At 37.5% G+C, this 288,358-nt stretch overlaps 1 protein-coding gene across 1 annotated transcript; it reads left to right on the top strand.

The window, feature by feature from the left end:
• Nucleotides 1-49,688: 49,688 nt before the first annotated feature.
• FBN2 (fibrillin 2) lies at nucleotides 49,689-280,802 on the top strand (the record flags this gene model as incomplete). Its single annotated transcript, XM_082652282.1, has 65 exons — nucleotides 49,689-49,942; nucleotides 50,760-50,842; nucleotides 56,371-56,469; nucleotides 59,414-59,509; nucleotides 67,685-67,780; nucleotides 112,868-113,065; nucleotides 129,595-129,720; nucleotides 162,254-162,379; nucleotides 173,028-173,180; nucleotides 174,669-174,902; nucleotides 175,825-175,962; nucleotides 179,785-179,904; nucleotides 181,539-181,664; nucleotides 182,500-182,622; nucleotides 184,277-184,399; nucleotides 189,667-189,819; nucleotides 192,225-192,278; nucleotides 193,860-193,985; nucleotides 195,902-196,027; nucleotides 200,740-200,859; nucleotides 206,728-206,865; nucleotides 207,458-207,508; nucleotides 208,329-208,454; nucleotides 211,069-211,296; nucleotides 212,123-212,248; nucleotides 216,644-216,772; nucleotides 217,548-217,673; nucleotides 219,948-220,073; nucleotides 220,515-220,637; nucleotides 220,794-220,919; nucleotides 221,244-221,369; nucleotides 222,462-222,584; nucleotides 224,882-225,004; nucleotides 226,584-226,709; nucleotides 232,428-232,550; nucleotides 233,414-233,536; nucleotides 235,902-236,063; nucleotides 236,791-236,859; nucleotides 237,312-237,437; nucleotides 238,642-238,767; nucleotides 239,377-239,529; nucleotides 243,989-244,057; nucleotides 244,944-245,069; nucleotides 245,251-245,376; nucleotides 247,199-247,324; nucleotides 249,130-249,246; nucleotides 250,762-250,890; nucleotides 251,303-251,422; nucleotides 254,233-254,358; nucleotides 255,026-255,178; nucleotides 255,980-256,045; nucleotides 256,360-256,485; nucleotides 257,062-257,181; nucleotides 258,083-258,205; nucleotides 258,639-258,770; nucleotides 263,706-263,831; nucleotides 265,149-265,355; nucleotides 266,306-266,431; nucleotides 268,036-268,158; nucleotides 269,513-269,629; nucleotides 270,245-270,373; nucleotides 272,089-272,208; nucleotides 276,730-276,961; nucleotides 278,404-278,575; nucleotides 280,428-280,802. 65 exons carry the CDS (start codon nucleotides 49,689-49,691, stop codon nucleotides 280,800-280,802), a joined length of 8,739 nt encoding a protein of 2,912 aa, XP_082508408.1.
• Nucleotides 280,803-288,358: the final 7,556 nt, after the last annotated feature.

Genomic DNA, 288,358 nt, shown 5'->3' with positions numbered 1-288,358 from the left:
ACATTTTGAAATTTCACTTTGTCATTTGACATTAAAGAAATAAGAATCTACCACCTTTGAAAAGAATGGAGCTTTCCTGATCCTTCTACCACACCCAGGGGTTATAAACAGTAAACTTTATATACAAACATTCAGCCTAATTTTTCTCAGGAAAATCCCTTGTTTTCTTTTGGTTTTCTGGAAACCTGAAATTCACATTGTCAGCCCCTGGTTGACCACACATTTCATCTTTTCATTCTAATGCTTTTTTTGTTGTTTAAAATTGAGGCCTGAAATCATACACTATTTCAGAAGAGAAATGCACATTTCTACTGAAAATGCAAAGACCTCCAAACTTGTCTTCTCTGAGAATTCTTCTGCACTTCAAGTAGAAATGAAAGTTTTAGTGGATGTTATATGTTTTCTCTGAAGCCTAAGTAGGAAAATTACTGTGCAATCGACAAATGTGAAACATTTGTGAATATGTCACCAAATTCCATTTTACAAGATAGCTACTTTCACCGGCAACCCCAATAACATATATTAGAATCAAGTATATCATCAATATATCTAATTTGGGAAAATACTTTTAGAATTGTCAATTCTTCAGTATGCTTTAGCTTAAAAGATATGGAAGAGAAAGGATACAAATGGTGTTGGGTTAATTCATTCTTAAAATAGATGTGGTGGAAGTTATAGATGCGATAAGACTGTTGAAATTCTGGATTCATTTCATTTATTAAAAAGATGAGATATGAAGGGTTTGAAGTTCCCTTTTAGGATTGTTATAAAAACACTATAGCAACAGAAATTGTACTACTATGCATATTTTTAAAATAATTTTCTCTCTTCTGTATTTTGTGAACTATGAGGAAATAAGTGAAAACTTTGTTTGTCTGGAAGACTGTGTATCTGTATGACCCTTCCAAGTCTGACATTTTAATTCTGTAAAATTTTTAGCAACTAAGATATGTTCTTAGGAAAAGTATAGGGTATTAATTTTTCCATTTTAATACAAAATATTGATGAAAGTTATGAAATTATGAATGAAAGCATTTGAACCACAATATTGTGAAGGCTTTTTATGGTCAAATCTCATAGCTGGAACTTTGCATTAAAAAAAAAGAAAAAGGGCATCCCTGGTGGTGCAGTGGTTGAGAGTCCGCCTGCTGATGAAGGGGACACGGGTTCGTGCCCCAGTCCGGGAAGATCCCTCATGCCGCGGAGCAGCTAGGCCCGTGAACCATGGCTGCTGAGCCTGCGCGTCCGGAGCCTGTGCTCTGCAACGGGAGAGGCCGCAGGAGAGGCCCGCGTACCGCACAAAAAAAAAAAAAAAAAAAAGGTGTTTAAAGGTTCCATTTGTCTTTCAAAGTCCAGTAGTTGCATAACTTTCCATGAGTGTTAATATGAGTTAAGAGCAGATCCTGAAAAGAAGTTTCCTAAAGTATTTTTATTATTTATATTTCGTTTGAGACTAGAGGGAAAGTAATATTCCCTGTGAGCCAATGAGCAATGGTTAAAGTGTTTAATGGGATATGGGAAATCCATTAGTCATTAATATGGGGGAGCCCTAAATTCTAATTTTTGCCTTATCTCTTTGTTATGATCCTATTATTCAAACCTGGGAAGAGGGGTTTGATTGAAAGAAGCCTTTATGAAATTGTCAAGCAGTAGTAAGCTGGATGTGAGGATATGCTATAATTTCCCTCGTGCCCTGCATTATAATTCATTATTAAAATACCAGATTGGTATCAAATGTGAGAGTGCAGTTGCATTTGATGTTTATGCATTTTGATACCATTAGTGCATTAAAAGACACTGTGGTTTGCCCCATCTGAGGGAAGTTAACAATTCGCACAGAAGTTTCATATTACACATCTTCAGCTGATCACTCTTAGGGGACTCAGTAAGTGCTGGAGTTTTTATAGAAGATCTGAGCTGCCTGGAGTTGAACATAAAGAGACTTTTCAAAGACTACTACCATATTTGGTCCTTTTTAAAAGAAAAGACAATGATAATCACTCAGATTTCATTGTTCTGTCCAGCCTAACTGGAAAAGAATAATAGTTGATTCTCTATTTCAGGTATTGTCTCGACAAAGGAGTGAGGGTTGTTAATCTTGTGTGAAGTAATATTGTATGACAGTTTCACATTCCCACACAGAGTGACAAAACTGTCATGCCAATGATAAGATACAGAGTCTTCACAGTGTTTGTTCTACAACATTGTAAAACTGGTGTTTTAACCATAGAAAAATTTCAATACCAGAAAAACAAGTCCTTTTACCTTTCCTTTGAGTATGTGATAAGTTATGCCATTTCTTTCACTCCTGTGTAGCACTAAAGAAAACCACACAGGATCTATGATTTTTCATGTTGTATTGGTACATGCTACTCACTCTGAGATCTAAGGAAGGCTTCTACTACATTTTACTTTCAGTACTGCAGCCCCTGGGCATCAGCCACAATCTCACCATTTTCCCTGATTACTCAGAACTGGGATATCAATGAAAAAGAATATTTATTCAAAGTCCACTATTGTAAATCCATCGTAATATCTGGAGCAAACATCATTTTATTGACTACATAAGTCCAGACTGATGTAATGAGCTGTGAAACCCATGGCAGGCAACATGGCACAGCAGAAGGAGCAAAACCTCACGGTACTTTGGCTTCAATTCTATTCAAGATCATTCTTTCTTTTTTTTTTTTTTTTAAGATTTTTTTATGTGGACCATTTTTAAAGTCTTTATTGAGTTTGTTACAATATTGCTTCCGTTTTATGTTTTGTTTTTTTAGCCATGAGGCATGTGGGATCTTAGGTCCCTGACCAGGGATGGAACCCACACCTCCTGCATTGGAAGGTGAAGTCCTAACCACTGGACCGCCAAGGAAGTCCCCAAGATCATTATTTCTTAGCTGTGTGAAAAAGGAGGTTTATTGCCGATTAGTAGTCATTTTACCCATCCATTGTATTTCCAATTTCCCAAAGCTAAGGGTAAAGTTTCAACCATTTATCACTATCCTCAAGCTCATCATTCTTCCCCCACTTTTTGACTCTCAACACATTACAAAGCCCTTAATAACTGAAAAAAATAAAATAGATGCACTAGGAATGACCTTAAAACATTTTTAGTGAGCCTCCAATTGTGTCTGTATCTTTTCCGTATGCATCTCATAGTAGGGTATATGTGTACATGGAGGTAAGTGGCAGAGTACTGGGTTCAGAGCTCCCTGGAATATTAGTTTTTACAGAAATGTTTAGAGAAAAAAAGATCTAAATTATTGAACTTGTAAAAGTTGCACAAACACATGCAAGTAATATCAGCAAAGTGTGGCTTTTCCATGGTGGCCAATCTTATGTTTCTTTCTGGGAACGTGAAGAGTAGAAAGTTTTCATTAGTAGCATTTAATTAAATAATCTGGTTTATAATATTTAATAAAATTTATTGTAATTGATACAATTTTTTACATTTAAAACCATGTAACTTAATTTTTCTATACTATATATCCTCTGAGATAAACACATCATCCCAACTAGTCCTCAACCATCATAATTGGGTTTTTGATAAAAATAGGAATGGGAAGATCTCTGGGCTGCCAAGTTCAGATAGTGGCTGAAGTATAGTATACATCTTTATCATCAGGGGTAAAGTCAAAATAGTTAATGAGCAATACAGCACAGGCACCAAGAATCAAAATGGATACTGGCCACTACAAAGTTCCGGTGTGTACTAGTCAAATGTCATCCCTGGTTTTCATATCAAAAACAGAGTCAACATGATCATGCTAGTTCCAAGAATGCCAGACCCACAGAGACCTCTAGCTGAAGTGTGTTAATCGTGGAACTATAGAAGTAATAGGTAGTAAGATTTTACTAGTTCTGTATAATCAAAAATATTCTAGAGACCAACTTAAGCTAACCACACTACAGAGTCATGGCCTCTGAGCCCATTTTCCAAAATTAGAGGCCCTTGAATAAGGTCAAAATCACACATGTTAAGGAAGGATTTACTGTAACACCATACATAGGTTCTCTAGTCCTTCCTCCCAGTCTTCCCCAAAGAAATTTAAGATACTCGGCACTGTGAAAAAGCAAGGAAGGGAATCACCAAAACCTTTTAGGTAGTATTGGATACTGAGCTAATCTTAGTTCCAGAAACCCATTAAATCATCATGGTCTGACAGAGTAAGGCTAATAGGATAAGTGCCAAAATGGAGTACTTGCCCAAGGCCAGTGGAACAAACCCATCCAACGATTATTTTCTTAGCTTATTGGTGTATATTTGAATGGACATCTTTGGCCACTGGCAGAATCCCTACACTAGCTCACTGACCCACAGGGTAAAGGTTTATAGTAGGAAGGGCCAAATGCAGGACATCAGTGTTCCTCAGTCCAGGGTCTAATATACTAATTTCCATAATACATGCAAACTTCAGGCATTTAACCCAATAGCAGTGGATTTCTTGCTCATTTGACAGTCAAGTATGGGTATTCCTGGATGGTGGCATTCATTCACATAGTGACTCAGAGATTCAGCACTTTTGCCTCTTAAATCTCTGCCATTCCCTAGAACATTGTTATCCTCTGCATCTATGTGACAGCAGGGAAGATGTAAGACTGCAAAAGAAGCACAAGATTTCTTAAATACCTTCCCCTGAAAATGGTATTGATAGCTTACATTTCATTAGCTAGATCACAGTCACATGATCACACCTAACTAACTACAAAGGAAGCTGCTAGACATAACCTGGAAATAATCCAGGAAGAATAAAAGAATAATTATTTCGGTGAATAGCAAGTAGTCTGCCACGTGGGAGAATTTCAGAGATTTCATGTCAAACATTTCAAAGATGAACTTCTTCCTAAACCCATATCAATAGATTTATTGGCAATTCCTTTTGATTGGATGACCAAGGATGAAATCTGGTTTAGTTTTCAGATGGTTCTCCAAGCTTTTCTCCAACAGCTAATATAATCTTCTATTGAATTATGGTCCTACTTACTTGTGGCCCTGGAAGACAGTGGAGAAAGACAATCCTTCCAATGGGCAGTCTTTTGAATTGCACCTCTTCTTATAACATAAGAAGAGTTTCTTATAACATAACAAAAGAAGAGTTTCTACACTGATGCATAGACACTGGCCAACAGTTTGCCTGAATGGCGCTCTCAGAATAGACCAGGGCTAATAATATTTATGTCCCATGTGACTGTTCACCAGAAGGTCACCACTGTTTAAAAGGTGTTTAGAAAAACAACAACCACCACAACAACGCATACAAAGGGTTGCGAAGGGAAGACATAAGTAGCTGGTAAAGCCTTATGACTAGCTGCAGAAACAAGGATGATCGATAATCCAGAGATTCCAGACTTGAACCTGAATGCACTAAATGGTTATCATTTGGTTAGTCTGCTCTACAGCGCTGAGAGCATTTTCTGTTGGAGATAGATCCATTATGTCAGCTGAAGGGATTTTTAAATATTTACACGCGGAGGAAAATATGTCCGTGTGTGCGTGTGTGTGTCTGTGTACACGTACTGGTAGGGTATTGACAAAATCTGGTGGGCATCTGTTGTTTTTCCTATATCAAGCACTTTCCTCATTTTTATAGTTAAAAAACCTACTCTGGGAAACTGTCTCCCATTCAAAGTAGTCACTGAAGTACAGGAATAAACCAGTCCATGGCTATTAGATATCTCTCCTTGGAATTTGAATCTGATGCAGAGACAAGAATTAAGCAGACAAGAACAGTCGGACAAATAAAAAGATGGTCCTGGATTGCTGGCTACTGGGATGCCCAGCAGCGCTCACCGTTACCGTCTCAGACTGGTTGTTTAGAACATTCTTTGATGAAATAACTGAAACAATTTTCTTCCAATAAATTATCTGTTTTTGCTTCAGTGTTTAGAATTGAATTATTTTCTTGCAATCAGATATAACAGGCATAAACTTGTCAACCTACAGAAGTAAACTGCAATTTTTTTATTAGTTGTGCTCTCACAAACAAGGTCTTATGTGAAATCCAAATGCACCTATTCCTCCTGTAATGGCCTTAACTTATTCCTAAAAATAATGCCACTAAGTGAAAAGTTGTTAAATATAAAAACATGCAATGTGTCCATACCAATCTAATATATCCAACATTTTTCTCAGATAATATATCAATTGAATAATAAAAACATGTTTATAAAAATAATCAATTTACCGTGTCCCCAGTCGGCGCCGGCTTCCTGCGATGTGCGTTGAAATGAAATTGGGTCCTGGTGCCAGTCCAGTCAGCCTTGAGAATCCTGTGCCGGCTGTTCCTGCTTCTGGAGAGGACGAAGCCACGGAGTCTGCTGAGATACACCAGAAATACATCTACACGTGGAACAACTCCTACAGAACACCTACTGAACGCTGGCAGAAGACCTCAGACCTCCCAAAAGGCAAGAAACCCCCCCCCCCCCACCTACCTGGGTAGGGCAAAAGAAAAAAGAATAAACAGAGACAAAAGAATAGGGGCAGGACCTGCACCTCTGGGAGGGAGCTGTGAAGGAGGAAAGGTTTTCACATACTAGGAAGCCCCTTCGTGGGCAGAGACTGCGGGTGGCTGAGGGGGAAAGCTTCGGAGACAGGGAGGAGAGCATAGCTACAGGGGTGCAGAGGGCAAAGCGGAGGGATTCTCGCACAGAGTATCAGGGCCGACCGGCACTCACCAGCCTGAGAGGCTTGTCTGCTCACCCGCCGGGGCGGGCGGGGCTGTGAGCTAAGGCTCGGCCTTCGGTTGGAGCTCCGGGAGAGGACTGGGGTTGGCGGCGTGAACACAGCCTGAAGGGGTTAGTGTGCCACGGGTGGCCGGGAGGGAGTCCGGGGAAAAGTCTGGAGCTGCCGAAGAGGCAAGAGACTTTTTCTTCCCTCTTTGTTTCCTGGTGCGCGAGAAGAGGGAATTAAGAGCGCTGCTTAAAGGAGCTCCAGAGACGGGCGCGAGCCGCGGCTAAAAGCGCGGACCCCAGAGACAGGCATGAGACGCTAAGGCTGCTGCTGCCGCCACCAAGAAGCTTGTGTGCGAGCACAGGTCACTATCCACACCCCCTTTCCGGGGAGCTTGTCCAGCCCGCCACTGCCAGGGTCCCAGGATCCAGGAACTACTTCCCCAGGAGAACGCACGCACGGAGCCCTCACGCTGGTACGACGTCACGCCGGCCTCTACCGCCGCAGGCCCGCCCCACACTCCGTGCCCCTCCCACCCCCGGCCTGAGTGAGCCAGAGGCCCCGAATCAGCGGCTCCTTTAACCCCGTCCTGTCTGAGCGAAAAACAGATGCCCTCCGGTGACCTACACACAGAGGCGGGGCCAAATCCAAAGCTGAGCCCCTGGGAGCTGTGAGAACAAAGAAGAGAAAGGGAAATCTCTCCCAGCAGCCTCAGAAGCAGCGGATTAAAGCTCCACAATCAACTTGATGTCTGTGGAATACATGAATAGACAAGGAATCATCCCAAATTGAGGAGGTGGACTTTGAGAGCAAGATTTATGCTGTATAGCTTTGCTTCCACAATATGTCCTAGGGGGTCTATCCGTCCGTTTTTTTTTTGTTTTTTTTTTTTTTTTTTTGGTTTTTTTTCCCCTTTTTTCTTAATAATTATTTTTTTATTTTAATAATTTTATTATATTTTACCTTATTTTACTTTATCTTCTTTCTTTCTTTCTTTTTTCCTTCCTTCCCTCCTTCCTGCCTTCCTCCCTCCCTCCTTTCTTTCTTCCTTTCTTCCTTTCTTTCTTCCTTCCTTCCTTTCTTTCTTTCTACTTCTACTAATTCTTTCTTTCTACTTTTTCTCCCTTTTTTTCTGAGCCGTGTGGATGAAAGGCTCTTGGTGCTGCAGCCAGGAGTCAGTGCTGTGCCTCTGAGGTGGGAGAGCCAACTTCAGGACACTGGTCCACAAGAGACCTCCCAGCTCCACATAATATCAAACGGCAGAAATCTCCCAGAGATCTCCATCTCAACACCAGCACCCAGCTTCACTCAATGACCAGCAAGCTACAGTGCTGGACACCCTATGCCAAACAACTAACAAGACAGGAACACTACCCCACCCATTAGCAGGGATGCTGCCTAAAATCATAAGTCCACAGACACCCCAAAACACACAACCAGACGGGGACCTGCCCACCAGAAAGACAAGATCCAGCCTCATCCACCAGAACACAGGCACTACTCCCCTCCACCAGGAAGCCTACACAACCCACTGAACCAACCTTAGCCACTGGGGACAGACACCAAAAACAATGGGAACTACGAACCTGCAGCCTGCAAAAAGGAGACCCGAAACACAGTAAGATAAGCAAAATGAGAAGACAGAAAAACACACAGCAGATGAAGGAGCAAGATAAAAACCCACCAGACCTAACAAATGAAGAGGAAATAGGCAGTCTACCTGAAAAAGAATTCAGAATACTGATAGTAAAGATGATCCAAAATCTTGGAAATAGAATGGACAAAATGCAAGAAACATTTAACAAGGACCTAGAAGAACTAAAGATAAAACAAACAATGATGAACAACACAATAAATGAAATTAAAAATACTCTAGATGGGACCAATAGCAGAATAACTGAGGCAGAAGAACGGATAAGTGACCTGGAAGATAAAAGAGTTGAAATAACTACTGCAGAGCAGAATAAAGAAAAAAGAATGAAAAGAACTGAGGACAGTCTCAGAGACCTCTGGGACAACATTAATCGCACCAACATTCGAATTATAGGGGTTGCAGAAGAAGAAGAGAAAAAGAAAGGGACTGAGAAGATATTTGAAGAGATTATAGTTGAAAACTTCCCTAATATGGGAAAGGAAGTAGTTAATCAAGTCCAAGAAGCACAGAGAGTCCCATACAGGATAAATCCAAGGAGAAATATGCCAAGACACATATTAATCAAACTGTCAAAAATTAAATACAAAGAAAACATATTAAAAGCATCAAGGGAAAAACAACAAATAATACAAAACGGAATCCTCATAAGGTTAACAGCTGATCTTTCAGCAGAAACTCTGCAAGCCAGAAGGGAGTGGCAGGACATATTTAAAGTGATGAAGGAGAAAAACCTGAAACCAAGATTATTCTACCCAGCAAGGATCTCATTCAGATTTGATGGAGAAATTGAAACCTTTACAGACAAGCAAAAGCTGAGAGAGTTCAGCACCTCCAAACCAGCTTTAACACAACTGCTAAAGGAACTTCTCTAGGCAAGAGACACAAGAGAAGGAAAAGACCTACAATAATGAACCCACACAATTTTGAAAATGGGAATAGGAACATACATACCGATAATTACCTTAAATGTAAATGGATTTAACGTTCCCACCAAAAGACACAGATTGGCTGAATGGATACAGAATCAAGACCCATATATTTGCTGTCTACAAGAGACCCACTTCAGACCTAGAGACACATACAGACTGAAAGTAAGGAGATGGAAAAAGATATTTCATGCAAATGGAAACCAAAAGAAAGCTGGAGTAGCAATTCTCATATCAGACAAAATAGACTTTAAAATCAAGACTATTAGAAGACACAAATAAGGACACTACATAATGATCAAGGGATCGATCCAAGAAGAAGATATAACAATTGTAAATATTTATGCACTCAATATAGGAGCACCTCAATACATAAGGCAAATACTAACAGCCATAAAAGGGGAAATCGACAGTAACACATTCCTAGTAGGGGACTCTAACACCCCACTTTCACCAATGGACAGATCATCCAAAATGAAAATAAATAAGGAAACACAAGCTTTAAATGATACATTAAACAAGATGCATTTAATTGATATTTATAGGACATTCCATCCAAAAACAACAGAATACACATTTTTCTCAAGTGCTCATGGAACATTCTCCAGGATAGATCATATCTTGGGTCACAAGTCAAGCCTTGGTAAATTTAAGAAAATTGAAATCGTATCAAGTATCTTTTCTGACCAGAACGATATGACACTAGATATCAATCACAGGGAAAGATCTGTAAAAAATACAAACACATGGAGGCTAAACAATACACTACTTAATAACGAAGTGATCACTGAAGAAATCAAAGAGGAAATTTAAAAACACCTAGAAAGAAATGACAATGGAGACAAGAGGACCAAAAATCTATGGGATGCAGCAAAAGCAGTTCTAAGAGGGAAGTTTATAGCAATACAAGCCCACCTTAAGAAGCAGGAAACATCTCGAATAAACAACCTAACCTTGCACCTAAAGCAATTAGAGAAAGAAGAACAAAAAAACCCCGAAGTTAGAAGAAGGAAAGAAATCATAAAAAATCAGATCAGAAATAAATGAAAAAGAAATGAAGGAAATGATACCAAAGATCAATAAAACTAAAAGCTGGTTCTGTGAGAAGATAAACAAAATTGATAAACCATTAGCCAGACTCATCAAGAAAAAAAGGGAGAAGACTCAAATCAATAGAATTAGAAATGAAAAAGGAGAAGTAACAACTGACACTGCAGAAATACAAAGTATCATGAGCGATTACTACAAGCAACTCTATGCCAATAAAATGGACAACCTGGAAGAAATGGACAAATTCTTAGAAAGGCACAACATGCCACGACTGAATCAGAAAGAAATAGAAAATATGAACAGACCAATCACAAGCACTGAAATTGAAACTGTGATTAAAAATCTTCCAACATACAAAAGCCCAGGACCAGATGGCTTCACAGACGAATTCTATCAGACATTTAGAGAAGAGCTAACACCTATCCTTCTCAAACTCTTCCAAAATATAGCAGAGGGAGGAACACTCCCAAACTCATTGTACGAGGCCACCATCACCTTGATACCAAAACCAGACAAGGATGTCACAAAGAAAGAAAACTACAGGCCAATATCACTGATGAACATAGATGCAAAAATCCTCAACAAAATACTAGCAAAAAGAATCGAACAGCACATTAAAAGAATCATACACCATGATCAAGTGGGGTTTATTCCAGGAATGGAAGGATTCTTCAATTTACACAAAACAATCAATGTGATAAGCCATATTAAAAGATTGAAGGAGAAAAACCATATGAGCATCTCAATAGATGCAGAGAAAGCTTTTGACAAAATTCAACACCCATTTATGATAAAAACCCTGCAGAAAGTAGGCATACAGGGAACTTTCCTCAACATAATAAAGGCCATATATGACAAACCCACAGCCAATATCGTCCTCAATGGTGAAAAACTGAAAGCATTTCCACTAAGATCAGGAACAAGACAAGGTTGCCCACTCTCACCACTCTTATTCAACATAATTTTGGAAGTTTTAGCCACAGCAATCAGAGAGGAAAAGGAAATAAAAGGAATCCAAATCGGAAAAGAAGAAGTAAAGCTGTCACTGTTTGCAGATGACATGATACTATACACAGAGAATCCTAAAGATGCTACCAGAAAACTACTAGAACTAATCAATGAATTTGGTAAAGTAGCAGGATACACAATTAATGCACAGAAATCTCTTGCATTCCTATACACTAATGATGAAAAATCTGAAAGTGAAATCAAGAAAACACTCCCATTTACCATTGTAACAAAAAGAATAAAATATCTAGGAGTCAACCTAACTAAGGAGACAAAAGACCTGTATGTAGAAAATTATAAGACACTGATGAAAGAAATTAAAGATGATACATATAGATGGAGAGATATACCATGTTCTTGGATTGGAAGAATCAACATTTTGAAAATGACTCTACTACCCAAAGCAATCTACAGATTCAATGCAATCCCTATCAAACTACCACTGGCATTTTTCACAGAACTAGAATAAAAAATTTCAGTTTGTATGGAAACACAAAAGACCCCGAATAACCAAAGCAATCTTGAGAATGAAAAACGGAGCTGGAGGAATCAGGCTCCCTGACTTCAGACTATACTACAAAGCTACAGTAATCAAGACAGTATGGTATGGCACAAAAACAGAAAGATAGATCAATGGAACAGGATAGAAAGCCCAGAGATAAACCCATGCACATATGGTCACCTTATCTTTGATAAAGGAGGCAGGATGTACAGTGGAGAAAGGACAGCCTCTTCAATAAGTGGTGCTGGGAAAACTGGACATGTACATGCAAAAGTATGAGATTAGATCACTCCCTAACACCATACACAAAAATAAGCTCAAAATGGATTAAAGACCTAAATCTAAGGCCAGAAACTGTCAAACTCTTAGAGGAAAACATAGGCAGAACACTCTATGACATAAATCACAGCAAGATCCTTTTTGACCCACCTCCTAGAGAAATGGAAATAAAAACAAAAATAAACAAATGGGACCTAATGAAACTTCAAAGCTTTTGCACAGCAAAGGAAACCATAAACAAGACCAAAAGACAACCCTCAGAATGGGAGAAAATATTTGCAAATGAAGCAACCGACAAAGGATTAATCTCCAAAATTTACAAGCAGCTCATGCAGCTCAATAACAAAAAAGCAAACAACCCAATCCAAAAATGGGCAGAAGACCTAAATAGACATTTCTCCAAAGAAGATATACAGACTGCCAACAAACACATGAAAGAATGCTCAACATCATTAATCATTAGAGAAATGCAAATCAAACTACAATGAGATATCATCTCACACCAGTCAGAATGGCCATCATCAAAAAATCTAGAAACAATAAATGCTGGAGAGGGTGTGGACAAAAGGGAACACTCTTGCACTGCTGGTGGGAAAGTAAATTGATACAGCCACTGTGGAGAAAAGTATGGAGGTTCCTTAAAAAACTACCAATAGAACTACCATATGACCCAGCAATCCCACTACTGGGCATACACCCTGAGAAAACCATAATTCAAAAAGAGTCATGTACCAAAATGTTCATTGCAGCTCTATTTACAATAGCCCGGAGATGGAAACAACCTAAGTGTCCATCATCAGATGAATGGATAAAGAGGATGTGGCACATATATACAATAGAATATTACTCAGCCATAAAAAGAAACGAAATTGAGCTATTTGTAATGAGGTGGATAGACCTAGAGTCTGTCATACAGAGTGAAGTAAGTCAGAAAGAGAAAGACAAATACCGTATGCTAACACATATATATGGAATTTAAGAAAAAAAATGTCATGAAGAACCTACGGGTAAGTCAGGAATAAAGACACAGACCTACTGGAAAGCGGACTTGAGGATATGGGGAGGGGGAAGGGTGAGCTGTGACAGGGCGAGAGAGAGGCATGGACATATATACACTAACAAGCGTAAGGTAGATAGCTAGTGGGAAGCAGCCACATGGCACAGGGATATTGGCTTGGTGCTTTGTGACCACCTGGAGGGGTGGGATAGGGAGGGTGGGAGGGAGGGAGACGCAAGAGGGAAGAGATATGGGAACATATGTATATGTATAACTGATTCACTGTGTTATAAAACAGAAACTAACACACCATTGTAAAGCAATTATAGTCCAATAAAGATGTAAAAAAATAATAATAATCAATTTAACAGTGAATAAATACTGCTTGTACATATAAAGTAATGTAATGAGTTTTATTATATTCTCCAAGGAGGAAGATTGATGATGGCTGACGAAGAGGGGTGAAATATCATCCTTCAAAAGGTAGTCACTTGTTTGAATATTGGGCAAGCATTTAATGTTAGCATCATATGAACTTGACAATTCTCTTTCCCGTGAGACTTTAACCCTAAAATAACTATCTGATATGAAAGGCTTTGACATAAATGGAAAAGACTGGAATCTTTGGGTAGAAAAATATGTGCTTCCAAACATGAGGAAATTGTATACATGCACAAGAATGAAGAGTAGCAGAAGAGGACACGTCTGAATTCCTCTTACTTGGCCTCCATAGGCAAAGCACAACATTAAGGTTTATCCAAATGTAGCATGCATTTCAAATTCATTCCAAGTAATATTCTTTAACTAGAAACTGTTGTATAATATAAATGTGTAAGTGTGCCATTGTTTGAAATAATAATGCTGAAATATAACTTTGCATAGTATGTTTATTTAGTGGATTTTAGGAGAAAAAGTCATTATACTAGAAAAAAAGGAGTCATTATCTAAAAAGTGGTATAAGTTTTCAAGAGCTGTTAAGGGAAAAAGTGATTTGTGGAGTTAAACTGCATACAGAACCAATAAAAGCTGTATTGGGAAGGTGGTAGTGAGTTATGACCCTTTCTCTCTCTCCTCTCAGTTGCCACCTCCAGACAACCACTTCCAAAGTTTTGACCAACTTACCTTCTCAGTCATATAATCTGTAAATTCTTTCCCAATTCCCATCATCCACCATCTGAACTACCCTATTTGCTGATTCATGAATATGCTATGAATGTTCAGGCCTTCAAGCAATTGTTTATGTTCCTCCCTTTCAGTAAACACCTTCACTTTCTCCTCAAAGTTTAAAAAAATCCTACTTCTTTTTGAATTCCCAGCATATATGTCACTGTCCCTAAGCCCCACCTAAAGCAAAAAGAAATGCTTTATTATGTATATTCTCATAGCATATGATTATACTTCCATTCCAGTATTTATCAAATTTCATTATAATTAGTTGTTTATGTGGCTAATTCCTTTCTAAGTTCTTCAGAGCAAGGAATTCTGCCTAATTTGTTTTTGTTTGCCCTGTATCTAGCACAGTGTCTTATTCATCAGAAGATGATCAATAAAGACATGTTGAATCCTTGGTAAGTAGAACAAAGGGAGAGAGTTTTAAGAAATATTTGGTGGTTATACCCATTCAAAAAATAGGCAGAAGAACTAAATAGATATTTCTTCAAAGAAGATATACAGATGTCCAAAAAGCACATGAAAAGATGCTTAACATTACTAATTATTAGAGAAATGCAAATCAAAACTACCATGAGGTACAGACTCACACCAGTCAGAATGCCATCATGAAAAAGTCTACAAATAACAAATTTTGGAGAGGATGTGGAGAAAAGGAAACTCTCCCATACTGTTAGTGGGAATGTAAATTGGTGTAGCCGCTATGGAAAACAGTATGGAGGTTCTTCAAAAAACTCAAAATAGAATTGCCATAGGATCCAACAGTACCACTCCTGGGCATGTATCCAGAGAAAACTCTAACTTGAAAAGATACATGCACCCCAATGTTCATAGCGGCACCATTTACAAGAGTCTAGACATGGAACAACCTAAATGTCCATCTAGGACATGTCTAGATGAATGGATAAAAAAGATGTGGTACAGATATAAAATGGAATACTACTCAGCCATAAAAAAGAATGAAATAATGCCATTTGCAGCAACATGGATGGACCTAGAGATTATCATACTAAGTGAAGTAAGTCAGAAAGAGAAAGACAAATACTATATGATATCACTTATATGTGGAATCTAAAATATGCCACAAATGAACTTATCTGTGAAACAGAAACAGACTCCCAGACATAGAGAACAGACTTATGGTTGGCAAGGGGTGTGTGTGGGAGGAATGGACTGGGAGTTTGGGGTTAGCACATGCAAACTAGTACATATAGAATCCATAAACAACATGGTCCTACTGTATAGCAAAGGGAACTATATTCAATATCCTAAACCATAATGGAAAAGAATATAAAAAAGAATGTGTATATATATGTATAACTAAATCACTTTGCTGTACAGCAGAAATTAACACAACATTATAAATTAACTCTACTTCAATAAAATAAATTTTTTCTAAGAAAAGAAATATTGGTGGTTGTAGTGAAAGATGAATAGAATTGAAGGTCCAAGTAGTGCTAAAGTTCATGGTTTGAGGATGCTCTCTACTCAAAGTTGTAACAGTTAAGATTACCTATAAAAGAGAAAAATTTGAAAGATAGCCATGTTCAAAAAAGTATAATAGAACCAAAATAAAACAAAACAAAACTTGAAGTGGTAAGTGTAGCTGAAGGCATAGACCTCCTGGGCTTTGAGTGATCAACAAGTACAGACGACCAGTTCAGATCATTCAGAGTAGTTCCCCTTCGCACGAGGAGAGGACCGGGGCCTAAAACATGCATTTAGTGATGGTGTAAATATAAATTGGTACAGTAACTCTAAAAATAGTAAAATGCTCATACCTTGTAACCCAGCAGTTTCATTTCTGTGTTTGTAACCTAGAAAACCTTGCATACATGCAGAGACTTTTCCAAGGCAGTTAAATGTACATGTTCGGGATCAAGACTTTTGGGCTCAAATTCCGCCTCTGTTGCCTTTAGCTATGTACCATGGACAATTACTTAACCTTTCTGTACCCGGATTTTCTCATCTCAGAAATAGAAATAATAAAAATACCCACCTCTTGGGGATTGTTGTGAGGATAAAAATGTGTTAAACACTTGTGTAACTCTTAGAATAATGCCTAGCACATAGTAAGGACACAAATCTTAGCCGTAATCTTAAGTATGGCAGTTTTGGTTCTGTTTAAAGAAAAGACAACAGGTCCCAAATGCAGTCACTCATGCTAAGCCCCACATCACCAAACCACGACTTAGTTATAGTTTCAGCTCTCTGAGAAACAGAATCTTAAACCAGTCCATCAGGAACACCTGATCAGCCCTAGGTAGGTAATCTGCCTGATAGGCCCCTGCCATCCCCTAAGGAAAGTAACTATGCAATTAACCAGCCTGCTTTTTTTTGCCTCATATAACTTCCAAGTTCCTGCTCCCTTCTGCCTATAAAAGTCTTTCAGTTTGTACATCTCTTCAGAGTGCCTTTTATATCTGTTAGTTTGGTTGCTGCTAGACTCAAACTGATTTTTGCTCAAATAAACTCTTAAAAAGTTTTGGGTACCTCAGTTTCTCTTTTAACTGTTTGGGTGTCAGAAGAGGGAACTGAAGGAGATCCCAAAGGGCCCTCAGGAGCACCGAGCAAACAGAGGTACCTGTTGAGCCCCTTGAACTCGCTGCTTTCTTGCAGACTCCGGAGGTCGTGTGGAAGTCCTTCTCGGATTCTAGCTTTGCAGCTTTGTGTTATTTTATGAGCTTTCAGACTTTGAGTATTTCTTTTTCCATACTAGGTCCAGAAACCAGCTTGAGTCCGACTGGGTCTGACTTAGAAACCAGACTGGGTCTGGGGACGGACCGGGTCTTGCTTGGAAATCAGACCAGGTGTGGGAACAGATTGGGCCCGACTTAAGCTGAACTGGGTCCAGCTGTTAGGCCTCAGGTGAATAAACTTTTGTTTTTAAGCTGAATAAGCAGGTTAACCTTACCAAAGATAATCTTGAATTATAGGCCACAGTGGAGAACTTTTTCTGTAAGGTACCACATAAATGGATAAGGTTATCTAAGTTAAAAGTTCTCCACTGTGGCCACTATAATTCGACACTCACCATAAAGTGTGGAGGGAAAATTATTTTTCCTCCTCTTCAGTTTCTGGTGACCAGGATGAGGCCCACTGCGACACTCTGCTCACTCTAGAGCCGGCAGATGGGATCCTGGGAAAACTGGTGGAGGCTGGAAAAAGGTGAGAATTCTTATCAAAGACAGCTCTCCCAGTTCTCTGTCTGTGGTGCCTGGTCAAAAGAGGAAGGTAAAATTTCACATTGTCCCTTCCTTTCAAATTTGCAGGCAAAAAAAAAAAAAAAAAAAAAAAATTTGTAAGAATTAGATCTTTGAATTGTGATTTGTGAATTTGGTATTGGGTACCCATTTATTGTCAATCTCTGTGTTGTCTAATCTCCAAATATTTGGGGGTCTTCCAGCTAATTTTTTCTTACTGAATTTAATATAATTCTATTGCAATCTGAAAAAATATCTCGGAATAATTTCTATTCTTTTAAATTTGTTAAGGTATGTTTTCTGACCCAGAATATGGTCTATCTTGATGAGTGTTCTATGCAAGATTGAGAAAAGTGTGTATTTTGTTGTTGGGTGATGTGTTCTATAAATGTCAATCAGATCCAGGCAATAAATGATGCTTTTTAGTTCAACTGCATCCTTCCTGATTCTTTAGCTGCTGGAAAGAAAAAGTGCGTGGAAATCTCCAACTATAATGTGGATTTGTCTGGATCTCCTTGCAGTTCTGTCAGTTTTGCCTGTTTTGATTCTCTGGGGCCCTTGTCACATGACAGTAAGATGAGGAAAATTGAAGTGTTCTGTAATCTTATGATAATATCTCATTCCTTGAGTGGGTGTAGGTCCTTGGGTTGTAATCTTCAAAAATTTTTCGTAGCCTTTTTTTTTTTCCCATGAGATTAGACAGGAGAACTAGAGAGAGCTGGTTTGGCTAACTGCCCTTCCCCAGGTCAGATAAGATCTGATAAAGTCCTTTCCTGTGGATAGTAGGCCTTTGCTACAGAGGACACTGTGGGCATATTTCCAAATGGCTACTTTTCTCCTCCTCCTGCCAGAAACATGAGAGGATTTTTCTTAGATCCTCACCTTGAGAACAGGGTAGGGTCCCTGGAGGTAATAAACACAAAAGTATTGGGTCCCCCCCAAGACTGGGTCCTCCTGAGTTTCTCTCTCTCAAGCTAGTTCATACTTGGCCTCCACCAATTCATCAAAATGTTCCATGAAAGTTTGAGAAAAATGTGAATTGTGCTGTTGTTGGGCAATGTATCTATAAAGGTCAGTTAGATTAAGATGCATTACCACTTAAGTGTTCTTACCAGTTTATGGCTCCAGTGGCGTCTGTTCCAGATAGTAAGCTGATTGTGACTGTGAATTTCTGTATTCACCTTGACTCTCCAGATTTCCCAGTGGCAGTGTGTCCTGTGACCCCAATTTTCCAATGGATCCAAGTCATTGGTTTTCACTTTGTTCAGCATTTTTCTTCTTTGAGAATAGGAGTACCAGCTTCCAAGCTCTTTATATGTCAGAGCTGAAATGCATTGCCTCTATGTATTTTTTAAAGCCGAGTCAATTACTTTGAGGTGAACTCACCTGTGACTCAGTCAGATTATTGAGGATTGTCTTCTATTTTCTCTGGGTACAATGGACTTGTGCAAATGATGGGGTAGACCTGAGGCCTTGAGTCCCTCAGTCAGAAGGACCTGGTGGAGCTGTTGGTTTTTTAAGCTGGGTGGTTAAGAAAAATTGGTGAAGATGAAAATATGGGATGATGTTTTAGGGATGAGAGCCCTCACAGGTGGGTCCAAGGAGATACTTCACATAAGGTCTGATGAGATCTGAAGAAAATTCGTACATTAGTGAACACATGATTGTTATCGCCCAGAGGCTATCATCTCCCAAGAAATATACTTTGTTGCCCTTGAGGAGATGAACAAGTGATCAAAACTACCCAGTTGCAGCTGCCTCTTCGTGTTCTAAGGACTTCCCTAAAGGAAACCTACACTTTGTGAAACAGATTAATGGGCTTCCTAGTCTCCTGAGTAGCTCTCCTTAGTGTCCTGTCCTATCCTGCTTCTCCTTGACCCTCATAATGAGAAAATGGGAAGTAAGGGACCCCCGGGCACACTAAGAAGATTTCCCTGTGAACTTTCTGGTTTGGAAAATGAACCACCTGGAAAGACACATAAGAAGGAGCTAGACTAGGTTGGGAACCTATCCTGCATCTTTCCCACACTTTCAATCAGCACCCAAAGTGTGCTGTTTATGCCTCTCCACCCCTCACAGTTCCTCCCCCAAATTCTGAGTTTATAGATATCAGAGATGGTGGCTTTTTAAAACTCACACCTGCTCATAGAAGGAGAGACTAAATAAGGGGAGATGTCAGAAAGAAACACTCTCCCAGGACTCATGTGAGGCATCTGCAAAACAAGAACCAGATGCGTGAGTGTCAGTTATTCTCACGACAAAATAGCAAATAATACCATACTGGATCTCCTGAACCTCAACAATTGTTGATTATACTGACAGGAGGAAAGAGAAAGGAAGAAAAGCACTGCAAAGTTTTACACCATCACTCAAAAATTAGAATACCCAGGTACATATTACAGTATGTTTTATGCAATAAAAAAAAAGTACAGAATAACACATTTTCTTGAGTCTAAGATGTAACAACCAATTTAGAAATGACTTTTATGGGAAAAAACCAAACCCTAGAGCCCCTACCCTATTAACCACACATATCTATTGTGGAATGCCTCCTGGCATTAAACATTAAAATGTTTAAATGTGAGCATCTTATGTTTGTGGAAACACAGTGTTTTATGGACTCTACTAAGTTACATCATTCTGAAATAAAACATAACAATGAGGGTCTCAACTTCCTTTGATGTAAATGGGTCAGCTTAATGAAATTGAAAAATATTTATACAAACGAAATTTTGACTTATCCATTACCCTAACATTAATAATTCATTAAAAAGTTCTCTGAAAGTAAGTTACAACATTGCACATGAAAAGAGTATAGATGCTTCTAGAGGTGAACTTACGAACACTAACAGGTATTAAGGCAGTAAGTATAGGAGATACCAAAAAAACACAATTAATAACACCATCTGGTAAATCAGTCTCAGGAATAATGCACTCTGGACATACTTGAAAAATTAGTCCTTAGACAAAGACATACAAAATCTTCATGGTTCATGGGGAAAAGGGTAAGGACGTTTATAAATTGAACATGTTCGCCTAGGTTGATTTATTGTTTCATAAAGCATTTGACACATATACAACAGGAGAATGAATTCTTAAGTATTTAGATTAGTTTTTCACACACAATCAAATAAATTGGCAAAAATATAGAGACATCTGTACTGATGATGAAAAAGCAATGGCAGGAAGGAACACAGGAGCAGTGGAAAAGCTGTTGCCATAGTATGTGCAGACTCACTGTGTTTCATCGACAAGCACTGGGTTGTTAAGAAAATGTAACATCATTGGAAATAGTTGTAAATAATAAAGATAGACTGTCAACACACTCAGATACAGTATCTATGTAACAGAATTTTCAGAGTGTAGTATCATGATGACATAGGCAGCAAAATCAGACTCAGTGACAGAGTCTTTACGAAGTGTCCTCCTTTGCTGTCCACCCCAGTATACAGTGAAATGGCTCCCTCCTTTAAAGCACATCGTGGGTTTGCAAGGGTGCTGTTTTTCTGCAGTAGGGTGGTAGGTGGCTAGGTTCTTAGTGCAGCTAGGAAGGAAAGCCACACAGCCTTCCTAGCAATGAGACACCTTTCCTCGGACTTTAGTCCATGTAGTTTCAGCAGGGCTACCCCTCCCCTGTCTGTTTCTGGCTGGCATTGTGGCATCTGAGCACCACAGGCCTTCATGCCTGCTCAACTCTCCTGTCTCCACATGGTGAACAGGAAAGTCAAGAAGGAAAAATCAAAAGAAAGGAAGTAGTTTGCTTCTGGAAAGGGGCATGTTATCAATACTTCCCCTGGCTTCTCCTGTCAGAAGCAGGCACTAGTGGGAATCAAGAACCTCTCAATTGATTTATTCATTCATGCATTTGTTTATTTCAGGCCAAAAAATTGGGTACCTATTCTGTGCAATGCACTATTTCAGGTACTGAGAGGCATCTATGAAAGCACCCTAATCACAAGCCCAAGAACCTCTACAGCTCATGAACCCCAACTTAATGGTCTGACTTAATTTTACCAGTAATAGGAAAAGAGTTCCAGAATTTCTTATTATTTTCTTTAAGTCAAAATTGAGAACAATTCACTGTTATTTCTTAAGAAAAACACTGCTGGCTAAATATCTCTCAAATATGAGTAACCAAATTCAACTGAATTTTGTTAGCTAAACCTCATGTGGGACCTGACTTAAACTCATAAAACCCTTCATCAAACACACACACCTAATTCCATGAAGCACTGGTAGGTAAGGTTGATTTTTACTGACATTTTCATGGGGAGATAGGGTAGTGGTTTAAATCCCACACCATATAGCAAGGCTTTCTAAACATCCTCTTCAAAGATCGGTTCTGAATGCCTTCCATTTCCCCTTCAGATTCTATCTCCACCTTTCTCCACCCTGTTCTGTGCCTTAGAAGGTGGACCTCTGTTGACTACATCATTGGGCTTCCTTGCTCTGCGGCCAATGGGGAGTTTCAGCAAGAAGTAAGAACAGAGTAAGAGACTGAGATCCCTCAGTCTGGGTGTTGTCTTTATCCCACATCCTAAGATGGAAGGTTTTACCCCTTGATAGGCAGCCATTTTATCATGGGGCTCACAGACTCCAGGTTCTGATAATTGGTACTTCCCTTCGGATCTGGGAATGATAATAATGTCTTTTTTTTTTTTAATTAATGCAGGGATTCTGCACTGGCCCTTATGGTTTTCCTACATACTGCATACATCTCAATCAATAGTCCCTTAATTAAACTCGCTTCAAAGTACCCTAATTTGAATGTGCCATCTGTTTTCTGTCAGTACCACCGGCCAATCCAATATCCCCATTTCCCCCAAAGCTCTACTGTCTACGGTACATGTCGCGTGTCTGTATCTTTCTCAGCCTCTCTCATTCCTCCCTGATATATCTTCCTCCAGACAGTGCTGCACATGCTGATCCCATTCTGCACACACACACAAAATGCTCATCTAGAAGTTTTATCAAAATGAAACCTGGTTATTAGCTTAAAGAACAACCATTTTCTTTACCTCAAAACCTGTTCTGGGAAGATCCACTGTATTTTACTACAGTTTCCTGCTGGTTAGAAAGACTGTCATATTTCCTTGTGGCACCTAGAGTCACCCACTCATGGTCCATTCACCCACCAATCCCCTCGGTTCTTTTAGGGGGTAGAGTGTAGGACTATTTCTGAATCTCTCTTTACTCTGCTGGGTTCACCAAAGCATTTAGAAATATAAAACTGGGGCAAGTTCTACACCTGCAACGCAGATACATTCAATAGCATCCACATTCAAGGATGAGGAGGAAAGCAGAGTTTTGAGTCAGGTTCCCTTCTCCATTTCTCCTACATGAAGCCTCCCCTATGTTTCCAACTCACATCTATAAGCAGCATCAAGGGAACCCCTTCCAATTCCTGTAAATGTAGAAGCTTTGCGCACTCTGCCATAAAATGTATTACACCCTCTCTCTAACTTTTTGAAATGTGAGAACCTTTCAAACTCCCAAAGTCCAGAGAAGACTTCAGTTTGATTGTGAACATGTCCTATTCACATGAGGCTCTTCTAGATAGATCAGTTTATGCTTCAAGGGCTCAACAATAGCAAATCAGGGGTGTGATCTCTGGCAGGGGCCATGGACTGGCTGTGAGGAACCAGCCAGGCCAAGTTTTGGGCCAGCATCTCACTCTGCATGAGGTTCAGATGCTGAGTCATACACCCAGGGACTCTGGCTTCCCTGAGTCAGCCAAGCAGCTACTGAAAAATTGTGTTGGCTGGCAAGGTCTATCTGGAGTTTATCAGCAGTGTTTAGACACCAGTGACCCCCGCACTAACCTGCTCTAGCTGATGAGTTTTGAAACTGTGTTGCCCACCATGTTTTTACAAGGCTTGTTGTCAGTGTCTCTCAAATTTAAACGTAAGTGCCAAGCAACTTTGTTTCCTGTTGACAAGCTCTCACAGACTGAGCAACAGAATCAAGTCTCTCTCCCAGGCCTTGCTGAATTATCTTTAGACATTATGGTACAAGCACAGTCCCTCATGCGGGTCCTACAACAGGACCCTGTAAAGTTCCATTCAGTTCTCCTCTTACAAGACTTGCTATCTACATGTCCCTGAAATGTTTTAACCTTGACTCAGAGTCATCTGCCCTCCCTGGCTCTACACTCCTTGAAAACTCTTCTAGTAACTAATCGCAAGAGGCTTCTATTCTTCTATTCATGGTTCCATAGCTAGCCTGATGGTTTTCCCCATAGCAGAGTATTTTAACAGAGGATGCCTGGTCTCAGTTGCCTCTAGATATTGGTTGATTAATGAATGATTATTAGGAAATCGCCATATCTTTTCACCAGAGGACTATTGGAATGTAAGTCTTCAAGATTAAATTCAGAGATTCAGGTGCTATTCCTGCCACTTACTAGCCAAGTGATTTCTAATCAGTCTTTCTGAGCCTCAGTTTACTCTTCGGAAAATTAGAGCACTGGACTAAATCACGGAAGATAAACAGTTTTCCTCCCGTGTGCCAATTTCTGTTTGAATAGTCATGGCTAACCATAGTGCTGTATTGAAAAAGATTCAATAGTCAAGTTCAGGCTCTGTGGGAAAGAAGGTTATGAGAGGTGAAGGGTCAGGACTCATACTATGTATTTGCCTCTCCCGGACTAGCTGATTTCGAACTCCCCTATTCAAAGCAAAATCATGACAGACATTAAAGATTTCTTCAGTGCCTGACCAGGAGCCGCTGGTCCATCTGTAGATGGGCCTATTAGCTAATAAGCCATTTTGGATGCATTGGCCTGGAGAATATAGAAATGCCAGTCAAGGATTCCAGGTAGTGCAGTGAGTGCCGTCTTAGTCACTGTGTAATTCCTTCTGGGAGGTCTATATCCCTGTTAATATCGTGAAGTATAATCATACCAATTCTCCAAAGGTAAACATGTCCACATGACAACTATATTATTTGTCATGTTAGAAATGGATGTGAATTTTCTCAATAAACTGTTTCCCTCAATCACTCTTTAAAAATACAAATTACACTTTTATATGCTGAAATATGGGGGCTGATATCTGCAAAAGCATTCTGTATAGGTTTTAAATAAAATTAATTTCCAAAATATACAAACAGCTTATACAGCTCAATATCAAAAAAACAAACAACCAAATAAAACATGGGCAGAAGACCTAAATAGATATTTCTCCAAAGAAGATATACAGGTGACCAGCAGGCACATGAAAAGATGCTCAACATTGCTAATTATTAGAGAAATGCAAATCAAACCCACAATGAGGTATCATCGCACACCAGTCAGAATGGCTATCATCAAAAGGTCTATAAATAATAAATTCTGGAGAGGATGTGGAGAAAAGGAAACCCTCCTACACTATTGGTGGGAATGTAAATTGATGCTGCCACTATGGAGAACAGTATGGAGGTTTCTTAAAAAGACTAAAAATAGAGCTACCATATGATCCTGCAATCCCACTCCTGGGCATATATCCAGAGAAAACTCTAACTCGAAAAGATACATGCCCCCCCAATGTTCATAGCAGCACTATTCACAATAGCCAAGACATGGAAGCAACCTAAATGTCCATGGACAGATGAATGGATAAAGAAGATATACATGTAGAGGAATATTACTCAGCCATAAAAAAATGAAATAATGCCATTTGCAGCAACATGAATGGACCTAGAGATTCTCATACTAAGTGAAGTCAAAGACAAATATCATATTATGTCACTTATATATAGAATCTAAAAACAATAATACAAATGAACTTATTTAGAAAACAGAAATAAACTCACAGACATAGAAAACCAACTTATGGTTGCCAAAGGGGAAAGGGGGTGAAGGAGGGGTAAATTAGGAGTTTGGGATTAATAGATACACACTACAGTATATAAAATAAGTAAACAACAAGGACCTACTGTATAGCACAGGGAACTATTTTCAATATCTTGTAATAACCATTAATGGAAAAGAATCTGAAAAAGAATATATATATATGTATAACTGAATCACTAAAAAAAATACAAATTCCACTTTTATACTTTGAAATATGGGGACTGATATCCACAAAAGAATTGTTAAGTAGGTCTTAAACACACTTGTTCTTTTATATTTACAGTAAAATGTTAAGCCCAAAGTGACTACTTCTTAATTTAGGTCTTTTTTATTTTTTCTGTTAGTAAAGCATATGTACAATATGCGAAATATTTTACCCTAGGCTGTAAAGGGGAAGGGTGTAACTAACATTTCCTTTTCAGTCTGAAAATTTACAGGAATGCGCTAGCACATCTGTATGGAATTAGCAGAGCTGATTCTATAGATTCATGTGACCCACCAGTTCTAGTTTCTGTGCTTCTGAGATCAGCCTTTTTTTTTTTCCCCTTTTAATAAAAATATGACTTGTCTACATTATGGGTAACATAATTAAACTAGGATAATACAAAGTTGCTTAAATATAAACTCCAAACCATCAAGTTGCATCATATGTTTGCATTCACTTGTAAAATATGGTCTCCTGAGGTATCTTTCATTGGGCCAAACACCAAAACAAGCAAATGGAAAAACTGAAAAATAAAAAGACAGCATTATGGGATTTCAAGGTTGACAAATTAAGCGTTCCTATGTAATAAAATGATTTCATCTTGGAATCTTCTTTTGCTATTTAATTTATGGACTCTATGTGATCCAAGATTACATTTCACAAAAGTGTAAATACATTTAAGACAGAGTACACGTGCTTCATTAATCATGCTATCAGACGTTCAGTCCTAAACCGTAGGCATTTTTTATGTGGCTCCACTGGGAAATCACTCATGGTGTTAATATTTTTGACTCCTAAGGGCTTGTTTACTTCAATTTTTTACTTTTTTTTAAAATTAGAGTTCCAGTTTATTAGAGAAGCTTATTTGTCTATATAAGCCATTGAAAAGACATACAACTTAGAAACAGTGACAGAATATAGTGCATAATATCAGAAGCCTGGAGAAAGATGCTCGATTGTTTTTTAATACCAAGCCATAGGTCCAAAATGACAGGAGAGCTCTCTTTCATCGATTAAAAAAATACGATTATATAAGCACACATATAAGGAGCAAACTACAAGCCAGTACAAACTAATTACAGTTCTGTGGAAGAGTTTTATGTCTAAGTCTTTAGAGTAGTCAAAAATATTTTCTAGAGGAATTAGTAAAGGTAGTGTAGAGTGGATACATTTTAAAATGCAGTTTGTTAGAGATGAAAGAAAAGTTATATTCTATGTAAAGTGACACATGCAGAAGTTTGGAGACAATAACATAAGTGTAAAGATCCATGTTAGTAATCAATGATGATGATAATAACTATGATTGGACAATAACATGTAGGACTAGACAGAAATCTCACTTATTTCACAGAAGTAGAAAATCCAGGCCAAGGGTATTATCAAATATGAGATAGGGTAGTTGATATCTTGGAATACACTCTAAGAAGTTTGGATTTTATTTTAGAAGCTGTAAAGAGGGGGGTTATTGTGTCTGAGTTGGGTGTGAAGAAGATGACTTGTGCAGTCTGGTTCTATATAAAAATGTGTCTATATAAAGAGGGATTTACTATGGCATGATGGTTGCTAAGAAGGCTAAGTAGTATCTAGTTTGGGGGGAAAGTGAGTTTGAAACAAGGTCATAAAAATGGAGTGTTAAGAAACTGGAAACTCTGCAAAGCAAAATTCAGGCTGGAGAGAGAAAAAGTAGAGAAACACTAAGATGGTAACCCTAGGAAAACCCATAATGGTCTGTTGTTATGTTAATTCCAAGGTCATCTTAAAAAATCATTACATGAAAGAAGGTAAAAATATTTCAATACCACTTTTGAATGAAAAAAATAAATCTAGTGTAACACCAAAGGTAGCCAAGTCTATGTTGTTCTTCTGAAACACTAAGAGAATTAAACTTTAAAAAGTCTTCAGTAAAACTTTAAAAATATCATCTTAGTGATAAAGTCACTAAAAAGATATTAATATAAATATAAGGAAAATTATAGGAAAAAATTTTACTTGCTTTATATATTGAGAAAGGGATTTAAAGTGGACTTTTGAGAAGTATCTTAAGAATGAACATCCTTTAACACAGTAGCTTAAATTACTCTTCATATGATCAGGGAGCCATTCTGTATTTGAACATGAAAATCTTATTTATAAAGGGTTTCCTCATCCAAGAATCTTAAATGTGCTATTTCAATTGGCTTCAAAAATTCACTCCATGAATTGCCTAATATAGTTTAAAGATGGGAAATCTGAAACTGCCAGACTCTACTTTCATAAGAAACTTTCACTATTCCAGAGGGATGAAGAGGAGGACAGAAGTAAAAGAAAATGGGAGTGTGTAAAAGAAATTCAGACAAATCCATAATTAATTCAAAAAATTTAAAAATTAAACATATAAGTCTATTAGCAACTTAATAACACTTGCATCTATTTTCATTTTTCCTAGGGAAATACTCTTAATTGAATTAAGAAATTCCTTTGGTTGATGGGGAGGAAAAAGCAAAAACTTGCTTATTCACTGTTCTTTTTAAAGTGAATAATAGAGGGCTTCCCTGGTGGCGTAGTGGTTGAGAGTCCGCCTGCCGGTGCAGGGTACACGGGTTCGAGCCCTGTGCTGGGGGGGATTCCACATGCCGCGGAGCGGCTGGGCCCGTGGGCCACAAGTACTGAGCCTGTGCGTCTGGAGCCTGTGCTCCGCAACGGGAGGCCGCGACGGTGAGAGGCCCGCGCACCGCGATGAAGAGTGGCCCCCGCTTGCCACAACTAGAGAAAGCCCTCGCACAGAAACGAAGGCCCAACGCAGCAAAAATAAATGGATGAATAAATAAATTTAAAGTGGATAATAGAGTTTTTATTGACTATATTTACATGGTTTCAGAAAATATTAAATCAATTTCCTGCATATTGTGCCAATATAATAGCCAAAAACGATTTTGGAAAAGGCATACAAAAGTAAAAATAATATAAAAGTGAGTGCAGTAATTTAAAATTTTTGTTTAGATAAATGGTTTGGTTTCTTAAATAAATTAGATGACTTAGAAAGTGGAAAATGAGCATTTTCAAGATGAATATTTCAGTAATATAAGTTGAAGCCATAGTATATGCCAATATTAACGTATCCCTAAGAATCTTATCCTTGTTTCTACACCAGGAAGAGTCTCAAACAGAGATTTCATGTGTTCCCTTTTAAAGTTTTAAAAATAAAAATTCAATGGGTAAATATTTAGAGAGTAATAATGACTAGATTTAATGAAAGGATTTAAATTCTGGTTGGAAGGTTATTCCATATTCGGAAGTCTCTTTGTATAATATTTATCAAACTGATAAAATTTAAAATATTATGTCTTTTGATTCACTGATTGCAGCTTATTTTAAAAGTATTCAATAAAAAATAGAAATCTTTCTTTACATAATAAAGAGTATCAGCCAATTTTAATATTTTATTTAATGGTGAAAAAAATAGAAGTAATCTTATTAAACTTAATTTTGCATTAGTATCACTAAATAAATAGCAAAACTTTGATAGCTGATATATATCATTCTCGTGATTAATACCATTTTAATAATGTATGAAAGAAAAAATTTTTAATTTATTTTTTAGAAATAAAAGCACAGTATTACTTTTTTGGCAATATCAACAGAAACTAAATGTAAATTTTATTCTACAATGCCAGGATTTTTTATAAATAATTAGGATTTATAAAGTTACTTATATGTAATTTAGAATGACTTCATTTAATATACACAAATTGATAATATACATATCAAAAAGAAAATATTTTTAGAAGTTGTTTTCACAATAACACCAAAATAAAAACTACAGTAGTGCCCCTTATCCACAGGGGATACATTCTAAGACACCCTGTAGATGCCTGAAACCTCAGATAGCGTCAATCCTATACATACTATTGTTTTTTCCTATACATACATACCGATGATAAAGTTTAGGCACAGTAAGATACTAACAACAACAATAAAATAGAACAATTATAACAATACACTACTAAAAGTTATGTGCTCTCTCTCAAAATATCTTACTGTACTGTAACTCACCCTTCTTCTTGCGATGATGTGAGATGATAAAATGCCTACGTGATGAGATGAAGTGAAGTGAATGACGTAAGCATTGTGACTTAGCGTTAGCTTGCACTCACCTTCTGTTGTCAAGGAAGGAAGATCATCTGCTTCCAGCGATTTCTTTTTCCTTCTTCAGAATTGCACGGATAGGAAACTTCTTACCAGAGATCTTAGCAACCTCAGCATTCGAAGCTTTTTCTTTTCTTATTAAGTTGAGAACTTTCACCTTTTCACTTCAAGGAAGCACTTTACGATTTTCCCTTGGCATAGTGGAATTGCCGGCATCACTACGTTCTGACACTTTGGGGCCGTTATTAAGTGAAATAAGGGTTACTTGAACACAAACACGGAAATACTCAGTAGATCTGATGACCGCGTGGGCAGTAAGTGACCAACGGGTGGGATACGCTGGCGGAAGCGATAGTTCTCATCCGGGGCGGAGCAGAGCAGGATGGAGTGAGGTTTCATCACGCCGCTCAGAACAGCACGAAATATAAAACTTATAAATTGTTTCTGGAATTTTCCATTTACTATTTTGGACTGAGGTTGCCTGCAGGTAAGTGAAACTGAATCCAAGAATAAGGGGGACTACGGTACCTGGCAAAAATCTTGCAAGGAAGTACATGTGAAAGATATTATAAACCTTTTATGAGCAATAAAGAATAACGAGTAAAGACATATCCTCATTCTTGAATGAGAAGAATAAATTTTATAAAGATGCCCCTTCTTCTAAAATTATTTACTGGATTAATACAATTTCTATAGAAGTCAATGCAGTTCTCAAGTTCATCTAGAATGATAGAGCGAATGCAAAAGGATGTTTACACTGTGGAGTCACCCAGCATTCATTTCCTCCTTATCGTATTCTTGTGTTCACTTCTTCCACAAATGGCCTATGTCCTCAAGGGAAGCTCACCTCGCTCAGGCCAGCGATGGCCCAAGATTGGCTTAAACCAATCAGCTACTCCCATTTGCTCACCAGGCACGGTGTATCAAGAAAGGTCCTATGACCTAGTTTAGAAGGATGCATATTTTACTGGAAGCTTCAGAGAAAAAAAACTGCTTCTCTTAATTAGAAGTTCCTTGAGACACTCTCACTTCACTCCCTGTTAGGCAGAGGCCATCCCCTAGAACACTGCCTGACACCAAGTTGACTTTCAAAAAGTTAACTTGCTAATTAGAACACTGCAGCCCTCCTAGTGAAGCTGCACGGGGGGAGAAAAAGTGACACACAGAGGAGGGCAAAACCAAGAAAAATAATAAAGGAGTGAAAAATCTTTGTAAGCAATGCCTTTAAGCCCTCCACAGTGGATGTCTGTCATTTGTGACTGCCCAATATATTTTGAACTCCTTCTCTAGATTTTAATAGTTTCCTACATTGTGAGTCTTGCCTTGCCAATGGAGAAACCACCATCTGTCTCAATTTCCTTTGCCTCAGTCATTGAGAACCATGACTTCACCTCTGTAACCAAACATACCCAAAGGAGGACTGAAGAGGAAAAGAACTGCATGAGGAAATGGGCAGAGTGTGGAGGCATCTCTCAGTGGCTGGCAGCAGAATTAGTGTGTTCAGTGCCCAAGGTCGTCAGGGCAGGAGAACAGCAGAAGAAGCATGGTTCTGAAGGGGACAGTGGTGGTGGCAGTAGCAGAAAAACCAAACACAAACAAACACAGCTCTAGAGAATGATTCTGGGCATACTTCCTGGAGCCTCAGCCTCTTCCTCCAGTTCTTCCAATGATTTTGTATGCTTTCTCATATCCTTTAATAAGCATCTTATTGATAAAACAAGCACAGTGAATTCTGTTGTCTATAGCTAAGAGCCATTACCACCACACAGCCTTACTTCTGTGTACTTTTATTTTTTAATCTGCTTTGGGTTGGAATTTCTACTAGTCACAACTTAATTCATTCCAAGGTAGCAATGACAACTTGGAAAAATGAAGATTAAGGAAAACTAGAATTAGTTCTGGGATATTAAACATATTCTTAGTATATGAAGATATCACCTAGGGAGGGAATGTATTCAGAGAAAGTCAACTGCCAGGTCTGTTTAGAGGCCTGGTGCCGGGACTGAAATTAGTAACTGGTAAGGTGGGAGGACATGGAGAATGCAGTGTTATAGGATAAAAGTAAGGAGCAGTTTTCAAGAAAGAGGGAGTGATCAATTATTTCAAAGGTTGGGATTGAGTAAAGTAAAATTATTAAACGAGTAGGAGTAAAATGAACACAGAATCATACCCACTGGATTTGGTAACTTAGTATTCATTTGGCAACACTGAAAAGGAGTAGTTTCTATAGTGGTACCAAAAAAAACCCCTTAATTGGCCCAGGTTTAGGAACTAATAGGGTGCCCCTGATTTAGCTGTAGCTTCAGCAAAGCTCAAGTCCCATCCCCTCCTCCTGACTCACCACAGTTCCCTCTGCCAAGGAACAAGCGGATTAGGAAGCAGCACTGGAGCTGTGACCACTAAGGAAAGACGCTTGTGGAACCCAATTAAAATTACCCTAACCAACAGCAATGTCAAATCCCCGGAGAAAATCTGTGCTGACTTGTTTAGATATGCAAAGGAAAATGACCTCAAAATTAAGAGATCAGATGGGATGCCTACCAACACTCAGGATCACTACAAGAAAAATTCCTTGTGGTGAAACGTTCTAAGAGTTGGAATTCTTTTCCAGATCACAGTTCTCAAGTGACTCACTGACTTGAACAGTCCTTCAGAGACCTCCATCTGTACTGAGTCAAGAGTAGAGATTGAGGTCACCGTTGCAGATGCTTAAATCAACTATTTTAATAAATTGGTTATCAGTTCCTAAATAAATACATAGAGATGAAGAAGCAGGGACAGCAGTGAAGAATAGAAAAGAAATATAATATCTAGAATGAGGCGCAGCCACAAAGCAGACTTTTTTTTAAGATGAGGGATAATTTAAGAATGGTGGAATGCTGGTGCTGAACAGAGGGACAAGCTAGAAGAGTGAAGTTTTTCGTGAGCCTGGAGAAGAGTTCCAAAGCGTTAAATGGAGGAGTTGGCCTCTGAGTGAAAAATGGACACTTTTTCCAGTAGAGATAGAAGTGAGGTGAAGAAGTTCAGATGCAGTTAGCTGAGGAGATTTGGTAGTGAAAAAATGAAGGGGTTCTCATCTTATTTGCTTTACCACCTCAATGAAGCATAAGTGAGATCATCAGCTGATGGAAAAATGTGGAGAGGTGCAGAAGGTTTAAGAGAGTGCAGAAAGCATTAAATATTTGTATTGAAAGTAGGAAAATGAACTGACATAGATACAAAACATTTTCATCATTGCAGATAGTTCTCTTGTATTACACTATTTCAGAGAAGTATTCCATTCTTTGGAAGCCGATACAAGATGTAGAGTTTAATCAAGATTAAGTTTTTGCTAGGTTAGAGGCAAAGGAGTTGAGGGTATTTGCATGGAAGATCCATGGAATGTAGACTGGCTAAGGAAAGAAGTGAAATAAAAGAGAGTACAGAGAAAAGTATAAAGGGGGGATAACGGATCAGTAATTTCAATGATGTTGAACTATTGCATTGGGGCATTAGAGTAAGCGAGCTGGCATAGCAAGTGAAGAGAAATAATAGCAAGTTTAAAACAATTATTTCAACGATGGTAATAGTTACTGGTAATATTGTTTAATGTGTGACCATGGGACTGAGTACCTGAGGTTGGATGTAATGTTCATTGAAAATAAGTAAGTCCAGAACCTGGGAGACTAGAGTATTGAATATGTTATTGACATGGATGTTGTTCCATGAGCATTATGACAGTAGTAGAACAGGACAAGAAGAGATTAATCTAGGAGTTCAAGACTTCAATAAATGACAAGGAATGATGAAGAATTGGAAGAGGACAATGAGGAGAAGCAGGGGAAGATAAGGTCCAATGGTAAGAGCATCAAAGGAACTGGGGACTCTGAAAATAGAAGGAGAGATGTTTTGATAGCAGCGGCAAGGAACAAGGAGGGCATTTACTTGCACACTGCCCCTTTTTTTCCATGAGGTTTGAAAAGAAATTATCTTCCTCTAAAGAAGGTTGCAAGGGAATTGGTGTCAGTGAGAGCCCCCATTATTTAGCTTCTGATAAAGCTAAAGGAATTAAAACAGTGTAGTATTGTTATAAAAGTAGACGGGGTAATGAGACAGAATACATAAAAGGAAGTAGGCCCTAATACATATAAAAATATGTTATAAAACACCACAAATCATTAAGAAGGGGTGTTGTATTTAATAATTAGTGCTGGGCATTCAGCTCACCAAATATCAGAAAATATAAGAAAATCAAAACAATAATCAAGTTTCTTTTTTTTTTCTTCAAATTTCTATTTAGGGAAGTGCTTTCTAAGTTTTGAAGACTGTGGCAGAAAAACATTTTAATTGACAGATTTTAAAACTTTTGTAAATAAAAAAGAAAACACAATTATAAAGTAAAAGATAACAGTCAAACAGGGAAAATGTTTTCAACAAATACTGAACAAGGAAAGGGATTATCATTAATGCATAGACACTTTCTTTACAGGAAGATCAAAAATAAGAATTTGCTCTCATCCCTCCCTTGACCTGACTGAAAAAAAATGCAAAAAGGAACAAACTCACAACAGTGAAAAGAACAGGAAGAGAAGCTTACCCATGGAGGAGAGCTTTTGATAAATTTAAATAGAGAATCTCCAGAAGGTACAGTGTTTGACTACTAGGTATTTCAGAAAAGGGGAACAGAAAAGATGGAGGAAGTAAATAATCAAATAACTGAAGAATACCATCATTCTCGAGGTCAAAGGGGTTCATGATATACTCAGCATAATAAATGAAAAAAAGACCCCTCCTATAAAGTTTCTGAACCTCAAATAAGAATAAAGATTACCACATTTTCTAGAAAGAAAGGAACAACAAAAATCCAATTCACTTGCAAAGGCAGGAGAATTGGACTGGCATTAATCCTTTTCAGCACCCTGACTGACAGAAAACAATGGAGCAGTAAAAATGAGGGGAAGAGGTAGGGGCCAACAAACAAATGAAACATCTTGCCAAGAAATAATACCAACAAATTATAGGTCAGAATAAATATGTTTTCAGGACTTCAGGACAACTTGTTATTTAAATTTGTGTGTGGTTGTTTTCTTTTGGCTGAATATTATTCAACCTACATCATTTGGGGGGAGTATTCCCTATTGTGTGCAATATTGGTGGGGCGCAGTTCTATCCCTTCAACTGCAAAAGACAAATAGGTATGTCTTCCCCCAGAGGCCATGTGGGCCAGTGCTTAAACTCAGCCACTGGACACTCATTTCCAGAACTCTGAATCAGAAGTGAATGATGTAAAGGTGAAGGGGATGATATAAATCCTTAAGGGTAGCTGCAATAATACCTAGTGGTGACCGAAGGCCTATTCCTGCTAAAATATAGTGGTTATACTTCCTTCTTGAGTCTGCTTGTATCTTGAGCCCCTCTGAATAATTCTTATCACATTTGTGAGCTATCCAAGTTCCTTCTAAAAGATTCCTTCCTGCTTAGGATAGTCAGCTTCTTCAGCTTGCGAGTAAGAATTTTAGCTTATTTTCTATTTTACCATTTTCCAGGTAACAGATCATCAGGAATCAGTAGGGAAATCTGGCCCAGTGGGAGCTGAAGGCAAATAGCTAATCATCGTACTGCTCATTTGTTATCTACTACCACTTGAGGTCAAGGCTTTGGTGAAACTCATTACCAGGGCAAATGAACAGTATAAAGAGCATGAGGAATTCAAAGATTACTAAATGGTGTGCCTACTTCTGAAGGCCTCAAATGTATTAAAGGAAGGAATATGTACATCAAATCCCTAAGTTCTCAGTCAAAACCAAAAGTGAAACCTAAGAAGTGTCTATAATTTTGCTAAAATAATCTTATTTCTTAAAGCCAAAGAACTATCAAACCCAAAGACCAAACTTGGGATCTGACCATGAAGATTGTTGATACACAATGTCAATTAAATTCATCACCTAGTTATGCCTTGATAAAGATACATGTTCTACAGACATTGAATTCAGTCTTCAGTTTTGAGGGGATAGATACGGTTCTAACTGCTTGCTGTGCTGGTAAACAAAGATATGGACTCTCAACAGTGGTCCTCATTAAATAAAATTGAAATGCCAGAAATTCCTTGGTATAACAGGAGAGAATTCAGACTTCAAGATACAGGAGAGCTAACGTGTATTTATCAAGTGTGTCCTGCCCACCCCACACTATGTCCCCTGAAAGATCCCAGAAAGTACTCCCTTTACCAAAGGCTTGTGTCCTGTTAGGTGAGAAGAATACCACCACCACCTAAGGAATGAAGAAATGGTAAATATTTGAGTCAGTACTCAAAAATCATCTTTACTGCTATATGCTAAGTGTCTCAGAGTCAGAATTTCACCAGAGAAACAGAATCAGTAGGATAGAGATATATTGTAAGGAACTGGCTTATGTGATTGTAGGGGCTGGCTAGTTATGTCTGAAACTCTCAGCGAAAGCTGTTAGGAAGGGTAAACTGGAAACTCTTGGGCAGAAGCTGAAGATGCAACCCACAAATGGAATTTCTTCCTCCTCAGGGAAACTTCAATTCTGCTCCTCAGGCCTTTAAATTGACTGGATCAGGCCAATCCAGATTATCAAGGATAATCTTTACTTAAACTGACTATAGGTGTTAATTAAGTCTACAAAATATCAATATAATACCTTCACAGCAACATATGGATTAGTGTTTGCTTGAATAACTGAGTACTATAACCTAGCCAAATTGACACATAAATCTGGAATATTATATTACTATGAGAAAGTAATGAAGAACCAAATAAATAGATGTTCCATGCCCATGGAGTGTTAGACTCAGTAAAAACTCAATATTGATGAAATTCCATTCTCCAAACTTGATCTACAAATTCAGTGTAATCTCAGTCAAAATCCAAGCAGACATTTCTGTAGAACTTGACAAACTGATTTAGCTTGGGTTAGGTAATGATTTCTTAGCTAGTTGTCACTCTCCATGAAATAAAAAAGAAAAGATAGACATATTTCATCAAAATATAAGTATTCTGCTCATTGAAAGACACCATTAATAAAACATATCTGAGCCTCAGTCTGGGAGAAAGTATTTGCAATACCTATATCTGATAAAGCACTTGTATATAGAATATATAAACAATTCCTACAACTCAATAATAAAAAGTAAAACAACGAATAAAAGATCAGCAAAAAACTTGAACAGGCATTTCATGGAGGAAGAAATAAAAATGGTTAATAAGCACATGAAAAAGTGCTTAACATCAATCATTAGTCACCTGGGAAATGCAAATTAAGATCACAGTGGTATATACCGCAAAATCATTAAAACGGAAAAGGTGAAACAACCAGTAACACCAAATGCTGTTGAGCATATGGAGTAGTCAAAACTTTCATATATTGCTGGAGGCAGTGTAGAATGGTATAACCAGTTTAGAAATTATTCTAGTAGTTTCTCATAAAGTTAAAAGTACACCTACTCTAAGACCCAGAAACTCCACGTTAGTCCTTTACTCAAGAGAAATGAAAACATGTAGACATAGGAAGATGTGTACAATAATGTCTGTAGCAGGTTTCTTTGTAGTCACTCCAAACTGGAAACAACCTAAGTGCCCATCGTCAGCAGAATGGATAAACAAATCGGAATATAAACAGACAATGGAGTACTCTTCACTAATAAAAAGGAACAAACCACTGAAACATGTTACAACACAGAAAATCTTCAAAAATTTTATGCTGAGTTGAAAAAAGCCAGATATAAATGAGTACCTACTGTATGATTCAATATACATGAAGTTCTACAGGAGGCAGACTAACCTATGGTGAAACAAAACCCATACACCAATTGCCTCTGGGATGGAGGAGTGAGGTGGGGATTAACTGCAAAATTACAAAAGGAATCTTTCTTGGGTGATAAAAATGTTCTATATTTTAATAGAGGGGGTCACAGGGTATGTGCAATTGTCACAACTCATCAGACTTTACACTTAAAATGTGTGCATTTCACAGTGTGTAAGAAAAAGAAAAAAGTGCCTCTGTGGAGTCAGGTTTGTGTAAAGCCGCAGTGAAGCTGAGTTCAGTTGTTTCTTATCACAATATTTTTGCATGATTTGATTTGTTACCATTTGTTTATATTACTTTGATTAAAATGTATTTAAAGTACTCATACAGATTTTCCAGTTAAGATGGTACAATGAAAATGCCTAAAACTCTCCTTTTCCCTAAACCTAGTGATATAATAACAAATTAGGAGCAAACCAGCTAAAATACCTCAATATCAATTAAAAGAAAGGACTGAGCTTCATGCCATACAATCCAAAATGAGGGGGAGGAGGGAGAGAAAGAGAGAAAGAAAAGAAAGAGGTTTACTTGAATCCTTGTGGTTCATTGTAGTAAAACAAATTACTGTAACTAGCATGAAACACCCAACACACTCACTAACACACACAGTAGGCAAGAAATGTTAATGAAAAGCTGCTTTTTAAAAAATTGTACTAAGACCCTCATACACAGAGAAAGGCGAACCGACACACAAAACTTGTACCTGCACAAGCTAAAATATGGGAAGATTTAAGTGTCCTCGTGGGGGTAAGAAACTAAGAAGAAATGCATCAACTGCCTTTAGCTGTGAGTCTTGAAATGTTGCCTTTTAGCTGGGTACATTACTGCCTTGAATAAAATGAGTGGTCTGGAAATAAGAAAATAGGGAAGGATGGGTACTGAGTAGGCTGCTACTAATCTATGCCACAGACGACAGTCTTATCTAGACAAAAGCAAAATTGAAGAAATAGAAAAAATTTCCCTAGAAAGGTTTTGTGTTGAGGAAGAACATAATGAAAATATGAAACTTGATAGAAGCAGAGAACCTTAGAGATGACAAACAAAAGCTGAAGGAAAATGAAAACTGCAGACCTAAGAAATAAATACAGAAGCAAAACCAAACTCAACAGAAAAAAAAAAAGACTAAATTTAGCAAATTAGACTTGGCCTATAACGAAATTACTAACAAAGAAAAAAGGTTTGAGATAACCACGATGAACACAGAGGAAAAGAAGGAGATTAAAGTAAGTGGACAGCAAGGCAGAGGACCTGAATAGACATTTTTTTTCCAATTTTTTTCCATTTACATTTTTTTCCATTTACAGATGGCCAACAGATACATGGAAAGATGCTCAATATCACTAATCATCAGGGAAATGCAAATCAAAACCACAGTGAGATGCCACCTCACACCTATCAGAATGGCTAACACCAAAAAGACATCAAACAACAAGTGTTGGCAAGGATATGGAAAAAAGGGAACCGTTGTACTGTTGGTGGGATTGTAAACTAGTGCAGCCACTATGGAAAACGTACAGAAGTTCCTCAAAAAATTAAAAATTGAACTGTCATATGATCCAGCAATTTCACTTCTGGGTATTGGCCCAAAGAAAACAAAAATACTAATTCAAAAAGATATATGCACCCCAATGTTCATTGCAGCATTTTTTTAGAATAGCCAAGATATGGAAGCAACCTAAGTGTACATCAATGGAAGAATGGATAAAGAAGATGTGGTATACATACATACAAACATACATACATACATAATGGAATATTACTCAGCCATTAAAAATGAATTCTTGCCATTTGTGACAACATGGATGGACCTAAAGGGTATTATGCTAAGTGAAATAAGTGAGACACAGAAAGACATCTTTCCATATGATTTCACTTATAGTGGAATCTAAAAAGCAAAACAAACAAAACAAAAACAGACTCATAGATACATAGAACAAATGGGTGGTTGCCAGGGGGCTCGGGGGTGGGAGGGTGGGCAGTAAAGGTGAAGGGGATTAAGAGCTACAAACCTCCAGTTATAAAATAAATAAGCCAAGGGGATGTAATATACAGCATAAGGAATATGGTCAATAACATTGTAATAACTTTGTATAGGGATAGATGGTTACTATATTATCATAACAAACATTTCATGATGTATGTAAATGTCAAATAACTATGTAGGACAACTGAAACTAACATAATATTGTCCACCAACTATGTTCAATAATAATAAAAACGTAAATGGACAATAGACCAAAACAAAAATAATATTTGTCATTGAAGTCGGGAAACCAACATGCAGAATGGAAAAGATAATCAAAGACAGAGAAAAATAAAATTTTCTAGAAAATAGGAAGAATTGAATCTGTAGAAAAATATTATATCACATTGCAAGAAAAAAATAATAAATGATGATATATTCTGAAACATGTATTAGGTAAGTTCACAAAACTTCAAAAGTAATGCAAGCATTTTCCAGGGAGAAAAATCAGGCTGAATGTGAGGTGGAAGTGGGAGGGGAGGATCAGGCTGGCCACATACTGATCTAAAACCAGATTAAATGCCATTAAAAAATGCATCAATAACCTACAAAGAGCTAATGAAAGGGTTATGTGATGCCAAAATGGTATGCTTTATGCCAAGCTGAGTAATTATCCAAATATACAGTCAATAGGTAGACATTCTCAGACAGTAGGCAGATAGCTTTAAAACCAAGCAAACAAATCATGAAATATATATTTGTGAATCTTGAAAAAAAATGACATCAAAATATTCTACCCAAGTAAGAAACGATAGGAGAAATCATAGCAAATATGTGATTAATTTAAATATATAACAATGACTAGGGAGTCCCCTGGCAGTCCAGTGGTTAGGACTCAGTGCTTTCACTGCCATGGCCCAGGTGCAGTCCCTGATTGGGGAACTAAGATCCCATAAGTCTCGTTATGCAGGCAAAAGAAAAAAAAAAAAAAAGACTATTATAGGATGCATGATTGGGGAGAGAAAGGTTAAATTGGCATAAGTTGTAAAAATAATAAAACTGGGGGAAAGAAAATGTATCCATTTCGCATATCTCTTGGTCATAAATCAATAAACATAGCAAAGTGAACAAATTGACAAGTAGTAGTATAAGTATATTATTTATATGTTATAAAGGGAATCACCAGAACTAAAATAACAGTACAATTGACAAAAGCAGAAAGTGAGAAAGAGAAAAGAGTTAAGAGAAAGTGCAGTGTGCTAATTATCTAAAATTTCACAGGGAACATCAACAAATGCTGCCTAAAGTTGCTATACCAAGAGGTAGTGGTTAGATAAAATATATAAACTTACAAATGTTTCACTGGCAATATCTAAAAAGAGGATATAATCCTTCCAAATTATGACAAGGAAAGTACACACTGCATACATTTAGCCCAAGTAACAGAAAGAAAATCCATGCACAAGAAGGCAAAAGACAAGGGAAGCATTTGAAACAAAACTAAAACATAAAATTAGATGAAAAAATTAAAACAAAATATATTTGTTTTGATATCAAATGTAAAAAGGATATATTCACACAAAGATGATCAGATTTGATTTTTAAAAATACCAAACAATCTGTTGAATACACAAGAAGCATCCAGAGCTAAAAGATTCAGATTATATGGGAAAACAAGACACGATAGGCAAATATGTAGTAACAAAAAATATCTTCATTGAAAATATCAGTATCACCAAGACTAAATCCAAAACAAATGTTAGATAAGGTAGAGGTCCATTTTATAGGTATGAGGTATACAGTTTACAATGAGAATAGAGCTGCCACAAATGTGTACATTTATAATAAGAGATGAAAACAAAAACTGCAGGAAAACAAGAAGTGGATAGAAACACAGTATTAGCAGCAGATTTTAACTTGCTCCTGTAGGCTTATGACAGACCAACTACACATCAAAATAAACATACAGAGAATTTTAATAATATAATTATACTCCAGCTAACAGATATGCCTCAAACTCTACAACGTGAAAGATATATACCTTCTTTTCATGGAAAATTTAACATTTCTTTCCATGGAAAATTTACAAAACCAGTGCTATATAAAGAACACAGATCATTTCCAAATATATACACAAATACATGAAGAAGAGACCATGATCCATGAACACACTACAATAAAACTAGAAATTAATAATCATAAATAGAAAAATATCTAGCCACAGAAAAGTATGTGCCTTTCTCTTAAATACTTCAAATTCAGAATGAAAAATGAAGAAAATTTATAAAATACAGATTATGAATACATCCTATATCAAAAAATTTAGGGATTATCTGAAGTTGAGCACTCATAGTTTTACACATTTAAGCAATTAAAAAGGAATCTAAACAAATAAGAATTGGACTAATATATCTGAATAAAAACTACAAAATTAAATCATGCAGTTTTTCAAGGAAAACATAAGAAATAAGATAATAATGATTAAAGCAGAAATTTCTTATATAAGAAACAGAAAATCAGGAAAACTGATAAAACCTAGAGTGTAGATAAAGTTTTGGTTATTAGGGGAAGGGAGAAAACACAGAGAAAAGGGCAGTTGAAAAAGGCTCTCAGGAACAAGTATGTAGCATTTAAAAAAATCTTTTCATTATGAAAACCTTCAAATATATACAAAATTAGAGACAGAAATATAATAAACACCCATGTATCCAATAACCACACCATCTTGATTACCGTAGCTTTTATAGTAAGTCTTGAAGTTGGGTAGTGTCAATCCTCTGACTATTCTTCAATATTGTGTACGATATTATGAGTATTTTGCTTCTTCATATAATCTTTAGAATCAGTTTGTCAATATCTACAAAATAACTTGCTGATATTTTAATTGGCATTGTGTTGGACCTGTAAATCAAGTTGAGAAGAACTGACATCTTAACAGTATTGAGTCTTTTCATCCATGAACAAGGAATATCTCTCCACTTATTTAAATCTTCTTTTCTTTCTTCAGAGTTGTGTAGTTACCCTCATATAGATCTTGTACATATTTTGTTAGATGTATATCTAATATTTTTGCCAATAATTTATTGATATACAGGAAAGCAACCAACTTGTCTATATTGATCTTGTATCCTGCAAACTTACTATAACTATGTATAAGTTCCAGGAGTTTTTTGTTGATTCTTCAGAATTTTCTAGATAGACAATTATGTCATCTGCAAATAAGGACTGTTTTATTTCTTCCTTCCCAATTTGTATAACTTTTATTTCCTTCTCTTCTCTTATTCCAGTACAATATTGAACAGGAGTGGTGAGAGGGGACATCCTCTCTCTGCTGGAGACAACTCCTTTTTGTTTCCTTCATCTGACATCTTGATTTCCCTTTCTTTCCTGAAAAATATTGTCACTGGGGATAGAACTCTGCATTGACAGTTCTTTTCTTTCAGCACTCGAGAAATGTATGCCACTTCCTTCTGGCCTCCATGGTTTCTGATGAGAAACTTGCTGTCATTTGAATTGTTTTCCCCTACCAGTAAGGTGTCATTTCTCTCGCTGCTTTCTTTGTCTTTGATTTTCATGAGTCTGACTATGAGAAATCTTGATGTGGATTCCTTTGCGTTTATACTGTTTGAGATTTATTCAGCTTCTTGAATCTGTATGTTTATGTCTTTTGCTAAATTTGGCAAATATTCAACCATTATTTCTTCAAGTAGTTTCTTAGCAGCTCTACACTCCTCTTCCAGATTCTGATGACGAAATGTTAAATATTTTTGTTATAGTCTCACAGATCCCTGAAACTCTGGTTGTTTGTTTTTTCAATCTAGTTTCTCTTTTTGTTTGGGTAATTTCTATTATTCCACCGTCAAGTTCATTGATTCTTTCCTCTGTCCTCTCCATTTTGCTGTTAACCCATTTATTAAGCTTTTAAATTTTAATTATTGAATTTTTCACTTATAAAATTTCCATTTAGTTCATTATATCTTCTATTTCTTTGTTGAGGCTTTCTTTTTTCTTTTTTTTTCTTTTGTTTCAAGCATGTTCACAAATGCTCTTTGAAACATTTTTATCACGTCTGCTTTAAAGCCATAGTCGGAAAATTCTAACACGTGCATCATCTCAGCACTGGTGAGTATTACTTTTCTTTTCTCATTTACATTGAGATTTTCCTGGTTCTTGGTATGAGGAGTAATTTTCAATTGAATCCTGGACATTTTGGGTGTTATGATACTTTGGATCTTATTTAAGTCATCTGTTTCAGCAGCCTTTTCTGATACTGCATGGGGTTGGGGATGAAGAGAAGGGTGCTGCCTCATTACTATTAGATGGCAGGAGAAGTCCATGTTCTGCCTCTGTTGACGCAATTGAGATGTGAGGAGCACTTTGTAATTGCTGGGCTGGGGTGGGAGTACTAGCTCCCCACTAAATTTCTGCTATACCACCCTGGCTGGGAGGGAGAGACATGCTTTATTATTGTTCCCCATGTGGCTCTCCTTGGCTTCCCATGGGGATGGGCAATGATAAGGGTCCTGACTCTCTACTAGGACTCCTCTGATACCATCCCAGCAGACAGGGGCACTTCATTACTGTTAGGTGGGAGTGGAAGTCCAGGTTCTCCATTGGCACTGTGGGGGCAGCAGGGGGATGGAGTGGCCCATTATTTGGCCTTCTCTGACACTACTCTGGGGAAGGACACCTTGTTACAGCCTGGCAAGGATGAAAGTTTAAAGTCTTCACTTGGACTTTGCTGGTTGGGGGTGACCACATTTTTTTTTTTCTGTGATGTTTGGCTGGTTATAGAGCAGTTATCATCTACAAGTTTTCTGGCTGGCTAGTATGCCCCTTTCCTGTCCTTTGGCTAGAGAATTCAGGGTTTTTTTGGAGGCTTTTTTTTTGGTCTGTGCCAGTTGGCATTTCCAGGTTGTCACCTACTCCAGCACCCAGTCCACAATGTATGAAGCAAAAAAACAAAAACAAAAAAACCCAAGGAATTCACTTCCATGTTGTGACTCAGGTCCCTGGCAAGTCTGCCATCTTCTCTCCACTGATCAGAGTCTTCTTACTCTTTTTTTCCATACATAATGTCCAGGATGTTCAGCTAAGTATACTTAGCAAGAGGAATAGAGGAAAGTACATCTACTCCATCTTTTTAGAACCCTGCCTGTGTTTTTCCTGTGGTATTTTATGTCAAATCCCAGGCATCATATCATTTCACCCATAAAGAATTTAGTCAGTATTAGAAAATGTTATTAAAAAATATAGCCATGATACCATTTTCACACTCCCTAAAATTGAAAATAAATCTTTACTAGCTAATAATCAGCTTTCACCCCCACCCCCACATACTGCCTCAAAATTTTGTTTGACACCTGTGTTCAAATAACAATCTCCGATAAGGTACAAACATTGCATGGGATTGTTGGATCAAAAGAGCTCCCCTCCCTTTTCTATACTCACGTCATTTATTTGAAAAACTTTGGTCCTGTGGTATCTCCCACATTCTAGATCTGGTTGACTGTATTCCTGAGGTATCATTTAATGTGTTTTACTACTCTCCATAGTTCCTAGAAACTGAAAATTTATATTATTAAATATAAAGTTATGATTACATTTAGGTTCATTTTTTTTGACAAACATATTTCACAGGCAGTTCTGTGTGCCTCTAGTTGTACGACTTAAGAAGACACATAATGTCTGATTATCCTATTTTTTAGAAGTTAGCAATAATCACTAGGTTCTGGGGGTAACAGCTTGAATCATTCATTAAAAAGGTCCCCACTGACTGTTCACCTAATGCAAGGGTTCTCAAATAAATTGCTATTTTGGACCAGATAATACTTTGTTATGGGGGACTGTCCTATGCATTGTAGGATACTTAGTAGGATCCTTGGTACCCTCAACACTCTTGCCCCATACACACCATCTTATTGTGACAATAAAAAATGTCTCCAGATGTTGCCAAATGTCCTCCAGAGAGAAGATGGCCCCCAATCAAGAATCCTTGACTTTACAGTTTTAGCAGCCATTAATAACTCTTGCCTGGGTCCATTATTTCATTAGAGTTTGCAAAGTTGAGATTTTTAAAAATTCTATCATTCCTGTGTTTACAACTGTAATTTTTTAAAGAAATACTTTCTCTGAGTCTATCCAGCAAAGGCAAAATAAATGTTTGATTATTTTATTTATCAATGTTTCTAGAATAAGCTGTGCCCTAACAATCTCCAAATTGACTAATTAATTTTTGTTTAAAGTATCATTTGTAATTCTTGAATATTTACACATTTCATATATTTCAGTCCTTTGCAGTCATTTTTCTTTGTGATGTTCGGGTTTTCCCATCTTTCGTCAGTGGAATCTTTTTCAAGTTAGGTCCTGTTTCCTTTTGACATGACCCTAAATTGTTTGATAATTTCCTTGCTTTCAAATATGACAAAATAGATAATCCAGACTCATTTTACATAGTTCCTGCCCCAGACCTGAAGTCAGCCACCTACCCAAAGGAGCCCTCATTCCTTTTATTGGGAAATGGTATTTAGGATCCACAATCTGAGCACAGTGGGTTTTCATTGCTATTGGGCTGTCACTACTTTCAGGTCTTTTCAATGCGTAGGACCAGGAAATACATATTTTTTAATGAAAAATGTAAGTTCTGATTACATCTTGGCATTTTAATTCAATTTAACTTGCAGTGTTTTTACTTTCATTTTATATTTAATCTCTTTTCTCTTATGCTGAAATCATGATTTCTAATATCTATCTCCCTCTTTCTCTCTCCCCCTTCCCAATCTCTCTCTCTCACATTACCACCATGGAATGCAATTTCAGACTTCTTGTTCATTTCATCCTTAGGTTACATCCTACTAAAGGATGTAGGTTACATCCTACATCCTGTTTAAATGTCACTTTAAATAATAATTCTCTCCATTTATGACACTAATGTGATAAACAGGTTCATTTGTTTTAGTTTCTTTTCAGTTTTTAGGCATAGCTCTTTTAAATTTAATTTTGTTTTTAACTATATAAGATAAACACATGGCTCCAAAGTTAGAACTATAAAACAAGGCATGTTTGGAAAGGTAGAGGTTCCATCATTATCTATTCCTTCACCTCCTCTTCCTTCTCTAAGATAACTATTTTTATTAGATATGGTTTATACTTCTGTTTTTTAAAAGTGTACGCACACAGACACACACACACATGCATGTGCATGTTTGCCCCCCCAAAGGTAGCATACCGTATACAATATCCTGCACCTTACATTAAAATTTTTATTGTTGTAAAAATACACAACATGAAGCTTATCATTTTAGCCATATTTAAGTATACAATTCAGTGGCATTAAGTACATTCAAAATATTGTGCAATCATTATCACATTATTAATTTTCAGAACATTTTCATCATCTTAAATGGAAACTCTATACCCATTAAACAATGATTCCTCATTCCCTTCTCCCACCTCAGCCCTTGGTAACCTTTATTCTTCTTTTTGTCTCAATAGATTTACCTAGTCTATCTGCAGTTTGGTTTTTTTTGTTTGTTTGTTTTTCTTTTTCATTGAATTGTATATTCTAGAGATCACTCATAGGAGTATAGAGAGATCCTCATTGATTTATTACAGCTGTATAGTATTCTACCGAATGGATTAAACCATATTCAACCAGTTTCTTGTGGATGGGAACTTTGTATTTCTAATCTTTTGCCATTATAAACAGTGCTGCAATGAACAGAATACGGCATTCATCATTTCATTTTTTGCCTGTTTTATCTTTTAAATACATTTCTAAATGTGGAATTGGTGAGTCTAAGGATAAATGCCTATGTAATTTTAGAGCATTTGGATTTGATACGATAGACAGAAATGAACCACAAAACTATTTAAGTATTAAATAAAAACCCATTTAATGGGGCTAAATGTTTAAAAAGTATGATTAAAACACTGCTTTAACCCAGGGGATACTTTATTTAGCTCTTTTAATTAAAATGATTTTGTTTGAAGGACAGGGCATGACAAATACCTCTCTTGCTGTTTTTAGTTTCTTTGGATTTGAACAGATTGGTGTCCCACATGAAATTATGTTGCTCCTACTTTTCCTTATGAGAATACTGTTAAGAAGGAATACTACCTTAAAAGTCTTTGCCTAACTACATTGGGGAAAAAGGGAGGGAGCTATGCCAATTCTCAGAGAATTTTGGCTGCCAAATAGCACATCTGGGCAAATTGGGCCAGGAAAAAATCTTTAGGTATATAAATCTTTAAAGTAAGTTTCTCTAGGCCTGAATAATCCAGACATTGGTGTCTCGTACTATATCCTAAACCATGATTGGATGTCCAGTCCCAGATTTCAGGGGTGTTAGATTTTTAATTATGAAATGCTGAGAGACAATTAGGGCTTCACAGAAATCTCATGAAGTCAGGGCCACAAAGGAAGACCCCAAAGTCGGGTGAGCACAGAGGCTACTCTCGGATCCAGAGGGCATGTGGCCAGCCAGTGGATGCACCAATTGCTAACGTTTAACCATTAATCAGAAGTCTAAGACAGGAACCAGGGATATGCCCCAAGATCCATTTACCCACCATGCGCGTCCCCCCCCAAACACACTTCTGGGGATCTAACTCTTCTCTGGCTGCGAACTCATGCAGAGTCCTGGCAGGGCTCACCCCGAAGCACACCCCCTGTACGGACTCCCCAGGACCGCGGCGCCTGCAAGCTGCCAAGGCTCCCCGCGGCTACGTGAGCTCGGTCTTGGAGGTGGAGGGCGCATTTCAATCCGGAAACGCCCAGCCCCTCTGCGGGTTCCGCAGACTGACGCCGATCCCGATGGGGAGGTGGGGGTAGGAGGGCGATGGGGAGGGCCCGGCCTCCTCGGATGGAGGTTGCAGCCAACTCCCGCGGGAGTCTCTAGTCCTGCTTGACTGAGAATCCCGCATCCCCGGGACTGGGTCTGGGTCTGGGTCCCTGCAGGAGGACCCGTTCTCATCCTCAACCTTGTGGCCTCTGCCGGGTGGGGAAGTTCAGCTGTGGGTCTAGCCAAGCCAGGCACGTTTAGAGACCCTCGTCCCTGGTCCGTGGCCCAGCGAGGGCGGAGGGGGAGGGGAAGGGGCTGCAGTCGCCTTTCCCAAATCTGCTCCCTAACTGCCCCCTCCCCCGTCGTCTGCTTGCTTTGTACAGGCAGTCAAAACAGAGCTAGCGGCCAATTGAGGGGGACGGGAAGCAAAGTCGACTAGCGCCTCGCCCCCTCCTCCAGGCCCCCCCGTCCTCCCTCCCCTTTCCCACTTCTCTCCTCGCCCTAACCTCGCCCCCATCCCCCGCTCATTTCCTCTCGTACCCAAGCTCGCCAATCCCTCTTTCCAAGCCCCTTTTCCAAACCCTGGCCTTCCTCTCCGGATCGCCCCCCTTCTCCCCAATCTGAGTCCTTTCCCCTCCCTTCACCCTACCCCTTTCCTTCCTCTTCCCCTCCCCCAGCCCCTGGCTCCCCTCGTTCCTCCCCACCCCATCGCCCCCTTACTCTGTCTCCGCCCACTCTGAGCCGGCCCCTCGGTCAGGGCTGCGCCCCACGTGTGGACGGCTGCGCTCCAGCCCCCACTGACAGCCGCCGCCCGCCGGCCCGCCCAGCGCCCCGCCGGGCCTCAAAACCCCCGCGCCGCGCCCTCGCCCGCCGCATCTTCCCCGGCGTCCAGCCTCCCGCCCTCCCTCTCACCGGCGTCTCGCCCCGGTCCCGCGCACCTCCGCCCTGCTCTTCGGCCGCCGCCGGCGCGTCGCTGCCCAGTGGAACTCCGGGCGAGCCGGGAGAAGACCCTCCTTTTCTTTGGAGGGCGACTTTTGTTTGCTTTCCGGCTTATTTCTGGTGACTTTTGCAGCTTTCCAAGATCTGTACCCGGAGCGCACGGGAATCCGCCGAGTCGCTGCGTGCAGGCCCTTTTTTTCTTTTGAGGTCCGCTTTCTTTGTAACTTTACGCCGCGGCTGCTCGGGTTACTTTTGTAATTTCCCGCCCCCGCCTGCTGGCGGTCCTGGAGTCGCTCGGGGCAGCGGCCCGGGGGATGCAACGTGGACCGCGCGGGGCTGCCGGCCGCTCCGCCGCCGCGCCTCGCCGCCCGCTGCTCTAGAGCTCGCGCCTCGCCGGCAGTCAGCGGGCCAGCGCTCGGTCCTGGGCTCCCACTAGAGCAGGGAGCCCGAGCTCAAGGGAGTCTCCGGAGCCGACGAAGGGCTTGTTAGACCTGACTTTTTTCGGGCCGCGTAGATTTTGTCTTCGAGCGCTCCGTCTCCGCGGACCACGGTCCGCGCGCTCTCAGCGCGCGCGATGGGGAGACGACGGCGGCTGTGTCTCCAGCCCTACTTCGTGTGGCTGGGCTGCGTGGCGCTCTGGGCGCAGGGCACAGCCGGCCAGCCCCAGCCCCCGCCGCCCAAGCCGCCCCGGCCCCAGTCGCCGCCGCAACAGGTCAGGCCCGCAGCGGCGGGCTCTGAAGGCGGGTTCGCAGTGCCCGAGTACCGGGAGGAGGGCGTCGCGGCGGCCAGCCGCGTCCGCAGGCGAGGACAGCAGGACGTGCTCCGAGGGTAGGTGGGCAGGCGGCACGGGGGGAAACCTCGGCTTGGCAGCTTTCCATCCCACCCCCTCCCAAAACTCAGTTCTGGCGGCTAGAGCCGAGGCCCCTTCCACCAGTAGACCCCGAAGACTCCCAGAAGCGCCTCCCCCTTTTCCTCAGCAGTTCGGCCGGCAAAAAAAAAAACCACAAAAAAAACCTCCCTCGGGGGGTTGGGCAGCGGGTGGGTCGGAGGCCCCTGGGTGCGGATCGCGGAGCGCCTGCAGAGCCCGCCGTGCGGGAACAAGTTCCTGGCGGAAGGCGCGCTTGAGGCCGCCCCGCGCCGGGGCTGGTCAAGCCTGCCTGCTCCCCACCGTCGGGGGCGCAACTCCCGAGCCTTTTGTTTGAGGACGTGTGCGGGGTTTACAGCTCATTCTAATCATCAAGCCGAGCGCTCCACCTTCCGACTCGCCATCCTTGACATGTCGGGGCCAAAGTAACAGTTGATCAAGGAGGGATGGATTTGGGGACGAGGGCAAGGATTTTTGAAACGGAGTGTTCCCTTTGTTCTCTGCATCCGGAGGCTAGAATAGTAGCAAATTATATGTTTCCCTGTTTCTTTTCGCTCCTTAAAAAGGTAGCAACGGAGGGCGGATGAAAGGCAATGTTTAGACATTTCTGACCCTCCTCATTCCAGTGTCTAGCTCGTTCACTTCCACGTCTGAGCCCCAAGCCCCAAGAATTTGACGTGTAGTTTTGGTCTGTTGGTTGTCCCATAAATGTTACGAAAACTGCTAATGTATTACCGCACCCCTCTCTTAAGTGTGCGTTACTTCACTTGTCTATCGCAGGCCCAACGTATGCGGATCCAGGTTCCACTCCTACTGCTGCCCGGGATGGAAGACGCTCCCTGGAGGAAACCAATGCATTGTCCGTGAGTGCTAGGCTGGGATCGCAGTTTGGGAGCAGCACGCTCGGCCCCATCTCAGGGCCGACCTCTTGCATTCAGTCGTTTGGACACACATTTGCGTTTAGAATCCGGTGGCCACATAGCAGTAATAATTAGGACGCGCGACCCCATTTGAATGGTGGGGAAGAAGCAGCCAGTTTGCTTCGGTTTAGACTTCACTTGTAGACTCTGTTGAAGGGCAATAATAATAAAGGTTTCAAAGATACTTGGAAGTTTTATCTTTCTATGTCTATTAATACAAACTGAAGGGGGAGTACAGCAATTCCCCAGATAACCCACACCACTTTTTCCTGAAGGAGAGCAGATAAGACCACAATGTGATTATGTAAATTATCTGCCTTTTGACTCTGCAGGAGGTTTAGGCCTTCTGAAGATCAAGCTTGCTTAGGCCTCCGTACAAAACCGCTTTATTATCTCTGGTTTCATCTCAACAGTCATCTAACATAGATATGAAAGGAGCACTCTCAGAGATTTAGAGTTGATCCAGGTTAACGAAAATTTTAAAAGAGAACTCTTCCAAATGGCTTGACTTTTTTTTTTTTAATTTTTGGAAGACATTTAGGAAATTTAGGATTTCCAGATCCCAGATCTCATAGTGTACAGTAGATTTCCAAAGTGTGAGTCTTAGAACTTCAAAAGTTTTGCATATCTGACCTTAAAAGTTTTGATTATTTTATTCAGTTTCCAAAGTGTATACCCAGCTCTCCAGGTTTTAATTGGAGAAGTCATTAGTTATCATTATCAGCCTCACAGTCGTGGACTATGGGATGTCTTACTTCACATGCCTGTGAATTTGTGAGTTGAAGTGTGACTGGCCTTTTCTTGTGTATTTATATAGCACAGCCACATTTGCCTTGTTGGGAGGACAGCCAGGTGTCATAGCACATTTATTTAGAGACAGTCTTGACTTTAGATTGACCTCAATATTCTCCAGGGAAAAGATAATTATGCCACATGAAGAGAGAAAAAGGGCAAGCCACACTAGCCAAGGGATAATAAGGATGTAGTGGCATCTCTGACTCTATATTTATTGGTTTTGTGGGTTTGAGATAGACACTTGATGTTATTTCTGTGCAGTTTTTAGAAAGGCATGGTATCTCAAGTGTTGTGAATACTAGCTTCTTCTTATTTCTACCCTAAAAAATCCCACAGTATCCAGTAATGAGGCAAAAACAGGAAGCAACAGCTGTGTTCTTTAGGGTGATTCATAAATATTTTAAATAAACCTTTTGATTATAAGCCTTTACTTTTATTAAAAAGAATGGAAGGGTATTGGATATTTTCCCCTCCAGCACATAAGTCATATACATGAGGCGTGTGTAGAGGGTGCATTTACTTTTTCAGACCAGTAGGGTGTTACTGTGCCTGCTTTAAACTTCCATGGTTCCTAGAATTCTGAAACAGCTAAGTCACTCACCACACACCTGCCATACTAGCCGGGAGTGACTTAGGCACTGCGGAAAGTCTGACTCACTAAATGTAATGAATGTGACTGCCATTATTGAGTTGGAGAGTAGCCGAGGAGAAGGGATTGGTTTATGGTACGTGTTGAAAATCTGTAAAGTCAGATTTTATTGGATCAGTGTGGAATGGGAATTCCAGAGAACAGAGCCTTCCAGAATATTCGCAGTAGGAAAAAAAAATGTATACGTATATATATGGCCCTCTGAGTGTCAGCTTTAATATATTTTTGCTCTTTGAGTAACAGTGTGCTCTTTACATGTTTAGAAAATCAGCTTTGGAAATCTCAAAGTAACAGTGAATATTGTAGCCCTCATTTCTGATACTCCAAGCATTTGGGTGCTTATGAAATACACTGGACTGTACATGTATCATAAATCTGTACAAAGCATAAACTTTGAAATGATCTTTATATCTCCAAGAAACATTTACAGTACTTGTGTCAAGAGATATCTACAAAAATATTTATTAGCACATTTAAAAGGTAATTCAAATACCCAAGACTATAAAATAGTGCACAAAAGAGAGGGAGACTGTAATGCGTTTATATTCTCTTGCATGGGTCTCATCTAAACTTTACCTTAATATTTTGTATTAAGTTCACTAGTTCAATTAGTCTGACATTTAAAACTGTAGTATATGGAGGTAATAACTAAATTGAAACCATCATAAAGTCAAAATTAAGAATTTTCATTCCATGAAATTCTGCCATTTGCAGCAATGTGGATGGACCTAGAGAAAATTATGCTTAGTGAAAATAAGTCAGACAGAGAAAGAAGAAAATGTATGATATCACTTATATGTGGAGTCTAAAAAATAATATAAATGAATGTATGTGCAAAACAGAAACAGACTCATAGATACAGAAAACTAGTGGTTACAAAGGGGAGAAGTGGGGAAGGGACAAATTAGGGGTCCGGGATTAACAGATACAAACTACTATGTGTAAAATAGATAAGCAACAAGGATATATTGTATAGCACAGGGAATTTTAACCATTATATTGTAATAACATAATGGAGTATAAACTGCAAAAACACTGAATCACTGTGCTATACACCTGAAACTAATATTGTAAATCAACTAGACTTCAATAAAAAAAGAATTTTCATTCCATGACTTTCTTATGATAACAAATTATTTATTATATTTATTGAATTTCCATCATTTAGCAAAAGAAAAGCTCTGAGGAAACTTACAAAAAGAGAATAAGTGAAATACAAATAGAAAAGGAGGACCAAAGATTAATTTCCTTATACATTTATACATCAACATTTTTTCTTTACAGAAAGATATTAAAATGATCAACTCCTAGAATTTTAATCTGGTTGGCCTTGACCAGGCTTCATGAGAAGATATTAAAATAAAAATATACTTCTCAAACTACTGGAAACTTAATGCATTTTGATTTGAGTCTGCGTCTTGTTGTTATTGTTCTTAATTGTGGCCTGCAAAAATCACTGAAGTACTTCCAAACTTCCAAATATTTGTTTCCAAAAGGATGAAATTGACTTTCTCACTCTCCATTTGTTTTTTTGAAATCTTGTTAGAACATGAAGCAATGGAAAAGTTTGCTTATTAATTTTTTTGTTGTGAAATTATACTATGAAGAGCATTTTGATCAGTGAATAACAGTGGGAAGGGGTTGGCCCAGAATCATAGCATTTGAGACCCGAAGAGACATCAGAACATTCCAGTATAATCCTTTTGTTTTATTTTACCAATGAGAAAACTAAACCCAGAGAAGCTGTGGGTTTTTTTCCGAGCTTGCAGTGGGTCAATGGCAGAGCGGGAACTCAACCTCAGACCTCTTGCATACCATTCATTTACTCTCCACTGTGCCATGCATCTTCTCCCAGCATCACTGAAATCCCAACACCCAGGTCCTCTCTCCTTTCCTCTCTGGTATTTCTGGGCCTCATCGTTTTTGTAATTGTGGGAGGGACAGATATTTAGATGAGATGTACTGTAGTTTGAGATGAGTGTGAAGAGAAAGAGCCTAAGCATTCTTGCTTCTCATGGGTTCACAGATATACAGGGTACACCTGTGGCCATGACAGGGCTCTGTCTGAGGATGAGTAGTCTCCAGCCCATCAGACCTTCTTTGGGTTTAGGACCTGGGAAGGGGCACTTTGTATATAACGTAAGCCTAGACTAAATGTCTACCTACTGAGGGTAAGGGGGCTTTGAGATAAAACAATGTTTTAGTAAACATTTTTCATTGGAAAGTTATTGGTGATCAGAAAATCTAGCACATTTTAAGAATTAATAGTCAACTCCATGGCAGAAGCCATGTTCTTGCCTAAAATTGTTTTTTATCTTCACACTATAATTTATGACATTTTCGTTTATAGGGAGTGGTAATAGAGATGCTGGCCATATTATGTGGGTGTCAAAAGGCAATCCGGAGAAGAAAAACATTTATTGAGTTAGTTCATTTCTATAGAACACACCCTTTACATTACATATTGAGGGGCTCAGATCTCTTTGAAAGTTGTGAGACCCCCTCCCTAGTGAAAGATACATACACACATTTACATACATATTTACAGCTAGTTTCAGGGCATTCCCAGACTCTCCTCTTCCTGTCTTCACGCATCCACTCATGGAGCATTAAAGCACTTGCCTGTGTGCACAGAGAGAATTCACTTGTGGGTATAGAGATAAATCTCTCAGCTCCTAAATGAACTGACTCTAAATATGGGAGAGACTTCCCATTTGAAGGCACTGGACTACCGATTTTGAGGATCTGTGGTATGTGCTGTGTCAGTGAGCCTAACATTCTTTGCTCTGATGACCCTCATACCTTGGAGGTCATAGCTGCAGGAGGCTTTGACTTTCCCTCCATCAAAATGTCGCAGCAGCTTTTCTGAGCAGCGGGAATAGGCTAGGTTGTGGAGGTAAAATGGGAGAGGAAAGGCTGGAGGAAGGAGAGAGAGAATTATTAAGGGGAACAAAGATTGATGATGGGGCAGGTCAGATACCAGCCGGGAAGGAATGTGCATGGAACCCCTGGGGCTTGGCCAAGTCGTTAGAGCGTGGAGCCTCCAGCTCAGCCAATTTCACATTCTCTGTCTCCTGTGAAGGTCCTTTACAGAGTTGGCTGTGTTTTCTGAAGGTATGCAGGACCTCTAGGTTTCCTCAACCCTCCCAGCTTCCTAGGACCAAGACTGTCTTCTCACCGTGAATTCTGATTATAAACTCTTTCCCTTGAATGGAAAAGATGACCTGTGTTGATAAGAGTTGAATGATTAGGATTATGGAACTTGAAGTAGCTTCATTTGTGTGAACATTATCATAAGGATACTTAAGAGACTTATTCACTTGTCTACAATGGGTAATTTTGTTGTATATCTGAAATTAGGCATTATATATCACATATTTAAAAACATTTTTTTAACATCTTTATTAGAGTATAATAGCTTTACAATGTTGTGTTAGTTTCTGCTGTATAACAAAGTGAATCAGCTATACGTACACATATATCCCCATATCTCCTCCCTCTTGCATCTCCGTCCCACCCTCCCTATCCCACCTCTCTAGGTGGTCACAAAGCACCGAGCTGATCTCCCTGTGCTATGTGGCTGCTTCCCACTAGCTACCTATTTTACATTTGGTAGCGTATGTATGTCCATGCCACTCTCTCACTTCGTCCCAGCTTACCCTTCCCCCTCCTCGTGTCCTCATGTTCATTCTCTATGTCTGCATCTTTATTCCTGTCCTGCCTCTAGGTTCGTTAGAACATTTTTTTTTTTAGATTCCATATATATATATATGTTAGCATATGGTATTTGTTTGTCTCTTTCTGACTACATCATTCTGTATGACAGACTCTAGGTCCATCCACCTCATTACAAATAACTCAATTTCGTTTCTTTTTATGGCTGAGTAATATTCCATTGTGTATAATATATCACATATTTTATATCTTAGTTTTTCAGGTTTGTTGTTTTTAACTATAGTTTTCTTATTTTGTAAACTATGGTTTATTACCTAATTGTTCGTTCGTTTCCCTGTTGTGCTTTCTACAGCAATTTGTAGAAATAGTTGTGGAGATGGATTTTGTTCCCGTCCTAACATGTGTACTTGTTCCAGCGGCCAAATATCACCAACCTGTGGATCAAAATCAAGTACGTTTTTAATATGTGACCTTATTCACTGCATTATCTGTAAGCTTTTGAGTAAATACTAAATGTCCTTTTCAATGAGGATATAGACCCATGATAATTTTCCTAACTAGGTCAGTACTAATCTTTGGAGTAAAAATCTTTGGTGGCTTAGTTGTTGCCACCAACAACTAAGGGGTAATGGGGGAGTGATTTTCATTAAGAAAAATGATGTCATACTGGTCCAGATGCTATGTGTCTATTCAGTAAAAGAGCCTGGATTTAGTGGAGAAGTAATTCTTTGCGAGTAATAGCTATAACTTAACTGGGTTTTTACCATGTTGCAGGTACTGTTTTAAGTGTTTAACTATATCATTTTATTTAATTCTCACATGAATATTATGAGATACTATTATTACCCCATTGACAGAGAAGGAGGATGAGGCACATAAGTTTAACTCGCCCAAAGTAACATGGATTTGAAGCCAGGGATTCTGATGCCTAAGCCTGTAGTCTCAAACCCTCAGCTCTGTTTATTGCCTTTGCTTAACTCCTGTGGCTCATATCCTGTTTTGTGGGTTAACTAAAGGGGAAGGATAAGAGGATTGAGATGACAACAACTATTTATCATGTACTGACCAGTTGTTTTACATATATTAGCTATTTTGCTGTTCACATACTGACTCCCAACAGCTCTGTAAGATCACAATAACACTGGGCTAAGATTGTGTTTTTCATGACCTAAGTAGAAATTGATGGGTCTTTAGGTCCAAGATTAATCTTTTAGGCCAGTGTTTAAGGTAATATTTTATAGCAAGGTGGAAGCAGATATTATTTATTTAATTGCTCAATAATTAAATAAATCTTTGTCTGCCTCAAACTAGTGTGAAGTTGTTATATTTTTAACACTTCTCTCTACAAATTTTCCCTAAGAAAAGGTAATAGATAATTTATCTGATTGAGGAATATAAGATTCAAGATTCATATAACAAATGTCATTGTCTGATGATGAAGCTTCTGATTAATGCTCTAGTTTCGTTTTCTGTGAAAATAATCTGTCATTTTCCCGACCTTTGAAAACCTGTTATTTAGAATTCATCGAGACTTTCTTGACCACCCTGATTAGCAAACTTCTTCCACTACTTTCCTGAACCTCCCTTGTCTGACTGCCTGGACGATACCATTCCCCGTATCTTCATTATCCTGTTCTCTTAGTTTTCTCAACGACACCCTCAGCAAAAAACCCAAACCTGGAGAAATTTTTTACAGTTCAGTTTCTTAATTCCTCTACCTGGGCAGCTGAACAATCACTGGCTGACCCTCAGTTTATGGTATGTAATTTAATAGAGGATCCCTGAATTCATTTGGCCTTGAGTAATACTGGCTGCCTTTCCATCAGGAACTCTTCTCTCCTTTCCAGTCCTCAAGATGCTCCAGCTCCACAAAGCATTTAGCACCATTAATCAGTATCTTCTTGAAATGCTCTCTTTTCCCTTCACTTGTAAAATATTAATGGCTCACAATACTCCTTTTCTTGATTATTATTTCTTGGTCTCCTTTCTGTATCTTCTTTATTAGCCTTACAGTCACAGCTAGGTATTCCCAAGAGTTCTGTCCTCCCTGGGTGAACTTGTTTACATATGTCTTCAGTTACTACCAATGTGTTGCTAACTCATAATGATTATCTCTAGAGTAGATCCCTCCACTGAGCTTCATGTTCACATGTTCCAATTCCTTTTGGACGTCTCCACTTGAATGGATAGTAGGCATCTGAAACTGTGGCATGAAACTCTCGATTCATTGTTGACCACAGTCTACTTCTTCCACAGTTTCCTTGGCCCCAGCAAATGGCAATGAGCTCAGTGCCCTGATGTCATAATGGACTTGGCATCCACTGTCACGGAGCTTACATCCCTGTAGGGAGACAGACAAAACACAAGTAAACAAACACCACAGAGTCATTATAGATAGTGGTAAGTTCTCGGAAGGAAACTTTGCTGTGAAGGAGAACAGCCTGGAGCCAAGGGGGAACCTAGTTACAGGAGCCAGACAAGACCACTCTGATGAGACGTGATATTGGAGCTGAGTTCTGAAGGACGAGAATGAGCCAGGCATGAGAAGAGCCAGGGAGGGACCCTCACAGGGAGAGGAAGTAGCAAATCAAAAGACCTTTCCTCCACTTGAGAAACTGTGAAAGGTTCATGTGATTACAAAGAGGAAGATTGGGAAGAGAAGGTCTTAGAGAAGCAGGCACATCCAGGGAGATCATACACGGCCTCCTTGGTCATGGAAGGGTTGCATTATATCCCAAATGCAACAGGGAATCATTGAAAGGGTTTCAATAAGAAAATGAAGCAATGCCATTTATATTATTAAAATATTACTGTAGCTGCTCTGCAGAGAAAGAATTTGAAGAGGGTAAGAGTAGAAGCTAGGGAACCTATCAGGAGGTTACTGCAACAGTCCAGGGGAGAGACGAGGGTAGCTGAACCACACAGTATCAATGGCGACAGAAAGGAGAAGATGGATTTGAGATGTATTTTCCAGTGGAACCTGCAGACCTTGTTAAAACACTTGATGTGAGAGAAAGAGAAGCAGTTGCTTAAGCACTGGGTGATGGCAGTGCCAGGCCTCAGCCACCGCATTCTGAATAAATACATGAGTGCTTCCTGCATCCTAGAACTTACACTTCTAGTCACCTTATATTTCCTTCTTTTAACATTGAAAGTGTAGTAGATTTTAAATATATACTAAATAACATATGTTGTTATTAACATATGCTAATATGTTAATAACATATGCTCATGTGCATACTTACTACAAATAAATAAAGGTATGCTTGGGTCATAACATTTACTTCATTAGAATACATTTGTCATTAATTGGGTATTTAGTATAGTTTTATAACTCTCACAGATACTATAATTCTGGTGATTGATAATTTTATGTTTTTTGTTGTTCTTTGCAGTTCAGCAGTGCAGTGTTAGGTGCATGAATGGTGGGACCTGTGCAGATGACCATTGCCAGTGCCAGAAAGGATATATTGGAACTTATTGTGGACAACGTAAGCAACATTGGGATAGACTCGATTTATTAGAAATAATTTGATTGAGTGGGCGTTTGATACTGAGTCGTAACTTAAGGTCTTGTAAAGGATCTTAAGATCCTTTAAAAATATGTTGATGTAGAAAAGACATACCTTATAGCTGAATACCTAATGTTTTCCAGTTCTTTAAAAATTTTTGTTTTAGAGTATTGATGTTATTGAATATTACTAGTGCTTTATCAAATTTGACATATATCACAGGTAAATATTTACTTGATTTTCTTTTATCTAGTTCCATAAAGCATGGATACCTGTCTGAAAAAAATGGTAACGTTCGCTGTGATCTCTCTCTGTTTTTAGGATATCCCAAATTTAACCCTAGCAGAGCCAATCTTATAAATTGTCCTTTGCTCAAATATATTTTATTATTTAACACCACAGTACAGGGCTGTGAGGTGATTTTTTAAAAATCATGTCATTGTGAAAGAGGGAGCTTTAATCCAGCAAAGCTCTTCACTCACTGGAGAATATCCTATTATAATCAAAAACAACCTTTTAGCAAGAATGTAAGGATGATAGCTCTTGTATTTTGACTTATCACTGGGCAATACTTTAGGTTAGTGCTTCCCAAATTGTGGGACTCTTACAGGAATCCCCATATTTTTAAGTATGGATGAGTAGAAGGACATGATATTAACGAAAGTTGAATCATAAATAGTAAGAAAGTCCCTTTTCACTCCGTTTGCACTTCATCAGGTGCAGCGTCTAGGTTTGCTGCTAATCATCAAGACCTCCCTAAGAATTGTTCATTAACCATTTTAACATAGCAAGACCACGTCTTAGATGTGCAAGAATATCTAGCTTGTTTTAAACTAACCTTATCCTGGTTTTGTTGCAGTTTAAAAAACTTCTGAAATTATTGTAAAATATATATAATATAAAAGTTACCATTTTAACTACTAAGTGTATATTCAGTGGCATTAAGTACATTCACATTATCGTGCAACTGTTGCCAGCATCCATCCACAGAACATCTTTTGTGTTGCAAGACTGAAACTCTGTACCCATTAAATGCTATCTCCCCATTTCCCCTCACCCCACCTCCTGGCAAGCACCATTCTACTTTCTGTCTCCGTGAATTTGACAGCTCTAGGTACCACATATAAGTGGAATCATATAGTATTTGTCCGTTTGTGGCTGGCTTCTTTCACTTAGCATAATGTGTTTGTGGTTCATTTATGTTGTAGCTTATGTCAGAATTTTCTTCCTTTTTAAGGCTGAATAATATTCCATTTTGTGTATATGTCATATTTTGCTTTTATCTATTTGTCCATTGATGGACACTTGAGATACTTCCACCTTTGGTTACAAATAACACTGTGGTGAACCTGGGTGGATAAACATCCATTCAAGTCCCTGCTTCAGGTCTTTTGGATATATACCCACAACTGGAATCCAGGGATCATATGGTAATTCTGTTTTACATTTTTTGAAGACCTACCCTTCATACTGTTTTCAATAGTGGCTACACCATTTTATATTTTACTACAGGTGGGAACCAGCAGTGCACAAGGGTTCCAATTTCTCCACATCCTCACTAACAATTGTTATTTCTGTTTTCTTGATGGTAGCAATCTTAATGGATACAAAGTATCTCCTTGTGGCTGTTGATGTTATTTTTGAGGTTGCCTTCAGGTTTGGGTAATTTTAGCTTTCTGTTTATAAATGCTATGAAGTTTTCTTTTAAAATAATTTAAAATAAACAGGTGAATTGATTTAAAGAAAAATATTCTCTTAAGGTCAGGAATCGACAAACATTTTCTGTAAAGGCCAGATAGTAAATATTTTACACTTTGTGATCCGTGTCACTATTCAACTCTGCCATTGTAGTGCAAAAGCTACCATATGCAAATAAAAAAGTTTGGCTGTGTTTCAGCAAAACTTTCTGAACACTGAAATTTGAATTTCATATAATTTCCACGTCACAAAAATATTATTCTTCTTTTGATTTTTCAACCACATAAAATTGTAAAAACCCTTCTTAACTCATGGACAGCACAAAAACTGGCAGTGAGCCAGATCTGTTCTGTGGCCCATAGTTTGCAGACCCCTTGTGTAGGTGGTTCTCAGGTATGGAAAAAGCTGTTAAGCTAGCCTGAGATTGAGCCTGGGAAATGGAATCTTAAGGAATTTGAGAGAACACCGTGCACTGAGGCCAGTTTTTTGCAAGAATAGAAGATGCCAATGTAATAACTTTTTTTAGGCTAGGGTTGACCAGGTGAGAGCAGGAAACAGCTGGACAACAGTGGATCAGATTATAACAAAATTTCTTTTTTCATAAATGATTTTTTTTCTGTATTTTTTCATACATTCAAGCATTTTCCAAATTTTATACAATGGACTCCAGATTATAACTATTTAAAAAAGTCTATTATGAACACCATATTTATTTATTTATTTATTTTTATTGGAGTACAGTTGCTTTATAATGTTGTGTTAGCCTCCACTGCACACCAGAATGAATCAGCCATACACAGACAGATATCCTCTCCCTTTTGGACTTCCCTCCCATTTAGGTTACCACAGTGCATTAGGTAGAGTTCCCTGTGCTATACAGCATGTTCCCATAATTTGTCTATTTTATTTATAACAAAGCAGATTTATACCTTTTTTTACACCTACAAAAACATTAGGAGATCTGATTGTATCCCTATTTTATAGAATTCAATAGCCAGAGAAGAGACACTGTTATGCTTCTTGAAACTCAGCCTTTTACTCCTCAGGGAGAAAAATCGTAATTCCTTTAGAATTGCAGGGGAAGAGCCTTGCCTCAACTGGTCTTTCAGAGTATTTCGTCAAACCTATCCTAAAACTAGCCACTTTTGCCTGAATTCAGCTGCTGTACCTGTCTGGGGTATGTGTGTTTATATATGTATTTTCCTGAAAGTTCTACAGAAAGAGCTCTTGTAGGTATGTCTCTTCCCTGCTTTTCACACAGAAATGGGAAATGAGGTGACGGAAAGTAGTTTCCCATCCTGTAGGAGGTGCTTTTATGTTCTTCTGCCCCTGTGGCAAGCCATATTGATGTCACCACACTTTTCAGTCAGGGGAAAGCGAAAAAGCACTGGGCCAGAAGCCCATCATACATCTGAAAATTTGTCCTCTAGATATCTCATGGGACGGAACTATCCTTGCCTAACATTTACTCACGGGTAATAGAACATTTGGTTCAAGAAAGTTATATAACTTAAAAAATTCATTAGTCCCAGCACATAAGAAGGTGATGGTATGATAACTAGTACATGTCAGCTCAAGAAATGGTTTAAGAAGATGCTTTCTAAGTTGTCTTATATAGAGAGAGTATTACTGGGAGTAAAGAGGCGGGTGTAACAGTATCAACTTGTAAACCCAGAAAAATCCTGGAAATGTTTTTTAAAATGAGGATTATAAAAACATTAAAATTGCTTAGCTGCTTTCCCAGAAATGTAGAAAATGTTCTTTAGAAAGCACTCTTTCATTTCCTTCAGCAATGTTTATTGAATAACTACTGTATGCCCCACATTGTGCAAGGTGCTGGGAGTACATCAGTGACCAGCAAGATGATGCCCAACTTCTTAGAGCTTATCTTGTGGTAGGGAAGACAGGTAACAAGTAGGTGAAAAGTGAAATGCCTAATACAAATTTAGGGAATGAGAAGTTCTAGAACAATAAATGAGAGTAAGGGGGAGAGAGTCTGGGTCAGAATAAGCAGTTCTCTGCTATTTTTTAACTGGGGAATCTCTGAGAAGGTGACTTTGAACACAGACCTGAGTCTGTGCTTTTAAGTCTATGGGAAAAGTGTTCTAGACAGTGGGAAAAGCAAATACAAAGGACCTGTGGTGGGAACAGATTACATACATTTTGGAAACAAGAGGAAGACTTATGTGGCTGAAGTGAGGGAAAGAAATAATGGCAGGGGATGAGTTCAGAGACAAAGGTGTAGGGCCTCATAACCAAGGAAAGAAATTTGGACTATCCCCTAAATATTATGGGAACCCATTGGTGCAGTTTGAGCAGTGGAGTGATACAATCCGATTAACATTAAAAAAAAAAAATCACTCTGGCTGCTGTGTTGAAACTGGATTGTAGAAATGGCAAGAGAGAAAATGAAAGGGCCAGTTAGGAGGCTAGTGCAGTGGTGCTGGTAAATGATGCTCTAGTAACTGAGGATGTGATAAGTGTTTGGATTAAGATTGCATTGGAGGTAGAATCTATGGAAGGAAGTGTGTACTGATGGAATGGGTGTGGTGAATGAGACTAAAAGAAAAAGCAAAGATCCATAATGACAGCTAGAAGGTTTGGGTTGAGCTCTGGGCTGAATGGTGATGCCATTTCCTGATATTCCAAAGACTGGGTGGGGAGTGGGTTGGACTGGGGTCAGGTGGGGCTAAGAGCATGGGATATCAAGAGTTCTCTTTTGGATTTGATAGTTAAAGAAGTTTGTTAGACTTCCAAGTGAAAAAATCTATGAACTCAGCTCTTAGGAGAGAGGTCAGAGATAGAGATATGACTTCGGGAGCATATAGATTGAATTTTTATATGGTTAATCTTTTAATTGTAGGCCTAGACAAAGATCACTAGGAAGTTGGTGCAGGTAGAGAAGAGAAGAGGGCTGAAGCCAGAGCCTTGATTGCTGCCCAACATTTTGAGGTGGAGAAGAGAAAGGAGAAGCCAGCAAAGAGTGAGGAAGAGTAGACAGTGAGACAGGAGGAAAACTGGGAGAGCATGGTAACCTGCAAGACAAAGGAAAAAGGTAGCGCCTGTAGCAGAGATTTATATTATCTCATGTAGAAAAATAGGCTTTTGTTTCTTTCCTCTTTGTAACATTTTAACCTGGTTTAGCATCTGTTTTTATCCCATACGTTTGTGTAGAAGTAACTACCATAATTTCAGATTTGACTTATGTCCAAGTGTTTGTACCTATATTGAGTGGTACAGGAGTCTGTCTAGTAATAACAGACACTTGTCATATTACCTAGCACAGAGTAGGTGCTCAGTAAATATCTACTGAATAAAAATATTCAGGCTTTGGCAGTCATGATCAGGGTTCTATATCACAGGCTGACCAGCTTGAAACAGGCTTTGCTTCTCCCTTCTCCCCAGATCATGGCAGGCAGTTAAGAAACCAGCTCATATTTCTTTCCATAGTCGTCTTCTTCCTTGCCTTTTGCTTTGTCCCACACTAGGTGTAAGCAATTATATTTTTCTTCCTGAGTGGTCAGCATTCTTTCCATGGTGGAAATTTAGGCTTATACAAGTTTCTTTCCAACTGCAGTTGAAAGGTAAATTTGTTGCCATTATGTCTTGTTACTTTATAAAATAACTTTTATCCTAATTTATTCAAAAGAAGGAAATTACCTCTTTTTTTTCCTTTTGGTCAACTTTTATATCTGCATTGCCTGCTTCTCTTCTTTGGCTATTGCTCTTCAGGGTAAACTTTGGTTGCTGTAGAACAAGTCTTGTTTTTCATACAGATCCTTTGCAGTACAAAAAAGAAGGGGACTTAAGATTGTAGAACACTTTAATGGGTAGCCACAAAGTTTAATGGGTGAACTTTGCTTTTTACACCATTTTATTTAATCCTCAAACTCCTCTGGGGTAGGGACTATTTACTTTATAGGCAGGGAAGCTGAGAATCGGAAGGATGACGTGATTGGGATGTGCTGAGCACAGCAGAACTCCTCATCTGTTCCCTGCTTTGTACCGCCTCCCAAAAAGGTGGGAAGAATCCTGCGAGATCTTGACATATTTTGGGAGCTTTTGAGAATCTGCAGTACATCAAATACTACAGTAAATGAGGGGGATACAAAGGCAAACTCCCTATGGTCCCTCTCCTGGAAGAGCTCTCTCTCAGGTGAGAGTAGGAATAGAAGCAAATGGCTGTATTGGCCAGTCTCATCCTTCTTGTTCAGAGGAACCCTTGGTACTTCCTTAAATTATTGAAGTCACCTACGATCTTTTGTTTAAATGGGTTATACCTGCTGATATTTACTGTATTAAAAATTAAAATTGAGAAATTTAAAAAATTATTTCATTTGAAGTAACAAGAAGCCATGTTGCACGTTAATATAATTTTTTATGAATAATAACTACGTTTTCCACACCAAAAAGAAGTTTAGTGAGAAGAGAGGCATTGTTAGTCTAACCTGTGTAGGTTAGCCTGGATTTTTTGTGTACTGGGCGAGCTCTCTCCAGGAGGTGCTCCAGGCTTATCCAGCCCTCTTCTCCTCACTGGCATTTGGAAGCTCTGTCTTGGAAAACCCTGAGAGAAGCCCTCCCTCCGCCTCCCCAGGGATAGATCCTGAGTGTCAGTCATGGACGCGTTTTCCCGTTCACATCATAAGGGTTAGCATATGCATAATGAGAGAACATGTCTGGGACAGTGACTTTCATTTACATTTCTTACACCTTGATAATATTTAAAGAAAATTCCTTTCATATTAATTAATTACATTAGGTGAGTGTTACCCATTTGCAGTATACCTTTAGCAATCAAAATACTCAAATCCTTACGGTTGTTTCTGTGAAATTATACCCTACCGAGAGTTCTCTTGACAGATTTTTGTTCCTTCCACATTCCTGTCCACCTCCATCTTTCTCATGCTTCTCACGACCTTTATTTCGCGTCTTTTATCCTGTGTATTTATCGATCTAACTTACTGCCCAACTGTTTTTCCAAGGCAGTGATGAATTGGACTTTCTAGTAAAACTCAGCTTGGGACAAGTGAAGAAGTGGAAAGGTGTGGTTCTTAGGGGGACGTTCCTGTGTAGACATACATAGAATTCTGCTTTGGAGCGAAGCCTGATGCAGACAAAGAATTTTAAGACCATTGGCACACTGATGCTTTAAGATGAAGGTGTCTTGTTTCAAAGTTTGCTTTGGTATTGCTACTATGAGCAGAAGAGAAACCATTCTGTGTGCTCTGGATGATGGTAGGTAATCCAGCTGCATGTTCCTGGTAAGGAAATAGCAACCCTCTTGCATCTTTAGATATTGCTTTATTTATTGAGCTTCCCATTCCCGATATGGCCGTCACTTGAAGCACACGTAAATGTGCTCTGCCTCGTCACTGCTCTTTCGTGTCTTAAGTCCTGTTTTGGAGGCACAGGTCATAGAATGTAATCCTCTTCTACTTCTGTGAGGACAGAGTGTTAATCTGTTCAACAGGTGGGTAGGTTATGACACAGCTTGTAGTATTGGTATTTTCTCTTGCAGGAGATGAGATTCTTGAATTCAGCTGTCCTCATTATGTTTCACAGGAATAGTTATTTTTCAAGTAATCTGAAGGGTGATTTTTTAAGGACACTTCCTTGGCTTGGGTCCTGGCTGCTGAGTTGCTCCCCTTGGGAGGTGCAGTGGGGAGAGAGGGTGGGGAGAGAGTTCAGATTCCTTTCTGACTCACTGGCTCCCTCTGGGCCACCTGACTTCCGAATTCTGGTCTCCCTGTCGCAAGTCCAGAGCAGGGAAAGTGTGTGCTGCAGGTGTTTGTCATCATTACTTACACATTTTGAACTGTGGGTTAATTTCATAAGAAAGGACCTTTTGTGTTGACACAGTGAGGTTTTCCCCTTTCTTTCTTTCTATAAGTTGACACGTTAGTTACTTCTCTTGGTATTTTATTGCTGAATTGATAGTATTTTCCCCCATTTTTCATGTTAGCTTTGCCTTTTACTTATTTATTCTGCCTTCAGTTTTGGCTTCCTTTTCTTTGTTTTTTTCTTTTTTACTGCCATATCCTCTTTATTTTTTCATGTTGCATTTTCCTCTGCTTCTTTTTCTCCCTCTCTCTGCTGTCTAAAGTCTACAATCCTTTTCCTTCATATTTTAGTCAACTTTTACCTATGAAAATAGATTATAGTGTTAATAGAACTGAAATAGAGGATCGAATCATTATATTCTGACTGTATGGGCATTAGAGCCAGCCAATCCTTGTGATTCTGATTTTAAAAAAAACTTTTACCAAATGCTTGCTTAACAATGTGATTTACATGAATTGTGTAGGTTTTGGTCTCAATATACACTGAAGTATATTTACTTAAATGCGTGATGTGACTTGTTTTAGAAGTAAGATCCATTATTGCTATATTTCTACACTACTACATTGTACTTGGACATTTACTGTACAGTGAGCTTCTTGTTGTGTTTGTGTACAGCCGTCTGTGAAAATGGATGTCAGAATGGTGGACGTTGTATTGGACCCAACCGCTGTGCTTGTGTTTATGGATTCACTGGTCCACAGTGTGAAAGAGGTAAGAAGAGAAAAGAGAACCTCCCTTTGGAGAAGTTTATCTTGTTGTAAATGTGTAATTTTTTATCACTTGATGAAAAAATCTAACGAAATAATATTTTCATTCTTCTTTGATTATGTCTATAACTTGCATGGTCAGATTTTGAGATATAGCTAATAGCGGCTGAAGTGTCTCAGTTTTTTCCACCAGAGTGAACTCAGTTCAGGAGGCCAACTCTGGGACTCCGGCTGTAGAGTAATTCTGAGTGAGTGACTGATGGCAGAACCTAATAATTTGGAGTTAATTCAAATTAGGAGTCACTGTTGGCAGTGCGGCCTCTGTTAAAAAAAAATGTAGCATGTTCTTGGCTGCAAAACCAACAAAATTCTGAAATAAATTGCCCTAACTAACAAGAAAATGTATTACATTGCATACAAAAATTCCAGAGTCACTGGGCTTCAGGTAGGACATGATCAAGGCTTTCATTCTGTTGTTCTACTTCTCTTGGCCTTGCCTTCCTTTGTCAGTTTTGCCCTACCCTCCAGTTCTTTATGGTTGTAAAATGACTGCCAGCAGTAACTAAGGGAACATGCTTTCTTGTTCACATGTAGAGAGCGAAAACCTCTTCTTTAACCATGGGCCAATACTAGCCTTCAGAAATACTCCACACACTGATTGGATTAAGCTTGAGTTTTTGAACCAGTCCCTGGTAAGAGGAATGGTATTAATACGTTCCATGTAGACTTACCAGGACCTGCCTTTGGAGCAGGAGATGATGAAAGCCTCTCAAAGTCATCTATCTGAAAAGGAGAGTTTGGTATCAACCCAGTAGAAGTTGTGTTGGGCAGGAGGAAGGGGGTAGGGGAATGGGTACTGGGTAGGCATCCAGCATTGTCCACCTTATCCATGTAAATGGTCGGTCAAGCCAATATGAAAACAATTTACCATAATTTAAATAGCAGTTAAACTCGTGACCTGTAGACTACTGAAAATCCCCAGTGTTGATGCAACAAGTGAACTATTAATAATGTTCTGATAGCAAAAGGGCATATCAAAGAAGGTAAATTTTATAAAACGGGATAACTGTTTAGCACTGAACCATAAAAGTAAAATAAGCTTAAACTAAAATCAATATTACATAATCATTCATAATTACATACATACTCAATTGATTTTCCCAGGGCTTTCATAGCATCTAAAGTTGTATAGTGCTTTCTTTGTTGTGAAACTTTGAGTATATGAAGCTATGTCATTGAAATGTTACAGATAAGTAGTGGTGATGGTTTATATATGTGTAGAGGCTTTGAATTGCAAAGAAACCTTGTGTTTTTAAAATTATATCCATTACACTGACAAAAACTTAATCCTGGTATTCAGGTTGAAGTTTGAGAAGAAGCTGAGAAATTAGAATTATATGGTGAAGTTTGAAAAGTAAGATGTATGCAGCCTTTTAACATACACTTGTATGTATATGTACATTAAGATATTTACATTATTCCTAAGGTAATAGAGATTTCTTGGGACCGAAGTGCATTCCACAAATGACAGAGTTTATAGTTACACTTAGGACAAATTTAAATGTCTTCACCAGATGCTTTTATTTTCGGAAGAAAAATTAATTGTGAAATGTTAGCATAAAATGATAAGTTGTTGAGAATGGAATAAAACAAATTTCCGAGATGATAAGTTTATTTAAACACCATAGAATGGAAAATAGTTAAATTTATAATTTCTAACATAGTTATAATTGGTGGAGATGATGTTCATTTTTCTGGAGGTCATGTAAACTTTGTAGCACTTTTATCTTGAGCAGATTTCAAATTCAATTCCTAATTGGCAAAGGAATTGTGTAGTTTCGAGAAAGAGGCTTCCAGGCATTATTACATCGTTATTCTGCAACAGTTATTCATTCATTGGGTTTGTTAGTCCTTACTAAATTTATGGAAATTCAATGAAGACTTAACATATATTTTACACGTACAGTAGCATGTTTTCAGAAGAATTACAAAATTTATTAGTTAATGCATTGGCCTGAAGGATTTTTTTTTTAAAACATGGGTTTGTTTCTTAAAAATCTTTTTAAGTACTAACCTTCAGATGAAAGTTCGAAAACTTTGTTTCTTCCAAAGAAGAAATTAGCAGTTTCCACTCTTAGATTGCAACTCTGAACTTTAAAGCTTTTGAAAGATATTTTCAATTGAATTTTTATGTGTAATAGCTAACCCACTGAAAGTGGAGTTCACAATTTTTCTCAAGAAACATTGTCTGCTTAGCTACAAAAGGAATAATTTATTTATGTTGACATTAGTGAATAGGCCCACGTGCCCAGTTTACATTTACGGTTCATATTGTCTTTTTCAATGATTGAATTTTCAAGATATATGTTCTTTGTTCTCCTAGAAAAAACTCTTTTGTAAAATTAGGGATACTTTTCATTGTTAATGTAGAACACATATAATTTCTGTTTAAATTGGTCTCTTGGGATCAGTAGTGTGATAAACATGGCAGCTTTTTCTGCTATCTGGGCTTCTGGCAGACTGGTTTCCGGACTGGAGACAGAGACTGAATGGTAACCAATGGCTGGCATGATTGTGGTATTTAACTTGAGTCTTGGTGCTGGGTAAGCTGAGCCTTTTTGGAGTTCTTTCCTCATTCTTGCTGATATGTACAATGACCTTTTATACTTAGCATTGAAGAAAGAGTTCTTGTGGTCCCATGCTGATTGTAAAATGCAGACAGCTTAGCTATGTCCAAGGCACATGACAATATTCATTTTTTTTGCTTCTCTCTCCATAAAGATGACATTTGAAATAAGATAAATATTGCACTTAATATAAACCTGAAAATACATAGACATGCATTCATCATTATATATCTAGACTTGGTGTTTTTTCTCTAACACTTAAAATATACCTTATTATTTATCAGTAGAAACTTGGAGGGGGCAGGCAGGCAAGAAATGAAATTACCTGAGGGATTTCTGGACTAAGTACAGTGATTACTTATTATAAACTCCAGTGTCCTGGAGACTTCCCTGGTGGTCCAGTGGTTAAGAATCCGCTTTCCAATGCAGGGGATGCAGGTTCGATCCCTGCTTCAGGGAACTAAGATCCCACATGCCGCGGAGCAAGTAAGCACATACGCTGTAGAGCCCTTGCACCACAACGAAAGAAACCACGTGTCGCAACTAAGACCCGATGCTGCCAAATAAATAAATAAATATTTTAAAAAACAAAACAAAACATGGCCTGCCCCAGGTCCCTGTTTCAACTTCTATACCTTAAATGGTTGTTGAAATCATATTTTGTAATGGAATTTTCCTTGATGCTTATATAGAGACCATCTGTTAGAAATATATCCTAGGGCTTCCCTGGTGGCACAGTGGTTGAGAGTCTGCCTGCCGATGCAGGGGACATGGGTTCGTGCCCCGGTCCAAGAAGATCCCACATGCCGCGGAGTGGCTAGGCCCGTGAGCCATGGCCGCTGAGCCTGTGCGTCCGGAGCCTGTGCTCCGCAATGGGAAAGGCCACAACAGTGAGAGGCCTGCGTACCGCAAAAAAAAAAAAAAAAAAAAAAAAGAAATATATCCTAGACCTTTTTATATTATGCATAAATTACTACTACAAATTGTTAAACAACTGTTTTTTTAATAGTTTTTAGTAGTAAACATGTAAACATGACTTACTTTTAAAAAGTGTAAATTTGGTAAAATTTCAAATACCCTTATGCTTAGTGATATTTCCTTTAAAATGTATATCTTTCAGTAAATGGTACCTTAAAAAGGAGAATAGGAAATTTACTTTTTAACCTACTGATGTTTTAAAGAAAAGTTCCTTTTGTTAATCTGAATCTGCCTCAGAAAAAAAAGTGAGATCAAGTTGCAAATGTTAAAGTTTATAAAATCTAAAGTATCACGCCTTTATGTGAAATGTAAAATGGGCGGATTTCCTTTCAGGATAACTTTCATAAAATCATCCAGTTAACGCATGAACTCAGTGTTATAACTCAGCTTCTGCTCGAATACTTCCAGTCACAGGGTGTGCGTAGCTCCCTCCATCGTGAGACGGAATTCCGTTGTCAGAGTCCTGGCTGTTTAAACTCTGCGTTATTATGCTCCTGCCTAAGCGGGCATTTAACAGATGTGTAGTGCCTCTCTTACTGTCTAATTCAGGGGGAACGTGATGATGGTGACTTCTCTAAAGGCATCCGTTATAACTTACTGCTCAGGATTGTGTGATGGCACCTTAAAGTCTTGAATTATTCTGTACATTTTTGTTCATCCACTCACATTTCAGTTGGTAAAGTAACTGTGACTGTTATTAAACCTACTCAGACCTTATCCAGATTCTCCAAGAACGAGAGTGGAGATTGGCAAATTAGGGTTTTCCAGAATTCTGGGGATTATGTAGACCAGACCAAACTTTGTGCAGAAATAAGTTATACATTTATTAATCAACATTAATTCCATGCTCTTGGAATTTATTATAAAGTATGCAGGGTGGGTTTGTTCAGCCTATGGACATTCAAGTAGCATAGTAAATTAATAATGTGACCAGGAATACAGGGGAGTGTGGTGAGAGAACAGACTGGAATTCTGCAGAATTCTGTATGCAGTGGATTTGATACTTGCAAGAAACGAATAGGCAGTACTTTTAGAAAAAATTCCTCCCATTGTAATCTTCTTATCTAAAGGTAACGTGTGTTTGTTATAAGGTAATTTAGAAAATAAGACAAGGAAAAACAAGAAATGCAATTATTTATGATTTTTCTCCAGTCAGAATTAATTACTTTTAAGATTTGGGTTATACTTTGAGTCCTTTGTTCTACCACACATATGTTGCTTACAAAGAATGGGCTGTTTCCATTCTTACTGGAATCAACTGTAAGAATATTTCATGTTCTGTAACATGAAATGTACTTATATGCTGCTGCTTCTTTTAGGTTATGACCAACATTGTACTAGATTATGGATTATAATAGTTACACTGCATGTTGTAATAATGAGGGCTAGGTATCTACATTCTAAACAACTGTATGATATTTGTAAAGTTATTTTCTCTGTCTCACAGATGAGGAAGTTTTGCCCACTTCAAACTTATGGTAGCATTGGGGGTATTAGAATGGGAGGAGGATCTCCAACAATCTGATTTCAGACCTTAAATTCAATTATGGTGATATAGCTGTCTGCTGTAATTACATTTTTTATTAATTAACATTTAACATTTAAGGTCATTTTCAGGTTCTCTTGTGGTTTTATTGGTTTGTTTCTTAGCAAAGCTCTGATAAAAATCTATGTAGATAAATCTATATCTTTGATTTTATTCTTAGAATATATCCTAGAAATGTAATTACTGAGTCATTGAATATGTGAAAATTTAAAGTTTTTCATATGTTCTGTTCATTTCCCTCCAAAAAGGCTTTTTATGATTTATTTCTTTGGTATTATGTTTAGAAAGTCTTCCCCATTTCCAAATATAAATATCTATAGTTTTTTCCTAGGAATTTCCTAAAATTCCTATTGGAATTTTATTCTTTTACCTTTTTAACCACAAGTTAGAACATACAGGATGGTAACTAAAATAAATTTATTTATAAATATTTATTTATTTATTTATCACATATCTATTGAGTACTTATTTAGTATTAGGCCAAGTATGTGGAGTTCAATTTACAAACAATATATACTCCCTGTTAATGAGAAGCAAATTATCTGTTTAAAGACTAGAGCTAGTCATCTGCTTAAACACTAAAATAAAATACAACATAGTAAATACTATAATAGGAGTAGTAACAAATTTATGTGAGAGCTCAGAAATGGTTCCTGATTAAGGGAGAATTACAGAAGTTTTCCTGCAATTAATCTGAATGAAAAGAACTAACTCATTATAATGGGAAAAACAGTATTGGACTAATTCCTGTGTTGATATTACATGATATAGCATGATGGAATCTTGTACTGAATAACATTATTTAAACTCCACAATTAATTACCAGTTACCACAGTTACTGAGCTGATGTTGCTTTATAGAAATAAGAGGTCTCCCTTTTTCTTGCACTCAGAAGATTTAGGGAGAATGAAATTACAAGGAACAGAGAGAAAACATTACCAGCCGCAGATGTCAAACTCACACGCTCCTGCACACTCACACACACACACACAGTTCTGCACTCCTGAAGTCGTTAAGAACGTTTTATAACCTTGCACTCTCTAAGCTAAACTTAGCCTTAAATGGGCATCAGAGAAATACCAGAAGATCTGTGGGAACTGAACTTTTTGGCAGTAGCTCAGATGACATCCTTATCTTGAATGCCATTAAGAACACAAGGGAAGGAAAATGAGAGAGAAAAAAAGCAGGCAGTGGAAAGTGGAAGGGAAAGAAAAGAAGAACGGAATGAAGAATGATAGCAAAGGAAGATGGAAAGCTAAAACTCAGAGTGGAGATGCTGGGCTGTATAAAGGACGGCTCTAAGTTTTGGAGAAAATCGGTTCATTGATTAATCTGATCTGGGAGAGACCAAGCTTCCGTTTCTCACTCTTCGATTTAAGCCTGTGCTCTTTTGATCTATGCAGTAAGATTGAATGTGTTGGCAGCCTGTTAGACCCTGATGCTTTATTTCTAAAACTCCTTTGAGTTAAGCCAGTGAGTATTTTCATTTATTCCAGCTCTAAGTTTCCTTATTTATGTATATCTTTGTTTGCTTTTGGTTTGTCTACCTAGAGGCAGAGGAACCTGCAATACAAAATAAAAATATTCAAATATTTTATATTTGTGTAGCTCCATAAATACTTTCCTGTTTTCCTATTTCAGCATCAAGTCCAAAGACATTAGAGTTTTAGCTGGTATGGAAACTAGGTGAAGCTACCACACACACACGAATTAAGTATAATGAAAGGTTATTACATAGGATTTAGCCAAAAGCAATAAATAACACAATGTGCATGGGTGGGGAGAGGGGTTTATGTTATATCATTGTATATTTCAAAAAAAAAATTCCCCAATACTAAAAATTCTTAAATAACACTTGTCTCCACGGGTTTCAGATAAAGGATTCTGGACCTGCAATTACCTTATAGAGTTGTTGGGAAGATTAAAAGCAATACTGTGTTAATAAGCTCCTAACACATAATAGGCAGAGCACCTGGCACATGGTAGGCATCTACTGAGTGATATTTGCTGTGTTTTAGGAACACAGGGTATAGCCAGAATCAAACCTTAATATTAAGACCTGTGTGACCTTGGAAATGTGATTGCCGTCTCTGATCTGTGTTTCTGAATATATAATAGGTGTCTACTGTGTCAACCTTGAATTATTTTTGAGACTTAATGATACAATAATTGGCACCCAATAAATGATCATTATTGATGCTAATCTCTTTTAACTGAACTCCCCAGTTATCAAAAAATAACAGCGGAATATTCAAAAATGGAATTTCAGATACGAAATAAAGGGATTTTGTCAACCGTTTAAATCATACACATAAAGTTTAATGCTGCTTTTATTGAGAATGTAAGGACTCAGAATAAATAGCATGTTTTAAGAGTGGCTCGCATTCTTGGTATGAGAATTAAAGATAAAGTGCCTAGACAGTGTCTGGCACAGAGTAAGTGCTCAATAAATAATAAGCTATAATTACGAAAAATAAAGCCAAGATATGATATGCTCTCCTACACAAAATTGTGTTTATGGATGAGGAAGATTGTTCCAGCATCACTCGGAATGTCTTAGGTCAGAGTGCATCCGTTGTGAACAATGTAATTTTTGTGTGGATTTTTTGTGATAATACAGGTCAAATGAAAAATACTATATATCATCATCACTGCCTTGCCTGTTATGCAGTTGAATTTTTAGACCCTGCTCTTCTTTTTTTTGACATGTTTCTACTGTAAGTACCAGTGTTGCTATTAGTAGTTACTATTTAACTGGTCTCTTTAGTCTCCCCCTTCTCTATGCACAAAGTCTTGTTCCAAGCATTTCACAGTGTAACTAATATATAGTAGTTTATTTCACTCAAGGTACTTGTAATCAATGGGCTAGTATATTGCTAAATCTAATACGAGTAGGTCAGAGGGGTCTTCAGACTGTCCAGAGAACAGTTTCTCTGTGAAGCTTTTCTTGACCACCACCTGCCTCCCTGCCTTACCTTACCTTTGGTGCAAAAATTAGGCATGCTCTGTTTTTTTACTATACCTGCCATATATCCCATTCCTTTAGAGTAGCTCTCTTCATCATTGCATTGTGACTGCTTACTTTTTTTGCTGTGAGCCTTTTAAGAGCAGATATTTTTATCTTAAGTTGCCTTGTGTTCCCTCTGCTCCACACAGTGCAGTATATAAAAGGCAGGCCGTGTATGTGGCTACATAAACATAGCTTCTCCAAGTAGAAAAAAATAGAATGAAAAAAGTACAGACGTAGTTGAGGTCCTTGAGTGTTCATGGATGCTTATTCATCAGTGTGGCTCTAAGATACAGTGAAAGAGAAGAGTAGAAAATGAGGCTGGAAAAATAAACTTGGACTTTAATACCCAAAGTCTGGAATGCCAAAGTCAAGAGGCTGCCCTCTATGCAGTAGGCTCTGGGGAGAGGGATTATGAAGGACTTCTAATCTTGAAAGGAGTTCCCTATAAAGGTCAATCTGGAGTGGTAAACAAAAAGAAATGGAGGTTGGAGAGGCTGAAGGCAAAGACCTCATTCAGGAGAATTCATTGCATGTCAGGTAGATAATAGCAATGAATCTATTACGTTTGTATGTATAGTGTTTTCAGTCAGATTATGATTTATCTCTGCGTAAATTAAAGTAGTATTAATTTGAAGTGGAAAATTATGTAATGCTGGGGATTATGATAAGTTTTTTAGAGAAATAAATACTTATAGCAACCCAAAGATATCATTTTTTAACGTCAAATTACAAATGAGAAAACTGAGGCACAAGGAGGTAAAACAATTTGCTGAAATTCACTCAGCTAATAAATGGAGAAAGTAGGATTGGAACACAGTGGCATAACCTCAAAACTCACACACTTAACTACAACTTTATTTCGAGTGAAACACAAAATTGCAAAAGTAATGTATTTCTACACTTTAGAAATATATTGTATCAATTGTTAAGTATGAGAGTGATAAATAGGTACCCACTTCCAATAGAATGAAAGAGATGGCTTGCTATTTTTATGTTCTTTTGTTATCTGGCTTAGGGAAATCTTTTTGGTATATAAATTTCTGATTATACCTCTGCATGCTTATACCTAGAGTTTCTTTATGTGTAAGATCTGGTAAAATATTTATTCAAAACTCATAATACTTAAAACAAATTTGAGACTTCTATTTCCAGCCAAGATGGCCTAACAGGAACCAGATTAACCCTCCTGCCTGAGAAGAACTGAAAAACAGAATAAATATATGAAACAATGGGTTTCAAGATATTGGACCTCAAGTAACAACAGAAAGTGATCCCTGAAAGGACTCTGCTAGATTTTCCCAGGTTGCTGCTTGAGAGTTTTTTCAGGCTGTGCTGTGGGCAGAGAGAACCCAGGCATAGCCTGACAGATTCTTTAAGCTGTATGCAAAGTGTCTTCTTAGTTCACAATGGAATTAAATCAGAAAGCAGTAACAGAAAGATCTCTGGAAAATACCCAAACATTCAGAAACTGTGTAACTCATTTCTGGTATCCATGGATCAAAGAAGAAATCAAAAGGGAAATTAGAAAGCATTTTGAACTGAATGAATGAAAACAGTATATCAGAATTTGTGAGATGCCATTGAAGGAATACTTGGAGAGAATTTTATAGCTCTAAAGGTCTATATTAGAAGAAGAGAGGTCTCAAATCAGGGACCTCAGCTTCTTCATTAAAAAATTAAAAGAACAAATTAAGCCAAAATAAGCAGAAGAAAAGAAGTAAGTTCAGAGTAAAAATAAAAGAAGTAGGAAACAGAAAAAGTGAGAAAATCATTGAAACCAAAAGCTGGTTCACTGAAAAGATTAATAAAATTGATAAGCCACTATCCACACTGACAGGGAAAAAGCGAAGACACAGATTATCAATATCAAGAATGAGAGAGGTAACATCGCTCCAGATTTTACTGATAAGTGAATAATGAGGCAATACCATGAACAGCTTTAAGCTAATAAAAATGAAGTGGGTAATTTCTTGAAAGATGTAAATCACCAAAGTTCACTCAAGAAGAAATAACGTAGATATCCCTATATCAATTAAAGAAATTGAACCTGTAGTTAAAAACCTTCTTATAAAGAAAAATCCTGACTCAGATAGCTTCATTGGTAAATTCTGCTGAACATTTAAGAAGGAAATAATGCCAACCCTATAAAAATTTTTCTAGAAAAGAAATAGGAGTTAAAACTTCCCAACTCATTCTGTGAGGCCAGATTACTTTGAAACCAAAACGGGTGAAAGGCATTTCAAGAAAAGAAAAGAGCTTGCAAATATTTTTCATGATACAAAATTTTTGAATTTCAGCAAACTGCACCAACAATATATTGAAAGAGTGTATATAATAACCAATTGTTTTATCCCAGAATAAAGAATCAGTGTAAGTCACCGTATTAACAAATTTTTAGAAATCACATGATTATCTAAATAGAGGCAGACAAACATTTGACAAGATCCAGAATCCATTCCTGAAACTGTCAACAAACTAGAGAGTAAGAGATCTCCCTCAATGTGATAAAGGGGCAGTTCCAAAAAAGCTGTAGCTAACGTTATACTTAATGATGCATAATTATTTTCTATTTCCTTGATTATTCTTTTTTTCCTATAATGGAGTATTCTTGTTTTCTTAATATGCTCTGTGCCTTAAAAAAAATTACAGTATGTTAGAAAGTTCCTGTCCCATTTCTTTTTGTCTTATGCTTGCTTAAAATGGGCAGCTCTGTCCAGAATTTCTATTTCCACTAACTTGGTAAAAGTGAATTTTCCTTTTCTCCCTTCCAAAATTGCCTAAGAGTTATCTTCCTGTCCTTGCTCCTGTTCGAGAGCCAGGGATTCAAGTACTTGGTGTTCTGAGCCCAGAAGAGGAGAGGAAGATCTCAGCTGGGGTTTGGGCAGCTTTGATGAAAGGATCTGTGCTCTGCACTTTCTGAGGATATTCTTTGTATGACTTATGCTAGGATCACTCTGTACGGTCATGGGAATTTTCTCTTTTCAAAGGGGATATCCCTGAAATTTGAGTGATTCCTCCCATTTCAGCTATAGTCCCTGGTGTACCTTTGATTTCAGAGAATCGTGCTCGGTGCTGATTTCACCCATTTGCCCCATCATTCTCCAGTAGTAGCTCCTCCTCACTATTGTCATCATAAGGGACTTCAGTCCAGCGTCCTGCTCCCTGAGAGTCTTTTTTCCATATTGTCCATGGGTCTCCTCTTCTCCTGTTGAGTACTCGGGATGATTGACCCTGTGTGGCGGGGATCATCCTGTCTTCACTGTCTGGTTTCCTCCCATCTGGTAGAAATCACAACGGCTGGTTCCTCTCTGTTTTTCTGCTTTCTGATGAGCTATTATGTTGGTTGGTAGGGACTTTTACTCCTCCAAACTTTCCCTAATTTCTCCATAAGCTGAACCCACACTAGCTCTCCAGGGAGAATTAGTAAGACTTCATAGGATATTGATGAATCATTCTCATTCCCTGTATTATTTGGAGGAGCAGTCTCCTATTTCATTCCTTGGCTGCCATTTTCAAATATTACAGCAGGAGTTTGTGCCTATTTCTTACTTTAGGTGCTGAGAGTGAAATTTTTTGTTAGATTTTACCTTTTTTGTTGCTGTTTATATTAGCAGTGGGAAAGGGAGATTCTATGATATGGTTTCAATCTCCTGTGTTTGCCAGGAAGTTGATATCACATTTACAAGTTTTTGATCTGAAATCCATCTAAAGTCACACGGAAAGCCAGGTTATAGGGGTTTCTGATAGAAGATGAGATGATTTGTGATATTGCAGTTGACATTTACAAGTAAGATTGTGGTGGCTTATTAAGTACACATTATTATACCAAGAAACACTGGTTCTATGGGTGCCTCATCTTCTGTGGATTAAAGACTGTGTTTCCCATGACCATACTTAATGTCATGGTTTAATGCATGCAAAATTGTTCCATATGGACAAAGCTGAATGTGAATGTCTTAATCTGACTTAGAAATAGCATACAAGGCACATTCCAAATTTTGAACATGACTGTTTTCATCTTAAGAAAAAAGAATTAAGTTCTGATTGTCACAGAGAGATTTTAATTAGAATTTGACAGATTAACGGTGCTCTCTTTTTTTTGTTTTTTTGCGGTACGCAGGCCTCTCACTGTTGTGGCCTCTCCCGTTGCGGAGCACAGACTCCGGACGCATGCGCAGGCTCAGCGTCCATGGCTCACGGGTCTAGCCGCTCCGCGGCATGTGGGATCTTCCCGGACCGGGGCACGAACCCCTGTCCCCTGCATCGGCAGGCGGACTCTCAACCACTGCGCCACCAGGGAACCCCTTAACTGTGCTCTTAAGCAAGTCAATTCATGAGTAATTTCTTGTTTGAAATGTGAGGACACTGGGCTAGATCACTGTTTAACTATCTTTGTTGGTAATAAGAATCACCTGGAGTTTTTTTGTTCCAAAATATTGATTCCTACGCCTATACCTTGGAGACTCAAATTTAGTGCTCCAAATTCAATGAATTTCAACCATCGTGGCATATTAACATTTCCAGGGAGGATTTAAAATCCTGACACCCAGGCTTCATCCAGATCAATTACATTAAGAATCTTGAACAATGGGACCCGCACTCAAGCATCAGCATTTATTTCTTAAAGCTCCCAAAGTAATTCCACTGTAAGGCGAAGTTTGTAGAACACTGCTAGCATGAGGTAGTTACAGAATAACCCAGAATATTCTTATGACAAGTCTGAGAAATCATTTATAAAAATATAGTCAAGATTTTATCAACAACTCAGTTTTTGCCTTTAGAGCCCCAAATGAAGCCACTCTGAATAAAACTTACTATCGGGTTATTTTGAACAGATTTATAATGTTTTAACAATATTGGAATAGGCTTTCCCTCTCTCTGATGTGGCAAAATTGGATTTGAAAAGAGTCAACTTTAAAGTTTTCTCCATTTCACAAATTTTTAAATCTCAGTGACCTCAGTAAGATGTTAACACACCCTGCAGGGGGCAAGATTGAGTCAACAATGTTTAAAATGGCTTCAATTATAATGTTTATAATCTTGGCTTGGTTACTGTGTGGTAAACTAAAAAATAAACCCAATATACCTTAAAAATCATAAGTAGAAAATGGAAACCATTATCTAGGTCTTTTTTAAGGAAAATCTCACTTGTTTGAAGCAACCTTATGACATCATTATCTTGCTTAAACTCTGTAGCTTATTCAATGATAACATGATAGTTTTGTAGATCATAGTGAGATTATAGTAGTGTAGATTATACTGAGATGTACAAAGAGACACATCACATACTTTTTTTATTATACGTTATAATATTTCCTCTTTTAAAAATAATTACTGGCATTTATAAGTATTTATTTCTCACTACACAACTGTGTACTTCCTGTTGCTTATGACTGTGCAAAACTAAGAAAGTATAGTTTACTGTCCCTGTATTTGAGTGGGAGACAAGGAACTTGATCTCTTACTTGTAATTGTAAAGAATGATTTGTGAAGGAGGTGGTATCTGAAATGCTGTTTGATAAACAGACAGTTTGGAGGGCTTGACTAGGGCCGGGGAATACCAGGCAACATTTTTCAGGCACAGGGCACTTCAGGAAAAAACCTAGAGCCGGAACCAGACAAGATGAAAGAGCAGCTGAGCAGATAATGGCCAAGGAGCTGAGGGGGTGAGGAAAGGACTTTAGGGAATCCCAGTTAAATCTACAACTCTGCGGCAAGATGTTTGAAGGGTTTTTGCTTATCTGTTAGGTATGATCACGAGTGTAGGATTTTGCAAACATCCTGGCCAAATCCTCCAGTAATTTCAGGGTCCTTGTGGGGCCGTGCAGGAGCCATTTTGGTTATCCTCAGATTGCTGTGGATTTGTGAGGTGACCTCTTCCTGGAGTCCCAAAAGAAGGCCGATGTATTGTGCCCTCTGCATTCCCCTCACTGTACCTAACACACTGTCCCCGCCCTGGACTTCTCATGCTGTGCTTCTCCAGCCTGCCTCTGACAGTACTCCTCAGCACAGAGGGGTCAGCCTTTCCTTTTGCTTTTCCTTCCTAACAGGACTTTCTTAGGTCTTATCCTCTTCCTTAGGTGCTAGCTGCATGGCCAGTTTGGTGCTGATGAATGCTGGAAAGGTAGAGATTGGTCTAGGAGTAAGGAGCTCTGCATTATGGGTTAGTCCACAAGGTATACTCCAATATATAAAGAACTTGGTACATTGCTTGGTAAAAATGCCTAAAAATACTTTCTGTTATTTAATTACTAGAATTATGAAACATGTACATCCAATCATTCAATTAAAAGCTTTTAGGGGATTGTGTTACTTATTGTAAATATCACATTACAAAGGATCTTGAAATATAGCTCTAACCCTGTTTGCTAGCCCAAAGACATAATAATGAACTAGAAAACATATCTCTTTCTCTGAACACTGTACTGAAAGAAATTTGCAGTAATAAATGCAGAATTCTAGATTACTGTGCTTTGAATTATGCTGTCTGGGGACTGCAGTGACCTTGTTCTGTACAGAGTGGCTCTGGATGTCACAGACTATCTTATTGCCTGTTAGGATGACACTAAAGCAAAAGCTTGAACACAGTAGTTACTTAACTAGTAAGCATAGTAGTTCCTGACTCAGGGCATTTATGAAAGTTTGGAGTGAACTATCTGACCCTCTGCTTTATTCCTCATTCATTTTGGATTAGATTTATGGTGATTACCAAACCAAATCTAGGAAATTCCACTCACAGTTCCAAGGAAATCTGGCCCACAAATCTCTGAGAATCTGGAATTTCTTGAGTGTCTTCATCCATAACACATGCACACATGTCATATGTTAAGTTTTTGTGCATGGTGTTTGGTGTTCTAGGTGTTGACGTCAGGCTGCCCTAGAAATCCTTCCCATCAGGCTGATTATTAGCGTAAGATAAAGCAAGGAATCTCCTTCCCTACCTTACTCCCATTTGTTGAAGACATTTAGGAAAGGGTATCCCAAAATGTATTAAAATAATTGCTTAATTTGTTCTTGTTTCTCCTTTATTTTATGGAATATCTTTTTATTTACTTATATCTTCTTTAATTCTAACAATGCTTTGTAGTTTTGAAGTATGATTTTTATACTTCTTGTGTCAAATTTTGTTAAATTTATTCCTAAGTATTTTATTTTTTGAGGCTATTGTAAATGGATTTGTTTTCTTAATTTCACTTTTTAATTTTTCATTACTAGTGTGTAGAAATACAGTTGATTTTTGTGTAATGATCTTGTATTCTGCAACCTTGAGGAACGTATTAATTTTTTAGTGGATAATTTAGAATTTTATATATACATGAGATCTTGTCATCTACAAATGGAGATAGTTTTATGTCTTTCTTTCTAATATGCATTCCTTTTATTTCCTTTTCTTGCCTAATTGCACTGACTAGAACCTCCACTACAGTGCTGAATAGAATTGGCAAGAGAAGACACCCTTGTCCTATTCCTGATGTTAAGGAAAAAGAAAGCAACCAGTCTTTCACCCTTAAGTATGATGTAGCTGCGGGTTTTTTGTAGATGGCCTGCAACAGGTTACCTGTTGTCATAAAAGGTTGAGGAAGTTCCCTTGCATTCCTGCCTTTTGAAGTGTCTTATGAGAGTCAAGGAAACAAAGACACACTTATTCAAGAAGACCTATTAAATCTAGGTAAAAACAACAAGGGTCTGTGTCACTTGAGCCATGACTTGCTTGCTCCTTCCCTACCCCTCAGTGCAGTGTAATGGAAGCTCCAATCCAAGCAGGTATGGCCCATGAAATGGGGCTCCCTCTTCCTCTCATTTCTCAGTCAAGAACTATTATATCTATACAGAAGGGGCAGCTGCCAGTATTTACAATGTATATAGTAATGTGTATACACTGTATAGAGTATATAGTAAATAAGGTAGGAGGATAAGAAAGGGGGGACTATCTCTCAACTCTGAATTCTAGCCATTAAGTTTTATGGTGGGAAATCCAGGCAGAGAGAGCATGAAGTACAGAGACACAAGATGAAAAGGAAGGGCATGTTTGGGAAGAGAAAATTGGTCCACCACGGCTAGAGTGGAGTGTAATTTGGGGATGGGAGGTTGAGGAATTTATCAGTTATGAAGGAAAAAGGTAATAATGATAAAAATAACAGCTAACTTTTCAGGAACTGGGTAAACACTTGACATGCATCATGTCATTGAAACCTCACAACTCCTCTAAAGAGTAGTATCCTCACTTACAGCCTAAGGTTCAGAAACAGTAATGGTGTGCAGTCATACAAAAAGGGCCTTCTATGTCAAGTTAAGAAACGTGGACTTTATCATATACTAACAGGAAGCCAGCAAAAATATTTTGTTTGGTTTGTACTTTAGGAAATTTTAACTTAGACGTGGAAGAAAATAAACTCTGAAGGCAAATGACACTGAAAGAAAGATGGCTGCTGAAATGGTCTAGGAGAAAGGGGGCCTGAACTAAGTAATCAGAGTTGTACTGAAGGGGAGGCTATGCATTCCAGTGACATTTCCTAAGCAGAATGGACAAGACTTAGTGACAGATCTGGGGCTGGAATGAGAAGTGTCAAGAATTACTGTAAGGGTTTTAGCTTGGATGACTGTGTGAATGCTGATGACCTTATCTGATGTGATGATCACAGAGAGAAAACCAGAGTTCTAGGAAATGACAGCAGGTTCAGGGTAAGGCATGTCATACCTAAGACACCCATGGGACAGTCAGACAGCTTTGTCCAGTAAACATTAGCAAAAATGGTCTGATTTCAGAAGAATAGGTGAAAAGTAAAGCCTAAGGATGGAGTAACATTGCTGAAAGGAAGGAACTAGCCCAAGAAAAGAATCAGAGAGGGAATAACAATATTTAATGGATAAAGTTGCTTTCTTTAAAAAGTGGCCAGAAAGGAAGAAAGTTGATGAATTAGAAAATAAAATATTAAAAAGACAAATTTCTCTACATAGAATGCACAAGAAGAGAATGGCAGCATGAAGAGCTCTGTTAATCTGGTCCCCAACATTATTTTTTTATTTTTATTTTTTATTTTTGCAGTACGCGGGCCTCTCACTGTTGTGGTGTCTCCCGTTGCGGAGCACAGGTTCCGGACGCGCAGGCTCAGTGGCCATGGCCCACGGGCCCAGCCGCTCTGCGGCATGTGGGATCTTCCCAGACCAGGGCACGAACCCGCGTCCCCTGCATCGGCAGGCGGACTCTCTACCACTGTGCCACCAGGGAAGCCCCCCAACATTATTTTTTAACAACCGTAACTGTTAAAAAATATTTTCAAAAACAGCCATTTTAAGTCTCTGAGTATTTCTGAGTTTGACAAAATGAGATGGGGGGAAAACGTTGACTGTCATTTAGGCATAAATCTCAATACCTTTAACTGGTATTAGGAGAGGAGAAACTTCATTCAAATTCAAATTCTTCAGAGAATTCGTAGGTCATAGATCAAAATTCAAAGTGATCATGGTGTTTATTAGAAGGGATTGTGACAAGGAGGGAATGGCTCAAAAGAATATTTCTAAAAACTTGGCATCAATGCCCTCAATAGAATTGAATTAGTATCATTTAATTAGAATCAGGTTGAGGAAAAAAAATGCTCATCATTCAGAGATTGGTTTTTTAACTTTTAAAACTGGCGGCAAAATTTCTTTATTCATCTAGGTGGGCTTTTTCTTGATTTGTTATTGTTGCTGCATTTTCCCCACTGTGTTTGTTTAACATTAGAAAATTACCCTCTTCGGATATTGGAACCATTTTGGAAGAAATAATTTTGGCTCTGTTAAAGAGTAAGAAGATTATCTATGACATAAATGCCAGTATTCTGCCAAAATCATTAGGCTTGTGGCTTGTACTTGGCTCTGGTAGCATTGTGACATGGTAGCTCTAGCAGTCTTCCCTTGCTCCAGTTCCTGTGTGGACAGAATAGGATTATTCCCTAAGCTCTGTTACCAGATCTTGCAAGGAAGCATGCCAGCAGTGCTTTTACCAATAACCTGCTTTTGTTCTCAGTAAATTGTAGAATCTCAAAGTCTCACTGCTTGGAGCATGGTTTTCAGTGTCCTGAGAACATTTGATTGCATTGCAGAAAAATCAAGTGTCTTCTTAAGAAAATTCCAAGTATATTTTAGAAAGTGACCTTTTTAAAGGTTATTCAAACTTGTAAAAGTCAGTTTTAAAACTAGGACACCCATTTATGATAAAAACCCTCCAGAAAGTAGGCATACAGGGAACTTTCCTCAACATAATAAAGGCCATATATGACAAACCCACAGCCAACATTGTTCTCAGTGGTGAAAAACTGAAACCATTTCCACTAAGATCAGGAACGAGACAAGGTTGCCCACTCTCACCACTCTTATTCAACATAGTTTTGGAAGTTTTAGCCACAGCAATCAGAGAAGAAAAGGAAATAAAAGGAATCCAAATTGGAAAAGAAGAAGTAAAGCTGTCACTGTTTGCAGATGACATGATACTATACATAGAGAATCCTAAAGATGCTACCAGGAAACTACTAGAGCTAATCAATGAATTTGGTAAAGTAGCAGGATGCAAAATTAATGCACAGAAATCTCTGGCATTCCTATACACTAATGATGAAAAATCTGAAAGAGAAATTAAGGAAACACTCCCATTTACCATTGCAACAAAAAGAATAAAATACTTAGGAATCAACCTACCTAAGGAGACAAAAGACCTGTATGCAGAAAACTGCAGGACACTGATGAAAGAAATTAAAGATGATACAAACAGATGGAGAGATATACCATGTTCTTGGATTGGAAGAATCAACATTGTGAAAATGACTGTACTACCCAAAGCAATGTACAGATTCAATGCAATCCCTATCAAACTACCACTGACATTTTTCACAGAACTAGAACAAAATATTTCACAGTTTGTATGGAAACACAAAAGACCCCGAACAGCCAAAGCAATCCTGAAAAGGAAAAACGGAGCTGGAGGAATCAGGCACCCTGACTTCAGACTATTCTACAAAGCTACAGTGATCAAGACGTATGGTACTGGCACAAAAACAGAAAGATAGATCAATGGAACAGGATAGAAAACCCAGAGATAAACCCACACACATATGGTCACCTTATCTTTGATATAGGAGGCAGGATGTACAGTGGAGAAAGGACAGCCTCTTCAATAAGTGGTGCTGGGAAAACTGGACATGTACATGCAAAAGTATGAGATTAGATCACTCCCTAACACCATACACAAAAATAAGCTCAAAATGGATTAAAGACCTAAATCTAAGGCCAGAAACTGTCAAACTCTTAGAGGAAAACATAGGCAGAACACTCTATGACATAAATCACAGCAAGATCCTTTATGACCCACCTCCTAGAGAAATGGAAATAAAAACAAAAATAAACAAATGGGACCTAATGAAACTTAAAAGCTTTTGCACAGCAAAGGAAACCATAAACAAGATGAAAGGACAACCCTCAGAATGGGAGAAAATATTTGCAAATGAAGCAACTGACAAAGGATTAATCTCCAAAATATACAAGCAGCTCATGCAGCTCAATATCAGAAAAATAAACAACCCAATCCAAAAATGGGCAAAAGACCTAGATAGTCATTTCTGCAAAGATATACAGATTGCTAACAAACACACGAAAGGATGGTGAACATCACTAATCATTAGAGAAATGCAAGTTAAAACTACAATGACGTATCACCTCAAACTGGTCAGAATGGCTATCATCAAAAAATCTACAAACAATAAATGCTGGAGAGGGTGTGGAGACAAGGGAACCCTCTTGCACTGTTAGTGGGAATGTAAATTGATACAGCCACTATGGAGAACAGTATGGAAGTTCCTTAAAAAACTAAAAATAGAACTACCATTCGACCCAGAAATCCCACTACTGAGCATATACCCTGAGAAAACCATAATTCAAAAAGAGTCACGTACCACAATGTTCATTGCAGCTCTATTTACAATAGCCAGGACATAGAAGCAACCTAAGTGTCCATGGACAGATGAATGGATAAAGGAGATGTGGCACATAGATACAATGGAATATTACTCAGCCATAAAAAGAAATGAAATTGAGTTATTTGTAGTGGGGTGGATGGACCTAGAAACTGTCATATAGAGTGAAGTAAGTCAGAAGGAGAAAAACAAATACCGTATGGTAACACATATATATGGAATCTAAAAAAAAAAAACAGGTCTGAAGAACCTAGGGGCAGGACAGGAATAAAGACGCAAACGTAGAGAATGGACTTGAGGACACAGGGAGGGGTAAGTGTAAGCTGGGACAAAGTGAGACAGTGGCATGGACATATATACACTTCCAAATGTAAAACAGATAGCTAGTGGGAAGCAGCCGCGTAGCACAGGGAGATCAGCTCTGTGCTTTTGAGCACCTAGAGGGGTGGGATAGGGAGGGTGGGAGGGAGATGCAAGAGGGAGGAGATATGGGGATATATGTATATGTATAGCTGATTCACTTTGTTATACAGCAGAAACTAACACACCATTGTAAAGCAATTATACTCCAATAAAGATGTTAAAAAAAAACTAGTACAGACTCTGTGTATCCTTTCAAAAAAAAAGGCCTTTCCTTTTTTTTGAAGACAATTTTCTCCTTCTTTTCTTAACTCAAAATTTATAACGGGAGTTTATCTCTATCTCATGTTACCATTTTCTTTGGATGTAGGGTGTTATCCTCATCAGTTAAACATTTGAAGAAATTACATATGGTGAAGGTTTTTCTCAGTATTGGATCAAATCTATTTCCAAATCAATATGGAAATAGATCAGGAAAAACTCAGGAGCACTCTGTACTTGGAAGGAAAAAGTGCATTCCAAGATTTCTGCATTAGTGGTTAAGGAATTGATGAGTAACCTGTTTGTTTTTCATAAAAGCCAGTAATCAGTGAAGTAGAAAACTTGCTATTTATTTTTTATATACTTGTTACTGTTAATGTAAACTTGCATATCTGGATTTAGATGAGTGAACTTAAAAATGATGCGTGTCCCCTGGCTACATAAACCCATGTGATTTTTTTTAACATCTTTATTGGAGTATAATTGCTTTACAAGGGTGTGTTAGTTTCTGCTTTATAACAAAGTGAATTAGCTATATGCATACATATATCCTCATATCTCCTACCTCTTGCGTCTCCCTCCCACCCTCCCTATCCCACCCCCCTAGGTGGACACAAAACACCGAGCTGATCTTGTGCTCTGTGGCTGTTTCCCACTAGCTGTCTATTTTACATTTGGTAGTGTATATTTAAGCTGGGATGAAGTGAGAGAGTGGCAAGGACATGTATACACAACCCATGTGATTGCACTGCATTATTCTCTGTACTTCATGTCTCCATGTGGGCACTAGCATTGATATCTCCACTTCACAGTATATACAATATCTGCAAGTATGAAGGAGTAAACTCTGGTTTTCCAGTTTCTGTTTAAGAGAATAAGTTGTGGAATTTTAAGGAAAAGGTTGGAGATTTTTATTATTCTCTTATTTTGTTTCTTTTTGCATTTGCTGAGGTTTCCATGATTAATCCCAACCTTGTTGGTTTTGTCTTCAGTAGAAATGCCAGTGAAAGTTCTCCTGACCAATACTTATTTCTTTTTCACAAGCCTTTCTCACCATCAATACAGCTAACATATGTTGAAATAAAATTGATATGAAATTGGTCAGCTTTCCTTTTTAATACTTGATCTGAGTATGGCTCTAATCTCAAATTGTCAACATTATAAAATTACTTTTTTATATGATTTATTTTTTCTGTTTGTAGAAATAATGCATGTTTATCATACAATGCTTGGGCAATGCTGACGATTAACGGAAAATTATTGGAGTCATGTTTAAATAATGTTATGATAAATAACTATTTTTTAATGAGCACCTACTATGTAGAAAGACTCTTCCCATGAATTTTTTCAATAAATTAGTGTCAGGAAGCTAGTAAATGTTGGCACTGAGATTGAACCCAGGTCTTTCTGACTCTAATGTGTATTCTCTCTGCTATACTGCTAGTCTGTATACTATATCGTTCTCCCGGTCATGCATTATAACTAATAACACACACACATTTATTGTTTTTTATGCTGCTGTATTGCTTTGGACATAGTACCTACCCTCATAGAAACTTTGTTTCCTCAAGTGTCTATTGAGTATAGGAGTAAGTTTGCTACTATTTTTATTATTAAGAACCATAATTATTTTCCTTTTAGAAATGAATTCATCTGTTATTTATCAATCATGATTACAAGGCATAGATACAAACACATTTACTAGAAAGCCAGAGTTTTTAACTTCATTATGGTATTAGAGAGATGCATCGCCTGAGTGCATTAAACATTTCTTATGTAGTATAAAAAGAAAAAAAATGTTTTAAATGGAAGAATATGAAAACAAGAGTATAAAAGCATTTAAAATCCAAATCAGGGGAAAATATAGCTAAATGTATGAGAACAAATATTCCAAATAAAATTTTATCAAGTGTTTCATGGGCTATCTTGGTCAAATACTTATTAATGAGTACAAATCCAGCTAAACTGCCACAGGTGTAATTGCCATTATTGACTCTGATCTAGCATGATTGTATAGAAATGTTCATTTTTACCATATTTAGTCTCAACTTGCTTCCTATCAGTGGCATCTTGCCTTGTCTGAAGCTAGACCTTGAAATGTTACTGAGTTGAGACCTCCAGGCATGTTAAAATCTCCCAGAAAATTTATGATAGATTGCAGCTTACCGACAATCCATGCTTGACAGTCACTGGCAAAAGTATGGCAGCTGACAAAGACTGTTAGTACAGCAACCATTTTTACCTTACATCCTGGCAGTTGAATGAGAAGATTTAGGGCTTCAGTGGATACCAGCCTAAAATTCATTTTTGTAATAGATTCTTGAGTCTGAGTTTATTGAAGCATGAACTCCTAAGGTTTTATCCTGGCAACAAAAGATATGTGGAAAATGAAATGGTCATAAATATGACTGAAACGTTTATTAAATTTCTAGCAGGAGAGTAAGGGCTCCAGCAGAGTATATGTGTTCTTTACAACTTCAATAAAATGTCATCCTTGTAACTTTTATGACTTTTTAATATGTTGGTTAAGTTTAAGTCTACACTCTGTTTACATGAACTGCATCTGAGTTTAACTGGAATTATTATTATTATTATTATTGATAAATCAAGAAGTTTTCTCTAATTGATGTTGTCTAAACTGGAGCAGTGGTGTCCCAAAGGTAAAATAGCTTGTAAGTAATAGGATATGCAAATTCAGAACTTTCATATGTGTTGTGAGAAGTTCTTGTGCATTTTAACCTTTGTTGTCATTGGAATTTCTTGCCCAAGCATGTTAACTGTGTATCAAAATTTGTAAAGTACATAACATTATTTTAAATAAAATAAAGTGAAACATTTATTCATTTAGGAAGTATTTACTAAGAAGATATTATCTACTAGTCACTGTGCTAGGTACTAGGGAAACCACTATAACCAAGACATTTAAAATCCCTTTTGTATGGTGCTTACAGTCTGTTTGGAAAAAAAAATACACTTAAAAATATATTGTGATAAATGCTCTGAAGGAAACAAAATGTTTCCTGAGATAATGGATTAAAGCAATTTCAATGATCGTGTAAGAAATTCCACTCTTTAGAGATGCCATTTAATTTGAGACCTTGGATTAGTCAGGATGGCCTAGGTTATGTTACTGTAACAACCTTAAAGTCTCTGTGGTTTATTTACTTAGTAAACAAAGGTTAATTTCTTTTCACCCTATGTAACCAAGTGTCCAGTATGAGGTATCAGGGGAACTTTGTTCATCATAGTTACTCAGGAATTCAGAGTGAAGGAGACTCTGTCTCAACATGTCTCCATGGTCACCAGAGCAAAGAACGAAGATATGATGACTTGAAGACTGGCCCTTAAAGGCTTTTGTCTGAAAGTGATATCTGTTATATGATTGGCCAGAAAAGGTCACATGACATGGCAACACCTAATTTTTTAAAATACAGATATATACAGTTTTCTATGTGCCTGAAAAGAGAGAAAAATTGGATTTTGATGAGCGGTACTAGTGACTTGCACAGGCCTTAAGGATGAAAAGGAACTAGCCATTTTAAGAACTGAAGGAATAAAGTTCTTGGAAAAGGAGATTGCATGGGAAAAAGCCCTGAAATAAGAAAGAGGTGAGTGTTTTAAGATAAAAGAACAATGGAAGTGGAGTATTGTGAACAATAAATTTTTTAAAATAAATTTATTTATTTTTGGCTGTGTTGGGTCTTTGTTTCTGTGCAAGGGCTTTCTCTAGTTGTGGCGAGTGGGGGCCACTCTTCATCGCGGTGTGCGGGCCTCTCACTGTCATGGCCTCCCTTGTTGCAGAGCACAGGCTCCAGACGCGCAGGCTCAGTAGTTGTGGCTCACGGGCCCAGTTGCTCCGTGGCATGTGGGATCCTCCCAGACCAGGGCTCGAACCCATGTCCCCTGCATAGGCAGGCATTTTCTCAACCACTGCACCACAACAATAATTTTTTATATGATTAAATATTGTTTAGGAGAGTCATTGTTTTGAATAATTATCTGTCTTCCATTAAAAATACTAATGTGGTAATAGTGACCAATTATTTTTCCACTTAGGAAATATTTTTCCTAATTGTTTATCATTTACTTTAACTTTTTCATTCATTGTCAGCAGGGTTATCTTGAGATTGTGAAAGTTTTTCCTATTGTACTCCATTTATGGTAGGTGTACAGTTGTGTGGAATAAAAAATCATGATATGCTAATTTTTCTTAAGAAGACTTGCATTTGATGTTATGTCTTCTGGGTTTATAAGAACAACTGTGTTTTTCTCTTCTATGGCTTGCCTTGTCTCTGATAGCCCTCAGAAGAGAAGTCTAAGTATTAAAATTGTAGGGTAAAAGAATATAGGGCAGATAACATAACATTCTAACCCTAAAGTTATTTTTATATATGGGCATTAGTGAGATATGTCTGATCTCTTGCAGTTAAATAAACTCTGAGAAATGCCTCTAAATAAATTCTGTACTTAAATGATAAGTTTGATTTAGTCCTGGCAATTGGACATAATTCTGTCTAATCACTCAGGAATGCTCTGTTCTTAATTAAGTGATCTTTTTAAGTGTAATACTATGGAAAAATTTTAAAGTCTGGAATATAACAAAAGACATTTCAAGAAATCTTCCATGTGCATACCACCAAATGAAAAGAAAACTAACTTTAAAAACATTGCTTCAAATCACTTCTTGCTCTTTCTCCCTCTCTTTTATAAAAAAAATACATCTTTACAGGTAAACTGAAATCCCCTTTGTTCTTTTTTTTCCTCTCTCCTGCTTTTCCAGAGGTAATCACTGGCATAATTTATAGTGTATTTACTCCATTCACTTTATACATTTACTACATTTAGTGTTTCCACAAATTATATATATATCATTGTTTTACATTTTTAATGAACATAAATGCTATCAGACTCCATGTATCCTTTAACTTATTTTCATTGAACATTGTTGTTGAGATCTTCCCATGTTAATACATACAGAACTAGTTTATTCATTTAAACTATTCTGCAGTATTCCATTTGTATAACTGTAAAGCAGTTTACTTATTCATTCTTTCACTGATAAACATTCAGATTCTTTCTCATTTTTCCTAATTAAAAAGTGCTACGATGAACTTCTTTTAAAGTGTTTCCTTGTGCATGTATGTAAGAGTTTCTCTTGACTAAACAAGATTGGATGTATGCATCTTCAGCTTGTCACGCATTGTTAGACTTCTCTCCACAACAGTTCACTTGACCATGAACATGGTGCTTTCTTAGCCAGAGTTGTCTTATCCAGTATTATCCAATACTTTGTGTTGTCAAGTTAAGAAGCTGGGCTGCGTGGACTACCACTCACTAGCTTATTGACCCAAACTCTCTGTACCTCACTTTGCTCTTCTGGAAAATGAGGGTAATAATAGCCATACCTTGTAAAGTTTTCATGAGGACTAAACAACACAAAATATGCAAGATGCTTGGAACAGTGCTTGCCACATTTTTTGCCCTGTCTGCTGTGTGTCCAATTATACCTCATTTTAATTTTGTTTCTCTCAGGATGTTTGCATATCTTTTCATTATTTATCAACCATTTGTATTCTCTTCTGTGAGTTGTTTATTAATATTTTTCTCTATCTTTCTAGAGGTGTTCATCTTTACTTTTTGATTTGCATGCCTTCATATATTCTGGATATTAATTCTTTGTTTATGGCATATAGATATATATATGTATATGTACATGTACATATGTCATACCTACATAAACCATAAACAGAATTAATGTCTATATATGTGTGCGTGTATATTTATATTTATTTATTTATTTTTATATTTATATGGCTCAGCTATCTGCTCTTAGACTGTTGTTTGCTTTTGAATTTTTGGTTATGGTGATTTTTCTAATATAGAAGATTTTAGTTTTAACTAATTCTCTTTTACTAATTTCTTTTATGATTTCTGCTTAAAAGTATCTAATATGTAGGTATACTAAAATATCTAATATTCTGTATCTGCTTAATGCTTAAGTTATAGTAACTTAAAGGACCTAGAATACATACGTAAAGAGAGAGAATATGAACAAGCATGAATGTGCTCAAGTATAGATAATACAACGGCATGAAAAAAGCTGTAATTCTATGAAAATACAAAAATAAAAATTGAACGAAGTTTTACATTAAACAATTAGTTTTTCTCGCACCCCTCCGCCTTGCCCATTCCATATGCAGTTCAGTTTCTGGGAGTACATTAGACAGCCCAATCACTTACAGGCTTCCATCACATATATGGTGGAAATGTTACTCATAGCAGTCAAGACATACACAGCAGAAGGATTGAAATGCTGTTAAGTAGCCTCTACTGGCCACCAGATTCATCTACTCTATAAAAAGAATTATATTATTGAAGAAAATTACTATACACTTAAAAATTTTTCCAGCTATTATCAGTTAAAATAAAAGGTTTTAAGAACCATCGATTCATACAAAATATTAATATCTTCTGAGGTCTTTTCCCCCAGGCAACTTATTTTTCAATGCTTGGGAAACTTTTACGGGTTCAAAGTCATTATACTTTATGTATCCCACAGACTTACCTGTCTTGGCTTGTTCATTAAAATTGTAACATAGAATTAGTAAAAATTCAGAACTTGGAAACAGGTAGACTTTAAGTCTGCTGCCCCAAAGGTAACAGATTGCTTAGGGACTGTGAGTCTCTTCCAAGATAAGTTAAAGAGTTAGCCGGTCCCAGGTAGTTTTTCCAAAAGGCTGGATCTCGTTTTCAGCTGGTATTCCTTCTCTCTGTAGCTTGTTGGATGTCACCTTTCATAAAGTGCTTTTTATTCTTGTCAACCCTAAATCAGTGCAGCCTGTCTAATTTCTTGTTCATGTCTTTTAAAAACCTCTTAGCTGTTTCCACACCTTGGCAAGTTATTATAAATTAGACAAGAGCAGATTTTCACATTATAATGATTTTGAAGGATCTTTACTAAAACAAGCATGTGTACCTTTGAAGGGTTAAGCATCATTTAAATATCTTAATTATTAATATTTGCAGGTGACATGGGAATGATTAAAAATTTGGAGCTCCAGGGCATATTATTAATATAGCAATGTTCTAAAATTCTAATCAGAACAGGGATGTCCCTGCAAAGAATGATAGCTGCCCTTGAACTTTACATCCTACCTTCAAGAGTACAGATAGAAAAAATTATGTGGAGTCTTAAGTTTTAGTTAACATATTTAACTTTCTTTAATATTTTCCACAATGAATAGCATGCTACCTGAAACAGTTAGAGGTCTTAACTGCAAAACACAAAAACCAAATTTGGCTCATTTAATTAAAAATAATAACAAATTGTATGTAATTGAAAGGGTAGATATAGAATCTGTGGGCAGTCTAGAGAAGGAAACTTGGAGACTAGGTAAGAGGCAAGGGAAGCTGACAGCAGAAAAATCAGCTGAGGTCTTAGCTGGTTAGTACCTAGTTAGTCCTTTGATACCTCCCCTGTCCTCCTGCTGTTGAGACAGATATCTGAATATGTACCTTTGCATCAGTTCTCCCACCAAAACTCACACAATAGAGCTTTCTCCTAAACGGGAAATAGGTTTGGAGGCAGAACGAGCCAAATATGTTCACATTTTCCCTACATAGCTCATCATATCTTTTGACCGTGATTTTCATGAACTCTATAAATCCATCACAACTATTCAAATTTATGAGGAATTAAAATAGAGCCTTTTTGTTAAACAGTTTAGTTGCCCTCAAAATGTATGATTAATTAAGGAAACCCTATGGGGTTTATTACTTCCTGTCTATATATTATGACAAACATTCTGTAATGACCCAAGAATTAGAACAACTTGCTTACTGAGTAGAAATCTGATAAGCACAATGCTTATATTATATACCAAAAAAGATAATATGAAATGTGTGAGTACTCGAGAAAGATGTTTTTTTCTAGTAGGAAATTTCAAGTTTGATTTCCTTTACTAATTAGCGACAGAAGATATAAATAGATAATATAAAATAAGAATCATAATCTTCTAATTTTTGAAGTCAATCAGAGACGCATATTTAACCTAGCAAACATCTGGTTGGAAATTTTAAAATTTACTTAAGTGTCAGGATGTGTTTCTGTATCTGGAATGTTAGCGAAGTTTGGAAACATGTGGACATTTAGCTGGAGTTTTCTTTGATCTTCATCATTAGGCAGTCAGAGCCTCTCCCATAAGCTCAGATGCTGACAATCTCATTGTATTCTGTGCCATGATTCCTCTCTACTGAGGGCCTGCTCTCAGTGGCACAAGGCATAGTCTCCTGGCAAGGAGATAGAGGCTGCAGGTAGAAATGGATAATCTGAAAACCAGATAATGTCATGGCTAATCACAAATTGATGATGGTGCTTTTGTTGCCAGGCTGGAGCAGTACTGCTGGAATAATGGCTAGGAGTCAGGAATCAAAAGGGGTGCTTTCTTTTACAGACCACATTAATGGATAAACGTTGTGCTGTTATATTTGTCCATTGTACTTTCTGGCGAGGTAAAAAGGGAGATTATTTTTCACTGAGTAAAATTATGTGGGTCTGGTATTTCTCTTTGCAAAATAATTTATTTCTGGCTGCACAGTATTAATTTTCAGGCTGTGAAACCTGGCTTCGATTCCAAACAGATCTTTGGGAAAGAGGGAACTTTAATAGAGAAAATAACTCCGTGAGGAAGTATATTATTTCTTGGAAGGATCCTGCTATCCATACAAGTGGTTTCTTCCAGCTTTCACATCCAGGAAAATTGTATCCATGTATAATTATGAGGAACAAAGGTGGATGGAGGCTTTTCTGCTTCCCTCATCCTTCACCTTGCAATGTCACTGTATTGGCCGTAATGAAATAAAGCATAGAAAAGTGTGCTGTAAACTAGAGAGTGCTCTAAAATTGTTTATTAATAGCCACAATAGCCACAGTTATGAGAACAGCCACCAGCAGCTGCGCATTTATTAAAAGCCAGGCACTGTGTTAAGTACTGGAAGTTTTTATCTCACGACAGGCTGACATCCACATCGTAAGCTCTAAGTAAAGTTCTCTTGTTATACTCATTTTTACAAATAAGGAAACTGAGTTAAAGTAACTTACTCAAGGCTATAGGTGAGTAGTTTGTGAAGCATAGGTGAATGGTTGTGAATCCAGAGCTGTCTGACTGCAATCCTGTGCTCTTAATTAGTGTGTTAAGTGCTTCTATATGCATATAATGCTAGAGCCCCAAAATATGACAGTTCACCTTTGAAGGTTTCAAGGTAGAAGATAAACTGCTTGAAAACCTCAATACTGTGTGGAGTAAGTGTACACACTTTATCTCATTATCATCCGTTGCTTTAAAAAGAAATGTGAGAAAGCTAATTGTGTGACTCTTTATCACATCTTTTTTTTTTTTTCCTGGTTCAGCCACTTACTGTCTTTGTGACCTTGGGCCAGTTACCTAACTTCACTGTACCTCGGTTTGCAAATCCCTAAAATGGGCATAATAATAGTACCTAAGTCATAGTGTTATTTTGATGGTCAGAACAGTAAAAAGTATATGATGTATTTATAGTAGTTATACAGTACTTTATACCTCTGTTCATATCACTATTTATATGTGTATTTCCTCACATTGCCGACAACATCCTACACAGGAATGTGGGACTGTGTGCTTTCCACTGATTATGGGAAATCAGATTTTAGGCTCTAGAAGAATACATGTGATCTTTGATGTATAGAACAATAATGCAAGGAAACACAGAACCTCTGAACTATGATCACTTATAAATATTTCAGTATTATTAGCAGTTTAGGCAATAGTTTGGCAACTGCTAAGAAAGTTTGAATGCTACAATCATGTCATAAGTTTCTATAGTTCTCCATGATATTTATGGTAGTAGTGATGTCATCTGGAGGAAAGCCAATTACACAAAAGATACCGTTTTATTAAATCTATTCCAGGCAGTCATGTTTGAGAATACGACAAGGGACTCATCTTTTGATAAGGTTAGATAAGTGTTTGCCAAAGTGCATTTATTTCATCCCACTCTAGTTTATTTTTGGCAGTGTTGAGTCTTCGTTGCTACGTGTGGGCTTTCTCTAGTTACAGTGAGCTAGGGGCTACTCTTTGTTGCGGTGCGCGGGCTTCTCATTGCGGTGACTTCTCTTGTTGCCGAGCAGGGGCTCTAGGCACACGGGCTTCAGTAGTTGTGGCATGCGGGCTCAGTAGTTGTGGCTCGTGGGCTCTAGAGCGCAGGCTCAGTAGTTGTGGCACATGGGCTTTGTTGCTCCGTGGCATGTGGGATCTTCCCAGACCAGGGCTCGAACCCGTGTCCCCTGCATTGGCAGGCAGACTCTTAACCACTGCACCACCCAGGAAGCCCCCCACTCTAGTCTCGAGGAATGCTATTGAATGAAAATATTTTATGAGCAAATAAATTTTGAACACTGCCTGTTATACCCTCCTCTTGGCAGTTAATAATGCACATAAGTACACTGAGGGCTCCTGAAAATCATGTAGTTTCACACTCACCTGCACATACACACATTTTTCCTTTTTTTAAATCAAATATATTTGATCACAGAATTTTTTTTTTTTTTTTTTTTTTCGGTACGCGGGCCTCTCACTGTTGTGGCCTCTCCCATTGCGGAGCACAGGCTCCGGATGCGCAGGCTCAGTGGCCCTGGCTCACGGGCCGAGCCGCTCCGTGGCATGTGGGATCTTCCCGGACCGGGGCACGAACCTGTGTCCCCTGCATCGGCAGGTGGACTCTCAACCACTGCGCCACCAGGGAAGCCCCAGAATTCTTTTTTGACAAAATCCTCCAAATGTTCTGTGGAACTGGTGTTCCATTGACCACATCTTGGGAATTACTGAGTTAGACCATATTTCTGGATCTCAACTCAGTGGGTGTATTTTGTCATGAAAAGCCCTTGACACCCCAGATTCCATCGGCTGTAAGCCTCTAATTTGAGGTTGAATACTGCAGGAGAATGAATCAGGAGGCTCAAGCTGTCACATCAAATCCTTTTGACTTGGGGCTAGTTGCCAAAACTTTCTGGACTTTATTTCCTCATCTCTTCATCACAGGATCAGATAATCTGTAAGGGTGTTCTATCTTTAAAAGTTGTTATTGAAAATAATTAAAATTTAAATAATGCTATACAGTTCTCAAAATACTTTTCTATGCCTCCTCTAGAATGGCCTGGAAACCTTTTGGGAAGCTGGCAGCAAAGCCCAGCACCTACCTAATAGTGCAGGTTATTTTGGAAGTTTACAGAGCAGTGTTTCGCCTTCTATAGATACTGTGTGTGGCTTCTTGGGCATTTGGCCAGCAATGTCTACAGTTCCAGCACTGCAGCCTGTCTTAGCATTGAAGGGATACTTCTTCGTAGTCCACCTTCTTAGAGAACAGAAGAGAAGCTGCTGGTATGACTTGAAGTTGGTTGGGTCATCATGCCATAGAGTGCCTGCTGAAAGAGAATTTCCATAGCTGAGAAGTACTTGCTCACTGAGAGTAGTGGAAAGGCTAAATCCAGTTGGACATGCAGCCATCTGAGACATGGTGGTTCTCTTTGGAGGCATATCAAAGTGTCCAGGGAAGTATTTGGTAAGCTGGACTTCACTTATGAGCTAAATTAAAGGATTACAGTCTTAAAACCAGGGAAAAAAATAAATGTCTCCAGTAAAGAGCATTTAATGCAGAGTGAGAACCACTGAACAAACACAGGACACTGCCCCCCAGCGATGATGCCACTGAGAGGTAGCAGATTGTGGTGCTTGAGGACATGGGTTTGGGGGTCAGATACATTTGACATTTAAATTCTGGCTTTGTCATGCACTGTCTTGTGACTCTGGGCAATTTTATTTAATTTTTATTTTATTTTCTTTAACCTATCTGAGCCTACTGTCATCATCTGTATAGAAAAGCTATTTATGCCAACCAAATAAAGTTATTGTACAGATAACTTTAAATGATGGGCATAATGTACTGCACAAACTTCATGGTAGGCACTGAAAAAGGATAGGAATGATTTATAGCTTCAAACATAACCTTAAAGAACTCTTGCCTCAACGCCAAAGGCTGTCTCATTCTCTGTTTCCTCATGGTGTTGGGAGACAGCTACTCCTGTGTGCATCAGTAGAACTTTCTGGGTTGATGGAAATGTTCTTTGTGCTGCCAGTATGGTAGCCACTAACCGCATGTGGCTCTTAAGTGCTTGACATGTGGCTAGTGTGACTGAGGAACTGAATGTTTGTTTTATTTAATTTAAATATAAAGTTTAAATTTAGAGAGCCACATGTGGCTAGTGGCTACTGTTTTGGACAGCACAGTTACAGATTATAACAAACCACATTGGTATGAAATTTATAACTGCTGAAGCTTCTTTCTCTAAAGTACTTTTTCATGTCACAGATTCTACAGTTTAAAAAGTTGGTTGTGACCCCTTTAAGAAAAAAAAACACAAGGTATTCTTTTCTGGTGAATGTCATCAGCCACATTACTTAAAATCCTCCTATGCAAGGAGCTGATTCAGACTTTCACACTGTGGAAGAGAAAATATTCAGTGTAACCCCCCGAGGTTGTATTGAATTTCACTGAAATGATGGTGTGCTTATGACCAAGTATTTGATCACTTTAATCAATGTCCCATAATAATTAAAAAAAGCACGTTCTTTGTTTATATGGTACAAAATTGTAAATCCATCTATGGAGGCAAGCTTTTTGATTGTATCCCTATTTATTTTTTGTCTATTCTGTCAGATTTGAAAAGATTCCTCTTATAACTTTATGCTTGTTTTACTGAAACTTTGCTATTGATATTTCATTACAGTTTTAGTGTATAAATCTTATATCCTCTTAATGAATTGTAATTTTCAACCTTAAGTAAATATGCTTTTTTGGACTCAGGTATTGCTTTTTGTGCCTGAATTCCATTCTATTTGATATTGATTATTACTACTTCAGCTTTATATCATTTTTCTTTGTCCTGTTTTCTACTCTTTATATCATTTCATTTTGATGGTTTTCTTATAGACAGAATAGAGCTAAATTTTGTTATTTTAATAAGATCTACAAATGATTTTTTGTTTGATTAAAAACTAAGCATGTTTGTGTTTATTGAGATTTCAGTATATTTATTTGGTTTATTCCCATTATTTTACTTTATGTATAAAAGTCATTATATTTTGTAGTTTTCCTTTTTTCCCCATTGCTATCATTTTTGGCTTAATCACTTACATTTCACTCCTCTGCTTCCACTGCCCTTCTTCCTTAATTAAGAAATTCTGTATTCTTTAAACTAGTGATTACCGTTGTATGGAAACATCTGTTCCTCTCTTACAACAGTTCTGTGGTATAGAAATTAAAAAATACCTATTCCTGGGGCTTCCCTGGTGGTGCAGTGGTTGAGAGTCCACCTGCCGATGCAGGAGACACGGGTTCGTGCCCCGGTCCAGGAAGATCCCACATGCCGCGGAGCGGCTGGGCCCGTGAGCCATGGCCGCTGAGCCTGCGCGTCCGGAGCCTGTGCTCCGCAATGGGAGAGGCCACAACAGTGAGAGGCCCGCGTACCGCAAAAAAACCACAAAAAACAAACAAACAAACAAAACCCTATTCATCTCATTCCTAGACATTTTACTTGTTCACATCTCCCAGTCCCAAGTTGAGATCTTAGGAATAATTTATTTCCAAGTCCTCATTATGGCAAGTACCTCTCCTATTCCCCAATTCCAGACATTATTATTTTAGGCTACTGTCTTACCATATAGCTCTTTTGTTTCAAGAATCCTTTCTCAAAAATTATAAATTAATAACCTGTAAATGTTGTTTCACTGTATTTTAACTCTCTATACTACAAATGGGAAGACTAATGCTAGGCTAGTCCATCTTCTTTGTAGATAGCCTGTTCTTTCTTTCTAGAGATGGAAAGATTTTTTTTTTCCTTTTAGTCTTAAGGTTCAGATATTCAGAGATTTCATGAGGCTTTTTTTAATATATCTTTTTTCCCCATTATTCTTGTCTAGGACTCTATGAGCAATTTATTTTTATTTTTTAAATTTTTATTGGAGTATAGTTGCTTTACAGTGTTGTGTTAGTTTCTGCTGTACGACAAAGTGAATCAGCTATACGTATACATATATTCCCTCTTATTTGGATTTCCTTCCCATGTAGGTCACCACAGATCATTGAATAGAGTTCCCTGTGCTATACAGTAGGTTCTCATTAGTTATCTATTTTATATATAGTAGTGTGTATATGTCAATCCAATTCCAAATTCATCCCGCCCCCACTTCCCCCTGGTATCCATATGTCCATTCTCTATGTCTGTGTCTCTATTTCTGCTTTGCAAATAAGTTCATTTGTATCCTTTTTCTAGATTCCACATATAAGCGATATTATACGATATTTGTTTTTCTCTTTCTGACTTACTTCACCCTGTGACCAAAAGATGTAAAGCTACTTTTCACTTAAGCTTAGGAATTCTTTTTTTCCTATTATTTCTTTATTTTCTACTTTTTTTTTTTTAATTCTTATTTTGGAATTCATATTATTTACATTCTTGTCTTCAATCTCTGTCTTCCAAGTCTCATCTTTTACTTATGATATTAATTTCTTAGAAATTTTGCTCTGTGCTGTAAGCTATTTCTTCTGTCTGATCTTCTAGACAACTAATTTAGCTTGAGACAGTGACCGTTTGTTTTTCTGTTCTTTGGTTGAGTCTGAATATTGAAAGGGTTTACTTTCTTGAACCAAAAAAAGACTTTAGTCTTTTAATCTGTGTTTGTCTATTCATGAAGCAAATTCCCTTAACACCTATACCAGTCAAGCTACCTGGGTTTCTCCAGCGGTTACAAACTTGCAGGCTGTGTAAGATATAGTCCTTTTTATTTTACTGAGCTGCAATTGTAGTACTGTAACCTTCCTGCTGAGAGGTCACAGGGGCATCTTTTGCTCTTGAGCCTCTCCTGGTCCTGATGTACGAGGAACAGGTATAGCTCCAACCAGAGAGCCAGGAATGATTCACTTTACCAGTGTAGACCACCACCCATGCTGGACCACCCCTGCCAGCAGGGTCTGGGGACTCTCTGCTGTTCTTCATGTGGCTAGTCCCAGAGGAAGGGCCTCCCCCTTTGCAAGTCAAATGGATCTAATGATAGATGCTACCTGTGTCCTTTTAGAAGGCCTTATGACCTATGGTCTTTTTTGCTCTTCAGCATTTCCCTAAAACTCCCAAATAGTTAAAACCCCATTAAATGGATCACATGGCATTTGCTCTCTTCTCAGGAGAAATACCAGCCCTGCCCTGGCTGGTTAAATGTTATACTGGAAGTTCTATGTCAGGGCAGAATCATAGAGAAGGGCTTTGGTTTTCCATTCATATAGTGCGACATGTTTCCTGGGAAAGCTGTGATTTATGACGTTTGGTTGACTCAGTGCATGTATATAGCTGCCTACGTGGCTCAGGAAGAGTTGATTTAGGCAGAAATTTCAGAAAGAAAACAGTACAGAGCTTCCCTGGTGGCGCAGTGGTTGAGAGTCCGCCTGCCGATGCAGGGGACGTGGGTTCGTGCCCCAGTCTGGGAAGATCCCACATGCCGCGGAGCAGCTAAGCCCGTGAGCCACGGCCGCTGAGCCTGCGCGTCCGGAGCCTGTGCTCCGCAACGGGAGAGGCCACAATAGTGGGAGGCCCGCGTACCACAAAAAAAAAAAAAGAAAACAGTACATTGCATCCATATTATTACATAAAGACTCTGTCATCAAACTGTGCCTAATATTTTATTCACTGCTGCTTTAATCCAGTCTTGTGACCTCATTGTATTTGGTGCAAGGGATGTATAAGATCTGTTCAAACACTGGTTTCCACTGACTTTATTGATAATGGATAAATGTTTGTGAGCCCATATTACTTTTCCCTGAAATTATTGAGGCTTACTTAATTATACTATAGGTTTTTCTTAGCTACCATAAAATTTGGTACTTTGTTGATTTGACTTGCATATTATCCATCTTCTGTGTTAATCATTTATGTCTGTGGTTCCCTTATTAACTCATGACAACATACTTTTGTCTTTTTAACTTTCTTTTTCAGAAGTGACAATATATTTCTGCTTAAATAATCTTACTTGTTTATAATCTTAAGCAATTTTTGTCATCCTTAAAGTAAGTTAATTGGCTTTGCTCTTGGGAGAGTGCACTTTAAGTTCATAGGCCATGAGTTTTAGGACCACATCTCTGATGGCCCTCATCCTTATGAAACGTGACATCAAAGATAGCAATTTTGTTTGCATCACTGGCCAGTACCTAATTATCTTTCCTGCCTCTTCATTCTTCGAGTGCTCTTTGATGTCAGCAGTAGCCTTGTGCTTTGAAGGACTGTATGTAGAGGGTGGTGAAAGGGGTCCTTATTTGCTGAGTCCACATTCCACTGAAATATTAAATAACGGTATTATGTTAGAAACAAAATGCAATGCAACTGTGGTAATTAAAATAGTTACTCATCTATTTGCAGAAGCAAAGTCTTTAATGTTTCTCTCAGTGTAAGAGAGAGAATTTGTCCCTAACATAATCTGGCTAGATGGAGACTCATCTTTGGGAGAAATCAGAAACAAAGCAAGACCAGGCTTGCTCATTGGGAATTAGGAGATTGTACATTGGATGGGAGGAGGCATTTGTGGAGCGGAGACAATATTCATTTAAATGCTAAAGGACTTTGATCTGTTAGGAGAAGGCAAAGCTACCAAAAGCTGAGACTGTGGATGTTCACTCTCGGGGTCTCATTAATGCATCGTGCATGGTGCAGTGCTTTGGTATGAAGTGGATGGCCAAGTCCAATGTCAGCTTCACTTTTTTTAAAAAATTAATTTTAATTGGAGTATCGTTGCTTTACAATGTTGTGTTAGTTTCTACTGTATAACAAAATGAATCAGCTACACGTATACATATATCCCTTCTTTTTTGGATTTCCTTCCCATTTAGGTCACCACAGTGTATTAAGTAGAGTTCCCTGTGCTATACAGTAGGTTCTCATTAGTTGTCTATTTTATACATAGTATCAGTAATGTATATGTGTCAATCCCAATCTCCCAATTCCTCCCATTCCCCTCTCCTTTCCCCCTTGGTATCCATACATTTCTTTTTACCAGCTCTTTGATTCTCCACATATAACTTAATGTCTGATTTTTAGTTTTTTCATGTGTAAACATGACAAAAATTGTTAGCGCATCAAAATAAAGTGAGATAGTTTATAGAAAGGGTCATTATAAAGTGCCTGCCACAGAGTTAATTTTCCTCTCTTGATTGTCAATAAGTAGGGACAATGAGTCAGGGAAAACAATGAGATACCATTTTTCACTCATTAAATTAATAAAAATTAAACCGTTTGCTTCTACTCAGTGTTGGAAGGAGTGTGAGGAAATAATAGTGTAAATTGGTACCACCTATTCAGAGAGCAATTCCGTAATATTTTTCAAACTGGCTACTTGACCCAGCAATACCAGACCTCGGAACTGACCTTACAGAAAATCTGCCAAGCTGTGTAGTGAAGAAGACCCATGCAGCACTGTGTGCACTTGTGCTCAGTTGTAAACAGCATAAATATCCATCCCAAAGCAGGTGAGCAGTGTGGAAGGGGGATGTTTCAGTGCCCTCAGTGGTGACTCTGTATATGAAAAAGACTCAAAGTTTATTTGTTTTGGTGTTAAAAATTCGGGTTTGCTTTTTTAAGTATACTTTCAAAACCCTGGTCATTCTGGGAGCTTTTTTTTTTTTTTTTTTTTTGCGGTACGCGGGCCTCTCACTGATGTGGCCTCTCCCGTTGCGGAGCACAGGCTCCGGATGCGCAGGCTCAGCAGCCATGGCTCACGGGCCCAGCCGCTCCGCGACATGTGGGATCTTCCCGGAGCAGGGCACGAACCCGTGTCCCCTGCATCGGCAGGCGGACTCTCAACCACTGCGCCACCAGGGAAGCCCCGGGAGCTTTTTAAAAATATTTTTTAATTGTGTAAAATACATGTAATGCGAAACTTACCATCTTAACCATTTTTAAGTGTACAGTTCAGTGACATTAAATACACGCACATTGTTGTGCTACCATCACCACCATCCATCCACAGAACTTTTTTGTCTTACAAAACTGAAACTGAACCCATTAAACACTTAACTCCCCATCTACCCTCCAGCCTCTGACAAGCACCATTCTACTTTCTGTCTCTATGAATGTGACTACTGTAGACATTTCATAAAAGTGGAATCATTCAGTATTTTTCCTTTTGTCGCTGGTTTGCTTTACTCAGAATAATGTCCTTAAGGTTCACCCGTGTTGTAGCATGTGTCAGAATTTCCTTCCTTTTTAAGACTGAATAGTATTCCATTGTATGTATTTCGTTTATTCATTAATCAGTCAATGGACACATGGGTTGTGTCCACCTCTTGACTATTGTGAATAATGGTGCTGTGTACGTGGTTGTCCATATATCTCTTCAGATCCCTGCTTTCAGTTCTTTAGTGTATATTCCTTGAGCTTTCAAATTTGGCGTATAAATATCACTCATCTACTAATAAGTCTAGCAGATTTTAGTAGTCACTTTAAGAGGTCTTTAAATAGTATTTGGTCCCATTTTCATATGTAGCTAATGAAACACCTCCCTACCTTTTAAACTGCTTTAATATATTAAGTACACCTAATATCTCCCTTAAGTACTTCAGTTGTGCAACTTAAAAACCTTTGTAAGCACTCAAGTTACTCTCATAAACCTAATTAAAATCTAAATGTCTAAGTACTCAAACTTACAAATTTATAAAAATCTGAACTTCACTTAAATGATCCCGTTGTGTGTATAAGCATAGTCACATTTTAACATAAAAATCACAACTCTAAATAAATTACATAATTATTTATTTTAAACTGTGGTTACAAGACAATCTAATGGAATGGGCAAGATGCTATTAAACATTACAGGTACATAATTTTTGCACAAGTTCCTAAAAGCAAAAATATTAAATTAATGGCTTTGATTCTCTTAAACATTTCTGTACTTAATTCTAAAATTTCCTGAGGGTGACAGATGTTTTTCCATCCTGGAAGATAATCGCTATCTTATTTCACTTTACTTAACTCTGAATATTTAGACCCGGCATGAATTCTGGACCAGCAGACATTTAGGCAAATTTTATTGAGACTAAGGAAACTATAATTAGAGTGGTTGCCTTCTCTGCATGCTCCAGTTATATCTGTGATCAGATATTTCGGCTGGCAGACTGACTAGATAGATTCTCAATTAGAACCATAATGGAATGCACTAAACCTTATTTGTAATTGCTATGTCAAAAACTCCATTACTCAAAGGAGGCTGTCATATGGCCAGGATCATTAGACTTAGATTATACACATTCCATAGTTCTTCATTATACTCACTCATGTCTGCAGCTCCCACACAAGACGATCACTTGATTGCATGTTGTATTTCTTTGGTTCCTGAGAATGGAAAGAATGGAAATGCCTTCTTGCTTAAGTCCAAAGACTGTGCAGCTTGATGAGAAATCTCACATATTTTCATACACCTTCTGGGATCAGGCAATTATTTGTGTACTAAAGTGGGGATGAATGGAATTTTGGATATCTTTATGGCATTATTTGACTGCACAACTCCAGGGGATGTCATTTACATTACAGTAGTTGTGGGTAGCTTTCCTAAATTATGGAGTGTACATCTGTGCAGTTGTGAACCTTAACTGCATTCTGCGGACAGTTAAATAAATACTACTACAGCCACATGGACAGCTGATGTATTGCTATCACTGTGACTAATTTCCCGCCTCATGTGGGGCTTCTTGGGGACACCTAGTCTATTGATCTTACTGCTTTCTCCCACTTCTTAATCTGTAAGTCCATTCCTTTTTTCACTTCCCAGCTCATCCAGCTTAGATTCCATAGTCTATAATTTCAAAATATATCTAACAACACCTTACACCCCCTTGCCATTCTGAATTGTTTTCTTCTCTGACAGACAAAACCCTAATCCTAGATGAACCCTTATCTCTGAGTGAGCTTCTCAGCTGCCTAGAGCTGTTGGAAAAAGTCACAAAACAGACAGATGGGTCCCATTATAAGTTCATCTTATTCTTCCACCATAGAGAGGTGCTGTTGTCACCTGGGAATCTGCTGGATTCTCAGGTCAGCTCCCTCTCTTGGTATCTGCAGTGTCCATCTCAGTTAGCCTCTGAGATCTGACACCCCAGCTAACCTCTGCCAAAGACCTACTGTCTCACCTCCTGTTTTACAAAGAAAAGAGAAGGTATCTGAGAGGACATTGCTCATTATCCTCTACTATATAAACATGCCTACATCTCTGTGCAGCCTGCCATTCCTCCCTTGGGTTACAAGAACAGTGCTTTTCTTCTCCTATCTAAGGATAACTCCACACAAATTCTGGTTTCACTCTCAGCCTGACTCCTTAGGGGTCTTATACTAGAAATTATTATTCTCTATGGTAATCAGAAACCCTCCCTTTCGACTAGGTCATTCCCATTGACTTTAGTAATCCTCGTCTCTTCCACAAAACAAAACAAAAAGAATAAATAAGCAAAAAAATAAATGAATAAATAAAAAATTTCTCCCTCAATCCCAAATCCCCAGCAGACCTGTTTTTGTCTTTACCTTCTGGAAACCTCTGCAAAGGTTGTCTGGTTGTCCATATGACAATAATGCTCATCTTTGGTTAGCTATCACTGTTTAGCATCTCTAGTTATATTAAGAGGACTTGTGAAATATAGCAAAATTCCCAACTATATTCAATTGTATTTATTTAAAGTAAAATGGTAACATAGGCTATAATAATAAAGATAGAAACTAGAAAATATTAGCACGGATGTGGAGGAATTGGAACTCTCACTCATTACTGGTAGGAATATAAAACCATGAAGTCATTTTGGAAAACAGTTTGACAGTTTCTTTAAAAGTTAAACATGTGCTCACTGTACGGCCCAGCAAAAGGCCACTGGTTGGTTATCAGATGTGGTATATCCATATAGTGGAATATTATTCAGCAGTAAAAAGGATTGAAGTACTGACCCATGCCATAGCATGGATGATCCTCAAGAACGTTATGCTAACCAAAAGAAGCCAGACAAGAAAGATCACATATCATATGATTCCATTTCTATGAAATTGTCCAGAAAAGGCAGATTTATAGTGACAGAAAGATTAGTGGTTGATGGGGGCTGGGAATGAGCACAAGGAATCTTTTTGGGGTGATGCAAATGTCCTAAAGTTGGATTGTGGGGATGGTTGCACAGTTCAATAAAATTTATGAAAAATCATTGAATTGTACATTTAAAACAGATGAATATAGATGTATAAGTTATACCTTAATGAATTTAAGTTTTTGATGAGTTTGCTAATTGTACCAATTGCTTAATGTGAATAAAAGTGAAATTATATAAAGCCAATTAATATGGTGTATTGCAGTTAGATATTTGAAAATCAAAATAGCAATATTTGTGTTTCACAGGATAATTTTTAACAAAATTTTCTTGGTCATATAGTAATGAGGAAAATATCTGTTTCCAACCCACTGGTTCCAGCATACCAAGTGTTAAGCAGTTCACTCCTTTTATCCTTTGTTAACACACTGCAAGTATGTCCTTACCTATGAATGGTTAGCATGGTATACAATAATATTTTACTTGAAGTGAAAACTTGATGAGTGTATGGCCAATCATAACATTTAATTAAGGTCTCTTAGTACTCTTTGACCATAATTAAAATGCTAGTAATGTCTGGGACAGAATGGTTTTAAATCTGATCAGGAAATTTAAATCTCTTTTCAGTGTCTAATATTTGTTCACATTTTACATGTGAGTAATTCTGGAATAAATAGGTTACATTGTAAGTTTAAATTTTAAGGTAATCACTTGCCAACCAGAAAGCAAAGTGTAACCATGTAAGAAAATAGATTCTGAAGCACAGTCTTAACGAAGGGAAATACAGGCAGAAGAAATAAGGAATGGTAAACTCTGTTCCCGGGAAGGGGAGTCTGGGGTTGGCTTAATTAGGGCCTTTAACATGCAAGGTCGTTTGCAGGGACAAACAGCTATCATTGTCATGATAGTCCTCTTCTCCAAGAAGATCAGACTAAGAGGACACAATTTTAAGAAGGTGCTGTAGTTAGAAGGAAGGCATTTCCTGACAAACTGGTTTACTTAAGAATGAGATTATGAGAGAGGCTATGCAGGCTTCTCTCTGGGAATCCTAAAAGGGTACAGAATGTGAACGTAGGTATATATGCATGAATCTATGAAAAAAAAAACAGAAAAAGAGACTTGGTGAAAAGTAGGCTTTTCCCTGCTTGTTCAGAACGTGATACAATTTATCGTAAGTCTAATATTTATTTAAAATGGCAAAATAACGTGTTGCCTGAAGGACAATAGAGTGGGTTTAAAAAATTTATGACCTGGCAATTTGTGGTATGGGAAGCATGCTTCTTTACAAGGTTGACATATCTACATGTATAATACAAAGATTGTCTTCTTCAAAAACGTGATTTGCAGCCAGCACATCTGTTCTTGTGTAATGGATTAAAATGAGCTATTTTTGTTGAAGTTCAGTTGCAGAGTAACAGAATGTTAAGCCAGCTTGCTAAAAAAGTTACCTATTTTAGATTTTTTCCCTTTATATTGAACTTTTAAAATGTTCTTGTATCTGACAAAGCCTCATTCTTCATTAAGAAACAGAAATTTTATGTGGCTCTAAGGTGTATTTTTGTCATACTGTAGCATTTAGATGAAATCTAAGTTGTTCTTGTTTAACATTTTGAATGTTAAATTATATCCAAGTTTGATATTTCCCAGGAACAGTTTTTCATAAAAATCTTACCAACATTATTGACTGTTCTTCCATGGAATGTAACATTGTTTTGTTCTTACAAAAATCTGAAATAAACTTGTTCTGGCTTTCCCCTTCAAATGGAATTATGTCATTTGCATTAAGGCTTATCAGGAAATCCTGACTATCCTCTTACATTCCCAAGAGTTAATAAACTGTATGCATACAAATCTCTGTAAATGGGGGAAAAGCTTTTTCACATATTTCTGTTGTAACTTTATAACAAATGTTAATCATTTAATTCGTCAGTCTTTGGGAAACTGACCTTTCTCTGATTTTCTGTGTCTTTCAAAACACAAGCAACAAATTAAAAATCCATTAATAATTCAGTTCTGCTTAAAATAATATACATATACTGATCATCTTAAAGAGTCATTTAAGTAAATTATAGCAGGAAGAGAGATATAATAGAAATGCACAGCTTTCAAGTTGCTTGTAGTCTGGATCAGTCCTTCTTAAACTTTAAGGTGTGTATGGATCTCCTAAATATCTTGTTAAATGCATATTCTAAGTCAGTGTGTCTGGTATGAGGCCTCAGTCTGCATTTCTAACCAGCTCCTGAGTGATGCATTTGTTGCTGGTCCATGAACCACTTTGTGACCCAAGGGTCATAATAGCTGTCCTTAATATTCATAGAAGAGTCTGCGTGTAGATCATAAGTGACACACATTTGCTAACGTTTTTATCATCATCATAACCGAGCTGGACAATTGTACAATCATCTTCTAGAGAATAGAGATCATATAATATTAACTTGGAAAGAATCCGTGACCATGGGCCTTATTAGTACTGTGTTCCAAGCTGAGCTACACGTAGAACTAAACAGACTGACAAGGAAACAGAAATCAATTGTTAGAACTAAATGATTGTAGACATTCTGGACTGCCCAAATATAGACGTGATATGGAAGGGTATATCTTCTTTGGTTCTGTTTTGATTTTCTGAACTCTTGACCACCTAGTGAAAGAAGAAATTTTTCTCGGTAAAGAGGAGCCACTAAAGCAGGTACCATCAGGGCACAGGTGGCGCACACCAGTGAGTGAAGAGGGCTGAGTGGCTGTGGCGGTGCTGTCATAGAGGGGACACACTTCACTCCACTACTGCCATGCAACATGTCAGGCCTAGCATGGCTAGAACTTCCAACTTTTTAAGAAAAGCCAGAAATATAAATTTCATGTGAAATTTCCCCATTTAAAAATGTTGGCTACTCATTTAAATTCTTTTAAAACATTAGGCGGCCAAGAAAACACATCTGTGTCCCAGACACAACCCTTGAGCCATCTATTTACAGTGTCTAGGGTAGAATACATTGAATTCTTGTAATGCACTTCTCAATATTGAAAAATTAAGAATTTTCAAAATCAAACACATTGGCCTCTTGTTGTGCGATGTTTTCATCAGAAGAGTCTCTGTTTTATGTATTTGGAGGTCCTGGTGTAAGATTGGTGTGTGATCATAAAACCTGTCTTCCTGTCTTCTTTCACATTCCAGATTACAGGACAGGCCCATGTTTCACTCAGGTCAACAACCAGATGTGCCAAGGGCAGCTGACAGGCATTGTCTGCACAAAGACTCTGTGCTGTGCCACCATTGGACGGGCCTGGGGCCACCCCTGTGAGATGTGTCCCGCCCAGCCTCAGCCCTGCCGGCGGGGCTTCATCCCCAACATCCGCACTGGAGCTTGCCAAGGTGAGTTAGCCTTCAGCCTGTGTGCACAGAGTCACCCATGTGTCTGGGCTCCTTTCAGTGCGCTGGGAGAATCTGGCACTGTGGATGGGAACCTTTAACCCAATACTGTTTCCAAGAGGAGCCTCATCAGCAAGCCTGACTAGAGATGGCTTACCTTCTAGCCACCTAATAAATATTTTTCAATTGACCAAAAAGGAGAAGAGATATATGAAAAGTATGAAAAACTGGGGAAAATTTTTAAAATACAATTAAAAATATTCAATACAGTCAGAGGATAAGCCATTCCATGTCTTCATCCAGATGGTGCTACACACTCCCTGCTACAGCCCCTCAAACTTTGCATATGTAAATACCCAGGCGACACAGTTTTTCTGTCTTTCCAATCTCATTCAACATATAAGAACCTGAACCCAGGTGACAGGGAGAAGTGAGCCGTCCGGTATTGTTATTAATAGTATCTTCAGAGACAAAGTATTAACTCCATCCATGACTGTAGTTATTTCTGAGCTTATAACCAGTTGGTTACAATCTTGTCTCCAGGCAATCTTCCTAACCACATATCAGGGTTAGATTGGGGCCCTGAGGATGCTACAACCATAAACTTTAAACCAAATAGCCGGAAATTGTTAAATACTTAACTGGATAATTACTTTTCAGCCACCATGATTCTTAGCCTTTTTTGGCAACTTCTCTGACGTCATATGGATTAAACACGTTTTTAGAGCTTGGAACAGAGTGCCATAATGAGCTTTCAAATGGTGGTAGGATCACAGGAAACTGGAAAGTACTTTTGTATTATTCACGGAAATGATGTTACTCATACTTGTCATGAGAGTTAGGTTTATTTGTTCTAATTAAATCATGTACAAAGTTAGATGGGAAATCTTTCAAACTGATGTTAGTAACCAGTGTCAGAGGTAGAGAGGTTACCTATCCAGCCCATGTAAATGGTATATTGCAGAAAACCAGGCCAGTGCCCTAAAACCCAAACGAAAATTGTAGTGTGGGGAGCCTGTATATAACCTCAATCCATTGAATAATAAAATCTGAGTGCTCTGTGTAATTTGGTAAGTGTATCTCCGATAGTGGCCTCCAAAGATTTGTGTTAGTTTTGTAGTTTTATAAAAGGTAGTTTAGGGCTTCCCTGGTGGCGCAGTGGTTGAGAGTCCACCTGCCGATGCAGGGGACACGGGTTCGTGCCCCAGTCCGGGAAGATCCCACATGCTGCGGAGCGGCTGGGCCCGTGAGCCATGGCCGCTGAGCCTGCACGTCCCAAGCCTGTGCTCCGCAACGGGAGAGGCCACAGCAGTGAGAGGCCCGCGTACCGCAAAAAAAAAAAAAAGGTAGTTTAAAAAATGATCTGTATCTAAACTCTTTTCAAATCAAAACTACCGGGATACCCAAGAGATGACCATATAACCCAGCAGATTCACAACTTTATGTTTACTTGCATGTAAAAGCCTTGTCAGCTGTGGACTTAGAATGGTTTTGTGAGTATTTTGTCTCTTGGATTAATACCAACCACAACAAATATGAAGTTTGGGTTAAATGTCATTTTTAATCTGTTGTTTACTATGGATAACAACATTCTAAATCATTGATATGATTATCGGTATGATTCTATAGAGTTCCTGATAAAGCAAGTTTTTTCTATAAAAGATACACTATACTATATAGTATATAGTATTTACCATACTACATAGAATTCCTAGGTTAGGTATAGATTACTGTATAATTTATGTAATTTAATGGATTACTATTACAGATAAAACGCTGTATAGATCTACTAGATTAATACTGACTAGATTTACCAGAGTAATAATTTTTGTTTATTCTCTAGCACTTATCACCTTCTAACGCACTTGCTTATGGTCTTTATTGCTTTTACTGTCCCCCAGATAGAATGTAAGCTCCATTTGGGCAGAAATCTGTTTTATTCATTAATGTCTCTGAGGCATTCTAACATGCAGTAGATACTCAGTAAATATCTTTTGAATTAATAAATGGAATTGATATTAAAATACTTCCAAAAACCACTGTTTTGTAGAAATAGTCCAGGTTGAGAAAAGCCCTCAACTTCAACCAAAACATCGCAAATTATTGACTCTCCTCATCTTCTATATTTGTACTTAGGCTTCTTTACCTTGATATTTTGTCAGAGAGGCCTAGTTTTTCTGAACACAATTACAAAAAGTGTGTGATCTGATCTCAAACTTCCTGAATGTCCTTCAGGATTGAGTAATGTCTGAAGGCTTATTTGTTTGAATTTGTTTATGTAGTAGAGATAAGTTTTGGGCTCCATTTGCCCAAGAGTATAATGGATTAATACAGCCACAGGAGCAAAATGAAATTTGCCACATTGTTAAAAGGTCTGGAAAAGTTGAAAAAGTTCTGCTTTATTTCAAAATCATGGCATCATCAGAAAGTTCTCAATTAAACACTAATCCTCAGTTCAGGCTATTTTAAGACTCCATCTTACTGTGATTTCATTTTTTCCTTTAAATTCCTAGACTGTTTCCCAAATACTCTGCCAAATTAATTTGGAAGATAATAGGGCGTAAAAATGTAAGATAATAAAACATGATACACACATGTCAGACTTCTTTTTTATAATAGTGATCTTTTTTATAGTGTAACTGAAAATTTTTGTGTAGTTAAAAATAAATTTCAGCTGTGTAGATGATAGCCAGTTTAATATTGGTTTTAAAACATGGTTTATATTAGCCAAGGGAGGACATTTCTGAAGTTCTAAATATAAAATTATCCTGTAGCTGATGCAATTAGTGAATTACTTTATCTATGGCTTAGGAGGGGATGAAATAAGGTCTTGTAGTAAACCAAATAAATGTGAAAAATGAGGGCCAAGAGAAAATTAAGATGACACTTTAAAAAAACTAAGCCGTGGGACTTCTCTGGTGGCGCAGTGGTTGAGAGTCTGACTGCCGGTGCAGGGGACGCGGGTTCGTGCTCCAGTCCAGGAAGATCCCACATGCCACGGAGCAGCTAGGCCCGTGAGCCATGGCCACCGAGCCTGCACCTCCAGAGCCGGTGCTCCACAACGGGAGAGGCCACAACAGTGAGAGGCCCGCGTACTGCAAAAAAAAAAACCCAACAAGAACTAAGCTGTGAGGAAACTAGTAAACTTTTTACTTTTCACTGTTGCTGTCATGACTTTCTGTACTCAAATAAGCAGTGTCAGAAGAGTATACCTTCCTAGGGTACTATGAGGTCAATCATAATGATTCTTGACTTCTTTAATATATAGAGCATTTCAGTTCTAGCCCTTATGCCTAAGTCTAATCTACATTTAGTCTTGTACATTCTTCATTTTATTAAACATTGAAGGACTAAAGTTGGCTCACATAAGCCTTAAAATTTAAGCTAGCATAAAAATGAGTGAATTAAAGGTAATAAAAGTGGCATTAAGCTCTTTTCCAAGAATATCTACAAACTTTAAATATATATGTCATAAACTGTCACGTGCATATGTTGTATTATTTTTTTACAAATAGGTTCTTCTTTTTAAATCTTTACTATGTTACACATTCACTCTAATTAGAAGGGTATTTTATTTAAGAATAATACTTTGGGTCTTTTAGATTTTCAAATATATTTTAAAATTTTCAAAATATATTAAAATTTGTATAATTATTAATTTATGTTGCTTGATTTTTAGAAATTAGGCTTTTAAACTACTCCAGATGTTTCAAAACTGGAAGTACGGCAGAAGAAATTTGCTTATTTAAATCCATCTTTTGCTTTATTATAGACAATAGTAATAGACTGATGCTGGGCCTCTGCTCCATTCCAAGCAGTGTGAGAGGCATGGAAATTGTGACATACGTGACAGAGTCAGGACCTAGCTAGGACACAAGACAGGGACTTAAATAAAGAAAGAGCAGTATAGACCCTGAGTCAGTCCCTGCAAAACAAGTATTCGTGCCTGTCCTTGTCAAATGGGATTAGTATTCAGAAATATTTAATCCTTCAATCAGACTGCACATGAATCATGTAGAGAAGTTGAGTCTTATCTGAAACCAGGCAGGCATGGCTAGTTCCTCAGGTGTATCCTGAGAGGAAGATACTGTCAGTAGAATGTTATTTGCAGGCCTTCTGTGTAGCACAAAATGAAAAGGAGATTTGGTTCATCTGATTAGTATAAATTATTAAACACAAATTTATCTTGGCTGTCTGCATTGACCAAGTTAACCAGATCGTTGCAAAGTTTAACTGTAGTTCACACTATGTGAACACAAGCCGTTCCTAAACAATCCAAAAAATTTACCTAAAACATAGTCGATTATAGGAACTCGTATTGAAAATAGCAGGATATTGCCCTTCTTCTAACTCAACAAAAACTAACAAGAAAAGGAATAACAGAGAACAAGCCCTTCTAAAATAAAACTCTGCAACCCCCAGTTCAGAGCAGTGATGGACACATGGCGGTTGTTGGGAAGTCATGGGGACAGGGAGAATCTTCTATGTGTTTGCCATGAGCATTAGCATCCTGAAAGGCTGTTGAGTGGATGTGGACGGTCTCTTGAAGAGGAGGAGTATATCCCATAAGAGAGGGATTCTACTGCAGGCCCTCGGGGTAACTGAAGGCATATGGAAAGAGAGTCTTTGGTGGCAAGCCATTTCTAATATTCTCTAGCCAGCCTTCCAACCCAGAGATGCTCCTTTAGGTAAAGGAGGGGGAAGGAAAAGAGGATATGGGAGCCACTGGTGAGCAGCTTGCAGAGTCTGTATCTGAAAGGGCAGAAGGTGGGAGCTACACCACTACCTGAAAGTTTAAAATTAATACCCAGGAGGAAAAGAAAGTGGAGAGAGTTTGGTAAGAAGCTGCATGAGTCTCTACAGAAGTTCTCAAATCAACCTGTTTCTTCTTGGTTTTCTCCACTTTTGCTTCAGCAGGAAATGCCCCATTTAAAGGTGAGTACTAAAGAGAAAAGGCTTACATATAAAAGCTGAAAAAAGAGAGAAATAACATAAGGAAAAGACAGAGGAACATGCTTTATGGAAGAATTACCTAAATAAACACAAAGTTCATATACTTCTTTATCTCAAGGAAGTGAAAAATAATATGGTTCTTCTCTTAACAGGTGCTCAAAGAAGCACTGTTAAGAGTTCAGAAAAGACAATCAGAGATAGTGCATTGGTAGCACTCAAGAAACTGAAGAAGGATTTGAAACTTTACCTAATGAAAGGCAAATGTTACACATATACATACAAACATACATAAGACTGAAAAAATTCAATGACAAAGGTTAACCTTGAGGAAATCACAAATCAAAATGTCTGAGGACAATAAATAATGATTGTAAAGAAGCAGAAAGGTAGTGAAGTCAGCAGAAAGGTTGTAAAGAAAACTGAAGAAAGGAACTGAAAAAAAGCATAAAGATAATATAGAAACATTTTCTAAAAGAGATAAAAGCTTCAGTTTGCAGATTGGAAGGCACAAAAGTTCAATAAGAGAGAGAAGATAAGGAAAATTTTGTGGGCATAATAAGACAGAATAAGCAAATATCTTTGTTAAAGGGAATATCTTAACTGGTCTCAAACTTCTGTAGAGCAACTCATAGACCAGAAAACAGTGTGGCAGTGTCTACAGACTTCTGTCCTTGATTTACACATATGTAAATAAAAGTCCTTTAGTTGCTCTGTAAAGAATCAACTCTAGGGGGGCCAGAGTGGAAGCAAAAAATAACAGAAGTTTCCTGCAGCAGTACAGGTGATATATCATGGAGGTTGAGACCAGAATAGAGGCAGAGGGCCAAGATTTGAGATATATCTAGGAAGTAAGCACTTGTTACTGATGGAATGAAGTGAGACAAGTGAGAGGATGCCGAGTTTATCACTTAGGTTTCTGACTTTGACATCGGGATAAACAATGATGACATTTGTTGAGATAAGGAAGATTGAGACAGAACCATGGTCCGTTTGTTTTTAGTTCGGAGTCCTACAGGTAGTAAGTTACCAATATTTGCTTGTTGGGATGATCATTTATTCAACATTGGAATTTTGTGAATACATGAATAGGTATTCTGGCCGAATCAAACCACATTGAACGGTTGCCAAGATACCCTGTATGTCTTAGGCTCCAGTCAGAGACAGACCTATTCTTCAATTGTTGTACTTAAAGATTGGCATTTGTTTTTGTAGAAGTAGAAGTACTATGTATGAATATATGTGGAGTGTAGAATAAGAACTTATATTTTAAAAATGTATCTAATTTGGGGACAGGCCAAGTTAAAAAATCATGCACTATTAATACAGTAATAGGAATTGGTCCTTAGTTCCCACAGATATAAATTAAATGAACCATTTTTATATGCCTGTAACACTGGCACATATATTTTCACATTTTAATGTCAACTAAAAATAATATACCATCTAATACTAATTTATATAATAAAATCAGTTTAATCTCTTAGGGCAAGTTTATTTGAAGAAGTTGGAGAAGAAATGAGTTCATAAACTAGAATTACTATTGCTTTGTTACATTATTTATAACCTTAGCAGACATAGACTGAAGGGATTATATAAGGTTTAAGTTTCAAAAGATTCAATATTATTCTGTAAAATCCTTGCATGTGATTTGAAGTTATCCAGCATTTAAAGAAATAGTAAGTTTGTGCCTGAGTTGAAGGGAGGAACAGAAACCCATCTGTATAACTTGGACAGTGGAAAACTAATCAGACGTTAGTAGTTCCTTATGCTGGCACTTGGAAGATGCAGAAACTCTTGCATAATTTGGAGGTCTGAGGCTTGCTTCTTTTGATTTTATAGGGAGCACTCGTGTGCTTCTAGGTTCATGTTGATTATTTCTATAAGATTTCTTTAAAATTTTCTTTTTTATTTTAGTGATTAACTTGATCTACCCAAAAGAAATTAATTCTGTATAGCTGCTCACTCTAGGATATTTCAAAAAGTTTTATTTCTTTTTTTCTAGGAAAGTACTTTTTAGGCAATTACAAAATAAACCCTGTAAAGTCAGATTGCTTTTTCCTTTGAAAAATTACTGAATCTACTAAATATGTAGTCAAAGCTTTTATGAATAGTATTAAGGGATTTATAGGTTTGGCCTCATTTTTTAGCTTATACCGAGATATTCTTTCTCTGATTTATCTGCCAGGAAAAGAGGTTTCTAGGGATGTTTTATACCACACTGTAATGAGGGTGGAAATTTAGTACATTTTTAAAATAATACAGTTCGAAATGTAAATTAAACTGTTCAGGATATAAACCTCCTGTCATGTATTTCATTCCAGTTGCTTTTTGTTTGGATCAGCTATCCTTTAATAAGACAATGATATCTACTTTAATTTCAGGATAAAAATACTTTGGACTATTGTAATTAGTTTTATAGACAGATAGTTAAAGTGCGGAAGAAATAATAAGGATGCTAAGCTCTTTTGTAGACTTAAATTCCCTAATTTACACACTAAGATACACCAAACGTGTGGGCTTACCAAAAAAATAATAGGATAAATATATACTGACATAGAAATATATCCACAAAATATTTTAATGGAAAAAAAACAAGATGCAGAACAATACATACAGTGTGATCTTATTCTTGTGAAATAAATGGACCACCACTCTGAATGTGTGTGTGAATAAGTCTAAAAGAACAGACTACTCACTTATATCAATGGCTATCTCTTCAATTTTCTATTTTCTGCATCTTTAATGTTTATTATAATGAGTATATGTTATTTTGTAATTAAAGATGTAATACTAATAAATCTGTTATGTTGGCCTGTCAATTTGACTAGGTAATGTAAGTTTGCATAAGCTTATATATTATATTTCCTTTTATATACAGTGTTCATCATAACAATATACTGAGTTACCTTTTACACAAAGAGAAATAAGGCAAGTTTACATAGATATAAAATGAAAGATTCAGAAACTCTAAATAAAAGAATTTTTCCCAATCTCCTATAATATATTAGCTCTAGTTTTTTTGTACAGGCCCTTTATAAGGTTGAGTACATTCCCTTGTATTTCTGGTTTACCAAGATTTTTAAAACAATGAATGAATGTTGAACTTTGTCATTGCTTTTTTCACATCTATGATATTCTCATATGTTTTCCTTAATCTGTTAATATGATGAATTGATTTATGCTTGAATGTTGATACAACCTAGTTCCTGGGATAAACTCCACTTAGTTATGATGTATTAACTTTTTTATATATTGCTAAAGTTGACTTGCTAATAATTTTTGTGTGCCTATTCCAAAAAGATATTCTTCTCGTTTTCCTTCTTTTTTTTTTTTTTTTAACATCTTTATTGGGGTGTAATTGCTTTACAATGGTGTGTTAGTTTCTGCTTTATAACAAAGTGAATCAGTTATACATATACATATGTTCCCATATCTCTTCCCTCTTGCATCTCCCTCCCTCCCACCCTCCCTATCCCACCCCTCCAGGTGGTCAAAAAGCACCAAGCCAATATCCCTGTGCCATGTGGCTGCTTCCCACTAGCTATCTACCTTACGTTTGTTAGTGTATATATGTCCATGCCTCTCTCTCACCCTGTCACAGCTCACCCTTTCCCCTCCCCATATCCTCAAGTCCGCTTTCCAGTAGGTCTGTGTCTTTATTCCTGTCTTACCCCTAGGTTCTTCATGACATTTTTTTTTCTTAAATTCCATATATATGTGTTAGAATACGGTATTTGTCTTTCTCTTTCTGACTTACTTCACTCTGTATGACAGACTCTAGGTCCATCCACCTCATTACAAATAGCTCAACTTCGTTTCTTTTTATGGCTGAGTAATATTCCATTGTATATATGTGCCACATCTTCTTTATCCATTCATCCGATGATGGGCACTTAGGTTGTTTCCATCTCTGGGCTATTGTAAATAGAGCTGCAATGAACATTTTGGTACATTACTCTTTTTGAATTTTGGTTTTCTCAGGATATATGCCCAGTAGTGGGATTGCTGGGTCATATGGTAGTTCTATTTGTAGTTTTTTAAGAAACCTGCATACTGTTCTCCATAGTGGCTGAACCAATTCACATTCCCACCAGCAGTGCAAGAGTGTTCCCTTTTCTCCACACCCTCTCCAGCATTTATTGTTTCTAGATTTTTTGATGATGGCCATTCTGACTGGTGTGAGATGATATCTCATTGTAGTTTTGATTTACATTTCTCTTATGATTGATGTTGAGCATTCTTTCATGTGTTTGTTGGCAGTCTGTATATCTTCTTTGGAGAAATGTCTATTTAAGTCTTCTGCCCATTTTTGGATTGGGTTGTTTGTTTTTTTTGTTATTGAGCTGCACGAGCTGCTTGTAAATTTTGGAGTTTAATCCTTTGTCAGTTGCTTCATTTGCAAATATTTTCTCCCATTCTGAGGGTTGTCTTTTGGTCTTGTTTATGGTTTCCTTTGCTGTGCAAAAGCTTTGAAGTTTCATTAGGTCCCATTTGTTTATTTTTATTTCCATTTCTCTAGGAGGTGGGTCAAAAAGGATCTTGCTGTGATTTCTGTCATAGAGTGTTCTGCCTATGTTTTCTTCTAAGAGTTTGACAGTTTCTGGCCTTAGATTTAGGTCTTTAATCCATTTTGAGCTTATTTTTGTGTATGGTGTTAGGGAGTGATCTAATCTCATACTTTTACATGTACCTGTCCAGTTTTCCCAGCACCACTTATTGAAGAGGCTGTCCTTTCTCCACTGTACATTCCTGCCTCCTTTATCAAAGATAAGGTGACCATATGTGCGTGGGTTTATCTCTGGGCTTTCTATCCTGTTCCATTGATCTATCTTTCTGTTTTTGTGCCAGTACCATACTGTCTTGATTACTGTAGCTTTGTAGTATAGTCTGAAGTCAGGGAGTCTGATTCCTCGAGCTCTGTTTTTCGTTCTCAAGATTGCTTTGGCTATTTGGGGTCCTTTGTGTTTCCATACAAATTGTGAAATTTTTTGTTCTAGTTCTGTGAAAAATGCCAGTGGTAGTTTGATAGGGATTGCATTGAATCTATAGATTGCTTTGGGTAGTAGAGTCATTTTCACAATGTTGATTCTTCCAATCCAAGAACATGGTATATCTCTCCATCTATTTGTATCATCTTTAATTTCTTTCATCAGTGTCTTATAATTTTCTGCATACAGGTCTTTTGTCTCCTTAGGTAGGTTGATTCCTAGATATTTTATTCTTTTTGTTGCAGTGGTAAATGGGAGTGTTTTCTTGATTTCACTTTCAGATTTTTCATCATTAGTGTATAGGAATGCAAGAGATTTCTGTGCATTAATTTTGTATCCTGCTGCTTTACCAAATTCATTGATTAGCTCTAGTAGTTTTCTGGTAGCATCTTTAGGATTCTCTATGTATCGTATCATGTCATCTGCAAACTGTGACAGCTTTACTTCTTCTTTTCCGATTTGGATTCATTTCCTTTTCTTCTCTGATTGCTGTGGCTAAAACTTCCAAAACTATGTTGAGTAAGAGTGGTGAGAGTGGGCAACCTTGTCTTGTTCCTGATCTTAGTGGAAATGCTTTCAGTTTTTCACCATTGAGGATGATGTTGGCTGTGGGCTTGTCATATATGGCCTTTATTATGTTGAGGAAAGTTCCCTCTATGCCTACTTTCTGCAGGGTTTTTATCATAAATCGGTGTTGAATTTTGTCAAAAGCTTTCTCTGCATCTATTGAGATGATCATATGGTTTTTCTCCTTCAATTTGTTAATATGGTTTATCACATTGATAGACTTGCGTATATTGAAGAATCCTTGTATTCCTGGAATAAACCCCACTTGATCATGGTGTATGATCCTTTTAATGTGCTGTTTGATTCTGTTTGCTAGTATTTTATTGAGGATTTTTGCATCTATGTTCATCAGTGATATTGGCCTGTAGTTTTCTTTCTTTGTGACATCCTTGTCTGGTTTTGGTATCAAGGTGATGGTGGCCTCGTACAATGAGTTTGGGAGTGTTCCTCCCTCTGCTATATTTTGGAAGAGTTTGAGAAGGAGAGGTCTTATCTCTTCTCTAAATGTTTGATAGAATTCGCCTGTGAAGCCATCTGGTCCTGGGCTTTTGTTTGTTGGAAGATTTTTAATCACAGTTTCAATTTCAGTGCTTGTGATTGGTCTGTTCATATTTTCTATTTCTTCCTGATTCAGTCTTGGCAGGTTGTGCATTTCTAAGGATTTGTCCATTTCTTCCAGGTTGTCCATTTTATTGGCATAGAGTTGCTTGTAGTAATCTCTCATGATCTTTTGTATTTCTGCAGTGTCAGTTGTTACTTCTTCTTTTTCATTTCTAATTCTATTGATTTGAGTCTTCTCCCTTTTTTTATGATGAATCTGGCTAAAGGTTTATCCATTTTGTTTATCTTCTTAAAGAACCAGCTTTTAGTTTTATTGATCTTTGCTATTGTTTCCTTCATTTCTTTTTCATTTATTTCTGATCTGATCTTTATGATTTCTTTCCTTCTGCTAACTTTGGGGTTTTTTTGTTCTTCTTTCTCTAATTGCTTTAGGTGCAAGGTTAGGTTGTTTATTCGAGATGTTTCCTGCTTCTTAAGGTGGGCTTGTATTGCTATAAACTTCCCTCTTAGAACTGCTTTTCCTGCATCCCATAGGTTTTGGGTCGTCGTGTCTCCGTTGTCATTTGTTTCTAGGTATTTTTTAATTTCCTCTTTGATTTCTTCAGTGATCACTTCGTTATTAAGTAGTGTATTGTTTAGCCTCCATGTGTTTGTATTTTTTACAGATCTTTTCCTGTAATTGATATCTAGTCTCATGGCGTTGTGGTCAGAAAAGATACTTGATACAATTTCAATTTTCTTAAATTTACCAAGGCTTGATTTGTGACCCAAGATATGATCTATCCTGGAGAATGTTCCATGAACACTTGAGAAAAATGTGTATTCTGTTGTTTTTGGATGGAGTGTCCTATAAATATCAATTAAGTCCATCTTGTTTAATGTATCATTTAAAGCTTGTGTTTCCTTATTTATTTTCATTTTGGATGATCTGTCCATTGGTGAAAGTGGGGTGTTAAAGTCCCCTAGTATGAATGTGTTACTGTCGATTTCCCCTTTTATGGCTGTTAGTATTTGCCTTATGTATTGAGGTGCTCCTATGTTGGGTGCATAAATATTTACAATTGTTATATCTTCTTCTTGGATCGATCCCTTGATCATTATGTAGTGTCCTTATTTGTGTCTTCTAATAGTCTTGATTTTAAAGTCTATTTTGTCTGATATGAGAATTGCTACTCCAGCTTTCTTTTGGTTTCCATTTTCATGGAATATCTTTTTCCATCCCCTTACTTTCAGTCTGTATGTGTCTCTAGGTCTGAAGTGGGTCTCTTGTAGACAGCATATATATGGGTCTTGTTTTTGTATCCATTCAGCCAATCTGTGTCTTTTGGTGGGAGCATTTAGTCCATTTACATTTAAGGTAAGTATCAGTATGTATGTTCCTATTCCCATTTTCTTAATTGTTTTGGGTTCGTTATTATAGGTTTTTTCCTTCTCTTGTGTTTCTTGCCTAGAGAAGTTCCTTTAGCATTTGTTGTAAAGCTGGTTTGGTGGTTCTGAACTCTCTCAGCTTTTGCTTGTCTGTAAAGGTTTTAATTTCTCTATCAAATCTGAATGAGATCCTTGCTGTGTAGAGTAATCTTGGTTGCAGGTTTTTCTCCTTCATCACTTTCAGTATGTCCTGCCACTCCCTTCTGGCTTGCAGAGTTTCTGCTGAGAGATCAGCTGTTAACCTTATGGGGATTCCCTTGTGTGTTATTTTTTGTTTTTCCTTTGCTGCTTTTAATATGCTTTCTTTGTATTTAATTTTTGACAGTTTGATTAATATGTGTCTTGGCGTATTACTCCTTGGATTTATCCTGTATGGGACTCTCTGTGCTTCCTGGACTTGATTAACTATTTCCTTTCCCATATTAGGGAAATTTTCAACTATAATCTCTTCAAATATCTTCTCAGTCCCTTTCTTTTTCTCTTCTTCTTCTGGAACCCCTATAATTTGAATGTTGGTGTGATTAGTGTTGTCCCAGAGGTCTCTGAGACTGTCCTCAGTTCTTTTCATTCTTTATTCTTTATTCTGCTCTGCAGTAGTTATTTCCACTCTTTTATCTTCCAGGTCACTTATCCGTTCTTCTACCTCAGTTATTCTGCTATTGATCCCATGTAGAATCTTTTTCATTTCATTTAGTGTGTTGTTCATCATTGTTTGTTTCATCTTTAGTTCTTCTAGGTCCTTGTTAAATATTTCTTGCATTTTTTCCATGCTATTTCCAAGATTTTGGATCATCTTTACTATCATTATTCTGAATTCTTTTTCAGGTAGACTGCCTATTTCCTCTTCATTTGTTAGGTCTGGTGCATTTTTATCTTGCTACTTCATCTGCTGTGTGTTTTTCTGTCTTCTCATTTTGCTTATCTTACTGTGTTTGGGGGTCTCTTTTTTGCAGGCTGCAGGTTCGTAGTTCCCCTTGTTTTTGATGTCTGTCTCCAGTGGGTAAGGTTGGTTCAGTGGGTTGTGTAGGCTTCCTGGTGGAGGGGACTAGTGCCTGTGTTCTGGTGGATGAGGCTGAGTCTTGTCTCTCTAGTGGGCAGGTCCACGTCTGGTGGTGTGTTTTGGGGTGTCTGTGGACTTATTTTGATTTTAGGCAGCCTCTCTGCTAATGGGTGGGGTTGTGTTCCTGTTTTGCTAGTTGTTTGGCATAAGATGTCCAGCACTGTAGCTTGCTGGTCGTTGAGTGAAGCTGGGTGCTGGTGTTGAGATGGAGATCTCTGGGAGATTTTCACCGTTTGATATTATGTGGAGCTGGGAGGTTTCTTGTGGACCAGTGTCCTGAAGTTGGCTCTCCCACTTCAGAGGCACAGCACTGACTCCTGGCTGCAGCATCAAGAGCCTTTCATCCACACGGCTCAGAATAAAAGGGAGAAAAAGTAGAGAGAAAGAATTAATAGAAGTAGGAAGAAAGAAAGAAAGAAAGGAGGGAAGGAAGGAAGGAAGAAAGAAAGAAAGAAGGAAAGAAAGGAGGGAGGGAGGAAGGAAGGAAGGAGGGAAGGAAAAAAGAAAGAAAGATACAGTAAAATAAAATAAAGTATAATGAAGTTATTAAATTAAAAAATAATTATTTGAAAAAAAAAGGGACAGATAGAACCTTAGGACAAATGGTGGAAGCAAAGCTATATAGACAAAATCTCACACAGAAGCTTACACATACACACTCACAAAAAGAGGTAAAGGGGAAAAAATCATAAATCTTGCTCTCAAAGTCCACCTCCTTAATTTGGGATGATTGTTTGTCTAAAGGAGGGAAGGAAGGAAGGAAGGAAAGAAAGAAAGAAAGGAAAGAAAGAAAGAAAGAAAGAAAAAGAAAGAAAGAGAAAGAAAGGTACAGTATAATAAAGTTATTAAAATTATTAAGAAAAAGTAAAAAAAAAAACGGACGGATAGAACCCTAGGACAAATGGTGGAAGCAAAGATATACAGACAAAATCTCACACAGAAGCATACACATACACACTCACAAAAAGAGGAAAAGGGGAAAAAATCATAGATCTTGCTCTTGAAGTCCACCTCCCCTTGTCTATTCATGTATTCCACAGATGTAGGGTACATCAAGTTGATTGTGGAGCTTTAATCCGCTGCTTCTGAGGCTGCTGGGAGAGATTTCCCTTTCTCTTCTTTGTTCTCACAGCTCACAGGGGCTCAGCTTTGGGTTTGGCCCCGCCTGTGCGTGTAGGTCGCTGGAGGGCGTCTGTTTTTTGCTCAGACAGGACGGGGTTAAAGGAGCCGCTGATTCGGGGGCTCTGGCGCACTCAGGCCGGGGGGGAGAGAGGGGCACGGCGTGTGGGGCAGGCCTGCGGCGGCAGAGGCCAGCGTGACGTTGCACCCGCCTGAGGCCCGTCGTGCGTTCTCCGCAGGAAGTTGTCCCTGGATCCTGGGAACCTGGCAGTGGCGGGCTGCACAGGCTCCCCGGAAGAGGGGTGTGGCTAGTGACCGGTGCTCGCACACAGGCCCCTTGGTGGCGGCAGCAGCAGCCTTAGCCCCGTCTCTGGGGCCCGCGCTTTTAGCCGCGGTTCGCGCCTGTCTGTGGAGTCCGCGCGTTTAGCTGCGGCTCACACCCGTCTCTGGGGTTCGCGCTTTTAGCCGCGGCTCGCGCCCGTCTTTGGGGTTCGCGCTTTTAGCCGCAGCTCGCGCCGGTCTCTGGGGTTCGCGCTTTTAGCCGCAGCTCGCGCCCGTCTCTGGGGTCCGCGTTTTTAGCCGCGGCTCGCGCCCGTCTCTGGAGTTCCTTTAAGCAGCGCTCTTAAACCCCTCTCCTCACGCACCAGGAAACAAAGAGGGAAGAAAAAGTCTCTTGCCTCTTGGGCAGCTCCAGACCTTTTCCCGGACTCCCTCCCGGCTAGCCGTGGTGCACTAATCCCTTCAGGCTGTGGTCACGCCGCCAACCCCAGTCCTCTCCCGGAGCTCCGACCAAAGCCCGAGCCTCAGCTCGCAGCCCCGCCCGCCCCGGCGGGTGAGCAGACAAGCCTCTCAGGCTGGTGAGTGCCGGTCGGCCCTGATTCTCTGTGCGGGGATCTCCCCACTTTGCCCTCCGTTCCCCTGTTGCTGTGCTCTCCTCCGCAGCTCCAAAGCTTCCCCCTCTGCCTCCCGCAGTCTCCGCCCGCGAAGGGGCTTCCTAGCGTGTGGAAACCGTTCCTCCTTCACAGATCCCTCCCACTGGTGCAGGTGCCGTCCCTATTCTTTTGTCTCTGTTTTTTCTTTTGCCTTACCCAGGTACGTGGGGGGTTTCTTGCCTTTTGGGAGGTCTGAGGTCTTCTGCCAGCGTTCAGTAGGTGTTCTGTAGGAGTTGCTCCACGAGTAGATGTATTTCTGGTGTATCTGTGGGGAGGAAGGTGATCTCCGCGTCTTACTCTTCCGCCATCTTCCCCTCCGCCCCTCGTTTTCCTTCTTATGATGTCTTTGTCTGGCTTTGGTTTCAGGGTGATGCCAGCTCAATAAAATGGGTTGGGCAGTGTCTTCTCTTTCTGTATGAATTTGTGTACAACTGGTATTGTTTCTTTCTTAAATGTTTGAAAGAATTTAACAGCAAAGCCACTAGACCTGAAGTTTTCTTTGGGCAAAGATTTTAAACTATGAATTAAATTACTTTAATAGATGTACGTCTAGTCATATTATCTGTTTGTTCACCTGAGGTGGTGAGAAGTTGGAGGATGCTGAGTGCCCATCACCGGGAGAGTAAGCACACTAAGTGTTCTGCAGCAAATCAAAGCAAGGGATTGGTTGCCCACATAACAATATGGATGGTTTGTAGAAACAAAATTCTAAAAGAAAAAATCAAGAAACAAAATGAGATCTTTAACATATACCATTTATGTAAGTTAAAATGCATGCATACAAAGGGATCCTGACTCCTCACACCTCATTCTCTTGCGAACAAGCGAATATCTTCTGTGCATTCAAGAAATATGTATGTACAAATAGACATAGATATTGTGAAAATCAATGATATCTATATTGAAAATACTTTCTTCTTACAGACGTTGACGAATGCCAGGCTATTCCTGGGATATGCCAGGGAGGAAACTGCATCAATACAGTGGGCTCTTTTGAATGCAAATGTCCTGCTGGTCACAAGCAGAGTGAAACTACTCAGAAATGTGAAGGTAAGGGTCTCTATTTTGAGGGACATGTCTAATTGTTGACTCTGAATCCAAGAAAAACATGACTTCATTTTGAGTTTTGGAGGATTTAATCACAATTGTAATTATTTATTTTAATATGAAAGTGAAGGAATAACCTTAGAGTAGTTTTGTATTAGTTTGTGTAATTAATGGGGTTGATTTGGAAAAAGAGCCAATGATCATTTTACATTTGTTATCTCAGTTTGTTTTAGTAAGAGTCAGAGTAATCCAGCCATTTATATTTTTTCCTTAATGAAATAGTTTTCTATTTCACTTATGAAATTATATCAAACATTAAAATTGGGTACAGACTAGTTCTGAGGAACAAGGAGAGTGTTTGATTATACGTGAGAAGGCACAGCCGCCGATTGATGAGAGTGGTTGTGACATTTCCATTAATCATCCAACAATGTATTACTTCTTAGTTGAAATGGAATGAGCCTTTTCTACAGCACGTTTCATAAAAACAACATATAGAACCAAGACACAGTTTGGCGAAAGTCAGTGCCACTCTATTCGCACTTGTCTATGTTCTTTAGGAAAGGGGGCTATTGATGTAATGTAGGCGCCACCTGGAGCCCTGAATCCAGTCGTCTCTTTCCTTATTTCCTGCCCAGGCAGCCAAATCCATTTAACCAAAGCCGAGAAAAAATTATGTGATTTAATGTTTGGGATTGGTGGGGAATAGTATGATTGGAAGAAGTGGTGATTAGAATTTGAAAGCTAAGGATTTTATGAAGCCTTTACTTTGTGTCTAAGTCATATTTATTTGAATAGGTCTTAAAAGTGAGTATTATCAATTTTCTTTGGGTTATAGTGTCTCTTTATGTAAAAGATCAAGTGGTGTTTCCTTACATAAAATTATTTAGTGTAATTGGTGGCATAATATATCTGGAAAGACTATAAACTGTTGCTACACTCAGTTACAGGTTTTGAATTATAGTCAGCTTACATATAGTTTATGTAGTATCAATGCAAAAGTGTTGCCATAAGTTTAAAGCTACTGTTTGTTCTAAATAAAAATACGATGATAGCAATTACTTTTGACCAACTGTCAAAGGTAAGATTTTAATTTTTTATGTGGATTACAATGAATGTGAAATATAGAAGTACTAAAAGATTTAGTTTCAAATGATGCCCTCCCTATTTCTATTATAGCACATTTTATATTTCTGTTCATATGGCAATGAAATTCTCCAAAGAAATCTTTTTCAGTCTGTAAGTTACTAGATCTGTTCGGAAATAAGAAAGGTAACTCTAGAGCTTTGAATATGTCATTAGGGGAGTGGTGGTAGCATTAACAAGAAACTGCAAAGTCACGTTAATAACTTTGAAAAATTGTGTTATTGATTTTTTTGTATGTGTATTTGTTTATTGACCATCTCACTTCAACACTTGAGTAAGATCGTTGAGGACAAAAACTCTGTCTTGGTTCATGTTATATCAAAGAGCCTGGAACAGTTCCTGATATATCGTAAGCTATATTGATTCATTGGGAACAGGCTAGATAATAAGTTAAGTTCTTTTACTTGGGTTGAATATCCAAAAGAAAAGAAAATATGGGGCCAGAGTTGAAATTGTTTTTGGAAAGAGGCCAGTAATCTTCATGATGGGAATTTTTCCTTCATCTGACTTTTTTTTTCACTTTCTTAATAATCTTATTTTACTTTGGTTGCAATTCAAAAACCAAGAGCATGAACCTTAAGTGCAGTTTAGCATTTTTAGATTTTTGTGTCATTGTCCCTCTTTGGTCACCTGCAGGAAATGCTTTTGAGGTCAGGGACCTTCACTCTCTATTTAAGAGGAAGAACTATCTTCTGCTTGTTCATTGGGATATCTTCTTAACTAAAATCTTATCCTAAAAGGCTTGTTCTACTGGAAGTTTGAACATATATAGTTTATACTAAAATGAAAAAAAAATGGTGAAGGAGCATTCATCTCCTAATTTAATGTTTGAAACCTGTGACTCTGTATCTATCATTGAGGCCTGTTTTGTTTCACATCATTAGTCGGGTGGATTCTTTTTTCTCATGTTCAGTTATAGGCTACTGTCCGAGCAGTTAATCTGAGTCCAAAGCAGAAAGGAATATATGTTTCTCTCTCTCTGTTTGTCTGTAAAAGAATCAGTTATTTTCCCCCATCACTAAGTTAGTATCCGAGATTCAATAATACCTCTCATGTCTACAGAAGTCATATCTTATTTCTCCTGGGCCAGATTGCCTACAAAACCTTTTCCTAATTCTGTCATACAGTGGGCAAAATTATTCTTTGGTGGAATAAACTATTTATTCACATCCAGAAAGAAAGTTGTTTCAGTTATTTACGCTTTTCAAAGATTCATTCATCTAAATGTCTGTTTAATTTAAATGAAGAAGAAAAGCAGAACATATCAATATAATGTGAAATGGTGTATCAGAAGACTGTTCACATTTTTCTTTTTTATAATAAAATATGTTATTTTGAATTTCAGTCCACTTGGATAAAGCACAAGTAGGTACCAGATGTCCTTACATGATCCCTCCTCCCAGACTATACCTTCTCTGACATTCCTTGAGCTAGTTATTCTTTCCTGGCTTAAATGGAAGGCAGGAAAATAGCATCACTGTATTGGAAAGTTTCCCTTCCGTGGCCCTTTACATGTCAAATAGTTGTTTGCAATTTATTCTGAAGGGTCTTCAGCTTTGCTCCATTACCACAGTATTTAGTTGTTTGGGATTTGTGACAACAAATGTATTTATTTATGCTCATGAAACTCATGAAAGTTGTTGGCACAGTATCGTTAGCTGCTGTTCCAACTCTGATAAACCGTGGAAAATAAACGTCTGTGCTAAACTGAAAGGTACTTACTTTTACTCATATTACCAAAAGTGTATTAACTTTAAAATAAATAATAAATAAATTCATTGACTATTTCTCCCAAAGAAAACTACATATTAAAAATTGAGATTCAAGTAAGGGGACTGTAAACATTGGAAAACGTTTTAGGTCATTAATTTAAAAAACACAGAACTAGCTTTTAAATCTTCTTAAGAAATTTGCAACACTGTAGTTAAAACATAAATCCCCTCTCCCTTAAATAAGAAAGCCCACGCTGTTAAACTCAAATCTACTTTCTGCTCTCATAACAAATAAGGTATTCCTCTATCACAACACTTTTTATTGTGCATTATTAGTAATTTTTTGTCTGAGTCTACCTGCAGGTAATTTGTGCCAAAATAACATATTAATAAAAGCTAATATTTATGGAGCACTTAATTTATTCTCGACTATACTTAAACCACTTTACATGGGTTTTCTTATTAAATCATAATACAGTGCTGTGAGGTTGGTTACTATTATTAACCCACTTTACAGAAGAAGAGACTGAGGCATAGAGAGTCTGAGTGACTTTTGCAAGGTTTAATGGCTAGGAAACCATGGAGCCAGGGGTCCAACCTGCTAGATTCATTCCAGAGCTTTCACTCTCAGCAAGCTCTATTGAGCAAGCAAAGGTGGGTGACCGGGCAGCACACACTCCAACTCATGGACTGTATTTACAGGGGGAAACTCATGGAGACAGCAGAAGCAACAGGGGTACCTGTTTGCTCATTGCATTCTGTGGTCATGCCCTGCAATCCAGCAAGGTCAGAGTTAGACCCATTTCGGTGATCCTTGTACTGGCTGTGGAGATTTTGCTATATTTTCTATTTATTAAAATGAAAGTTTATTATGTACCACTGTGCTAAAATAATCCATTCTTTATGACTTTAGAATTGAAATTGCAGGGGAAGGAGAACAACAGTAGGGAAAATTGGAACCGAACTAATTCTGTCTTTATTCACAGAAGGGAGTCAATAGCAGAGGTCTAGAGAAATTAATAGTAAAAGAGGAAGAGGTCAGGGTGTTAATACAATGAAGCTGATTATAATTTGCTTTTGGCAAAAATATAAGTATTATTTTAAAGGGTGTATGTAGTAGTTGTACTGTGAAGAAACATGTTCTTAAATCATCTTTAAACAAAAAGCTGCAAAAATCCTGGTCATCAACTGCAAATGAGCTTCATGGCCCAGTGAAATCACAGCTGATGCAGGAGTCAAAACACAGGCTGCTCCTTTGCAAATAGGTAGGTTAGGACTTTTAAAGTAGGAAACAGGTCAATCTAGCTCTACTTTATGGTGATTGCATTTGTCTATTTCAGGATTTCTTTTCTCTCTACACACACATATACACACATCTACCTACATATCTATGCTCCCTCTCTCTCTCAGTTGCACAGAATTTTATTCATCACCGTATTTGTTTCATGGCATAATCTCATTATTATTCCACACAAACCCTGCTTTCTTTTTTTCTTTGATTCCCTATCTAAAAGTGTGGAGCAATTTCAGAGGCTTCCACTTGGCCTTCCTCACTATAATAGCTCTTGCCCTACAGGCCAAGTGCTGTCTGTGCCAGTTGTGCCAACTAATAGGTGTGTTCCGACTAATTAGACATTTGAGGTCTTGGGAAGTGAATACTGGCTGGGTCCGTGCACCCAGTGGACCCACTGTGACCTGAACCTGGTCCAGAGCTTCATTCATTGCCTGGCTCTTCTGTATCCTCATACTAATGTGGGACCATGATGCCACCTCCAGGTGTCAGTGTCATTTCAGACCCTGTGTCCAAGGGTCCTCTCAATGTTTGGGTGTCATAGCCTGCTTTTTTAAGTTGCTTTAAATAATGTAATAAGTACCCATGAAACTACCAAAAATAAAAGCCAGGGCCAGGATAATAACCCATATTGATCATGGTGCTCCCTCAACCACACTTTGTATCTGGATTCTACATTTTTCTGGCTTTTTTTAGATGGTTGTATTACACCTATAGATATTTCACTTATTATTGTTAATTATTATTTCAGTTTTTAAAATTTTACAAAAAAATTTTGATCTGTGTGGAGCTTTTATTATAATGAAATGGTTCATCTATATAGTTGCATGTTGTTCTAGTTCATTCTTTAGAATAGGATATAATATTCCATTATGTGGCTTTATCTTAGTGTGTTTATCCACTTTCTCACTGATGGGCATCGTTTTCTGGTTCTTCCTATTGTGAATAGTGGTCAGTATACTTGCAGACACACATACGCTGATTTTCCGGAGGGATATCTACCTCTCTTTTTGATCCCTTCATTTCCCAAAGGGTGACTCATTCACATTTCCACTAGGATTGATGTCTGTGTAGGCAGCTTAGGTCACAAGGCTTAGCATGCTGAGCCTTGTTTCCACCTACTGTTGTTTGATGCCTGATTGGGGAACAAAGAGCCTGACACTCTGCAGTTAGGGTGCCTCCCCCCTCATCCCAGGCCTGTGTGCTGCCTTTCAGAGAAGCATCTGCTGAGCGATCAGTGAGCCCACTCTGGCTCACAGGGCTAGACTCCCATCTTCTAAATTACTCCTTAGGTCTTTTCCTCGAGGCTTTGAGCTCATGATACAGATTAAGAAATCATACAGGAGAAGCAAAGATACTGCAAACATTTCCATGTCTTGTTAGTTTTTGTTTTGCACATGTTACAATTTATTTATATTTTCCCAAAGCATTAAGCATGACCTACTCTTTTTTTTTAATTGAGGTATATACTTCACTTAGAATATTAAATTAGTTTCAGGTATACATCATAGTGATTCAATATTTTTATAGGTTATACTCCACTTAAAGTTATTGCAAAATAATGGCTATATTTCCCTGTGCTCTACAATATATCCTTGTTGCTTATCTATTTTATACATAGTAGTTTGTGTACCATACACCTATCTTGCCCCTCCCACCTTCCCTCTCTCCACTGATATTCACTGGTTTGTTTTCTATATCTGTGAGTCTGCTTCTGTTTTGCACATACATTCGTTTTATTTTTTAGATTCCACATATAAGTGATAACATACAATATTTGTCTTTCTCTGACTAATTTCAGAAAGCATAATTCTCTCTAGTTCCATCCATGTTGTTGCGAATGGTAAATTTTCATTTTTTATGGCTGAGTAATATTCCATTATATCTTCTTTATCCATCGTATGTTGATGGACACTTGGGTTGTTTCCGTATCTTGGCTTTTGAAGCATCACCTCATCTGAAGCATAGCATTTTCCTGGCAACAGCCTTCAATATTCAGTCTCATTTTTGAGGTATATTAATAGAAGGGATGGAGCCTATAATAGCCCAAACGCCTCCTTGAGAACAGGATTAAATTCTGGGCAAGTCCAGCACACTGGCAAAGATTGCTAAAGCTCATTTTCCTAAGTTAACCTGATCTTAGTCCCCAGCCTCCTTCTTCCCAGTTCCCCATACCCTCTCCCCTGGAAACAAAGTTATTAATTTTATAACACAGGGACAATAATGGAAACTTTATTTAAATGGAACTACTAGCTCTGAGAATCAAAGCCTGGCTCAACTTGCCATTGCTTCCTGTGTGTGCTAAGCAAAAATGACATCCAGCAAGTTCCCTGTGTTTTCATTTCTCTCTCTCTCTTTCTCCCCGCCCCCCCATAGAAGGTAGACAGTGACTTGTAATCAAATGAATTGATAGTAAAAGTTCTTTGCACTAAGGAATCTGCTTTTCATGATGCATTTATCTTGGGAGGCAGAGCCTTGAGTGGCTTAGAAATTTTTTGCATATATATTAAGAGTTAAAATCTAAAATGGAAATCTGAAGCATTTATGCTTTCATAACCGTTTGGGAAGGGCATATGGGCCAGGTCAGCAGTGGGGTTTTCAATTTTGACTTTAGAAGCCCCCCATGTGTCTCATGAATGGAAATGTCACATCCAAGAAAGTGAGGCCAGCAGGCAAGAATGATAGGAAGTCCAGAGGAGCAGCCAAACAGCAGCCTGGGGCTGACATTTGAGGCAAAATCAGCACATATCACTTTCTAGGGTATTTATCAGAAGTTGCCAGTCTAAACTCTTTCAGCTTCTTCTCACAAATGACTTCTGCTATTAAAATGCATGCATTAAGTAACTTGGGCACTACTTTGGCAATCTTAGGCAACTCACAGCAATATTTCATACTGAGTTACTGAAGTGACATCTCTCCCTTAATTTAAACCTAAATGAAATGGTTTTCATGGAAAGTTGCACACATACTTTTCCACGAAAGCCTGAAGGAGAAAGAGTTCTTTATTTACGGCATTATGGGTAGCATCATCATTACAGACATGAAGTCTGTGAAAAATACATATTCCAAAAGAAAATTATGTAACAAAAAGATACTCTTTAGCTTGTGATCTAGGTTTTGAATCAATTAGAAAAAAAATTAGAAATATTCAGGTCACATTTTAACTTTTTTTTAAATGTGATTTTTTAAAAATCTTTATTGGAGTATAATTGCTTTACAATTTTACTTTCTTTTACAAGAAATTTATTTTTTAAAGTTTTCATTCCAAGAACAAGAGGAAAATTGTAGAGAGAAATGACAATTTAAGTTTCAAGTACAATTCAGGAAATAAATGTGGAGAGAGAGGAGAGCATAGGAGCAAATAGTACAAGATTTGGGGCCCAAATGTCAGGGTCTGTGCTTCAGCAGCATGTGGGGACTGTGTGATCTCAAGCAAATTAATGCCTTTATCTTTACAGTAGAGATAATAATGGTCTTTTCTATATAAGGTTTTTATGAGTATTATATAAGATAAAGAAAGCATTTGGCCTTTTTTAGGTCTTTGTTAAAGATGGCAGGGATATATAGCATAGACAATTTAATTATAAAAGATTCAATAAACCATGTGATTTGAGATCTTAAAAAAATAATTGTAAAAGAGTTCTAATATAACATTTCAGTTATTACTTGTAGTACAGTTTCCTATAAATAAACTCTTTTAATCTTAAACAAAACAAAACAAAATTGACCTACTGGAGCATATATTTGCCTACTCTGACCAAAGTATTAACAAACAATGAAATGGACTCAAACCCATCATCATGATGAAGGAACATGGAACTGGGGATTTAAGATTATCCATTAATTCCTGACGTCTCACCCTGTTTTTACTCCTCTAGCCCCAGTTTCACCCAAATTACAGAAATGGATATTTGAGGCCCAGGGGACTTTTATTTATTTAGCATAACACAATGGTCAGGAAATTGTATTTTAGTGGATTCAGGGAAATTTTCCCAAATGGTGGAACCAGTGTTTCCCCAGTGCCATTGTATATTTAAATCCCTTTTTAAATAAATATGAAAAAAAGCATGGTAAAGTAATTTACATGATTCTTGCAGTTCACTTTCTGCTGAAGATCACTGGAAAAATTGAGAGCCTGCAAAAAACCGTTCTCAGAGATGCAAAAGTAGGTGTGTGTTAGTGATAGAAAAATCTGTTCTACCCTGGAATGAAAGGATCAGGTGAACATTTTGAACTTTGACACTAGAAAAAAAAAGATATAAACTCAAATATGCTCCCTCATTTATTCATTTTACTAAGTCATTGCTGTTTTATAGTAGAAATGTAAAGGCAATAATGCAGGCCAAAATAAACGAAATAAAATGCTGGTTTTACAATATTCTCGATATGTAAATTTAGCTTCTACTGGAAGAGAGAGAGAGAGAGAGAGAAAAGCTATCTCACAAATTACCATGGCTCAGTGCCTGAAGGAAATTAGTCTACTCTAAAGAAATGTCCTGTGTAGTCAGGTAAAAATGTAACAAAATTTGAAATATAATACCTTGATCCATGACTGCATTTTTTACAAGTGTCAGTTACTGACCTTGTGTATACTACATTCACCACCTAGGCATGGAAAAATGTATGAAGGACTGGTGAAAATTTTTAGGAGCTACTAATTAATTTTAGAGCTTCCATTTTAGTCAAGATATAAATAAACAAAGCTGTGATAATGCTTACGCTGTGTTTCTTTCATAGTCCCAAATTAGGAATCTCTCTTTCTATTAAATATAATCCTTTCATATTTCAGTGTAAAGTGTTTCTCATCTATATTCTGCCTTTGCTAGATTTAAGTGCAATTAATTAAGGATAATATAAATGATTTTGAAAATTTTAACTATAGTCTCCTGCTGTATTGGTCAAAAGGTCAAGTAAATTGTTTCTCCAAGTACCTGTTGTTTTACTTACTTCCAGAAGACAACTATTTTAAGCAGCTCTTATTTCAAGGACACAGAATTTAAAATAAACAAATGAATAAATTTAGTTATAGTATGTGCAAGTTTCTTTCAGTGTCATCATATGGATATTATATGAGTTACTGTGTTTTCTGTGTAAGCTTTGGTTTTCCTGATGGACGGTGGTTTCATATTTCACATGTTAACATGTCTTTTTCAGTTTAACTATGAAAGCTGTCTGAGTATATTTTTGTCTCAGTCCAGCAGCAGTGCACATAGGACAAATGCAGGGCAAAGTTGCGGGTTTGTACAGTCTAGCGTGGCTGAATTCTGGTGATTGGCAGAAGACAATTTGGGCAATGTTTACTAACAGCTGTACACCATCATACTAAATTTAGTACGGCTTGATTTAACTAGCTGTAGCTGATGCTAATCTGAAGCATAAACATATTTTTAAGCTTTAGGTTTCAACTTCCAAATTCTTGGAAATGCTACCAGGAGTATGTGACTATAAATCAAAATTTCCCTTCTCTAATTTGTGATAGAATATCATATAAGAGTTCATATCACATAGAAGTAAACAGCTTTTCATTTTGTTCTTATATGTATTAGGGATTATGGTGAGGACTTTCTTATCCAGCAAAATCAGTACTATTTGCTAGTTAATAAAAAATGAAAAGAGAAGATAATAAAAGTGATACATCCTTTAACATTTCAGTTTAACTTAAAACTTTGTGTTGACCTTCGTTTTCCAATCTTCTGTTACAGGGAGTGGGCCTTCTTTTTGAGAGTGGTTTCCCAAATGACCTCAGGAACTTTCATTGTCTCATAAACCTCCCCCAAATGCTTATGATTTCCAGTTTCATTTCTTTAAATTAAAGCAAACTCAAGGCACTCTTGAGTGCAGAGTCCTTCTAGATCACGGGTCGACAAACTTTTTCTGTAAAGGGCCAGATAATAAATATTTTTGGAGATGGAAGTCACCTTTTATTGCTGATATGCAACTCTACCACCCTAATGCAAAAGCAGCCATAGACATTAAATACATAAATGAATGAGTGTGGCTGTGTTTTAATAAAACTTTTCATTACAAAGACAGGCAATAGGCTGCAGTTTGCCAACCCCTGTTCTTGATTATCATGGTTATCACTATTCTTGCCCTATTTCAAATTGTCTTCCCTTTACCTAATTTTATAGCTATTTTCTTAGTGACTGGTTAGGTGATTTTAGGTGGGTCATGGACAAACAAATTTTATTTTAATAGTTATAATCCATTAAAATGTCTTAAGGAAAAAAACATAACTAATACATCAAAACTATGTGTTTATGAATGCTATTCCTGAAAGTATTATTCATTATAACAAAGTTCAAATTAAAATTTTTTGTAGAGACTTTATTTTTTAGAGCAGTTTTAGGCTCATAGCAAAATTGAGAAGAAAGTATAGAGATTTCTCCTATAGTCCTTGACTCAGCACTGGAGAGCCTTCCCCGTTATCAACATCCCCCACCAGAGTGGTACCTCTGTTACATTGATGAACGTATATGGATGCATCATAATCACCGAAAGCCTGTAGTTTACCTTAGGGTTCACTCTTGGTATTGCACATTGGATTTGGACAAATGAAAACTGACATGTATCCATCATTACAGTATCATAAAGACTATTTTCAGTGCCCTAAAAATCCTCTTATTTAAATTTTTTAAATGAGTATGCATACAGAAATATATTAAGTAAAAAGTAATATAAGTGATTCAAGGATATAGCAGTTGGTATGGAGATGTGATTTTTAATGACTAGAATTTTAGAAATGACATTGTAAGATTTATTATTATCATCATTATAGTTATTGTTATTATTATCACAAAGCTGTTTTACTTCTGAAAATGTGTTCTCCAAACTGAAACTCAGGGTCACCATTATGTTTGCCAGAGAGTTCCAAAAGGAAAGGAATGGGCTGCTAATAATATCATAAAAAATTTAGCTCTGTTATCTTTCTTTCTAGGTCTATCTTTCTTATCTCCAATTGTTGTCTCCTCTTCTTCCCATCCTTTCTTATAGTATTGCTCTTTTTCTATTCTTCTCTGCTGTCACCTAGACTGTAATTAGAAACCTGGTTATTCCTGAAATTACAAGAAAATTTCTGTTGACATCATTAACATCATTCCAGTTCATTCTACTCTTAAGCATCTACCTGTATGTGGTCTATGAATCAATGCAGCACTCAAAAAGAAGGGATGTGTATGCTACTGCAGTTAGTATTTTATTTTTAAAATAAAAATTTTCAAACAAAAATATGAGCAAACTTTTTCTAAAACTACTGCTATATGCTTATACATAAATAGGTTCTGTTTTAACATGAAGGCATATAAAAAAATGCTTTCAGTAATGTTGGGAAAAACTATCAAAGGTTCCTTTCTTGTTTTGCTGGGTTCTAAGCACAACAGATTGGAAGCCATTGAAGATATTTTGTAATAGAAAACATTTGAAGTTTGCTAAAAATTTCTCATCTAATACTTTAGTAAATCCATATTGTGAATGTTTAGTTGTTGGCTTAGAAAATTAATTCTTCATAATAAACTCATAGAATACAGCTAATCACCAATTAGGTTATCATAACTTTTCCTACCACATGGAATATTTTTCCCTTAATTTACCATATGATAAAAAAATATTTTTTATAGTTAACTAACAAAAACAGGAAGTATAGCATTCTGACATTTGTTTGAAACTTGATTTTACATTAAAAATATTCCCTATAGCTTCAAGATAGAAGATTGTTCATGTTGATGTTTCTTTTTCCAAAAAGTGTGATGTTGCATTTTATATAAATCCTGTGTACTAGTGTGGACACTCTATTTGTAGTGACTAGTTAATCGAGTATTAATATTTCTATCTAGAATCAAGAAAGTATGTGGATCTCATGGTAAAATATATTCTAGGACATGCTCCTCTTTAAACACTTAATTAAAATTTGATTGTGTTTTTCTTTTAGGAATATTGTTATATTATATGTAACTACTGTCTTTATCATTTGCATAACTTGTGAACAATGGAGTGAGATGAGGGAGAAAAGAAAGGGGAAGATTGTTCTGCCTTCATTGGTTCATCCCTCACCTCTGGGCTGTGTAAAAAGAGAGAATCCTTAAAGAAGTTGAAGGGTAGTGAGGATCTTTTTTGGAAAGTGTTGCCCATGAACTAGAGTGTAGGAGGGGGAACAAAAGAAGTGGAGCCCAACCCAGATCTGAAGACTCTCTGCTCTGCATTTCCAGAGTTTGAAAGGCAAAAGATACATGAGTTTCCCACCTCCCAAGTGAGGACCCCACAGAAAGGAGATGGGTTGGGTGTTTTTGAAAAGAGCTCTTGCCACATGGATTCCTGTAGGGTGGGTGATCCTAGCCTGGGGATGAACTGTCAGAAAACTGGGGCTGTTGAGAGACTTACAAGTGGTCAGATAGAGGAGGTATCCCTGGGCTCAGCGGTGAGAAGTGAGAGACCTCAGCATTGAGGTTTCCCAAAATATCAGTAAAAGTATTAGGCTTTGTAGCCACCATGCCCAGAGGGCACTGATGCCAGAATCATTCATTCAGAAAAATATTTATTGAGTTCCTAGCACACTACTAGACCCTGGGGAAAGAGTAGTGAACAAGCGGATAAAAATCCTTTCTCTCATGCAGGTTACATTGTAAAAACAAGGGACAAACAGTAAACAAGTAAAAATCTACACCATGTCTGTCAGATGTGAAAAAGCCATCAGAAAATCAAAGCTGGGTGAGAATGAGGGTGTGAAGGAGGTGAGGGGAAAACCATGGCTGTGAGGGGAGGTGGATGCCTGACAGGGACCAGCAAGTGCAGTGGCTCTGAAGCAGGGGCATGCCTGAGGGATGGAGAGAATGTTAAAGAGGCCAGTGTGACTGGAGCACAGGGGTAAGGAGGACCGTGACTAGGAAGTGACAGGTTTAGAGATGCAGTCTGGTGCCAGATTTTGTGGGGCTTTGCAGGCCCAGGTAAGTACTTTGGACTTTAATTTGAGTTCTCAAAATGAGAGTCAATGGAGAGTTCTGAGCAGAGGAGTGAAATATTCTGACCTGCATTTAAAAAGATTTGCTCTGGCTGCTGGGTGGTTAAAAAGATGATAAGGGAACATGTGGATGCAGGGAGAGCAATTAAAAAGCTATGGCAGTAGTGTGAGTTTTGATGATAGCTTAGACCAGGAGTTTATTGGTAAACGTGATAAGAAATGGTTGAATTTCATGTATTTTGAAGGTTGAACCAACAGAATTTGTTGAGGGTCACTTGTGAGCTGGGGAAACAAAAGAATTGAGTAGTTCCAAGGTTTTCCGAAGGGAGGTCACACAGTTCCCATTAACTGAGATGGAGAACATCTGTGGGGGGTACATAGTTGGGTGGGGGGGTAGATACCATGACCTCAGCTTTAGATGGTTAATTTGAGACACCTATTAGACATTCAGGTAGCCATTTGTAGTTGCGTATATGGGTTAAGGTCCAGAGCAAGGTCGAGGCTCACAATATAAGTTTGGGAGTCTTCAGCTTGTAGCTGATGTTTAAAGCCACGAGAATAGATAGATCATAAAGGGAGCATTTTGATAGAGAAGAATCCAAGGGCTGAGCCCTAGAACATTTCAACACTTAGAGGTCCAGGAGATGAGAAAGAACCAGCAAAGGAGACTGAGAAGGAAAAATCTGTGAGATAACATCTCCACCAACCAAGTAAAATCTTTGTTACCAGTACCTGTCCTCTCTCCTCCCCACTACAGCATTGAAAGAACTCTTAATAGCTGCTGTCTTGGGAGGGAGGAATAGGAAAATAGAAGGAAAAAAGACAACCACATCTCCACTGCTGAAGGCTTCTAAGCTTCTGCAGGCTCAAACTGGGAAGGAGGAAAAGCTTTAACTGGATGAGAAATTAGAACTATGTGGTTTGTTGCATTTGAGCAGACATTTTGTTCATCTAAAAAGGGTAGGAAAACCTAAGGGAGCTGCCTGAAATTTCCTAGGGTCAAGAAAGAACTGGTCAAAAGAAAATGTGCAAAATGGCAGTGGGAGAAATAAAAAGTTACTTTCTGCTTGCACCCTTATGGTTTCAAATACTCATTACCACATATTTTCTCAGTTTATTTGAAAACATTTCAACTTCATGACTTACAGTTGTAAGTCTGCAGGCAAACATTTAACTTTTGCATAAATCATCAGACAGATCCTGTGAGTAATTTAAAGAAAAGTGAATTTCAAACATGAAGGTCTTTCAGAATCTCAGTGAAGACCCCTGAGGTGCTTCAGTGTCCTTGAGAATTGTCCAGATTACTTCCTGTGGATAAGCAACAATTCTGTCTTGTACTGTAAAGCAGTCATTCAATATGTTGTGCAAATGTGTCTGTGCTCTGTCAGCCCAGAGTGTGACCCCAGTGAGGTCCAATCAGTCTTGGTGAGTTTTCCCAGTCAGCCATTTTGAATTTGCCACTTTGCACACAGAATGCTAGTGGATGAGTTGTTGGATTTATGCAACTCCATCACCTCCTTGAGCAAATCAAATTGTGTGCTTTACAGGCTGAGTGAGCCTTAGGAGTGACCCCTGCATACTTACACCTACACAATCCAATCTGTGCACAAACACAGATATGTCTGTGCAGTTCAGTGTATGTACAGTTACATATTGAATTTAAACTGGATATATATGAATGAAATCTATCAGGGGAATAAGGAAATCAGCCAAACCCAGGAAAATACAACTGTAACAATTCAAAGATTAACTTTTTTTAATAAGAATTGCATATAGTATGTGTCTTAGTAACTGGGCATACCATTTTTGTTGAATTTATTTCCTTTTATGGCGATAAGTATGAAAAGCACAGAGGCTAATGAATATTTATATAATAATTCTATAATGGAAGGTAGGACACATTTTCACTTAATGCCATTTATTTAGAAAATACAAAATAAATGCCTTGATGCATCATCAAATTATTGATGAAAGATCAAGATTTCTTAAATTAAGATTCCTACTACATTATGCCAAAATACATTTAAAAATCCCAAGGGTTTTATGATTATGTCTTAATGTACTGATGTTTAAAAGAAAAAATGGGAACAGAAAATTAAATGCTTGCATCTTTGCCAAGTCCAAATGGTTATAGTGAATTTAACTTTGGAATTTCCTGACTTTTATGTTGTTAAAATTGTAGGTTTTACTCAACATTAAAAGAGCCTTTCAATTTAATTTTTCTATATTAAAATTTTTAAGATAATTATGGAGGGCAGAGAAAATTGGAAGAAAGAAAGATTTTAGAAGACATGGTTTAAACAGTTCATCACTCAATTGTTAGAAATATTCTTTTACAGAAGCTAAATGTCATCCTTTTAAGCCTTTAGTATTTTGCAGCCTGTAAATAATTTGGTCTTATTTGTCTTGGACTAACAAAAGGTAACAAAATATTGCCACCCTGAGTAAATAAAAAAAAAAAAAAAGAAAAAATAGGAAGAAAAGGAAAAACCACACCTGGTAAATAGCTACACTTCCCAAGAGATATCATTTGGGGATGCAGACCAAAAATTTAAACTCATATTGTTTGACTATGTTATCAGAAATTTTCATGTATTTTGAAATACAAATAGCTCTCCAATTGTTGTTGCAGTCTTAAAAACACTCTGATAGAATTGCCTCTTGCTGCCATTACTTCATGCCTGAGTTACTCCAAATTAGTATTTAGAAAGATGCACTCTTGGTTTCAGGCCAAAAAGGAACCATGCATTACATTGCTACAGTCATAGAAGAAAATGCTATTATTTTGCCTAAGCGGACAAAAAACCTTTTAATTTAAAAGGTTCCTTTACTGCCTATTAATGTTATCACACAGAGTATTTTAAATATACTTCCCTACAACTAGAAGAAAAGGGACAAAGAAGGTATATATAGTCATACTATAGTAAAACCCTGAAATAACACAAAAATATTGATATTACGTAGTAGATAACAAGCTTTAGTCCTCCATACATTGGATGTACAGTGGATCGTAGTGTTTTCCATGATCCTAAAAAAATATCCTTTCCTTTCCGTCTTTCCCTTGAGCCACTGCCCTTTCTTTTTCTTCCTTTCACATCACACTTAGGGATTATCTACAGTCATTCTTTGTTTCTTCTGACTTACTCTAGAACCCATTGTAACCTAGAGAATATCCCTACCAGTCAAGTGAAACTAATTTCAGCCAGCTCACTAGGTGGACTTTCTCCATTTCTTATGTTACCTGACATTCCTGCCCGCCGCCCCCGCCAAAAAAAAAAACCAACAACAACATCTATACGCAGTTGGCTCCCAGAAACAGAACCTAGATCTCTCCCGAGCTTCCCACCTTTGTATGCAGCTGCGTACCAGACATGTATGCTTTGGATGCCCCCCAGTTATCTCAAACTCTCTGTGTGTACCTTTACCAGCATTTCTCAAGTCCCTTGTCTCAGTGATTGGCCCAACTACCCACTTTCTAGCCCAAGGCATAAATCTGGATAGCACTCTTAATACCTCTCTTTCCTGATACAACCATTTTATCACCAAGAATTTAGATGGATTCCACATCTTAAATATATTTTGAATCCATCCGCTTCACTCTGCCTTTATCACCATGGTCTCTTTTCTGGATTACTGAGACAGCTTTCTTTGAGGTCTCCCTATCTCCTACTTGTTCTTCTCAATCTTTTTTCCACATTGCAGCCACGATGGTTTTTCTAGAACACAGATTTGGTCATATCCCTCCTTAGTCTCCCGTTCTCGAGACAGAGTTTCTGCATGTCATCCTCTGCTTACATCTCTAGGCTTGTTTCTTTCTATGCAGTCTGTGATTCAGACACATTAACTTTTACTTGTTCTTCAAGTCGTGCACTTTGTTGCCTTGTCTTTGTGCCCTCTTCTCTCTGCTTGGATAACAATACTCTGTTTCATTTTTGTAGCCTGTTTTAGATCTATTTGCCTGTTATGTTTCAGTTTAACTGTCACTTTCCTGTGTAAGTCTCTCCTGACCTGTTTTGCCTCTGCATTCCCTTGTCACCCTGCACTACTCCTGCTTTAGTATTTATCACACCGTATTGTCATCAGGGATAATTCTGATCTCCTGCCCATCACAGCCAGCTTCTGGGGAAGGAGTCCAGCAAACCCCTGGTTTCAGCTGTAGTTACAGCTTAGCAATTCTATTTCTGGTCCAAGGAAATTTTCATCTTGTATTTTGAAACCAGCTGGCTCTTTTTGTTTTGTCTTTTTTGTATATTATTTGTCATTGTTCCGTGTTTGGAGCAGAAGTGAAGTACCAACAAATCCTGACTAGAAATTAAAGTCTGCATGATTAATAAGCTGTCCAGGTGATTCTTATGCACATTAAAGTTTTGTAACATCTGTGCTCTATTTTATTCTATAGACTGAAGCTATTTGACATGAACTTATTCAACCTCAGCTTCCCTTTATTACTACATCCTCATTTTCCATTTTCTCTGCCTTTGATGAAGTGTCTTCCCATCTTTCCAGAGTAGAATGTTCTAGCTCCATGCTTAATTCCATCACCTTTCTAGACTCCTTTTAACTCTTGCTATTAATAAATTCATTTTCTAGCTTGCATCTCTTCTCTTTCCTGACTCTTACCCTTTTTTTTTTTTTTTTTTTTTTTGCGGTACGCGGGCCTCTCACCGTTGTGGCCTCTCCCGCTGCGGGGCACAGGCTCTGGACGCGCAGGCTCAGCGGCCATGGCTCACGGGCCCAGCCGCTCCGCGGCATGTGGGATCCTCCAGGACCGGGGCACAAACCCGTGTCCCCTGAATTGGCAGGCAGACTCTCAACCACCGCGCCATCAGGGAAACCCCTGACTCTTACTCTTTACCTACAATCAAGGCCATCCTAAACCACATTAACACAAAAGCTCTCTCCTCCATCTCTTTGGTCACATCTCACTATACCATTTTTTTCTGACTTTCTTCACTACAGTCGCCTAAAAGCTTAGTTTGTACCAGCAATCTTAAGTTCCTTAGCACCTGTTTCTTATCCTTTCGTAAAATTACCTTTATTCTCTTGAATCCCTCATAGCATTCGCTATTCTTGATTACCCTGTTTCTTCTTAAATATAATTCCTTGGTGTATTAGTTTCCTATCGCTGCTGTAACATATTGCTATAAACTTAGTGGCTTAAAACAACACGGATTTATTATCTTACATTCTGGAGATGAGAAGTTTAAAATGGATCTCACTGGGCTGAAATCAAGGTGGTGACAGGACTGCATTTCTTCTGGCGTACCTAGAGGGGAATCCATTGTCTTGACTTTTCCAGCTTCTGGAAGCTGACCTCATACCTTGGCTAGTGGCCTCCATTCTCTTCAAATCTAGCAGTGTGACATCTTCAAACCTCTCACTGAGTCTGACATTTCTGCCACCCTCTTCCGTTCAAATGGACCTTTGATTATGTTGCAGCCAGGACGAGATAATCCACAGTCCTCTCCCCATTGCAGGACCAGTCAATTAATAATCTTAATTCCCCTTTGTCATGTAAACTAACATATTCACAGGTCTCCAGGATTGGCGCTCTGATGTCATTGGTGGGCTATTATTCTACCTACCACACTTGACTTGATTAAAATTTAAATAGGCTTTCAATAATTCTGGTGACCTTTTTACTTTTTCTTTATTCTCGCTTGATTTTCTTCCTTCAAGTGAATATACCTCCTTTGTAACTATCTTTAACACCCTCTCTTATGTTCTCTTCTCTTTCCTTTATATTCTCATCTCACTGATTATATTCACATTGATGGTTTCAACTGTCTTTATCCATAGATAGATGCCAATAACTTTCTAAAGATTTAGCCTGAATTTTCAGCTGCTTTCTACATATTATTAGCTTGAAATGTTAATGCTGAAACCATCAACTTTGCCAAAAATATAGTTTCTTTACTTCACTAACTTTATTAATATTAGCTCAGTAATGAAGCCTTATTGTTCCTTTCCCATACGCTCGCTTTGATTTCAGGTGCTATATTCATTTCATTTATTCTTTCTTTTTTTTAAAACATTTTTATTGGAGTATAATTGCTTTACAATGGTATGTTAGTTTCTGCTTTATAACAAAGTGAACCAGCTATACATATACATACATACCCATATCTCCTGCCTCTTACGTCTCCCTCCCACCTTCCCTATCCCACCCACATAGGTGGTCACAAAGCACGGAGCTGATCTCCCTGTGCTATGCGGCTGCTTCCCACTAGCTATCTATTTTACATATGGTAGTATATATAAGTACATGCCACTCTCTCACTTCGTACCAGCTTACACTTCCCCCTCCTGTGTCCTCAAGTCCGTCTGTACGTTTGTGTCTTTATTCCTGTCCTGCCCCTAGGTTCTTCAAAACCATTTTTTTCTTTTTTAGATTCCATATATATGTGTTAGCATATGGTATTTGTTTTTCTCTTTCTGACTTACTTCATTCCGTATGACAGACTCTAGGTCCATCCACCTCACTACAAATAACTCAATTTCGTTTCTTTTTTTGGCTGAGTAATATTCCATTGTATATATGTACCACATCTTCTTTATCCATTCATCTGTCCATGGACACATAGGTTGCTTCCATGTCCTGGCTATTGTATATAGAGCTGCAATGAACATTGTGGTACATGACTCTTTTTGAATTATGGTTTTCTTAGGGTATATGCCCAGTAGTGGAATTGCGGGGTCGTATGGCAGTTCTATTTTTAGTTTTTTACGGAAGCTCTGTACTGTTCTCCATAGCGGCTGTATCAATTTACATTCCCACCAACAGTGCAAGAGGGTTCCCTTTTCTCCACACCCTTTCCAGCATTTATTGTTTCTAGATTTTTTGATGATGGCCATTCTGACTGGTGTGAGGTGATACCTCATTGTAGTTTTGATTTGCATTTCTCTAATGATTAATGATGTTGAGCATCCTTTCATGTGTTTGTTGGCAATCTGTATATCTTCTTTGGAGAAATGTCTATTTAGGTCTTCTGCCCATTTTTGGATTGGGTTGTTTGTTTTTTTGATATTGAGCTGCATGAGCTGCTTGTATATTTTGGAGGTTAATCCTTTGTCAGTTGCTTTGTTTGCAGATATTTTCTTCCAGTCTGAGGATTGTCTTTTGGTCTTGTTTATGGTTTCCTTTGCTGTGCAAAAGCTTTTAAGTTTCATTAGGCCCCATTTGTTTATTTTTGTTTTTATTTCCATTTCTATAGGACGTGGCTCAAAAATGATCTTACTGTGATTTATGTCTGCCTATGTTTTCCTCTAAGAGTTTTATTGTGTCTGGTCTTACATTTAGGTCTTTAATTCATTTTGAGTTTATTTTTGTGTATGGCGTTAGGGAGTGTTCTAATTTCATTCTTTCACATGTAGCCATCCAGTTTTCCAAGCACCACTTACTGAAGAGGCTGTCTTTCCTCCATTGTATATTCTTGCCTTCTTTATCAAAAATAAAGTGACCATATGTGCATGGGTTTATCTCTGGGGTTTCTATCCTGTTCCATTGATCTATATTTCTGTTTTTGTGACAGTACCATACTGTTTTGATTACTGTACCTTTGTAGTATAGTCTAAAGTCAGAGAGCCTGATTCCTCCAGCTCATTTTTCTTTCTCAAGATTGCTTTGTCTCTTTGGGGTCTTTTGTGTTTCCATACAAATTGTGAAATTTTTTGTTCTAGTTCTGTGAAAAATATCATTGGTAGTTTGATAGAGATTGCACTGAATCTGTAGATTGCTTTGGGTAGTATAGTCATTTTCAAAATCTTGATTCTTCCAATCCAAGAACATGGTATATCTCTCCATCTGTATCATCTTTAATTTCTTTCATCAGTGTCTTATAGTTTTGTGCATACAGGTCTTTTGTCTCCTTAGGTTGATTCCTAGGTATTTTATTCTTTTTGTTGCAATGGTAAATGGGAGTGTTTCTTTAATATCTCTTTCGAATTTTTCATCATTAGTGTATAGGAATTCAAGAGATTTCTGTTCATTAATTTTGTATCTTGCTACTTTACCAAATTCGTTGATTAGCTCTAGTAGTTTTCTGGTAGCATCTTTAGGATTGTCTATGTATAGTATCATGGCATCTGCAAACAGACGGCTTTAACTCTTCTTTTCTGATTTGGATGCCTTTTTCTTCTCTGATTGCTGTGGCTAAAACTTCCAAAACTCTGTTGAATAATAGTGGTGAGAGTGGACAGCCTTATCTTGGTCCTGATCTTAATGGAAATGGTTTCAGTTTTTCACCTTTGAGAACAATGTTGGCTGTGGGTTTGTCATATATGGTCTTTATTATGTTGAGGTAAGTTCCCTCTATGCCTACTTTCTAGAGGTTTTTTATCATAAATGGGTGTTGAATTTTGTTGAAAGCTTTTTCTCCATCTATTGGGGATATCATATGGTTTTTCTCCTTCAATTTGTTAACATGGTGTATCACATTGATTGTTTTGCATATATTGAAGAATCCTTGCATTCCTGGGATTAACCCCCTTGATCATGGTGTATGATCATTTTAATGTGCTGTTGGATTCTGTTTGCTAGTATTTTGTTGAGGATTTTTGCATCTGTGTTCATCAATGATATTGGCCTGTACTTTTCTTTCTTTGTGACATCTTTGTCTGGTTTTGGTATCAGGGTGATGGTGGCTTTGTAGAATGAGTTTGGGAGTGTTCCTCCCTCCCCTAAGTTTTTGAAGAGTTTGAGAAGGATAGATGTTAGCTCTTCTCTAAACGTTTGATAGAATTCGCCTGTGAGCCATCTTGTCCAGGGCTTTTGGAAGATTTTTAATAGCAGTCTCAATTTCAGTGCTTGTGATTGGTCTGTTTATATTTTCTATTTCTTCCTGTTTCAGTCTCAGAAGGTTGTGCTTTTCTAAGAATTTGTCCATTTCTTCCAGGTTGTCCATTTTATTGGCATAGAGTTGCTTGTAGTAATCTCTCATGATCCTTTGTATTTCTGCAGTGTCAGTTGTTACTTCTCCTTTTTCATTTCTAATTCTATTGATTTGAGTCTTCTCCCTGTTTTTCTTGATGAGTCTGGCTAATGGTTTATCAATTTTGATTATCCTCTCAAAGACCCAGCTCTTAGTTTGTTGATCATTGCTATTATTTCCTTCATTTCTTTTTCATTGATTTCTGATCTGATCATTATGATTTCTTTCCTTCTGCTAACTTTGGGGTTTTTTTGTTCTTCTTTCTCCAATTGCTTTAGGTTTAAGGTTAGGTTGTTTATTTGAGAATTTTCTTGTTTCTTGAGGTAGGATTGTATTGCTAAAATTCCCTCTTAGAACTGCTTTTGCAGCATCCCATAGGTTTTGCATCGTCGTGTTTTCATTGTCATTTGTTTCTAGGTAGTTTTTTGATTTCCTCTTTGATTTCTACAGTGGTCTCTTGGTCGTGTATTGTTTAGCCTCCATGTGTTTGTATTTTTAACAGTTTTTTTTCCTGTAATTGATATCTAGTCTTATAGCGTTGTGGTCAGAAAAGATACTTGATATGATTTCAGTTTTCTTAAATTTACCAAGGCTTGATTTGTGACCCAAGATATGGTCTATCCTGCAGAATGTTTCATGAGAACATGAGAAGAAAGTGTATTCTGTTGTTTTGGGATGGAATGTCCTATAAATATCAATTAAGTCCATTTTGTTTAATGTGTTGTTTAAAACTTGTGTTGGCTTATTTATTTTCATTTTGGATGATCAGTCCGCTGGTGAAAGTGGGGTGTTAAAGTCCCCTACTAGGATTGTGTTTCTGTTAATTTCCCCTTTTATGGGTATTGGCATTTGCCTTATGTACTCAGGTGCTCCTATGTTGGGTGCATATATATTTACAATTATTATATATTCTTCTTGATCCCTTGATTATTATGTAGTGCATTATGTATGTATCCCTTGATCATTATGTAGTGTCCTCCTTTGTCTCTTGTAATAGTCTCTATTTTAAAGTCTATTTTGTCTGATATGAGAATTGCTACTCCAGGTTTTTTTGTTTTCATTTGCATGGAATACCTTTTTCCATCCCCTCACTTTCAGTCTGTATGTGTCCCTAGGTCTGAAGTGGGTCTCTTGTAGACAGCATATATATGGGTCTTGTTTTTGTATCCATTCAGCCAGTCTGTGTCTTTTGGTTGGAGCATTTAATCCATTTACATTTAAGGTAATTATCGATATGTATGTTCCTATTACCATTTTCTTAATTGTTTTGGGTTTGTTTTTGTAGGTCTTTTCCTTCTCTTGTGTTTCCTGCCTAGAAAAATTCCTTTAGCATTTGTTGTAAAGCTGGTTTGGTGGTGCTGAATTCTGTTAGCTTTTTCTTGTCTGTAAAGGTTTTAATTTCTCCACTGAGTCTGAATGAGATCCTTGCAGGGTAGAGTAATCTTGTTTATAGGTTTTTCCCTTTCATCACTTTAAGTATGTCCTGTCACTCCCTTCTGGCTTGCAGAGTTTCTGCTGAACATCAGCTGTTAACCTTATGGGTATTCCTTTGTATGTTATTTGTTGTTTTTCCCTTGCTGCTTTTAATATTTTTTTCTTTGTATTTAATTTTTGATAGCTTGATTAATATGTGTCTTGGCATGTTTCTCCTTGGTTTTATCCTGTATGGGACTCTCAGGACTCCAGGAAGCCCTGGACTTGATTGACTATTTCCTTTCCCATATTAGGGAAGTTTTCAACTATAATCTCTTCAAATATTTTCTCAGTCCCTTTCTTTTTCTCTTCTTCTTCTGAAACCCCTATAATTTGAATGTTGGTGCGTTTAATGTTGTCCCAGAGGTCTGTGAGACTGTCCTCAGTTCTTTTCATTCTTTTTTCTTTATTCTGCTCTCCAGTAGTTATTTCCACTCTTTTATCTTCCAGGTCACTTATCCGTTCTTCTGCCTCAGTTATTCTGCTATTGATCCCATCTAGAGTATTTTTAATTTCATTTATTGTGTTGTTCATCGTTGCTTGTTTCATCTTTAGTTCTTCTAGGTCCTTGTTAAATGTTTCTTGTATTTTCTCCATTCTATTTCCAAGATTTTGGATCACCTTTACTATCATTATTCTGAATTCTTTTTCAGGTAGACTGCCTATTTCCTCTTCATTTGTTAGGTCTGGTGGCTTTTTACCTTGCTCCTTCATCTGCTGTGTGTTTTTCTGTCTTGTTTGGGGTCTCCTTTTTGCAGGCTGCAGGTTTGGAGTTCCCGTTGTTTTTGCTGTCTGCCCTTGGTGGCTATGGTTGGTTCAGTGGGTTGTGTAGGATTCCTGGTGGAGGGGACTAGTGCCTGTGTTCTGGTGGATGAGGCTGGATCTTGTCTTTCGGGTGGGTAGGGCCGTGTACGGTGGTGTGTTTTGGGGTGTCTGTGACTTTATTATGATTTTAGGCAGCCTCTCTGCTAATGGGTGGGGTTGTGTTCCTGTCTTACTAGTTGTTTGGCATAGGGTGTCCAGTACTGAAGCTTGCTGGTCGTTGAGTGGAGCTGGGTCTTTGTGTTGAGATGGAGATCTCTGGGAGAGCTTTTGCCGTTTGCTATTATGTGGAGCCGGGAGGTCTCTGCTGGACCAAAGTCCTGAACTCGGCTCTAACCTCAGAGGCACAGGCCTGACACCCGGCCGGGGCACCAAGACCTTGTCATTCACATGGCTTTTGGGAAGTCTGAGGTCTTCTGCCAGCATTCAATAGGTGTTCTGTAGAAGTTGTTCCACATGTATATGTATTTCTGATATATTTGTGGGGAAGAAGGTGATCTCCATGTCTTACTCCTCTGCCATCTTGAAGGTCTCCCTTTCATTTATTCTTTCTTCTCCTAGTCCCACCCTCATTAACTGGAGCTTAGACCATATCTGCCTCTGACCCCATTTTTACCCTAGCACTGTTCTTCTTTATCAACACTGGCACAAAGCATTGCCAAAAGTAATAATCCGTTTTTTTTTTTTTCTTTTTGGCTGTGCTGGGTCTTTGTTGTGGCATGTGGGCTCTTCATTGTGGCACACAGCCTTCTCTAGTTGCGGCATACGGGCTGTCTAGTTGTGGTGCACAGGCTCAGTAGCTGCAGTATGCAGGCTTAGTTGCCCCACAGCATGTAGGATCTTAGTTCCCCAATCAGGAATCGAACCCGCATCTCCTGCATTGGAAGGCAGATTCTTAACCACTGGACCACCAAGGAAGTCCCCCAAAAGTAATATTCTTATTCCCTTTCTCCTGCTTAGTGATTCAGTTGCTCCTCGTTGCTACAGAGCAAGAAAAGATTCTTGAGAATGTCATTCTAACCTTCTAGTTGTATCTTCTACTCCTTATAAATACCCGCAGCTCATGGGAAAGTCTTCATTCCTCATCCATAGTTTTTGGCTTATAGTTTTTCCCATCTTCTCTGCCTGTTTAAATTCTGCCCCATTCTTTAGGGTCTTTTATCAACTACTATGTCCTCCAAGAACTTTTCCTGTTTCTCATAATTAAATTGAAGTAGCATATTGTTAATCTTATATGGTGGAATCAATCATATCATGCCTTGTTTTAAATTTACCTACTTAATAAATTATAAATTCATGATGGTTAGAGATTATGTATGGCTGATACATGTTATATGACAAAGGACTTTAATCAGCAATTACTTAATGAGTTCATGAATGAATGGTAGATGCTGAATTTAAATCTATTTATTTGATTTAAAGAGAGAAAATTGAGAGTTTTATGAAGAATTAATAGCATTTTCATTAACATTCCTTATGAACGTAGATGCAAATATCTTCAAGAAAACATGAGCACACTAAATCCAGCCACATATAAAAATGATTATACATCATTATCAATTAGGATTTATCCCAGGAACGCAAGTTGGTTCAGCATCTGAAAATCAAGTACTGTAATATATCATATAAGTAGAATAAAGGACAAAAGCCATATGATCATCTCAATATATGCAGGAAAAGTATTTGAAAAAAATCTGACACCCTTTCATGATAAAAATGATCAATAAATTAGGAATAGAAGGGTACATTCTCAACCTGATAAAGGACATATATAAAAAACTGTAGCTAACATCATACTAACTGGCAAAAGAATCAGTGCTTCCCTGAAGATCAGGAATAAAATAGATGTTCACTCTCACAACTTCTATTCAACATTGTGGTGGAGGTTCTAGCCAGGGCAGTTAGGAAAGAAAAGGAAATAAAAAGTATCCAGGTTGGAAAGGAAGAAAAACTATTTGCAGATGACACACATTCAGTGGATAAGGGATCAACTAAAATGAGTAAGGTATCCACTAAAGTGGAGAAGATATCCTCTAAAAAGCTATATTTAGGGCTTCCCTGGTGGCGCAGTGGTTGCGAGTCTGCCTGCCAATGCAGGGGACACGGGTTCGTGCCCCGGTCCGGGAAGATCCCACATGCCGCGGAGTGGCTGGGCCCGTGGGCCATGGCCGCTGGGCCTGCGCGTCCGGAGCCTGTGCTCCACAACGGGAGGGGCCGCAGCAGTGAGAGGCCCGCGTACTGCAAAAAAAAAAAAAAAAAGCTATATTTAGACCCAGTAAACAGTTCAGCAAGGTTGCTGCTATAGAATATCAACATATAAAAATGAATTGTATTTCCATACATTAGCAGTGAACATTCTGAAAATGAAACTAAGAAAAGTATTCCACATCCAATAGGACCAAAAGAATAAATGCTTATGAACAAATTTAACAAAGGAAGTGAAAGACTTGTACACTTAAAACTATAAAACCTTGTTGAAAGGAGTTAAAGAAGATCTAAATGAAAGATATCCCATGTTTGCAGATTGGAAGACTAAATATTAAGATGACAGTATTCCTCAAATTGACCTATAGATGCAACACAGTCCCCGTCAAAATCCCAACTGGCTTTTTTGCAGAAATTGACAATCTGATCCTAAGGTTCATATGGAAATTTATATGCAAATCATGTATCAGATATGGGACATATATAAAGAACTCTTACAACTCAATTTTAAAAAGAAAAATAACTTAATTAAAAACTGGCAAAGTAATTGAATAGATATTTCTCCAAAGAAGACATATAAAAGCAATCAATAAGCACGTTAAAGTGTGCTCAACGTTATTAGTCATTAGGGAAATGCAAACCAAGAGTATAATGTGATACCACTTCACATCTTTAAAATAGAAAAGGTAATAATGAGTGTTGGCAGGATGTGGAGAAATTGGAATCCTCATACATTGCAAGTGAGCACGTTAAATATTACAGCTGCTTTGGAAAACAATTTGGCAGTTCCTTAATAAGTTAAATATAGAGTTATCATATGACTCAGCCATTTTACTTCTAGGTGTGCATACCATGTGAGATGAAATCATATGTCCAGAGAAAAGTAGTACTCAAATGTTCATAGCAGCTTTACTCGTAATAGCCAAAAATTGAAAAGAATTCAAATATCTATCAACTGATGAATGGATAACTAAAATATGGTATATCCATACAATAGAATATTATTCAGCAATTAAAGGAATGAAGTTTTGACATTTGCAGCAACATGGTTGAACTTTGAAAACATCATGCTAAGTGAAAGAAGCCAGTCATGAAAGACCTTATATTTTATGGTTCCTTTATATGAAATGTCCAGAATAGGCAAATATATAGATACAGGTTAGCTGTTATAAGTCATAAATCTATTAGTTATGGATTAGCTATTGCCTAGGGCTTAGAGGGAGGTAGGGAGAGTGACTGCTAATGGGGTGGAATTACTTTGGCAGGAATGAAATTGCTCTAAAATTAAATTGTAGTGACAGTTGTACAACCCTGTAAATACCAAAAATTGTTGAATTTTGTACTTTAGGTGGATGGCTGTATTACCATGCAATTATTATATTTTTATAAAGCTCTTTATAAAGATACAGTGAAATTCTGAGTGCAATTGATATACATTATCCTTTCAATATCTGAAAAGGGTAAAGCAAACATTACTTTTCCATTACAACTTATTTTATCATTTTGAAAATGCCTGTTGTCTCTATAAAAGCTTGAAATAGCAACTTATTATATTTAAAATTTAGCTGTAAGTTTTCCTAGTTTCAAATAGTATATTAATAAAAATTCAGTGTACATAGAAGAGAAATAATATTTACTTTTTTTCTATACCAAAAGAAAAGTTATATGCAATATGCCAAATACATGTGGTTCCTTGGCATGGGATGGAAAGAAAATATTCTATGAGCACTTTTTTTAAACAAAATTTCTTATTTTATTTGTTCTAAGTTCTCTGTAACATAATTGTTACATGGACTGCTTTTATGTATGACATGTAAATATTGGAATTGACAGAATCTCCAGGGCAATGTTCTTAGAATTCAGTGATATCTGAGATCACACTTAGCACTACTTACCAAATTATTCATTATATTCTGCTTAGAGTAAGAGTTACAGTGAATGTTGTAAATGTTGGTTGACAAATATGAGGTTATGTGGTTTGGCAGTCAGAAATCTGTCAGATGGTTTTGCTTAGATCTACTTTCCTTTAAAAAAAAACAAAACAAAAAAAACCTGTATTCCACTTCTTCAAATTACCAAACACTTTCCAGTCCTTCTCTTTCTTTACCCTCCCATGGCACACTTAAAGCTCCATCTTTTTTGACAGAGTTCTTCCTTACTATCCTGTCATCATACTCTTGCTTTTACCTTCCCTGATTCTTCCTCCCAGTCTCCTGTACTGGCTTCTCTTCCTTTGACTTTCCCTTGGATGGTGGTGATTCTCAGAGTTCCCTCCTTAAATTCAATTCTTTTCATTTATGTGTCTTCTTTGGAAATCTCATTTATCGCTACAACTTCAAAAGCAATCTGCAGAGTCGATGATAAACCACAAATATACATCTTTACCCCTTACTTTTTTTTACCGAGTTTCAAATTTTTAGCTGAAGAGTTGGAATTTCTGCCTATTTCTCTTCAAAATGTCTTGTTCAAAATGTCCCAAACTCAACCAAACCTCAAAATGTGTTCTTCCCTCTGTATCCCATTTCCTGTTAATAGCACTGCCATTAGCTCCCTTCTCAATCAAGCCAGAAGTCTGAGATATTTATCTAGTGGCAAAGTCCTGTTGAATTCTCCCTCTAGAATCTCTTGAATATGAGTTCTCTCCCTCATCATAAAGCTTACTTCAGGCTCTCATCATTTATCACTGGACTATTTATTGTCTATCTACATTAAACACAAGGATTATCTTTCTGAAATATTGATTTGCTTATGAAATGTTCTTGTTTAATTTAAACCTCTTCATAGACACCTTAAATCATTTCAGAAAAAAAGCCAAATTTCTTGGGAAAGCTCTCATGTGGGTTCAGGATTCAGCATATGGCTGACTGGCTAAGCTTATCTTCATCAGTTTCCCAACCGTACTGGTACACTTTCCATTGTTCAACTATGCTGTATTTTCAGTTGTATTCACCCATACTGTTTTTGGCTTTTATTTTGGTTTTCATTGTTTTTTATTAGTCTAAAGCTAACTGTATTCCACTTGCAGCAGTAATTAGTTCAGGACTCCAGGCCTAAGTCAATGAGCACATTTTCCTGGCTAGAGGAATCATTCAAAAGAGTTAGCATGTGACTCAGTTCAGGATATTAGGAGAAAAGGGAAGATTTGCTGGGTGCTCCTGGGAAAAAGTTCTCCTCCTCTTAGAAGAGAACCGCTGGAAGAGACACCCTCTCTTCTCCACTAGATATCCCAGTCAAAGATCTAGCCTAAGACTGCTATAACCATTTTGCTTCCATCAGGGAAGTCAGCCTTAAGGATGACATCAAAGCACAGAGGAGAGATAGGTGAGTAGATCTCAGAGAAGCCGAGCAAGAGACATTGCCTTAAAACAACCCTAAAATCCTTGCCACTTCTGGACTGCCAGATATGCAAGCTATTAAATTTCTGGTTTATGTCAGTTTGGATCAGTTTTTCTATTACAGACCAAAGCCTCCAAACTAATAAATAAACGTTTTTTAAAAAGTTCAAGGGGAGATGGACAGAAGCATATTAGGTATGCAGAACGTGAATGAAATGAATTCCCATTAAGACTGCCTTTTCCTGTGAATAGACTTGTCCCTATTAGGCTTACTTGTTTGTACCTACATAGGCAATGTATGTTTTGTATTTGTGAAGATACTACTTCCAAATCTGATTGTGACGTATGGTCTTGAAAAACTATTATTACAGAAGAGCTAAATGCACGTATCCTTCTTAACATAAATGTCAACGCTAAATTTAAATTGATGAATAAATATTGGGCACATCGAAAGGCAGGGTTTTTTGATCAGTAAAAAAACAAAGCACCAAATTTTTTAATTATTAAAATTTGAGGGGGAGCCTAGCCCAAAAATAAATGAAAAATATTCCTATTGTTCATATAGAATTCTTAAATACTTTACTGGGAACCTTTTACATATAATTATTTGGAAGCTAACTTTTCAAGGTTCTAACTTAATTCTAAGGAGAATTGTGAAACATGGAGTTTTTGTAAAATAAAATATTTAACACAAAACCCACAAATTTAATATCATTCCATGTGTTCTTCTATGTTCCAGGGTTATTTTTCTCCACTTAAAAAAGAAAAATGTCAAACATCTTTCAGTTTCTACTCTTCTTGTTGTCAGGAGGCTATTTGGAAGTAGAGCACAAAGAAGTTTTTTATTATGAAAGGAAATGGCTGAAAATAAGAGTAAATACTTAAATTAAGGACTAAATGAAGATTCCTAATTTTTAAGAATTTGGATCAATCCTGGGCTCCATAAGTGCCTTGACTGTTGTCATAACTTTGGATATAAGAGGATCAGAAGGAAAGTTTTGGTCCTTCACTTTTGTAGTGCTTGCTGCTTTACTGTGTGCTATTCTCTTTTTCTTTTTGTCTTCCTTATCTAGAAGTGATTATCAGTTTATTTGGTGATTAGAGTATAGCTGTTCTAGTTTCCTTTCTCTTCTGAATCCACATTCGGTTTTATTAAGATGCCCTGCACTAAGATAGCAACACAGGATGCAGCAGACCCTAATTTTGCACATATGGTTTCATTTTGTTGGATTAAATCTGATGGTAACTCTTTCACCACATTATATGTTTGCTTCTCATGTAACCAATTCATGTTAGAATTCTGAGCTCTCTAGGGGAATTGATTATGATTTGTACCACTGTGCCTTCAGTGGCTAACTGTTAAGCCTCTAATGAAGATATTATTTCAGAAAAGTCTGAATCTGGTAACTTTTTTATTAAGAACTTTCCAAGAAGACACAGGCATATAGTTATTTCATGATACAGCTTGTAGGCAAGAATGACTTGTCAGTAAACGGCGGGAAAAAAGGATGAATAGAGCAATAGAGGAATTTAAGAAAGGCATTGTCAACCATTCTTTAATTGTGGGGTTTAAAATTTATTTCCTTCTATTTACAATTAGCATATAATTTTTCCTTTGCTTTTTATTGATACACTTAAACATGTATGTGTGTGTATATATATATATGCATCTAAAACAAAACTAAAAGCTCAGGTTTACTTTTCAGTAATCATCTATGCTTATGGCTTTTATAATTGTTCCCTGTATTCACTGATCTTTGCTAGCTCTGTTCCTTAAAAAGGACAGCTAACTCCCAGGCATCTGTGGCTGGATTCTCCTCACAATGGCTCATTTCCTTTTAAATGTATTAACAAGTAGCTTCCAGTGTACCTAATTGTAGCTTTGTTGACTTTCCACCTCTCTCTGCTTATTGAACTAAAAGAAAAGTACATTAAAGCTTATATAAATGGCCAGGTTTTCTGGTTTGGGGACAGTTTAAAAGAAAGCAGACCTTTCATTAATGTGAACGGGAGTAGACTAGTCCTAACATTGAGTAAACTGAATGGATAAGTGCAGGGAGGCACAATAGGAAAACTGGACACTTCCCAAAGCCACCCAAGTTTGCCCTTTGCCATTTTACTGTATTATTTTAGGTTTGAACTTAATTTCCAGAATGTCAAATATACCGATATTCACATGTAAGTACAAAAACGTATCCTGAAGCCAAATAGAAAAAGAAAAGTGCTTGCCACCCTCCATTGGTTCAAATAATTAATGTGAAAATTAGCTATACATTTTTAAATGTAGTTATTTCATATTTTAAAATATCATCCATGCACGTGTTTTTTTTAAAGTCTCTAGTAGGATAATTCCCTAATTGATGTAGAATGGAAACTAAAACATTTACATCTTTACTTATTTCCAATTTAAATTGCATTTGGGGGAAAAAAAAGGATATAGAGTTTTGCTTTAGTTGGCCTTGTTTTACTGCCATGGGAGTTTACTTTCATCTCAGTTCCCATAGATATGTGTGAGAAATTCTTTAGGGCCTGAAACAAGAGTATCTTCAGGGTTATATGATCTGACCTAATCAACCATGAGTGCTCTCATACTCTTTTTAAAAAATCCCTTTTAAAAGCTATTTAATGAAGGCCTTTCTCAGTCATCTTCTCCTTCTTCCCCTGATTAGACGTTGATGAGTGCAGCATCATTCCTGGGATATGTGAAACTGGCGAATGTTCCAACACCGTGGGAAGCTATTTTTGCGTTTGTCCACGTGGATATGTAACCTCAACAGATGGCTCTCGGTGCATCGGTAAGCCTTGTAGTTTTGAAGGCACAATACACTGCTTCTTTCTAATGACAGAACAGCCCAAACAGGTACGGAGATGGCAACGATTATAAAATGACTGGGAAAATGCTGGAAGAGTTGTTTAAAATAAACGGTACCACTATTGAGGGACTGATCGACCAGGTGCTCTTTGCAAAAACTTCAGTTTCAGAAGCCATCTGGGTTTGCTTTATGTTGTCAAAGCCATTTCTGAAATGAAGAAAGATTTCCTCAAGACACTGCTCTTGCCAAGTGTTAACAGACACAAAGGCATGAGAAAGATTTTTAAAAATCTACTTTGGGAGACAAAATGTAGTAATTAAGTGTTCTTTCATTGCTATGAATCATGAATGTAGTGTCTTATTTACTTAGCATGTGTTTATTCTAGTGAAAATAGTTATTACAGAAAAGAAATCGATACCTTTAATTTTGTTTTAAGCATATTTTAATTAAAGGCGTATATATTTTCATGTTCTCTTTTGTTTAGAAAGATAAAAGAGTCATGTGTAGGTAATCTATTTTTGAACAAGCCTTAGACTTTAAGAGCACTAAAGATTCATATAGTACAGGAATTAGGGAAATTAAAGCAGCACCCAAAGACGAGAGTTGCTTAGTTTGCTGGAGGATGACCGTCTGGGCAATGACCATCTCCCATCCCCACTGGGAGGGTGTGTGAGCAACTAACTTCCAGGGACTTTGTAAATCCAAAGGATGTCCAAGTGAACTGGGTTGAAGAGAGGAAATAACAGAGGGTTCAGGATGTAAGCTAGAAGTCCTAGGCCACCAGTAAAAAGTCTTGAATTCACTGGATAAAATGTGTTGATATGCCAAACACTATGCTATGGCCGTGCAACAGCAAACATGAGAAATGGAGATCCTGCCTTCAGAATACTATGGTGTCATCGTAAATAGTAATAGAAAAGTAGCAATAGCAGTCAAAGAAGAAGCTATGGTAGTGGTAGTAAAATTGACAGCTGCCATTTATGAAATACATACCACGTGTAAGGCACTGGACATCTGTATCACCTCATTATCACATAGTGGTGGGGCCTTGGGTAAGCTACTGACCTGTCTATACTTCAGTTTCTTCTAGTAAATGTTCAATAAAATATTTCTTATTACTTCTGTTATTATCATTAGGGGAAGGAGGAGGTATAGGAGAATGAAGATGTACTCCTTAAAATAGCCGTGTGTGATAGGCATAATTATTCTGATTTATAGATGAAGGATTTGAGGTTTAGAGAGGTAAAGTGACTTACATGATGTTACAGGGCTGACAAATGGAGCCACGATTTGAATCCAGATCTCTCTGCACCTGTGCTACCTGTGGTTCTACACTGTCTCCTTATCTGCTTTAAGGTGACAGAGACCCTGTGCCTAGATATCAAGGTGTCCAGCATGAGTGGTTTCTCTACCACCACTCTGACAGTCTGCTTTGAAAAGTACAATGTCCATTTGGAGCCTCCCTTTCCCGTTGGAGTATTATGAGATTTGAATGACAATTATTTGTTCTTCACGAATGAATCCGAGTTCTATCTTACACTAGGTAAAACATTATAGAGGCGTTAAGTCTATAAAACTGAGCAAATTAGCTGTTTTTAGGGTCAGTGTTACCAGTTGGCTCACTGCATAGTAAGTCTGATTCATTTAACATAGTTTAACAGAATTGAAAATTAGTAGAACTACCTATACTTGGCTTAATTTTCTTAAACTGTATAGGAAAAGAATGTGCATATACATACACGCATATATGCAGTCATCAGCTTGAAATAGGCATGAACTCAACTCTGTTGGAAAAATGTCAGTTTGGGAGTCATCGTTGAACATCACTGGCTGGATGCCATAGACCCTGACTCAAGGAAACTTATATTCTAGAAATGGCTAAAAGAAATGTGGCTGGAGACATAAGTGAGGTTATCACCATGAAGTTCTGAAAATGCCAAATAAGATGTATGTATTTTATTTGGTAGACAATGTGGAGTAATTGAAGGCCTTTGGGAATGAATTGTACAACTAGACCAACTAGTAAGAAGGCAGAATTTGCCGTAACAAATGTTAGTGTTTTATATCAGATTTCTAAGTTGTTTCTTTCTCTCTCATTTCTTAAGTTTCTAAGTCTTTCTTTAGTCAACACATGCTCATTTTTTTGCATTGAAAAGGAAGCATATTTTTCATCATATTCAGATGATCAAGATCCCCAGTGATTTTTTGAGGTTGTTTTCTTCAATGTCAGATATTTGGTTTACCATTAAATCATGGTAAACTCTATCTCTTGCTTTTTTATATAAAGTTATCAGCCTTTACTGGACTTTCAAAGCCCTTTAGAGCCTGACCCAGCCTGTATTCAGGACTCGTCTCTAACCACTTATACCTCACACTCACGTTTCTCTTATTGCAGTACATGAGCACACTGCCCACAGTACTTCCTCTGCCTGAAGCATCTTGATTTCCCCCTTCTATGCTTGTTAAAACCCACCTCATCCTTTAAGTACCCACTTAGGTATCACATTTCTTTATAGCCATCCCTGCTTAACCCACATTTTCTTGTCAGGCAAAATCAATCCGCGCTTCCTGTAATATTTTTTATTTCCTTCATTTCTGGGTTTATCACAGTGTCACAGGTATTTGTGCTTTACTCATTGGCCAGACTCTGAGCTCCGTTAGGTCCTGCCTTATGCAGCTTTCTGTCCCCTGTGCCTTATGTAGTCCCTTCCTTAGAAGTTTGGGCTCAGTAAATCTTTTCTGAATGAATAGGCAAACCAGCAAATGAATGAATGAGATGACATTGAATGTAAGAATTTAATGTTGGTTAATAACTGCTTTGCATCATTTGGCATCCTGCTGGACATGATATGATGGCACTGAGTTACAGTCCCCAATGCTCAGAAGGTGAGAAAGCCTGCTTGAGCTCCAGAGACCTGAGGCACAGTGAGTTCTTTGCTAACCATGAGTTCCCATTCATTTCAGTATCAATATCCTGACACAGGAATAGAGGAAAGCCCCTAAGGAGGGGAGAATGACGTTCCAAAATTGTAAAACCAATGTTAAAATTAAGTAATAAGCAGCTTAAAAATTTTTTGAATAACTATGTTTCATTTGGAATAAGTATGTGTTTTCCACATATGAAAAAAATAAATCTAGCATTTTAATATGTAAGAGATCTTTGGTTTTGATTTTTTAAAATCTGAGTCTGTATTTTCTTAGATGGAATTTATTTATGATTGAATTATATATGTCATAAATATTTCCATGCTGTTTATTTTGTAACCACATGTATGCTAACAATAATGAGTTGGATGAACTGAAAGCTTTTTCTTAAGTAAGAAACTGCATGTTATCTGCACCTTTATTTTAAGAGTGGCACATGGTGAATGCTGCCCTAATCCCTTATTCTAGTTAATCAAAACATCTTGAATCTATACAACATTATAAAGCATCAATAAACTGCCTTTTTCTTTCATGTGTAGGAAATAGCTTTATATGGCAGGAGAGTTTAGTGGGGCATTTTAATTATAAATGAGGATAGTTTTCCCATTTCATTTTATGCTAAATATAAAAATCAAATTCTTAATTTGATTTTATCTCCTGTTTTCCATCAAGTTTTAAAAAATATACTGGAAACAGCTCTCCTTTTTAACAAAGAGTACTAACATATGTCATTTCGAAAAAGAGTCCACCCATACCTAATATTTTTTTTCTTAGAAGCATTTTTAATAGCACAACTTAATGACCCTTATATCATTTAGTAATTCAATGTCATTATAATATTCATGGCATTATTAATACCTAATTTCCACGTTGCAGTAGAGGCAAGAAGAGTGACTGGCAGTCAGCGAGTCAGTAATGTTTGACAAGCAGCCGTGAGCAAATTCTGTATGCAGGTTAATGTGCCAGCTACTGTCGTGCACACAGAACTAGCAGGGACCCTATTTGGGGGACTGGAAAGTGACAGTCAGCAGCAAGTGAAGTTCAGAAAATGAAAGTAAGCATTTAGAAGTCCTTAAGGTAATATGATGTTGCCACAATATCCTTGTGCATTTCCTTGAGCTTTACAAAAGTTTCAGTGCACAGTATTGCCATGGAGTATTCTTGAGAAAACAAAACCTGAAAACATAATGTGAAAAGTAGTAACGTAAGAGACAGTTTGAGGCAGTGGGTCGTTAATTGCTAAATAATTTCTTAGCCAATAAGTGCTGTAAGTCCAAAAGAAAGTCCTGATTATTATAGTTAAAATTCTCAAGGAAGTGAGCACTGATAGAGACTTTGAAAGATGGATGACAGCTAAACAAAGGAATAAGACCGCACTGAGCGAAGAGAAAGGTGTCAGCAGCCGTACAGATGCTGAAAATGAGGGGGCTTGGAGACGGTGAGGAGAGCTTGTCTGGGAAAGAGAGCTGAGTGAGAAAGTAGTTGGAGACAAAACAGGAAAGATGGGTTAAGATGAAGACTCTATTGTTGAGGCTCGTTAACTGCCATGCTAAGAAGTTGCAGGTTGATCCTGAGGATGGTGGAGCCCATCAAGAATTTTGAGCAGTACAGAGAAAAAAGACGAGGGAAGACTGTTTAAGCGAAATGAGGAAGATCTTCTGACAGTGATGGTCAGGATATGCTGTCCTTGTGCAGCACTCTTTGTGATGATGGGTGTTGATTACATGTGTGTGCGTGCATTTGCAACAAATGCTTGAAGGATAAACCAAAACTCCTAAAAATGTTTAACTAATGGAGGAAGGGAGACAGGGATGAAACAGTATAGTGTTCGAGTTTTAACCCCAAAATCATATAAAAGGCGACTGGTGGAACAGGGGTAGTAATTTTAATTAAGAAAGAATGTCCTAGAAAGAGAAGGTTAGACAATGAGGAAGACAAACTTCACTATTTTAAAGGAAGAAGTAAACCTAGGAGCCACAGTCGTTCTCTTTCTTTCATTGTTCCTAGTTCTAGTTAGTCTTGTATGATAGAAACACAAAAGCAACATGAAAGTGTTTTAGGAATAGCAAGAATCTGCAGAATTAATCAAGTGGAACTCAGGTTGGCGCCAGACTCTCAGCGAGACAAGTGCAGGTCTCCAGTATGAGGGTCTGATGTCTGAGGCAATGGTTTCTATGTACTGAACACCTACTGTCGCTAGTCTTCTGACCTGAGCTAACCTCATCAGGGTTTTCTGGCTGACCCCTTCATTTTTAATAAGCAAAGCTCATTCAACAGGAGATGTATTTTTTTCAAGGTAAGCCCCACCTCTATCTTTTACCAAGTTTTCATCACATTGTATAATTAACTGTTAGTTCACGTAAATCAAGTTTAGACTAAATGTCAAGCCATGAAACAAACTCTGATAAGAGTACCATTATTTTGTTTCAAGATAGATTTATATTTTAATCAGAAGAGACGGATTGCTTCCTCTTCCTCAGTGTGGGTTTAAATAAGACTTGATGTAAATCTTCTTCTGGGAGTGTAGCGAGGGTGATAGGAGATTATTAGAGGACTAGACATGTTTTGTTACTTATGACATATCAATTCTACAGTTAAATATATACCAAGCATTAGAAGGATTTGTCCTAATGGTGTAATAAATATGCTTCTTCTGCCTTTTTCCCTAATAATTCCCTATTTCAAGGGATGATGTGCCTAGACAACTCTTAGTTAGTTCTATAGGGTGCCCCTTTTTATTCTTCCATATGGCACACTTCCAACACAGTACTTTCTAAGCACCATGCAATTCAGATATGCAAAGGAAAGAACCTAACTCTCAGCCACTGTCTTCCTTTTGAAATGTATTTTTGGAGAGACCTTAATTGTGAGACATCACACTACATGTGTCTGTATCTCATCCTGATCTGTTTTTGATGCAAAGGATTGGAAGTAGATTGTTTACCTCCTCGATGTTATTAGAAGAGACTAATTATAGAATTTATGGAAAAAAGTTATGATTTACTTTCGAATCTTCTCTTTCTGCCCCTCCACCTTCTCAACAATGACATGGTTTCCTCCAACACATCTTATAAGACTGAGTAGAGGTTTCCAAACTGTGTAGGACAGAAGTTAATTATGTTTATTGAATTTGAAGACCCCCTCTTTAATATCAAACATGTTTTCAGATCCACACATGATGATAACCCAATATCTTTGAGAAAATACATAATGAAAAAAAAACTACTGGATGTTCAGTAATAATTTTAAATGAATTTGTTAGTCACAATGGAATCTCCATCAGTAGGAACCATAATAGTGCCTGTATATTATGAGGCATTTTCATTTGCATTGCAGTGTTCAATGTAAGTATAAATTTGTGGAGCCCTCAAAATAACATTGCAGACTCCCAAAATCTGAGACTGGTACAGATTCCTGATGAGCCCCTACTCATTTTTTTTACATATTACCTTATTTTCAGTATGGTATTGTATTTGACACATGAGTTGTTTAGAAGTGTAAGGAGTTTACCTGGTTTGCAAATCTTCCATGTTGGCTTGAAAAAGTTTTGTGTTTTCTCCAGTTGTTGGATAGATATGAGATCAAACTTGTTAACTGTACTGTTCAAATTTTCTCTTGAGCTGCTAGATTTTATCTACTGTGTCTATCAGTTACTGAAAGAGTTGTATAAATGTACCACCTTGGTAGTAGATTTCTCAGTTTCTCCATGTGGCCCTTTAAGCTTTTGTTTTATGTATTTTGATGCTATGTTATAAGGTGATGAATGTTTAAAAGTATTATATTTTCCTGGTGAATTGAACCATTTTTTGATGTATATTGATTCTCTAAAGTTTTTTTTCTTTTCTTCTTGGTCTGTTTCTAAATATTTTCTCTTGGTTCATTTTATTTCATATTATTTGGCATCACATTTTGTGAGTTGGAGAGGAAGGTTTAAATATATGCCATTTGGATATGTTTCCTCTCAATCTTTTGTTTCCTTATGTCTTAAATGTGCTTCTTTAAACAGCCTAAATCTAAATTTTGGGGGGCATAGTCTTAAAATCTTTGTCTTTTAAATTGAGATTTAAATTTATTTGTGTTTATTACAGTAACTGATATATTTGTTTTTATTTCTATTATCTTCTTTTTTGCTTCCCATTTATCTTGCTTTTTTGTTACTTTCTCTTTCTTGCTTTCTTTTGGATTTATTCAGGCTTCCTGCCTTCCATTCTTCCACACCCCATTCTTTTTCCTCTATTGTTTAGAAATACGTAGTTTATTTCTGTGGTTTTAGTGCTTATCCTAGCTGTTTGAAGATGCATATGTAACTTAAAGCCTAGAATTAATCTGTATTTTTACCCACATCTAAATAATAAAAGAATATTAGAATGGTTACACTTTGATCTCCCTCTTCCAATTTAAAAATTCTAGTCAATTGTCACTCCCTTGTTTGCAACAAATTAATCATTATTATTATTGTTTGATATTTTAGTACTTGTCCATGTATCTAAAAGTATTTTCCCTGTTTATTCCTTCATACATTTCAAACCTTCCATTGGAATTATTTTCCTTTTTACCTAAAACACCTATTCTAAAATTTCCTTTAGCAAGAACCTTTTGGTAGAAAATTGTCTCTGTGTTTTCCTGAAAATGAACTTAATTTCCCTTTGGTTTCTTGGGGTACAGAATTTTAGGTTGACAGTTATTTTATCACAGAAGACAGAAGATACTATTCCATTGTGTTCTAGCATCCACTGGTGCTATTAAGAAGTCAGTGATTGACTTAAATATCATTCCTTAGCCGATAATCTCTTTTCTTCCTAGCTGTTTTTAAGATCTTCACCTTTTCTTTGTTGTTCTGCAGTTTCACAGTGATATGGATAGCTGTGGATTTCTTTTTATTTTTCCTTCTTTGGATTTATTGGACTTCCTAGATCTGAGGTTGTCTTGCAACATCGTTAGAAAGTTGTAAACTAGTATCTGTTGACTGTTGCCTTCCCACAACTGTCTGCTTATGACTCTTTCTAGTACTCTTATTAGATGCAAATTACCTTTTCACCCTCACCTGCATACTTCTTAACCTCTTCTCAACATTTTCCATCTCTTTGACTCTCTGAACAACACTAAAATAATATATTCAGCTATATCTTCCTGCTCAGTAATTCTCTTTTCATCTATGTGCAATACACTGCTTAATATAGTCACTAAGCATTTTATTTCAGTTATGATCATTTCATTTATAGAAGTTTCATTGAAGTCTTTTACATCTTTTCTTTCATTGTTTATGGGCTTGTTTTTACTGTTCCCATTTTTAGATTTTTAATTGCCTTAAACAGATTAAAGATTATTTCATTATTAATTAATATTTAATGAATCATCATTAATTAAAAACAATGATTTTCAGAATTGGTTTGACCATTCCAGTATCTGAAACCTGCTGTTTATTCAGCTAGTTTTTGTTCATTGAGCCTTGTTTCTCTGTGCATTATTTATTTACTTACTTATTTAGTTACTTTGCTGTTAGCTACTCCTTTTTTCCTAGAACTTTATCTATGGGAATTCTTTGAGACCTATGTCAGTATTAAGTCCTCAATTGTACTGATTTTTGCGAGTTACTTGGAATATTCCTACCTGGAGACCTCTTTATGTTATATTCTTCCTTTGAAGTTTTTCAGAACACAAACTTAATGTTTTGACATCAGAGCTGTCTGTGTGAGAAAGAGCTTTTGGTTTCAGATTTTTAGGAAGAATCTTTTTTTCCCTCCACCCAGCACTGAGGTATAAACAGGCAAGTCTCTTAGCTGCCTTCCTCTACATTAGCCACATAACAAGGATATAGCTGTTTGGGATTCCTACTTTATGAGGGAGTTTCCTATTACATTTTGCATTAACGAGGTGAATCTGGGCTTTTATATCTTAGGCTCTAACCCCTTGTGAAATTATCAGAGTTGAAAATCAAAATCTCCAGAGTTTTGCAGAAACCCTAAAGCGAAAGCTAGGTGTGAACTTACCTCCTAAGATTCCTGTCTTCACTTCATTTTGAGACTCTGTTTTTTTCGTTCTTTGATGTCAGCAAGATGATGTATATTTTTAAATAATTTCTCATATTTTATCCAGGGTGTTTCAATTGGGAGAGACACTCAGGGTAGCTAATACACCATTCTGCTGGAAACAGAACATATATTGTTTTATTTAATTCTCTCATCAGCCCTGTTCCATAAAGAAGAAAAGATATGTTACAGAATCAACAGTAATAATATTTTGATGTAAACCTAGGTATTCTGACTCAAAGCCATTACTCTTCTTTTTTTTTTTTTTCCCAAGTCTTATGGTACAGCCTCCTCCTTACAGAGCCTTGAAGAGATCAATACAGTCAATCTACCATGTAGCCCTGAATGTGTTTTGTAACAGTGATTACTGTAAAGAGCTTAGGACTTTCTTATCTTAATTTACATCCTATTCTTGAGGAGTGTAGCAATCAAGTAAATCTAGGAATATGATACTTTGGGTTCCTGGAATGAATATCCTAAAAACTATTTTCCTGGATCATTCTTGGGAGTAGAAACCTCTCTGTGAAATTATTCCCAGTGACAGCCTATCCAAGCCCAGCTTGTAACGTTTATGAAATGTCTGCAGTGCCTTTAAGTATGCACGCATACATCACATTTAGTACTTTGCTCTTGGGCATACTGGGTTTCTTTTGGGAAATGGAAGGCATTCTGATTCTTACATGGAGTACCTTCAAACCAATTCTTTAACAATAGCGTAGAAGCAACCTGAGGTATACTTTGGACCATTCAAGGAAATAATATATTTATTTTAAACTCAATATCTAGTGTAAAAAATTTAGGCCTTCCCTATTAATAGCATTATTTGTAATTAATGGTGTCATCTTCATCAGTGACATGCAGCTCCTGTTTGTTGTGGTACATCTTTCTTCTTGTCACAGACAAAACTTCTTGGAAGCATCTGGATAAAAGTTAAACAATATATAGTGAAACTAGACTTACATTTTTTTGACTCTCTGAATAAAATCCGAAGGTCCTTCCCTCATGGTCTGTCAGGCTGTGCATGCTCTTGCCTTCTGTATGCCTCTGAGCTCAGGGTCTTCCACCCCCCTTATGCCTGCTCTTCTCCAGTCACATGGGTTCCTCATTTTTCACATATGTCAAGCACATCTCCTTCTTTCTCTTTGAACTGCCCTTCTTTCAGGTAACCGTGTGGCTCATGCTCTCATCTTATTAAAGTCTCTTCTCAGATGTGTCAAAGGAGCTGTTCTGCTCAACCTTTCTAAAATAGCACCTGCGTCAGGTGGATATTACTGGGTAACAAATAACCACAAAACTCTCAGTAGTGAACAGCAGTACATGTCTGCAGGTTGGCTGGGTGACTAATTGACCAGTCTAGGCTGAGACTGGGTTGTCGCTTTCCTTCAAGCTCTGGGTCTGTCTGGATGTGGCTTCTCACTGCAGTGTTGGCTCATATCTGCTTCACGTCTTTCATTTTTGTATGCCTGGGATATGGCATGGCATAGATGCTCAGTGAATATTTGCTTGGTAAATAAGTAAAGGAATGAATAAATGTGATAGAAATTAAATGAATGAGTAGATATAATAGAAATCAAGTAAAATAATTCCCTTCGCTTAGCATCTCCTAACATGTGAAATAATTGATGTGAACTCCAGGTAATTCTGTCATGTCTTCTATTTAATTTTCATATGTTCAGATCAGAGAACAGGCACATGTTTCTCCGGCCTGGTGAATGGTCGCTGTGCACAAGAGCTTCCGGGCAGAATGACAAAAATGCAATGCTGCTGTGAGCCCGGCCGCTGCTGGGGTGTTGGAACCATTCCTGAAGCCTGTCCCATCAGAGGCTCTGGTGAGCTGCTGGCTGCTAGTTCCTCAGGACAGACAGTGTTAAGAAAATTAGTAACAATAATGTACTTTAGTGTTTCCCTTAAAGACAAGTCATGTTTGCATTCCTATTAGTGTCTTCAATATGACTTGGGTGTTTTTTGTGAGGGTTAGGGTGGCATTGGTTATTGGGATCAGTTTTTATTATATCCATTTTGTTAATATTAGAAAAACTCCTAAAAACTGATCATTACTTGACTTTAAGCAAGAATTTTTAATAATTATCTGGAATGTCAGTATTTCAGTTCAGTTTTAAAACCTCCTAATCTTCTATTTGAAGCTTGAATAACAAATTTTGGCCTTCATTTATACTTTATTTCAGGAATGCCCTTAGCTTATAGTGTCCCAATCCTTAAAGATATGTCCTCTCTTTTCTAATGACCTTAAAAATTAAGAATACAAGGGTAGGAGGATACCTCTCATTCACTTTGCTGTATTAACTGCTGTATACCTGAAGCTATACTGGGAAATTAAGATGAATGAGAAGTAGTTCCTCTTGTTAATATAATATGCATAGTTAAGTACAATTAGTGTTTATCACATAAAGGTATGTTGATAATATGTTATTATATTATCTTCATGTTATATTATAAATACTATGAAAAATAATAACACTTTTTGAAATATGCTTATAAAGATATGTATCTATATGTACTATTATGGAGAAAAAAATTAAGGCGCATTCTTCCTAAATCTCTAAGCCATGAAATTCCAAAATTGAATAGTAAAAATTTTTAAAAAGCAGAGTTAATGCATAGTATATAATTTTGGAAACTCATCATTCCACTAGTATGTGATAGTAATGTCAATACTCAGACAATTGCTTGAGCTAAATAGTTTTCACTTCTTCTTATATAGTGCCCTGATTCTGAGAACAGTTAAGGAAATAAGGCAATCACTATATTCTTGCTTCTTTTCCCTCAGCTTTGATACTTGGACAGATAATGAGCAGATTTAAAAGTTTACTAAATACTGTCTTCTGTTAAAAATCCACATTAGAAAAAAATTATTCTGAAGCCATATTAATCCCTTAAAGAGAAGAGAAGAGGTAGGAAAAATGTGTAGGTACAATACTGATGGAGATTTAAGTAAAACCAAACATACAGAATGAATTACGTAAAGGTTTAATTTTCATCCATTCAAGTAAATTTCTTGCATTTACAGTTATATCTGGAATTTTATGAGTTGCACTTAGGGACATAAAATCAAAATGTGTAGATAATTGTTTGGTTATGCAACTCAGTTAAAATATGGTATACATATTTTAATTTTTTCTGAAACATCTGTATCTTTTTCTGCCACTACTAGCATTGAAAATGTTTATTAAGATAATAACTTACTTATTCATATCATCAAGTGAGGATAACCTAAAATGATTATTACAGTACACAAATTGCCTTTATTATGCAGAAATCCATTCATTTGTGGTTAACTGAACTTTCTTCTCTTTTAGAGGAATATCGCAGACTTTGCATGGATGGACTTCCAATAGGAGGGATTCCAGGGAGTGCTGGTTCCAGACCTGGAAGCACTGGGGGGAGTGGCTTTGCTCCAAGTGGCAATGGCAATGGCTATGGCCCAGGAGGGACAGGCTTCATTCCCATTCCTGGAGGCAATGGCTTTTCTCCTGGCGTTGGGGGAGCCGGTGTAGGGGCCGGGGGACAGGGGCCCATCATCACTGGACTAAGTGAGTGTTCACTTTGTGCATAGACTCTTTGGTTTTCCACCTTAAATAATTTTATAATATCTAACTTTTTTGCCAAAGTATGTTTGTGTCTGTGTGTGTGTGCAGAAACTTATTTCAAGGTCTAAAACATAATATAGTAAAACGGAATCTTAGGAAAGTATTATTTTTATGCTCCATAAACTTTCTAAATTGGAGAAAAGAATGAGTGACCCAGGTTCTCTTTGAAAATAGAGATGAGAGCGTGGTAATATTCCAAGTCCAGATGACACCATTAAAGATCACGTTTTTCGGTTCCAGTGTATTTCATTTGGCTGCTTGCAGCTGCCCTGATCATACAACCTTTGAATTGTTTTCCAGAACCATTTCTCAACTGAGATAGACTGAATAAATCTTGCTCTGTGCCTATACAAATATTATAATGAAATATCTTTCTTTTCTTCGCCCTTTTTTGTTGAATAACTTAAGAAATTGAGAACTGCCAGAATTGGCATTGGTGTGCTTGACATTTCAGTTCATTCTTTTTAAAATAACTGCTCTTGCTAATAATATTTAATGATGTCCTACAGTGTTATGTTTATTCTTTTTGGCATATTGCCTATTTACTATATCTGAATATTCAACTACAAAAAAAAAGAAATGGAAAGCATTCAAATGTACAGTAGAACATTCCTGAAATTTTAAAAAGACACCGTTATGGGCAAAGTTTCCAGATGTATATTAACAAGTGCAAGTTACAACCATGTGTCTCAAGAATAGTTTTTAGATTCTCAACGTTAAAGTTTTAATAAAATATAGGATAATGTGGGCTTTTGATATGTACACCTAAATAATATACTATTAAATATCCTCTTAAAAATCGACTTTAAGAAAAGCAATCCATGTTGGAATGATGAAATATCATTTGTGTTCTAATTTTCCCTAGCTATTCTGAACCAGACAATAGATATATGTAAGCACCATACTAATCTCTGTTTAAATGGACGCTGCATACCTACTGTTTCTAGCTACCGATGTGAATGCAACATGGGTTACAAGCAGGATGCAAATGGGGATTGCATAGGTAAGCTCATGCTTCTTTAATTCTTGGTTTTCTAATAGCTTTTAGACTACAGGAACAAGTTGAGCTGAATATGATTTTTAAAAAGTCTTTTGAAGTAAAGCTAATTTCCAAACGGGCTCTCCTGTGTGCATGCTCTTCCATGTGCTCCCTTAACCTACTGCTGAGCTGGACCACTTCAAGACTCCCCTTCCCTTTCTGGTCCTAAATGTTGTGATTTCTGTCTCTGCTTCCCCCTTTCCTTCCTTGTTAGCCGAACAACACTGGATATACGGTGGCATCATTAACATGCAAGAGAAGGTGGAGATTGGGAGGAAGCGGTTGATGAGTCTCTTTTCGAGCATGTTGAGTTTTAGGTGTCTCTGGTACTTAATTATAGAGGTCTCAAGCTAAGAGGAGTGTTCAGGACTAGAGTTAGAGATTTAGTAGTCAGTAACATAGAGGTGTTTATTAGAACCATGAGGGTGAATATTGTCAGCCAGGCTGAACAACAGGAAGAGTAAAAAGATAACAGGAGTAGTGCAGCTGGAAACCTGTGTACCAGCAACATTAGTAATGTTGGAGAGCTGGCAAAATAATCTGAAAATACATGGCACTGAAGCCTTGAAACGGTATGCTTTCAAGAGAAAAGGAGTGTCAAGTGTTAAGTGCAGCAAAAAAATCAAATACAGTGAGGACAAAACCACTATTGTATTTGGCAATGAAGAGAGTTTTGATGATCTTTTAAGGGTAGTTTTAGGACCATGGGGATTGAACCATTTTGAGGTTATTCTTTTATTTAATCATCTTATTAGCAAATAATCATGTATGTGTTTTGTAATTAGCATAACCCTAAATACTAGATTTGGGTTCAGGTCTTCTGTTATAAAATATAGATGAGAGGCCAGGAACAGAGACAGGTAGTATCACAATTTTCCCAAGTAAAATTGAAAACATCTAAGTGCACTATGACTATGAAAAAAATGTAAGCCAAATATGGTGCTTTGGAAAAATCAATCATTCTAAACTGTGTACAGAGACACAAGATCAGAATGATTAAATAAAGCTTAGCCCAGGGTCCCTATATACAGGTGCACAGGTTTTGCACCGCCCAACTGTAGAGGGTACCATTCACATAATCTAAGTAAATAGCACACCCCAGGGTTGTGCAGGGTATAACCATATGCATCAGTCCTGCCTTAGCACATACTACTTGGTGCTTGTTTAAGTGATAGACCACGTGGTTATTTTTGGAACACCAGGACATACTGATATATTTATTCTACTTATATGACTTAAGAATGATTTTACTCCCAGAAAATATGATTATAAGTATACAACATACAAAACATTCCCTCTTGCACATACATAAGCAGTTACAATCTATCAAACTGAAATTTGATTGACTATTTTTGTTTTGCTATTAATATTTGCTCTTCATGTATCACTGCATGATTCATCAACCAACAAATAAAAATAGGCCATAAGCTTAATATTTTCTGTAAAAATTAGCCAAAGACCTCCATTTAGTTCATGTTAGCACCCAGGTGAGTTTTTAACTCAAATCATTCTATTTTGGAATAGTAAGAAATAATTTGTTTCTGTTGAGCAAAGGTAATCTTACAGCCCTTGAAAATTAAAAGTGTTTTCTAAGTTGGAATATAAAGTACTTTTCAAGGGTAGACATTTCTTACCACAGTAGTATCTGAGAATTTAACCATTTTGATAATCAGTGTTTCTCAATTACTTCATTTATTTTAGGAGTTTAAAATCCTTATGAATTTTGCTTAAAAATATTCAGTCCTCAGTGAAAACAGAGGAAGGAATCAAAGTGTACAGACTGTAATATTTAAATTCTGTTCATCTATACAAGGCAAAACAAAGGTGATCATTTGGAGGTAATAGGCATTGAGACTCAGAGTAAAGGAAAAGCATGAAATATACATTTCAGAATGTGGCAGTGGTCTTTTGTGATTAGCCTAAAACTTAAAATCTTAAAATAATCCTGGGAAACAAAACAAACAAAAAAACAAATGGGATTTTAAAATCATATGGAATTGTGAAGTCACTAATAGTTTTTGGTGACTGTTTGTACTTCCGAAGAAGAAATAAATAAGTGAACTACTATATCTTCTCCGTGTGCTGTAACCTTGGTGAGGTCCCTAAGGGGCTAAGGAAACAGAAATGAATCAGGGCTGTAAATGGCAAAATAACTGGCAGAACTGTCATAGCAATGCGGGACCTTGGGAACAGGTTCTCAAGGGGAGGAAAAGGACCCTGCTTCCCAGAAGGTTTACCTAAAAAGAGGGGGTTGGGTGCATGGTCTCTCATGTTCTTCACTAGAACAGAGCTTTACAATGATGCTTCTAGAATGATACATCTATGACACCTTTCTAATCGTTGCATTTCGATGTTGGGTACACAGAGAATTTAAGGGATCTTCAGCATTGCCTAGTGAAGGTAATGTTGCCAGTTGGACAGACCATTAGTTATGCTTGATATGCTTGTTAATGCTCTAAGCTCTGTCTTTTCTCATATTGCTTCATTCCTTTGGCTCAGTGAATTGATTTTATCAACCAAAAGCGTAAATGTGAGTCTTAATGGGCTGAAGGCATCTTTGGATGAATTGAAAAAGTATTTAATCCTGTTTTCCTTTGTCGTTTTTATTTGCTATGAGATTCTTTTTTTCCTCCTTTACCAGAGAGGGTTTAATTGCATTCAGTCTGAGTGTATATATCAGTGAAGCTGGTGAGTTTGGTAGAGTACAGTTCCTCTTTTAAGAACATCTGTGAAAGGAGTAATCTGTCTATTAAAATGGTAAACCTGTGAATTGACTTTATTGTTGTATTCTCCAATTTAGCTGAAATTGTATATGTTAATGGCTTCTCATGTATATGAAATGGCAAGTCACTATGCCTAACCAGTCAGCCAGGTTTTTAATTCTCCAGCATTCAAAATAATATTTAGTGGGCATTGCTGAAAGAAGATGAATTAAACTTTTTCTAACACTGGCAAACTTGATTTCTCTGGGATTTGACTAATCTTCACTGTCTAGTCAGTTGTTTGGTTGTGCAGTCCTTGAATTCTGTGATGGGTTTGCATTTAATCAAGGCTTAGAGAACCTGAAGGAAAGCAGTGATGTTTCTCACACTTGGGACCAGAACTAGTATTTGCATAAAACTTGGTTTCATACAAAAAAAAAATCCCTGTGCCAATTTTAAGATCCTAAAGAAACCAGAAGCTACTGAATGTAATAGACTTTGTTTTACTTAATTTCCATTTTTTTACCCCATCCTTTGTTTTTTACTTCAAAATATTATCCAAGCCTTGATGCATAGTTACATATATATAGTTGAGTTCACAAAAAAGTTAACAAAAATTCCATAATTTGTCTCTTTTTTAAAACTAGTAGAAGTGTCAACATGTAATATAAATATATATCTTTAAAAATCTTTAATTATCTTCTAACTCTGTACTAAGCTTTAAAGAGGCTATTAACTTGCCCAGATTACTTAGATAATAAGCATTTTCTAGCGTATTGGAACTCGTGGCTGTGTCTTTCCCAAGTCCATGGTTTTAATCATTGTGCATTACTCAAATTGAAAAGTTGTTATTTCTTGATTAAAGCAAATTCCCTTGTACTCTCCAATAGGTGTTATTTTTGTAAATCTCCAGACTGGCCTCTGTAGTTGAAGAAAGGAATTTTTATTCATTTATAAATACTCTGATATTTAGACTATTACCACTGACTGGCCTTCTCTCAAATTTGGGAGGCCTAAATGTACTTTAAACAAACATTTCTAGAAATGGAGTGAAGTCTATAATGGTTTCTTTTGCTACTCACAGATGTTGATGAATGCACATCGAATCCCTGCACTAATGGAGATTGTGTTAACACACCTGGATCCTATTATTGTAAATGTCATGCTGGATTCCAGAGGACTCCCACCAAGCAAGCATGCATTGGTAAGGCAGTTTGCTTTCACATATGATGATGTTCCATGAAATATAGTGACCCAGGCTGTTGGGGTTAAAAGTGAATATTAAAATAAGACATGGAATGAAATAAATGCTGTTACATTATTACAGATTTACTTTATGCTACCCTCAAAGTGCTCTCTTCAAACATAAACACTTTTTGCATGTGTAACACAGGCAATGTGGTATCTGGCTTCACAAAAAAAATTCGGTTTCTCTTCCTTCCCTAGATCACAGCTTCCTTTCTCCAAGTAACATCAGTAGCATTACTGCTCTCTGATTAACGGAGCTTACGATTTATTGTCGTTTTCAACTTCTGTTTCTTTGAACCTCACACATAGTCGGACACCAAATCTAACCTGCTCTTTATTCACAGTTTCCTTGCTATGCCCACCATCCTCGTCCAAACCTCTCCCTCACTACTGATTCATCCCAGAATTCTTTTAGCAGATGACTCTGCTTGTCTTCTTTTTCATTTCCTATTCATCCCCTGGCAGTTACTTGAATCACTTTATTCCAGCAATTTTTTTTTTTTAAACTGCAGGTCTTGGTGCCTTGTTCTTATTAATTAATTTATTTATTTTTGCTGTGTTGGGTCTTCGTTTCTGTGCGAGGGCTTTCTCTAGTTGTGGCAAACGGGGGCCACTCTTCATCGCGGTGCACGGGCCTCTCACTATCGTGGCCTCTCTTGTTGCGGAGCACAGGCTCCAGACGCGCAGGCTCAGTAGTTGTGGCTCACGGGCCCAGTTGCTCCACAGCACGTGGGATCCTCCCAGACCAGGGCTCGAACCCGTGTCCCCTGCATTAGCAGGCAGACTCTCAACCACTGCGCCGTGAGGGAAGCCCTATTCCAGCAATTTTTGTCATGTAGCTCTTAATCCAGATATTCTGCAGTTACTTCACTCTTACTCCTTGCTGACTTTTGTAAAAATTAATTTTTATTGGAGTATAGTTGATTTACAATGCTATGTTTCTGCTGTACAGCAAAGTGAATTAGTTATATATATACATATATCCACTCTTTTTTTAGATTCTTTTCCCATATAGGTCATTACACATTATTGAGTAGAATTCCCTGTGCTATACAGTAGGTTCTTACTACTTACCTATTTTATATATAGTAGTGTATATATGTCAATCCCAATCTCCCAATTTATCCCTCCCCCTGCTTTTCCCCTTGGTAACCATCAGTTTGTTTTCTACACCTGTGACTCTGTTTCTGTTTTGTAAATAAGTTCATTTGTGCCATATATTTTTTTGGAACCCACATATAAGCGATATCACTTGCTCTGACTTTTAGGTCTTCAACCACTATGTCAGAAGCAACTGCACCGGTAATTCCAGCTGCACTGTCCACCCTCTCCTACATTCACTGCACATCCATTTCATTTTTCTCTTTCTTTCCCTCTTCAGCTATTATAAGTGAGGGCTATAAAATTGCATAAACCTACGTATCCAAGAAAAAAGCTGGTGAGAAATGAAAATTTTGCTGAAGAAGCAACATGATCTTGAATATTACATGTAAAAATAAACTAGATATTTAAAATTACATTTATTGTTTTATTGTCTTTATCTATAATTATTTTAAAAGACTAATATTTGGCTATTGTTAATTTTCCCAGACATTGATGAATGCATCCAGAATGGGGTTCTTTGTAAGAATGGTCGATGTGTGAACACAGATGGAAGTTTCCAGTGCATTTGCAATGCTGGCTTTGAATTAACTACAGATGGAAAAAACTGTGTTGGTATGGAAATTGCCTGCTCCCTTGCAAAATATTTTTTAAAGGATATACATTTTTATTTATATATTCTATTTTCATGAAAGCTCACACAACACATATGTGAGAGTTGTTCAGATGACTTAGGTAAAATATAAATACATTTAACATAAGACTATTAAAGTGAAGGGACAGGTTTTTGGGAAATGTCATAACAAATGAATAATTTACTACTTCTGGAAATTTTCTGTGTGGCATATGTTTAATTGTAAGTAGCAGTTGTTCTTTGTAATTATTAGCACCTACTGTATTTTGAATGTCGGGGTTATAACACTGACAAAATAGAAAAGGCCCACCTCCAATCTGGGGAAGCATAAAAATGTTTGACATATGTGATAATCAAACCTCTAAATTTTGGTCCTGGTGATGTCTAACAGTGTAGTAAATATCAGTACTCCACAGAAATATTCTATTTGCACAGCAACATGTATTTCACCAACTAATGAAAGTCCAGATCATTTCACTTGCAGTGAGGTTGTCATTGCTTTATTCTCTCGTACAATATAAACATCCCCTGAAATCATATTAACTTTTTTGGTAATCAAAATAAAACACTACTCATGTGGTTTTAATAGAAACTAAGCACAAAGGTTCCTTAATTCTTTTTCTTTATGTCCCTTACACTAAAGGTCCTTCATGTTTTCTACACTATTTGCCCTCAGTCAGTTGGCATTCATAAGAAAAAAAATCCATGACCACATGGCTCATTTATGCAGTAGAATATGACTAGTGATTGTTTGTAGAAAGAGGGGGAACTGGTTTCCTCAAGGCCAGTGGTGTAAGTCACATTCTCCTTGTGCAGATCATGATGAATGTACAACTACCAACATGTGTTTGAATGGGATGTGTATTAATGAAGATGGCAGCTTCAAGTGCATCTGCAAACCAGGATTTGTCTTGGCTCCAAATGGGCGTTACTGCACTGGTATGTATGGCTTTGAGATAGGAAAGTAACCATGATTGAAACCATCTTTTTTATTTGAATCAATCATGCAAGAATTACTTCAGTTTCTTTATGTGGATTTTGTATTATTCACATCTCTTGCTAATTCAGTACGGCAGGTGTCTGAAGTTTCCTAGAAAAACATACATTGTGGTTTATGGAACACTAATATCTTTACAAAAATAATAATGGCATAGGAAGAATTAAGGGAATGACAGATTGGTTCTAGCAAGTCTGGAAAAGACGATATAGAAATAATTTCTGTCTACTCTTTGCCTCAATAAAAAAGAGGAAGAAAAAAATCTTGTGTTCGCAGAACTAGATTTTCCACTGTCATTCATTACTGGTTTTGCATTAAATCTTTTCCATAAGCTAATCCACGGATCATTTGTTACTATATCATTACCTAAAAATCTTACATCGATTTCATGTAGAAGTAATTTGAATATTCCTAGCAATTGTTTTGTTTATAAAACGCTTTTGAAGGCCAAGCTCTAGCGATAACTTTAGGAAGCAAAATATATGACTCTTGCAAATAAATAAGACTGTATTATGTTTATACTCACAATTGGAATTTAGTAAGATGGAACAAATTTTGCAGTTTTTACTTAAAAACAAGTTATTTACAGTTTTCTTCTTTTAGACAAAATTAACTCCATGGATGCTTTCTGTCTTCAATTATACAAACTTATCTGAATACCAAATAATACTCATAACCAATCCCTGTAATTTCAGTGAAATTCTGGAGACAGTAGAGAGTGAAAAATCAAGACTCATTCTTGTATTTCTGAATAAAAGTAGTTTCTTGACTATTCAGGAAAGGGGAGTTCAGTATTAAATAGAAATATTGTAGCTTTGCTGATTGATCTCATGCATGGGATGTCATCTCAAGGTGAGCTGACTTGGATTAATCACAGGGTATGAGATTAGCATTCTGTTTCAGTGTGTAGCATGACATTACAGCATGTAACATTTTAGCAGTTCTTAAGAAACTTAAGTACTCATATAAAGATCACCTAAATCTCACCAGTTCCTGCTTTATTGAACTTTCTATTAATTTTTTAATTACCAATGCTGTAATCCATAAATTTTGCAATGCTCATGATTTGGCAGCCCCGTGTTTGGAAGGCTGTTTCCCTTTTGGGGGGAAACCATTTAATGGTGGGTTACAGTTCATAAATTCAAGCAATTGAATTGAAAATTACAAGGGAGACCCCAAATTATTATGTTATTATGAACTAATTGAATTAAAACAGCATCTTAGTTAGAATTTTATGTGTGTGTAACTAAAAGTTAAATACAAACACTGACCTCAGTTTGAAGAATTTGTTTCACTTAACTAATTTGAGTTAAATATCTTTAATATTAAGCTGAATTGCCAAATAAATAATGAAAAATGAATTTGTGAGACTCTTCTAAGTGGTAAAATGAGGCAACTTTCACTCAGTCTTTCTGAAAAATACGTTTGAAAGAATTGCATTTGTGTATAAGATTTGTTGTCACATCTGTGTGTTCTTCCACAAATTATAAAATCGAAAACAAAGTGTTGATAATGTAGAGTGGTGGCAACAGGTGAACTCTGTAGGAAAGTTAAATTTACCCAGTAATGGCCCGGCTTGTGTTTCCTTCTGGGCAGATATTGATGAGTGCCAGACCCCAGGAATCTGCATGAATGGGCATTGCATCAACAATGAAGGGTCGTTCCGCTGTGACTGTCCCCCAGGCCTGGCTGTGGGTGTGGATGGACGCGTGTGTGTTGGTAAGTGAAACATTCTGTAATGGCCCCACTGACCAAATGATCTTTGAAAAAGGGATAAAGATATATCCATACAATGGAATCATATTCAGCCATAAAAACGAATGAAGTAGTGACACATACGAAAGCATGGATGAACTTGAAAACATTACGCTAAGTGAAAGAAGCCACACATAAAAGACCACATAGTATACGAGTCCAAATGAAATGTTCATGAAGGTCAAATCTGTGGCGACAGAGCAGATTAGTGGTTGCTTAGAGCAGGAGAGGGTGAGGGTGGTGGGAGAAGGGGGTGATCACCAAAGGCATTTCTGAAGTGGTGAGATGTTCTGAAATCAGCTAGGATGATGATCAACTCTGTGAATATGCTAAAAACTATTGAATTGTACACTTTAAATATGTGAATTCTTTGTATGTGAATTATATATTAATAAAGTGGTTTAAAAGAAATGGACAAGGAGCCCGGCTAGCTCCCTTCAGAAGCCTCTGATGAGATGCAAGTCATAAATGCTGGAGAAGGTAAAAAAAAAATTGTCCTTTACCAGCATTCTTCATAGTGTTAGATAACCACATCTCTAAATACAATGGATTTATATTTTATAATTAATAACAAATAAGACTTGAAATGGGTACTGTAGTTGTATCTAAATAAATTCTTGTTTTTATCCCAAGAAAATCTATTTATTTATTTTTCCATTTGAGTTTTAAAAATTTTTTTAAATTTTATTTTTATACAATTTTAAAGATTACTTTCCATTTACAGTTATTACAAAATATTGGCTATATTCCCCATGTTGTACAATATATCCTTGAGCCTATCTTATACCCAATAGTTTGTAGCTCCCACTCCTCTACCCCTATATTGCCCGCTCCCCCGCCCCGCCCCCGGTAACCACTAGTTTGTTCTCTATATCTGTGAGTCTGCTTTTTTCCCCGAACAAAATTTTAAATGTAAATAATTTATACAATAGAACTTCGACGTACATCAAAAGCTAGAAATGTTTCTAAATAGTTATTCTTCATCACTGTGTATGTAACTAATGATAGAAACCTGGGAAGAGTATGAGAGAGAATGTATATTTTATTTGAAACCATTCAGAATTCCTCTTGGATACTTTTGAGTTACCAGGCATCAGCTTTAAAGAGGCAGGCAAGATGAAAATGTCATTGGCATTTCGAAACCCACCCAACGTGTCCTAACGATAGCAAGAGCAGAGTGAGTCTGTTGTAAAAATACATTGAATGCCGTATTCTCTCCAAAGCACTTTCATGAAACTTCTAGGGTGAATTAGCCATTGTGCACCATCTGTTTTCAGGTCACATAGTAAAAGGCAGACATACTCACTGGTTTAAAAGTATATTTGAGAGAAATGAAAGTCTTTCTCAGACATAGTTGGTTTTACTTTATTCTTACCTATGGGAATCAAAACATTTGGATTCTGAAGGTTAAAAAAAAAAGAGGCAACAGCAGATGGAAATAATCTGACCACTTAAAGTTTCACCCACTCTATCCAATCTAGGATTTATTTCAGCTTACAAGATTGTCAGCACTTCGTTCAGGGCTATTTCAAATACAGTAACTAGAAGAATGTAGCTCCTTGCTGCTTAGAGAGCTAAAATATTTTCAGTTGCTTTTTTCCTTTATCTAAATGCTTTTGCTGAAACCTATGGTGAGTACAAAACCAGTTTTAGAGGGAGAAATAATTTTTCTTTTAAGCAACCGACATATGAGTAGTTGTTAGGAATTCAGTGTTCAAACACAAATATTCCTTCTCTTGTCCACATACAGAAAAGGCATTAGAAATTTTTGGGAAACGCTCTCCAGTTTTTCACAATTGTGGTTACTTAAACTTTTTAAAATAAAAACACTATTTGTTCTGTGTGTAAAATTATATATTACTGTTCCCTTAACATGCTAGATATTTTTTCTTCATGTCTTCTGCCTTTTGAAATGCTTTCAGTTGCATTGATTGTTGAGGTTAGAAATGAATCATTGCTATGAATTATTATTAGAGTTAGCACTTTAATTCTAGATTTTGTTTGTTCATTTTTGTTTCCCTAGAGAGTGCGATGGGGGTTTTTATTTTCAGAAAATTAAATTACTATTGTAACTAGTATGTTGAACAAGCATGACTCACAGGCAGGATATGAACAAAAGGCAACTATATTTTGTTTTTTTCAATCCTTTAAAAATATATTTTTAATTATTCAATGGGAGCAGTTTATCCAATAAGTAAGGAAGAAAACTCAGGCAGCCCCTTACTTTACTATTTTTAGATAGCAAAAATTTATATGACTACTTTAGGTAATGAAAATAATCTGAATTTAGCAATTAGAATGTCCAGCATCATATAATAGTTAATATTCGAACTTGATTTGAAGTTACGACTTCCCTCCCAAGCTCAGACCTTCGTGAGGAAGACATTTCTGACTCCACAGGCTCAAGTGCAGGAGGAAAGGTGAGAAGGCAGAAGCAGTGACAGTGTCCTAGGGTGGCTTCAAGACTTCTGGGCTTCACACAAGTTTAAAGCCAATTTCTTCCTCGTGGGTGATTTCATGATTATGTCAGGGGCGTTGGCCTGCCCTTCCCGAGATGCAGACACTGCATTTTTCTCCTGGTGGCCACTCCTGGCTCAACGTCTTGTCTTTCTGCAGTCCACTTCAGACAGAGATCTAATGGTGTCTCATCACCCTCCACGTAGTCGTTTTAGGAACCTCACTTAGTGTGGCCCATGTCTCATCCATAGGACGTGCCACCCTTTGCCCTCTGAACCGAGTGAACAGAGGTTCTACAGTGGGAATAGCAGCCACTCTCCTCTGTGTGCTACGTGTCCCTGACAGAGTTGGGTGCAAAGCTCTTCAAGTTGCTCCCTGCGAAGCTCTGCTCTCTTGACCAGGGGTGAGGATGGAAGCATGCCCAACTTGTAATCCGGCTCTTCCAAAAAAATCCTCCTCAAAAACTCTTCTCTTAATTGCTATTCTCTAAATTGTATCCTCGGTATTGGGAGGGGTTTAAGGACCTGGCAACCAATTTTCCATCTCTACTTCCTTCAGGATGGAGTCTCAAAATTCACCTTGTTATATGATATTTAGCACCATGGGATTTCAGCTTAAAGTTCCTTTTTAGCATCCTGTTACGTTAGTATTTCAATATCTTCATGAACGCTGTTTGACAGTTCTGTCAGGTAAAAGGTTAATTTTTTTCTTTACCCTAGTTCTGCTATTTACTAGCTGTGAGGCCTTAGGCAAGACACATTACCTCTCTGTGCCTCCTTTGCTCACTAGTTGTTTTTGAAGATTAAATATGTTAACATTAGACATATTTGTGTAAACTTGAATGATGTCTGGCACATAAAACATGCCCAATAAGTTAACTACTACAATTATTACTGTTTTGTTAAATCGGAATAGTGATGTTACATCAAAAATAGTCTTAGAGTTGCTGCTTTAAGCTATAAAGAAAAGTTGATACTAAAGAATGTAAAATACAGCTAGCATCTTGTGTCCATACCAATTTTACCTTTGGTAAAGATAAAGTATGATAATTCCATGAAAAAATCCTTTAGCAATTCCAAGTTTTAAGAAAGAAAAGACATGGAGAAATTTGATAACATATGGAACAGGTATAGCTTAGGATGAAGTCGAGTCACCCACCAAAATATTCATGTGATCATGTTCTGATCGTGCTGCTGGTATCGGTACCTCTAATCCTGTCCACTGGGAACAGTGGCTTGGTTACATTGAAGAGAATAATGTGAACTAAGGTTCCAGTGTGGGGTCTTTGAAAAGGAAAAAGTCAACTGTCTTCATTAAAAATAGAAGTGAGTACCATAGGCTTTTTATCAACTTGCTTCTAAAAATTGTTCCTGGCTTATGTTCTTAACATGAAAACAGAAATAACTTTGACCATTCTATGATGCCTTTTGAGATAAGTGGTACCATCCTAAGAACTCACAAAAATCTTATTGAAAATCATGAACTATGTGGTATTTGTGCATATTTGTCATTGTGTTGAGTCCTATTCTTATGTGTAACTCAGAGCTGACTGCCAAACCAGGCCATAGCAGAAGCAGAAAGGGACAGCACGTCCCCTTCCCAGGGTTGGAGTAGTAAAATCTTATGACCTTCTTCTGTCTGAGCATACACAGATCTCATTGTTTAATGCGGCCACACATCTCATTGTTTTAACGGGAAACATCACCACATTGTAAGACATAGGTGACTCACTTTGCATAACAAGCAGATAAAGTTATTTCCAACAAGTTATGAATAATTATAGATATTTATAATAATGGTTATCTCTTTGATGGAATTGCCATATCAATAGACTGCTTAAAAGCTCTACTGCTTCTCTGGCCTGTATGATCTGAGTTTTTTTATAGTTCACCATTTACCATCTCATAAAGTTGTATTATATTTTATGAGAATTTAGAATGAGAGAACTAAGCAGGATACGCTACTTTGGGGTGTAACAGGACATAGTAGAAAGAGGAAAAGTTTTGGAGGTCACACAAGCCTGAGTCTGAATTCCAGGTCAGACAGTGGATAGTCTACAGCTTTGAGGTACTTATATAACCGCTCTGAACCTCAAACTCCTCATTTATAAAAAGTGGGTAATGATCACTATCCTATGGAGTTGTTGGCCTGAATGTTCAACAAGATAATGTCTGTAAAGCAACAAGCACAATGCCACAGATACATAATGATAGTTATTGAATATTATTTGTGTAACTGGATTTATTGAGAGTCTGCAATGATTAAAACACAGTCACAACAGTAAATTGGGGGTTGAAGAGAAAGGTCACCTAACTCAGAAATTTAAGTAAGAAAGTTCATGACCAAGCAGTATCATCTCAAGGTAGTTTAACTGCACTGCACTTCATTGTTCATAAGAACTTCTAAAATAGAAATGATATTAAATGTAGTCAGTGATTAGAGCTCTAAATCTTGTTTGTAACTGTGGAAATATACCTGGCTCAATGACAGGCCCGTGAGGAAAAGTGGGATAATTGATGCTTGTGTAGCACATAAAACTTCTTGGAGAAAAAAAAAAAAGAATTGTTGATAATGCATTTATTCTTTCCCTCTCTCAACAAACATTTGTTGATTTCTTAACACTGAGATGCTAAAGATGCAAAGAAAAAGAAAAGTGGCAGATGCCTTCTAGAAGCTTCCCATATAGTGACCACTTAAGTTACAAGAAGCCTTCAGTTTTGAAATCTCTTTGTCTCTATCACTGTCTCAAATCATTGTTCTTCTGTCTCCTTTAGATACTCACATGCGCAGTACATGCTATGGTGGAATCAAGAAGGGAGTGTGTGTCCGTCCTTTTCCTGGTGCAGTGACCAAGTCTGAATGCTGCTGTGCCAATCCAGACTATGGTTTTGGAGAGCCCTGCCAGCCATGCCCTGCTAAAAATTCAGGTAGTCACCTTCGCCAGTTTCACACCTGATAAAGAATCTAGAAATGTCACATTAGATATTTGGCCAGAGTACCTCGGCTCTCAAGTGTTTTGTCTTTATTTTTAATGGAAGAAAAGAAATCCAAATCTGTGTTGACATGTGAAGCATATAATAAAGAGATCTATCTTGTTTTTACTTATGATCTCTAGGCAGAGAGAACACACGGTGAATTTTATGATTATTTATTTATTTTATGATCCAATTATGACTGTTACAATGGATTCTTTACGTGAATATGTTAGCCTCAAAATCTTCCATCCCTTCTGTCATTCTGAAGATAAATAGCATAAAATTTACGTATCACTTTCAAGGTTATAATAAGTTCATGAGAACCTGGTTTTATTTATTTTTAATCTTTACACAGAATGGTCTTAGGCTGCAGTCTATCAGAAGTTCCAGTCTATCAGGAATATCAGTAGTTCCAGAAAGTCATAAATTTATTTCTGAATGTTGTCATGAATTATAGGCACATTAAACAGTTTAATTCTTTGACTATTCTATGACTTGTTTATTCATATTTTTATGAAAACTGTATTGAATAGATGTAAGTACAGTAGGGAATCAGAAATAAACACAATCTCTTTTCCTTTAAAGTTGGGAATAGTTGAAAATATAGGTAGGCAAACATATAAATTACAGTTTGGTATGATTGCTGCCTTAAAAGGGACATAAAGAACTGGGAGAGCACAAAGGAAGGAGCAGTTAGTTGCCTGGGGAGGCTGGGAAAGACTGCACAGAGGGGTGGAGGCTTACTTTGGTCTTGAAAAAAGGAATAAGAACTTCCCAGGTAGAAGATGGAAGAAATGAATTCCAGCAAAGGAAGTGGCTTGTAATTCTGTTAAAAATCCTAAATGGACTGTTCAAACCTTAGCAAAATGGTGAGAGTCCCTCGGGAAGAATTACTGAGTATGACATTTTTTAAAAAGAGGAGTTAATGAAGGAAGTCTTCCCCTAAAATGTTAAGTGAATTATGCATATTATGAAAGAAGTGCAAAAATTGATAACAAGACTAGGTAAAAAGATTAGTGGCTAATAAAATGAGTTCTGAATATAAGTGGAAATATAGGACACAATAAAGATAGCATTGAGATCAGTGAGAACAAATTAAACTAAGTAATTAATATTGTTGATAAATATTGGGAAAAATATGGAGTTAGCTCCCTACATTAAATGTTACAAAATAATTTTTTTGTAGAAGATACAAACTTTTTGTTATCCTGTAATGATAAAGGACACTCAAAACAGACCCCAAAGACTAAAATACACATATAAAGTAGAAAAATATTTTATTTAATTTATAAAGAATTTACATTAATCAATAAGGAAAGTTGAAATCCTCTATAGAAAAAAGTACAGTGTACATAGAACTTCACAAAGCAGAAAGGCAAATGGTAGAGTGCCATATAAAAATTAAAAGAAATCTATCTAAAATTAAAAGAAAAGTTTAAAAAGGTGTCATTTTTGTTTATTAGATTGGTAAAATACAAATGATTGATTTTCCCCAGTGTTGGGGAGGATATACAGAAATGGGTACTCTCTTACATTGGTGTTAGAAGGGTAACCTGGGATATTTAGGGAGAGGGGGACTATCAAAAACCTTAAAAGAGACATAAACTTTGAGCAGTTTTACTTCCAAGAGATTAACCTAGTGATAGAATTGAACTTTGTATTTTTTTATTATAATTGCAGAAAGTTGAACAAACCTAATTTCATCAATAAGAGATTGATTGAATGAGTGTGGTAGATCCACATAACTGAGAAAAGATGTTAAATCGTCTTTATTATAAATAGGCTATTACATGAAATGTCTATTGTAGAGTACAGAGGGTCCAAGCCTGCTCCCCACTTACAAACTCTATGACCTGAGCATGTTACTTCCCATCTCTATCCAAGCTCTCTTGGGATTAAAAGAGGAAAAATAACAGTATCTAGTTTGTGGTATTGGGAGGATTAAATAAATTATTAGATGCAAAATGCTAGAACAACACCAGGCACATCACGTGGTAAATGCTATTTATTACGTGTTTTCTATTATTTTATTATTGAGAGGAGAAGAAAAGCTAAAAAGCAATCTCTGTTGTACAATTTAGATATTTTTAAAGTTTACATAAGTAGAAAATATTTGTAATGTTTATCAATATATTAATGAAATTCAGGGTGATAATCACAGTTATTTTTATTTACATTTTTATGCTTACCTGTGATTTTGGAATTCTTAAAATAATTTTGTGCTAGAAAATGGTCCTTTTCATTTTAAGTTGTTGCAGGTAATTCTTAATGATAGTTTTGGAGTTATGTAAGTGACTTGTGTATGGAACAGATATAATTTAGAGTTTTTGATTTCTCTATTTGTTTTTATCTTACAGCTGAATTCCACGGTCTTTGTAGTAGTGGAGTAGGTATCACTGTGGATGGAAGAGGTAGCTCTATTCAATTCTCAATCTTATAATAATTATATAGTTTTATAGTTTTATTATTATAATATTATAGATAAGATGTATTTAATATTATAAAAATATATCAGTATAAAGTAATAAAATAAACTATCTCCTAGAACAATGGTTATAAGCTAGATGGTATCAATAAGTATGTAGATGTACATTTTTCATAGTAGATAAATATTTATCTGTTAAACATGCATTGTTTAAAATGTCACTAACAAACTACAACCATGATTTTATGGATACCGTCACTTAAGAAGAAGCTAGAGCTTGTAAAAAAAAAAAAAAAGAAAAACAAGTCAATTTAAAGAAAAATGTTAAATAATGGTGCTGACATGGTTTAAACAAAAACAATCTGTAAGAGATATTTGATATGGATCTTTAAGAGATATTTGAGATATACTGCCCTAAAAATAAATTGACTACTTATGACTAAGAATACTAAAATGTTTCTGTCCAACCGAAGAAGTACAAGGTTTCATTAAAGTTTTCTTTTTTAAAATTTAGCACTATGATTAACAAAATTACAATATAGAACTTGAACATTAAGTACATATGTGTTTATAAAGTTATTTTATATGTTAATAGTGTCCTTTGTTTTTTTAAAATAAAATTGTAGGGTGCTATTAATCTTTAGTTTACATATATATTCTAATACTTTCATGTTTGAGGAGACTTTAGACAAATTATAGATTGACAGTAAATATCACATTTTTTTGCAAAGAACGTCAGAAACCAGAGTAAAGGAGCAAACTTTTACAATGATGTTTCTCCCAAAAATTAAATTAAAAGACTAACATTTCTGGAGTATTTAAGGCTTCCCAAATTCTAGAACACAGTAGTTAGGATTAAAATTTGAGCATAGTTACCAAAATTTTATTTTATGCTGACTCGTTTTTTTATTCCCTTTCAATATGGCCTCCCCAACAGAGCCATTGCAACTAGATGGTTGCTCATACAAGCACATCATTCCTCAAGTCCCACGGCCCACGGGTGACAGAGCGTAGTCATGTTCATGGCTTGTTGTAAAACACTGTGTTCTCAAGCATCTACATTTGAACTGTCCTCTCCATTAATTTCAACTTATCAACAATGAGTAACATTTAATAAGTATCATATTACTTAGTTGACTATAAAAAATGATAATAAAATAGAAATATTCCAGGCCTTCAGGACCATAAAATTATACAGACACCCTAATAAATCTTTGCCTTTTAATTAGATGGTTATAATACCTATCAAGTTGAGTTTTCCTTTGGGTTTTGAGCCAACAGTCTATAAATTTCTTTATTAATTTTATCATAAATGCCAGCACATTACATGGCTTAATGCTTTGAATTTCTGCCGGTTCCCTTCATTTTTCTTTTGACTTACCAGGAAGTGTCCCATATCTCTCTATTTTATTCTCACTCCTTATTTTCATTTCGTTTCCCTTTCTGAATTGCAAATTGGGGGTTTGCAGGGTTAGACACTACGTATTTTGAGTGCTCTTTACTAGACATACATGTATCAACAGACAGTAAGTGGCTGTGAGCATTAAACTCTGAACATTTAATGCAGATATCAATGAGTGTGCTCTGGATCCTGATATATGTGCCAATGGAATTTGTGAAAATTTACGTGGTAGTTACCGTTGTAATTGCAACAGTGGCTATGAGCCAGATGCCTCTGGAAGAAACTGTATTGGTAAGTTATTTGTTTTATTATACAAGAGCCTTTTGTATAGTTTAATCCCATGGATTATAGGAGAAATCAAACTACAAATAAATGAGTAAAACTAGAGATCTTACAGTTTTTCTTGTTTCCTTTTTAGTGCAGAGATAGAAAAATATGGGAATCAAACAAATGCTGTTACATAGTAACAAACTTTTTAGTGGCACAATTTAGTATTTAAATTATTTTTTTCCCAAGTGAATGGACAGAGTCAGTTATCAGCCTGTTATATCTGCATATATCTTAATCCTATAATTTTTCACTAGGAAGTGGGATTCAAAAATTAATGAGGCAGTGTGGATAATAATAAGTTAAGAAAATTAAATATTACAGGTTGACTTATAAAGAATCAGTTGCTGCAAAATATCCAAACATGATAACTGAGATGGGTGTTTCCTTTTGTAATTTATAAGGGAATGTTTGAAAAAACTCAAGTATGTAGTTCGTATGTTCAAGAATTTGTGAAGAATCTAGATTTTCCCGTGGAGCACTTGAGTTCACTTTTACAAAACGAATGTTATTCCATCCATTATTATATATAATAATTTTTACATCTAACCACTGATGACTCTTACATCCAAGTCTTGATGATTATGATTAGAAAGAAATACATTTTTCTATGTTTATGGCTCTGGGTTTTATTACTGATTTATGTTATTATATATCCATTTCACCTTGGGTTGAAGACATACATACAGATGGATATATAAAGCTATATTAAATATCATGTACTTATAACAGATTTTGATATCTGTTGGGAAGGGCACCAGCCAGAGATTGTTGAACATTTATAAAAATACGCAAACCAGCTAGTTTTTATTCCCCAGAAGCAAAGTTGCTTCCAGCATAGTGTCCAAGTACAGTTGAGCACATGAGTACCCTACTGAAAACAGGGAGATTCAGTGAGCATTCACACATTGAACATGGTTCATGGCACTACTCAACTATTTAAAGTAGGTACGTGCATAATTTTGATAAAATTAAAACTAGATTTTAAAAATAAAAATGAAGCCGAATTCCAGTTTTAGTTTGCTGGGGCTGCCCTAACAAAGTACACAAAACGGGGTTGCTGAAAACAACGGAAATTGATTGTTACAGTTTGGGAAGTCAGAAGTCCAAAATCAAGGTGTCAACAGGATCACACTCTTTCTAATGGCTCTAGGGGAGAGTCTTTCCTTTCTTCTTCTAGTCTCTGGTGTTTGCTGGCAATCTTTAGCATTCCTAGGCTTTTAGATGTGTCACTCTAGCCACACATCCATCTTTCCCCTGTGTGTCTTCACATCAGCTTCCCTCTGTATGTGTTTGTCCCTATGTCAAAATTTGCCCTTTTTCATATGGACTCCAGTTGTTGGTGTCCATACCTATATTGGAATACAACCTACCTGAAGGATCTTATTTTAACTTGATTACTCTGTAACAATCCTATTTCTAAATAAGGTCACATTCTGAGGTACTGTGGGTTAGGGATTCAAAATATTTTTTGAGAGACCCATTTCAACCCATAGCATGGACTAATGGATAAATAAATAGTGATTCAGCCACTTGATAAAATGTACAATCATGAGGGAGATTATGGTGATGCTTAAAGTATAATACCGCTGTGGGGCAGTAAGTAAATGAAGAACAAAGTAGTAATGTGCCTTTTCCAAATCATTACACACCTCCCAGGAACTTCAAAAGCATCTTAAAAGTAGCCACAAGAATAAGAATGTTCCATATGAGTAAAACCAAATATATTTTGCTTAGGATCAGGAATGTGTTTTGGATACGAAGAGACTGAGTCAAGGTATGGGGTGAGGAAAAAAACAAACAACAGAAATAAAACATTTTGATCACTGTGCTGTTTGTTTTACTGTGTGTGTCTCCTGTCTTCTAACGGTTGCTTCCAGACATTGATGAGTGCCTGGTAAACAGACTGCTCTGTGACAATGGCCTATGCCGAAACACACCTGGGAGCTACAGCTGCACCTGCCCACCTGGCTATGTGTTCAGGACTGAGACAGAGACGTGTGAAGGTAAGAGCCATCTTCCTTCGTTGTGAACAGTAAGCACCTCGATATGCGTGAACCACAAGTACGTTATGAAGCAGTAGAGCAGAAAGAATGTTGTTTGAATATGTTTAAAATTGTATAATCTCTTTCAGCTAATCTGCCAGTTTTAGAAATAGCATGCACCTAACCCAGTTTATAAAACCATCAGTTTTGTCCCATTCAGATGAAATATCACCAAACATTTTGAATTTAATGGGAAAAAAAAGTGAAAGGAGCCAATTTGTTTTACTTGCTAATAAAATGTCAGATTTTTGTTTGTTTTTCCCTTTTTAAAACCACTGTGACACATTAGCCTGGGGGAACCTGCACTGTAATGGCAAAGTCAGCTCTTAGGCATTTTATTTATGAAATGATTGATAGACCTCAGAGGTTGGCCCAGAAAATATTTGGGGCTTGAGTAAAAATGGTCACCTTAATTAAATTTATAGTCCAAGAAAATTGTCCTTTGCATTTGAAAATTTTGAAGTTATAATTTGGGCTTAAAGATCGTGAATCACTGTTTAAAAACGTCTTCCTTTGCTTTTAAGCTCATTTTTCTTCAGTGGGAGTTACATGAATGAGTTAAATGCTTAGGAAAGGCCTCATTTTCAGTAGATACCAGCTAAGCAATGAGTGCCTTCAATTATGTTTTTGTTTCTTGATCAAAGTACTGTGTATTTCAGAATACTCTGTGGTATGACTACTAGTCATTGTTCCTTTTAAGTCTCACTGTGTGGGCCTACAGAAGTGTCCCATGACATTCTCAAATCCAATAACTACTTCCGAATAGTAACCTTTTCAAAAAAAAAATTTCATCTTTAGTTATTTGGAGTAGCCCTTTTTTATCTGTTAAAGTATTTGTTTCCTAGTGACTTCATAGCCAAGAAAACTGCAATAGTAATATTATGCAAAAAGATGTTAACATTCTCTTCATCTTATTGTTTAACTTCAAAGCATTCTTATGAACAGAAACAAGTTAGGACTCAAACAAGATGCCAGAACACAAAGGACTTAGCTGAAGTCAATGAAATGCAATCACAAAGTGCAATTCTCAGTTTGGATTGAATTTGAGGGACCACTGAAAAGCAGTAATTAACCTGAAGAAAGAAAAAAAGGGAAGAAAAAAGAAAACCTCGGCATAAAATGCAGTTTTTCTGAACTTAGTTCTGTTAATTGTTGAGTTCCCCTCCTATCCACCACCTGTGGCAGGAGCTGCTCAAAGAAAAGCGCACTTTCCATTCCCAGCTAAAGTACTTGAAGATTCATCTTGTCCATAGATGAGCAGAGACGACAGGGGGCACGCTTAAGAATTTTGAATATTTTCACATAATATGTGTTTAGCCTAAGCTTCTTAAATGTATTCAACCAGAGTCTTTATTTTCTAGCACCCACTCCCCTCAACACCTCTTATCCTTCAAAATTGCCATGAGAAACTTTGTAAAAGAAAAAAAATTCTAGCCATATTTCCTCCATGAGTTTTTTGGAGGGTGGGAGAAGGGATTTCAAGAATTGTGTTTCTTTCCATTTTGTTTTTATTCCCGACTTTCTACACTTCCTTCTCACTGCCCTTTATCAGTTTTATCTATTGTCTCTTGGAAGATAAGCTTCTGTTAAATGTCAGGAAGCTCTGAAAGCAAGAATAGCTAAGAGTATCATCTTGATTTAACTGGGAAGCTGATGATTATTAGGACTGGTTTCCCTGTCCATAGCAACAGAACCCTTTGGTGCTCTTGTGAGGGAGACACATAACGGGGAACTAAATGGTTGGTGTCTGATTCAGTTTGGTCACTTTGGTTTGCGTACCAAATCATCGATATTTATAGCATATTTCTTCCATTTTAACGAGTAAGATGAAGTTGAAGGGTACTGAGAGGTGAAATACCAAAGGTTAAATAAAAGGGATTCGCCTACTTACGTGAAAAAGTGAAGAGTAGGAGCTAATGGTGTTTAATAGTATGACATTGGATGATTACATAAATATTAAGGCATATTAATACCAAATCAGGCAACAGTGATGGTTAGAAAACATGGTCTTTACTTATTTTGTCCAAAGGATAATTGTTCCTGATAAACCTGAGCCTTTTCTTTAATACGAAATATGTTTTATTATCTGTCGTTTATAAGAAAGAAGTTTATATTATGTAAATAAAAGAGAAATGATAGAGAAATATTTTAGTTCTAGCCTTACGACATTTGTGGAAATAAAATTGATTTATGGTGAGAAATCCAACCAAATAACTGTTATTTCTACACTTTCTTCCCACTATTAAGTCATTTGCATTTTATTAAGTGTTTTGCAAAAAAGAAATAGACCTGCAGACCACGGATATCTTTTTCCCTTGGGTGTCCTCCTTATTTCCAGCCTTGCATTCACACAATAAATTTGTCTGCCTGAAGCAGTTCTCTGCATGCTATTCTTTCTAAACTAATTTCCAAAGACTAGGCAGGGAATTATCAGCCAATTCATTGCTGATTCTAGCTTTCTCTATATATATTTGCTAGATTCACTAATTTTGCTTGTCATTCATGTTTTCAACAGGCTATTTTAAATACGTAATAAATAGCAGTGATCAAGTTTCTTTGATATTTCAAACTGAAGTTACAAAAATTTATTTTACTTTTTTGTTTGAGCTCTGAGAGTCTGTGAAAGTTAAAATTTTTATAGCAAGCACTGTGGTTTAGATTGTGTTTCCAGTGACATAACTAGTTAAATGTAAACCAGATGTGCTTTGAAGTTTATTTCCAGGAATGTACAGTGAACTGTTTCAGTTCCTGGTTCCACGACATTTATAACATAAAAACATTGTATTTAAAGAAAAATTAAACAGTTTATATTTGTAGCTGTCATGGCATGTGTTTATAGTTTTTGAGTTCATAATTGCTTAATATAAAATAGGGATTTTGAAAGTATATGATACTGACATTTTTCTTTTGGGGGAGCTTCTTACAAATAAAATTAGTAGGTAATATATCATCTGTCTTCAGATTAGGTATCTGCTGCTTTTTTGGCTGATTTCTTTTTTACATTGTGTTTTTATTGAAAGAATTTTAGTACTCTGGAATAGATGTTTTCATTCCAAATCTGTGCTATATTTATAAAACCTGCTCTTGTATTTTTCTTTTAAGAGGCCTTCTTGCTACAAATGACCTGAAAGAAAGATGCATTTATATTTCTTCACACAATTTCTACTTGAATTCATTTTATACCTGGGTACTTCTTTAGTAGTTTTGAAATAGCAAAGAAGGAACATAACTGTTTTCCGCATGGATTTTTAAATTTGCATTTCAAGTCCATAGACTTGAAAATCAGTGAGCCCTGCCTTTTCAGAACCAGTTTAGTTTGTATTTGACTTGAGATGTTCAAGAGTAAACATTACAATCTTCTAGTTATTTATTTGCATGTTTTCCTTGGTATATATAGTATTCATGTTTAATTCAAAGAGGTGTTTAGAAAAAAATAAGTATTATGGTGAACTCGGAAACTGTAGTGTTCAAAAAAAAAATCTTGAGCTATGTTGACCTGTTTCGGATAGTTAACCAAATACAGAAAGAAATCCATGTCTCTCTTCCTTAAATTGAGTGGTTTAATTTATATTGAAGGTCAGTCTTTGATATTGTTTCTAAACACTTTAGCTAAATCTTGTATTTATTTTTAATTAACTCATGTTAAGCTATTTAACTTTATTGGCTTGACATTTTGCTTAGTCACCACTTGAGAACATAAGCATACTCTAATTCTGACCGTCATACTTCTGACCGTCAACAGGAGTTGTTTAGATTATGGTATATGATTTGATTTAGGACTCAGATCAAATTAATGATGGTAAAGGTCTATTTAAAACAATTAAAAGATTTTTTTCTCTTTTTAATTTTAGCACAATCAGTTGTGCTTTAAAAATGTCTCACACCAGGGGGCTTCCCTGGTGGCGCAGTGGTTGAGAGTTTGCCTGCCGATGCAGGGGACACGGGTTCGTGCCCCAGTCCGGGAAGATCCCACATGCCGCGGAGCGGCTGGGCCCGTGAGCCATGGCTGCTGAGCGTGCGCGTCCGGAGCCTGTGCTCCGCAACGGGAGAGGCCACAACAGTGAGAGGCCTGCAAAAATGTCTCACACCAAACATGGAAATGTGAACGGGAAGGTGGATAAGGGCTAGAGGAGAATGCTGTACCCAGTATTAAAGTTTCATCCCTTATTCCCTGATTTGTATCCAGAAATTTGGAATTAAAGCCAGCATTGTGATATGTTGTCTCTACTACAGGCTTTTTAAATTCTTCCAAAACCTCTCGGAGCCACAAATGACAGAAACAGTCACTTCTGTGCACAGCACACATTGCACCCAGGAATATGTTGCTTTCCGTTGAATCAGAATTCAGATTTCCCACAGGAAAATTACATCTCATTATAGGAGAAAATGAATCCAATTTATGTAAAGTTGTAGTGAAACAGTGAAGCTTTAGATGCTAAACCCTTTCAAAATAGGCTGATTCCTATAGTCCTACTGAGTCCCCGGCCGTGCACATGTGTATTCACACGTAAAATGCACTTCTCCTTTCCCCATTCACTTTATGCCTCATAGAACCATATTAAAATTACAAGAGCCAAGCTTACCAGACATTCTGGCATAGTGTGGCTTGTTGGAGTAATATTTTCCAGAAACACATGGCAGCTCTAACAGAATCTTTTCCTTCTGGATTGTAGATATAAATGAATGTGAAAGCAACCCATGTGTCAATGGGGCCTGCAGGAACAACCTTGGATCTTTCAATTGTGAATGTTCTCCTGGCAGCAAACTCAGCTCTACAGGATTGATCTGTATTGGTAAGATTCATACATGGTGCTGATGTTTCAGTTTCACTACAAAGATAAGCAGAGACCTCAGGACTTCTGTGGATAAAAACAGAACACGATCACAGGAAGCTAATAATTAGGAGTTACTTCAGTTGTTTTCTCTTGTTATCAAGATGGGAGTACAACATGATAGCATAAACTGGACAGGCTCTTATATTTTGTTAGATTCTGGGAAGCGTTCCTTTTTTATAAGTATATATATTATGCTATACATTATAAGCATTTCCATACCACACACATATTTATATTCATTCCCCAGGAATGCCTTAGGCATCAATACAATCAAATCCTTACTGCATACATTTTATAAACAACCTTCAATGGTAAACAGAAATGTGATCGCATTTGGACTCAGTTAACAAGAATTTGAAGAGTTTAAACTTTAAACAAATAGAAAGAATTTATTGTTTTTTTTCATTTCTCCCATCAATCATAAATTTATGAGCTCCAAGGAAGAGAAGATAACTGTTTTCTTGCTTTGGGAAATCTCTAAGAGAGAAAGATTCCAAAACTTCCAAGACATCTTTCAATGTATCTCAAAACATATAAGGTCAGTTTTTGACGACAGGAGATATATAAAATGAAATAGTCTGATCTATCACTATAAGCAACCGTTTAGCATATGTAAGGGAAAAACCGATCCCAGTCATTCTTTCCTGCTTCTAGTGTCTATGGCTACACTGGCTAAGTATACATACTTCATATTATTACCTAGTATCCACCTTTAAAGGGAACTAAATATATATTTCCAAGTAGTTAGGGAGATGTTTCAGTTTTACATAGTGCCAAATAAATTGGCTGTTTTTGTTTGTTATTTATTCAATATCAATTTTCAATTTAGTATTTTCCAAAGACAATAGTATTTTCAGTATTATGTCTGATGCTAGCAATATTTAGCTGGATGCTTAGAGTACCTGTTTGTCACAGGAGGAGAACTGACCAAGTCCAAAGTTTCAATGAAAACCTTCCCTTTGGAAATGCCAACTCTTCATCTCCCAGTGAGGTACAGCTAGTGAAATTTGAGCCTTGCTCAGCTCTCCATACTAGGAAATAGACTGCCATCTGCCTAGGGCATTACTTTTTTTTCTCACAGAATTCCTGGTTTGGGGGGAGGACGTGTGGGTTGGATCTGGTAAGGCAGAAATATTTTTGCTAAGCCACAGTTTCCAACTGAGATAGACTCGTTTTATTATGCGAAGGAAATGAACTCAGCATTAGTCAATTAATGTCTCAGAAAACTAACTCTGTATGCCACTTGGGCATCAAAGATATCTTAGTTTTTGCTTTGTCATAAACATGTCTATGATTTTGGCCTTTACCATTATAGTTATTAATGAAAAGGAACAAAGACTTTCTATTTCCAAGTCATTATGTTGGACACCTAAACACCGCCATATTTTTCTCAGCCAACGTGTTACGTGTTTTCATTCATTGTGATCATATTTGAATATCCCAGCCTAAAGCTGCTCAGAAAGAAATTTACTTAATATTTTAAAATTTTAGACATCATTTTTTCTTCTTTTTTTATTAAAAACAGAATTCTAGTTTTAAAAAGGGAGTTAATAGTAAAATATACTTAGGAAATATTATGAATGTACTTTTTAATAGGACTGTCAAATGGCTTTAATCAGTAATTAGCCTGCAAGCTGTTCTTGGTAGGGGCCAAATCTCTAAATTTAGAACTGGATAAAAATTCCCTGATATAATTAAAACTTTAAAATTGTCAGAATGTACATGAATTAGTTAGATACAAAGAATATTTAGGGATTTAGAAGATATTATGCAAACTTCCTAAGTATAAACCAATCTTGAACTGTTCTAGAAACTACTTGAAGAGACTGCTGTATGCTGGTTGAAATGATTAAATATAATAGAACAATAAATTTGGTTAATCTTTCCTGCATTACACTGCTCACATCTGATAGCTCTGCATAATCTAGTCCAATCTCCCTCATCTTTGGCTTGGATCTGCATTCTGGGCATGGACATGACAGGCGCAATGCTCCTCATCTTAGCCTATTAGCAGCGTTTAGCACCGTTCATCACTCATCCCTTCTCAAGAATTTTTTCATTTATGGCCTCCTCTTCTTTTCCTTTTACTTTTCTGGCCTGTTTTCTCAGTTTCCTTTGTTAAATCTTTCATATTCTCCTGTTTTCCAATTTGAAATGTCTCACAGGTCAGTCCTTGGACCTCTTTGCTTCTCTGTCTTACACTCATGCTTAGATGGCCTCTACATTGACTCACATTTCTCTCTCCATCCTTAATCTGTCTGCTAATTTCAGACTTGTATTTCTAATTATCTGCACAGTGTCTCCATTTGGGTGTCTAGTTGACATTTCAGACTTAGCAAATTTCTATCTTTCAGCTTAAATCTGTGTCTCCTAGAATCATTTCTGTCTTGTCAAATGGTAACTCCATTCTTGTAATTGCCAGCCTCTAAAATCCTGGAGTCATCCTTGATGCCTTTCTCTCAAACTGCACATTTAATCCATCAGTAAATCCTATTGATTGTACTTAAAGTTTATCCATATTTCAACCACTTCTCACCACCAAGATCAACAACCCCCAGTCCAAGCCACCATTATTTCTCTTCTTGATTTTTACTGTAGCCTCTAGCTTATCTGCTTTCCCTGCTTTATTTTTTTCAGAGATCTTAACCAACCTCTGACTATATAACTACGTCTATATTGTGACTCTGTGTGTGTGTGTGTATGTGTGTGTGTGTGTGTGTGTGTGTAGGTATATAGGTACACACACAAAAGAAAAAACAGTCAGGAGATAGAGATGGATTGTATATGTGTATGTATGGATGGATTTGGGGACTTTTCAGTGTTGATACAATACCAGCCTACAGAAGCAGAGTAAAGCCTCTGAAATCATACAACGCAGGTTTGAATCTTGATGCTGACCCTCTCTCCTAGCTGGGTGACCTTACTTGGGTAAATTAGTTGACCCCTGTGCCTCAGTTTTCTCATCTGAAAGTTGTTCACACCTTATAGGGTTGTTTTAATGGGTAAATAAACTAATACATAGAAAGCTTTTAACAGTGCTTGTTGCTACCTCAATAAATATTAGCAAATATTATTACAATATATCTTACTTAAAATGACTACAGCCAAGGTGATAAATCAGTAATTAACCCAGTCCTTAAAAGACCATTTCAATACACAGTAGCCTTACACAAGCATCTCAGTTTCCTCTGTGCTATGGAATGTACAGGTTTAAGCCTCTAAAAAACCTGTAATTTGAGACCTGATACAAATGCATTTGAGCAAATCTTTTTCATTTGCATACAGTTTTTATCCAAACTGAATCTCAAAACAGAAAAAAGCAAACGGACCGCCTATTTCTTCCCCACAGCCTTGCCCCATAACTTTTTGTATTCCGTCAAGGACAGAATTGTTTGTTTTGTTTTATCCTCTGACCGAGAGGGCTTGGGTTGTAGATAATGTCCTCTTACCCACTACCTTGTTCCATAGGGAATCAGATTACAACGTCTCCCTTCATGGGCCTGCCAGTTTCACTGCAATTCCCTTTCTGTGTTTCTGGTTGTTTTTTCGTTTTTTTTTTGCGGTACGCGGGCCTCTCACTGTTGTGGCCTCTCCCGTTGCGGAGCACAGGCTCTGGACACGCAGGCTCAGCGGCCATGGCTCACGGGCCCAGCCGCTCCGTGGCATGTGGGATCTTCCCGGACCGAGACATGAACCCACCGTGTCCCCTGCATTGGCAGGCGGACTCTCAACCACTGCACCACCAGGGAAGCCCTGTATTTTTTTTTATTGTTGATTTTAGCAGTATAACTTTATTTGACCTTATTATTAGATGAGTTTTAAAGTAAATACTGTAGTTTACATTTAGGTCTGTGATGCATTTTGAGTTAATTTTTGTGAAGGGTGTAATGTCTATGTTTATATTAATTTATTATGACCTTAAGTTTGCTAATGACTTGGATACAACACCAAGAGCATGAGTCATGAAAGAAGTAATTAATAAATCAGGCTTCATTAAAATTAAAAACTTCTGCTCTGCAAAAGATATGGTCAAGAGAATAAGAAGCCAAGCCACAAACTGGAAGAAAATATTTGCAAAAGACATATCCGATAAAAAGACTGTTATCTGAAATATAAAGAGCTCTTAAAACTCAACAATAAGAAAACTAACAACCTAATTAGAAAATAAGCTAAAGATCTTAACAGATACTTCACCAAAGAAGATATACAGATGGCAAATAAGCATATGAAAAAATGCCCACATAATATTTCATTAGCGAAATGCAAGTTAAAACAATGAGACACCACTGCACACCTACTAGAATGGTGAAAATCCAAAACACTGAGAACACCAAATGCTGACAAGGATGTAGAACAACAATAACTTATTCATTGTTGGTGGGAATGCAAAATGGTACAGCCACATTGGAGACAGTTTGGATGTTTCTTATAAAACTAAACATACTCTTACCATACACCCCAGCAATTGCACTCATTCGTATTTATTCAAATGACCTGAAATTTATGTCCACCCAAAAACCTGTACACGATATTCATAGCAGTATAGAGTCATTGACTGTAAAAAATGTACCACTCTGATGTGGGATATTGATAGTGGGGAAGGCTGTGTGTGTGAGGGGGCAGGGAGTATATGGGAACTCTGTACTTTATGCTCAGTTTTGCTGTGAACCTAAGACTGCTCTAAAAATTAAAGTCTATTTTAAAAAATGAAAAAAAAAATACTGTAGGAATAGCCTTTTTCTTTATTGTTTTCCAAGACTGTGACCACACTACGCTATTAAGCTTTATTAAATTGTTTTACATATCATCTGCAGAGGGATCACCTCAGGAGCTTGTCAAATGCAGACTCCTGGGCCACACACCTGGAAACTTGTGAGTCTGCATTTTAACAAGAAGCTTGGTAATGTTATGCACAGTAAACTGAGAGCCACAGTACTGCAAGGAAAACTTCACATATGATTTATTTTACCCAGTTAATATTTGCCATGTCAACTTTGGATTCCTTTTCTCTGCTTCAAAATTGGCTTTTTAATGGGCATTTAAGGAAGAACTTAAATCTGATGTAGAAACATAGTATAAAAAGTTAGGAGTAGTTGCCTCTGGATGGTTAGATTACAGGTGATTTTTATATTTTCTCTGCTATTTCTTCAAGTAGTTTATCATAAACGTGTTACGTTTTGAACTAGAGATAAGGCTATACATATGTATTATAGAAAGATGCCTGAAAGAAAATACATCAAATATTAGCCTTGGTGTGTCTTAATGGTGGTTTTATGAGTGATGTTTATTTTTTTTATCTTTAAGATTTCTTTTATTCAAATTATTCATCAAATAATTATCTTCGGTTGGAGAGACACTGGCTTCTCTCCAACAGAACGGAAATTGTGTGTGGTTTATTTGGTGGGGAATTAGGAGAGAAGGAGATTATTTGGAGAATGTTATTTGATAAAATCTTAAATATCAAAGTATCTGCCATAAAGAATAAGTCTTATGAATATTTTTCATACAAGTAATGATCTTATAACAGTAATGCCCTGTATTTGCAAATCCCAGTACGAAATCGTGGGCAGTAGCAGCTGCTCCTGGAATACCCATAGATATAATTGTATTAATTATCATATCGTGTGAAATATATACAGTACCATATTTAATTTTCATGTATGTAATATGCTATATTTAAATGCATGTACGTGTAAATGTCTATAAAAAAGTTTTTTAAATAAGGTTTTGTTTTTTAATACTATTAAATAATGCCTTTGGTGTATAGAACTGAGTTCTGTTTTCTTCAGAGATGAGAGCTCCCCACTATTTCCTATTCCTTTTCAGACAGCCTGAAAGGGACGTGTTGGCTCAACATCCAGGACAACCGCTGTGAGGTGAACATTAACGGAGCCACTCTGAAATCCGAATGCTGCGCCACCCTCGGGGCTGCCTGGGGGAGCCCCTGTGAGCGATGTGAACTAGGTAGGAGCCTGGCCAGCGGGCTTCTGGGCTTCGCATCGGAAAGCTTCTTCCTCAATAGGCATCTCTTTCTCTGTATATTTCCACCATGAGGCAGACCATAAGATCATTACCCTCCCCAACATGTTGTCTTTTCTGGTAAAATGTATTCACTTCTTGAAATATGTATTTGGTTTATCCTTTTACTATAAGCAGACCTTCTGAATAGTTTGGATAAGGAAGGGAATCAACTAGAATTTAGCTACTGGGTGACTATCAGTATCCTCCAATATTCTTATTTGCATGTGTCCCGGTAGAGCATGATGTCTCTTTTCTCTAAATCTTTTGTTTACTTGTGATTTGGTTGACAGTGTGAAAGCAAAAGGAAATTGTAGGAAAAATTATGAGAATCTCAATATGGGTCAACACCAATGGAGTTACCACAGCATGTCATGTGCTCCACTGAATTGAACAGAGGGCAGCTGGAGTCCTTTGCCTCTAAAGCCCAGATTGTGGTTTTTATTTAGTTCAATTTAGATTCCATTATACTGTTTCTTGAGCTTAAGACAGTTGTGTTTTTTGTAATGAATTAAAAATGTGTCCTTTGTTCTCACAGATACAGCTTGCCCAAGAGGGTTTGCCAGGATTAAAGGTGTTACTTGTGAAGGTGGGTGCATTCTTGAATGACATTGTTAAGTCTTTAGAGCAGTATTTAAAATTAACATTCACTGGGGCTTCCCTGGTGGCACAGAGGTTGAGAATCTTCCTGCTAATGCAGGGGACACGGGTTCGAGCCCTGGTCTGGGAAGATCGTACATGCCGCGGAGTGACTAGGCCCGTGAGCCACAACTGCTGAGCCTGCGCGTCTGGAGCCTGTGCTCCGCAACAAGAGAGGCCGCGATAGTGAGAGGCCCGCACACCGCGATGAAGAGTGGCCCCCGCTTGCCACAACTAGAGAAAGCCCTCGCACAGAAACAAAGACCCAACACAGCCAAAAAAATAAATAAATAAACAAATGTGGGGTTTAAAAAAAAAAAAGAATTTAAAATTAATAAAAAAAAATTAACATTCACTCTCACACTTTGGAGATATTTATCACTTTCAAAAACCTTGGAATTTCAATAAAAATACTAGATGTAGTCAACAAATGTTTTAGAATAATATTCTTAGGAAACAGCTTAGAATTTCCCATTTCTCCTCTTTATGCTGTTGGATGAATTTTTGTGAGGACATCACTAGCCTTTAAGGCACAGAACAGCTGGCAAAGGTGTATGTCTGGGATGTGTTTTATGGACGGGCAAGACTGTGGTAGTTTTCACAGCTGGTACCCAGGAAACCCGGTGGCTTCGTTGTGGAATATTTCTGCTTAACTCAAGTAATAATCCACATTGTATTGCAGAATGAATATGCTATACAGGAAGTAAGACTACACCTGCTTTTTCTACTTGTAACATCTTTTTCTCTCTGCTTGCTTCATTTCCCTGCAGACGTTAATGAGTGTGAGGTGTTTCCTGGCGTTTGCCCAAATGGACGCTGTGTTAACAGCAAAGGATCTTTTCATTGTGAGTGCCCTGAAGGCCTTACGTTGGATGGAACTGGCCGTGTGTGTTTGGGTAAGTCCATGCTGTCTTGTGTTTTATGCATGAAACCAAGCATGAATTTTCTTATTTTTTTGGAGAGTGGCCTGACCAAAACTATTTGGTCTATAGCTGGAAAACTTGCTTTAAGTGAGATATTTGGGGGAAACTCACCAGAGGATATTTTTCAAGTGAATGAATTTAAATGAAATGGTTTCTGTATAATACAGAAAGTTAGTATACTCTCAAATTTATCTCAAAAATTCATCTTCCCCGACTGAAACTCTGTACCTATTAAACACTAACACCCCATTTATCCCTCTCCCAGCCCCTGGCATCCATGCTTCTACTTTCTGTCTCTATGAATTTGACTACTCTAAGTGCCTCATAGGAAAGGAATCATACGATATTTGTCCTCCTGTGACTGGCTTGTTTCATTTAGTGTGGTGTCTTAAAGGTTCATCCATGTTGTAGCATGTATCAGTATTTCTCTCCTTCCTCAGGCTGAGTGGTGTTCCATTGTATATATGTACCACATTTTATTTGTCTACTCATCTGTCGATGGATGCTTGGGTTTCAGCTGTTGTGAATAATGCTTCTATGAGCGTGGGCCGTACAAATATATTTTTGAGTCCCAACTTTCACACACACACACAAATTATAAGTTCTTTAATCAGATATTTTAGACTGTTTAGTCTTTCACACTGAGTCAGTGGAAGAAGAGAACTATGTATATTTTGAACATAGAAAAAAATGGGAGACTCGCGTTTGAAGTTTAACATTTACCAGCCCATTGCAGCTATGCTCCTTGACAAGACAGGGGGGAAAGTCATGGCAAAGTTTGGATGTGGCTTCTGTGTGAAAACATTGACTGATCCTACCTCTTCCTTTACCAACTTCAGAATTTAAATTTTCTTAATGCTTTATTTTCTAAAGATTTTAAATAAGGAAGCTCTTTCTGTCAGCATTGTATTATAGAAATGCCTAGCTGACTTTATTTTTTATCAGCATTATTCTTGACTAAACTTAAGTTTCATGATTGAAAGAGAAACTTCTATTGATTCTGTGTTGTCTCCGAACAATTTTTTATTTACTTAAAGGATTTTTTCCCAATATCTTATGAAACAGTAAGTTTTTAGTTTGTAAAATAACTTTACATAGGCTTGTATTTGAAATTTAAGCTTGTAGACAAAGTGTGAGCAATGGTAGTATTATATTCCAAGATCTTCAAGGTATTTAAATAGGTATTCTAAAATTATATATTAACTAAGTATTCAAAAAATTATATATTAAAAATTATTCCAAAACTCTATAATAAATATTTTTAAACTATTCTATTCAAAGATCTTTAAAGTATTTTAAAAACAGGGATTTTTAAAATTAGTAGTAGGAAAAAAGTTTGCAACAGCATACAGTTTAGTTATTATAATTAACACAAATTTTATTTTAAACTAAGTTTTGACAGCATATTTAAATTTGGATACAAAGTATGACTGTAAAATCATTTGGAAAAAAAATCATATGGAATTGTTTAGAAATTATAATATCCAAAGTCCAATTATAAAGAAAACTTCTTTTTGGAGTTTTATTCTTAAATTATCTCCAAAGTTTAGAAAAATGTAAAGTATCTTTTGAAGATGACAAAGTATCAGTATGGTCCAATAACTAATGAAATCAAATTGCCTTCAGTAACTAAATGATGCTATATATGAATTTATATCATTGATTTTAAATTATCACTCAGCAAAATAAATTCTCAGTAATATCACTCAAAATCATGCCTTTGTAATATTCTAAGAGGATATATCGGATTCTTCATCCTTGTACTTCTGTTAAATGCTTCTTTTTTTAACATCTTTATCGTTAAATGCTTTTTGTCACTACTTAGATTTTGCTACAATAACTTACCGTGGCTGTGAATGTGAGAAGGTTTCAAGAGATTGGCATATGAAAATGGAAAATATTCTGAGAACAAAAGAGATAAACTGCTCTGATAGAAGTTGATCTAAATCAAACTCAGATGCTTGCAGGGGCCAAGAAGTTAACATAAATGAGTGAGGTGGTAATAAGGAGTAGTGAAGACTGCAACAAACTGTAAAGCACATGTACTATCCAAAGGTTTCCAAAATTAATATTAAAATCAAAACATTCACAGGCCATATGTTGACAGTGTTTTGATTCCTGATGTAAATATTGATATGAAACTCAGTAGTAAAGGCACAGGATTACTCTACCAGGCTCTTATAACTTTTAACATATGTGATTCAAATGCTTTTTTCCCCCCACTAATCACAGAATTGCTCATATTTCAGTGGCCCTAAAATATGCTAAAGTTATTTGTTCTTTCTGATGTCAGTGATACAAAAAAAGGATCATAGCTGATGATAAGAAGGAATCTTATCCCAAGGGAACCTTTTCTTCCTGAAGGTGTCAGGTGAGAATTAGGTGACACTGAAGGAGAACCCACCTGTTCTCTCTTTAAATGACTGTCATTATGGTATCCATTTCAGGAGGTCAGGGACTCTGTCTCCTGCTCATTAGTGTGTCTCCAGGGCCTGGCCTCATCCCAGGGCCTAAGCAGGTATTTGGTATGTGAATGTTCAGTGCATCTTACAGCTTAATCTCAAACTGTGGTTCCCTCTCCCTGTAGATATCCGCATGGAGCAGTGTTACTTGAAGTGGGATGAGGATGAATGCGTCCGTCCTGTTCCTGGGAAGTTCCGCATGGATGCCTGCTGCTGTGCAGTCGGGGCGGCTTGGGGCACTGAGTGTGAGGAGTGCCCCAAACCTGGCACCACGGAGTACGAGACCCTGTGCCCCCGGGGGCCTGGCTTTGCTAACAGAGGGGACGTTCTTACTGGGAGGCCATTTTACAAAGGTAACCGTCAGCAGCGCATTTGGTCTCTCTGCACTAAAGCTCACCTTCCGCATTCTCTGAAGATTGATTTTGCCTTAAACATTTGATTTCCCACTTTATTTTCTTTGTTAAACAAAACATGCAACCAGCCTTATGGCCCAGGAGTATAAATCACCTGTACAAGTTGGTGTTGAAGTGAAGATACTAAAAAAGACAGCTAATCTCACTTTTCTTACAGCCTTCTACTGTACTGCTGCTTTCCTCAGCACAGCCTGATGAGATGCAGCCCTGATGTTGCAAAAAGTTCTCTATCTCCCCTAAACTTTACAAAACAAATAGAAATAAAAGGATCAGAACTGTTCAGTAAAAATACAGAATCTTTTTCACAGTTGGCACTTCCTGTGTGGCATCAATGTAATCATTGAAAAATTTGATATCCCCCATTTTTACTTGAGTACATTCTTTTCCATCATGTTAGATTTTTAACTTAAAATGATGGACCTACCCTTTTATTTTTTAACATCTTTATTGGAGTATAATTGCTTGACAATGGTGTGTTAGTTTCTGCTGTATAACAAAGTGAATCAGCTATACGTATACATATATCCCCATATCCCCTCCCTCTTGAGCCTCCCTCCCACCCTCCCTATCCCAGCCCTCTAGGTGGTCACAAAGCACCGAGCTGGTCTCCCTGTGCTATGCAGCTGCTTCCCACTAGCTATCTGTTTTACATTTGGTAGTGTATATATGTCCATGCCATGCTCTCACTTCATCCCAGCTTAAGGATAAGCTGGACCTACTCTTTTATATCAACTGGCTCTACATTCCAGCTCTGTTCTGCCTGTAGATATCAATGAATGCAAAACATTCCCTGGGATGTGCACGTATGGAAAGTGCAGGAATACAATTGGAAGTTTCAAGTGCCGTTGCAATAGTGGCTTTGCTTTAGACTTGGAGGAAAGAAACTGCACAGGTGAGACTATTCTTCTGTTGTACTGGGTAAACCTTGGCTCTCTTTCTTTTGCTATTGGGAAGTACTGCCTTTAAAAGCCCATCTTCTCACTAGGAACATGTACATTGTTCTTTTTATTTCCTTTTCCTGATGCCTAAACCACTTCTCCAGCAAACTTGTGAGAGAGCTGCAAAAGAGCATGAAAATAATATCTGTGCTACCTACAAGAACAGTATAACAATAGGATTTTCAGAATATATGAGTACTAAAGAATATAGCCATTAAATCAACACTTGTATAAACTTGACATTCTGTTACAAATTTTAAGGTTTGTAATAGAGAAGTTGTAACTTATTTTCCTCATCTGTGGGCAGTTTTCTTAATATTATGCTTCAGTCACAATCCATATCCATACCCTTATCCTTCTCTCTAAGAAAATACACAAAATTCCAAGTTTTTCTATTAGGTAATATAACAAATTATTCCAAACACTTGAAGTATGTCTCCAAGGTCTTGTTTTCAGAACTCTCGTTTTACATATTCTCTTTGGAATTTTCCCTTTTCTCCTGCCCCCACTACGCGTTCCTGATCTCCATTGAAGTGTCTCTCTTGACTTCTTCCTAGCTTCGTACTCCATAGGATCCTAGTGATTCACTCCTGGCCCTCCCCAGCCTAGACTATCCCCTGAGCATTTCACAACTATCCATCTGGTCGTGTGGAGTTCTGCCGTCTTGTCTTTCTGCCGTGCCTTCCATGCCGATCCCCGACTCCTAACCCCCTCACCACTGTTTTCTCCATTCGGGGCTGCTGAACTTGGTGGGGAGAGCCTGAGAAAAGGTGACCGAGGTCCCTGCATTTGCCCCCAACCAGGCCTTTGCTGCTGCTGAGCGATACTTGTATTCACCTCTTTACGTCCCTTAATAAATTTCTCTTAGCGGCACTTCTAAACCTCTTCTGGCTTACACACCCTCTCGTATCGCTATTCATTCCTTTTCTTCTTTATTGAAGTCAAACCTGATTGCCAGGACCCTTCTCACACACCCTCTTCTCTGGTATAAAATGTCCTTTTCCAGCCCTACTCTCTCCTCCATTTCCAGAGAAGGAAATGTGATGTTCTTCTGCAATTTTCCAGCGAAACTCTCTGCTTTCACTCTCCTTCCCTCTTTCTTCTCCAGGCCCTTCTTAGCGGAGTTCACTCCTCTCTCTCTGGCATCTCCCCCTCTTTACTGGTTTCTTTCCCTAGACCTGTAAACAAGTGCAGAGCGTCTCCTCAGCCCTCCTTTTCCCTCAAGCTACCATGCTCTTTTCCTACTTTCACCTCTCATTCCTCTCTTTTAAGTAACCATTTGCTTTGTAGCCCCTGAATGCTGACCTCCCTCCTTCAGGCACATATATATATACTCTTAAAAAACACCTTTGCCAAGTTCAAAAAAATCTTTCTCTCAGTGCATATTCTCCTTGACCTCTGGCCAACCCCCTCCTTGATTTTCTTCTCTCTTAGCTTCCATGGTATTTCCCGTCTGAGTTGTCCTATCATGACTATGATGTTCCATCTCTAATCTTCCCAGATTCTTCTTGTCTTTGGCATTTTCCATCCCTTGGGCATTTTCCAAAATGCTCTGCTTTCTCAACATTCTGCCTCTCAGAATTGCATCTACCATCACGCCTTTTTGGATAGCCTCTGTTGAGCTGACTCCTAGGTGCCATCTATAGCTCTCTAGTCCTCCTGAGTTCCACTCCTGCATTTCTAACTCCCATCTGGACAGTTACTCTTTGTTTTCGTCTCCCTTTGTCCCACCCCCCTTCCTCTGCCTAGGGACTTCCTTGGATATATTAATAGTATCATTTCACTCAGGATTGAAGCCTCAGACTTAATTTTGACACCTCCCTCTCCCAATAGAAAAGTGAAAAAGTTATGTATATTCTTCCATCAAAATGGTTATTTCAAGTACTTGTACTATTTCTTCTACACTATTGCTGCTGTAGGTTCAGCTCCTCAGGAAACAGATTGAGCAGAGATTAGCAGGCACGAAGGTTATTAAGGATTGGTCTTGGGAGGGGGGGAAAGGAAGCAGAAGTGGGCTGTGATGCAATCCCAATGTGGTCCTCAGCCCACCTGCCCCGGGAGCTCTGCATCTGGGAAGCACATCACAGTTGTCTTGATTAGGGCGGAGGGGCTAGGTGTTTATGTACCTGCATGATGAATCTTTGCATACATCTGCCCCAAGAAGGGGTGTGACTGTGAGGAAGGTCCGCTTAGCTGAGGTGCTTCCTGAAGACAGTTCTCACCTCAGGACTTTCTGCCAGCCGCAGTCCCGACAGCTGAGGGCAAGGACGCGTGAGTCCTTCCTTCTTGAAGGGGGACCTGGGCAGCACATCGCAGTCTCTACTACACTGCAGATTCCTCCAGCGTCTCCCACCCCAGTAAGTTTCCAATTAGATCCTTCATTTTCACAACCACCAGGTTTTTCATCCTAAAGCAGGGCTTGGATTGTATAACTTCCCTCAAAACAACTTCTATTGACTTAGATGATCCTAGACGTAGATAAAGAAGGTTTTCCAGTTCTGACTGCCCTGTTTTTGGTGTGAAATTAGCCAAGTCACTTAATGGCTCTGAAACTCAACTCGTTTATACTGTATAAGAGAAGTTTGTTGAGAGCACTGCGGTGTTGTGGGATGCAATGTGAAAGGACAGTGGGACACGGTTGACTGCCCTTCTTCACAGCATGTAAGGCCCATCTTCTGCTCCCCACGCTGGCGCCCTCAGTAACCGTACCTATCTTACCTGTACTTGCACCCATTATCAGCCTCTCTATGACTTGATGTTCTTTGAAATGCATTAGTTTTCTTCATCTGTGCATTTTATCTCTTGCCCTTCTATTTATTCTACATCTTTAAAGTTAGAATTTCTATGCCATCTTCCAGGATCAGTTCAAAAGCCACTTCCTCCAAAATGCTAATTCTTAACAGCGAATAGCTTTCATATATACTGCCCTCTTTATGAGACAAGAACTGTTCTCAGCACTTCAGAAACATTGGTTCACTTACTCCTATGAGGCAGGTGCTACTACATGCCCCATTTTACAGATAAAGAAACTAAGGCACAGAGAAATTAAGTGACTTTCCCAAGCCCCTACACCCAGAAGATGACAGAAGTGGGATTTGTGCCCAGTCATCTGGTTCCAGAGTTCATAATCTACACTATGCAGCTCCCACCACATCACATCAGCCAAAATCTGTCCCTCCTCTGCCATTGAACTTATTCTGTGTTCTTCATATGGCTCTCATCACCAGTTCCTAGATACTGATAGATAAAAATTAAGAGAATTAGTGTGCATATTATTACCTGCTTAATTGAATCAATCAATTTTGTTAAGACTTTTGTTTAAAAGAAAGTACCTGCATTTTTTCAGTATGTCCTGCAATTGGGAAAAATCAATAGAAAGAAAACAAAAGCTGGGAGAAAGCAGGGGCTGAGACTACCCTCCCTACCCCCCGCAAGAGAATGTGTGCAAATTAGCCATTTATAAATCCTGTGATAGAAAAACTTAAAAATTTAAATTCACGAGAATAAACAGATGCTGGCAAAAACATTTTTCCCACTCTGACAAAAATATTTAAGCAAGTCATGTTTTCTTAATCTTATTTTACAGACATACTGCTCTATTGAAAATCTTGATTTCAGGAATGGGAGATTTCTCAGAGAATCCTATTTTTGAGAGTCTAAGTGCTGCTATTAAAGATTCTTATTTACTGTAGTATGTAAAAATTGACAAATGCAAAAGCCCATCATTATCGTTTGTTTTTAATTTTAAAATTAAATCAGTAGGCTCTTCCGTCTGAATATGACGCAGAAACACAGTTGGGGCATATTCCACGGCCCTGCCATATAGGCGCGTTCTCCGGCTCAGGGTTCAGTGGTCGCATCTGCCTCTGAGGCTGTCTCTGTGGCCGGCTAGCCACCCCTGCTCAGAGGCAGCAGCCCTCTCACGCCCGCACCAGGGGCGGACATGGGCTAATGCAGCAGAACCAGCGTGGGCTTTGCGTTTTGCATGGGACTCCATCCATATGGCCACTGCTTCCTCGTTTGCCACCTGCCTTGGTCGGCTCATATCCCAGTTGCTTGGTTCATCCTTCTGTTATCATTTCTAAGCCACAAAGAGAAATCCACAATTCCAGAATTCTTAAGGACAAAAAGGGCCCCCCTGCCCATTGGCTGTGACAGTTTTGGCAGTTGGGGAAAGGAATATGCCTGCAGCCCTGTCCCCCTCGAGGTGACCTCCTGAAAATGCATCCTTCTACGGCTCGCCCCTGCTTCCTCCAGCACTTTTGCTCGGAAGGCCAAACCTCTCTGTTTGTTAACACCTTCTCATCTCACTCTGGTTTTCTGAATTTCTTTTAAACCCTGTGAACTAGACATTGACGAGTGCAGGATTTCTCCTGACCTCTGTGGGAGTGGGATCTGTGTCAACACGCCGGGCAGCTTTGAGTGTGAGTGCTTCGAAGGCTACGAGAGCGGGTTCATGATGATGAAGAACTGCATGGGTAAGCTGCTCGGGTCTGCAAACCGGTGTAGCACAGACTCCTTAGTGCGACCTTGGCCTGTCTCAGAGCTGTGAACAGCATGCTTGGCAAGAAGCTGTGGTGAGAGAGAGAACAGATCTAAGTGTCAGACAGGAAATCCGCTCCTCGATAGCTCTTGGGGAGCCCCAGGCCCTCGGTGCCTTAATGGCAGTGAGATATTGAGACTGGGTTCTGCTTATTTATAGAATCTGAAGTCACCACAGACTAACTGCTGAGGAGGGAGTCACTGAAAATGTATGGTAGTGGGTGGTGACCCCCAAATTTATATTGTCATGCGAATCCCATGTCCTTTTCCTTACTTGGGTGTTATTACAAACACTCTTGGCATTGCCCACCTTTTAGCCCATCGTTTGATTTTTAGCAACTTATAGGACTCAGCTCATGGGATACAGAAAGTGATCAATCTAAGAGTTTTCTTTCACTTTGATTAGAGATAGAGACATATGGTGTCTGGAGCTTAGAGTGATATAAAGCGAATATTGTTTATTTTTACCTCTCATGAGCCTGCTCATTTCATACAAGTAAAAGCCTTGATAGCTCACTATCTTTTCAGAGTAGAACTTTAACCTTTTATCTGCTGATCATAAAGTGAGGAGAGCGTTATCCCATCTCTTATTAACCCATGTCTCATGTTTGAGTCACAATGACCTCAGATAATGAATCTTTCTCCCATGCTGTGTGCGTGAACGTTTTTTCCTCAGAGTTCTTTAATGGCTCTCACGTTTTTACCTTTCAGACATTGACGAATGTGAACGTAACCCTCTCCTTTGTAGGGGTGGCACCTGTGTGAACACTGAGGGCAGCTTTCAGTGTGACTGCCCACTGGGACATGAGCTGTCACCGTCACGTGAGGACTGTGTGGGTGAGTTTGTCTCCTCAGCACATAAAACCCTCCCAGTTCAACTGGTAAATATCATAAAGCTCAGAGGTCATTCTCATGAACTGGTTGGTTTGGGCCTGTGAAATCTAACAGATTAAAATTTGGGAATTCAGAGTCTGTACATTTGGATTCAGGCTGTGTCTTTAGAAGATGCTTACCCCAGTTCCCCTCGTTTTCGTTACAAGCGCACTGGAAAGGACCCTGTGGGAGGGACCCTGTGTCAGGCCTTGTAGTTCCCTCCTCCGGGTCGGCTGGGATGGGACAGCTGCTCCCCTTGGAAGGGCTGCTCCCTGATAGTTTGCCTGTGTGCACACCTGTGCACAAGGATCCACTCGGTGCCCCATGTCAGTCATCACAGGGTCTGCTCACCTGTGTGTGAGCTCACGCTCCAACCCCCTCCTCACAGAAGCACTGAGGCCTCTTTACCGGCCCTGAGCTCGGGGATGGGGGGCGGAGGATGTAGGTGCGACCACGGCTGGTCTTGAAGAAGCGTTCCATAGGCTTTAAAGTTTTGATTTAGCCAGGAAATGTTTTCCTCACAGTAAGTCTTTCTTGAAAGTGTAAGCAAATAAAACAGTTTAAAATAGACAGATCCCACACCCCCAAATAAAAACATAGCTTGAGCACACCTCCCGACTACTCATGTATTTATTTATAACCCATATTTATATCGCTATGCTAATGATTAGGTGAATCTTAAATCATAGATCATTTTATTTATTTTTTAAATTTTTTTATTCAATGAAAGATTCTTTAAATTCTGTCGTGCTTTACAATTCTCAGAAGTTTTGCATTCATGTTTTTGTATAATCCCATAATAACCCTTTTTTTTTTTTTTAACCCCTACGCCTATCTTTCCCCTCCACCGTTTCCTCTCCCCACTGGTAACCACTAGTTTGTTCTTTGTATCTGTGAGTCTGCTTCTTTTTTCGAACAGACATTTTAAAAGGTGAAGGTTTTAAATATTTTTAATTCCACTTTAATAGTTTGGAAAGCTTTTTCACACAGATAATTACAGAATATTTATTCATCGTTGTGATACCAGTGATCCAGAGATCTGTTTCTAAGTTCAATTTATTTTGCTAATTAATTTTCATGGTTTTTTTTTTTTTTTTTTTGTGGTATGTGGGCCTTTCACTGCTGTGGCCTCTCCTGTTGCGGAGCACAGGCTCCGGACGCGCAGGCTCAGCGGCCATGGCTCACGGGCCCAGCCGCTCCATGGCATGTGGGATCTTCCCGGACCGGGGCACGAACCCGTGTCCCCTGCATCGACAGGAGGACTCTCAACCACTGCGCCACCAGGGAAGCCCTTCATGGGTTTTATAGCTGAAAAAAAAAGTTCCCCTCAATGATATAATGTACATTATAAAATATGTATTTTTGCATGTTCAATAAAATAAATATTTCATGATTATAAACATAAATCTGCCACATTGTCTTCTTAGTAATTTTGAGAATTTGGGGTGAATTTCTTGTTATATCTGATTTTTACCTTAGATTGTGTTTGACGGGTAACTTGTGTGAGGAAGTGTCACTCTACCATTTTCTTGCTCTTCTCATTTTGCATTATTAGTACTAGTTTCTTCCACAGATCTTTGCAGGCGTTTTCTTTAAGGCATCTGCCCATCTTATAAGGGTTAGTTTACTTAAAAACAGGCAATATAATCTGTAATCCACCTATCCAGGCCCTGTAAACACAATGCCATGAAAAGTTAAAAACTGAGGGCCCTATTTTCAGCCCCTCTGTTTTTGGAACCAGCTGTCTTCCCTCAGGAACTGTTATTTAGACAACACGTAACCATCCAATTAAGACCAGCTGAGGGTGCCAGTGTAAATTCATAGATTAAGTATTAACAAGCTTTATTTCTGGCATGTGCTAGGTGGATGTGGTCTAATGTGGTACTCACTAGCCACACGTGGCTATTTAAATTTTATCAAAATTAAATAACGTTAAAAATTCAGTTCCTTAGTCACAGTATCCATGTTTCAAGCACTCAGTAACAGCTACATATTGGACAGCACAGATATGTAACAGTTCCATCAATGTAAAAAGTTCCACTGGAGAGCACTGTTGCAGGTAGAACTAAGAGAAATATAGATTCTGGCGTTTTCTTTGAATTGCTGCAAGAGACCATCTTACTTCCCCCTGAAGTAAATAAAGCCCTTTGGAGACCATTGCTCTGATGCTGCATGTTCTTGATACTTTAAGTGGTGTTGTGATTTCATAAAACATTAACTCTGTGTATCTTTTTATAGATATTAATGAATGCTCCCTGAGTGACAATCTCTGTAGAAATGGAAAATGTGTAAACATGATTGGAACTTATCAGTGCTCCTGCAATGCTGGGTACCAGGCCACGCCAGACCGGCAGGGCTGTACAGGTAAGGGTAGACCAGGCAGGTCTGGAAGTTGTATTTCTCAAGTCAGTGGAGGAATGCTTCTGGCACGGAATATATAGTGACGCCGATGGGAGTCCTTTGTCCTAAAAACAAATCTAAGAATGGGGGCAGATGCCATGGTTTGGTGGTTTTGCAGAGGAACCTTTGGTTTTATAATAAGAAACATCCTATATTTCTCTATATATTTCATCCTATATGGTATATCTGAGTTCTTTAATCTTAGGTTACAGGAGCTGAATGTCAAATGAAATGCTGTCTAAAAGGAAGTGAGAGGAACTAAGAAAGGCTAATGTTACAATGATCAATCAACATGAAAAATCCAAAGTCACTGGAGCATTGTCTGTTTAAGAAGAAGTAGAAAAACTCTTTTTTTTTTTTAAGGCAGTATCTCTGACAAGTAACGTGGTGGCAATGTTTTTACAGATATTGACGAATGTATGATAATGAACGGAGGCTGTGACACCCAGTGCACTAATGCCGAAGGAAGCTATGAATGTAGCTGCAGTGAAGGTTATGCCCTGATGCCAGATGGGAGGTCGTGTGCAGGTACAGGAAGGAAAATACACAGACTTTGTACATCTGGTTAATCTTATCTTACAAATCTGGCTCCACATATTTTGTGTGGAACTGGATGGAAAAAAATGCATGAGCTTAATAAAAGTCATCCTTGTTTTTCATTTGATTTTGATTTTGTATCATCAGATATTGATGAATGTGAAAATAATCCTGATATCTGTGATGGTGGGCAGTGTACCAACATTCCTGGAGAGTATCGCTGTCTGTGTTATGATGGCTTCATGGCTTCAATGGACATGAAAACATGCATTGGTGGGTACCATAAGAACAGGATAAATATTTATGTACAGTGTGCACACACACACACACGCGCGCACCTAAGAAGAAAAGGCTTTTTTGGTTATTTTTAAAATTCAAACCATTGTATTAGAAGATGTGAAAGCCAAAAAGGAAGAATTATTTGAAAAAAAAATCCTTAAAGACAATATATTTATCTGTAATACTGTGTCCTGCAAATACATTATATTTTAAACGTTATTTGTGTATCTCATTAGTATGCTATTCAGTTTAAAAGATAGCTTTTGAATTACTAGAATAAACAAGTATTAACCAAGGTGTTGAAAATCAATTTCCTAGACGTGAATGAATGTGACTTAAATTCAAACATCTGCATGTTTGGGGAATGTGAGAACACCAAGGGATCCTTCATTTGCCACTGTCAGCTGGGATATTCAGTAAAGAAGGGGACCACGGGATGCACAGGTAGGTCTCAAGCTTGTATCCCCTGTGTTTCAGTTTCTTATATTTCAGAGGTTAACCTTCAGCATCATTTGTTCCCTGGAATTTCTTGTACTTTCACCCACACCAGGTTGTGACAGTTATGTGATGAGTAACTGGCCCAGAGCATGTGTGATGCGTTTGTCTCTTCTCTGTGGTAGATGAGCACGGTCTCCGCTACCAAGCCGCAGACCTGGCTGCGTGCTTGGTCACGGAGTGGGAGAATGGGTGTGGAATCTCGCCCCCATGGTTCTGATGTGCTCCTGATAGCTCTTGGGGCAGCGTTCACTTTCTCCTGCCCAAACAGGAGATATACGTAAGGAAGAAGCACCAAAAGACCTGGAGGAATCCCAGGTGTTTGCTGAGTTTTACAGTTCTTTTAAACTAACAAAAATTAATCTAAAACTTATATTTAGACTCTTTTCCTTCCTTTCTTTCCCCATCTTTTTCTCTGCTCTTCCCTCCTCTCTTTCCATTTGCTGTTGCCTTCTCTTCTCCCTGCCCAAATTTCCTCTCTTCGCTTTTTTTCTTTGTTCACCCCATTCATTTTATCTCTTATTCCTGTTCTCTACTAAATAGTTTTAGCCTTTTGAAGGGCGGATGGGGGTTGAACTCCCAGGGTCAATGCTTTGGGCCAAATGTCCATCATTGCTCAAGGCTTTAGTGTGGTATTTTGCTCAGGCCAGGTGGTGGGTGACTTAGACTGCAGCCTAGGCCTTAAGCTGACACCTCCAGGAAAGAGCAAGTAATGAAAGAAGAACTCTGCATGTTCATATGTATGTGTACCACATACACAGACACTATATACATAATACTGATAAAAGCATCTGGTCATTTTCCAGAAAACATTTCCAGTGATTATTTTTATATATTCTGGCTGGCAGTTTCTTTCAGGGAAGGCCTTGTTTGATTTGGATCATGAACTTCCAAATCCTGTTGGAGTCTAAACATATTAAAAATAAAAGTGACGTTAATGTTTTCTCTGTGTTTACTTTAAAATTTTGCCTATACAGAAATCTCTTGGAAGTAGAATTAACTAGGTTGTATCTTATCTTCATATTAACTACGGTTTCTCAGATGTGGATGAGTGTGAAATTGGTGCCCACAACTGTGACATGCATGCCTCATGTCTAAACGTCCCAGGAAGCTTCAAATGTAGCTGCAGAGAAGGCTGGGTTGGAAATGGCATCAAATGTATTGGTGAGTATTTTGCAAATGTAAATAACCTTCGCTAAGACACAGAATCCCTAGAGGCTCTTCTTTGCACAGTTGTTAACCTACATACTTAAATAGGAACATGCCTCTTAGTTTCATTTATTCTCTTGAAAATTAAAGGCTGTCTTTCGTTGCAAGATAATTCTTGCCTAAGAGTTTCCTTTAACTTTGGTATAAATGATCAAATTACAACAGTATGCCTTGGCATCTGCTTTTTAATGTGGTGTTGTTCAGTAAAAATTATTTGATGTGCAGCCAGAAATCCAAACAGCTGTAGGATGAAACATGACTAATATATTTTTCCAGTTTTTTCATAGAGTAACAGTGAGATTTAAAACCCAGTGAAATAAATGAAGGGAATGAAACGATTTTTTTCAGATAACCTAGGTCTATAGTAAGTGGTCAATACCAGCTTCTTAATAGAAAATAGAATTCTTCTTCCAGAGAAATCTAAATGTCTTGGATTCCAAGAAGCCAGATTAGAAGGAGAATGTGAAGGCAGTTGCCATTCTCCAAGTTTTATAGTTCTTGACCAAAGTCTAATAAGTCCTTTATAGCTGTGAGGCAAGGAACTGGATTTTACCCTTGATGTCATTCACAGTGCTGCTTGGTACGTTCAGTGTTTTATGTGCCTCAACAATAAGGCATGTTGCAACTCGTAAAAATTATCCAGGTCTATCTAAAATACAAATTAAAGCAAGCAAAACCGACCTCCCCATGATTACTCATTAAAACCTGATAAGCCTGCAGCAAGAATTAAAGGATAATTTTAAGATCTCTTATTAATAATATTAGTTAATTTGAATGTACTTTCTTACCTACTCAATTGTTTTATACTTGTCAAATGTTTATGAGCTGACTCCAGAATTTGAGTTAACATAGTTTTTAAATAACTTTGCTAAGGAAGGTTCTCTCACGGTGTCACTAAGTCCACTAGCTACCCACTTGAGTCCAGCCATTTCTCTATCATTAATCTCACAACTTTTCAGCTATATCCCCATTCCCAGTTTTCTAGTCCCATTTGTTTACTGTTTTTCCCTCCTCTAGCCTCTCTTTTTTTGTGCTTCTTGTCCATCTATCACTCTGGCCAGCTATCGAAAAATAGCCTGCCACTAATACAAAAGATTTAACCATGTCCAGGCACCTCTACTCCAAAATGGCATCCAAATCCCTCCACTCCTTTCCATCTCCATCCCCCTGCTCTCATCACAACCGTTCTCTCTCTCAATCTGCCCCCCACCCCAGCCCTTTCTCTCCGTTAGCTGCTAAAAGAACCTCCTCATATGTTGGCTTACTCCCTCTCTGGTCCTCCCGCAATCCATTCTCCACATTGCAGCCAGGTAGATTTTTTAAACCATGGATCTGATTTCTTCACAATTGTCATCTTAATCCATTGAATTTAGGATAAACTTCAGCTTCCTTCACATGGTTTACAAGACCCTATGGCATCTTCCCACTATCTCTCCAGCTTCACTTTCCTTCATCCCTGGTCTCCTACATTGTTCTTTGTCACTCTAACCTCCTTTAATTTTTGTCACATCAAAGCTCTTTTCCTTCTCAGTGTTTTCATACGTGCTGTTCCCTCTGCAAGGAAGACCCATCCCTACTTCTGTTCGCAGGTCAACTCTTGCTCATCCTTCAGATGCGAAGTTAACTGAAAATGACTTCCTCAGTGGAGCTTTCCTAATTCCTGCAATCCAAATTAGACACCCTTCTTATTTCCTTATACCTTGTAACTTTTCTTCATGGTACATGTATGACAGTATTAAATTTAATTGAATTCTCTGTGTTTAACATCTGTCTTTTCCACTAGACTAGGGGTTCCATGAGGTCAAGAATCATATCTTGATTTCCTCATCTATAAAATGAACTTGAAAATTCTATGGTAATTTTCCTGCTCTGAAATTCAGTATTATCTTGAAAATTGACCCCTTTTTTAGTGATAAGGTAGCCAATGATAAAATTCACCCTCGGTAGAAATCGGAAAGAAATCTAGGCCTGGTTTTCTTTTAAACATTATAATTCTAGTTGATTAGACAGCTCACAAAACGCTTGAACTAATTATTTTGGCCCATGTTTGTAGCATGAACACTTTGGATCATAGGTCTGAGGTCTTAGAAAATTATATAGAACTGCAACTTGACCAGTAAACTAAAATACATTCCATTTGGCCAGTTTGGGGCCAGTTTACATTTAAATTAAGACAAATGAAAATCTTCCTGGGTGTTTAAATATTCCATTTTCATTTATGAACTTTATTGCTATGTTCTCTTGACATGCAGATCTGGACGAATGTTCTAATGGAACCCACCAGTGCAGCATAAATGCTCAGTGTGTCAATACCCCAGGCTCCTACCGCTGTGCCTGCTCCGAAGGGTTCACTGGAGATGGATTTACCTGCTCAGGTGGGTGAGGTCCTGATTTTCATGCAACACTCTGTATGTTTTCATCATCAGAAGAAGACTGTAGTTAAAGGAGGCTGAAATCACTACCTCTGTTTTTACACTTGACTTAAGGTGAATATGTATCTTTTGCTTACATTAAACACAAAAACCTGGAAATTTTTTAAAATAATGGCATTTATTACTATCATGTACTCTTAGTGACTGTCATTTCCTTTTATTCATTAATTAACATAATGGTCAAAAATACAGGCTCTGAGTCAGGCCATCTGGATCCAGATCTTGCCTGTGCTGCTTACTGGCCATATAGCCTTAAGTGAATGACTTAACCTGTGTGTCCTTAGTTTCTCCATTTTGAAATGGACATGGTGGTAATAATAATAATAAATACTATTTCCCTTTTTCTTTTATATCATTGAATGAATGACATGTTGGGAAAACTATACAGCTTCTTAAAATAAAATCTATGACCTACCCAATCACTGCTATTTATTGTGTTTATCAAAATCTCAGTTTATCACATGGTATTGAAAGGATTAAATGGAATAATACAAGTAAAGAGCTTAGAAACATGCATCATAAGAGCTTAATGAATGTGAGTAAATTCACTCTGCATTCCTTGAGGATAAAACATCCACTTATTATATTCACGTAAAAGACTAGATCATCTTGCTGGACATAAAGAATGATACTTTTCAGCTTGAGAGATAGGTGTTTCTCAGTTGAATTTCAGTGCACACTTTAAACCCCAAATTAAAAGATAGTTTTTTCTAATTAGTGACATCAAAAACACAGACTTACAGTTTTCTAATGCCTCTTTAAGAAAACATGTTTATTCAGTTGTAAAGCTTCCTTACTTTTAAACCTCGGGTACTGCATCTTTCTTAGCATGTCTCTGCACCGTGGTGTGAGGGCAGGGGCATGGCTTTGGTATCAGACACAGCTGGACCTAGACCCTGGCTCAGCCGCAGACTAGATCACTGTGACTCCCAGGCATCAGTCGCCTCCTCTTAGCCTCAGGTTCTTCCTCTTGTAAACCTCACAGGGTTGGTGAACTAAGTGAAAACATGAACGTCAGGCAGCTAGCACACTCCTTGGCAAATGTTAGGCCCTAAATATAAGAATATTTTAATGAGATTGTAATGGCATGAAAGAAACTTTCCTCACTCCCTTAGAGTGTCCCTTACTTGCTTAAAAATACTTGAACTAGTGAAAAAGTTGTTCATTTTAATACTGTAATGTTTTCAAATGAATTAACACCATTTTAAGATTAATTCCAATGTTCTTGGTTATATCTAAATGATGTTGGTGTAACACAGATGCATCAAATTAGCATTAAAGAGAACTGAGACAGATGTGAGAGACACCTCATTCCTCCTGTTTATCATAATGGAATTGAATGTTAGGGCATAAACAGCTCTGCTATCAAGTTGTATACCCTTATTTAGGTGTATATGGATAATTGTTGTTTGATGTTAATGAGCACTAACTCAAGCCAGTGAGACTGGTTTAGTTATAGAGCAAAGAAAAAAAAGTCATGAGATTTGGAACTTAATAGAGATGTAATTTGCTCCTTCAACAGATGTTGATGAGTGTGCAGAAAACATAAATCTCTGTGAGAATGGACAATGCCTCAACGTCCCGGGTGCATATCGCTGTGAGTGTGAGATGGGCTTCACTCCAGCCTCAGACAGCAGATCCTGCCAAGGTGGGTCACCAGGATTCCAACTCATTTCCAAGTTGGATCAACTACAACAAATGAAACCACAAAAAGGGCTGAACAGTCTCCACCTGGAAGCAGAATACACAGCACATGCTGCACACATAAAAGTCATTTGTTTAAGCATGGATTATTTTGCCGAATGAATAATGGTGAAGGTGGCTTTCATCTCTTATGAAGTTTTCCTGGCCAAGAGCCAAGAGTTGGAACTTTGGCTTATTCGTTTTTTTTTTTAACTATTTCTTTTTTTATCACTAAATGAATGAAATGTGGATAAACTGTTCAGCTTTTAAAATATATTGTGTACCTCAATCACTGCTATTTAATGTGTTTATCAAAATCTAAGTAGCTCATTTTTGGCATTACCTTTATGCTTTAGTCAACTGTCTGTATGTCTGGGACTGGAAGTCCTCTTCAGGGACTCATCAAGAACTACACCTTTTGCTTAATAGTCATGTCTCCTGCTTCTAAGTTATGACATCACCCCCTTTCCTAGAAATGGGACTTCGTGACTAGTGTGATATCTTTCCAAGAAAAAGAATTTGGATTTTCTTTTACATTAGAGACTCAATTCACATTACATAGAGTTTGGGCCATCATTGTGTTCATAAAAGTACGTGAAAATGTAAATAAAGGAGAAGGATTGAAAACAATTCATATGCCATAAGGTTTTAACAAAATTAGTGATTCATAGAAAACCTTAAAAAAAAACTCAGGCTAACTGCTAGCAAAGATTATAAAATGAAACCAGATTACAGGCTTTCCCTACATGAGTATCTAATCAAATGAACAGAAATAGTAAATGCCAGCGTGCGTGTGCACACGCGCGCACACACACACACACACACACACACACACACACACACACACACACACACACACACACTTCACCAGCATCAACCAAACAAAAATTATGCAATCTGGGGTAGCTTGGAGTAGAGCCTGACTCTGCCCCACCACCAGAAGTGTCACTGAAGAAAGAAAGTGTGCCTAAAAGATCATGGCAATTTCCGTAAATATCTACCAATTTGAAGAGAATCAGAATGAGAGAATGAATAGTAGGCTCTGGGAAGATGATACTAGAAACTGAAAGTATTCATGCTTCTACTTCGACCTGCTAGGTTGGGCAGAACCTAAACCATTTTATACAAGGCATCTGTAGAATGATTTTTATTTTTTTCCTAGTCCTGGTTCCTTCTAAGCATTGAAGTCAATTAGTAGAAACTGTGAGTCAATGTGTTTATGGAATTACATGATTTATTACCCACGTCAGCTTGACAAGAATTGGTGGGAAAAGAGACAAATTAGCAACAGCCAGACACTTTTGCCAACATAAAATTTCAAAATTAATCCTTTATACATAAGACAGCATTTCTCTTTCATAATTCTGTTCCATTATTTGTGGCCTAGGGTCTTCCAAAACTTCTTGCAGAACCTCCCTCAAGGTGGTGCTAAATAGTTTCTGTTCACTGTACTTCCTTCTCATGTTGGCTTTCCCAAAATATGTTGTTTCCATGGAGAGAAATCCCAGTTGCCAGGGCACCTGAGAGTGGCACACATGTAGCTCACCCTTTGCTCCATTTAACCAGATGCCAACTTTTGAGATCCCCAAAATGCAATTCCATGGTTCTGCCTGTTTCTCTATGGTTTTGTCTTCTCTCTTTCTATGAGATCTGGCACATTTAGACAGTTTATCCTGAATTTATTACTTTAATTCCTTGATATTTTCCCATCTTATTATAAATTGATGCCCCTTTGAATTGATCCTCTAAACAACATTTTCCACTCAGCATCTACCTCTAATCATAAATTCTCAGAATTTCTATAGAGTTTAAAAAACTGCTGGAGTTGGCCATTTCCCAGTATTCTTCACCAAAATGGGAAGGTACAGAACCTGCAAGAACCTCCTCAGGGACAGGTTAGGACTCCATCAGATGGAGTAAACCCAGATACAGAGCATTTAGTATGATTTCCGAAGAGAGAGCAGGGGCCAGGTTCACCAACAAAGAGCACACAGAGCCCAGTGGAGGTCCTCCCATCCGTATTTCTCCTCTTCCCCCACCTTATGAAACTCTGGGCCACAGAATAGAAGCTATAATGAAACCCATACCCCAAGCTGTCTTCCAAAGAAAGCCCAAATCAAAAAAGAAGGGAGGATGTCGAGAAGCTCCATCCAAACTGTATCTCAGAGTACAGTTGACACTTGAATAACATGGGGGCTAGGGACACTTACCCTCAGCATGGGGGGAAATCTGTGTATAACTTGTAGTCGGCCCTCAGTGTTCACAGTTCTCTGCATTCGCGGTTCCATGTCCACACATTTAACCAACTGCAGATAGTGTAGTTGTACTACATACACTGTAGTATTTACTATTGAAAAAAATCCATGTATAAGTAGACCTGCACAGTTCAAATGTATGTTGTTCAAGCATCAACTGTATATAAAACTCTTGAAAGAGCTGACCAAGTAATGTGTAAACAAACTGAAACAACAGCAACTGTGCAGGTGTTCTATGGAAACAACAACAACAAAAAAAGCATACAAAAAGCAGATAATCAATCCAGAGTAGAGGAAAACTACTCAAGGAACAAGAGCAAATTTTGCATAGGTATATTGTACCTCAGATAACCTTAATAAAAACATATGATTGAACAAGTTCAAAGTGATTATAAAAACAGAAAAAGGGCTTCCCTGGTGGCGCAGTGGTTGAGAGTCCGCCTGCCAATGCAGGAGACACGGGTTCGTGCCCCGGTCCGGGAAGATCCCACATGCCGCGGAGCGGCTGGGCCCGTGAGCCATGGCCGCTGAGCCTGCGCTTCCGGAGCCTGCGCTTCCAGAGCCTGTGCTCCGCAACGGGAGAGGCCACAACAGTGAGAGGCCCGCGTACCGCAAAAAAAAAAAAAAAACACATTAAAAAAAAAAAAAAAAACCAGAAAAAAAAGACAAAAAGAGATATTGCAGAGTTAAGGGAAACAAAAAACATGGACCAGTGCAGCAAAATAAGAGAACAATTAAATAGACACAGCAAAGAACAGAGGAGATGAAAATGTAATTACTACCATAGAGAATGGACGTGAGATAATCACAGTGAAAAAAAAGGGGGGAGAGGATAAATTAACACTATTAGAGAAAAGACAAAGACCATAAACTTAAGTATAATGGGTGTTTCTGAAGTGAAGAGTCCCTAAAAATTGAATAGAAAAAAAGTATTAAACAACCAAACATTTTCCTGAAATAGAAGAAGGAACTGAATATACAGAAAGAAGTAAATCATTTTTATTTAACCTTATTGAATTTGTCAACTTAAGTAATAGAGATTCTTCAAACTGCAGATAGAAAAGGCAAGTCATGAACAAAACAAACATTCAGTACCAACACACATTAGAATGCTGCCCTCACAGTTATAAGGACACATGTGACAAGAAAGCTATACCTCAGAGTTAGTTAATTATAAAGACAATAGACAGGACTTCCCCGGTGGTGCAGTGGTTAAGAATCCTCCTGCCAGTGCAGGGGACACGGGTTCGAGCCCTGGTCCGGGAAGATTTTGCATGCCAAGGAGCAACTCAGCCAGTTGCACCAGCAACTGAGCCTGTACTCTAGGGCCCACGCACCACAACTGCTGAAGCCTGCACACCACAACTGCTGAAGCCGTCACGCCTAGAGCCCATGCTTTGCAACAAGAGAGGCCACCGCAATGAGAAGCCTACACACCGCAATGAAGCGTAACCCCTGCTCACCGCAACTAGAGAAAGCCTGCGCGCAGCAATGAAGACCCAACACAGTCAAAAATAAATAAATAAAATAAATAAATTTATTTTAAAAAAAAGACAATAGACATATCCTGACAAGTGAAATAATTCAGAAAGAAACCACCTGTGGGATCTCCCTTCTTGTCTTGGGCAAAACAAAAACAAAAACAAAAAAAACACACAACTTATCAGCAATGAAAAACAGCCAGTCAAGAAGTAAATGGAGAAGTGACAATAAAAACATTATTGATTCCTTTAAAGAATTACTACTAAATACTGTAGAGATTATGGTAAATGCCATGAACATTTAAAAAGTGAAAATAATATGAATAACAAAAATGAGTTGGAAGCATATATGGATGCTAATTGTTAATCATCATTGTATAGAATCCATTAATACTGTCTTAAAATTGTGTTTGAATTTTAACATAAAGCCAAAAGATGATACAGTTTTAGTGTTTTCATCAATTCTTACCATTAGAAAGCATTTTAGAAGATACTGAGATAATGAAAAATTGATCTGATGCATGGAAATTGTTTCAGCTTTACTCTCTGTGAATATGCACTGAGAAATATCAATGTTTGGAATGGTGTTCATCCAATTACAATGATAATTCTGGATAGAAGCATTTTTGAGTGATTTTTGTTCTTGCTATCTTATTTTCTGTGTTTCCTATCTTTTCTGTTTCCTATCACCACTTTTCTGTATTCAAATTTCTGAATATGCATCAATTTTATAAAAACAAGGCAGTATTCTCTTAAAATACCTTATTCCACGCAACTTTTACGTTATTTAAATGGAAGTTATTTCTAATAAAGTTCACTTAAAAGTAAAATGCATATGCAGAAGGCTGATAATACAATTCCACTTCAATTTATAGATTAACACAACTCAATTATAAACTAACTTAATGAGTCTTTACTGATTTATATAAAAAGAATAACTTTGTTTATTGCCCCAACACAAGTAAAGAAAACTTTACACATCAATTGAACTTCTAGACACAATTTGAACTATACTTTAAATATAAGATAGTTGCAATGCTTTATTTTGACAATCATAAATGACCAAAAGACCCGTTTATACTTAAGATATAACTGTCTCAAGACAGCATTTTAGAATGACTTGTCTAGTCTAGCCTAAAATGGCATGCCTGGTCTGCATTCTCAGGATATGAGGTAATTTGTGTACAAAAATGTCCATCCTCTTCCTATGAGTAGAAATACAGATTACTTCTACAGCTGTACAGGCACACTATGCCTTCATTTTCATACGAATGAGGAGTAATAACTTCTTGTTTATTTTGGGTTAAAGCTTCATGGAAGACTTTCATAAACTGAATTTATGATTTCAGTCCAATAGAGATATCTTAATGAGATTTGGAGGAATGTGGGGCAATGGATGATCTTATTACACACTACTGGGAAAAAACTTCTTTCCCTGTTTATAACTGACTTTATTATAACAGATCAGATTACATAACAAGAAAGAAGTTTAAAAAATTAAACTTAAATAATTTAAAAGATATATTTAATATTTAAAATATTTATGTTGTATATTTTGTATGTTGTAGATGTTTATAAAACATCTGTTTTCACTTAATTATTATAATCTTTGAATTTGTTTTTATCTTTAATTTTTTACAATCTTATTCCTTTAACACGTTCATATTTAATTTCTAGAAGGTTTTTATGCCCTAGGCCAATTTTTTTCTGAAATATTTTACAGGTCAAGACAGTAAAATACTATCAATAAAATAAGATAATATTCTTTCATATTTCTGACCCATATAAACATTAGTTGCTTGCCATTTATGTGACATCTTTGGTCAAAGAAAAAGAAAATTTTTTGCTGCATAAAAACATCTGAGGAGATAGAATAATTTATTAATGTCATACAGTAAATCTAAATGTCTTTGTAATCAAGAGATTACTATTTTTTTTAATCTCCAGATATCGATGAATGCTCCTTCCAAAATATTTGTGTCTTTGGAACATGTAATAATTTGCCTGGAATGTTTCATTGTATCTGTGATGATGGTTACGAATTGGACAGAACCGGAGGGAACTGTACAGGTATGGCCAGTTAAGGGCTTAATTGTGTTCTTATTAGTTGAAATGAACATTTTGTGCTAGATATAGAAGTTCCTCAAATTTCTGCTTAGCCTGCTATGCCTTGGGCTATGCATTTTTTTGAAAAAGAAAATTACATTCTGATACATTTATTGTTTTATTATTTTTTTATTAATTTTTATTGGAGTATGGTTGCTTTACAATGTTGTGTTAGCCTCCACCACACAACAAAATGAATCAGCCATACACATACAGATATCCCCTCCCTTTTGGACTTCCCTTCCATTTAGGTTACCACAGTGCATTAGGTAGAGTTCCCTGTGCTATACAGTATGTTCCCATCAGTTATCTATTTTATACATAGTGTCAATAATGTATATGTGTCAATCCCAGTCTTCCAATTCCTCACACGCCACCCCTTTCCCCCTTGGCTGATACATTTATTTTTAACTATTGAATGGATCCATTGTAATATAAACAACTTAATATTAAATATCCAACACGAAATTAGTAAAGTATTTCTTTGTATGTATTTGTGATGTCCACATATATGTACAAATATATAATACATATGTTTAAGTTTAATTAAACAAACAGTGATAAAATGTTTCTCTTCAGAATTGCAACGTTTCATTATAATTTATTTATTAAGGATATTAAATGATATCATCATGAATACTGTGTGACTGATCTATGGAAACTGCTTTAGGTGTATACAAGTATTTCATTTTTATTTCATTGTTCTGAGTCCCTCCTAAAGATTTTTAGTCTACTGACTTGCAAACTTTCCACCAAATTCTTTGGAACAGCAGTATGCACAAGGAAAGTAAAGATGTTAATGTGGGCATTTTAAATGTTTTTCCTAGATATTGATGAATGTGCAGATCCAATAAACTGTGTGAACGGCCTATGTGTCAACACTCCTGGTCGCTATGAGTGTAACTGTCCACCTGATTTCCAGCTGAACCCCACCGGTGTGGGTTGTGTTGGTAAGCAAAAGCTATATGAAACAAATGAATAGAAGTACATAGAGTTAAATACTCATACTCTCTTGTGATGACCATTTACTACAATTAACTTGAGAACAAAATAGTAGTCCTTTACCTGAAGAAACTCTAGATTACCAAAATATATGGTCACTTTTATCCTGCTTATCTTCCAAGTCATATTTTGAAACAGGAATTTTTGAGACATCTGCTCCCACCACCTCCTCTCACAGACTTGAGAACCAGGGCCCTAGAGGTGCAGTCATTTGTTCAAGGTCTCAGAGCTTGCACATGGCAGAGCTGAAGCAGTGTCCTGAGTTGCCTGGCTCCCTGTCCAGTACATTGGCCAGGACAGATGTGTTTGAAATGTGGAATCAGTTTTACAAAATGAAGATGTTTCAGGTTTATGCATGACAACTGACAGGCAAACAGTTAATGGCATTTATAGGACCATTTCAGGTATATATTTTTTCAAAACCAAGAAAATACAGAATAAAATTTGAGTTAGCCATGATTAAATTCCCATTAAAATTTCTAGTAAGGTTGTTTGTGCCTTTTTCTTCTGCAAATTATTTTCAAAATGACTTACAAATATAAAAAATTAAAAAGGTTTACTGGATGCCTACGGCAGATAACAAGGACTGTTTTTCCTGATACCAAAGGCTAAGAATATGCAAACTCTGTGAACCAGCAGCTCCTCTCTGGGCTTTAGATATCAAATAAAGTAACTTACAGGCCCATACGGAAACATAAGGAAAAATATTCAGTGCCTCATTATTTGCAGTGGCAAGAATTTAGAAGCCATATTTGGAGAGTGGATAGATTGAAAAAGAATCGCAGTTGAATACTGTGGAGTTGATGGATTGGATGTTATAAAGATGGAATGAGGTATACGACAAAATACCATTTATAGAAATTTAAAATGTGCACACGAAAACAAAAGTACAATTTTGCAGGAGCAGAGACCAAAAGAATAATATTAAACACATTCATATGGTTGGGTAGGGGATGAGGAATGAGAATGGAGAGCAGGGATAAAAGAGAGAGAATGGGAGGGAAGGAGGAAGGAAGGATGAATGAATACAGCCTAGTAAGAGCAGAACCATGAGTTAACACCTCTGTCTGCACCGGAGTCAGCAACAAAAACAAAACCAAAAAAAAAAAAAAAAGAAAAGTAAAATAATAAAAAGCTGCCAAAGTGATTATAATGTGCAGCTGGAGATGAAAACTACTTGGTAGACTGTAATAAGGACTTTGGATTTTACTCTGATTGACGTGGGACACCACTGGGAGTGGCCTGGGCTAAGGTAATGCTTCTGAAGGATGACTCTGGCTATGGTGGGGAAAATAGACTATAGTTGGGTCCAGAGATGAGTTAGGAAACAATTGCGATAGTCCAGATGAGGGACGATGGTGGCTTGAACTCAGGTTGTAGTGATTTAGAAGCAGTGGTAAGTCATCAGAGTCCAGATATATTTTGAAAGTAGTGTTGACAGACCTTATTACTGGATTGAATAAGGCATGATAGTAAGAATTCAAAGTTTGACTGCAAGGTATAGGGCCTGAGCAATTAAAAAATTGGAGTTTCCGTTTATTGAAAATGCAGAAGCCTGGGAGAGGATTGGAGCAGGTTTTGTATGTGGAGGAAAGAGTATCAAGTGTTTGATTTTAGACGTGTTAACTCTAAAATACCTTAGATATCTAAGAGGAGAAATCAAATACTAGGCACATGGCAGAAAGATCTGAGTTCAGGGGAGAGTTGAAAGATGGAACCACAAATTTGATAGTATTTAAAGTCATGGAACTAATGAGGTGATCTAGATGGTAATTATGGATAGAGACAAGACAAAGGCTGAGATTCATTGATCTCTTAAGTAGCCTCCCTAAAGTTGTTACAGACTAGCTTTCCCAAAACCTGCAAAACTCAATGTGCAAATTGAAACTAAACTGTGGGAGAATGGAGATTATGGGGAGGAGAGGAAGGAGATGGTGTTATCAATATTTCAGTGATAGGATACATTGCTTTAAATTAACATATTGGATTTCACTCCCTTTATTGATAAACTCATGCTATAGATTGATTATAGGAAACATTTTTTGCAATCATATTATTAAAGGTCCAGAATGTCCCAGATGAGTAATTGCTTACTATCTTGTTTAGTCCATGATCTATATGGATGTCTAGATGTAGGAAAGTGTAATTTATTTAATTCCTGCAACTCAGTCTTGAAAAAGTTTAAAGCAAGAGATTATTCTGTTCTGGGGATTAATGTACAGAATTTGAATTTCATCATTTGAGTGACCATTCTCCAAAACAGGCATTCTTACTCTGATAAGGACAATTTTAAGTTCCTGTGTTGCCCTGCAGACAATCGAGTGGGCAACTGTTACCTGAAGTTCGGTCCTCGGGGCGACGGGAGTCTCTCCTGCAACACTGAGATTGGGGTGGGCGTCAGCCGCTCCTCCTGTTGCTGCTCTCTGGGGAAGGCCTGGGGGAACCCCTGCGAGACCTGCCCCCCTGTCAATAGCAGTGAGTATGGAACGGAAGAAGAGGAAAGAAACACTGGTAGCTGAGCACTAGCTACCATTTTCTTCTGGTGCTAGGGGTGGGGGAGGTAGTGAGGGTCAAAACTTTGAATCTGGACTACTTTCAATGGTTGTGCTGAAACCAGCCAAGAGTGTGTCATATAAAAGGAATCTGAATTCCTCTCTTCTTACTGTTTTTCTTGATAATGCTAAAAAGAAAAAACAGTTTTTAACCACAATCCAATATGAATGATGATAATATCAGTTCTCCCTGGTGTCACAGATAAAGACCATTCCTGGTTCTTTTCCACAGTTGTTTTAGTTCAGGTTCATAGGTGAGTTGTATTCCTCAAGTCCAGTCATATTATGTCTTAAATTGAAATGTATGTCCTGATATGAACATAGGTGAAACTTTTGAATTGTTGAGTCTTTTAGTTTTTATTTACTAGCCAGAAGGGTTGTGATATAAATTATCTGAAAATAACCTTTTTCTTTAATTAAAAGCAAATGGGTTTTGTTATTCTACTTTGTATATAATTTATGAAGTAATCATCTTATTCCAAGTAAAATGTAATGTACTTTTTAAAGATAATGTATTTGAAAAGGCACTAAGGAAAATATAGATACACCCCTTAGGATATGCGCTTTGAGCCTGGCAGTTGTTAAGTGCTAATTCACTGTCAGCCTCTTGCACACAGGTATCAAATTTCTTTTTTTCCATTGTTTTGCAGCTGAATATTACACTTTGTGTCCTGGAGGTGAAGGCTTCAGACCTAACCCCATCACAATCATCTTAGAAGGTGAGCATATCTCTAATTGTCACCAGATTTAAACAAGGTAAAGAATTTACTTTAGAGCAAATCTGGTAGAAAAGTTAGTGTGGAACAGTCCCAACAAGATTATTTTGCAAAATTACAGATGGACAATTACCAGTCTGATGAATAACCATTTGTAAATCAGAAAGATTTGACCCATTGCAGTGACCTGATGTGTGATTGTTCTGCAGAGAAACTCTTTTTATAATTATCCCCAACTTTAATCATCCTCAGCTTGCTGTAATTACTCTTCTCAGATTATAGCAAAGTTCCATGACAAAGCCAAGAAAATTCATGGTCAGAATAAACCTCTCATCTAAGTGTGCATTCACGTGGATGTGTGGAAGTCTGCAGGTCTTACAGTATCACACATTTGAAAGCTCTCATAGTAACTCTTATCTTTCATGATGGTATCTGAGCTGTCTCCCCTTTTGCAGATATTGATGAATGCCAGGAGCTACCAGGTCTCTGCCAGGGTGGAAACTGTATCAACACTTTCGGGAGCTTCCAATGTGAGTGCCCTCAAGGCTACTACCTCAGTGAGGAAACCCGCATCTGTGAAGGTGAGATAAATTTATACCTAAAAATTATTAGTGCTATTTAAAACAAAATTACTGGTCAGGCCTGGAGAAAAAAGGTCCATCTTCAAATTTTATCAAAGGATATGTTGAGACTGGTTCATAGCTTTTTTCTTTTCCTATCAGTGCTGCTAAGTTGTATGATGATAGATAAATTAATTTACAGATTATTTGCCACAATTTACCATTATTTTTCTCTGAGTAAATGGGTTGGTAATAAGTGGGGGAAGCTGGAATAATATGAAAACATTCAGTATCAAAATAAGTTATTAGTTCAAATACCAATAAGTTATATTTTATATAGAAAAATAGGTAAGTTTGAAATGCAACCATTAGGCTAATATTTTCAGTAACTTTTAAATGTTGGACAACATAGTATGAAGCAGTTCAAAGGTTATGCAGATGCCTTTCTTGGTTCCATCCCCAACTTCTCACATGGCGGTGTAATCATCCTTTCAGAGGTCTGTCTCCCCACTAGACTGGGAGCTTCTTGAAGCAAGATCCACATCTATTTCATCTTTATAGCTACAAGTTCTAGCTTACAGTAGAATCTCAGTATTTATTTATGGAATGAATGAATGAATGCTTCTAAAAAATGAACCTTAAACATGTAATGTAATTGTTTCCATTATAACCTTTCTTTTGGAACATGTTAGATAAATGCATCTGGAAGAAATATTATTTAATAAGGAGAATTACCCAGCAGCTGTGCTACTTCTAGAATCTCTGAATGGGTGCTAATTTGAAAGGAAAGGCTTTTTAATTTTAAAGAAAAAGGCTTTTCTAACTGCATTCAGTTTAAAGTTGACACTAATATTTGGTTTTCAACGACATAAGAGGAAAGTAGCTTTAAAGCAATTCCATTTGACAAATATGAAATTTCAATTAAAAAGTATAGGTGCCATTTAAGTTATTTTTTGCCACTTTGGAATAGTTTATTTTGATCATCTTTATTTTTGAATGTTAGGTTTTTATTCTTCAGAAGAAGGACATGTTTTATATCATGTAAATGCATATTTGGGGGCATTTCCTATGTAATTGCTTTAAATTCTAAATTTTATAAAAATAAGATAAATTCTATAAAAACATGAATTTGGGGAATCAACCATATGCTTTGTTCAGTAGTTTAAGTGATATAAATTCATGGGGAAAATATTTACTAATTAATGGACATTCTTGCATCCTCTAGATATTGATGAGTGTTTTGCACATCCTGGTGTGTGTGGACCTGGGACTTGCTACAACACCCTGGGAAATTACACCTGCATTTGCCCACCTGAATACATGCAGGTCAATGGAGGCCACAACTGTATGGGTAGGTAAAGGTCTCTGAGATTGATTAGGTCACAGTTGCTGGCTTCCTGGCCAACAGTTATCTCCCAGATACTTACATCTCAGAATTATTATTCAGAAAGTTTGGAAGTTAAATCTTTATGAATAGTGAAGTATTTCAAAGTCTTATAAACTTCTGGGTCTGTACCATATTTTTGAACTTTGGCTACATAGTTGCATGTTACAAAGCATGAGTCAGGTGGAAAATTTCATCAAATATTGTAAATATATATTCTTGAATAATTTTTATTTTCCATTCATGTAAAGTGAACATTATTTTATGAATAAGAGAACATTTAAAATTTAACATGTAATCCTTTTTAAATTAAATAAATGCATTTGAATAGAGAAGTATCTATTAACTTTGTCCCCCCAAGAAAATTGTAAATGAAACCCCTTATTTAAAAACAGGAAAGATGCTTATCTAAAAAATGATTTGTGTTCAACCTAAGGAATTATTTTAAGATACCTCCAAATGACCGTGAAAATTTTCAGAGTTAATCGAGGAAGTTTGGTGTGTCCAGGTGTGTGGGGTTTGCTATTAGCTGCTTGCTGATAGGATTGGTTGGCTTACTTGTTTTTCTCTATGTAGACATGAGAAAAAGCTTCTGCTACCGAAGCTATAATGGAACCACTTGTGAGAATGAGTTGCCTTTTAATGTGACAAAGAGGATGTGCTGCTGCACATACAATGTGGGCAAAGCCTGGAACAAACCTTGTGAACCATGCCCAACGCCAGGAACGGGTAAGCACACAGCTCCTGCTTCTGCTGAAGGCCGAGTCAGTGACACAGGTATACATGTTACAGTAGAGGAAAAGCAAAAAGTACTAAAAGTACGGAAAGCAGACACACTCCGTTCTGAAAATATCCAAGGGCTCATATGGCTCGGTTTCTGAAGCAGCCCTCTTTGGGATTCAAACACTAATTCCTGAGATGTCTGTTGAGTAGGAGTCTGGATCCTGAAAATAAGCCGCATTGCTGAAATTAAAATTTATAACGCTAGCCCATTTAAACTCATTATCTTAAAACGTGCTGCTTACTTATTCTTTTATTCATAAACAAGTATTTATTGAGAAACTATTGTGTGTCATTGTGCTATATTTAGAAGGTGTCATTTTGATTTAAAAATTTGTGGTCATTTATAAAGTCCAGCAAGCTCAGTGAGTATCTTTTTAGTTCGACCTTGGAAAATATGCAAAAAATGGATTTGATGAGCAAACTTAACATAAAAGCAATGTAATGTCAAAGTTTTCCTTATGCATCATTTCCCTCAAACTTACCTGAAATTTTTAGGCAGAAAAGAGAACTGGTCTTTACACAGTAAAATTTTTCTCCAAGCACAGATTCTTTTGAAAGAAAAACTGAACGATAATAGAGACAAGAGCAAAAAAATTGTCTTAAAATTGTTGCCCACTCAGGTTCCTTTATGACCTGAGAAGGGATCACTCTTAATAGTTGTAGATACTAAGAGATGAACCAATAGGACAAATAGGAAACAATGGTTATGCATTTGTTACCAAATACAGTATTACTTAGGGTATATTTATTAAAATGTTTCATTTAACATGATGAAATTAAGGAGAGGCATGGTGAAAAATGACATATGGGGCCTTTCTCCGTGGCTTAAATTCAGTGGGCAAATGAATTTTCTTTTTTTTCTTTTTTTTAATTGAAGTATAATTAATATACAATATTATTTTCAGGATTACAACATAGTGATTTGACATTTATATACATTACGGATTGATCTCCACAATAAGTCTAGTAACCATATGTCCCCATGCAAAGTTATTGCAATTTTATTGACCATTCCTTATGGATACATTACTTTCCTGTGACTTATCTATTTTATAGCTGGAAATCTGGCCCTCTTAATCCCTCACATCTATTTTGCCCAACCCCCAACTCCCTTCCCCTCTGGTGACCGCCAGTTTTTCTTTATAACTATGATTCTGTTTCTGTTTTGTTTCGTTCGTTTGTTTTGTTTTTTAGATTCCACATATAAGTGAAGTCATACATAGCTTGTCTTTCTTGGTCTAACTTATTTCACTTAGCAAAATGCCCTCTAGATTCATCTATGTTGTTGAAAGTGGCAAGATTTCATTCATTATTATGGCTGAGTAATATTCCATTGTGCATATATATGTGTATATATATACATACAGTATATCACATCTTGTTTATCACTTCATCCATCAGTGGATACTTAGGTTGCTTCCATATCTTGGCTATTGTAAATAATGCTGCAGAGAACATAAAAATGTATATATCTTTTTGAGTTAGTGTTTTGTTTTCTTCCCATAAATACTCAGGGGTGGAATTGCTAAATTGTATGGCAGTTTTATTTTTAATTTTTTGAGAAACCTCCATACTGTTTTCCATAGTGGCTGCACTAATTTACATTCCCACCAACAGTACACAAGTGTTCCCTTTTCTCCTCATCCTCACCAGCACTTGTTATTTGTGGTCTTTTTTTTTTTTTTTTTGCGGTACGCGGGCCTCTCACTGTTGTGGCCTCTCCCGTTGTGGAGCACAGGCTCCAGATGCGCAGGCTCAGCGGCCATGGCTCACGGGCCCAGCCGCTCCGTGGCATGTGGGATCCTCCCGGACCGGGGCACAAACCCGTGTCCCCTGCATCGGCAGGCAGACTCTCAACCACTGCGCCACCAGGGAAGCCCTATTTGTAGTCTTTTTGATAATAGCCATTCTGACAGGTGTGAGGTGATATCTCATTGTGGTTTTGCCTTGCCTTCCTCAGATGATCACTGACATAGAGCATCTTTTCTGTGTCTGTTGGCCATCTGTATGTCTTCCTTGGAAAAATGTCTGTTCAAGTCCTCTGCCCATTTTTAACTAGATTGTTTGTATTTTTTATATTGAGTTGTGACCATTCTTTGTATATTTCAATATTAACCCCTTATTGGATATATCATTTGCAAATATCTTCTCCCATTCAGTAGATTGCCTTTTCATTTTGTAGATGATTTCCTTCACTGTGCAAAAGGTTTTTCGTTTGATGTAGTCCCATTTGTTTATTTTTGCTTTTCTTTCCCTTGCCTGAGGGCTTTTCTTTCCCTTGCCTGAGGAGACAGATTCAAAAAAATATTGCTAAGACCAGTGTCAAAGAGCATACTGCTTATGTTTTCTACTAGGAGTTTATGGTTTCCAGTCTTACATTTAAGTCTCTAATCTATTCTGAGTTTATTTTTTTTATATGGTGTAAGAAAGTGGCCTTTTGCAAGTGTCTATACAGTTTTCCTTTTGCAAGTGTCTATACAGTTTTCCCAGCACCATTTATTGAAGAGACTGTGTTTTCCCCACTGTATAATCTGGGCTCCTGTGTCATAAATTAAGTGATCACATAAGTGTGGGTTTACTTCTGGACTCTCTATTCTGTTCCATTGATTTATGTGTTTGTTTTCGTACCAGCACCATACTTTTTTTTTTTTTTTTTTTTTTTTTGCCGTATGCAGGCCTCTCACTGCTGTGGCCTCTCCCATTGCGGAGTACAGGCTCCGGACACGCAGGCTCAGTGGCCATGGCTCACGGGCCCAGCCGCTCCGCGGCACATGGGATCCTCCCAGACTGGAGCATGAACCCATACCCCTTGCATTGGCAGGCGGACTCTCAACCACTGCGCCACCAGGGAAGCCCAGCACCATACTGTTTTGATGACTGTAGCTTTGTAGTATAGTTTGAAATCAGGGATCTTAATACCTCCAGCTCTGTCCTTCTTTCTTAATACATTATTGACTGGGGGATTTTTGCAGAAACTAATGCCTGTGGCTGTAATACATCTCCAGTCAAAATGTGTTAAGATTGCTTTGGCACAAGTGGATTTTCTTAGCTCTATCTTGCCCTAGTTTTATTCCAAAAAAAACAAATAGGAACATTTTTATAATTCTGTAATTTGAAAACTTCACCAGTTAGAAATTGAAAATCATTGGTTTGGGGAATAAAATATTACTTTTTTAGGTGAGAGGAAGTAAAGGGCTTAGGTCTGATAGACTGGTCTGTATTTAAATCACAGCTCTGCCATGATTATTTATCCTTTCTGAAACTGATTCCTCGTATGCTAAATAAGGATAATAAATCAGTGGTGACAGTGACTAATTGATATGGTTATAAGGACGATCATTTATTTATTTATTTTTGGTTGTGCTGGGTCTTAGTTGCAACAGGTGGGCTCCTTAGTTGGAGCTCACAGGCTCCTTAGTTGTGGCATGCCAACTGTTAGTTGCCGCATGCATATGGGATCTAGCTCCCTGACCAGGGATTGAACCCAGGCCCCCCGCACTGGGAGCATGGAGTCTTAACCACTGCACCACCAGGGAAGCCCCTTATAGTGATGATTAAATGAGATGATGTATACAAATTACAGTTCGCATATTGCCATGCAGTTAGAAGCCATTAAATTGAGCATCTGTGATGTGCCTTTCTATATGTTCTGGATGCTTGGTGAATATTGGTGGATGAAACAGACAAAGTCCCTCCCCAGATAGCACTTGGCATATAGTCTGCAGTATGTGTTTACTTGATACTGTTTTCAAGAGGTTTATTCATGTGTGTAGCAGTGGGCATTAGAAGAAATATGCTTCTTAAAAATTAGACTGTTAGTTTGGTGAATTATGTGGAGTGACTCTCATAGTCTCTGTTTTATTCCACGATGCATTGTTTTTGATGCCTCAAATTTCACATTCCAACAAATAGACATTTATATTAAAAAAAGACATAATTCATGTCTCATTCATTACTCATTGTTAACATGTTTCACCACTACAGAATTATTTTTGCATGCCTATGCCTTTGTGCAATTCTAATCCCTTTTTAAATTGGTACACTAACCTGGTTTTTCAATCTATGTAAATCGGGTCATTTTTAAAGCCCTCCATATCCAAATACAAAGAATTTAAATGCCTAAAGTAGATGTTTTGAATCTCATAATGATTTACTTCTAATATCAGAGCAGTAAAAAGTTAATGATGATAATAATAAGAATAGCAATAATAATAATGATAAAGTGTGCTTAGATTCACTTCTTGCAGAAGCTGGCATTGTTATCAAATAAATATAATTGAAATTAAAATGTCTCATTGTGAATAGTATAAAATACATCTGTCAGTAAAAGTAATACTATGTAAAATGTTATTTTGAAGGAGTTTGAGAATTTTAAGAGTGCATTTGCTTTGTTTATATTTTAAAGCTGACTTTAAAACTATATGTGGAAATATTCCTGGATTCACCTTTGACATTCACACTGGAAAAGCTGTTGGTGAGTTTTTACTAAATTATGTTTATTTTAATACATGTAGCATTTTGTAAAAATTTGTTCAGTGTTTTTAAAGTACCATAAAAAATAATAATCTGTATTTGGATCTAATATAGTTAGACAAGAAAGAAATAACATGTTTAGAGCCTCTAACCAAGTTTTAACAGTGGGATTAGTCCATCAACGTAGTCTGGTGATTGAGTCATGATAGTTATGTGACTATCTCAAGATTTCGTACATATCAAGCTGAAACTTTAGTTTTCCTCTTCATGAATATTGTATTACATGACTCTAAATAATCCACTTTATTTTAACCTTTACCATCTGTTTTTTCATAAGTATACGTTTAAGTTTTGGGTGTATTTTTACAGTATTCCTTTCTCCCAATCTACTTATGAATTTGCAGAATTATTAATTATATAAATCACTTCCTCCTGAATGTACTTTCTGTTGCACAATCTACTTTTCTTCTGCAAAGATTAAATAAACAATATAATTTTAAATGTCCATTATCCATTCATGTATAACAAAGGACATAAAATTAAAAAAACATAGCTGGCTTTATCAGATGGCTGATAGCAATCTGGGGAGCCTGACATGTAACTTAAGAGGAAGCTTGATTCCCTAGGAAATTCATTTGCTATATTGACACTAATATCACTTGGTATATTTGATCAGCTGCTTCATTTTTTTTCATCACTGTTCAAAGGAGATAATATCTTATGGTCTGTATGCTTTCATAAACCACAAAATCATTCATACTTGTATAGAATTGATTTTTGTGACACTGTGTGTTTTCACTCCAGTGTACACATAGTATTATTCAAGGTTTTATGGTGAATACATTAAGCAGAACCCTGTATATTTGATCACATCTGTTCAATTGCAGACATTGATGAATGTAAAGAGATTCCAGGCATTTGTGCAAACGGTGTGTGTATTAACCAGATTGGCAGTTTCCGTTGTGAATGCCCTACGGGATTCAGCTACAATGACCTGCTCCTGGTCTGTGAAGGTAATCTGAATGATGTGTGACCTTATCCAAAAAAGTTTGGCAGACATAACTGGTTTTTAGACAGTTTTCTGATTTTTACTGTTTCTTCTATAGCATTTGGGAGTTGATCACCAAATTGGTTAAGTGAATATAATACTGATGTAATAATGAAGTTTTAAAAATGGAATTGTTGCTCTTTCAGATATTGATGAGTGCAGCAACGGTGATAACCTCTGCCAGCGAAATGCCGACTGCATCAACAGTCCCGGCAGCTACCGCTGTGAGTGCGCTGCAGGTTTCAAACTTTCACCCAACGGAGCCTGTGTAGGTAAGAAAGAGGATGACTTGTTCTTTGACACTGAGCACAATGTTCTTTACACTTCCTGCACTGAAAAACTGTCCATGCTTTCCTATCAAAAAAGGTATTTTCTTTGTCTGGTTTTGGTATCAGGATGATGGTGGCCTTGTAGAATGAGATGGGGTTTGTTCCTCCCTCTGCAATTTTTTGGAAGAGTTTGAGAAGGATAGGTGTTAACTCTTCTCTAAATGTTTGATAGAATCTGCCTGTGAAGCCATCTGGTCCTGGACTTTTGTTTGTTGGAAGATTTTTTGTGTGTGTGTGGTATGCGGGCCTCTCACTGTTGTGGCCTCTCCCATTGCGAAGCACAGGCTCCAGACGCGCAGGCTCAGTGGCCATGGCTCACAGGCCCAGCCACTCCACGGCATGTGGGATCTTCCCAGACTGGGGCATGAACCTGTGTCCCCTGCATTGGCAGGCGGACTCTCAACCACTGCACCACCAGGGAAGCCCTGTTGGAAGATTTTTAATCACAGTTTCAATTTCAGTGCTTGTGATTGGTCTGTTCATATTTTCTGTTTCTTCCTGGTTCAGTCTTGGAAGGTTGTACCTTTCTAAGAATTTGTCCATTTCTTCCAGGTTGTCCATTTTATTGGCATATAGTTGCTTGTAGTATTCTCTCATGATCCTTTGTATTTCTGCTGTGTCAGTTGTAACTTCTCCTTTTTCATTTCTAATTTTATTGATTTGAGTCCTTTCCCTTTTTTTCTCAATGAGTCTGGCTAAAGGTTTATCCATTTTATCTTCTCAAGGAATCAGCTTTTAGTTTCATTAATCTTTGCTATTGTTTTCTTCATTTCTATTTCATTTATTTCTGCTTTGATCTTTATTATTTCTTTCCTTCTACTAACTTTGGGTTTTGTTTGTCCTTCTTTTTCTAGTTGCTTTACGTGTAAGGTTAGGTTGTTTATTTGAGATTTTTCTTGTTTATTGAGGTAAGATTGTATTGCTATAAACTTCTCTCTTAGAACTGGTTTTGCTGCCTCCCATAGGTTTTGGGTCGTTGTGTTTTCATTGTCATTTGTTTCTAGGTATTTTTTAATTTCCTCTTTGAGTTTTTCAGTGATCTCTTGGTTATTTTTATTAGGACATGTATGTGGAATATAGAAAATGGTACAGATGAACCTATTTGCAAAGTAGAAATAGAGGCACAGACATAGAGACCAAGGGGGGAAGGGAGGATAGAATGGATTGGGAGATTGGGATCGACATATATACACTACTATGTACAAAATAGATAAGTAATGAGAACAGACTGTATAGCACAGGGAACTCTACTCAATGCTCTGTGGTGACCTAAATGGGAAGGAAATCCAAGGAAGAGGGGATATATGTATACATATGGCTGATTCACTTTGCTGTACAGCAGAAACTAATACAACACTGTAAAACAATTATACTCCACTTAAAAAAAGAGAAAAAAGATAATTTGGAAAGATTTTCTAAGTAAATCTATTCATTCATATTGAACCTATTTCACCATATCTTTTAGATTCTTTTGTTAGGAAAAGAAGAGGTCTCTCAATGGATTTTCCTGGAATTGGACCTAAAATAAAATAATGTCCTTGAGATACCAATCAGCATGTAAAAATTGCATGATTTAAAATTTTTTGAAAAGAGGTTTGGATACTTTTAAAGCCTTGCTTATTTTGATTCAGCTGTTGTTATGGTTCATTTTCAGACTGTCTGTAATAATTAATAGCAGATTATAGAAACAGCGCCTGTGGAAAAAAATGAAGGAATCTTAATAAAGATCAGATATGTATAACATGTGTTTTATTTTTTGTGCTAGATCGCAACGAATGTTTAGAAATTCCTAATGTTTGCAGTCATGGCCTGTGTGTGGATTTACAAGGAAGTTACCAGTGTATCTGCCACAACGGCTTTAAGGCTTCTCAGGACCAGACGATGTGCATGGGTAAGAAGGAGGACATTAGTTTCAGGGGGTGACGTGGAGCTGAGACTCCAGAAGAGATTACAGTTTGGTCATTCGCCACAGTAACTACCAAGTCTCTGTCAGAAACAGTCTTACAAAAAATGAGCTATGTGAAACTGTTTATGGTTTTATTCAATGTAAAAATTGCAAGCAGGACACACCATAATATGTTCTTGAGTTCAGTGTTTACGGCCTTTTTCCCTAGGTGACTTTCACATGCTTATTAACCTGAGCTCTGGGACACTCAGGGTTACCTAGAGATCACCACGGTACCAGCTGCCCATTTACCCCTCTCTATTCCCACTCAAGAATGCCTTTTGAAATGCAAGAATACAAGGGAGTAGTAGCAGAGTGACAGTTTTGAAATGAATATATAAACACACACATACGTACATATGCTTCTTTCACCCGAATCATTGACTACATGAGATTTATCTACTTGTTTTGCTTTTTAACTCTTACAAACAATTTTTAGAAGCAAAGATAGCGGAACTTTGAAAAGCCTCAGTAGCTAAAGTACAGTTAGTTAAGCAATAATTGTGTTCAGTAAGTACTTGCTGAGCTGATGATTAATAAGATTTCAAAAGCAGATGGGCTGGACACCTTGGAACTCAGCTTAACTACTTAAAGCTGATGTCAGCCACTGGCTTATCTCCACTGAAGCACTTTGCGCTTGAAGGAGGAAAATTAAATTTAAAAGTTGGCTATTTATAATTATCATGTTCTCAGTTTAGAAAAAGCTAAAGTGCATCTACTCTTTTGGTATTTAAGATACTATCTTTGTGAATCGTAAGGTCAGATTTCAGTACAGCAGAGCGGCAGAACTAGTTTCCTTTATGGCGTATCCATACATGAGGACCACCTGGAGAACGTCTCCATTCTTGCAGTGCCTCCTAAGAGTTCCCCTGCAGACATTTCCCATAGTCCTAGGAAAAATTCTCTAGGGAGTACTTGTGCAAAGGACACACGGAGGATGCGGCCCTACTTGGATGAACTTTCTGAGATTGCTTGCTTATATATGCTTCTCCTGGCTGTTCTCTCTGAGAGGGAGGATATGATTTGCTAAGAAAAACCCCTGAGATACATGGTTCAGAAATTCATATGGTGAAAATCTGTCCTTGGTCCTAACAATTCATCCATGATGAAAGTCAGCTAGACTCCTTGGTAATACCTCTCTTAAACAAAGCTTCCTTCCTAAGGAACAGTAATACCCTCTTTTTTTTTCAGCATCCTGGAATTCATAGTCTAGCGTCTCCTCTCTTATATGCCATGACCTTTCAATATTAATTCCATTTTTTCAAAGGCTAATAACAATTGAACTCTAATAGACTTCTTCAATTTAGATTCCACTAATTCATAAAATTTAGGAAATCACAGTTTGCCTTTGTTGTGCTGATCACATTAAGATATGAAAATTTCTGGGGGAGCATTTATAATGCTTAATAGAACAAATTGTTCTAGTGTTTCAAAAGATTGATTTCCTTACAATTGACAAGTGAACCTATTCATTAAAACCTCTTACTAAGGAGATAGTTGCTGGCTTATTAGTCCAGTTCTTTTCTGAGTCGTATATGTTCCTGTAAGTCATTAAGTGGCACTTTTTCCTATAATTTTCTACTTCCGAGTTAGCTCTACCTCATATTTACTTTCCTTAAATAAATGTGGGTTCTTAGTATTGAATGAGGAAAATCTAAGTAAGCCAGTAGTTTAAAAAAAATCTAAAAGTTTAATAGGCTACGTTTTTCTAGTAAAAAATTGAATTCCTTTGAGCCAGTGTTTCTTTGTAGATGTTGATGAATGTGAGCGGCATCCATGTGGAAATGGAACTTGTAAAAACACCGTTGGATCCTATAACTGTCTCTGCTACCCAGGCTTTGAACTCACTCATAATAATGATTGCCTGGGTAAGTACTCAGTCCTTTATTGCTTCTCTTTCATTTCTACACAACATCCTGAAACACAGAATAAAGCCAAAGAATAAATATGTTTATTATTCAAATTGTGCATGTGTGCAAAAGATATGTAATATCATTAACTAATTTCTGGTTAACTGAAGTCACACTCATGGCTTAAATAATCACAAGACAATCTGCTGGGTTGAATACTATGTCAATCAACTAATCGATTCAAGGGAAAAGGCCATGCAGATGATAGTAAATATATTGGGACTGATTTATGGTTTGGGGTTATTTTTACCCCTTAGATGGGATCAAAGTTAGACCTGTTATGGTTTCAGTGTTATTATTTCATATTTCATAAAATCCATTCTTGATTTACATTCAAACACTGACAATCTACAACTGAAAACCCTGTTGTGTTTTGAAATTTTATTTTCCGTCAGCTTTTGAAGCAAGGGATGCCTTTTCCCACAGAAAGAGTGCGTGGTGTCTAGGTTTCCAAATCAGCCCTCAGAAACCTATTTAATCTCTGTGAACAACTGTAAACTTTCAGTGGAAAATAAAACTGTCTTCTCTACATGGCACAGAATTTTAGCCTTTGCCTCTAACAGACAGTGATTGAAATAAAAATTGAAAGTGACTGAAGGAGGAGGAGGGGGTCCTGTAGTTGCTGGAGAAGATAGTAAAAGATATGACAACAAACACTGACAATATTTCATTTACCATGTGCCAGACACTTTACTGGTGCTTTACTACATAACATCTCTTAGTTCACATTATCCTGTAAGGTATGTGAAAGTAACTCAGGCCTTCTACCTTAATGGAACCATCACAGCTCAAACCCACCTCCTAATTTAATCCAATATATATTCCTCTCAGCATTCTTTATTTTATAAAATTCTGCAATGGTGAAAAAATTTAGAGCTAACTAGACACTTTATTGAACCACCTTCTTGTCTGTAGTTTCTCAGACCCTTTGTACAGCCAGGGAGAATGAAAGATACAAATATGGCTCTGATCAAAGTATAATCTGCAAACAAACTAAAAAATTACTCAAACGGGATCAACCCTAAGCTTAACTGAAAACCTACCACTTAAGAACTTCTTTTTCCAATTGACAGAAAAACGTGTCAGCAATTCTAGAGTGTTTTACATATAATTGATTTTTCTGTATTTTTGATATGCTTCATTATTTGTCCTTTGAATATAGTCAGCTTACCTCCAGGTAAAGTTACCTGCAAACTGGTCCAGTTAAATCCGTGTATCCTCTTACCTCCAGGATGAGAACTATATTTCAATTGGAAAGCATGGAAAGCTTCACCTTAAGCCTACAGGAGAGATCTGTGTGACCTTACTAGTCACCTGATCCTTATGATATGAGCCATTTTTCTCTGTGTTGATGAGGAATTGTAATGTAGGGTTTTGTAAATGTCTACCAATGAATATGTTTTTAAGTTGCAACTTGTGACAGAATATGTGTTAAGAGCTCTCTCTGAAAAGCTAACTCCTGTTTGCTTACAGATGTAGATGAGTGCAGTTCCTTTTTTGGTCAGGTGTGCAGAAATGGACGGTGTTTTAATGAAATTGGCTCCTTCAAGTGTTTATGTAATGAAGGCTATGAACTTACTCCAGATGGCAAGAACTGTATAGGTATGTACATAATAAACAGTCTTTATGTTGTTTTGTTTTGTAAAATAATGATGTGATTCCCCCCCACACCAACTTCGGGACACATTTGCATTTCATTTGGTCATCTGATTACATGACCAAGATAAATTTCATGGGAAATTTTGGTAAAAGGTATAAGCCAACAGTTGGGAATGACTCGTATGCAGTGTTTTTATTGGGATAGAGCTTCAGGCTATCCGTGTCTCAATAAACGTAGACAAAGGAAAATTAGCCTCTTGCCAAATGAGTAATACTCAATATGTCAAAAGTCTGTAAGGGCATATTTGCCCAGAGTGACGTGGTAGATCAGAAAGCCTGAGTTGAATTCATGTTAATATCCTTTGGCAACAATCGTCTCATCTTTAAATCATTTTTTTCGTGTTTCTCTTTAAAGATACTAATGAGTGTGTTGCCCTTCCTGGCTCTTGCTCTCCTGGCACCTGTCAGAATTTGGAGGGATCCTTCAGATGCATCTGTCCCCCAGGGTATGAAGTAAAAAGCGAGAATTGCATCGGTAAGGCTAACGTTTATTTTGAGTCTGTGAGCTGTTTAGTATAATAAGACCTGGTATAGACTCTGTGGAAATATATTAAATCCAAACCACTGTAAGCATGCTGACCCGAGGAATTAAACATATAGCTGCCTACATCTGTTTTATTGAACCATCAGAAATGATTTGAAGGTGGAGTGGTGGGAATAAAGAATTTAAGGATGTGGGATTTTTCATTAACAGAAATCTCATACTAGTCAAAGAATTTTCAGTGCATTCTAAGCTTTTTTTCCAAATGTCAACAGAGACTTTCTACTGAATTTAAAGAGTGTCTACAAAAATTGTAATCTTTGGCAACCAATTTTAAAACAGCTATTAAAGGTGTCTGGAGTTCTAGAAATGTGAAGCAGAAAATCTTGACAATGCTGTTGAAACATTTTTTTCCCTGGGAAGGCCACATGTCAAAACAGAAAATATTAATCCATTTGTCAGAACAGATGTTTTTCTGCGGAAACTCTCCCAGTGTACAAGAACACTGTAACCACATCAAAAGTGCGTCCCAGAATTGCCTGGTGGACATGATGAAGACCGACCTTTTTACAGTTACTTTATTTCACTTTTGTACAAATTATTTTTAACAGTTTTGTTGAAATTCAGAAGCACCAGCATCTTAGTGTGGTTCTTCTAACGTGAAATGATTGTTAAGAGTTTTTTTGCCTTTGAGTTACCCAGTTTCTTAAAAAAATTCTAAGTAGCTCTACTGTTCACACTCAAGGGACTTATGTAGATGGAACTGAAGGAAACAGTTCACTTAGTTAAATTTAATTTCTTTTCAGACCATATAATTACAAATAATAGGTATCCCTAGTCATTCCAATTTGGTGTTTATATCTTGTCCCTTTTTTGTCTGATTTGTATAGTTCCTTGTAAGATTGTCTAGTGTTTTTAATACTTAAAAATAATCAATAATAATACTAGAAGCATCTTAGCAAAAACTTTCTTGAAAAGTTTAAGATCCTTTCTTTCATTTTCTTTGTTTATATTTAATCTCAATTCTTCAACATCCCTGTGATTCATCTCTTTATGGAGCAAGGATAGCAGCAGTGTGTCAGCCATAAGGAGGAAATAGAAATGCATATGTCTCTTTGTATCAGAAAGACTTAGCTACCTTTTTTCTTAGTGAAAAAAATCTATGATTCACTTACATATTTTTAAACCTCAGGAGTATTTCTTTATCCACTGATAAACAACATCACTATTTCACATGTCGTAAGAATGGGTTTTTAACTGACTTACTTCACTGTAAGAATATTTCCTTCTTCCTATCAATAGAATCTCTTCTACCAATTTTCCTAGATGAAATGCTTTCTAACGTGACTATATGTACACTCACACACACACACACACACACACACACACACACACACACATAAATCCATCCTGACATTCAGTGGACATTACAGTGGACACAGCATCTTTTAGGTGCTGGAAACGCAAAAAGGAAGTTTTTTTGCTACAGGTAACTTACTGCCTAAGAGAAAAGACATATTTCGTAAGAAACCCCGTTTTGTAAAGATATCCTTACAATTCAGCATGACGGACACTGTACTGGGATCTGTTCAGGATGTGGGATCACAGTAGGAGGCTGTGAATAATGATGGTGGTGGTGAGAGGATGGCATGTCAGGAAGCCTGTCACAAAGGATTGGTGACATTTGAGGTGTCTCTGAAGTGTTGGATAGAAATTTACTTATCAAAGAAGGAAATGGAACAGAGAGGCATTTTGAAAAGAGGGGCAGCACAGACGTGGTAAGGGGCATCGATTGGCCAGCCCAGAAGATTGCACTCAGTGCTGCAGGCAGTATGGAGCACTGCAGGTTGATTTAGAAACGATGTGGTGCGACTCACTCATTAAAATTCTGCAAATACAAATTGAGAATGTAGAATGTGCCAGACACTGTGCTAGACTAAGCTGAGGGTGCAGCAGTGATCCAGACAGACAGACACATCACATAAGAGGCACATCACATAAGTTCATGGAGCTTATGTTCTAATGTGCCTGAAATTGTGTAATGTTTATTCATTTAGTTAAAATAACCCATTAAATAAGCACTTCCAATGAAAAAAGGCCGAACATCGCTGGTAAGGAATCCTTGTATATTTTAAGGAACCATTCTGGGGTCAGGTGGAAATGATAAAATTCTCAACACATGTCTGAGTTCCCCTAGTTCCACAGGCACAGATTTTCAAAATAGGTGTGTGTTTTAGAAAACCAGCCCTGGTGGCAGTGTGAAGAGGAGAGAAGGAGATGCAGCAGTCCAGCTGGGAGATTTGCAATAATCCAGGCGGCAAATGATGTTGAGTTTGAATGTAGAGAGGAGATAGAAATTACAGGCCACATGCTGCTTGCATGTGAAAGTTGAAAGGTCAGGGAGAGGAATAAATGTGATTCCAGGTCCCCAGTGTGGATTGCTGAGAGGGGCATCATAGAAGGGGACCATTGCTGAGGATGCGATGCCTGTGAGACATTGAAGTGGTCCTGTCAGGTAGGCAGGTGGATGTAAAAACACCCCCAGGGGTCAAGTCTGGAGAGCTAGAGACCGACTTGGGAGTCTGGGGCTATGGTTGATTGAAACTGGATGTAATCTTTGACTTTTGAGGCAGTAACACTTTATTTTTTAAAGATAAGTTAAACGTATACATATACAATGTATTGTTTCATGTTAAATATCCAATGGCTAGTGAACTGTTAGAGTGTGGACAAATTATTTATTTTCAAATACTGAACAATGTTTTGATTTGATTCAATCAATAAATTATCCTGCTCTTCTGCAGATATAAATGAATGTGATGAAGATCCCAACATCTGTCTTTTCGGTTCCTGCACCAATACTCCTGGGGGCTTCCAGTGCATCTGTCCCCCTGGTTTTGTATTGTCTGATAATGGACGGAGATGCTTCGGTAAGTTTTGAAATGGCTTCTCTGTCATAATTGGCCCTTAAACTTCAAAGCTAGACAGTAAGCCATGATTCAGTGTTTGTCACTAAAAATATATGTCTCTGGCAAATACATCAGCTGTAAGTTTAAAATGTAGGTCTCAGATGTATATGCACTGGACAATTTTTAAGGCACTTTGAATTATTGGCTCTGTTTCTACATTTTAAAAAAACTTCATGCTAAAAGAAAAATTGTTATCTTGTTTCATCATTTTCATTCTGTTGTTGGCATAGATGTTTTGTACATTGGTGAGGAGTTGCTTCTGATATGATGTAACTTACTGAAAATTACCTAGATTGATTTTGTTAGGCTATAATGTAACAGTGGGGGAAAAAAAGACATGGAAATTATTTTAATATTGAGCATAATTTGTCACATTTCCTAAGCACATTATTAAAATATTGTAAATATTGTAAATAATTAAATATAATTTTACAGAGCGGTCAGTTTAAACTGGCAAGTGTTAATCAGCAATTGAGGATTTCCAGACCTATCTTTTAACTGCTAATCTAATCTGCATCACATGTTCAGCCCATGAGAAATGTTCTGTCGGAAACAGAGTTATATACAAATTATTCCATCTTTTAAAATGACCAGTAAGGAGATCTGTGATGTTTGCTTTCTTGGTTAGATACTCGCCAGAGCTTCTGTTTCACAAACTTTGAAAATGGAAAGTGCTCCGTACCCAAAGCTTTCAATACCACAAAGGCGAAATGCTGCTGTAGTAAGATGCCAGGAGAGGGCTGGGGGGACCCCTGTGAGCTGTGCCCCAAAGATGATGAAGGTAAGAGCAACAACTACATAAAATGCCACTTTGCACTAGTTTGGGACTGTCTGGCGGAACCCAGTTGGACTATGTAATTTATGAGTATTTTGAGGATGAAATTATCCCCTCGCTTACAAACTTTAATTGTTCAGTGAGCAACCTAGTCTCAGGAACTTCTTTCAACTTTTGTATTCAACATGTGTACATGCAGGGAGTTACCACGTTATTTCATTTCTTCCACCAAGGCTAGTATTACTTGTTTTGAAAGGAATGAATTTGAGAGGTGCAGGGCAAGAGATCCAAGGAGGGGATGAAAATTATATTCCAGATTGCTGCGGGAGTCCCACATGGGTATTGTATCCCACGCTGTGGCTCCCAGCCTCTTATGTGATGTTCTGAGAAGCTGAGTCAGCACAATAGCCATTTGCAGGAATAGACCAAGAAGCTCACAGATCTAGTTAGCACAGCTGAAGGGTACAATTTTTCAGCAGTCTTGGAACTGGCCTGGTCTGAAGGCCAGAGGTAGCTTCTGTGTGTAATGGGCAGAGAGGCTCTTTGGCTGACCAACATTAAACAAGCAAGCAGACAGAAGCAGACACCCTCCATAGGTGGTGCTCTGGGAGGAGCTCGACAAGCTCAGGTGACCTCTAAATATGCTCAGCGTTGCTTTTGCAATAAATTATAAAAATAGAAAGACTCTTACTAAAAACAGCCTTGTAGAGGAGAAGTAAGCCTCATTTCATGTATTATCAGTAATCAGTTAAGTTCTCTGATAGTTGAGACTCTTTGATAATGGGTAATTTGTGTTTTTCTCTGTAGTGGCATTCCAGGATTTGTGTCCCTATGGCCATGGAACTGTTCCTAGTCTTCATGATACCCGTGAAGGTGTGGTTTGATATATTTTATTTTTATAGTCTTACATAAGTAAATTTTTGTACATTTATTTTATAATCATGCTGATTTTACTGTATAACATAGTATATTGCATTTAATACACAAATACAATATTTATTATATAGTTATCATATGCACTATATTTATCATAAGACTATGTTGTAACATGTGAAATACATTATATATTTCTCTGATAAAAGAATTGTTTATATGTTTTAAAATTTTTAAGCCTCTTTTGAATAGATATATACAGTTTGGGCATATCTTTTTATGTAAGAGAGTTCATGGGTGATTCTGTATTTTAGATGTCAATGAATGTCTTGAGAGCCCTGGCATTTGTTCAAATGGTCAGTGTATCAACACAGATGGGTCTTTTCGCTGTGAATGTCCAATGGGTTACAACCTTGATTACACTGGAGTACGCTGTGTGGGTAAGTGCTGACTCCACATTTCACACTTTGAAAGTTCTGTTTTCTTTCTTATATTCAGCAAAAGGTCTCTCAGGCCCCATGGGTGGCAGTGGGATTTACAAAGCCAGGATAAGTAGCTAGTAACTGCTCTTTATTCTCCCATTCTACATTTTCCAGTAGACCTGGTTTATGTGAAGATGGGGAGAGTTGCCCAACCTCTGCCTTCAACCAAATATACAAACTCTGATGTGTCTAGAGATTTACAATTGCCAAAACCACTAACTGGGAAAGAGATCCATTTTACTTTATGACTTTCCACTTCTGCTCTGGTGGCAGAAGACCACATCCCTCCCTGGGTTTGTGTTTTTTTTTAGGGCAAGCCACGGCTGTCTGAAGGCTCAGATCATTGCACACTTGATCTCTCGGGGTTCTCTGCATAAAGGCCAGCCAGCCAAGGCCAAGGGGGGTTGCAAGAGTCATGTGTGCCCTGCACAGATCTGGGACATGTGTGAGGGCCAGATGGATATTCATGGGCATACTCCTATAAAACTAAACCTTCTCCAGATTTTGTGGCACTTTCTTATTCTTCTCTTTCAGATACCGATGAATGTTCAATTGGCAATCCCTGTGGAAATGGGACGTGCACCAATGTTATTGGGAGTTTTGAATGCAACTGCAACGAAGGCTTTGAGCCAGGGCCCATGATGAATTGTGAAGGCAAGTGATACTTTTCTTTAGTATTATTTCTTCTTGATATAGAAAGGGTTTTTCATGTCTCAGCTTTTATTTATACTATTCTGACGTTCTATTGATGATTATATTCATCACAAACATATTTTTCTTTATCTCAGTGAGCATAGTTACAAAAGCTACTTTAAAGCCCTTGTCTGATAATTCCAGCATCTTGGTCCTCTCAGAGTTGGCGTCAGTTGCTTATCTTTTCCCTTGAGATTGGGTCACATTTTCCTGGTTACTAAGTAATTTTGGATTATGCCCTGGATATTGTGAATGATGTTTTCTGGAATCAGTTATATTATTTTGAAGAATATTGACGCTTTTGTCTTAGCAGGCAGTTAACTTGGATAAACATAAAAGTGGACTGTCAGGCCTATGGAAGACAATGGTTCAGATTTCAGTTCTGTTCTTTAAACCCTAGTGGCTAGCTTCTTTGATTTTGGCCTACACATGTATGGTTAAGTCAGCAACTTGGGCTGCGTTTGTGCAAAAAAATGAAAAAGGTATTTCTCTACCTCTGGTCCTCTCATTTCTGGGATTCCTCCTCATTCTTCAGCAGCCTTGGTTGCCCCAAGGCTCCCCTCCCTGAATCCTCCTGGACAGAAGCTCAGAAAGGTTCTACTGAAGATTTAGCTGCCAGGTGCTGCTGTCAGGACTGGTGCTATCCACAGGAAAAAAAAATTTGAGAACCTATTCTTTGCCTGTTGTTTGCTGACTTTCAGTTCACCACTAAAAACCACTTGAGGTGTTGTTTTTGTATTTTTTTCAGAGTTTATAGTTGTTATTTGTTGGAGGATGAGTTAGGTGCAAATACATCAGTGTTTATCTGAGCAAGTAATTAGAACTCTAGGCTGAGCACATGCCTGCCTGTTTTCTTGATCAGATATCAATGAGTGTGCCCAGAACCCACTGCTGTGTGCTTTCCGCTGCATGAACACCTTCGGGTCCTACGAATGCACATGCCCGATTGGCTATGCCCTCAGGGAAGACCAGAAGATGTGCAAAGGTAAGGCTACAGACAGGGGAGTAGTTAGCACTTTATTTGCCATGCTGGAAATATATTTTAATGAGTTTATGGTTCTCAGCTGTCTTCTTCTAGAGCTTTAGAGAAATGTATCTGACAACATTGCTGGTAGATTTCCATATCTAGATAACAAGATACTTGATGGTCTGTCCAGTCAAGTCAAAAATAAGATGTCACACTCTTGAGCTCTTATTAAAGCAAAGATAGCCCTTTCCTGAACTTCTTATCTTTAGGACCAATGCTGAAATTTTATAAATCTAGAATACAGCCAACGGTTGAAAAAGACTGGGCTCCTCCTTTCTCTGTTACATAATAAGAGCCAGAAGACCAAAAAAGTGACTTAAAAATACTAAACAATACCCTGTTCCTGAAAATTTCTTACTTCTATGTTTTTCCTATTAAAAATATTTTATAGACCTGGATGAATGTGCTGAAGGGCTACATGACTGTGAATCTAGGGGCATGATGTGTAAGAATCTGATTGGCACCTTCATGTGCATCTGCCCGCCTGGGATGACCCGAAGGCCTGATGGAGAAGGCTGTGTAGGTAAGGCTTTATGGGATGGTGTCTTTTTATTTAATACTTCTACTCCAAGACAGATTTACAGCGCTATTCCCAAATCATCCTAACTGCAAGCCAGCTATTTTCCAGCTGTTTCAAGGCTGTGCTATATAGCTAGATTTCTTCGATCTCAGGGTCCATGCTAATACAGTAGGTTCTGGATAATACAGTGGAGATTATGCTTGTCCTAGAATATATGCCCTCTTGTTTATCATAATTCTCTGTCTTGTAAATCTAAATCATTAAATTTAGAAGTGTGGAAAAAAACTCCTTGAAACAATGCCACTTACTTATGTAGCAAAATTAGAAGTATGAGTTAATATTCTCGCTTTTGTATCACTCCATGAATGAGGAGAGTAATGAGGCAGGTAATCTCCAGAACTCTGTTACAGGCTGGGTATTTCTGTGACTTAGCCATATTTTTTAATGTTTTTGGACCTCAGTTAATTCATCTATTAAAGGGAGGAGGTAGGGCTGGGGCTCTAAGATCACCTCAGGAATTTGAAACGTTATGATTTTATGATGAGTACTGAAGTATCACACCATGTAAGCTGGTCATGGCCACCCCATCCAGTATCTCAGCACTTATTCCCTAAAGTGTTGTCGCCTGAGGCACTGCAGCCCACGACACCGTCTTCCTCCTTCTTGAGAATAAGTGTCTCCCCTTCCTTAATTAATAATCTGCTGTGCTCCCTTTTTAACCTCCAATACCTGGAAAAATGTGGATATTTTTGGAGGAACATTTGAAGATTACTAATAATTTCTTATTTGGGAAAAAATAACATAATAATAGTATTTCTTAAAATAAATCTATTAGTGATTGCCTGGTGCTAAGAGTCAGAATGGAGAGTGGCTGTAAACGGTTGCTGGGGATCCTTTTGGGAAATGGAAACGTTTTAAAACTGGATTGTGGCAATGACTGTACGACTCCAGAATTTACTAAAAATCACTAAATTGTACACTTAAAAATGGAAATTTTATAGCCAGTAAATAATACCTCAGTAAAGTTGTTTTTAAAAATGAATCTACCATAGGAAAAGAAACATGAGGATGTCCACTAAATTTTGGTTGTAGTAACAACCAAAAAAAAAAAAAAGAGTAGGAAACAACCTAAATGCCCATCACAGGACGACAGCTAAATAAATGTGACATGGCAATGCTATGAAACCTTACAGAGCAGTTAAAAGGAATAAAATAGATATGTGTATGTACTGAAGTAAAAATAACTCTAAATATTTGGTTACAGAATAATATATACAATGTGTCATATTTTAAAGAAAATTGTAAATCATACAATATTTTTTCTGTAGGTACATATGCAAGCCAGTAAATACACAGGAAAAGATTTATTTATTTATTTATTTTTAACCATTAATTCTTTATTTTTGTGTTTATATTGCAACATCATATTGGAATACAAAAGCTTTTCCCCAAGACCAGCATGCTTTCTTCCACAACAAATTACACTCCAGGTTCTCACTATTGATAACATATATTTAGTTACAAGATGTGCATGCAAAAGCAAAATATGCTTTGTGTGACTTAAGGCCTTGTGAATATTTAATAAATTTGGTGTAATGAATATTATTAGGAGAGAAAAATGATTTGAAAGTAGTAAGATTGATGATATAACACGAATCAAGAGGGATATAAGGTAATTATATCATTTTACTGTATTCAGCAACCAGAAAAATCTGAATTTTAGCTATCAAACTGGAAAAATATGGTGTATTATTTTCTCTGCAAATGGCCAAATAGATTAGAAATTAAAAGACTCTATTAGGTTCATTATACAATATGCAAGCTGTAAAATATTATTAATCTTTTCTATCGTTACTAGGTTTCTGTGGCAACTTGGAAAATCTTATGCTCAAGAGAAATTTCCCAACATTTGTTTGCATTGTCAGGAAAATTTTTAAAAAAGAAAGAAAATAAATCTAAGATTTGTAGCAATCAGGTCTTTTTAGATATGTTTCAGTTATACGTTTTGAATTACAAAAAACATAACATTAAAGCAGACAAGATCCAGATGGATGCTAAAATTAGTGGGCAAAAATTTAAGAGAAAAAGGATATAAACGCCAATTCGTAGAAAAAGAATTACATCCAGGGACGCTATTAGAGGTTACTGGTCTGAAGTGAATTCAACTGTATGTGTCAATTTTAATTTTTTTTACAAAAGAGTGAATTCCTGAATTACATATGTAATATTAAATTAATTTTTAAATGTCTGCAACAACCCATCAGATTATAATTGGATTTCATAGTTTCTTTTAATCTAATAGATATTTCATTCGAAATCCACTACTTAATAAAGTTAAAATAGATCACCTTAGAGGTTTGGTTATGCAGTGGTTCTTTCAAAAACACTGTTTTTCTAAGATCTGAAAACACTGTTCTTACAAGATCTGAAAACCAAGTTAAACCTAGACTCTTAAGTCATGTTTATAGAGTAATATATGTTTCTCAAAGTGTATGAAAGGGTAGAAATAACATGTATGGAAGACACTGTTACAATTCTGACTTGTTACGCATGAGATCCGTTGTAATTTTTTTTTTTTTTTTTTTTTTTTTGGTTGCATTGGGTCTTTGTTGCTGCGTGCGAGCTTTCTCTAGTTGCGGCCAGTGGGAGCTACTCTTCGTTGCAGTGCGCGGGCTTCTCATTGCGGTGGCTTCTCTGTTGCAGAGCACAGGCTCTAGGCACGCAGGCTTCAGTAGTTGCAGCATGTGGGCTCAGTAGTTGCAGTGTGCAGGCTTCAGTAGTTGTGGCGCACAGGCTTAGTTGCTCTACGGCATGTGGGATCTTCCCAGACCAGGGATCGAACCCATGTTCCCTGCAATTGACAGGGGGATTCTTAACCACTGCATCACCAAGGAAGTCCCCATTGTAATTTCTTTTTGTCAAGTTATCTCAGGGATTCTCAGTGCCAAAGGTGTGAAAGCAAAAGTAATCCAAGACTTTAAGATACATCAAGTTATCTTTCAAGTATAAAAGCTGTACTATATATCATCAAACATGGCAGAACTCACTCAGTATATCCAACAAACGCCCTTCTTGAAAAAAGTAATTCAAATCAGACAACTAAAATACTAATCAAAATAAAGGTATCAACATTAGGGACAGGATGAGATCAAGAAGGTAGACCTTGAACACTCAGATTCTAGAAATAAGAAACACTGTACAATTTTTTAAATCCATAACTCAGTTTAATACTTTTGCGTATACTTTAAAACTTATGCAATAAGTTTCCTGAAAGAAAAAATATATATCTTTAACAAGAAACATCACAGTGAGTTTCAGAACAATAAGAGCAAGTGAAAATCCTTAAAGCTCCCAAGAGAGCAAAACCAGATTCCCTACAAATGAACCTTAATACTGGATAAAAGAAAACAGTGGAGCATCAGTATTTTCAAAACATTCTAAGGAAAAATAATTTTGAACTAAAATTTTATATCCAATCTAGTGATAAAGCAAACAAAAATATGGCATTGTCAGAAATGTGTTGTAGAATATTTATCACCCACGTACCCTCTCTGAAATGATTACCAAATTATATTCCAATATATTTTTTAAAGTTAATTCAAGAGGAAGTAGTAGTATACGTGAAGCAATGGTAAGCCAAGAAACCAGTAACCCTTATTATGTGGTTTAAATAGATGCTGGTGGTCCATAAAAACAAAAACATAACAAACCAAAATTTCTCGACCACATCAACATGGCAGGTGACACAGGGAGAGAAGAGAAAGAAGTCATACCAAGGTACTCGTTATGGTCAGAAGCTTTTGAAACAGATACCTCTTGATATTAATAGAAAAATATTCATTAAGGTGTATGTTGAAGTTGTTTCATGGTTACCACTGGAAGAATAGAAGATTACAACTTCCAGACATGAGTTAGGGATGAGAGGAGGGCAGAGAAAACTAGACTGATCGAAGAAATATTGAGAGAAGGGGGCAATAGCATGGTAAATATAAAATAATATAAAATGGCAGGCAAGAGTCCAAACATATCAGTTTGGAAATAGTTCAAATTTCTGTTAAAAGGCAAATGTACTTTTAAAAATTATTTTACAATGCAGCTTGGTGCTTTTTACAAGAAACGTACCAAATCAAAATGTGAGCTAGATTGAAAATAAAGGGGTAGAACAAGATATTCAAGGCAAATGCTAATAAAAAGCAAGCACATGCAAAATAAATATTAACAGATTGAAGATTGAAAAGTATAGACATGAAGGGAGCAATTAATCAGAAGGATTTAATTGTCATGAGTTCTCATGCTTCTGACAACATTGATTTGAAAAATACCTCAAACAAAATTTACAAAATATCAAATAAACACAATAAGTAAGTACATAGGGATTTTAATAAAACAATTTTGCTCTAATATATTTATTTATTTATCACCAATCAAAAGAGCAGTACGGCCTAAATTCCTTCTTCCATTAGCTGCCCTTAACACACTGCTCCACTCCTGTGATTTTACTCAAAGGCAGTCTAGGAACTTGTCCTTTATCCATGGCCTAAGTGCCCTTTTACCCTACTCTCCACCTCTCCCTAACACCTACCCCCCCCTTTCCCGCCCTCAGCCTCTCTCTCATATCACATAAATTGGCATCCTCTTCCCCAAAGTTCTTTCTCTCCTTGTCAAGTAATCCCTTTTGGAGGCCAATTTTCTTATTCTCCATCAAATATCACCTCTTCCCCGAAAAGAGGAAGAGGAAAAGAAGGAAAGGGAAAAAAACACTTTGTTAACCAAGAACCCATCTTGGAAGGATGAGGTATATTTAAAAATAAATTAGTATTCTATCATATTAGTATTTTGGTGAGGAAGTTTTAAATATGATATAACCCATTAGAAGATAAACTTGTAAATTACAATTTTATAGTCTACTCATGATTCACATTATTTGCTTTTCTAAAGATGAAAATGAATGCAGGACCAAGCCAGGAATCTGTGAAAATGGGCGTTGCGTTAACACTATTGGGAGCTATAGGTGCGAGTGTAATGAAGGCTTTCAGTCAAGCTCTTCAGGAACTGAATGCCTTGGTAAGTTGATAAACGAGTATATTTTACTTGGTAAATGAAACATCTGTTTTGTGACATCATCACAGAAGAGTTCTACATATGTATCCTTGTCTGCTAAACAGATTCCCCAATCTGAGTAATAATCCACGTACCTCTTCCTTAAAGGTAGACGTCTATTAAAATGACATATTCGTATATGTATGTGTTGTACCTACGTCTATGCTTAACGTAAATAACCATCTTAAATGGTCTTTCCAAAATTAAGATTAATTAAGCTCTATGGAAAATGTGACTTTAGTAAAACTTACATCAGGGGATGATTTAATTCCAAAAGAAAATATTTGCTATGTAAGGTAAGCTTTGCTGTATTAATGATATTAAAGAATATGCCACATTTCAAAAATGCAGTGAAAGTTGATTTTTATTTTATGGTACAGGAAAATGTTTTACAAAATATTTTCTTTTGGAAAATATAAGTCTCAGACATTTTAATGATAACATGCATACATCATAAACCATTTTAGTTAATTATGAGCAGGTGTAAAAGTATGGAGTAGTAAAATTTAAGGCAAACAGAGAACTAGCACTCATCACTGGATTTGGTGCAAAAATAGAACATTTCAACTACATCAGATTGTTCTCAAAATGCTGTCATCTGCTTCAAATCCTAGGAAATTATTAGTCAAGAAATTGGCTATTGTTGTCTTAAATCTAGACCTTTTTGGAAATAGAAAAGATAGCCTACAGAAAAAGTGTTCTTTTCTGTTCATATTAACTGTTTATTAGGATGGTTCTTAAAACCACATAAAAGAGCTCTTTGCCTACTTATATCATTGAAATCCCTTTATTTATAATTAAAAAACTACTTAATCCGATGTTTGAACAGTATTTTAGATGTCTAAAATACAGGAGATTAGATTGAATATGTATCAAAATTATAACATAGTCTAGAATTTGCTTTTCAAAAACAAATCCTGTTGCTCATTTGCTTATTTAAAGGGAAATAATTTTCTTTGATTTTCCTTTTATCTGGATTCTACAGGAATGGTAGTTTACTATCACTTACCTGCAGATGAAAAAAAAAGAAAAATCCCAAATCTATTTCTTAAGTATAGTTTCACTTATTATTAAATTTAATAAACTGTGTTTAGTGAAAGAACACTCCGTGAAATTAATCTCCAACAAAACTTTCTAATCATTGTCTTAAACATTGTCTTAAAAGAATATTTAGCTTTTAAGAAAGTATTTCTAAGGAGAACATTGATTGTCCTATTTAATTTGAAGACCAAGGTGTCAGTTCCTTGACACTGATGCCTATTAACTACATTCTCATTTCAGACAATCGACAGGGACTCTGCTTTGCAGAGGTATTGCAGACCATGTGTCAGATGGCATCCAGCAGCCGTAACCTTGTCACAAAGTCAGAATGCTGCTGCGATGGGGGGCGAGGCTGGGGTCACCAGTGTGAGCTCTGCCCACTTCCTGGAACTGCCCAGTACAAAAAGATATGTCCTCATGGCCCAGGATATACCACTGATGGAAGAGGTAAGGAGTTGAGGAAATTCATGCATATTATTAACACAGTGAACATTAAATCAGATTAATTTTGAAGGAAGTAAAATAATAGCTAAAATATGTGTGTGTATGTTGTGGTTGTATATGCTTTTCGCTAATGCTTCAGAGACTTTGAAAGGTATAATCTTCATATTAAATCTAAAAGGCAGAATCTATTATTATTCCTATTTTAAAAGATAGAAACTGAAGCACAAAGCTTAAACGATAAATCATTTTCCCAAGATCACAGCCTTTTTAAGGGATGGACCAAGGAATGGAACATATCTGTCTAACCCCAAAGCCCATGGATAACTCCTGAACTATACTTGCTTCATTTAAATAAAGGTTACTTGTTTGTTTGTGTGTAACGCATTTGTTTGAGTGTACGCAGGGACTCATTCTGTTGGCAACATATTTACAAACCAGCAAGTCTCATAAATGATTAGTAGTTTCCATTTTTTTGGTACAATCAGTATACTAATGTCCTAAAAATGTCATTTTCCTCTATTACTATACAGATTCTCGACCCTGTGCTTGATTACTTTGCTAATGAAACCCTTTCTTCAGTCTAATACAAGTGTGAATTTAAAACCAATCCATGGTATACTATCACAAATTCCAAATTAGTTGAACTTCAGAGGGGTAGCTTTCTAGATTCCCAAAAAATAATTCATACTTAGATTGCAGAACGAGTAGACTTCAGTGGGGCTTTCAACATAGCCTTCCTTTTGTTTCCCTCTTCCTATCACTTCAGATTCTTTTTTTTCTCTCCCTTCTATGTTGCCACTGGACTGAATGATGAAAAGGTACACCAGCACAATTATGAATGTTGGTTCTTAATGATCTGTCAATTCCTTAATTTCTCTTAGTTTCTAACCAGTTTTATTCTTGCATCTGTATTAAATTACATTTGTTTTTGCCTTGGGGTTTTTGGTGGACAGATATTGATGAATGCAAAGTTATGCCAAATCTCTGCACCAATGGTCAGTGCATCAATACCATGGGCTCCTTCCGGTGCTTCTGCAAGGTTGGCTACACCACGGACATCAGCGGAACCTCGTGTGTAGGTAAGGCGAGGCGAGGCGTCTCTGCATCTGGGTGGTTGTTTCCTACATGTCATTTACTGTCAGCAGAGTATCTTTATTATGGAGCTTTGGAATGTACATTTTGTTAAAAAATGCCATTCCTTTCAGCAGTGTGGTTCTTAATATCATAGGAGTTGTCCAAGGCCTTGTCTAGTAATGTGAGACACAGAATTGTTTAATTCATCAAAAAGTCTGTGCAATTAGGGAAACATAGAAATTATTAAAAATATATTTTCAACATTTTATGTTTAATTTAAAATGTATAAAGGCATGTTTGTTTGTCATTCTTTTAATGAAAGAATAGGACTTTTGATTGTGAAATTGTGTGTTTGCATATGGAGAGAGTGCTTTTTGCTTGTTTCTCATTGTGGTTTTTTTGCATAAAATATGCCAATTAAGCATCATCTAAAATTTCCAGTTGCAAAGCAGTCTCAGTACAGAGACCTTCTACATTTTTACAATCTCTTTTTCTAATTTATTTTATTGTCTCATCGACACCATTCTATGACAATTGGAGGGGGTTGGTAGCTTGCCTTTCTGAGTCTTTCCAAAGCATTTAGTTTTCATTAAAGAAAAAAAACTTTTCTCCTTCATATTTCATCAACTTACATCAACTTGTTTTAATAACAAGCATACCTGGCATGAAAAGGTTAAGAAAAACCAAACTAAATCTTAGTAAACATTCAACTCACTTGTTTGGGCAAGAGAGTGATAGAGACTAGGCTATCAATCATGAGCTTTTAGCATTCTGTGGGCTATCAATCAATGTGTTTTATGGGGGAAATGGAGGTGATTTGCTATCAGAGTCCTAGCAGAAAGAAGGTGGCATATTCAAATGAGGACAGTTTACAGAGACTTGTTTTTGACAAAGAGACAGTATATAAAGGTGCGGGTAGAGTGGGCAGAAACTGCAAGGGATAATGCTGAGTGCTGGGACTGTACCACCTCTGGGCCAAAGATAGAGGGAAAGGTTGAAACTTAGAAGAGGGAAGAAGTTTTGCCCAGAGACCTGCCTTGAGAGCATCTGTGACCTCTGATCCCATCTTGCGAGGAGGGAATTGAGGAATTAAGGACCAGCCTGAAGGCAGAGGGCAGGAGAGCCTGCTAATGGTGTCTGTGCAGTTCAGCCTCCTGGGCCCGAAAACAGGGTGGACCAGGGTGAGGACTGCATCTGAAGGGGGAAGTGGGAGGCTTCCAGCACAGTCTGTGATGCCGAAAGATTCTTAGGGGAGTGTCAGCTAAGAGAGGTTGAGAATTCCTGCCACATCCACGTGTCAAAGGAAAGAAACTCTAGCCTTTAAGTTTATGATTCTCAAGCTGTAAACCAAAGTACACCCAATCTAAAAAAATCTAGTGTATTTTTTTAAACCCAGACAGTTGTTCCGGATATTATAATATTTGCCCAAGACACGCTCGACAGAGTAAACCGGTAAATTAATTTAGAGAAAATTGTTCTGTGCCTCATTTCTATTTTCCATTTTAAGTTGAAGAGTAAAAGAAAAAGATGAAGTGAGAATATGGAGGGAGGAAAGGGACTGGTTTTTCCTTCTAACCAATAATTTAATCCTCACATCACTTTTGCTTAGATCTTGATGAATGTTCACAGTCCCCAAAACCCTGCAACTTCATCTGCAAGAACACAGAGGGGAGTTACCAGTGCTCCTGTCCTCGGGGCTATGTCCTACAGGAGGACGGAAAGACATGCAAAGGTGAGTGAAGAGTCTGCATTCTTCTGAAAAAAGAGTCCTCTCTTTTTTCAGATTCAAAGTCAGCTAATCAGGGATGATACTGTGTGTCTCACCTTCACTAAAGCACATCTTCCTAGTGACCATTTTATGATTCATAGAAAATTCTACCAAAGGACACATGCCAGGAGGCAGAGAGAATTAAAACCCGGGTTACAGTGGTTTGCTTCTTACAGCAAACCACCCAAACTGAAAAATAAATTAAATAATACAGTAAGCTATGGTGAAGGAAGAGACTGAACAACTAAAATAATATTTATTTTGTTGCTTATCTGAGATTTCATTTCTCTAAACTACCTTTATTACACATTTACTGCAGAAGATTGAAAATGAATAGGTAAATTTAAATTTTTGCTTACATAGTTTTAGTAGTAATTATCAAACTAAATTAGATAATTAAAAGAGCTTCAATACTATACTCATATGTTCAATTTTATAGTAAACCTCATCGGTATGAAAATAATGGACTGAGGAAATTCCTGTCTAATTAAATTTTTGAAATACAGTTTATTCTCAAGAAGATGAAGTTTTATTTCCAAGAAATACCAAAAAACAAATAGAATAAAATAATAGGAAGCAATATTATACCCTTGGCTCTACTTAGTGAACCGTTATGAGTCAATTTAATTTTGCACGTTTATAGTTATTTTTATTTGAGTGCAACTGTGTGTGTGTGTTTTAAGCTTTAAAATAGTTAGTCTTGTCTGCATCTTACATTGCTCTGTGAATTTATTTAAATGTCTTTTCCCATATTAAGTTCCAATCCAACCAAAATCAGATTTTGAGTTTTCTATCAGTATAGTTCAAATACTAGTTCCATTTATGACTAGAATTATAGATGCTGTGATTTTGCTTCTTCTGGTATTTATGATGGTGTTTTCATTTGGATCCTGAGAACCTGACTCAGTGTTTGTGTTAAGACCTTCATCAATTTTCAGATTCTGTTTTATTTTTGTTTAATCCCTTCTTTAATAGAAATAAGTGACCAGCCATGTGCTAAACTGTGCATTAAATACAAGAATTATAACCTTTGGATATTAGTTTTGAGAACAGTTCATGAACACCACTATGATTCATCCTTTCAGTTTTTTATTTTAAGAAAACTTTGTGGTATGTATCACCTTAGCCATCCTATCATTGTAGCCCATGATATTTATGCTGCTTAAGTATGTGAAAAGAAACTCCTTGCCATATGCATATGGATATCTACAAAGCTTCCAACAAAAATCTAGACAAAATACTCCTTGTGGCTTCCTGAGAAAGGAGGCAAAGCCAGATAACTCTGCTCCAATTTTCATAGGCTTCTCTTTCATTGCAGACCTTGATGAATGTCAAACCAAACAGCACAACTGCCAGTTCCTCTGTGTCAACACTCTGGGAGGTTTTACCTGTAAATGTCCACCTGGTTTCACACAGCATCACACTGCTTGTATTGGTAAGACAAAACTACAAAAGAGAAATTTTGCAAACTTTTAGTAGAAGCCTAAAACTGTACTAAAAAAATGGTAGAATAATGGCTCAGTATTTACATTAAAACCAATCCCTCATAATTACTGGTCTAAAAATGTTGTTAATAATAGATTTTTTTTCACTAGAACAATATCCAAAGGAAAAAATCCTGTATAGTCCAAGCACATGCACATGAGGTGTATTCCAGGCAATGCCTTTATATTGCATTCTAAATATAACCATGTTTGTTCAGATAAAATATGAGTAAAGGCTCACTGTAGTTTAGAACATGCTAATGAATATGCTGGGTTTTTTTTTTTATGTTAGAAGGCACACAGGTTAAGAGACTTTGTCTGTACTATCGAAAACCATGTCCTCAGTTGACCCAAAATATGCTCTAATTTCAAATCTCTTGAAATATATTTTTTCTGACCATTTTTGCCTTTAACATGACCATGAATAATGGTATACATTTCCCTAAAATTCTGTTTTCACATCATGAAACTTAGGCTTTCACACTTCACTTTTTACTTCATGTAGTAAAATTTGAGTCATATAATAATTGGGAAGCTTGACGCTCTCCCACTTTGTGCTTTGCTAGACAACAATGAATGTGGGTCTCAGCCTTCACTTTGTGGAGCAAAAGGAATCTGTCAAAACACCCCTGGAAGTTTCAGCTGCGAATGCCAAAGAGGGTTCTCTCTTGATGCCACGGGACTGAACTGTGAAGGTGAGTTTATTTGCTCAAATATTCTTATTCTAATACAGCAAACTGTTTTCTTTTAACTTCCAAGCCACTCAATGAGCAATTGAGATCATCTCAAAAGAAAAAAAATTAACAAAATAAAACCCAGAAATTGATATTTTTGTTCATAAATTTTCATATATCATTTTGGGGGCAGAGGAAAACCTTAATGTGATGAAACAAAAATTCTGTGAGTACAAATTGGCTTCTAAAGTAACTGTTTACCTAATTACTGATCTAAAAAAGAATTGAACTGAAAAAGAATTCTGTACCTAATTTAGTTTACAGTAGTGTATGAGTATACCAGAAAAAAATTGGATGTCTGTTCCATGATACTTGAATGTGTAAATATTACATGTAAGACAAAGAACGAATTATAGAGAACCGAAAAAATGTACAGAAAGCTCTGGGAAAAACTGATGGCGATTTTATTTGGTCTGAGACTCCTGATTCACTCTCTTTTCTATAAAGGGCATTTCCTATAAAGTCTCTGTCACAATAGGTATTTCCTATTAAGTCCAAGGGAACATTTAAGTAGGAATAAAATAAGAATTTGCCTGCGGTCAATAAAATATTATATTGTTCTTCAGTATTTCTATTGCATGTGCTAGCGTATGAGACAAATGTACTAGGATTGGTAGCTTTTACAAAATGCTCATGCCAGAGATTCTGAGAGCATATACATCCCCTTTATATTTTTATATACAATTGTAATTTATGTCTTTATTGATATTAGTCACCCTTTAATTAATTATTCTTAGAAATATATGATTTTGAATTCTAGAAATATATTCAAAATTGTTAATATTCTCTTAAGAATTACTCAAAGTTTTTTAATATACTCTAAGAATTATAGGACTTTTATATGTATCTAATTTTCTGCCAAGAAAAATTCAGTTTAAAAATTTTCTATTTTAATATTTTGTATTCGAAGTCATTGAGACTTTGAAAGTATTCTGAACATACAGCTGCTTGCCATGTGTGGGTTTGGCTTGTAACCATCCACATAAGATATCATTTATTAATTATCCATATAAATTTGTTACGCATACATCAGACATGCCAATTTCATTTCACTTTTTATGGGTAGGTTTCAAAGCCTCAGTTGTCATTCCAGAAGAGTATGCATGTCTGAACAAAGAAATTATTCCATATGTGTCATAATACTATATCGTGTCTAAAAATAACATATTTAGAATACTTTAAATTTGCATCTAATTAATCTTGAATGGTAATAAAATTTTTTGTGTGCAAACCATTATACTTTTTAGGTATTTCTGTAGTGCTTGTATCTTCCCAAAAATGAGGATTATATGTCAATCACTTTTGAACCTACTGGAATATATAATGCAAAGATATTTATATCATTTACCAAATAAATCATACCGTATGTAGTTAATCCATCCAAAATGCACAACATTTGTGGTTGCTATGGTTGATTTGCTGACATTAAGTTGTTATTTAGAGCACTGACGTGGCATGGCTGGTGGATAGCATAAGAATGATGTGGTTTCTTATCTCAGAACTGTTCTCTGCACCACCACTGATTAATAACCATGTGACTTGGAAAAATCACAGCCCCTCAGTATGTCTTGTTTGTTTGTTCCTGTGATAATAGTTACCCCAGGCTGTGTTTGGAGTTCATTTAAGAATAGTAGAAGAAAGGTTACGTAAAGATCTTGCCGGGATTGTTTTTGCAGATGTTGATGAATGTGATGGAAACCATAGGTGCCAGCATGGCTGCCAGAACATCCTGGGAGGCTACAGGTGTGGCTGCCCTCAAGGATATATTCAGCATTACCAGTGGAATCAGTGTGTCGGTGAGCACTCGCTTGTTACACAGCATCTGCTTTTCTCACCTTAAAGCATCTTTGAGTAAAAAGAACGAACAATAAAGACTGGCATTTCAGTGTAGCCTTTAAACCCTAGAGCTTAAAAACCAGTACTTAGGACTGATGCATGGGGATCCATTAAACTAGTCTCTGTACATGTGTGTATTTGAAAATATACATAATAAAAATGTTAAGTACCTAAATGGTAACTCAACTAGAGCTTTCATAATTTTAATTTTCTGCTAGGCGTAATTCTAAGTTTCTGAAGATGGTGTCAAGAATCATCATCTTCACATGTTAAGGTCAGAGGGTTTTTATCGGTAATTTAGTATCTTTTGATTGGGGGTTGAAGGATTGCCCATCCATCCCCCTCATATAAATCTAAAGGGATTCAGATCAACTTAATGAGCACCATTCATCTGTGCTCTCCAGTCACATATTTAATGAAGAGGCTAAAGGATTTTAAGGTAGAAAAAGTACCTAGTTACAGCAAATTCTATTGAAAACTCCATACAAAAGTGTTTATAAAATAAAATCTGTAGGCACTCAGCTCCCTTTCTTGCACTTGATAGAGTCATGGAAATTCTCCTTTTAAGGAGAGATTGATCAAAGAGAACATTACTCTCTACTTGAATAGCTGGCTAACTTAGTTAGCATATGCCTAATTTCTTGGCTCCATTTGAATGCCCTTCATAGAGGCACCATCCAACACAGTGTGACATTAGATGCTGGCACAGCAGAACAGAAAGGGGAACAGTGGTCCTGCTGAGAAACAACGGGGTACTTCCTGTTTCTCTGTAGTCATTTAAATTACCCCACATGTATTTCAGATCTTTTACTGTGAGCAATCCACTAAATAAATTAACCTGATTTTATCCTTGGTGATCTTCTCAAAAGAAATTTCTAATGACAGTTTAGTGAATTGAGAAAATCAAGACAAATTTCAAAGGAGGGAAAGCAACTCTGAACGTCATCGCAAGTCTGCTGTGGCCTTGTGCCAGGTTAAAGACAGATGCTTAGGCACACCACAAATAGACACTCGTGGGGGAAATGCAAAAACCACTAATGATCTAGGAGTTAAGGACAGAGTTTGAAAGGATTATCAAAATGATGAGTTAGGCAGTCAATCAAAATAACTTCATAAGTTTAGTTTACTTCTTTTCTCTTCATAGAAAAAAGAATGTCGCAGAAGTTGTTATGCCCTGATTTATTGATTCATAAACAGAGATAAAGTATAGGCACACTCTTCAGAACATAGGGAATGGTACTTTTTTAGATAGCTATTAAACAGTGTGAAACGATTTTATTGTGTTGTTTATAAAATATGAGGCCCAAGCCTCTATTTGGTTAACACCACGGCTTCTTGTTTAATTCTACAGAACTTAAAGCAAAAGAATGATCCTCTAATATTTCACATGTGTCAGCTTAACTAAAATTCTTGTTTTTAAAGTGATCATGAGTGGAAATAGGAACATGTATGGAGTATCAACTCAATTTCTACGTTTTTAAGTTTCCTGGAGTTTTTGTCTGTAAGCATTTAGTGCGAAAATAGCCACACAGGTTTTCACTGAATTTGGTCTAACTTAAAGTCAGGGCTGTGTGATGTATCCCACTTCTTCTTGCTGGGATCCTTGGAATAGGCACTTAAGCAAGGCAGTCACCCCAAAGCAGCTCACGCTGGAGTCCAGCCAGAGGCCAGTGTGCCTTCTAGTCAGGAGAGACCCCCATGGGCAGAGGGATAAGTGGTTTCAAAGATGAGTTCAAAGCTAAAGATACATAAGCAGATATCCCCAACTGCAAGAATTAATTTGTTAGCTTTCTCTGCTAAAATGGGCCTCTGTAAGCAGCAGGCCCCTGGTAAGTAAGATGAAGCAGGGGTTTAATTTGAAGGATTCGAGATTCTTCTGTGCAGGGTTGAGCAGTCCAGCTGGTCCCTAGTAAAATTGCTGACTTTCTTGCCTTGAACCCACAGAACACAGTTGGAATTTTAACTCAAATATATGGCAGTAAGAGAATTAAACAACCCGTTGGGAACTAATAAAAGCAACAAGTTAGCAAAATAACAAGCATTATAACAAAATGCAAATCGAAAGGGCACAAATCATTTTTATCTGTCACTATGGGTATGAAATATCTTCAGTTATTCATATGATTGAGGGGGGAATATAGTATGAAGTATTTCAGACAGATTTAAGTGGGGTCCCCTTGTAAAAAGACAAAAATGTTAGTGCATCAGATAACTTAAGTAATATTAAATTGTAAACCTACAATGTTGTTAATACTACTACCAATTTAAGAAAAATGACAGTTCTTGTAAGTGTTAATAATGAAAAAAGTTTTTAATTCAAATGAATACTTTCAGAAGTTTCCAGCCAGTTACCACAGACATTTATAACATTCTGGTACGTGGACTGTACAGATTTAGGTAACATTCTCAAATATATGCAAGCATGACGATTATTCCAAATTGAAAATAAGGGAATATTATTAACATTTGCATATGGTTACTTCTAAGTATATGAAGCTTTGGGTTATGTGCTGTCAGCAACTTCTAGTTCCTTGTATGTCCTTTTCAAAATAACTTGAACATGGTTTAGCAAGGCTTGAGTCAGCTCAAAGTGGGTCTCAAACAGGAACGTATTTTCAAAGTCAGATTACCTAAGCCTATAGAATTATGCTGTGATGTACGTTTATAGCATATAAACATGAAGTCTATCCTGGTGCTTCCAGAAATTTTACCTACTTAGAAATGTTCATGTCAGTGGTATGTTTAAAAGCAATTTATTCAACTAACTAGTTTTGCCTGGTAATTTTTCTACCTAACACAGTGTCGAATACTATATTCATAGCAGGATCATTTTGTTAAATTATAACCTAACTCACATTCTCCATTAGGAGAGAAACACCACATATAAATGTCAGATTTAATTATAAAAGCAGATGAGCCTTTGAGGCAGAATTCCAAGTCTTTTGTATGTAGAAATAAAATAGTTATATTTATGTCATAGGTAGCCTGGTTATTAAGAATTTATTCATATGCTTTCTCCCCATGAAATGAAGGCTAAGAATTTGTACATATTAGGTAATCATAGCACATTTCATATCCAGTAATTAAGAATTCTACATTTGGCAGTTTGGTTTAATTCTGAAACTATAATCACGATACAGAAATGTGCCTAATAACATCGGCCCTCTCAATAACCTCTGTGCCGTAGTTAATGAAGTTTAATTTCCTGTGTGAGAGGCCTCTTCACTGAGACTGTATCTGCATCTTCTGTAATCTCTCTGAGCTCCTGCAGATAAGCACTTCCCTGTAGCTGCTGTGTCCCAAGGGTACACCTAATTGCAAATGGGCCTGTTTCCCCACATGGGCTGAAACATAGACTTGTCAGGTATTAGGTAAACAGACACACTATGCTCCAGTGCAGTCATGAGAATTTGAAAGAATTCCACAGACCAAATGTGACTGGTGCCCAGGGTGACATTTGGATTATAATAAAGCCCACAGGGGGGTCAAGCCACAAAATAGGTATCAACCAGATAGTTAAGAGCAAAATTGTCGTCTCCAAAGTTAAAAGCACAATCAAGCTTTGAATTTGTAAAAATGATAAGAGCAGCTGAAAGTATCAACCTGTAATTATCTTGCTGTCAGGCATTTATGGTATAATGTGAGTCATTAAACTAGTAAAACCTATGTCAGCTGATGGCTTGGTGCAAACCCATGTCAGAAGGCAAAGTCTGCACTTGATGCATTCTCAAGTGTTAAAAGTGTACAAGGTTATTGGTTCAGAATGTTCAATTAAATAATGTTTATTTCAGTTATTTTCATTTAAGGTATTTAAATTTTTTATCTGTTTTTCTTTCCATATATAGTGAAGGCTTTGGGAATTGCTGGGAGAATGGATAAAAATACAGATATAAATAGAGGCTTTTAAAAAATTGACATATAATTCACCTACCATAAAATTCACCTTTTAAAATGTACAGTTCAGTGGTTTTTAGTATATTCTCACAGCAGTGTGCAAACGTCAACACCACAACATCTTCATCCCCCCAGAAAGAAACCCCATACCCATTAGAAGTCATTCTCCATTTCTCCCTCCCCACAACTCCTGGCAATTAGTAATCTTCTTTCTGTCTCTGTGAATCTATCTGAAGTGTAGGCTTTTGAAGTAACCTTCTGATACGAGAATAGAAGAGTTCTTCAGTAGTCAAACTGCAAATATCTGTCCCCAGAGGCTGCCAGGGTATTCAGAAAAACCTAGTACAAACAGAATATAAAAGGGCGGGGCAAGGTTTTGTTTAAGTCATAATTTAGGGGGATTTGTTGGGTCTTGTTGTGTTTTTTTTAATTTCATAGGCTTTGCAAATCGACCATCAGGGTAAACATTTAAAAAATACGGTTCTAGGGCTATTTCCCCTGTAAAATCGTAGGTACTTTGAAACTCAGGTTCTTCTTTGCCCCACTGCCCCTACCCCTTGTAAGAGTCTCTTGCTTTATGTTCATAGATGAGAATGAGTGCTCCAATCCAAATGCCTGTGGCTCTGCTTCCTGCTACAACACCCTGGGGAGCTACAAGTGCGCCTGCCCCTCTGGGTTCTCCTTCGACCAGTTCTCCAGTGCCTGCCACGATGTGAACGAGTGCTCGTCTTCCAAGAACCCGTGCAATTACGGCTGCTCCAACACGGAAGGGGGCTACCTCTGCGGCTGCCCACCTGGCTACTACAGAGTGGGACAGGGGTAAGGCCCTCCACCTCCCCGCACACAGGAAGGCGAGCGTGGTCCAACTCAGGCTGCCCTCCCTGTGTTCAGGCCGCCTGGCCACCCGGCACTGGAGGGGGGGCAGTTCATGGTGATTAAAAGCCCACAAGGGAAAAGCATTGATCAGGGCACTTAGGGAATAGGAGGAGGAAGCACATGGAAGAAGGCATGTGGATTACCTCCTTTGTGGTGAGCATAAGACTCAAACGTGTGTACAGGTATCACTCTCTTGCCTCTTAAAATGGCCTGAGTGGATTCAGTTGGATCCCTCAAGGCCAGAGACAAGCAGTTGTCTAAAAATGCTGTGGCTCACGTGTTGTCAGAGACACCTGAGTTAAGTACAAATGGAAATGGCTTCACCCCAGATTCTTCTGTGAATTTTGGCAGGTGCTAGCTCCATGCTCCCTGAGGAAGGAGTTGTTTCTCTCTTTGCTCATCTGGTTTTTTGTTGCACAGAGAGAGGATGCGCCTGGTTGGTGTGACACTGTCTCCACAAGGCTGGGTTCCCTCCAGCTAGTTGCACTTTCCCAAGTGCAGCTGTCTCAAGTCCTATCAGCTGCAGATGAGGTTCTGGCCACGTGCATCCTTCCTTCAAGGAAGTCAGTGCTCAACAGCATAGAAGATAAGAGTTTAGGAGTCAGTCAGGGTCACCCTCCTCAGAAGGAGCAGTGTGTGAGTCAGACACTGAGGGTCGTGGACTAGTATGTCCACTGTGGGTACATAATAATGCTTGAAACAAAAGTCGTGGTGTAGACAAGGGTCATTTAGAGCCAGCTCGCTGAGTCTTTCACTAACCAGAATTGGAGTTCAGAAATCTCAGTTGGTAAAGCAGAGAGCTTTGTTGTGAGCAGAAAACATAGGCTTCAGGCTTTTGAATCAAAAGAACTTCTGGGGCTTCCCTGGTGGCGCAGTGGTTGAGAGTCTGCCTGCCGATGCAGGGGACACGGGTTCGTGCCCTGGTCCGGGAAGATCCCACATGCCGTGAAGCGGCTAGGCCCATGAGGCATGGCCACTGAGCCTGCGCGTCCAGAGCCTGTGCTCCACAATGGGAGAGGCCACAACAGTGAGAGGCCCACGTACTGCAAAAAAAAAAAAAGAACTTCTGGCACTCTCTTTGGAAATTCATACTTAATTTTTATCTTCTTGATTTAACTACACATAGTGCTTCAGTCTAATTAGGATAGAAAATTGGGGAAACTTGGGGCTCACTCTTAGAAGAATTTTGCTGTTCAGAATAAAGGAGAATCTCATGTATTAAGTGTTGAAGAAAAGAGTTACCAAGACTATTAGGTTTTTATATTTATGATCTTAGGGTTTGCTTTGTGGGTTCTTATTTTGGAAAAATCTCTGCTCTACCTCTGGAAAACAGTAGTCAACATTATAATGAAGTCTAACATCACCTTGCATCCTATTGCAAATAGCCACTGTGTCTCAGGAATGGGATTTAACAAAGGGCAGTACCTGTCAATGGATGCAGAAGTGGATGAAGAGAACGCTCTGTCCCCGGAAGCATGCTATGAGTGCAAAATCAACGGCTACTCTAAGAAAGACAGCAGACAGAAGAGAAGTGTTTATGAACCCAAACCCACTGCTGTGAGTAACCTCACTTTGTTTTGTCACCAGATTTTATCCATATGGAGTCACGTATATTTTGCAGTAAACTTTTATGTAGGTTTCAGCCTCAGTGAAGCTAAAACTGTCATGAAATTTATTGGCTAAATTCATGGACACACTATGGCAGAGACAAGTAAATTAAAATTAGAGGCATTTTTAGCTCAAAACACAAGGACTGGGGGACTTTAAGATTCACAGTTTCAGATCGTATGTTTTCATTTTTTGATTTGTGCCAGAAGGCAATAATATGGGCTTCTAGGAAATAGCTATTTTGAAATGATTCAAAAACCAAAATTATTTTGAATCTGTCCAGTTCTGTTGTATACATATGTAATGTACTGGGCTGATTTTAATTTTCAGTAGGTAAGCCAACTTGGTCTTATATTGTAATATTTATAAGACAGGTGTTCCTCCCATAAAGAGTTTATCTCCACATAACTTGTATTTTGTAAGGAGCTGAAGATCTGAATTGCCTGCTGCTGCTATGTCTTTGCTGTTCATAGTAGTTAGCAGAGTGGTTAAAGGGGCAGGCCACAGACTTCATGATTTTGAATATGTTCCCTGATCCTCCCTACTTACTACCCATGTTACATGGGCCATTTTACTTAACCTCTCTCTACCTCAATTTCTTCACCTGTGAAATGGGAATAAAAATAATTACCTCTGAAGGCTGACAAGAAGATTGAGTGATTACTGTGAAGCTCCTGGAATGGTGCCTGGCATAAGCATCGTACATGTTCTCCGAATAGTACCCAGTATCTGGAGATGTTTTCCCCCAGACATCAGGGAGAGTACCATCCTTGTCAGTTAGTGTTACTGCAGAATTCCCCATCAAAAAACCTAGTCTTCAACTCACTGGCTGTGTGAATTGGGCAATTTGTTTCAGTTTTCTGGGCCTCAGAAACTTATTTGTAAGACTAGATAGACTTAGCTAGCCAAAAAGTCTCTGGTTCTATTTTATAATAATAAATAGGCCAGCATTACATTTACCTTGCGGAGACTGAGGTGTCTAACTGATATTTAAATATGGCAACTGAGATATTCATTAAGTATCCCAAACTACAAATCCAGAAATTCTGCTCATAAAACCTTCCCATCGTAGTTCTGGGGACAGGATTTTGTCTGCACACTGATGGGGGCACTTCTGCACCACTTTTCTCAAGTTTTTGGCAGGCATCCACTCAATGCATTGATTTTTTTTTTTTTTTTTTTTTGCCTGTCTTACTGAAATAGCATTCCTAAACCTCCCATACTGCTGACTGAGGGAGACTTGGTTCATCTGGGCCATGCCCCATTGGCTTTTTACCAAAGCTGGTTCAAACCTGAGCCCTGACGACTCTGCAGTTCCCTCCCTCTGCACTAACAGCTCCCAGCAAAGACACTCACTCACGGTTTGTGACCATAAAATCAACCTGGGCCTTCAGAGTGAAGAGCCCTCTGGGGACAGTCCCTGCTGTTAGATAACAGCTGCACTTCTCGTTTTAACTCCAGAAAAAAAAAAAATTACAGTCATTTCCTAAATTGTCTCTTGTTTAGTATTAATAAGCATGATATTCCATAAACTCAACAAAAAAAACTTGAAATGTGAGTGCTCCCCATAGGCCCAGACCTGAAACTTTACCTGGATAAGGCTGAGTGAGAAGTCGTAAAGATTTACAGGGCATACTCTGTGGAATTGACCTTTTCTCCCAGCTGACAGTAAGTTACAAGCAGAGTGCAGAGGGGCAGAGATACATCGTCCTTGTGGCTGCACCCCGACAACAGGCTCCTTTCGAGTCATCTACCTGTGCTGTTGAAGGTCTTCCCACATCGTTTCCTGCTCTTTCTCCAGGTTGAACAGATCAGCCTGGAGAGTGTCGACATGGACAGCCCCATGAAAATGAAGTTCAACCTTTCCGGCCTTGGCTCTAAGGAGCACATCCTAGAACTCATGCCCGCCATTGAGCCACTCAACAACCACATCCGCTATGTCATCTCCCAAGGGAATGACGATGGCATCTTCCGCATCCACCAAAGGAATGGGCTCAGCTACTTGCACACGGCCAAGAGGAAGCTCGTGCCTGGCACATACACACTGGAAGTCACTAGCATCCCTCTCTACAAGAAAAAGGAGCTTAAGAAACTGGAAGACAGCAATGAGGACGACTACCTCCTAGGGGAGCTCGGGGAGGCTCTCAGAATGAGGCTGCAGATTCAACTCTATTAACCCCTTGCAGACTTTGTTCCAGGCTCAAATCCCTGCACAGCCAGCCTTCAGAAGCCTCTGAGAAATCAATGACTAATTTTAAAGAGGAAAAAAAAAGACTTTTATTTCTTTCCTCCCTGTCTCAGACTTTAGAATGTTGACCCTCACAGGGAGTGATAATTAGACTCTGGTGTGGCCAAAGATTTGAGTACAGAGGCAACCGTGGTTACTGTATTTTCTATATAACTTCACTTTAAAATATATTTTAAAAAAAACCTAAATATTCAAGAGATCAGCATATGGCACTAAATGCACAAAAATAATGTGAGCTTTTTTTTTCCTGTTAGCAGTCTGTAACACTTTGGGTATTTTGCTATAGTTGCTAATTAAAAAAAATATAGATGTTTATTTATTTTTAATGCAGTAATATATGGAGAAATGAACAAACTATGTAAACAAAAAGGGAAACTCACTTGTTTTTCTTTAGATTTATAAATTTGAGCTATTTCTTTTAGAGGTGCTTTTTAAAAAATTCAGTAGATTCAAGAGGTGTTTCCGTTGGTTTTCTGCCAGTCATCCAACTGGTACACATCTGATTATTTTAAAGGAAGCCTCACAGAGCTGAACGGGCAGTGTAATCAATGTGTCATTAGATCCTTTATAAAGGAGATCAAAGCCAGAGCAGCTCATTGTGATGATATTTCACATCACCAGACACACCAGGCAACAGAAGATGAAGCACACAACCACTGTAGCAAAATACCTTGACTGCTTGTGAGACCAGTAGCGTTGCAGGCCAAACCGTACTGTATTTCCTTCTCATAACCTCAAGGAAGCACATGTGCTACCCACAACACCTCATTCTTACCCAGGGCGTGCTGCATACTTGTGGTACTGTAGGCAGCTGAAGAACTGCTGTTCCTTCGGAAAGGAACACCTGGCGTTCTGTAGTGTTTGGTGCTGTCTTAGATTAATGGTGCATTTATTATGTTCAAGCTATTTCAGGATTGCCATATGTGCAAACAAATCATGCAGTACAGCCAAGGAATATATGTTGTTTTTTTTTAAAATCCAATTTTTTTAGAATTTTCATTAATACTGTAGTTATACACCATATGTCTCGTTTTATCATAGCCTATTGTGTATGAAAGATGTTTGTACAATGAATTGATGTTTAGTTTGCTTTAGTCATTTAAAAAGATATTGTACCAGGATGTGCTAATAAGAGTAAGTCCCCGCGTTCTTCTCAACCCAAGAACCTGTCCCTGGACCAGTGACCAAACCTCATATGTGAAATGGCCAAAGCACATGCAGGCTCTGGGTTGTTCCTCTCACACCTGTGCTGACCAAAGATTAGTCACCAGTTAGATCCAGTTTGGGACTTTGTTTTGTTTTCTAATAACTAAAAAAACAAACAGTGTAAATTTGTAATCAAGTGTTTATGAGGAAAAACTTATGGCTTTTGGTTTTGTTTGTTTTCATAGGTCTGTGTATCAAATATGACACATTTCTTGCAATAAAGCTTATTTTGGGGTAGCTTTCCGACTGAGAGTTTTATGGGACTACAATCCCTGTTTTGTTTGTGGGAGGGGCTGGGGGCTTTGCTTACAGGGACCTGTATGAAAGTACCAGAAGGAAAGCCAGGCACATTTACAAGAAAACAAGCGACTGCTGTCAAGTCTGTGACACAAATTAGGCAGGAGTGTTCAACTGACAATTACAATATAAGGTCATATCCAAATTGAAGGACATAGTCAAGGCAGTTGGTTGTTCACTTCTGCGTAGACTCTAAGCCTCCAAGGACCCATCTTCCTAGAGACCTCAGAATCTCTTCACTTCATCCTCACCTGTGGTTTGGGTGCCATTGTGTTAAAGCACCCTAAAACACCTGTGAGGAAGTGAAACATTCTCTTAAAGAGTCTTCCTTCTTAGGGTTTTCCTGAACTTGAGTTTTTAGTCAAAAGTATGCAGCAGGCATACCCCGGGCCAAATGGCACCTTCACCAAAAATAACAGGAAGAGAGCTTCCTGTCTCTTGCAGTGTTGTACACTGTCCTCACAGGACAAGTGTATAGATAGGAGAAGTCGTTGAACAGGGACTCTCTTCTGATACACAGCTGAAATGAGAACAGACACGTCTCTGAAGTTAATTCCACACAAAGTTTGAGAATGTGTGTGCTGAAATTTTTCATCCAAGGAATAAGAAAACAAGGAAATATTATGACTGATCTTAATGCTGTTCTTAGCCAACCAGAAATTAGCTGCATGGAATAAGGGAAGTATTTGCCTTGAGGCATCCTTTAAAACTTAACATGCGTCTTCAGTTTCATCTGGCATCTGTTACTGGTACAGCGTGAGTGCTGTAATATGAAATTACCTGGAACCAAACTTGACTCTGAAAGTTGAGCAACAGCACTCTTAGTTTAGCTTTAACCTGCTCTGGAGGAAGTTGAGAATCCACACCATTAGGTGCTTTACACAGAAGAGAAAAAAAAAAAATCATTAGGTGCTTTACACAGAAGAATGTACTAGAAGGAAATGACTACTTCAAGATGCTCCTTCCAGGAAGAACCTTTCTGGGCACATCTGATAGCTTTATTGCAACTCCGTTATTGTGAGCACTGATACAGCTGTGATTAGTTTGTGCCTCTCTGGTAACTAAATGCTAATGATAGATCCTGTACCATTTTGTCTTTCTCATTAACTGTCCCCTCAGAAATTACCTTGGCGAACTTACAGAAAACTTCACACAAGACTAAATTAATAATGTAAGCCCAGACATATAAACCAAGTCCAGCAGGTAAATGTAATAGTAAAATAATAAGCAATAATTTGGTCTTCAGCTGACATGAATTCCTTTTCCACTAGCATTTAGATTTGGAGCTTTTAAAAATTTAGGCCTGGGGCTTCCCTGGTGGTGAAGTGGTTGAGAGTCCGCCTGCCGATGCAGGGGGGACGGGTTCGTGCCCCGGTCTGGGAAGATCCCACATGCCGCGGAGCGGCTGGGCCCGTGAGCCATGGCCGCTGAGCCTGCGCGTCCGGAGCCTGTGCTCCACAACGGGAGAGGCCACGGCAGTGAGAGGCCCGCGTACTGCAAAAAAAAAAAAAAAATTTAGGCCCGTTTAGTACTTTTTATTTTGTTCCTTGTTTGTGGTAGGTGAAGGTTGGTTACATTTGCACATGAACACTGAAAATAATTTAAGGTAATATGTAATGATTTTACTCTAAATTCTAACATCTGCCCTATTTCATTATCTAGGAATATCAAACAGGATAATTCATAGATCTGTCCCTTCTAAGGTTTTGGTTTGCCTTCTTGGTTCAAGAATAAATGCTTATGGTAGAGAGTGGGGAACACAACTAAAATTTACAGAACGTCAGTTTGAGACCTACAGACCTTTTGGTTCGTATCCTTGATGCTTCAAGGGAAATGAGTCAATTCATATGTTAAATTGAACCATGAGGAATTGCCAATATTTGGCCATGTTTGACTTACAAAATGGTAATTTCACATGGTTCGATAGATATGTAGTTCAGAAATATTCATGTTTCTCAAGAATAGGCTGGAAATCTGAAAATTTCCCTTCTCTTTGAAAGAATCAGTTCTGTTCACTTCTCTCCATGCTGCTTGTGGCTCATTTGAACTTCTAATTTACAATAGTCCACAAGAGAATGAAAGGACATAATGTATTCAAACAGCCACTTTCTTTCATGCTCCAGAGACTTTGGAAAGAGTGTAAATCACACATCTTTGGGACCTTGAGGGGATTACTGGAAACTGTTTAAAGACAAAGACAAATCCATTGGGAAAGGTTAAATATAGCCCATGTTTTTTTGAAAAATAAAAGGGAAACTTTAGGAATCGTTACTTCTGAAGAGACAGGAAAGATGGCGATTCATTAACACCCCACAGGAAGTGAAGGTGACAGCTGTTTTGCAATCTCAGCCAAGCTTGCCTTTGATATCTAGCTTATGGTTCTATTTTATTTTATTTTTTTTTAGCATGATAGCTTTCTCAAATAAATACAAAGCCATGGTTTTCTTGCTTAATAAGAAGTACGTGTTCCTGACCTTCGTTCTCTTTGAAGATCCATTTGATGTACAGAGCGAGAGTCCTGAAACACAATGAGCAGCTCACTAAATTCAGCATTTTAGCCACTGAGACGGTATCACTTTGCAGGTAAAAGAAAGAGATCTTCAGATCAGGCCGGCCTGAGTTTAGCAAGTGGAGGATAGGACAAGCTCACCGACTCCCTTGGGTATGCTGCCCGCTCTGAGATCCTATCTGCCCTACTTTTGGATGGACAGGTGGGTAGAAGCCTCCTGGGTGTCCTGGTGTGATGTGCAAGGCACTTTATTCATGTCCAATTAGTTGTAAACGAAAGAGAAGTTAAAAGGAAGGACTCAATCCAACAAGCTACACAATGTCCCTGAGCCTTGGTCTCTTTCCTAGGATGATGCTTCCCTGCAGTGTGACTGAGAAAATAGAGTGAGATGGTCCGGGCAGCGCAGTCAGCGGAGGGCTGAGCACACAGCAAGCACGCAGTAACTGTCAGCTGTTCTTCTTCCTCTTCCTCCTCCCACCGTGCCTACAGCCACAATATGGGGTAGAATGCACCCCCATAGTCCCACAAAACTCTTTCCCAAGTGTGGCCCTGAAATTACAACCTTCCCACTGAACTGTATGGGATAACTAGCACCCAGGATGTGTCTTCTAAGTGGTCTGTACCTCTAGGGCAAAGTCCTGGTGTGGTCATGAGAGTTTACAATCTCCACTGTGTTCTTCACTTACTGGAGTCACCAGCTACAGCCCTGGAAGTTCAGGCCACCAACACAGCCAGAGCCCTCCTATCTACAGATGCCTAGGAAACCAAACCTGAAGGAGAACACAGACATCTAATAATCGTTTTTAGAATGATGTAGTGCCATGGAAAGTCAGAGCTACAGAGGCCTTTGGAAACCTACCCATATGTACATGTGAGGAAACTGAGGCCCAGAGTCGTAACCGAGCTAATTGTACTGCTAGTTTCCACCTAGGTGAGACCAGAACCCTGGCTGCACGGTTGTAGTCTGGTATTATTCATACTTCCCACTACATGGTCAGCCTACTTGGATCTCTTTTAAACCCTGAGGATATAGGCCAGTTCCCATGGTTTTGGCTCACATTGAATCCAAAAATGTTTTCCAAGCACGATTCAAGCACTGCTTTTTGTTTTGTCCACCCCACCCTCTGTGTAACTGCACTCAACCTCCTGTAGACCAGAGATTTGTATACACACTAGGATGCCAAGATACTAGCTGCCACAGAGTAGACCCCACCTAAATCACGCGCTGCTTTCAAAGCACGCTAGAGCTCTGACTTTCAAAGGGTTAAATATTTTATTTAAACCAGACCTTCAAAACATTAAAAAAAAACCAAAAAAACCACATACACTTTTGTTCCAGTAAGAACACTTAAGGAAAGCACACTAGTTGCTGGTGTTGCTTAATTGTCATGTTTTTCCTTTTCCTGTGAGCCTAAGAAAGACATTACTAGATTAAGCTGGCTTACTTTTGAAAGAGCCAAGAACCAACAGCTCATATTAGTCACCCCCGTTAGGGCTGCAGATGAAATGTCAGGATGTAGTGTAGACATTTTCCAAAGGAAAACAGGAAAACGCTTTACACGATTTTGAGAGCAAACCGTAGGGAAAGTTAGCACTACTAGCCTTCCCCAGACAACTACTGCTACATGTGTGAGTTCCATTAATGAAATAGCAGTGAAGGCTGTGAATGGCCAATTCCTGAGAAACATGTCAAAAAAGCAGCCCCTTGGCCTGCTCAAGCTGCCTAGGTTTCTGCTCCTGGGTTTACCGCCTTCCTTCCACACCCCAGCACCCCTGTACTGAGGGAACCCATTCATGCAGGGATGAAATTAGAGCCTCGGGCTTGTGCATTCATGAATGTAAGGCCTGAGACAGAGTCTAAGACCCATGGTCATGTATCAGCACCTAGGAACTCAGTGTGAGATGAATCTGTACCTTAGTCGTTCTGGTAATTCACAGAGCCAAGGCCAGAAAATAGTCAATGAGTAAATGAAAGGAGGGAGAGGATTCTAAGACTCCATAGGATCTACCACCTTGGGTAGTAGTGGATGGCCACAGAACACCACGGACCACCTGGGGAGCTGGGCCTCGTCCAAGGAATGGGTGGTTTCACAGTAATGATTTCACTGGACATCATCTGGACTGATTTCTGGGGGTCACTCTGGAGGTATCTTCCCTTCTCTCTGGAGGACTTTCTTGATTTATGCTGCTTTTCTGCACCTTCCTAGGGAGCCTCATAGATCTTACCCAAGATGATAGTAGATTGAAAGCTCTTTGGGAAGGCTGACTATAATTTGGATTTGTCACATGAGGGGACACCCCCATCCTAACCTGAACTGAAGCTACTGTTGCTTCTGTAGTGTCGTGGGTGGGAGAAGAGGCCCAAAAACTGCTTTTCGTAAGACACAGATTACACACCTCTTGTTTTTGAAACAAACTGATTGTGTGAATATTTGTTGGGTAGTTATTACCCAGTCCTAAAAAGATTTTCCCTCCAAAAGCCTACAGTCAATTCAGGGAAACAAGATAACCACATAAGATTATGAAGTGGTATGTGGTTAAGGGCCCAGACAAATGCCCCAGACTTTTTTTTTTTTAAGTCTTTATTGAATTTGTTACAATATTGCTTCTGTTTTATGTTTTGGTTTTTTGGCTGTGAGGCATGTGGGTGGGATCTTAGCTCCCAGACCAGGGATTGAACCTGCACCCCCGGCACTGGAAGGCGAAGTCTCAACCACTGGACCGCCTGGAAAGTCCCCCAGACTTTGCCTTGAAAAAGTAAGTGGCCATTGAAATGTAGAGCTACTGGAGATGGTCTTTTGGAGATGGTGAGAATTGACCTTGTAGAATGAGGCAGATTTGGATACAAGGTAGAAAGTTGGAAGGATTTCCTTGAGTATAGAATAAGATGAACAAACCTTGGAAGTGAGAGTGTGGATGGCCTATTGGAACACAAAGAAAAGACAGGCCAATGGGTCTTGAATTATGGTACCATAAAGAACAAAAGAGAAGATGATTAGATAGTATGGGGCTTAGACATGAGGAACCCTGAAGGACTTGCTGAGCCATTTGGACTTTATCCTTTAGTCAAGAGCTAGTGATGGTCATTGGTGTATGGATGAGAGTTGATGGAGAAGAGAGGACCTAGGACCAAGCCCTGGGAAATAGAATATGAGGAGCTTGTCAGAGCATCTGGGAGAAAGAGAAAGGAGAAGTGATAAAGACCAGAAGAGAGGAGTATCAAAGATACCTAGATAGGAAGGTATTTAAGAAAAGTATCGTGAAAATCTTTTGCTAACAAAATCAAATCTTCTATGCGGCTGCTTCCTGCTAGCTATCCGTTTTACATTTGGTAGTATTTATAAGTCCATGCCACTCTCTCACTTTGTCCCAGGGATAGGAAGGGTGGGAGGGAGACGCAAGAGGGAGGAGATATGGGGATATATGTATACGTATAGCTGATTCACTTTGTTATAAAGCAGAAACTAACACA

Source organism: Grampus griseus (assembly GCF_964374135.1).
Source record: "Grampus griseus genome assembly, chromosome: 3".
Lineage (NCBI taxonomy): Eukaryota > Metazoa > Chordata > Mammalia > Artiodactyla > Delphinidae > Grampus > Grampus griseus.
Note: the sequence above shows the minus strand (reverse complement) of the source record. Positions and strands in the feature narration are given on the sequence as shown.